Below are 240248 nucleotides of genomic sequence, written 5' to 3'. Positions count from 1 at the left end.
GTCTTGAAGTTGTATTTGTGTTGTTAGCACAAGGTGTTGATAAAGATTGTGTTTTACTTTGGAGCAGCTTGAGGGGAGAGGGCTGAACTCTGGATTCCTAGTCCATCTTGCAGAGTCAGAGTCAATAAAGTCAGTCAAAGAGCTGGTGTAGCAAAGCCAGGATCCAAACTCAGTTCTGTCAAATTCCAGAACCAGTGCCTTTCGTGCCATTTTATAAAGTCACTAGTTGTGGGTTAGCTATTCCCAGCCGCCAGGCTCTTAGCCCAAGGCTATTCCTCGCAAACCATACCCAGTGTGAGTCTTGCCTTAGAAAGCTTTTTTTTTTTTTTTTTTGCTAGGCTCTTCTCCCTCTTTCCAGAGAAGAGTGAGCAGGTGCATTCACTGGGCAGTTACCCTCATTGTCTTCAGTTCCATTGAAGAGAAGCATCCAGGGCTTCAGTCAGCCTGTTCTGCAACCTTCTGCAGCATCTGTCACGAGTGTTTCCCTTCAAATGAGAGATGCAGCTAAAACTTGGTGAGCCCGCAGGAAGGCTTCCAAAGCCTCTGGGCTGTCATCCAGAATGTCTGATCTCCTCTTAGCAACCTAAAAACAAGAATGTCATTAAAAAGCATGTTCCTTGGGGCACCTGGGTGGCTCAGTGGGTTAAGCCTCTGCCTTTGGCCCAGGTCATGGTCTCAGGGTCCTAGGATCAAGCCCCACATTAGGCTCTCTGCTCAGTGGGGAGCCTCCTTCTCCCTCTCCCTCTGACTGCCTTTCTGCCTACTTGTGCTCTCTGTCTGTCAAATAAATAAATAAATAATCTTAAAAAAACAAAACAAAACCCACATTCCTTGAGTCTCAGCTCCTTGGTTGGGGCATTTTGCCGTTAGATACATTTTAAGTGCATTTTGACAGTTCAAGGTACCCAAAGAGAACATTATTTCTGGCTCTGTGGGTTGCTTTTTTTTTTTTTTTTTTTTGGTCAGGTGTTTTTGTTTTTTTTTTTTTTCTTTTACCTTCTTTTTCTTTCTTGATTCCAACCACTCCTCAGTTTCAATTCCTCTCTCCTACTTGGTTCTCCTTTCTGTTTCTGGACATTTTATCCCTAATTATTTCAGATTCTTTTCCCTGTTCTAAAGTGTTTGTTTCTGAAAATCAAAAACACTTTCTGGAGGGACTGGGAAATTCTCCAGAAGTGGGGACAGAGAAAGGATTGTGATGTTCATCTGCTATTGGAATGAAAGCCCACATTGGATGATGTTATTTTCCCACTAGAGTGGCTTTCTCCTTTAAGCACTTCACAGATGGAAATTTCTTTTTCAAAACAGCAAGCCTTGCAAAAAATGTTTAAAATTAATAAACAGTTGATCATTCTAAAGTTGCATGCCACAAAAGAACATTGTGTTGGTGTTTTTATGTTCAGCACAACACATGCACACTTACACATTTACTTAAATGTTTCCCACTGGGCCTGGCATATACTAGACATTAATGGTTATTTTTCAAATGGATAGATGGATACACGACTGACTGAATGAATGAATAACCGTGGAAGCCACGAGTAAAGTTCCTCAAAGCAAGGATGGGACTCACATGTCTTTGAAATTTGAACACCCAGGATAGCACAAAGTGGGTACCAACAGTTTAGGTTCGTGTAAAAGCTTTGCCGAGTTCCCGCAACTTTGACCTTGATGAGGTTCTATTGTTACACTTAGCCCAGATTGTCACAAACAGTCTTTGCAACCGAAGAGCTGGCTCACACTCGCTCATCCTTACTTTTGTTCTCTACCCCATATCTGAGGGTCAGAGCTGCTTGCCTCAGTCCCTGAAAAAGCAAGGTTTTCTGGTTGTCATTCCTGACTCAGCTCTTGGGAGTTAGTCCAGCTACTCCCTGTGACCTACAAGCCTTCAGTTCCCCCTCACGGACGGCCTCGCTGTGCGCACTGAGCTTTCCTAGGCTTGGTCTTTCTATTCTAGCACGGATTTGGAGAGGCTCAGAATAGGCCACCCAAAAATATGCCCCATTGGCATTAGGATTATTTTTAGCTGATGGCAATTGAGAAATAGCAGACACAAGAGAACTCGCTGCCCTCTCCCTTCCTGCCTAAAAGCAGGGCAGGCAGTCCACTTTGCCAAGGTCTGCTCTCTCCCACCGGGGCGAGAAGAATGACTCTTCATCACTGAAGAATGACTCTTCATCACTGAGGACCACTTGTCTCACTGGAGACGGTGAGATGAGTGCGTCTAATAGATGTTATTAAACAGCCCTTATTGATCATGCACGTCCTCGTCCCCTCCCCCAACTTTACCACCTCCAGGAGCCCAGACCTTCCCCTTCTCCTCTGTCTAGTCACTGACCCACAGCTTGTTCCTCTTCCTTAAAATGATATATAGACCGAGTCAACCCCTTCTCTGGGATTTTGACCTCTTTTCCATGAAGGCCCTCTGTATATGGAAATGTTCATGCAATTTCTACACCCTTTCTCCTCTTAATCTGTCTTGTATCGGTTTAATTCACAGGTCCCAGTTAAAGACCTAAAAGGATAGAGGAAAAGGGTTTTTTTTTCCCTCCCCTATAGATTCTAGGGTGAGTTCCCCAGTAAAACTTTTGCCCTCTTGTATTTGATTCACACTGGAGCTTTCTGCCATTCATTTCATCACTGGTACTCATTTTAAAAATGCAGATTGATCAATGACTTTCTTCCTGGTAATATCCTAGGAGATTGGAGACACAAAGTTGAAGAGGAAAGAGGCCCTGCCCTTGAGGAGGGAAGGGCAGGGGTGAAAGAGGTACAGAAATAAATAGGTGGGGCAAGGGAGTAGGACAAGTGTATCCACCTGGAGATACCAGAGAAGGCTGCATGGAGGTAGGAGCCCTTAGATCAAGCTCTGAAAAATGAGTGGATGCGTCCCAAGCTGGGAGGGTAACAGGAGGTGGGAGCCATGTCAGGAAAGGTTTGGAGGACCCTCAGCTGGAGAGCTGCCAGTGGCTCTACTGTCCCTTATGTTTTCCACGTATCAGAGACCGTGGAATGTGGTGAGTGAGGGTAAAGCTGGGGCTTGAGTCAGATCTCGGCTCCATCATGGGACACATGACCTTGAATGGGTCATTTTACTTCTTGGGCCTAGAAGTAAAACAAAGATAATAATACCGATTTCATAGGGTTGGTATGAGAATTAAGTGAATCAAGGGACTTGAAACTATGCCTGGCATTATATAAGTGTTAGCTCTTAGTTATATATTTTCTCCATTTTGCCCATTTTGGGCAGTTATATAAAAAAAATCATACAATTTATATTTTTTTGAAATTTTTCTTAGTCAACAGTTTTTGTTGTTTTTAAGATTTTTTATTTAGGTGGGGAGGGGCAGAGAGAGAGGGAGAGGGAGAGAATCTCAAGCAGACTCCCCACTGAGCACAGAGCCCAACATGGGGCTTGATCCCAGGGCCCTGAGGTCATGACCTGAACCAAAACCAAGAGTCAGATGCCTAACCAACTGAGCCACCCAGGTGCCCCAACAATGTGCTTTTGAAATTTATTCATATTGTTGGTTGCCTCTGTAGTTCATTAGTTTTCCGGCTTAGCTAACACACATCACGCGTATACGCCTTATCTCTGTAAAGAGAGTGTGAATTTCGGAGAGCAGGGACCATATTCTCTATCTTCCTTATTTTCGAAGTGTTCTCACTGGCATTAGTGGTTTGTTCTTAGACACTATTGGCTGTGTTTTTAGAATATCCAAATCGGAGAAGATGAGACTGAGGGGAACTTACCACGGGTTGTTGAAATTTTGTACCGAGCACCATGACGACTCATTCTCTACCCCCACTGACACTTCAGTCAGAGAAATGGCCCACGCTGCCCTGTGAGAGGTTGAAGTTGGATAATTATGACCACGTGTGTATAGTGTCCCCAGTGCTATGTCAATTCCCTTACGTGTATTAGTTTGCTAAGGCTGCCATAACAAAGAACCCCAGCCTGGATGCCTTCAGTAACTACAGTTTGTTGTCTCATGTTCTGGAGGCTAGAAGTCTCAGATCAGGTGTCGGTAAGGTTGGTTCCTTCCGGGCTAGGTGAGGGGAATCTGTTCCATGCTTCTTCTGTAGGTTTTGGGGGTTTGCTGGCCATCTTTGGCATTCCTTGACTTGTAGATCTCTACCGTCATCTTCACATGATGTTCCCCTTGTGTGCCTGTCTCTGTGCAAATCCCCCTTTTTTATAAGGACAATTTATATTGGAATTAGGGACTCACCCCAGTCAAGTATGACCTCACCTTCACCAATTACACCTGCAATGACCCTAGTTCCAGGCAAGATCACCTTCTGAGGTGCTGGGGTTAAGACCTCAACATATGAATTGTGGTGGGATTGAGGGGACAAAATTAAGCCCATAACAGGAAGATACAGAAAATAGGCCCACAGAGATTGTGCTAAGTTACTGATGTGGAAAGGCTGGGGGGGTGGGTGGCGGTCAGGGTTAGCATGGTGACCTGGTGGCTCTGAGATGGGAGGAGATGGACGTGGTAGAGATCCCAGGAGCCCCAGGGATGATGTGGGGACCCAGGTGTTCTGGAGTCACCTCCTAAAACTGTTTGTTTTGACGAGAGGTAACAGGAAGCTCTGGCACTGGTGCAATCGGCCACTTGCCAGCTCTGTGCTCTTAGGGAAGTTCTTGAAGCTCTCGGAGTCCCGTGGCTGCATCTGTGGAAGAACAGCTTCCCCATCGTGGGGCCGTAGAGACTGAAGGGCATGGGGACGAGGGGGGAAGTGCAGTAAGGTCCAAACTGACGCCTTCCCTTCCTCCCAGCCAGTGTGAAACCAGGTCTCCAGCATTGGGACCCATTGTGTGTATGTGTGTGTGATAAAAACAAATAACACAAATTTACCCTCTGCACAATTTTTTAGGCCCCGTTGACTGTATGTGCATTGTTGTGCAACAGATCTCTGGAACTTTCTCACCTTCCATGCTGGAATCTCTACACCCGTCAAAAAACAGCCCCCTTCCCCCCTGCTCCCCCTGCCCCTGGCCACCACATTCTTTTTGTTTCTATGAACTTGACTACTTCAGATGCGTCATAAGGGCAGTCACACAGTATTTGTCTTTTTGTGACTGGCTTATTTCATTTAGTATCATGTCCTCAGGGTTTATCCACGTTGTGACATGTGACAGGACTTCTTTCTTTTATAAGGATGAGTAATGTTTATGGATGGATTATTGAATGGGTTATTGGGTGGATTATGGATGGATCCATTATGGAACGGATAAAGAAGGTGAGATAGATATATATCTCTCTCACCTTCTTTAATAGATAATATATATCTCTGACTTTCTTTATCCATTCATCGGCCAATGGACACTTAGCTTGCTACCATATCTTGACTATTGTGAATAATGTTGCACTGAACATAGCAGAACGAGTATCAATTCAAGATTGTTTTCAACGCTTTTGGATCTATACCCAGAATTGGGATGGATGGATCACATGGCATCTGTTTTTAATTTTTTGAAGACTCTCCATACTGTTCCGTGGTGGCTGTATCATCTTACTATTCAGATCCATTTTTATTAATTTAAGTAATTAAGTACAACCTTTGATCAGAAAAGTCATTTGAGTGGGAATCAAGATGGGGGGTGGTGGTAGAAGGGAGGGAGGGAAACAAAGGAGAGCTAGAGAAGGAATCCACTCTAGCTGTCTCCCTCTCGGGGTTTCTTTAGTGGAGGAGGGGCACTATTGGCCTTTGGGGCTGGACAGTTCCTCCTCTTGAGCCACTGTCCCATGCATTACAGGAAGCTTACCAAGGCATTAAGTACCAGTAATACCCCAGGCATTGTGCAACCCCAAATATTCATATATTTCCAAACTCCGCCCTAGGGATGATCCCAGCCGTGGTTGAGGGAAGCTCTCTTTGGGAACCCCACAGCAACCGAAACAGGGGTAAGCCCATGCTGGTGCCCGAGTAGCCCTTCATGTCAGACGGACTTGAGAATTCCTCTCTTAGCTAGCATGCAGTGGGGAGGTACTCAAATCAGAACGCTGAAAGCCATTGGCGGAAGGGAGGGGGTAAGGGAAAAGTGGAGAAGGTATGTGGGTTTTTTCCCACCAGTGAAACACCCAACTGATAGTCCCTCCTGTGAGCCCCTTTGAGTGGGTTTGGAGTTGAGGACCTGTGCAGAAGCCCCCCTGCCCTCTGAGTTGTCCTGAACTTACCTTTATCTCATTGTAATACAAAGGTCTCCTCCTATGGGTGGGGTTTCCCGCATTTTTTGAACGTGCACTATATGCACTAGCATGTTGGCACGCTAGACTTGTACAACTGAGCCAAAGTACCTAAGTAATAGAATACATGTGAGTTCCCCCATATATATGCCAGCCCCCTACCCCCAGCCCCTAATACAGTGAGTGAAAGCTTCCCATGCTCACCCCAGGGAGAGATGGTGTTTTGAGAGCAAGGTCCCTGTCTCCTTACTTGTAAGGTGTAAAAAAAGTTCTTTGCTTCCAAACTTCCTTTGGTTGTGTTCAATTTAATGCCCTGCAAGCAACAAACCCCTTGAGCTTGGTTACACGTTGTCACGGCTGGACTCCTGCAGCCCCATTTTCCCATACTCTCCCTGGGAGAAGCTGGCTGGCGTAATGTCAAGGGTGCAGTTGATAGAGGAGGAGACAGGTTCTGAGGTTGCAGAGTGGTGGTCTCTCCAAAGCGCTCAGTAAGACCGTGAGAAACCACCACACACCTATGAGAACGGCCAAAGTCTGGAAGGCTGTGAATACCAAGTGTGAATACCAATGGTCGCTCATGGCTGGTGGGAACGCAAAATGGCACAGCCACTTTGGAAGACAGTTTGGCAGCTGCCTACAAAACTTAACATAGTCTTATCATCGCAACCAGCAATTGTGCTTCTTGGTATTTACCCAGTGGAGTCGACAACTCATATGCACACCCGTGCCCGCACACGGATGTTTCTGGAGCTTTATTTGTAACTGCCAAAACCTGAAGCAACTGAGACGTCCTTCCGGAGGGGAACGGATAAAGAGACTGCGGTCCACACGGACAGGGGAGTATTATTCAGTGCTAAAAAGAAATGACCTCGCGGGCCATGAAAAGATGTAGAAGAAATTTAAATGCATATTACTAAGTGAAAGAAACCAACCTGAGAAGTCTGGATTCTGTATGATTCCAACTATATGGCGTTCTGGAAAAAGCAGAATATGGAGACAGTTAAAAAAGATGAGCGGTTGCCAGGAGGTGGGTGGGAGGGAGGGATGAAGAGAGAGAGCACAGAGGGTTTTTAGGGCACTGAGACTAATTTGTATGATACTATAACGGTGGACACACGTCATTAAACATTTGTCACAATCCTTAGAGTGTACAACACCGAGAGTGAACCCTAAGGCAAAGTATGAACTCTGAGTGGTTACGATGTGCCAGCGTAAGTCCGTCAGTTGTAATAAACACACCTCTCTGATCGGGGCTGCTGGGGGTGGGGACCGGGCTGCCTAATGGGAGAGGCTGTGCCTGCGGATGTGCAGGCAATGTATGGGAAAACTCTTACTTCCTCTCAAGTTCACTGTGAACCTAAAACTGCTCTAAAAAAGAAAGCCTATGAAAAATACATATTTTGGGGGGCACTGGGTGACTCGGTTAAGCATTTGCTTTCAGCTCAGGTCATGATCTCAGGGTCCTGGGATTGAGCCCCACATCAGGCTCCCTGCTCAGCGAGGAGTCTGCTTCTCCTGCCCTTCACCTGCTCTCGTGAGGTCTCTCACTCTCTCTCTCTCTCTCTCAAATTAAAAAAAAAAAAAAATACATACATATATATATATACACATATACATATATGTATATATATATGTGTGTATTTTTTAAAATATATATGTGTATTTATATATATGTATGTATTTTTTTAACCCCCTACTCAGTAAACAAAGTTGCCAGAAGTCAATATGGGGGGCTAACCATCCCTCTATTAGCCTTTTCTGAGCTTCTGACCCCCTGTGAGGTCTTTACGACACAACAGAGAGCTCTGGGAGCCCCCAGATGAAGCTGCAGCACCAGTCCGAGACTGGGGTTTAGCAACCATTGGGAACCTAGGGCACTCTGGGTAGTTCTCTATGGGAACGCCGCCCTGTTCTCCTGAGAAAGCTTACTGGTTGGTGACTCCTCCCTCCGGGAGGAGCCGCTTTTGGTGTCCCTTCTCTTTCTTCTACACTAGTGATGGTCTGAGGACCCAGTCAAAGTGAAATGAAGTTGTTTGACTCAAACAAGTTATCTGCTGCTTGGCCATTGATTAGCTGAGCTCATAAGAACCTACACATGCACTGAAGTTGGGTTTAAAGATTCGTAGAGTTTTTGCCTCCTCAAATGCAAGAGGTTTGCCAAACTTCCGAATTAGAAGCACGCTAGAAGTTCGGTTCCCCCCAGATGCCTCCTCTGTGTGGTTTAGTGACTGTTCGAGCTTTCAGAGAAATGGTCGTGGAAGCAGATAAGAGGCATGGGAACGGTCCCCTTCCTTCCAATGCTACCCGTTGTGTTCAAATTCATAAGAAAGTTAAAAGCCTGACTTCCTCTTTAAGAGAATCTTGAAAGCTATAGCTTTGAAAGAATTCATTGCACTCGGACTTTATAGTGGTATCTGTGTTCAGGTCAAACCTGATCTGCAGCCCCCTTCCCCCCAGATTCTTTCTTCTCTGGGGCAAGAATTAGCCCCACGTGGAATGCACTCTTCGAAAGGCTCCTGGAGCTCATTCATATGAATGAAGCTGCCGAGGCCGGAAGCTGCCTCCCCAAGGGCTTTCACAACCTACAGCCCCAGCCCAGCCCAGCCCCGGAGAGGAAACTGCCCTGGGGAGCACTGTTGTCAGTGGGGACTGTCGTGGCCACCCTCCTGCTGTGGCCTGTGGACTGCCCTCTCCAAGATGCAGTATCTGGACCCTAAGGAGCTCCTGGGCGAGGAAGAGGATGATATTTTTGGTGAAGGTAAATGTCTTTCTGGCAGAAGCTGTTCTGGTCGACTTTGCTTAGCTTTGAAACCTTTGCCCAGCTGGGGTATTTTGAAAGCATCCTGGTGGTTGTAAGCATCAATCTAGGCACCAAGGAATATAAGGCAAAGCAGGACACAAGGGAGTTGAATGGTTCCTCCAAATACCTTCTTCTTTTTAAGTCATGACTAGATAAATGTTTAGGTTAGGAAGTGAGTGTTCAGTTATTCCCCTTGTCCTTCTTACGTGCTCTCTTGTCTAGCATGTCAAGGGAAGCCTGTCATGGTGCTTTGCACACAGCAGAGCTGCTAGGGTAGCAGACAGACAAATGGACCAGGGATGGTTCCCCATGGTACCATATTGCTTTCAGTGGCACTAGCTGCCTCTCCCCCTTCTCCCTTTCCGTCTGGATCTTTTTCTCTTCCTTGGAGGTATTTGGCACCCCAACTCCCCATGCCCTCCTCCTTTTCCTCCCGCTGGTACGCCAGCTTCTGATACCCACTGGCACGGTGGAGTTTTCCCTTCTTACTCTGTAGTCCTTCCACAAGCAGACCTGTGGGCTGGGGTTTGGCTGGAAGGGCTGTGATTTTCAGTGGCTAATCTAGTAACCTACAGATGTCTTGGTCAAATGCTGCCCATGAGAAGGGACCACAGGCAAAAGAGCTTTTCTAGAACTTGAAATTGTCTAAATAAATGGTGAGCCAGGCTCAGGGACCTCATCACTTAGGTTGATTTCCATAAGAAACCATAGCTGGTAAGTTTTTGAAAACTCTACCAAGTAGTTTTTTTTTTTTTTTTTTTTTAAAGGAGCACTAGCAACATTTTGAGTGACCACTCAAGTAATACAAACCCAGTGAAGAAAATTACAGACTGTATCATAGTAAGACTCCTTTGCAACCTGCTCATCTAGGTTGTACCCACTACCAATGTTTCGATGTCTTTCTAGTATTTTGTTCTGGCCTCAGAAATATTTAAAATCATAATGTGAAGTTTTATCATCACCGAGATCAGGTTTAAGAGTACCTATTCGGGCTTCCTTGGTGTTTGCCAAATCCTCAATCTGTTGCTTCCCTTTGATGAGAGGTATTTAGAGCCACTCAAAGTTTGACTTGAGATATTTACTCCCTGCACGACTTTAAAAATGTTTACAGCTATGAAGATAAGCTTAGAATGGACAATCTGGTGATTTTTCACCCAATTCCCAAAATGCCCAGATCACATTTCTTTCCCCCAAAGCCATTCTGTGTCTGACTATGGTGCTAAAGAGCGCCATCTATAGGCCGATGCGCCACATTACGGTTGAGTTGTGGCCCCACCCTCGGGAAGAGTTTAGACCTGAGTAATGCAGGCTAGGGGAACCTGTAGGATGTCTCCCATGAGCATTCCTGGTGATTTAGGGGATTATTTCAACCTCAACGGGCAAGGTGAAGAGTCAAGTAGGGAGTCAGACAAGATGCAGATTGAAATTCTCATGTGCCACGAACTCCTTTTGTGACTTGCTCAATTACTTAACTAGCAACACAAACCCTCTTTTCCCAGTGCTGATGTGGGACAGTAATACCTGTAGGGTCATACAGATCTCCTTCACGACAGATTTGTAATATCTGCGTTGCAGTTCACATGTGATATGCTTTATACTTTCTGGGCTGCATTTCTCCTGGAGCTTACTCCCCAGAGCTGAGCGAAAGAATCCTTTTAAGTCCAACAGACGGTGTGTTTTTATTGGGTTCTCTGAGTTCTGGCTCACGTTTGTCATTTTCCGCGAGCGCTGTCTGGCTGGGGTGCTTCATTTAAACAAGTTCTGTTGGGGGTGACGGTCAAGCATTTCAGCAATGGAATTAACATTGCCCGGGCTTTGCCTTTAAATCATGCTGTGACTGTGAGCAGTTTAGTTCATCGTTCTGTGCCTCAGTTTACTCACTTATAAACTGGACTACCAGCCTCCCAGGCAGTGTGGAGATTAAATGTTGTTCCAGGGAAGGGCTTAGAAAAATACCTACAACATAGTTAAGTGCTCAGTAAGTACCAGTTCCTACAGTGGAATAGAAGGTCATGCCCAGGAGTTTTTCACATGCTGGGTTAACCTCATGTATTCAAAATAGAGCTTATTTACGGAACTTCAGCTTCGTAAACCACCGTTCAGAGGTATGAGATGGTGAAAACGCATCAGACAAGTTGTTGGCAGCGTCTTTCGAGCGCGGACCCTGTTGTCATGTGGTGTAGGGCCCTGGGCAAGTCATGTCATCTCTTTGAGCCTCTCCTTTCATCTAGAACAAGAGGGTGATTACACATTCTGTAAGATTTCATTTAAAAACTTCCAGCATTCTATTACTTAATCTTTTCTGCACGGTGGCTTGGATTTACCTACAGGAATCCATGCTTGCTCTATGTTTCATCCGTGCTTTTTGCTCCCTTAACACGCCTCGGAGAGCAGAAAGCTTTTGGTACAATGAGTTTTCTCTGACATAATGGAAGGAAAATGCCCAGGAGCTTGTTACTAAGGCAACCATATTTCCTCGCAATGGACACATTTTTAAAGAACCCTTTCCCCCTAAAGGAACACAAATTTAGAATTTAGGTCCATTTGCTTACAAGTATATATAAGTTCATTTAGGTTTATGGACCACATAGAGATCTGGGGAGGAAAAAAAATGAGTCATGCTCACAATATTTTTTTAACTGCCTTTCTGAGATCCTGTTTGCTTCAGGTATTGTTTTCTGTGGTTAAAGAAAATGTTAAGGTCACAGAATTAAGAGGCACTGGTGTGTTCCTCCGTTCTTGTTCTAGGGGAGAGTTGCAAATGGTTAGTGAGAGAGAGAAGCAGCTCTCCACCTACCCTCCAGAAGTCCTGATATTGATTCTCTCCTCTCCCCCTTCTCTCCCCCCCCCCCACCCAATCACACACACACAGAGCACCCTGGGTTTGCTTTCCAAATAACCCCACCATCATCAGGCCATCCAGAACATGGTTGCTCTCAGGTAGACTTTATTCTTTCTTGGGAAATTGATTGATCGGATTACCAAGGTAGGGAAAAATCAGTCATTGGAATGAGATGCTCTTTTCCCATCGTTATTTCAAACGTATCAAATTAAAGGGCTTCATCTGTTCTATCACTATGCCTTCTTGACAGCTAGTGTGGCGTACGTGAGTAGAGGTAGCTGGGTGGACGGTAAGAGTAATGATAGCTATAACAATTCTGGTGGTGATCAGACTCTTAACAGAAAACAGTGTCGTGCACCCCGAAGGCCCTCAGCCAGCTTTCAGGAACAGAACAGAGCGCGTGTGTGGGAGGAAACAGTTCCCCTGGCGGCCGTCAGTCGCTGGTTCAGCAGCGGAAAATGACTCCTTGGCACCGGTTAAAACTGCTTCTTTCCTCAAAGCCACAAGTCACTGCCCCATTTTCAGCCCCACTCAGTGCTCTCTCATTAAGTCAACGGTTAGAATAACAACGCACTAAGAGCTCACAGTTAGGAGTACAGAGTATTTCTCGGGTTCCTCTAGTCCCTGGAGACTCATGTGCCTTGTAAGGCCTTGCTTCTAGAAAGGCCACAGGACACAGCAAAGCTTTCGTAGGACCTTGGAATGTCCCCCGGGGCTGGTACAGTGCAGTACAGCAAGAGAATCCTTGCGTCACGGGCCACCGCGTCTGCGAACGCTGTTTCAACCTCCCCAAAGGGGGAGAACCCTCCAGGCTGTGGATGAACGGGCAAAAGGGAGAGCGTTCAACCAGCAGCTGTGTGTCGCTCTTGGACAGACCAACAGACACTCAGGAAAAAATACCACTCGCTTTGAACCAAACCTCTCTCCTTTCCCCAGGCCAAGTAAATGAGCACCTTTTCCCATTCAAGAGAAATTTCTGTTTAGAGAGAGCAAGAAAATGGCAAAAGATTTACCAAAGGAAAAAAAAAACAGAGAACTGTAAGTAGAAGAGATGCCCACTTTCTGTCTCTACTGCTTACGAAGCCAAGAAAAAAATTTTTTTTTTATTTTTTTTTAAAGATTTTATTTATTTATTTGACAGACAGAGATCACAAGTAGGCGGAGGGGCAGGCAGAGAGAGAGGGAGGGAAGCAGGCTCCCTGATGAGCAGAGAGCCCGATGTGGGCCTCGATCCCAGGACCCTGAGATCATGACCTGAGCCGAAGGCAGAGGCTTTAACCCACTGAGCTACCTGGGTACCCCTAGAAAGAGATTTTTTTTAATAGGGAAACAATTATGCAGTCTAATCTGGCATATTTTGTTGTTTCCTGAACTAGTTGTGCCCTTCCCAAAGTTAAAAGAAGAAGAGATTAAATTAAGAATATGTACAAAGCTAGTATAAAAGTTCAGAGGTTAAGTCATACCCTCTATGGAAAAAATATGAAGAGATGGAACGTAGGGGCACGTGGGTGGCTCAGTCGATCAAGCATCTGCTTTAAGTGTCTTATCCTTAAACGTCTGCTCTCTGGGACCCTGGGATCAAGCCCCATGTTAGGCTCCCTGCTCAGCCGGGAGCCTGCTTCTCCCTCTCCCTCCCCACTGCCTGTGCTCTCTCTCTCATAACCATTCTCTGTGTCTCAAATAAATAAATAAAATCTTAGAGTGAGAGGGCATAAAATTATATACCTCTTGGCTGGGAAGAGTTGGAGTTTTTGTCTGACTAGAGTACACTTTACGCCTTATAAGTATAATAATTGGTATTTAGCTATGTTGGACCTTTCTCCAAAAATCCATATCTGGGGTTCTCAAGTGCACCCAAGTAATGGGATTGGAAAATGGGCAGGAAGAGCTGCCCTAGTTTCCTGAGTTAAGAACAGTTGGTCCCTCTTTGCTCTCGTGATTTGCCAAGATTGCTTGGATCAGCTTCACCCTCAGTCCTGGAGAAATGCTCTGCTTGGAACTTGTTTTCCCTCCTTTGTCTCAGGTTATGGAGCAGACACAGACCTCCCCGCAGTAATTCATGCCTCTGTGACCTATGTCTTGGATGACTGCAAAACATTCCCTTCCCATAGATGTCTAGGAAGCTTTCTTTGCTGGTGCCAAAGAGATGGTGTCATATCAGGGGCACAAACTAAAATAGCACATTGCACTAAAGCTATGTGGGCTGTTTTAACCACGAGTTCCCTCCTTCACCCCCCCACCGATTTATGGCCTCCAATGACCTCAGGGTGACCTATTTAGATCAGGCCAAAGCCAAGGGGCCCAATAGCACAAATAAAGCATTTTAAATGCTTATCTCATATCTTTATGAGCAGCCAGCCAAGTCCTTTTAGGAATGGTATAAGACATACTCAAGCATGTCTTTTATAGGACATGAGAATGAAAATTATAAGCACACCCATTTATGTGTGGTCCAAAAAAAAAAAATGTTTTTAAGCAAAAGAAATGTGTGGTTGTTATGACCAAAACAGAGAACCTGGTGGCCTTCCCCTCCCCCTTGATGGAAGTCACTTCGCTTACTCAAGTCAGCGTATGTGTTAGAGCTGCGGTTTCCCCAGCGGACGGCCCCTCACGTGTTCTAGCGTGCTCAGCAAGTGTCAGCTTCTTCAACTTCTCATTTATTTTTGGATGGCTAAATTTTGCCTATTGATTGTTTGCCAAACAGCTGTGACGTTCAACAGCAATGTTTGTGATTCAGTGGGTTTCAGAAGAGATTTTAAAGAAGAAAAATGTATTAGCTGAGCCAAATGGAAATGACTATTTCCACTACCAGAAGAAGGACAGAGAAGAGTTAGGGAGGAATAAAAAAAAAAAAAAAAAAAAAAATAGTGACTGGTCCTGGCAAGTAAAATGGAGAGAAGAAAGTGAAACCAAAAATGCAAGTGCTGGTGGGATTTTTTTTTTTTTTAAGATTTTATTTATTTGAAAGAGATAGAGAGTATGAGCATGTGAATGAGGGGAGAGGGGCACAGGGAGAAGCAGCCTCCCTGCTGAGCAGGGAACCTGATGTGGGGCTTGATCCCAGGACCCTGGGATCAAACCTGAGCTGAAGGCAGAGGCTTAACTGACTGAGCCACCCAGGCACCCAGGTGCTGGTGGGATATTGTACGTACTCTGTATGTTCCAGAGTATCCTGGCGCCTGGCTTCTGGGGAGCCTGAGATGTGAATGACCAGGAAAGGGAGGATTCCTTAGCAGGCGTCAGCCCTGGAGTGAGGGAGGGATCGGATGAGAATGTGAAGTGTTCAGTCCTTGTTGGTAGACATACCAGGTCATTTACCGTATCTCGTAGGGCATCTAGAATTTCCCTTCCAGGAAAAAACAATCTATTTGATCATTTTTAGATATTTTTAAGAGAAAGATTTTGACCTATGGTGGGATAGCAAAAGGCGGGTATAATGGCCAGTTTTACTCCGGAAGACAAATTAAAAATAATTTATATTACCGTCACTCTCATGTGAACTTTCCGCATGTGACACTTTTCCATGCTTTACCTCCCTCAGCAAATGCTTCAGGCAGAAGACCCAGAAAGATCAATGATGGATACAGAGTAAGAATTTGAGAGAGGAAGAAGACACTGTGTCGCCTTTATAAAGACTGTCAGTAATAGATAACCTAGCAAACAGAAGAAGATCTGGTATTTCATCTTCTGCTGAATAATGAGGTGGAGCCCTAGGGAATAATCGTTTCTAAATAAAAGATCAGGTTGCTGCCTACCGCAGTGATGAGATTATGGCGCTGTCTTTTCAGTGTAATGTTTTCCTTCCTAGTCTTTGGATCATTGGGGGTTAAAAGTCTCAGCATACTATGCCACTCAAACAGCAGCAGCGGAAAACCAGCTGGACCCTTCTCCCTCTCGGCTTCCTTCTAAACCATCCATTCAGTGTGAGATGTAATGAGCTAAAAACAGGAAGCGAATACCTTGACTTCCAGATCACAAGTGGAGTCAGCTGGTTGAGCAGTTGAGTAGAATTTTTTTTTCTCTATAAATTGGCATTCGGGAAACGCTGAGAGGGTAAATATGAAAATATTTTCTATGGTGGGATTTTTCTTCCTATTTATATCAGCACAACGAACTGATTAGAATGGTATGTGAAGAAAAGTATGTCAGAGAATCAGATATGCAGATGTAATTTGTGGAAGACACTTTTAACCACTTTCAGATAAATTATGTGATGAAATATTAGGAAAAACAAACTCTTCTTCAATTTTCGGTTTATATACTGAGGGGTACCAAGGATGTCTTCGGGGTGGGGCAGACTTCAGCCCCTGGTTCATCTCCATTAGTATCCCTAAAAACTGAGACATAAGTTAGAGTTTTAACTTTTAATAAAAAACATGATTAAAAAAGCTTTTTCAGAAAACACAGCTATTTTAAATGATCTGCATTCTGTGTGCAAAGTTGTATGTTTGCTCTGCAAACAGCTCCTAGCAAAGGAACAAATCCCTTCTCCAGCCATGTTGCTATACCAGGTACTTTGCTTACAAAAATTCTAGAGCTACCATTGTTTCTAAATCTTTGATTGTTACCATTCAGACTTCCAAACTGAGGGAAGGTAGTATAGTAGAATGAGCATAATATTTAGACTCAAAAGATCGATTTCCATTTATTCATAGTTTGACTTTAGGGAAGTTACCTAACCCCTCAGAAGCTTCATTTCCTTCTTTCATGTGGGGATGATGACATTTATGGTGATAATGATGTTGGGGTGGTGGTGGTAATGATGATAGCGATGATGATGGGGTCATGTGGTGGTGTGGTGCTGGTGGTGAAGGTCGTGGTGGTGGTCTTGGTGATGATGGTGGTGGTCATAATGGTCATGGTCTTAGTGATGATGAGAGTGGTCAGGGCAGTGGTGGTGGTGGTGATGATCTTGGTCATGGTGGTGGTCTTGGTGATGATGATGGTGGTCATGGTTGTGGTCTTGGTGATGATGGTGGTGGTCATGGTGGTGGTCTTGGTGATGATGGTGGTGGTCATGGTGGTGGTGGTGGTCGCCTCCTCAGAAAATTTCTGTGAAGTTAAAGGAGATAATGTTGAGGTAATGAAAAACCATTAAGGGCCTACTATGTAAATGTCAGTTGTTATCAGACTGATTTTCTCAGCTGCCCCAGCCTTCCCCTTCTATACAATTACCCTTTCCTCCTCTTGACCTGTGACCAACAACCGACACAAGCTGATGAGAGCAGAGTTATCTAGACTCCTCATTCCACATGCTTTCCTGGGAATATAAAGGTGTTTCTGGCTCACAAATTAAAAAGCCTGGCTTCTCTCTGATGTCCACCACATGACCAAGGCAGGGCTCAGAATAACCCCATCATCTGGCACAAAATAAGTATGTGATTTTCTACCCATCTTTTATGGTTCGCCAATCGGGTCTACCTCTGAAAATTAATTTGAGTATTGAAGAGTCATATATGCTAAGGCAGTTTTCTTGTGGAGAGAGTCCCCTCACCTTAGGAATTCTGGAGGTCAGGAATCACATCTCTAACAGCATCTATAACGACCTACAGTCCCTATTTCCTGGGTCAGTACTTACTTACAGCAAACATACCACAGTTACTGCCTCCCCCATCTCAGTCATCTGAGAAAGGCTAGGCTTTCTATAGCTGTTAAAACATTTCTAATTTAAAGATAACCCCCACTGAAATTTGAATTATACACATGTCACAATATTTTAGGACAGCAGTTAGTATTGTAAACGAAGCTTTGACAACAAACATCCTGTCTCCTGGTGTTCCGTTTGGTTTTTCCTTCCACTGCTTCTTAAAACATTTTCAATGACTGAAACCTCCTGGAGGAAATTGTGGTTATCTATTTGTGTATACATTTTTGTAAATGTATTAACATGCACACACGTACAAGAAGACAAGCAGTAGCTCAGTTGCTTAATAGTAATCCTGCGTGGGGCAGAGAACAAGTGGATGGGATTGACCTGCTGGGAATGAATCAACACATTTTGGTAGAGCCCCACTCCATGGGCGTTGTGACCGCTGCACGTAACTGGTCAGTTAGGTTAGAAGCTGTACCAGCTGTGGCAGGGGCGAGTGGCAATGGATTAACCCAAATCCTCCCCTCTCCTGGAGACACAATTGATGGTGGTGGTTTAGGAGCATCGCCATTTGTATGAGAAAAGACAACACAACATCTGGTTATTTGCAACGCGCGGGCTACAGGGCAGAGGATGTAAAAAGCCCTGTGTGTCCTCCTAACGGTGATGGTACTCCAGCTTTTACAGTCTCCCAGGCACTGCTGAGAAGGGCAGGCTGTGAGTCAGTGGCTCTCTGCCCTCTCTTGACCTAGCCAGGAGTTGTCAGCAAACCACGGCCCATGGGCCAATCCCAGCCCGCAGCCTGTTTTTGTTCATAGCCTGCAGGATGGGAATGGTTTTTACAGGTGAACATTTGCAATTGATTTGGTGATGGGGAACAGTAAACCCTGAACACCAACTATGCAAAGTGTTCTCCCAAAGAAAAAGAATTCCATCCTTCTCCCAAGCCGACCAGGATTACTGAAAAAGAGAAAGTGCCTGATTATATTTTAAATTGTGTCAGTAAAAATAGGTGAAAGTTTATTTTCTCTCTTGTTATATGGAGGTATCAGTATAATTTCCTTGTTTTTGCCTCTTGGGCCACAAAGCCTAACGTATTTGCTGTCCAGCTCTTTCTAGAGAAAGTCTGCTGACCCCGGGTCTACATTATCAAATTCCAAATCATTTTGCCTCTTGAGGTCATTGAGAGTTTCTTAACCATATCTCCCTCTAGCTCTTCCCCTTTTCACATCTGCTGGGAGAATCTTATTAAGTCCCCATTTAAGAGAACATTTATCACCGTTTTATTGTTTTAAATTACTCATTTTAAGAGAATACATGTCACCCATTTAGGGTTTTCTTTGCGATTACAGATACTTTTCGAACTACCTTGGCTGATTAAACAGCCTCTTGAGGGCACCCAAGATGGATAAGTTTTATTACCCTTCAGTCTTTTCATCCTTTCATGTTCATAAAGTGAGTAAATTCTTTTCTATGCAGCAAAAAAAGAGGGAGAGAGAGAGAATACACGTCACCATACGACACTGCTGTGTAATACCAACTGGAAGAATGAGGAAAATCTGTGGTCCAAGACAAAGCCAAAGACAGAGCAGAGTGCACTGGGCTGGGGAGGCTGGACAAGGAAGGCCACATCATTTAAGGGAGACAGAGTGGGACTAGGGACCTCCAGTCCACCAGTGAATGAGTTGAAAGAAGGCACACAGGGTGTGTCCAGAGTCCTTTTTTCACTCACATCTCTGCATCAGCTCAAGGAATTTTCCTCTCCATGTGACTCTTTGGGTTGACAGGTGTCCAAGGTCTGAAGTCCTTGGAAACTCATGGTAAGGAACCACTGATGTGTGAGTGTGACTCCAGTCTTCTTCTCAGCTCTTCCACACACATCACCCCAAGTCTCCCGATTCACTGTGGGGTGACTATGGCAGGCCTCGGGGGGAATCACCCAGAGAAACCACACGTGGAAACACATCACCCATGTATGAGAAGATTACGTGGGATTAGCAGAGCTCTGATCACCCCAAGACAGAGCTGGCTCTTGCCTGCTGCCCTTTGCCTGCAGTGCAGAGCAGTGCGTGTCCACTTAGCCTGCGTGTTAATTCGAGGACGAGGAAGCCTTTTCAAAACAGGCACGAAGGAATGAGTGAAAAGCACCACGCCACACACACTTACACACAGTTAGCGGGGGCTGCTTGGCTCCTGGTTGCTAAGCGTTAGAAACAGCAGGAATGTTTAGCTCTATTGGGCATCTCTGAGTGGTTTTAACTTGCTGGAGGGGGAAATAGCGTGTTGTCAAAAGGAGTCAGGGAGCCATTGTCCGCTGTTGGTGAGAATGTAAAATGGCGCAGCCACTCGGGAAAACAGTGTGACGGCTCCTCAGAAATGAAAAATAGAACTGTCATATCCAGAAATTCCACTTCTGGGTATATATTCAGAAGAATCGAAAGCAGGGTCTTGAAGAGATACTTGTACAGCCGAGTTTACAGCAGCAGCATTCACAACAGTCGGAAGGGGCAAAGCAACCCAGTTGCCCACCTATGGCCGAATGGGCAAGCAAAATGTGGTCCCTACATACACTGGAATATTCTTCAGTCAGAAAGAAAGAAGGAAATTCTGACACTTTCTATGACACGGAGGGGCGGGAGGTCATTAAACTCGGTGAAAGAAGTCAGTTACGAAAAGGAAACAAAAACATCCCCCAATACTGTATAATTCCACTTATACGAAGTAGCTGAAGTAGTCAAATGTCTGGAAACAAAACAGAAAGAAGGCTTGGGAAGAGGGGGAATTAGGAGTTGTTGTTTAAGGGTACAGAGTCTTAGTTTTGCAAGATGAAGAAAGCTCGGAGATTGCTGGTAAAACAGTGAATGGATTTAACCCTCTGAACCGTACACAAGATTTATTAAGATGGTAATTCTTATGCATATATTTTATATATATATGTATATATATATATATATCCACATTTTAAAAAAAAAAGTTAGGAATAACTACACTCAAACAGAAAACAGAAAGTACCAGGCAGTTCCTGAAAGTCTGCACAATAGTTACTTTTTCTCGAACCATATAAATGTCACAGGAGGGAACTGAATTTCCATGAGAGATAGAAATGGCTGATTGTGACCGTGGCTGGACTTAGCCGACACGATCTTAGAAAGACTGTTCTTCGTAACAGAACGCGTAAGAGTTAGGGATGGGAACTCTGCCGACCACTTTCTGCCTGGCTGGGAATCAGTTTTTAGAATCATTGCATAAATGTTTTGAGATGAGCGCTTACTGGGGCTCCTCTAGAAAGAAGTAGAATCATCAGAAAAGAGCCACTTCAGGAGCTTATGAACTATTTAAGGATATGAGATTTACTTTATCTTTCATTTAAAGAATGCTTACTGGGGCACCTGGGCGGCTCCGTCGGTTAAGCCTCTGTCTTCAGCTCAGGTCATGATCTCAGGGTCCTGGGATCGAGCCCCGAATCGGGCTCCCTGCTCAGTGGCGAGTCTGCTTCTTCTGCCTCTGCCAGCTTGCGCTCTCCCTCTCTCTCTCACTCTCAAATAGATAGAATCTTAAGGAAGGAAGGAAAGAAAGAAAGAAAAGAATGAAAAAAAGAAAGAAAGAAAGAAGAGAAAGAAAAAAAGAAAAGAATACTTACTGAATGTCTACCATGTGCTCCGTTCGATTCTGTTCAGTTCCTGGGACCTGAGGTGACTGCCACACGGCCCTACCCCTTGTGAAGTCCTATTGCCTTGGAGGGGGACAGACAGTAGACAAGAAAGAACAGGCCGTGTCTGACGGAAGGACGGGTTTTGGAGAAGAGGGCAGGGTGAGAAGGATAGAACACGGTGGCTGGGGGAGGTTTTGCTGATAGCCAGACTCTTGCTGGTGCTGTAGGTCTGACCTGGACTTCTGGGGGAGAATGTTCCAGGAAGAGCCAGAGGCTGGTGTGTGCAATGAGAGAGGGGTGCATGATGAGAATCAGGAGGTTCCGGGGTGGGGGGCAGGGTCCAGTCCTTGTAAAGCCCTACAGGCCATGGTAAGGATTTGAATTTTAGCTTCCTGGGTGATGGGAAGACCCTGGTGGGTGCTGAGCACAGTGACATAATCTGCTTTGCCTTTCAGAAGGATCATTCTGATTGTTGTCTTGGAAGTGACGTTGTGGGGGGCGTGGAGGGCAAAGGCAGGGAGGCCATTTGGGAGCCTTGCTGTTCCGGGAGAGAGCGGGTGAGGCCCTTCCCAGGCCTGACACTGATTAATTCTGGAAGTAAGGGGCGGGGTGGGGGGAGTTGCCAAGGATAACTCCAAGGCTTCGGCCCAAGCATCTAGGAGGCTGACATGGCTCTTTACTGAGAAGAGCAGGGCTGCTGGAGGTGGGGGGTTGGCGGTGGGAAGGCGTGTGGCCATGATGGGGAATCAGGAGTCCGGTTCAGACCGCTACGTTTGCAGGATAGGTACACATAGTGGCTGACTTCACGGAGTCCCACTCCGAGCAGCCACAACAGTGGACACGTGGGAACTATCTGTGGCACATACATCAGTGGAAATTACGCACGGATGCAGCTCTAGCTTGTGGGGATTGGACTGTATGACTTAGATGGGCTGTTCCATAAAACCGGGCACTCGGGAGGTGACAGCTTGATGTCGTTGGAAGCAGCATTATGACACATCTGATAGTCGTGGAAGAGCGTGACTCCCATCGACATGGGGCCTCCTAAGTTGTGTGCTCTGCCCACCCGGTGAAAATGCTGGTGTTTCTTGACCTTCTGCTTCAAGGCTCTACAGCCATAGACTCTCCGCTGCAAGAGACCTCCAGAGGCTGTTGGTCTGTCTTCCTCAACAGAAGGCAGGCAAGGGTCAATCTCATTGCTAAACTCCTTCCCTTCTTTCCCTTCCCCAAGGAGATTTATCAGCTTTTCCCAGTCCCACATCCATTTAACATCAAGAGCTAGCAATCCGCACACTCGCTTTGATTTTAACTCAAATCCCCCAAGCGATGCCTTCAGTCACTTCTCTTTATTTTAATCCTGGGAAAACTGTTCTTCCTCCGAAAGAGCACCTTGGGTATCCTCGAAAACCATTAAAAGAACAGATGAACACGTGAGGAAGTCTCCAAACCCTAAAATAGCCGGTCAAATATTTGTATCCCAGCAAGCACTTGAGTTGAATAATACATCTTTGCCGACAAGAGGGCAAGTGTATTCTGAGAAGTGAAGAGGGCTGAATGTCTGTGAATTAGGACATGAAATGCAGGGGCACTCGGGCACAGCTGTTGACCTTGAATTCCTCTTTGAACGTGGCTCCCGGGGCGGACAGGCACTCTTCCCAGAGGCCTGGGTGGACTCACGCTTCCGAAACCTGCTGCTGCCCGCTGGACCCGTTCCTCATTCTGACTTGGCCATCGCCTTGGGTGCAAAGGACAAACGAGAGCACGTGTTCACATTTCTCTTTCTCGAGGAGCCCCATGAGGCTCGTTGAGGAAGGGTCAGTGAAGGAAGAGGCTGAACAAAGCCTTCCATCCCATTCCCCTCCACCCCCCCCCCCCCACACACACCAGAGCCGGCAGAAGCTGTTCCGGACCCTTCTTGCCGCCGCTAATGAAAACAACCGGGATTCGATGAAAGATATTTAATGGGGGATTGCTTGGAGAAGCCCCTTTCTCTGGAGATTTGCTTAAACCAAAGCCCTTGGCTTTGCTGGTGAAATCTTCACCTCCAGCAGCCTTAGCGTGAATGACCTATTTCGAATGTGACAGCCAATTACACTTTGGTGGCGTGACTAATTCATTAGGCTCGAGAGCGCTGTCAGCTGGGGATAGTAGAGCAGCCTTGCTGCCTGGCTAATTAGGGAGGGTGACGGCGCCCTGTCCTGTCGTCACAGCTCCCACCCAAAGCTGCCAGAGCTGTGGACCGCCTGTGAGCAGACGAGGGCCGTGGGGGGATGGGAATGGGGCCTGGCTCCTGCTACCAGGGAAGGATTTGCGGGTTGAGCGGGCTGTGCTCCCGGAGTCAGACTTCCACTCTCACCTCTGCAAAGTGAAACGGGGGTGGGGAGACGGGATGTCGCTGATACAGTATCCCGATTTTGCCTAAAATGTATGTGGGGGCGGAGAATGGGAAGTGGTGATTTAGGAAGAAAGACGCTTAGACCCTGAAGCTAGCAAGGGCAGCGAATGCTCTCCAGGCCTGAGGCAGGGGGCACAGGCCATCCCTCCCTGCAGGTGCTTCCCTCCGCCCGCGGAGCAGGAGCAGGTGCTCCGGGAAGGGTGTTCTCCCAAAGGTGCTCGGCAGCTCACCCTCGTGTCTAGCTCTCGCTTGAATCCTAGTGACAGCTCACTTCACCTCGTAGAGACCTGTTTCAGACTGATTTGGGCCCCAACACAATGTCCCCAAAGATGGCGAGGCTTCACAGCCGTGACAAAGTTCTCAGCAACGGGGCTGCCGGGCCCGGGAAGCCTCCTAAAATCGCCTCCTGAAGTTCATCTCACTCTCCTGACTCACCGGAGGACTGATGTTTGGGAAGACAGTTTGCATAACTGGGGGCAGGAAGGAGGGAGACGGATGGAGCAGGATTGTGTACAAGCATGGCCCTGGCCTAAAATTGAAAGAGGAACAGGGGCGCCTGGGTGGCTCAGTCAATTAAGCCTCGGCATCTTGGTTTCAGCTCAGGTCACAATCTCAGGGTCATGAGTTGGAGCCCCACACCGGGTTCTGTGCTGGGATGGGGGATGCTCTCCTGGAGATTCTCTCTCTTCCCGTCTGCCCCTCCCCTGCTTGCTTACCCTCTAAAATAAATAAAATCTTTAAAAAAGAGAGAATCAGAACAAAGAATTAACTAAGGAAGAATTTTAAAACAGGAATGACTGAATACAAGCAGATTTAACCTTCTTTTCGATAAGCAATAGGCAACTATTAACGCATATCCAGCAAGGCACTATCAGGAAACTGACGGCTCCCTCCAATTAGAATAATCCAAGGGAGTTTTCTGTACAAAGAGATGGCTCATGAAGGTGTGGGTAGACTGTGGGGGAACCAGAGGACCCAGAGGGGCCAGTGCCACCGCGGGGCCCAAAGGAGGGAAGACAAAGCAGTGGCTAGAACCTGCGGGATGGCGGCGAGAGGGCTCCCACGGGGACCAGTAATCTTTTAAGAGGGGACACAGCCAGCCCAGCAGAACCTCACAGGGAAGAGCCAAAGAATGGATATCCTCACCTCACTCTCTTCCCTTTTACCTGTCACCTGTTGGACTCCCATTGGCCAAACCCAACTGGGCATCCTAAGGCAGGGCAGCTCTCGGGACAGAGGGCAGAGAACGGAAGCCGGAGGAAGGACAGGAATGGGCAATGCAGGATAACCTGCTAGACAGGGACGGGATCGGCCCTGGGGACACGGTATAAATAAATCAAAATCACCCTGGAGAACCTTACAGATAAATCTCTTCTTTTATGTCTCCCCTATTGATGAGAGAAAGGGGATGGATTTGCTATAAAGCAAAAGTCAATTTAGAACCTTAAAAAAAAGCTTACCTATCAGGACCCAAGCGTTGTGTTTACACATATGTACTGACCGTTTCTAATCACTTCTACAGTCATTTTTAAATTATTTCATACTTATTTTAGTGTCTGTGCAACTATGTTTAATGAATTACATTTATACCACTGACCTTTAGCCTTAAAGGGTTTGTAGCTATAGGAATTTGCAAAGTTAACATTCTGCCAAAATGTTTGTCAGGGTAGATCAGAACTTCTCCATATGGGGTCTGAGGACTCCTAAGGTTTCCCAATACTCTTTTATAAGGTCCCGAAGATCCTTAAGAATTTTTTTAAGTATAAAGGGGTTTAGCCTAGATTACGTGTATACGCACACACACACACACACACACACACACACCACACACATAGGTCTATATACGTATGATACAAACATGCATATATATCACATATACATGTTACATGAAATATAAACTGGCTAGTCTAGATTATGTTATTGTGTAATAGGTCTTGAGACCAAAAAACTGGGAATTGCTGATGCAAATGCTATTACTGCAGAAAATGACCTCTCCCTGTCATAATAATGTACAAGCAACCCAAATGTCAAGTTTCTGGATGGAAGGGGACTCTTTGCTACATTTAAGGCGTATTTTATTCCCTGCCAGCTTTGAACCTTTTGTTGACTCTCTTCTACCCACGTAGCCTTCCAGGTCACTTGGTGTAGAAACTAGAAGTGAGGGGTGGAGGTAGGGTTTCAGCCTGGGATCATTTGCCCAAGTGGATAGGCCTGATTTCAGCATCCCTTAGACATATGTGCCTGGGATACACTGAAATAAATGCTAAGTGTGTTGGCCGAACACGTTCCCCATTGTGCAAGCAGACAGTGTAACGGTGGTGAGGAAGCCACAGCCTGAGATGTCTGCTCCCTTGGGAACCTTATCATCAGTGCCAGGCATGGGCAAAGGAAAATGGGGTCTTGCTCTCCGCAGTTCAGCAAGCAGTAAGCGGGACCCAGCTGTTGTCTGTCAAGCTGCAGCATACTTCTTTCTGTAGGTACAGCTCTGATGTCGGTCAATGCAGGCATGTTATGCTCTTTCTGGAGGAAAAGATGACAGACACCAGCAGGGCCCATGATGCGCTCTCACTCCTCATTTACTGACTGTCCTCTACACTCATTAATATAAAGCTTCCGCTACTGTCCATAGCCCTAAGCACAGTTTCTGATATCCAGGAACATAAACACTATGAAGAGAATTAAAATACCTGGGACAGAAGGAAATTATGGGACTGGGTCTGTCCTCGGGGGGACACAGCATTTACAGGAGAATGCAGGGAAAGCATGGCAGGCGAAGGAAGTCTTCATGAAGGAACTGGTCTTGGACCAGGGCTTCAGAGGCTGGGCAGGATTTCTGGAGACAAACATCAGAGAAAAAGCATTGGGCAGTTCTCCGCAGTGAATTCCCAGGCAGTGGAAACAACCTGAGCAGAACGGTGGAGGAAGGAATGGTCAAATGTCAGAGCCAGAAGGATGCCTGGCAATCAAGTTGTCCACACCCTTCATTTGACTGGTGAGGACACAGATTGCAAAGGTCAAGACTGGCCCTGAGTTTTCTATTGGCAGAACCAAAATAGAACCAAAGTGTCTCCCAGGTCAGAGACTCTGCAGGGCTGCTCCTTGAACACTGAGCATGACTGCAAGAGCCGACCCTAGTGCTGGCAGTGCAGGGCGGTGGGGTGCACTGAAAAGAGTTCTTGAACCACATGGTAGTGCTAGGTGAGCTGGGCTCCTGTTTGCGTCTCATCCAGACCAGTGTTTCCCAAAGTGCGTTCTGAGACAAATGTGCCAGAGCCCTCCATGTGCTTGTTGAAATGACTGACTTGGAATGGGAGAGGGGGTGACTCACAAATCTGCGCTTTAAACTCTTTCCCAGTCTGATTCTCCTGCGCTTCCTAAGTTAGAAAATAGCAATAAGAAGAAATAGGGAAAGACTGGCCAGAGCAGCAAAGGAAGGAGAACTCAGCTGCTGTGGGCAAGGTGGAGGATAAAGAGTTACATACAGTATAAGGAGGGGTCAGGAATCTTGGAGCTGGCGGCCTTCCAAGCCACGGTCTGGCCATGCACTTGGGTGGCCGAATGCCTATAGAGGAAGGTCAGAAGAGTAGAGAAGGAATTTCAAAATCAGGATGTTAGATCTGCTGTCCACATGGATACTAAGCATCATAGTTATGATAAGAGATTAAATCTCAGTTGTATCTGGCTACCCCTAGGACTAGTCAACTAGACCGACTAGAAGCCAGAATGCACTAGCATCACGGGCAGAGTTTATACAGATACATAAATGAGTAGGGATCACTAGCCAGGACCAAATGCCAAAGACCTTCCATCAGTTTCGCGTCATGACAGCAGTGGTCTCCAGGCACGTTCCAAGTTCTGTATTAACCATCTAAATCTTTAAGTTAGGAAACTAAACTGGTTACATTTTGGATGCTCTTCTGCTTTCTACCAAGGAATTACATATTTACGACGCTCGATTGGTGGCAGAAAGAACAATCAGGCTGGCTTGGCCGTGCTGTTCCCCCACCCAAAAGGGGCTTAAACAAACACCCATGAGCAAAAAGCAGAATAAAACTCAGTTATTGAAAGAGACCATTTCCAGTGCTGCTGGAGTTCAAACACCCTGTTTCATGAAACCAGAAATAATCACAGTTCCCATAGCACCCATAGTACTTCCTCTTTTCTAACACCCACCTCAGTTATGTCCGGCTGTCCTCACGTCAGCCTCCACGAGTTGGGTTATATGACTGTCATGTTTACCTCTGGGTCTCCTGCCCTTAGTTGAAATAACAGCTTGTTGAAATAGTAGCTCTCATTGGTACCTTGGGGTATTTTCAATTAAGACTGACATCTGGGGAGGCAGGCAGAGGGACCTGTGTTAAACTCTTTCTCCTTTGGAAGACCCGTGTCTTTCCAGGGGCATGACATAAAGTCTGAGCCAACCGAATTTTCACTAATATCTGTACCCTAAGAAAGATCTTGGTTCTGATGCTGACTCTGTCTGGTTGTGTGACCCTGGGCTCTGGGATTCAGACTAGATACTCCACTAAGGATTGTGTCCTGGCTGTGTAGCCCCGTGCTGCCCAGTCCCTCACTCATACATGTCCCTGATCTCAGGGAAGGGTGTAACTGTAGAGTCTAGAATGAGGACAGTAATAGAAAGAGGGAGTGTAGTAGGCTTAGGTGAGGCAATGACTGGCAAGCACCAGGCATCATCTATAATCCTTGTGAAATCCTCTGCCCTCTCCCTCCCATAAAATTCGTATGAAGTCTACAACAGTCCCCTTCCTCATCAGGAAGGCAAAGGTGGAAAGGTGGGTGTTGGGGACTGAACATGTGTGTTTCCGCAGATTCATATGTTGAAGCCCTCGCTCCCGGTCTGACTGTATCTGGAGTAGGGAAGTAATTAAAGTTAGATGATGTGCGAGGATTGGTGTCCTTGTAAGAAAGCCACCGCCAGAGACCTCACACCCTCTCCCTGGGCACAGGCACCGAGGAAAGACCATGTGAGGACAGAACAAGGAGATGGCCATGTGCAAGCTGGGAAGAGCGTCCTCACCAGACACAAAGGCAGCCAGAACCTTGATCTTGGACTTCTAGCCCCCAGCACTGAGAAAATAAACGTCTGTTGTTTAAGCCCTCAGTGTGTGGTATTCCGTGACGGTGGCCCCGCAGACTGATATGGTGGGGAGATGGGAAGTCTGCTGTCCTCCAGGTTGGATATGAGGCCCTGCTCTTCCCTCCAGGATTTTTCTACGTAGCCCTGTTAGCACTGATGCTGACCTGCAGTAACTCATCCCTTTCTCCCCAAGTTTCTACTGCATATCTGTGCTTCTCTCCAGGTCTCTTTGTTCCGAGGGACGTAAATGGAGAAATGTCTGGAAGCATCAGATCCTACACAAATAGCTATAATCTGCAGTAGAAGGGGTAAGCACCTGCAGAGATGTTAAGATCGAAGACATTATGACAGTCTGAGGTGAGGGAGCAGGGCAAGGGGCCAGGGATCTGGGAAAAACAGAGTCTGTGTTTAAACTGGATATTGATAAATTTCCTCTACTGGGAAATGGGCAAAGCCCACGCAGATGGGTATAGGCTAGGGTGGGGTTGACAAGGGAAGAAAAGTATTAAGTAAGAAGAAAGAGTGTTCTGGGATGGTAGGTTCATCCTTCATTCAGTAAGTAGGTACTGAGCTCTTGCCCTGTGTTGGGGGTACAGTATCCACGACAGAAAGGGTCTCCACCCATCTGATCTCATGGTCCAGGGAAAGAGAGACAAGAAACAAGCGCAAAGGCAAATAAGACCGTTACAATTTACAGTCAGTGCTCCACAAGACATGGGGTTTTGAAAAAGGGTAACTGGAGGGAAGACGATATTTAGAGATGTGGGTGGTCAGGGAAGACCTCTCTTCGCTTGTTTATGGAACTGAAAGAAGGCTCTTGCGGCCTGAGCTTAGTAAGGGGCCGAGGGGGTACTCATGAGACCAGGAGGCCTTGTGAGCGTTAGTGTGGAGTTTGGGTTTATTCTACAATAAATGGGGCATACAGCGTTTAAGCAGGAAGTGACCACACCGTATTTCTCTTTTAAAAGATGGCTTTTCTGTATCGGTTATCTATTCCTGTGTAAGACATCATCACAAACATAGCTGTTTCAAACAACTGTGGACAAGTCTCAGTAACACTCTTGAATCTTGAAATCCATCCATGAAATGGGAGTAATAATGCCCCCTGCTAAGGTACAATCAGGAATAAATGATACAGTGCTTGAGAAGGACCCGCTCCGAGGACAGAAGGGTAGGAGAAGACAGTTGATGAACTGTAGTGCTCAGCACAGCGAGAACAGACTCAAGACAACCAGCCTCGCCAGGGACTTACGTGTTGGCCAGAATACCAACGCTGAACACATGGGAAGAATAACCTCCTGGGCTGGCTGCAATGTTCCCGTCATGCGGTTGACACATTTTCTCCTCTGCAAGGAATGCCCTCATGGGAAGACTGAGAAATTACGTTGTGAGTTAGAAGAAGGGCAAAGACAGGTGGCGTCTTGAGAAACCAAAGGCTCCGGCTATCAAGGTGTTCGAGGCTCAGGCCACCCTTCCTGGTCTGAAGCAGAGACCAGAGCTGGCTTGTTCTCGGGTGAGCTTTCTAAACATAAAGCACACTCCGCTGCTGTCGTATCCTTAGGTGGGCTGGGATCCGTGGATCCGGCTAGATCTTTGGCTCTTCCTATCCAGGGCCTGAGGAGGCGGTCTCCTTCCCACAACTGGGTATAGGTGTTCCCATGTTGACACAGTCCCCTGGAATATTCCCTTTGGGTCATTGTCTACACTTGTCACTTCTTACCAATTCACTCACAAAGTTACTGAATCCCAAGCTGGGTGGGGTGAGGGGGTGCAGAGGTGCACCTGCAGTTCTGTGTTATTTAACATATCCTCAATACACGATTTATTCAGTATGGTGGATTTACAGGTAGGGAAACTGAAGCCAGGTGGACATTCCCTGTTTGAGTGGGTGGCAGAGAACTTGTCTCCGGGTCCTCATAGACTCCCAGTCTCATACAGTATGCGTCCACTCCAAAATGGGTTGTCAGACAGACCCACGCTTTCCCAAAGGAAAGCTTTATGTATAGTTCAAACCCACCAAAATAAAACAAAACCAACCCCCCCCCCCGGCCGTTTCTCCCCATCAACAGGACCTAGTGGAGAGCCCACACAAAGCGGATCTCCCCAGGGGGGCTTTCCAACACTACCCGTGCCTTCAACAACCAACTTCACCCCGCCCCCAACCACACACACACACACACTCACTCACTCACACACACTCTCACACACCCGCCGCCTCGGCTGCCCCTGCGGAACGTTTTCAAGGCGCACTCTCCATTCCAGATCCCAGGTGAGCTGAAAGGATCTCTCCTCCTCGGGCCTCCCCTGCCCTCTCCCTCCAACGCGCTCGCCGGCGCGAATTCCCCGGGTAACTCCGAAGCGGCCCCACTGGCTCCGCGGAGCCGCTCGGCGCGCCCGCGATCCGCTGGAGGCAGAGAGCAAAGCGCAGCCGCCCGGAGTTGGGCCGGAGTGACTGTCAAGCAGCTGTCTCCCCCAGCCCCCTCCCTGCGCACACCGCGGCCGCGCCTCCCCTCCGCCGGCTCCCCGGCCCCCGCCCCTCCGCCTGCGCGCTCCGCTCCGCCCGCCTCGCGCCCGCCGGCCCCGCAACTGCACCCCGGCCGCCGCCGCCGCGAAGCCGCCGCGGGAGGGCCGTTGGGGGCTGCGCGCGGGGACACCGCTGCCTCCCGCGGCCTTTTGTCCCTTCCCTGCCCCCGCCCCCGGCCCCGTGGGCGAGCTCAGCGGTCCGCAAAGCTCGGGGCGCCGGCCGCCGGGAAACTGCGCTGGCACCAAGGCTGTGACACGCCGGAGAGCCCAAGGGTCCCCTTGTCATGAAAAGGTGCTCTCGTCTTTAGGTATGTGCGCCTTCTCGGGGGTTCTTTTTTGCTTCTGATTTTGCTTGCAACCCGGGTGAGGTCGGGGTGGCCAGGCGGCGTGCTGGGCTTGAGGGAGCGCCGCTGGTTCGGGAGCCGTTCCGACTGGGGGTCCCCGGCTTGCTGCGCCCACAGGGGCGGGCCACGAAGTTGCCCAGGGAAAGGGCACACGCACTTCTGCAGGCTGAGCAGAGGGGTGTGGGGGTGGGGCGGGGTTGGGGGGGGTAGAGGGTCCGACCGACTACAGAGATGGTAAGGAGCCCGGGGCAGTGCCCGGGGAGGTGGGGGGGGGGGGCAGACATTCCGGAGCGGGGACGTGTCGGGTCCAACCCGTGGGTGCTCTGGGGGTGGCAGGGCCGACGCCCTCGGGTGGGTCCCCGCGACCCGCTGTCACCCAGCGACTTCCGGCACTCTGCACGCCTGTTCCGAGTCCGGCGAGGGCCGGGATCTCGGCGTCCGGGGGCTTTACTTGCCCAAGGAGGTGGGGTTGAGCTTGGGTAGGAACTAGCCTCTTCCATGCGGGTCTAAATTCACGGGGGTGGGGTGGGGTGGGGGACCCAGATGACAAGTGAGAGAAGAGGCAAGCAGGAGAAATGCGGTGCGTGGATGCCGACCTGGTGCTGGATGCGTGGGGGGAGGGGCGATGCACCTGAGGCCAGGAGCACCCTGCGAGTTTCTGTGTCTTGGGAGGGGTCTGGAGAAGAGAGGCAACTGCAGCTCTGTCACCGGGAGACTGTCACCTCCTATCCTCATCCCCAGGGCAGTGGGGAGCAGAGAGAGAACACCTCATTTATAAGGGAGTGGGGGATGTCTGAAATTGCACAGGCCGTGCCATCCAGATGTTAAGGAGGCAGAAGCCTATTAGAGTCCTTGGTGCGAGGTGGCATCTCCCTGCGGGGCAAGAGAGCCCTCGGAAAAGCAGGAGAGCCAGGCTGATGGGGGCGTCGGGAAGGGTCTGCAGAGGGGGTTGGCGGTGTCAAAGCTTCTTATCCTGGAGATAGACATTTGTGTTGCTTGAGTGCCGAGAGGAAAAGCTTAAGCTTGTGACTGTGGGGTTATGACAGTCCCCGGAAACAGGTTGGGCCGTCTTTCCTCCTGCTCCCACCTTTAAAGTGCTCAGATCATGCACTTGGTTGAAGTTCTGGGACCGAGGCAAATCACTGCCCCCATTTCCAAAGAAACTGCGTTTGACCCTCTCTAGGGGACTAGGCAGGCAGCTTGGGTCAGCCTTTGCCCCTTTGTTACCTGACGTGCAGTCAGTTCTTCCTTTTTGCTTTCTGTCAGGTTTCTTTGGGTCTGAGAATGTACCTGACCTGGGTATTCGCTTAGTTGCCTCTCCCTCTCGCTCGCGCTCGCGAAGCCTCGTTGAACCAGACTCTGAGTTGGCCCAGGAGCAGCCACGGGCTCCGGGCATTGTCTCCATCTCTCTGTTCCGCGGCTGTCACAAGCAGGGGGCGGCACCATGAACTCTGTAAGAATCAGCATGGCCAGGCTGTTCTCCAGTGGTTAATTAGGAAGCAGCCAGTAGCCATATCCCTTCTGCAGGAGCAAACTGCAGGGGTGTGTCCAGGCAGGGTAACAGCAGCCAGGGGAAAGGGCCTCCCCCTTCTTCAGCACTTCCTCCCAGCCCAGCCCGCAGGGTCACGTCTCCTGTGCTGGGCTTGCCCTTCAGCTAAGATCCTGCCAAAGTATGGCTTTCCCCAGGGAAGGTAATGCCTGTGTCTGTGCAAACATCTGAAAACGCGACCACTGGAGAGTCAGTTTAGTAATAAGCCCATGCATGTGCTATCTGTGTTGCTTTTCCAGAAGACCCCCGACTGGTATTGCTCCTCTCTTTCTCGGCCACGCCAATGTGAGATTTCGCTGTGAATGTTCTATCCTTAGTATAAAGGCAAAGAGATACTAAGCCGGAACAGAGAATAACCGAGAGCACGCGCTAAGGACATGCACAGCGTCCTGAGTACCCGGACACACGTTCCAGAAGTGGCTGTCCTTCCTTTTGTTGACTGCAAAGTAAAATTCTTTCCAGCAGGAAAGGGACCCCTTCCCCTTTCCCGGGGGACGTGGAGAATCCAGAGGGGCTGGGAAGGAGCTGTTTAGGTCTCTACACGTTGGAAGCTAAACTCACATAAAAATTCCAGCCTTGGGTCTTGAAGTCCATTGGCTCGGGGTCCTGCCCGTGACTGCCAGGTGTCCTACCCCGCATCTGAGTCACTACAGGGAAACATCCCGACTATGGCAAGAGCCCACAGCCCAGCTATGATACCAGCCACCAGCCGAGCCACTTCTCTGTTGCATTTTCGTTTAATTCACGGATTATGGCCTTATCTTTCAGCGTCAAGAGACGCCAACCCAGACAAAAGCGGTTACGGAGAGTGAGCAGAGCGGCCTGCGGGCTTTGTACTAAGTGGTCAGATCAGGCAAGCAGCCGTCCCTCGGGTTGAAGAGCTTGCAAACCAGTGTTTTATCTTTCTGTTGGTTGCATGCAGTGCGTTGGGGCGAAAAATAAGAAAGCTGATTTTGTTTTCATTCTGAAATGAAGGCAGATGTCTACAACCACTTTCTTGCTCCTCTGGGGAGGAAGTGGTGGCAGAAGTGAAAGTCTGTTTTATTTACACAATGGGTGCTCCTTGGGGCAACAGCACATTTGACTTTCCATGGAGCTTCCTCTGCCCTGGTGGCCGGAGCGGGGCCTCGTGCTCCTGAAGGGCTTCCTGACCACGGTTGTCTCCTCTGCCGAGCAGGACTCCACCAGCCGGAGGAGAGAGGCAGCTTGTGTTTGTGGCCATTCAACCAGAAAAGAATACCAGCTGAAGACAGACAATGGAGCAAGGGAATTGGGGGTGGGGGTGGGGAGAGGAGGTACGGATAGGCCAGCAGCACGTAATTGGTTCCCCAAGGGCAAATCGCGACGTGCAATGGTGTCATAAAGCTGTTGTCATGTGAACACCCCACAATGTGGTTGTCAGAAAGATCTGTTCAGAAAGGAAAATGATTATGAGTATGTGCCTTTCTTTCTTTCTTTTCTTTCCCTCCCTCCCTCCCTTCCTTCCTTCCTTCCTTGTAGGCTCCACACCTAGCATGGAGTCCACTTGGGGCTTGAACTCACCACCCTGAGATCAAGACCTGAGCTGAGATCAAGCATCAGATGCTTAACCAACTGAGCCACCCAGGCATCTCTTTCTTTCTTTTTTAAAGATTTTATTTATTAGAGAGAGAGAGAGAGAGAGAGAGAGCGAGCACATGAGTGGGGAGAAGTGCAGGGGAGAAGCAGACTCCCTGCTGAGCAGGGAGGCCACCGTGGGACTGGATCACAGGCCCCAGAATCACAACCTGAGCCAAAGGCAGACCCTTAACTGACTGAGCCACCCAGGTGCCCCTCTTCTCCTCGTCCTCCTTTTCCTCCCCCTTTCCCCCTCCTCCTCCCCCTCTCCCCTCCCCCTTCCTCTTTCCCCCTCCCCCTCCACCCCCTTCCTCCTCCTTCTTTTCCTTTTTTTCATTTCCCTCTGCTTTCAAAATCATATCCTGATAGGCAGTTTCTTGGGACAATATTCTACCCTCTAAAGTGCAAACCTCACCCTTGTGCACATGGAAACATTCAAGTTGATTCAACTGAACAAAATCACTCAACACATTGATCTTCAGTGACTTGATATGGAAACACCCACATGTCCTCTTCCCTCTTGGGATCTTCTCTCTGAGCCCACCAAGCCCTCTCTGGGTTAAAGGCCAGGGTCTTTTGGTCACAGTCCACTCATCCCACTTTAGTTCGAAATGTTTCCTAAAAATCAGGAATGTTTTTCTCAGAGTTTTGCAGGCTATCCAGAAAAGATTGTTTTGCATATGGCCCAATGCTGGGCTGCCCTCCTTCGGAGGAAACCCTGGACTCGTCAGGAAAAGAAGCCACTCCAACTGATTTTATTGTTCATTATTTATGTGACACTGATGAGGACTGTGTGGAGGGGAATGTTTTCACACGTTCATTACACTAATTAAAAAAGGAAATTAGATTTTTTTTTAAATAGTGAAAGCAAATGAGATGCAATGTGTCTGTGTTATGTTCCCCAAGATCAAAACCAGCTCTCTGCTAGACCGAGGAGGGAGGAGCCTTAGACAAAGGGAATACTTTTCACACTATTTAGCATTCAAAAATAGAATATAGTGATTAACAATCATGTTTATTTCTGAGGTGGATTTGAAGTCCAAGTCTGCAGTGTTATGTAATTTCGGGGAGTACTGATTTTTTTTTCTTCATTTTAAGCACCTGTTTACTGTTACTCTTCTGGGATCTGGCCAAAGTTAGCTCTTTCATTCAATATAAATGTGTAAGCTACTGATTCCATGTTCCGAGGAATGCACAGTCTGGAAGAGAAGTAGGAAGAACCCAGTTGTGTTGAATGTTGTGCCGTCCACGCGTGTCTTGGGTTGTCCTGTCTACATGGGACAGTAAGGTCCGCAGCCACCCAAGAAGTAAGGACTATGAGGTCAGAGGGAGGAGAAGAAGGCTGGGAAGGAGAGACTTCGTTGCTGAGCCTGCTGTAGGCGTACAGATGAATGGGCAGGAAAAGGGGAGACTCACCAGATGGGAAGATGAGGAAGACCGTAAGCTCCCCGAGGACACAAAGGCGCCACTTCCCTCGTTCCTATAACCTCAGGGCTCGCTGCACAGCAAATAGGAGGCAGCAAGTATTAACTGACTGCCTGTGACTTACTTTGAGACCAAGGCTGGAGGTGGGAACGCTGAGGGCAGTGAGGAGGCCTGTCTGGCAAAGGTTGGATGGGAACAATTATGAAACGAGGCTATTAATAATGCCGAGAATGCTAAAACAAAGCTGACAGTGATCATTCCAAAAACCAGCTTATGCACAGAGAACCGATGTCGTGTAACTCTTTCTTGTATAGGCCACGTGTCATTGGGGTTTAATGCCACTGGTATGCACCTCTAGCCTGGAGGTGATCTCTTCCGTCTCCACCAAACTGTCCAGGAAGGAACTAAAGGAACAATGACCCCATTCTCCTCAAGCTTGTTTTCTTCTGTCCTTGTCCTCTAGGAGCGCTTTTGGAAGGGAGGCAAGGGCAGGAGTGTGGGGCGGGATGGGGGGCAGGGGGTACCTTAAAATTACAAAAGCAATGCAGATGAACACAAAAAAAGCACATGCTTTTTTTTTTTTTTTTCCTTCTCTTTATTGGAGGAATCAATTCAAAGTGATTGTTTCATAGAGCTGGTGCAATTCCCAGGAGGTTATTCCCAGTATAGCATTTGATTTGCCCACTTTTTGCTACATATGAAGGCCTGGGGTTGTCATGGCCTTGGCTTTAACTGCACCGGTCTGCCTTCTAATTAAGGTGACATACACTAGGTGCCCTGCTGGTTTGCGGAGGTTCAAGGTTGAGAGCTCTAAGCGAAGACTCCAGGACAACGACCAGCTGGTAACCCTTCAGTGGCCATACTTTTCATGTATAAGGTTATCGGTAGCATTTTAAGCCATTTTGGAATGACTCCTTCTTCCCAGGTTCTAAGCTAATGTCATGTTGTCTTGGTGATGTTTCATCCCCAGAAACAAGTGGAGCTTAGAAAAGAGAGAGAGACAGGTGCAAAGGTATAGCGCTGTGAAGATGCCTCGGAGTTCAGCTGTAGGATGTAAAATAAAATGGCTTGCAGGATTGTTGGGTCACACTCCAGGTCGAACTTTCCAGAACAAGACTGAAAGTCACATTGTGTCACTAATGGAGCCCCTCACTGTCTGAACAACCATTAAGAAGCTGCCTGGCGATCTGAGAAGTCACTGGCCCCAGAATGAGGCTATGCCACAGCCAGGGTCAAGAAACAGCCAGTCAGGAAACCAGCACAGAAGAAACCAGGTAGTCTACGAGGGTGGTTGCCAGCAGTCCCCATGGAGAAGCAAAAGGACAGCCCAGCAGGCTAGATAAACTACCCCCTCCCCAAAGACATCCACATCCTCATCCCCAGAACTGGGGACCATGTCATTTGATGTGGCAAAAGGGACTTGGCCACTATAATGAGATTCAGCACCTTGAGGTTATCCTGGATTCTCTAGGTGGGCCCAGTCTCCTTGCATGGGTCCCTCAAAGTGGTGAAGCTTTTCCAGCTGTGGTCATAGGACTATGGAAGAGGGCAAGAAAGAGAGAACCTGGCCCACTTTGGAGATGAAGCCAGGGACCACAGAGGAGGAATGTGGTGGTTTCTAGAAGCCCAGAAAAAGCAAGAAAACGGATTCTGTCACGGAGCCTCCGGATGGGAACACAGTGTTCTAAAACCTTGAGTTTAGCCAGGGGGACCCATGTCAGACTCCTGACCTCCGGAACTGTAAGATAATAAATGTGTGACATCGGAAGCCACTAAGTTGGTAGGAATTTGTTACAGCAGCCGTAGGAAACTGATACATACAGCCTCCTGCCTGCAGATCTCATGCACTTGCTCCTGGTGGAGCTCCCCTGTGTCACATGGGATCCTAGCTGCAGGGGGTTCTAGATGTCACTGGTGCTCCCTGCTTCGGCCGGAAGGCATCGTACACAGGGGTTGGAGCGATGTCAAGTGCAGCTGCCGTGGAAAATCACAGGAGCCTGGGCAGGCACAAGTGTGCACAGGGCACTCCTAACTAGCCTGCTCTGAGGGACCGCGGCATGAGGGAGAAAGAAGTAGATGCCTGAGATATTCAGGAAGTTTAACAAGTGTTACTAAGTCATCAAAGCCCGAGAGGGGAGGGGAGGAGAAGGCATCAGAAGGCATGCTAGATGTTCCTGTCTGATTTGTTGGAGATCTTTGGCCGGGTGGGATGAAAGAGAGATTGTACATAAAGATCAGTGTCAGGGATAAATACTGGTTTTCTATAGCTTCACTCCGAACTATATACGGTCAGTCTGGAGGGCTGATGATATTTTCCAAATATGTCTTCAACGGTATATCAACCTCACTACAAAGTGACTCGGAGACTCTTTCCAAGGGGAAATGAGGTCCAGGTTCCCCTCCCTCACAGTGTGACTTTTTCCACTAAAAGAAAACGTGACCTCCAGAGCTCGATGGGTCCTAGAAGGCAAATCATCTTCCACCTTATTGGCTGGAGTGCTGGTGCCTGAAGCTGTGAGCTGCGCTGAAATCTGTCTGACTTTCCTGAAGCTACCACAACCCGAGGAAACCGAAGCCGGCCAAGCACAGCGACAGGCCGGAGACCCCAGGCAGAGAGACGTGCCTGAGCAGCTCCCGGCTGCCCACCGTCGGACGGCAGACCAGACCCTGAGCCAGAACGGTCCAGGGGGGAGCCCTTCCCGGTTCCTGACTCACTGTTGCGGTTTCAGGCCACTCGGTGCGGGGATGGTTTGTCACCCAGCAAGAAATAACCGGAGGGTCCACACAGGCACATGCAGAACAAAGGTCAATTAAAACCATCTTGTGTCATTCCCGTCGTGTTTCTTCACTCTGAGGAAACACCGTGACTGTTGTTAGTCGCAGAATAACCAGATCTAAAGCCCACCTTCCCCTCCTGTGGAGTCTCAGCCTAAGAAGCTTATTCCTGAAATGTGTATCTGAAGGGGGCGCCTGGGGGGCTCAGTCGGTTCAGCGTCTGCCTTCGGCTCAGCTCATGGTCCCAGGGTCCTGGGATCAAGCTGCCTGTTGGGCTCACTGCTCAGAGGAGAGCCTGCGGCCCCCTCTGCCCTCTGCCCCTCCCCCGGGCTCGTGCGCTCGCTCCCTCTTTCTCTCTCTCTCTCTCTCAAATGAATGAGTTAAAAAATCTTGGAAAAAATGTCTGTCTGAAGCCCACTGTCACACATTTTGGTTTGTTTGTTTGCATGGAGCAGGTAGCATTGAGGGGTTCAGACTAGCCTAATCCAACATGAATAAGCAAAGAGCCTGTAACTTCTTTTTATTTATTTTTTAAGTTTGTTTCTTTCTTTCTTCACTGAAGTAATCTCTATGCCCAGCGTGGGGCTTGAACTCACGACCCCAAGATCAAGAGCTGCACGCTCCCCTGACGGAGCCAGCCAGGCGCCCCCCAGAGAACTTCTTTTTAAAGTAGAGCTGCCTTAGTGCGGCCAGTAGAGGTGCCACCAACCTTGTGAGGGTCCTCACCTTGGGGACTGAGGACTTGGACACTGGGAGATGAAACGGTAGCCTGCTGGCCTGCAGGAACCAGGCCCCTGAGGAGCCGTCAGCCACGCGAGAGCCCCTGCTCCCTGCAGACTGACTGCCTGCTTCTCTTTTTAACACCTCTTTTCTGCACATGCCTTCTTCCTGACACCTAAAGTTTACTGTTCCTGAAGTCTAAGTTCAAGACCCCCGTGACCCTAGACTCATGATACTGCCATATGTTCTGTTGATGTGTGTGGTTTTCACACTGTGTCCCACTGAAGCCACAGAACCCCGTGACGTAGCGGGATTCCCATTAATGCCCCTGGCTCCCTGGATTGGGAAACAGAACGTGGAGGTAAAGTGGGGTGTCCAAGGTCACAGGGCTGAAGGGGCTGAGTCAGCACTGAGTGTCCCTGCTCCTCGTTTGGCCCCAGAAGATCCACTCAACCTGCCTTTGTGGCAAAAACGTCGTGAAACTGGGGAGAGGGAGAGGTGATTGGTTCTGTCTGCCTGCCACAGGCTGTCACCATAGTGGGGCCTATTTGAACCCAAATTCGTCGGGAGCCCGAAGTCTGATGATTTTCCCTCAACACCTGTCTAATGCTCTCAGCCCGATCTGTATTTTGCACGCGGGGATCTACCCTGTGATGTCAGGAATTGCTCCTCTTTCAGGCTCCCATGACATTTCCAAAGAAGTCTGACCTTTGAGTTTTGTCATAATGGTCTTTGGCCTAAAATAGGACCGAAATGACATGGGCTGTTTCTTTTTCGAGGGTTTGTTTTTCTGTTGTGTTGGGTTTTCTTTTGAGGATCCTCAGTGTGTGCGTCTTCATATTAAAATATTTTCCAGATGTAACTTTTTTTTTTTTTGGCTCTGATGGTTGCAGTGACTCTTTCCCCACTGGTAGAAGAGGACATTCAGAGCAGGAAGAGACTGAGGGACTGCATTACCTCAGGATGCTTCCGTGCATGTGGATATGCAGTTACGGAGCTAGAGGTACTGAGAAAACCCAATTGAGGGAGTGTGTAGTTTTTCACTTAAGGAGCTTGTTTCATCCTTTACAGTCTGACGGGGGGAGAGTAGACCCAGGTAGGCCTTGCACACATACTCCATCACCTGCCTGTAGGTAAACCACACGATCCTGAAGGCCAGGCCTTCCAGGGCACAGGGGTGTCTGAAATCACTGCAATTTTTTTTAAAGATCTTATTTATTTATTTGAGAGAGAACCAGAGAGAGCATGAGTGGGGGAGGGAACAGAGGCAGAGGGAGAAGCAGACTCCCCACTGAGCAGGGAGCCCCACTCAGGGCTTGATCCCAGGACCCTGAGATCATGACCTGAGCCGAAGGCAGACGCTTAATGTCTGAGCCACCCAGGCGCCCCAAGTCATTGCAATTTTTAAAATAAATGCAAATCCTGGGACACCTGGGTGGCTCAGTGGGTTAAAGCCTCTGCCTTCAGCTCAGGTGATGATCCCAGGGTCCTGGAATGGAGCCCCACATCGGGCTCTCTGCTCCAGGGGGAGCCTGCTTCCCCTTCCCCCCACCCCGCCTCTCTCTCTGCCTACTTGTGATCTCTGTCTGTCAAATAAATAAATAACAATCTTAAAATAAAATAAAATAAATGCAAATCCTGAATTACAGATGCGGGTACATGTGTGTGATATGGCATGCTGACACCAAGCCCCCACTTATGTTGTGAAACACCCAATCTAAATAAAAATGTTTTCTATAACAGTAACCTGAGGAGTCACAGCGACCCCTGAACAGCATTTACAGTGTGTCAGGCACCTGTGTTAATTCCCGGAGTCCTTGCAAGGTTCTGAGGTCGTTCCTATTAGCATGGCCAGTTTAGAGGTTTGAGACATGAGACCCAACGATACTGGTATGAACAGAGCCCAGTTTTAAACCAGGGTCCTCTGGGCTGTGGCCGGGCGGAAACACACAAAGACCCCGAATTCGGAGTTCCCGCAGGAACTGCCAGGGAGGAGCGCGCTCAGGAAGCGGGCCCCCCGACACGACTGAGCTGGGCTGTGGTCGCTGGGTTGCCGACCCTCGCAGTGCTGCGGAGGTCCGGACCACTCCAAAAAGGGGGACGGAAACGGAGAAAAAGCTGAGGAAAAAGGAATCATCCACTCCTTTTCATAAAGACTAGTGTCTGATCCATACCCACATGTAAGGTATCCCCTGATCTGTTTTGTCTTAGTTCCTGGATGTAGGAAAACAAGATCATTGTTAATTCATACGGTTTTTAAGTGATGCATGGGAGACTTATATGGGGTAATTACCGGCGGTGGAAAAAAATGAATCCTGTCAGCTCTGCCTCATTGTTGGATGGTTTGCCCCTCTGACTCCCTGTTAGAAAAGATTCGAAGTGGCAGCCAGTGTGTGGGAGATGCACACTTGCGTGGGCTTGTGAAACGGAGTATTCTTTCCCTTTGATGTGCATCACGAGTGGAGTCCTCTGATCTGCTTGACTGCATTTGAATAGGATCCCCAGAACAATAGCCTTAATTGACTGATTTAACTCCTGGTTCATCTTTTCCAGGAGTGCCCATTTTTCAAATCTGTGTGAGATAAGTTACCTTCCTGGGCCCCGTGTTAGCCTGAGTCTGATTTCTTTTGTGGGAATAATTCGATGGGAATGATGATGATTTCTTTTGTCGACACTGATGGGGGATTTAGAATCCTGGATCGCTAGCTTCCATGCTGTCTCCAGACCTCTGTGATCCAGTGGCTTCTAAAAACTAAACCTAAAACCAGCTGGATAGAAATATCCTTGTGACTTCTGTCAAGCAGTAGATGGTTTGAACTCCTATACAGTAGTTCAGAGAAGAATAAGACTTGGTAAAAGTTTGCTTAAGAAATTATACTCTGGGGCACCTGGGTGGCTCAGTGGATTAAAGCCTCTGCCTTCAGCTCAGGTCATGATCCCAGGGTCCTGGGATCGAGCCCCACATTGGGCTCTCTGCCCAGCGGAGAGCCTGCTTCCTCTCCTCTCTCTCTGTCTGCCTCTCTGCCTAGTTGTGATCTCTGTCTGTCAAATAAATAAATAAAATCTTAAAAAAAAAAAGAAATTATACTCTGTGACTTTTCAGCATTTGAGGCAGGCTATAATAATGTACAGTTTATTAAAAAGAATTAATGTTCATGCTACAATTGAGCTGTGACTTTTGCTCTGAACTTCCTTGAAGCCAGGCAAAAGGGAATCCGTGGTAGATTATCGCTTACGTTATTGCCATCAGAAAGATGGACATACAGAGCAACAGTTCCTCAGAAGGCGGATTCCTCTCACAATGAATTATAAAAGAAATCTCTTGGGGCACCTGGTTTGGCTCAGTCTGGTTAAGTGTCTGCTTTCGGCTCAGGTCATGATCCCAGGGTCCTGGGATGGAACCCTGTGTTGGGCTCTCTGCTCAGCAGGGAGCTTGCTTCTCCCTCTGCCCCTCCCCCTGGTTGTGCTCTCTCTCTCTCTCTCTCTCAAATAAATAAATAAAATCTTTAAAAAAATTAAGTTAACTAATTAAAAAAGAAGAAGAAATGTCTTATGTAGGAACTTACTTGTAGAAGTGGTTAAACCGAGCTAGTTAAACAAACGCCTTGCAATGAAGTTCAAAAGACAACACCTTGGGTGTCGAACTCCACTCCCAATTTTCTTATCCCTCCAACTGGGTTTCCCCTAAGATCCAAAAGGAGCAATCAGAGGACAGTTCATGAAGAAAAAAGCGAACATGTATATTTGGCCCTCAGTTGCTATTGTTTGGAAAACAGTGACCCGTTTTCCAAGGCAACGTGACATGCCCTAATCAGATTCTGTCTTCAGGTGCAGTTGAGCATCACTCACCCCTCGCCCGCCCTCCCCACACACCCCTCCCAGGGGAGCCCAGCTCAGACAATGGAGCTGCAGTTCCATAATAATCTGGTTACTGTGCCAGAATTTCTCACTTGAGATTTTAGGTTTTAGCATGACCAACTCGATTAGCAAAATAAATCAGAGCCTAAAAACATAAAACTTGCATTGTTTAGGTAAGGCCATTGGTGTTTCTATTCTTGACTTTGATGAGGATGATAATGATGATGACAGTGATGATGGTGATTATGGTGATGATGGGATCAGCATCAGTTTCACTGAGTACATACTTTGTGGCTGGCATTTTGCTTTACAAGCCTGATGTCCCTTAATCCTCATAAGGACTTTAAGACACAGATGTATGGTCTCCATGTTACAGCAGAGGAAAGCATTGTCCCAGGGTCAGTGTCCCAAGGGAGGATGCATACCAGTTGAGTGACTGATGACTAATTCTGTAACCACATACCATACGGCTTGATGGGTCTTTGTGTGCGCGTATGTGTTTAAACCTCTGGGTCTTGCTGCTTCCTTATTCTCACTTGCTCCTTCTCTCTACCCCTTATGAAGATGCTGGCTGTAGGATTCTCTAAGATTCTGTATAACTTGAGACCCTCTATCAACCAGAGCTTTAGGGGAATGAAATTGCTGAGTCCACTCAGGAAATTCATGATAGTTGCGTATACGTTTATGTGTGCTCTTCATTTGCTGGGACAAATGCTCTCACGTAAACCATATTCCTTGACTCTGGAAGTACTAACAGAGGCATGACTATAAATTTAATACTACCTTTTCTTGCTGCAAATATTAATTGTGGCATACAGTGTAATCTGGAATCCAGCTCTGGAGGGTGACAGAAGGCTGGGGTGTGGTTACTCGCTGCATCTGGCCACCCGTCCACACTGGTGCCCCCTTTTCTCTTCACCCTGGGTACCCCAGGCTGAAAAGCTGGAGGGCATCGACTCTTGGGGCTGGAACCCCCTCCCTGCTAACTTGGAAACAATAGAACCATCTTGCCAAAATGATATATTTAGGGGGCACAGAAAAATTATATCCCTCCACTGGATCAAAATACATTCTTATGTGAATTCATATCATTTTTGAAAGACATTACATAGTTCACATTCTGAATTGTGCTCACCCCATTTGATTGTACTCAACACCCACATTCAGTGCTCTCTGTACTTTGAATTCCCAAGTCTGAGCAGAGGTTTGAGAAACATGCAGTGTGGATGACATCCTTCAAAAAAGAAAATGTTCAGAGCGGGCCGATTGTCTGGAGGGTGTTCACTGAAAAAACTGGCAAATCATGCCATGGGAAATCAGCTCTTAAAAATGCCCGCTGAGAGGGTAAAATGTCCAGAATCCTGCACCATATTTTAATACCAACCACATTTTTTTAAAAAAAGAATTTTTTTAAGGATTTTATTTATGTATTTGACAGACAGAGATCACAAGTAGGCAGAGAGGCAGACAGAGAGAGGGAGGGAAGCAGGCTCCCTGCTGAGCAGAGAGCCCATTGTGGGGCTTGATCCCAGGACCCTGGGATCGTGACCTGGGCCAAAGGCAGAGGCTTTAACCCACTGAGCCACCCAGGCGCCCCTAAAAAAAGATTTTATTGTTACATAATCTCAACACCCAGTGTGGGCCCCGAACTCACGACCCCGAGATCAAGAGTAGCACGTTCCACTGACTGAGCCAGCCAGGCGCACCCCAGCTGGACTTTTTAAACAGGAAAATCAACAGTTTTTGACTCCCTCTGCATATATCATATAGTCTCTATCGTTGAAGACTAGCTCAGTTTACTAATTCAGTTTTCAAGAGCAAGAGACTAGAGAATGCATAGTACCTAGGTAAATTATAAAACTCATGCCGTCAACTCCTCTGAAGCTTTTCTCCTCTGGGAGATGCCTAGGATTCTCAACCTAGACCTTATTAAACTAAGAATGACTTGATAGTACATTTTCATCATGGTTACAATAAAAACAACAAATGCATATTCAATCTTTTAAGCACTTGACATTCCCTGATCTATTTACTCTTCAGGCAACCAGTGAACTTGGTCTTTTTGTCATCCCCATTTTACAGGTGAGGTCACTGAGGCCTGGAGAGGCTAAGCAACCTATCAAGGATACACATAAAAAGTAGTCGTGCTGGCCACAAACCCAGGCAGGCTGAGTTCTTTCATCCCAACAGCCCTGAGATAGAAGGCATTGCATTTTTTTAATAGAGAGAATGTGTGTGCATGCACATGTGTACGTGGGTGGGAGAAGGGCCAGAGGGAGAGGAGAGAGAAAAATCCCAAGCAGACTCCCTGCTCAGCGCAGAGCCAGACCAACAGGGTGGAGGGGGTTGGAGGGGATGGGGAAGGGGGCGGCATCTCATGACTCTGAGATCATGACCTGAGCCAAAATCAAGAGTCAGGGATTCAAATGACTGAGCCACCCAAACGCCCACTAGAAGGCATTACTTTTAAGTCTTTGCAAGAATGGAAAAGTTTTTCTTTTAAATTCTAGGATTCTCAGAATCTTTCGATTTTGTGTCATTCAATAAAAATACAATTATATCCTGTTTTTCCTGGCAAACACTTGCAATGCCTTTTTCAAATATCGTTTGTAGTGAATTGGAATCAGGTGACCAGGGACCCATTAATGACTTAATTTTTTACATATTAAAAGAATGGAAGGGAGATATGGTCAGTGATTGCTGCATACCATGTGTGCAGAGAAAATGTAAGCCCTGGGAAGATTTTTTTTAAAAGATACCTATCCCCAGGCCCCTCCCCAGATCAGCTAAATCGAAATCTTTGGGGGTAAGGCTCAGACATTTTTTAAAAGCTCTCCAGATAAATAATAATAATCATCATCATCATCATAGTAATTAATAAAAGCTCTCCAGGTGACTCTAATATGTAGCCAGGTTTGGGAACTTCTAATGTTCCCAACATGTTGTAATATATTAGGCTTTTTCTGGAGTTTAGTGAGAGTAATATCAATAGGAAGTTACAGAGGCTGGGATGTAGGTTAAATATTTATTTCAGTGTAGCAAATGTTTTCAAATAAACCAATGACTGAGTTGCTAACAGTGGTCATGATTTTCTGGATTTAACCACAGAGTATAAGGGACAGGGACGGATTACCTCTACATGGCAAAGATTGCCCATTTATTTTTGTTGAATCTAAAATCCCGTCATGGGATGCCTGGGTGGCTCAGTGGGATAAGGGTCTGTCTTCTGCTCAAGTCATGATCCCAAGGTCCTGGGATCGAGCCCCTCATCGGGTTCCCTGCTCAGAGGGAGCCTGCTTCTCCCTCTCCCTCTGCAACCCCCAGCTCGTGCTTCCTCTCTTTCCCTCTCTCAAGTAACTAAATAAAATCTTAGAAAAATATAAAATACTGTCATTATCATTGTTAACTCATAATGAGCACCTCATTGTAGGTATGGTTGTAAAATCAGAAAATACAACACATGGAGGGTAATAGACAAGTGTCAGCCGTTCTTCCTGAGCCATCTGAGTACCTGATTACTACGAACGGATGACATTTGGGGGGCATTCTGAACACCGATGACCCTTCCCTCTAGGCTGATAGGAAGTCACGTTAAGAAACAGGCAAAGAAAACTAGGCAAGGAATTCTGCCTTCTCAGCTGGAGGAAAATGGAGTTGGTTAGACACAAGAGCCCATCTGGGGGGTAGACACTCAGATCCCAGTTTCTGTTCTTCCAACAGTCTTGTGGACCGTGCCCTGCAGGTCAGTTGCCTTACCTAAACAACAGGCGTTGTGATAACTATCATACCCGACACAGTTGCTATCTGGATGTAGAGTAGCTGTCAAAGCATTTGGAAAGGGGGAATCTGCAGACCTACAATGTTATTGCCTGTCTCCCCTTCAAGGCCCTGAGGATATGCTAGAGACACACACAGCTGCTTAGCCACCAGATGAACTGTTCTATTTCTTTCCAAAGGGTCACCTATCATAAATTCTTCTTAATTTAGCACCTGATACTACATTCTTTGGAAAGAAGCGCCATATGCTGGAGAAGGTCTCTGTCTATTGGCTTGGACGCCTACCCTCCCCACGTGGAGATTATTTCATTTTTGTTTGCTTTCGCATGGCTCTTATAACCCAGTCCCACGCCCAGCCCCAGTTTGCTTGAAGTATGCATTTGTTTCTGCAAGTCCTGACAGCCTGAGACCTCCCTGTCCCCTTGTCGATGGTAAAAGTCTCAAGGTACTCTCACGAGCTTCTCCCTGCAAGCCAGAGAACAGAGGCAAACTCTGAGGCTCCCTGACCACACAGCTCCCTTTCCGTTGGCCCAGGAGACATGGTTCCAGCTCGGAGTGCCTGTGTTTACACAGATGTTGGCCCGAGGGCAGTGGAAAATTAGGTGGATTTGGAACCTAAAGCCAGTTAATTTGACCATCAGTGTGGTCAAATTATAGACTTCTTGTTTGCTTTGAAGTGGGATAGAGTAGACCCACCAAGCTAAAAGGCCAAACAAAATCTCCTCCTCTTTCTAGAGAAAATAGACACAAATTTCCCTTCTTGATGACTTCATCTTTTTCTGCACCAGGATCTGAGCAACTCAAGGACTATCCTGCATCACATCCATCTTGCCTTTTATCGTGTCCTGAAGTGCCCTACAAAGAGGGAAAAGGTTAAAAATTATTGTCTCCTGGAGCACCTGGGTGGCTTAGTTGGTTAAGCGTCTGCTTTCAGTTCAGGTCATGATGCCAGGGTCCTGGGATTTTTATTTATCTGAGAGACAGTGAGAGAAAGAGAGCGTGAGAAGGGGAAGGGTCAGAGGGAGAAGCAGACTCCCCGCTGAGCAGAGAGCCCCATGTGGGACTTGATCCTGGGACTCCAGGATCATGACCTGAGCCAAAGGCAGTCACTTAACCTACTGAGCCACCCAAGTGTCCTTGGCTGAAGCATTTTAAAGTAAATCTAAACCTTAGGTCTTTTCACTCCTACATCCTTTGCTGTGTGTCTCAAAAGTATGCACATTTTCTCACATAATCTGTGTTCCACTCCGTGCCTAAACAATTAGCAACAGTTCTGACTAATATGTACTTCACATTAAAATGTCCCAAGTGTCGAGGAGCCTGGGAGCCTCAGTGGGTTAAGCCTCTGCCTTCGGCTCAGGTCATGATCTCAGGGTCCTGGGATCAAGCCCTGCATCGGGCTCTCTGCTCAGCGGGGAGCCTGCTTCCCCCACTCTCTCTGTCTGCCTCTCTGCCTACTTGTGATCTCTCTGTCAAATAAATAAATAAAATCTTTTAAAAAAAATGTCCCAGGTGTCGAAAAAATGACCTTAGTTCTGTCGGTTTGGCGTCATGATCAACACAGGATCCACACGTCACATCGGGTTAGTGTCCATTGAGTCTCTTTTTGCCCTTCCCCTTCTTGTTTCCCTTAAGAAATTCGATCAGTGAGGTGTCTGAGATCCTGCAAAGCAGTCCTGGGGAAGTCTGTTCTCTGTTTTATTTCTCCCTGGCTGTCCAAAGAATCATCGGGTCTCACTCTGTTTAGAACATCGCTCAGGCTGATGGAGGGGGAGGATAGAGACAGTGGGTAAAGACCCATGAAAACGAGTGACAACCACTTTCTCACCAGTGAACCAGGGAAAAACTTTAGAAGGCAAGCGCCAGAGGAAGGCCAAGCATTGCAGAGTGAGATCTGAGTCCCAGAAAACTAAAAGTTGTTCTTCACGCAGTTCTGGTGTGACCCAGCGAATGGGGTGAATTCTGTGAGGGATCATAGGGAAGGTCTAGCAGAGAACAGGATTTCAAGCTGGTGAGAAGCGGTGGTTGAGAGGGGCATGAGAGAAGACAGGTGCTTTCGGGAAGTCTTCCAACCCCTCATCTTCCTGCTCTATAAAAATGCATCTGGGGTGCCTGGGTAGCTCCATTGTTTAAGCATCCGATTCTTGGGTTTGCTCAGATCATGATGTTGGGGTCCTGGGTTCAAGTCCTGTGTTGCGCTCTGAGCTCAGTGCAGAGTCTGGTTGTCCCTCTCCCTCCCCTCTGCTCCTCCTTTCTCTCTCTCTCTCTCTCAAATAAATAACCTTTTTTAAAAAAAGAATGGACCTAACCCCCTCTAGGTAAATTGACTCAGGACAGTGAATGGGCAGAAGGGATCGTTGGTCCCTAAGAGCAGAAGTTAACTTACTAGCCTGAGTGAGAGAGCTCAGGGTGGTCGTGGGAGTAATGCGGGCACCTGAGAGGGGAAAGCATCCTGACTGTGCCTTTTGGGCTCCAGACCTGAGCAATACAGCATTTCACATGTGTACAAAGAAGTCTGTCATGTATCCTTTGTCTTGTGTGTTAGAAATTTACTGTATGTGGAAGGACCCAGTTCTTTGGTGTGGGTCTTTCTTTGGTAGGAAGAAGCCATAAACATTTATTCTTTCTTTGCACTAAATTGTACTTTAAGCTAAGGAAGGCATGGACTTTTTGCTTCATTGCTGTTTTTACAGCTACAAATCCTCTGGACAAAGCAAAGGATAGTAAGAAATTCCTAACCAGTCTTGGTGTACCCTAAAAAGGAACCTAATTCTGCTTTGTTGAGAATCTAGCTCTACCTAACTGCTTTGCATTCTGATGATAAATTATTTGTTTTTGGCAACCAAAAATAACTCAGCAAATGTTATTCACATGGCTACCTTCTTGGTATGCAGCAGCAAAAACCACGATCCTTATTATAGCTCCTTAATTTGCCAAAATTACCATGCAGAGAACATGTGTCCAGAGGACAAATCTGAAAAGCCACTCAACTCTGAAGCTGCTGGCACATGGCAGCACGTTCATACACAGCCTAACTCTGTTAGAATCCCAGAATAACACCGATGCCAACTTCTTCCAAAACCAACCCATCAGCACAGTTTACTTGAGCCGTACTTTGTTTAGTAATGACTCACATGCCGTCATACCAAACACCCCAGATGTAGGGAGACCAAGGTAAAATTATCAGAGGAATGTACTTCAGGGCAGGGAGAATTCAACATGACAGATCAAGTTCTCCCTATGACTACATAATGACTGGAAAATGCCAATATCCAGCTAGCTCGTGTCCTTAGCAAAAACATTTCTCTGGGGGTGCCTGGGTGGCTCAGTGGGTTAAGCCTCTGCCTTCGGCTCAGGTCATGATCTCAGGGTCCTGGGATCGAGCCCTGCATCGGACTCTGTGCTCCGCAGGGAGCCTGCTTCCCCCTCTCACTCTCTGCCTGCCTCTCTTCCTACTTGTGATCTCTCTCTGTCAAATAAATAAATAAAATCTTTTAAAAAAAATTTCTCTGTTTATAGGCTCCTTAAAAAAAATTATGAAGTCTAACAAACATCTCTACGCTTTCATCAGACTGTAGTGTGATTGCTCTTTGAGCAACTGACTCATGTAACGGGTTCACTCCAACACCAATATCCCTTTATTAATTATTAATTTTCATAATAAATCTGTGCTATGAGAAGTCTTTCTATAAACTCAGTCACATCAATAGCTAACAGTAAACAACTGTGAGCCATCAGAACACATTATCATTGGGGTACCTAGGGGGGCTCTGTGGGTTAAGTGTCTGTCTCTTAATCTCAGCCCAGGTCTTGATCTCAGGATCGGGAGTTCAAGCCCAGCGTGGAGCCTACTTAAAAACAACAACAGGGGGCGCCTGGGCAGCTCAGTGGGTTAAGCCTCTGCCTTTGGCTCAGGTCATGATCTCAGGGTCCTGGGATTGGGCCCCATACTGGGCTCTCTGCTCCGCAGGGAGCCTGCTTTCCCCTCTCTCTCTCTGCCTGTCTCTCTGCCTGCTTGTGATCTTTCTCTCTCTGTTAAATAAATAAAAAATCTTAAAACAACAACAACAACAGAACACACTGTCGCATGCAGACTTATAAAAGCCCACCACCCAGGCTTTTATATGTAAGGTCATGAAAGTGTGTCTTGTTCGCATATGCAACTAGGAACACAGAATGTGAATAATAATACATATCTTCCCACGTAAATTCTGTACCCTTCCCTCCTCTGGATGAGCCCTCACTAGTTTTTTGGGTTTTTTGGTTTTTGGTTTTTGTTTTTTGTTTTTGTAGAAAAAAGCCAAGTTAGGGACTCTGGGGGCCAAACCCCAGAAGGAGTCCAGGTGCGCTAAGTGGGTCTCTTCTTGATTTCCAGCCCCCCAAACCTCCCAGGAGCAGCCCTGCATACCCTTAGGTGTCATTTTCAAATCTATAATAAGATGCCTGAATGCTAAGCGTTTGAAGTGCTGCTTTTAAAAGTGTTGTCATAACAACAGGAATAAAATGACGAAAGTAACTCGAGTTTGAAAGAACTGTTTGAGTTTTAAGTCCATTGTGTTGCCTTCGTGTCGTGAGAGCTTAGTAACAACCTCCTGCCTACCTCAGATGAAGGCGTGATCACTTCACATCACCACGATCGAGTCTTTGGTTTTAACTGTATTTGCCATCACGGAATCGTCCATCAATTCGGTTTACTTGTTTAGGTGGAAAAAAAAAATGAATGGACCATATGCAGTAATATGTCTCAGTTTGATTATGTAAGCCGTATCTGAAAAGCTTTAAGGTAATTTATCCTTTTGGGCGCCTGTCTGGCTCAGTCGGTCGAGATCAAGATCAACTCTTGATCTTGGGGTTATGAGTTTGAGCCCCACATTTGGTGTTGAGATTACTTAAAAAAAAAAAATCTTAGAAAAAACAAGGTAACTTATCCTTTCTCCGAGATGAAACATACCACACAGCTTGATTACAAGGCACTTTTCCTACATCTCGTGGTCATTAATGAATATCAGTGTTCATCACACGTGCTAGGCAAGGGGACAAGCACATTGTGCATAATTCTGTTTCCCAGCACACTCCTGGGTACCTTCTCCTAGAAACTTCATGGGGTTTTTCTTCTACTTAAGATTTCCAAATATGTAGCTCGGTTCTAGTGAAACAATAAAAAAATAGGAGCTTACAAAAATGGTAATATCTGTAGAGGCAAGTAGCAATAGAAGGTGTCAGTATCATTTTGATGTTTCTTTGAAGTAGAGAAGCAGCACTCGCCGTTAGCTAGAAATTAGTTGCTAAGCTGTAGGGATAAACAGGCCGCCCGCGGGAAAGCCTGAAGGAGTTGATGGTACCAGGCACGGGGCCATTTTCTTCTCTATCAGGGCGTTGTTTTTAATCTGCTGATCAGAAAGTGAGGCTTTGTGGTGGGTGTATGTTTCTCTCGGCAAGAATCAGCCAAGCTGTCTTTGGGGACAGTGTTCCCAGGAGGTTTTTTCCCCTTTTGATAGGCGTGGTTTTTAATATACATATAGGTCATTGGAGTTACTATTGCTCATAGCTTCAGCCTCACTGAAGTACAGAACCTTCTTTCCTTCGAACCGGCAAACAGGTGGTCTTGTCTGGCTCTGGATCCGGCACCAAATGAAGGTCCATGAGTATCCTAGACTTTGCGTTTCAAGATGAGCTGTGACATTAGTCAAGATCCACTCAACCCGTCTTGCGATTGCAGCTCTATGTCCCGAATTGTTTCTCTTCTATTTATCACCCGGCCAGCTGCCGCTCCCTGCATTTATTTGATCCACCAGGATAGAGGAAGAAACAGAGTTTTCATTTTCCGGAGGATAAAACGGTGTCAGTTACCTGCAGGCCTTTGCAACTGACGGTCCCAGTGAATAGACACGCTATTAACATTTCTTCTTTACTCTTCAAATGAGTCAGCGAGAACCTTAAAATAGCTTTACCGTGCTCTGCTGTCACTGCTTTGAGCGGTGACAAGAGAAAGAAGGAAGCAGTCACATCAAATTACTTAATTTGTATAGGTCTCTTCACTTATAAAATGTATATGGTTTTACAATTAATACATTCCACTTGATTGAGAAAAGTCAGATTCATCTTCAAAGGACAAGTTCTAGTTAACAATAGAAACCAGTAGTTCACAGCGAGCCTTATACATACGTTATCTCATTTTCTCCTTGCAACAAACGAGGTGACTTAGATATTGTTGTCCTCGTTTTATTGAGAAAAATTGGAGCGTAGAGGGGACCGGTGACTTGGGTGAAACCTGGATCAGCCCATGTTTTCTATCCTACTCTGTACTAAGAATCAAAGAGAGTGGTGTGGATAGATGGTGCCGACCCTCAGGAGTTTATAGCTTGGTCGAAGAGATGTACTAGTCAAGAGAATAGTTATAATACAAGGGGGTCCCTGAATCTGTGAGTTCCCGTCGGTGATGCAGAGTTTTGCTGTTCATGAGGAAAGACCCCTTAGCCAAACTGCTTAGAAAATGCTACGGAGAACAGTTGGCTTTTGTGTCAATGAAAGTAATGGGTCAAACTCATCGAGTAAGAATCCATGAGTCCATCCTGACAGTGAAGGAATAAACAAACAAATACATAAAAAAGATTAAGGAAAGCTCTTTCTCATAATAGAGAAAGGTTATTAAGTTCGAAGAGTACCGTTCTGCCACTATCATAGTAATACTTGATTTGGGCAAGAACTATCAATGGAGGCTGAAACTCCTGAGTCAGAGTAATAAGATAGTTGTGTAGCCTCAAAGCACCTCCTCACCAGCCACTTATCAACTGCAGAGGCAAAAATAGTAACTTTCCAGGAGAGAAGCCGGCCAACCACACCCAACCTAGTGATCAACGTTAACATCACCAGCCATGGAGCCACGTGACTCCTTGTGTCCTATGATGCAATTCTTTAAAAGGACAATAGTACCACTTTTGTGATGCCACTGCCCAAAATGTGGAGCCTGTATCTAATTATGAGAAAATGTCAGAGAAACCCAAACTAAGGAGCATTCTGGAACACAGCTGGTCTGTACCCTAAGAAAGTGTCAACGTCATGAAAGACAAACAAAGGCCAAGGAACCATCCCAGATTAGAGGAGACTAAAGGCACATGACAAGAGAGACAGTGCACGATTCTGGATTGGCTCCTGTCATGTGGGTGGGGGGATAGCCTGGGTACGTTGCTGGGGACAACTGGTGAAATTTGAATAAGGTCTGCACATTAGATAATAGTATTATGCTCATGTTTAATTTCCTGATATTAACAATCGTACTATGGCCATGTAAGTGGATGTCTATGCTCTTTGGAAGTACACATGGTTGTATTTAAAAGTAAATTTGCATCTTATTTGCAAATTGCTCAATGGGGAAGAGCAAATATACTTGTAAATATGTATATGCAAATTGCCCTCAAATGATTTAGGAAATAATGTGTGTGTGTGTGTGTGTGTGTGTGTACGTACATGGGGAGGATGACAAAGTAAAGTAAAATGTGACAGACATTAACAAATAACAAATCTGGACAAAGGATATAGGAGAGCTTTTCATACTTTTTTTTTACCACTTTTCTGTAAGCTTTAAATTATTTCAAAATCACATTTTTTTAAGTTGGCTTTTGAACTAAGCTTCCCAAGCACTCGTGTGTTTAGTTCTTATCAGTGTTTAAAGTAGCACAGTTTTGTAATTATCTAAAAATTGCTATATTCAGAAAGATGCTAGTTTCCAGCTTTGTAGCTTTTACCTCTCCAGATCATTCCCGTCCTGGAGGTAGCCAGTTTTACCTCTTTTATGAAACTTCTGGTGGCCCCTGTCTCCCTGATCTTCCTCTCTATGGAGAGAAGTTTGTAGCTTGGTTGAAGAGATAAAATATTCAGGAAAATCATTATAATACAGGTGGGTCCCTGAATCTGTGAGTTCTCAGGGGTGATGCTCTAGATTTTACATTATTATTAACAGCAAGACTTCTTAAGCATTTACTACATACCAGGCATTGTTATATTTGCTCATTGGCATATCACAAAAATCCTCTAAGGGTTTGTTCTTTATATAAATGAGGACACTGGGGTTCAGAAAAGTAAGACATGGAAGTTCCAACAACCATTAATTGTCCAGCCCGGACTGAGCCCAGAGTTCTGTCCTCTCTACCCTGCTGCTTTGCTGGAGCCTGAGACATAGGTCCCATTCCTTGCTATCCCCCACATCACCGATTGTCTCCCACCTGCTTATGTATGGCCGTATCTTCCTCTCCAGTTACATTATTAAGGCTGGTTAGAGCAAGAGATCTGTTTGGGTTCTCTTTGGATCTTGGATAATGGTCGAAGCCCGCCAGTAATGAGCACACCCCATATACTTCATTATGTCTCGATTGAGAGAAATAATCCCAGTTCCCAGAGATTCTGAAGATGAATTTCTTTCCATTTCTCCCAAGTTCATTGACCCTGAGTCTTTATTATTCCAACCTCTGTGTTTCTCAAGCACTTTACCTTCTAGAAAGCACTCCTAGATTTTAGGCGTGTTTTCTGGTAGACATCCTACCATCTGCAGGGATGATGGGAAGTCAGGTTTCGGAGATGTCTGAGTAGCCTCGCAGTTGTAACCCTGAATGATGCCTTGATCTCAGCTGGACTTCATAATCCTTGCCTGTTAACATGGGAAGAAAATACTACTCCTAGTCTACAGACACCAGATTGGAGATCCAGCAAGTTTGGGACTTGCCCAAGAGGCCATGTTGGCTCTTCCGTCTCTTGCTGAGGAATGAGGCCATGCTGGGTTGTTCTATAGATTTCTGTATCCATCCAGGCCACTTCTTAGGGTCACGTGTCATGCATGCATTTATTATCTGGTTAACAACGTTGGCAGCCGAGAAGCAAATATTAGCATTGACTTCATTTATTTTAAAGCAGTATGTTACAAAAAATAGCCAATGGCTTAAATATATCTACTTTTTTTTTAAAGATTAGTCAACTTCTGTAATAGGTACCTTGCAACCATATAATAAGCAGACACCTATTTTTAGGATTCATCTTAAATAATCATTTAGCATAGCAGGCTCTTCACATCTGGCCCACATGCCTCTTTCAGACAACTGAATTATACTTCTGCTCTTGACCGAGATGTGGGGGAGCATAAACAGGATGGCACTGTTAAGAAGCAGAGCAGAGCAGCACAAAGCGAGCGTGCAGAAGTGACTCAGAAGGCACAGGGGTGGGGGAGCCGCGTATAGCGTCCTACACGGCCTCAGGATCAGATCACGAAGCCGTCATCTCTCAGGTCACTGATTCGGCCTTTCCCTTTTCAAGTCCTGGTATCATGGTACTTCCTCTTGCAGAAGGAATGGTGACTTTCTCTAAAAATGACGTTTGAATCGCTTTATTGATGTAGAATTCGCATACTGTGAAATTCATTCATCCTGAGTGTACAGTTTAGGTCTTAGGAAATGTGTCCAGTTGTCTGGCCATGACCAGAGCACAGTTTGAGCATGACCCCACGGCCCCTCAGAGGTCTCTCCTGCCCCTGTGCCTGCTCCCCTCCTTGGTACCAAGCAAACCCTGGCATTGATGAGAGCATTTGTCACTTTTGCCAGCGTGTCGCCCCAGCCACCTTCCACCTGACCTGCTGGTCATCATCCCATCTCAGAGGATTGGTCTCAGTCTGACTTCTGGGGAGAGTATAGCTTTGAAACTGTGGCGACTGTTGGTTTTTAAGTAGACCCTCTCCTCTCATGAGAAATGCTTTGGTGAAAACAGAGATACCCCAATTGGCATCATTCAGAAATCTCAGATGTCTCGTATTTCCTATCATCGGTGGGAATCTTCCAGAATTACCCATATGTGTTCTTAACCAGAAGATTTGGTTAAATAAACAGAGTAAAGCACCCTAAAAGCCTTTCTCTCCGAGGGTTAGGGCAATGTCATGAGCTTTGGTGTCCCTCGACTCAAGCATGAGCTAATGCTAATTGTTCCCTCGTTTCCTAAAGAGAAACCCTGGTGTCACCCTTGCAGGGTCCCCCTTGCCTTTGGCCACATCTTAAAATCAGAAATTAAAAGCATGTATCGTATAGACTGATTGGATTTCCTTTTACTTTCCAAAGGAGCACATGAACTCTGGGGTAGACCTAAGTTCCCTTTTAAAGATAGTTTAAGGAAAAAGCTCATTTATAAACCCCTCGACATGGCCCTATAAAAAGAATCTGATAAAAATAAGCAGGATACAAAATTTAGCATGGATTATGTTCCAAATCTTTATGTTTTAAATGGAAAGGAGAGACTCGAGGAATACGAAATACACCGAAATTCTACTGGTGGTTGTCCTCGGGTGACGGAACAGGCTGGTTCTCTCTCACCGTCTCTGTCCTGCCTTCTTTCCAATTCTTTTGTATTTTCCTGACACAGCAGAGTGCTTTTATGCTTAGAAAAACTCAAAATAACCCAATAATTCCCATTTCCGCCAACGAACCTCAGTATACTTTAACGGTCATCTTCACATTCCTTCTAGCAGATGAGACCGTCTGTCCCTTTCTTTTATGGGTGAATCCATGCCTCTCTGAATTAGTCAGCGTGGAGACTTGCCGAAAGGAGGTCAGCCTGTGACTGGGTTCTCGGGGTCCTTACCGTAGCAGCCCTAACCTCACGGGGCCCCAAGAGGAACGGCTCCAGTCTGGGGAGGGGGTTCCAGCTTTGAGCCAGTCAAACTCCCAAGAACGGACAAGGCCGCTGATAAAAATACAGTGGAACATAGACCTGTGACCAGGACTGAGCTTTTCAAAGGTTTTTCTTCCTCTTTTATGACTTCTGCTGGGAGTGTAACCACGGGCTGTGTGTAGGGCCCTGCTGAGCCATAAAAGCCCTCATCACCTGCCACGCAAGCAACTCTCTGGGGGTGATTTCTATCACTCATTCATTTCTTCTTGACAGTTGGCCGACCGCTAAGCTCCCCAGAGAGCTGGCTCTAACCCCCAACTCTGAATTACACTCAGATGTGCACATTCTGTTTCCGGTCTAAACACAGCAGGAGACCCGCTGGAGGGAGGGAGGAAGGGGGTGTCCTTGATCCCCTGGCCTCTTTTTATCTGCTTCAGCCCCTTCCCCAGACCCTGCCATCCCCAGGCTCCGTGCCCTTCTTCAAAAGCTGTCTGCTGATTGGAGGAGCTACCTTCTGATTTAAATGAACTCAAGGACTTTCTGTCCAGGGGTGGCGGTCCCTAGCACCCACCGGGGCCCAGGGCACCTGTATCCCTGTGTTAGGATGTATGAAATCCAAAAGCTCCTGATCTGTGCTGGGATCCTATCACTGTGCAGCAGAGGCGGAGGCCGCAGGATTCATTGCAGGAACAGCCAAGAGAAGCAGCTGGAGCCTTCTGGCTTGTTTTTCTAAGAGGCTCAGCTCCGAGCAGGAGGGTGTGTTTAAGTCAAGGTTCTTGGGATTCTTTCCAGAGGAGTTCCATCCTTCTCATAGATGGGTGAGGTGGGAGAGCTGCCTGGTACAACTGCTGGGCCTCTTGGGACAAAGCACAGTGAGGAGCAGACCCCCAGCTTGACCAGAGGCCGGAGAATTTGTGACACCAACCACATTATTTCTTAGAAATCATATTTCTCCTTTGCAAGCCTTATAAGTGTACACAACAGTGTAAATATACTTGCTACCCAACACTTAACCAGGTATGTTCTTTTTTTGTCCTTTTATAAATTGAGGCATCATTGACAAGCAATAGCCTATGAATTTCGGGTGTACATCACAGCAAGTCACCATTTTTCCACATTATGAAGTGACCCCCAGGATAAGTCTCACTGCCATCTGTCCCATCGTATGTACTCTTTTGTGAGACATTCTTTTTCCTCCAGTCCTAACTCAGGGCAGCTCCAAATGTCTGCAATTCCTAAAAAGATTTTTGCATGGCGGGGCACCCAGGTGGCTCAGTCACTGAAGTGTCTGCCTTTGGCTCAGGTCATGATCCCGGGGCCCTGGGATCGAGCCTCGTGTCGGGCTCCCTGCTCAGCTGGGAGATCTGTTCCTCTGTCTCCCTCTGCCCCCCTCTTTCTCTATCTCCAATAAATAAATAAGTAAAATCTAAAAAAAAAAAAAAAATTTTTTTTTGCATCATACAAATCATACATAAATATATTTCCTTTATGAAAATGAATACAAACATTAAAAGATGGGTGACCCCTCCATCCCCCTGCTCCGTAGACGGTCTTGTGGACATTTTCTGAACTTTTATATTCCACGCACATGATTGTATGTTGTTCTGTTTGTAACGCTCCTGGCGTCACACTCTGTTTTGTCCTGCAATTTGTCCTCGGATCTTTCTACGTAGGTCTATTGACTTTAAAACTGCCACAGAAGATCCTGTCCCATGGTTTTGCCATAACGTACTGACCATTGCCCGAAAGATTAGTGTGCCTATCCCGTCCATTTCTCCACTGCTACGTTGCCTATCGTGAGCACCCCCGTAGAGGCCCTTTGGTGAACTTGAGTCTTTGTCTACAGGACAGACCAAAGAGTAGATGTGATGCTCTAAAGGATCCCTATGTTTTACTTCTCGAACACATGCTACCAAATTACCCTCCAAACTTTGGGTACCGCTTTCTACCCCTAAGGACAATGATACTGCCATTCCACCGTAGTCCTTTTTTTTCCAGTTAAGACTTTCAGGCCAAAGGAGCATCCGCTGTTAAGATGTAAATTGCTCTGGGGAAATGACTGGTTTTAAGTCTTTAAAGCCTTGAAAGGCAACCGTGTCGTTTTGGGGGTGGTTTGGCTGGACGCTGGGAACACCGCCTCCATGGGATTTCTAGGAAGCCAGGAAGGAGCCTGCAGACTTGGCTGACTCAGCGGGCCCCGAGGTGGGAGTAGAGCCACCGAAAAGGTGATAACAGAGCGTCTGTGGGATAGCTTGCAAGTGGGAAGGAGATGGGAGAGCTGGGAGACGGGTCTGGGTCCGGAAGAACTGGGGGAACTGACCCTGCTTCAGAATTAAGGGTGTGGACGGGGCACGTGTGTGATTACTCTCGTTCCTAAGACCTCCTCCTCCGTCCACCCCGTCCCCACCTTCTCCCTTCCTCCAGGAAGGGAGTCCCTCCAGTGTAGGGACTGCACACACTAGTTTTATGACTCTCCTGGGGCAGCGGGACAGCCTCCAGGAGAATGGACCCACAGGATAGAGTTCTCAGCCTAAACCAGCTCTCGGCCAAATTCTTTCCTGCTAATGATCATTTCTAAGACCAGAAAGGCTCATTCCTATGGATCATCCATTCAGCCTATAAGTATGATGAAAAGCTTCCCAGGGTTTTACCCATCCCAAAGCATTTCACATTCTGAGAACCTTGGGCAAAGGTTTGTTTTAGGCTCATGACCTTTCCTTTTCTATCACTGAACCGAGGAAGAAGATAAATTATTCTACCGTGTGGTTGATATGTTTTACTCTCCCACTGTTTAATTCGTTTAATAAGACAGTTAAACTTTGCAAAGAGAGGCTTATTTAAAACTGAACAGTCCTTTTTAAAAGTTGGATTTGAGAAACTGTAGCAGATTATTTTAACTGAAGTTTTAAAGTTTCAAAAAAAATTGAAAATTTCAGCCAACATTACCCCCCGCCTTTTCTTTGCTGAGACTAAGAATCACCTGAGGGCCTTTTCAAAGTCCCCACGTGGCACTCTGCATTAGTTAAACTGAATGCCTAGGCAAGGAGAACAGAGGGCTGTCGTGGAAACTAGTAGTTTCTAGCCAATGGATAAGAGAAAAAAATCTCTTTGGTTTAAAAATTTCTAGGAAGTACAAGATAACTGTGCCGTTAAGATACTTTAAATGCTTTCCTTCTTTTCCTGTGGTCAAAGAACTCCATAACGCAACAACAGATCGAGTGAACAGTAATTTACAAAATGAGATACAATACTAATAAAATTTGCCTAATTTCGGGAAACCTGGGTGGCTCAGTCAGTTGAGCGTGCGACTCCTGGTCTCTGCTCAGGTCTTGATCTCATGGTCATCAGTTCAAGCCGGAACTGGTCTCCGTGTTGGGCGTGGCACCTATTTGAAAAATTTTTTTTTGCAAATTTAAACCTTACAGTGTGTTTTGTTTATAACACGAGTACAGAAATAACACAAACTGTAGCGTCTTCTTGATGTTCATGACGAGTTTGCAGGTAGACACAAAGGTCGCTCAGGCATGCTTTCTGCACCTGAGCAGTGGACAGACCTCTTCGTAAGCAGCCAAGGGCACTTAGGACAACCTCATCAAGTCCTGCATTTTGTCCTGCCATTGGTGCACTAGATACGAACTTTACTGCACTCACACACTTCCACTTTATCAGTTTGAAAATTCTAAAGAATGCCTGCAAAACTCAAACGCCCCCCAGCCCCTCCCAAGGCTGGAATGGAAGGGGTGGGACACCCGTCCCCGTCCGGTCCCATCCAGGTTGGAGAGTAAGCTGGGGCCTCCCGCAGGGCCGGCTGGGAGTGAGTCAGCACCTGTGCATTGCAAGAATGCCTATAGAGCCCAGAGCCTTCTTCTGGGGGGGGGGGGGGATGGAATGAGGGGATTTAACAACCAGCCTCCCTCTGGGGGGAGGGGCCCTCCGTCCTCTCTCTGGGGAAGCAACTCAGACCAGCCTCCTTCCTTTGCTGAGCTGCTGGGAGTAGCATTGAGTAAGGCCTGGCTGGGGGGGGCTCTTCCCTCACACCCTGGCATCCTATCCTATCTCCTGGCACATCTGGATAGACGGGAAGTTCTGCGGGCGGCCGTGTCTCAGCTGCTTAGCCTGCTTGCTGGCTGGGTCTTTCGAGGACAGTGGTTGATGCCTTCACAAGGGCCAGTATGGTGTCTTCCCACCTTGGAAGCCCTCAGCCTGGACAGTAGCTGCCTCCCCCTGCCCCTGGGAGCCTGCTCCTCAACCGCACCCCCTCTCCGGGCTGAGGGTCCCTGCTAAGACAACATGTTTCCAGTGCCCCTGACCTAGGGGCATAGAGTTCCCGGACAGCTCAGAGCCGTCCTTTGGGGGAAATGACCTTGGACTCGCATCCCGCCAAAGCTGTGTTTGGACAGTCCGTCTTAGTCATACGTGGGGAATCAAGACAAGAGCCAAGCAAGCGGGCGGAACAGGGTGGGTGCTTCCCGCCGTCTTCCCCTCTCCCTCGGTCCCTCTGCTCTGGTGTGTGTATCTTCAGAACCTGACGATGAGCCCTTGTGGGAGGATCTCTGTACTCGCCTCCTTCCGCGCGGCCACCTAGTGCGCGATCCTATCTGAGACTTAAGGGTAGAGAAAAGGAGAACACGTTGAAGTAAATTCATCTCTAAAGAAACCTAGTGTTTTCAGCCTTCCGGCTTCTCAGTGTCAGATTCTCCCCTGAGATTGGACTGGGTTTTGAACGTGATTCAGGACCTGGCTGACGCTTTGACTTGACCTATTTGTGTGTTTCTGCTGTTGTTTTTCTTGTTGAACAGAGGTAAACATTCCAAAGTGTTCATGTATTTGAACCTTGTCTTAAAAAAAATATATATATATATAAATATATACATATAAAAAAAAATATATATATATATCCATCTCTGAAAAGAAACCTAAACCTAAAATGACTGATAATTGTGTGCAGTTTCTATCTATTTCTGTCTCAGGAGGTGGGTATCTTTTTTTTCTTCACCTGAGAACTGAACCCTTTGGCTTGAAAAGAGCAGGTCGTAGGACCTAATGGTCTCATGACTCACCTCACCTCACCTTTGCCATTGTTGACAAGCGGAGTGTTTTTTCTGTCTGGACCTGCCTGTAACTTGCCCTAATCTTTCCACTCTCTTCCAGGACTACCAGCCAGACTCCCAGAAATCATGTTGGTCGGATCCCAGTCCTTCTCGCCTGGGGGCCCCAATGGGATCATCAGAAGCCAGTCCTTTGCGGGGTTCAGCGGCCTGCAGGAGAGACGGTCCAGGCAAGTCAGGCGTGGTTCTTTCTTGGGATGTGGCTCGAGAAGGACATGAGCTCATGCCCTAAGAGGCTCTGTGAGCGTGCAGCCTTGTCAAAACTCACACGCGCGCGTGCGCACACACACACACACACACAAAATAAGAGATTATTTAAATCTCTTTTATGGAGAAGATGTAATGTACCAAATATTAAGTGCTGTAGTTTCTTTTCTGTCATCTAGGATTCCTCCTGCCAAGCAGATGGCTGAGGATTTGGGGTAAGCTAGTGGTTTGAGCGCCTGGCTCTCCCCACCCCCAGCCTCCGGGCCGCACGTTTCCCACTGCAGCCGCGACGGGGAGACTGCGTTTGCTGTAAGGTTGTGCGGCGGGTAAAGACAGCCTCTGCAGAGCAGCTCTGGGAAACAGATGTCCTTCAGAAACAGGCTTGGGAAACTCAGTCCTCTGGTTTCTCTGCAATCTCCCTTCCTCTAAAATAGGACTTCGGGGAACTCAAGCAGGAACATATGGGTCACGAAATAGGTACATGGAATAAGTCTGGCCTCAGTTTTTCTGACACGGCAGAGGTCTTGGGCACTCAGGGGCCTACGTGCTCTGACCTGTCATGTCCCCTTTGGTACAGACGGTTACGCAGAGGAAAAGAATGACCTGGGAGGCGCAGGGCGGGCACCTGCCGGACCTGGGGGTCACGGCTTCCCCTTAGACAGCGGGTCGGTGAGGTTTTGGCCTCTCGGTCTCCCAATCAGACCTGTGGTTGGGCTCTAAGTTGTCAGGTGTCCGTCTCCCCCTGCGGGCTGCTCCCGGCCGCTAACAGGAACACTGACTTTTGTGTTCCACTTAAAGATAACGCCCTCCAGAGAAAGAAAGCTTTAAAAAGCCCTCGGTTCAGCTCCATGGGCCTTCCTTGAACACCGTCTGGCATGGCCCTTTATCCAGAAACTCCTCGTTCACATCCTAGTCGAGTTTAGTGGATGCTTGTGCCGGAAGCTGTGCAGCAAGCGTCTTCTTTTCGTTGGCTTCTACCCTTCTGCTTCCTTGTTTCCTTGGAAGCACTTGTCCTTGGCTTTCTGTAAGGTTTCAGGGGTGCGGAATGTCTTCTCTCAGGGTCCCTGGCCTGACCCTGGGGAGCCACTGCCCTGCCGAGCTTCCAGATTTCGGCAGTTTATAAATCTCATAGCAAATGGACCAATAAATCACATGTACAATGTCTCGGGTGTTCAGCTACTGGGGACCCCGTACCTTCCCCAAATGACACGAACACAAACACAAGATGATTCAGAGGGCGTTTCTTTGCTCAGACCCTTTTGGATCCTGAAACTCACAATTTCCTTTTCCTTCGCACAGATGTAACTCCTTCATTGAAAATCCCTCCGCACTCAAGAAGCCTCAGGCCAAACTGAAGAAAATGCACAATTTAGGACACAAAACCAACAACCTCCCCAAAGAGCCTCAGCCTCAGAGAGTAGAAGAGGTCGTCCGAGCCTTGAAAAACGGCCTCGAGTAAGACCACGGACGCTATTAACCGCCTAGAACATTTTTCCTTTCTAAAATCCTCAGTGGCTAGGAGGGGAGCGCGAGAAAGTTTTTAGAGACCACTTTAAAGTGTCTATTGCTGTAGTAGGTATTTTATTCTCGCACCGTAATCGAGGAAGCCTTAAATGAGTCTCAAATACGTGAAATATGTCGAGTTTCTACATCACATCCATAACCTTGAAGGAGATCCGAACTAGTGATGTGTTTAACTCGGCACAGTGTTGGGTTTCACATAAACAATGGTGGACAGACAGCTCTGACTTGGTGATCGCTGAGGAAGGATTCTGAAACCTTCCCAAGTTATTATATTACATAGTATACTGTATATGTATTATGCCATATTATCCTACGGATTGTTGGCCCAGAATAAGATCTCCCTGGTATGCGGGGAGACCTCTAGAGTCGGTGTTGTATTTAAGGGGACAGAATTCTGTGAGCCTGGACCCAGGATAGCTGCCATCCTTGTCTGGCCCCACTCCCTCCCCCACTGCTTTTTCTTTTTTGGACTTTCCAGCCCCACAGGGGTTCTCCTTTTTGGCCATCTGGGTGGTACCAGAAACGACTCCTGGAGCTTTCAGAAAGTCGAGAGATTGGGAAACACACAGCCACTTCCCCCCACCGACTCTGTCCTCCCCAGAGCAGGTCTCGGCTTCCTTGTCCCCTTCGGAAGGACAAGGTCAGTGCCAGCACAGAGCTCACGAGTGTGTGTCCTGTTATCTTTGCAGTGAGTATCTGGAAGTTCACCAGACAGAGTTGGACAAGCTGACAGCTCAGCTAAAAGATATGAGAAGAAACTCTCGCCTGGTAGGTACCGTCCAGTCATTAGGAGGTCCCCCTTAGTCCCTTTTTGGACTAAGAATCTTTTTTTTTTCTTCCTATTGGATGGGGATGGGTAGCTGGGGAAGGGGACGGGGATGGGGACAAGCAAGAACCTTTAAGAAAAGCAGATCCGAGGGACAGAATATTATCTGCTCCCTGATGTGTATTTGAGAAAGAGGTTAAATTTCTTCTTAATGCTTTATTCTTAATACTTCTCAGTATTTTCCAAGCATTTGATGCGGATACCCTTTATAATCAGGAAAAAAATAATAAACAGAAGCAACTACATGGCCCTCCTCTAAATCATATAAGGACCAAAAAAGCTGGGGTGCTCCTAGCATTTTGTTAGCACAGAATTTGGAGCCCAGAACTACTAAGAAAGTAATACAGGTCAGTGACATCAGCGAGGGCGAGGGGACCCAAGTGCACTGCTATGAGAAGGTGGGAGGAGTCCCTGAGCCCGTTCCGTTCTGTGTCCTTTGCTCCAGCGGCTGGCAGGTGGCCCCTTGTCTGATGATTTGTGAGGACTTGTCTGGTTGACCTATACACCTACAGGTCACCTGTATACTATTTTAAATGATTTTGTTCAGTTCGAAATGATCTTACACATTAATGTTTCAAAGCGTCAGAGAGCCCAGGAAAAGTCCACGTGCTAGGAGATACCGCTGAGCCTTAATGGCTGTCGCCTCCTGCTGCTTTCAGAGACCTGCTAAGATGTGCAGTGGTGTCCTTCACAAAGGCTCAGAGGCTAAAAAGCTTTATAGAAGTTAAAGATTTTACACCCCGATGATGTTAGAGTAGGAACCACCCCATCTCTGTGGGGAGGGACTCCTTCCAGCGCGACCTTCCACACTTCCGAATGCCCTTGACCATTCTCAGTGGCAACACATGTTTCTCCTTGGAGAACAATGGTGAATGGATGCAGGCGCTCCAGCCGGGACCTGGTGTTCAATTAAAAAAACCAAAAACAAAAATAAAAACCCCTCCTGATGGGGGACGTGGGAATGGTGTGTCAATTATTCTGTGATATTATGAGCACACAGGAAATGAACTTGCTTAAAAAACAATTTGTGAAAGGCTTATCACTGCCCTCCAGGATGCTCCTTAAACACCAGTTTTGTATGTTTACAGGGGAGGGCAAGTGTTTGTTTCACTCATCTACCCCTGCCCCATTCTCTGTTAACTTGTTTTCCTTATTGAAAAGTTAATATGAATGTATGTGCCCCTCAGGGTGTAAGAGAGGAGAGGGGAAAGCAAGTGAGACCTTTGGGTGCAGAGAGATTGCAGTGGAATTCTGGAGACACAGAGGATAAGTAAATATCGGCTCCTAAAAGTACTCTCACTGCTATTTCAAATAACCCAGCAGAACTTTACAGGAGTGATCGTTTCTTCCCCAGTAATGCAGAAACGAACACTGAATCCCTCTGTTGACCTCAACAACATTTTGAGGAAATTATGTTCTGATCCAGACACCCTTTTTTTTTTTTTTATTTTAGGGTGTGCTATATGACCTAGACAAGGTAAGTTACCATCCTGTGCGGGAGTGTTGCGGGAAAACAAAACACGGCATGTTTGCGGAGAGATCCGTGATTTCCTCTTTAGGCATAACCAGATCTCCAAGAACTGATGATTTTTCTCAGCCTAGTAAAGGTCATGCTTTTCTCTAATGAGGGGTGTGAATAAGTACCATGATCTGTAGCTCCAATAATGTCTTCAAGGTCACTTCCATAAAAACGCCACCTGGTTGTAGGGTTTCTCCGCATGCTGGTAAGTTCAAGAACTTCCGAGTGTTGGAAGGTCCTTACCTGTTGTTCTCTCTAACTGAGTACCATGTTTCATCAAACTGAAGACCTCTCTGATGGGAAAACACGGCGTTATTTTCTATGGCCCTAAGGGCAAAAAAAAGTGATTCCAGGTAAACCCTGGCATGGTTTGCTCTATTCGCTTAAAATTTGTATCTTGTACTTCCTGACAAAACTCTTCTAGGCTTCTTTTAAATGTAGATTGTGTTTTTATTTACTCACATATGCTCCTGCCACTCCCTTTGCGTGCTTTTCCATATATACGTCATTTTAACGCTGAATCACGGTGTAATGGTTTTTGAAGACATTTGAAAGGGTAATTAAAATTAATGCATGTAATAACAATATTTATAACTCCAACGAGGAGATGACACATGAACCACTATCATTATATTTGAGCACGTACAGACAGCAGTTTCAAAATGCACCCTGGTTTCGGAGACACCAAACTGTAGGGGGGTGAGTTCATCTTCAAGATGAAAAAATATGTCGCTGTCTTGCCAGAAATCCAGCAAATTCCATTTGATTGGCCTCCCTCGATGTTTAGCACAAAGATTCTGATTACTAACTCAAGTTCATCTCTCAGAATACTTGTTTGATATTTTAGAAGATACTTTCCGAATTGTTATCAGAGATCTCTGAAATAGCCAAGATGAGAAGAAAGGGGAGATATTTAGCATTTTCTGGTAATTTTGAGTATGAGATCGGGAAGAAGATTGCCAGTCCAGATCAGTTAAACTGTTAATGACTGTACTTTTTCAAACTTCTTCTTTTAATTTCAGCAAATTAAAACGATTGAAAGATCCATGAGACGCCTGGAGTTTCACATTAGTAAGGTAATGAAGTTCCCGTTGTCTGGGCTTCTGGGTTTCTGTTCTCAGTCACTAATCAATACGCCTTTGGTCTAAGCACGGCATCTGGTCCACGGAGAATTGCTTACCTAAGTAACTCCTAAGCTGAGTAGCAATTAAGTCTTCCAACAGGCAGGAAAGATGGAGAAGAAGGAGAAGAGGACCTGACACTCTGGCATAGCTCTGACTCTCCTTCGGTTCAGCAAGCATTTAAGTGGCTCCCATGGAGCCTCCTGCTGGGCTCTCAGCTCCCGTGCAGTCTTCCTAAAGATTGAACCAAACTCACCCTACAAGACACTTCACACTTGCGTTAACTTGGTACCCCATAAACTTCTTCATGAAGCCCTTAAAAGGACTTAGAACAGCTGCCATGTACGTCCCCAAACTCTTTCTCAAGCTCCTGGCTCCTGTCCCTCCTCACATGGCATGGTTTCCAGGCACATTTTCTTTCATCTCTGTCGCCTCTGTCAATGTGGGCCATTTTGTCAGGACCCCTGACACCCAGCCCCAAACCCTGCAGATCGTTCACCGATGGTCCAGCCAGGCTCCCGTGGAGTGGGACTCTCAGCCCCTTGCTCTGGACACTACCAGGCATTACCGGGGCAACCTGAAAATAGTTCCCCTTGGGAGCCACTAAATCCCACCAATGGTAATTCCTGTTTCCATCCACGTGCATCGGTCTCTCTTCCAAGTAGAGAGACTAGAGTCCTCAGCCGATCTCTCTGCTAGGAGTCAGAAGCCCTAGTTTCCAGTCGCGTCCTCTCTGGGCTGAACCTAACCCATGCAAACCTTGACTTTCCGCCCTGTGCGGGGAGGGGCATGCATTCAATCTACATGATCCTAAGAATCCTTTTGTTTTAAGATTCTGTGATGAGTTAGATGTATAGAAACAGATGTACAGCTGCCTTTGCGTGTTCCCACTTTGAAAAATATCTACTACCCGGGCAAATCTGAAATTACTCCCATTTCTGTTAAATTCCGTAAATAACACAATGACGTCCATTCGAAGGTATCTGTGTGGCAGGCAGGTATTGGCAAATTACTCTCTTTGGTTTGAAATGCAGCAAGAAGGCAAAATCGCTCTCGGGTGGGAGTGTATTTCTCCATCTTTTAGCCATTGTCGTTAGCCAGGACCATCCTGGGGGTCACGAAAGGTGGGGGGTGGTCTGTGGTGCACAGCACACCTTCCAAATGATATTGATCTGAACAAGCTCAGCACTTGATTTAGTGAGTCTCTGCTGACATATGGGTGAGACCAACACTTGCCTACCCACCTACAAGTGGGTACAGAGTTACCCTTTATCCTGCGGGCTAGTTCCATTTGGCTAGGATAGGTGGGCATTGAAATAAAAACAAAGAATTAACTCTTCTGCAAATGCAGAGTAACAGACTGCATCTTTAGGGCTAAACCGGTGTCCCCATGAGCAGTTTCCTGTAGAGAGAATCACAGTCTCAGACTTGAGCAAACCCAGTAGTGGGGAAAAGGGTAGAAGGGGCAGCTTCCAGGGTGCCCCGTGGGTGAAACAGTCTGGCCGGCCCTGGAAGAAGGATCCGCTCTCATGTTTCTAGGGTTTTGTGGAGACCAACCCCACGAGAACGATCTGCAGTGTTTATGTAAAATTCCAGATTCCAGCTGGCCCTAAACTACCGAATCCGGAATCCCAGAGAGGGGGCCTGGGCATCAGCATTGTAACAAGCTCACTAGACGAGTCTTAGCTTGGCATTCGTGTATGGCAGCCCCCCTCTCTGCCAGCCATCAGCCCCAAGATTTCATCAGCAGATTCACCACCCGAGACCTTAACATCTGCCTCTTAATCAGAGACAGACCCATCGACCCCACAGATGTGAGGCTGCTTTCCAGAGTTTGGCCATTGCTCTCAGCAAAGTAGAGTGACTTGTTGAGGAAAAGAGCAACAGAGAATCCTTTAACCAGACAATAATTTTAGTCTGTTAATGTGCCTCTTCTGAGCTGAGCGTGATTGACGTCCAGACAGAGATGGCAATGGTGGAAAATTCCGCCTACTCTAATGGGTCCTCCTGACACTTTGTCGTGAGCACCCGAAAACTTGCCTTCAGAACAAAAGAGGGATTTTAACCTCTGAAACCCATTATATTCATCTCCACCTTCCTCTGGTCTACAGCCTTCCAAGGGAATAAAGTTTGTCCTGAAATGAAAAATTCAAGTTGTCCGAGGCAGGTTCCTGCCTCGCAGAAGTCCCTGATTTCCTTTGCCTGTGCCAAACGCTGGTGTTCGTGTCCTTTTCATCTGCCTGCAAATTCCTGTGGTTAGCTGGCGAGCGTACTGACAATGGCGGAGAGCACAAGACTGTGGACATGTATACGATCAGCAATAACCAGGCTTCCACTAAAGCACTATTGATACTTGGAGCTGGTCTTTGTTGTAGGAGACCGTCCCCTGTCCTGAGGGACGTTTCACGACATCCCGGGCCTCTGTCCCTACCAGATGGCAGTAACACCTCCCAGCTGCGATGCTGGAAAAAACAGCCCCAGCTTTTTGCCAAATGTCCCCTGGGTGTCAAAGCTGCCTTGGGTTGATGGGGAACTGCTGTCTTTGAGACAATAAGTGCTTATCAGGCTTATAGAATGAGTCCGATCCACGGTCACTTACAAACAGTATATTATTGTTTGGAAGTGTAAGTGTAGATGTATAGCAGAGAAATGCCTTTTTCTGAAACGTTCAGTTTGATCAAGTTTTGACCGTTGTGCTTCACCCTCATTTTTAAAAAAAATTGTATTTATTTGAGAGCGAGCATGAGCAGCGGGGAAAGGCAGAGAGAGAAAGAGAGAGGGAGGGAGAAGCAGTCTCCCCGCCAAGCAGGGAGCCCAACTCGGGACTCGATCCTAGGACCCCAGGATCATGACCTGAGCCAAAGGCAGACACTGAACCAGCTGAGCCATCCAGGTGCCCCTCTTCAACCTCATTTTAAGAATAAATTTAACAGATTTGTTCTCTCTATTATTGAGGCTCTTTATTGAAAATGATTTTGGGGGGGATTTTATTTATTTGAGAGAGAGCAAGAGCGGGGAGAGGGGAAGAAGGAGAGGGAGAAGCAGGCTCCCCGCCGAGCAGGGAGCCTGATGAGGGGCTTAATCCCAGGACCCCGGGATCATGACTTGAGCCAAAGGCAGACGTCCTATTGAAGATGATTTTGTAAAGTCTTGGCTCAAGTTCTTTTTTTAAAAAATGCTAAACATAGATATGTGAATATCACCTTGTGACAATACTCTTAAAATAAAATGGTAGGAGCCTTGTGGAAATCCTTCCCATGCTTGTTCCTTATGTAGAAGACTGTGGTCTCCATCACCCAGTACTTGGCTCACACAACCTACCAACGTTAAGTTCATTTTTATTTTGTGAATTTGAAAAGAAGGCTCAGATTAAAATCTGCTTTGAAAGAGAAAATGGATCCCAGTGGCTAAAACAAAGATGATTTGTCCCCGGCTAAAAGGATGATGCTTCAGGGGGTAGGGAGGGCCTGGGTGGCTCAGTCGGTTAAGCAGCTGCCTTTCCGCTCTGGTCGTGATCTCGGGGTCCCAGGGTGGAGCCCCATGTGGGGCTCCCTGCTCGGAGGGGAGTCTGCTTCTCCCTCTGCCTCTGGCCCTCTCCCTGCTCATGCTCTTGCTTTCTCTCAAATAAATAAAATCTTTTTAAATCATTTTTAAAAGATTTTTATGTATTTATTTGACATTAAGAGGGAACACAAGCAGGGGGAGTGGGAGAGGGAGAAGCAGACTCCCCACCAAGCAGGGGGCCTGATTCAGGACTCGATCCCAGGACCCTGAGATCATGACATGAGCCAAAGGTTAGACACTTAACCAATGGAGCCACCGAGGCACCCCAAATAAATGAATCAACTCTTTATAAATAAATAAATAAGGGGATGATGCTTCTACCAGAGTCTCCTTGCGGAGACTTGCGGAGGTCAGAGACTAAACATCTTCTGGACCGAACGATGGCCAGGGTCCTCCTTCTGAGCGGGGTTGAACAGTGCTGTCCCTTGTATTCCCTCCTGTGACTCCGACAGGTGGATGAACTCTACGAAGCGTACTGTATCCAGAGACGCCTCCAAGACGGAGCCAGCAAAATGAGGCAAGCGTTCGCAGCCTCACCGACCAGCAGAGCTGCCCGGGAGAGCCTGTCGGAGATCGGCCGCAGCCACAGGGAGTACACGGAGGTAGGTGCCGGCCAGCGGGGCCGGTGGCCGGGGACTGCCCGGCAATGTCATTCTGCCCTCTGGGGAGATGTCCTACTGTTTGCCTCTCCTGCACTGTTTTGGGGCAGTCCGTGGGATCGCTTAAGATGACCATCCGGCCGTTCCATTGGTATTTTGGTTCAGAGCGTCCCTGGACGCCACAGCCTTCTCGTTGGCCTTTCCTGGTCCCTGAGCGTCGCTGTCGGGCACTCATCTCCTTGTGCCTTGGAACGTGCTTGCTCACGATCCTGAAAACCCACACGAGGTCAGAGGCTACGAAGCCGTTCACTGACCATGTCTTAAAGTCCTCTGGGCTCCCTGCTGCCCTGTAGTCTTTGCACAGGCAGGCTACAGATGCCTGTCTAAAATTTCAGGGGCTGCAGGAGTAAGCCACAAGGCCCTGGTCTGAGGTTCTAAGTACACGCCAGAATTTTCTAGTGTCCAGGCTAATCTGGCTTTATTCCTGGAAGTGGCACGGCCCCAGCGGTTAAGATAGCTACGCGGAAAGCTAGGTATCACCAACGCCCTGCCTGTGATGATTTTATCATAAGGAAGTCCCCTTCCTTCTTGAAGGAGACAAGACAAAGAGCCATGAGCAGAAGTGGGCCTCCCTTGGCTTCTGCCTCTGAGGCCCCTGCATCTGACACAGGGAGCCCTTCCCTCCTCCTAGGGTCACCTGATACCAAGTGTCCGTGATGAAAGACTGAATTATTCAAGCAGCAGGGCTCACTATCCCCTGGTCTGCTCAGAGATCGAATTTCATCAATGAAGTCATCAGCCTCCTGGGGGCTCATGAGGGTCTGCTGGGCGGTTCCCAGGGCTGAGCCCCTGTCCCAGCCTCAGGAGGGACCCTTGGGTTGCCTTGTAGGGTCACTCCGGGAGCGCCTCTGGTCTGAACTGTTTGTCTCTTTCTGTAGTCCGAAAACATGGCTTCTTCACTACGTTCCCCTTTCAGATGAATGCTTGTTAGACGCATAAAATAAAACACATAGAATCCAGGAACTCAAAGGAAAGCAATGATACTGAAATAGTTACTTCAGTATTAGCAGTCCAGTTATCAAAATACCTTGAAAGCAAAATTATTTTGATACAGTACTGTGTTTTGTTTATGCCACATTATTATTAGCGCCTCAAAATTAAATCATCAGCTCTAACATTGCCACAAGTTATTGGAAGTTATAAAATTTTAAAGCAGCACAAAGTATGAATGATTTTTCAAGGTTGGCATGAACACACAGGTGATTCTATCAGTTGGAGCCAGAGGCCCGCCTCACACCACTGGGGCTCCCTTCCTACATTCCTACACTTCCACGCCGTGCATTTCACGTAGAGGCTGTGAAATCATGGGGACTCTCTTTTCCCCCATCCAAGTTTATGGACCCCGGGGTTGAGACTCTGGGTTAGAAGCAGCCCCGGTTCTTGAGACCTCGTTTGTGCATGGCTCAGGAATAAAAGAGCACTTAAAATGGGCCCTTTGGAGTCCAGGAGCAGTACCTGACCCGCAGCCCAGAGAAGCTGCCCGTTCTAGAACATTCACCGGCCGTTTCCGAAATACCCATCCTTGCTCAGGTGCCAGTACATGGCATCTGATTTCGCTCCCACGTTTGGAGATGTAGAGGACCGTTTCAGCAAGAGGAACCGTGTCTTTGAGGAGAGAGGAGTCAGAGTTCTGTAGCGTCCTACCTAACATGGGCTGGTTTTTTATCTTCGTGACCCTGGGATTTGAACACAGAGAGAATGTTTCGGGTGAGAGTCTCGGGGGGCTGTGCCAGGACTCACCCCCAGCTGCCTGGGTTCCACAGAAGAGCTTCCAGACCACAGAAGTACTCACCTGCTGTCCCAGCTCCCCCGGCCCCAGGTTTTCTGGAAGTCACTTGTGGCAACCCTGCCTTGCACACTGATGTCACAGGCATTTGGGGAAAGTGTCCTGTGTTCCTTCCCCGAGCCGTGCAGGGCTCTAAGGAAAGGGGTTCACCATACTGAGACTTCGTTTCAGGCAGCACAGAGCTCAGACTTCAGGAAGTTTCCCCAGCATATGCTAAGCGATCTGAGGCACCAAGAGCTCACAAGGGCAAAGTGCCATTCTCTTTGCACCCCATCCGCACCCCAGTGTTGGAGAGCGATCTTCTGAAAGGACGGAGGCACAAACAGGAACAGCTGTCACCTCACTCAGCAATCCTGCAGTCCTCAGCTCACAAAACGCAATCAGGACCGCTCCCTGTCAGGGCTCGTGGGGTGTGGTTAGAGGACGTGGCCACCCCTGGGGGCGGGGCCCCACCGTGGAGGGCTGCTGAGGGATAGGACAGCAGGTGCCACCCCACCCCCACTCTCGGGGGTGGGGACCGTGAAGGTCAAGGCAGCTTCCAAGGCTGAAGCCTGCTGAGCTGCCCAAGGGCCCCACTGGGGAGAGCCGCTGACCGCCCTTTTCCTTTTTTGATCTCGAACTGCGATTGCTCTGGGTAGGTCCTAAGATCAGGAGGAAGTAGGGTGGGCTGGGGTAGTGGCATATCTAACCACACTCTTAGATGGTGTCCCTCTTTCTGCCTTCGGGGTCCCTCCACAGTAGAGCTAGCGGAGGACTGTGGTCAGGCCGAGGAGTCATTTTTGGGGCTCCCTAGCCTTGTCGCAGGAACCCAGCCTCACTCACTCTGTAGGGTACAGCCCTGTGGCTATTTTGCATCCACAGGGAAGTCAAGACTAGTATAATAAACACCATCGACCTTTACCAGCTGGTAACATCTTGCCATATTTCCTTCCTTTCTCTCACCTATGCTCAATTTTTTCTTTATCCTTATTTTTTTGCTGAATCATTTGACAGTAAGTAATGGACATCGTGACACTTGACCCCATAAGTATTTGAGCCCAGAACCCACAGTGGTCGTCCGTGTATCCCCGGGACAAACACTGGCCATCCCCACAGCTAAGACAATTAGCAAGCTGAGGGAGTTATCGGATAGGCTGTGCGTCTTCAGACGCCCGCTGTGTGGTCTGGTCACGTCCTTGGGAGCTGTTCTAGTGCATTGTCCTGCAGTCAGGATCTAATGGGAGGCAACAGGTGGCATTTGGTTTTTATGTCTCGTTAGCCCCTTTTGTCTAGAACTTTTTCCCCGCATTACCGTTTTGTAGAATCCAGGCCATTTCTTACGGAGTATCATGTTCTGGATTCGTCTATTTATCATATAATTTGATGAGATCATTGATGTAACCTCTCAATGCAACACAGCAAGTCTTCTGCTGTAGGAGATCCCAAGGTCAGCGACTTAAGAACCTTGATCTTCTCCATTTAGGAGAAGACTACTTTCCTTCTTCCTTTTTTTGGGGGGGGGTGTTATTTAGTTCTTTGAGAGAGCGAGATCACAAACAGTGGGGGAAAGGCAGAGGGAGAGGAAAAAGCAGGCTCCCCACTGAGCAGAGAGCCCAACGTGGGGCTCAGTCCCAGGACCCGGGATCATGACCTGAGCTGAAGGCAGACGCTTTACCGACTGAGCCACCCACCTGCCCCCAGACTGCTTTCCTTCTTATCTAACATCCCAGTCCTCATCATTGTGCATGGAAATAAGTGAATTTGTTCTTTTGTGCTCTGAATTTCCGGTACACCAGAAGGCTGGCGTAGACTCGGGGTGGGAGGGGACATTTGGTCTGGGGCTGGGTAGCTCCCTGCAAACGGGTCAGTGCCCCCTGGTGTTCAAGACCTCCAGCCTTAGTTGTCTGCGGCTGCTCGAACGTCCCGGGCTTTGAGCTGTTGGTGACCGAAGTCTCACGCTGATGCCAGTTTTCTGTTCTCTTCACAGAATATGTGCACCATCGAAGCAGAGCTGGAGAATCTGCTGGGGGAGTTCTCCATCAAGATGAAAGGTACCCTGCCCCCCCCTCCCCCCGTTCAGAGAGTAAGGCGCCGTCTCCACAGACAGAGCTCCCTGGAGTTTGAGGGCACACAATATTTTTATTTTTCTTGCAAAGACAGGGAGCCGCCTATGCTCACCCCTCCCCATTTGTGAATGTGTTGATGTTCTAGAACCTTCTAGTCTGAGACTGGCCTGCACCCTTAAATCTTTATTATGGCAGAACCTCAAGCATACACAGAAGTGAAGAGAATGTTAACAATGAACCCCATATCACCTAGACTTAATAATTAGTAGGATTTTGCCACGTTGGCTTCATCTGTTTTTCCATTTGATGATATATAACCCAGATATGTGAGTCTGCCTGTGTGTATTTAAAATCCCTTAAAGAACAGGGACTTCTTCTTACATAAATAACCACAATAATATTATTACATATTAATAAAATTAATACAGCTCTGTTATTAATCCACTCCATTACCCAGTTTCCCCAGCTGTCTCAGAAATGCTTTGTACAATTGGTTTGTTCACGCTGGGATCCAAATAAGGTCCTTGTGCCATGCTTGGTCATGAGGTGTCTCGGGCTTCCTTTCATCTAAGCAGACCTTTCCGGTTTTCCTCCTACCGTTGAAACTGCTGTTGTACAGAATATCGCACATTCTCTGTGTGTCTTTTGGCTTCTTTGTGGTGTTTCAGTTGTTCCTTCCTGCTCACATTTTCTGCAAACGACCCACCCATTACTGAAGGGTATTTATTTTTAGTGTAAAACCCACAGAGGACTGCATTTTCCTCCTTTGCCCAGTGCGTTTCTGGTGTTTGCTCTGGAAAGCTCTGACCTAGAAGTGTGACTGGTTGTTGATCTCTGTACTGCGGCGTCTTCAGACGTCTCCAGAACCAGGGCTGGGAAATGGAGAGGGGCCCAGTGTTGCGGGCAGGGCTCTCTGATCAGCTACAGCCCCCTTTGTTTTGAGTTTGGGCCCATTCACTGTGGTAAAGAGGGCTGGGGCGCAGGCGCTCTGGTCCTCACGTTCCTGCAGCAGCTTGATCCCTGGGTTGTTGCTAATGGAGTCTTAATCACCCTCTCCATGACTTTTTGCAATTAAGTGAGTAGATAAGGGGCATTTTTTTTTTTAAGTGCTCAACAGGAGAGCTTCGTTTTCCGTTTTTCAAATGAGTCAGCAGGGCGCTGTTTCTGTCAAGCGCTGGGCACCCCCATGAGAACATGAGAGCCGCTCTGAAGGAGTTACTCCTGGAGTAACAGTGACCTTGACTTTCAGCTTCCCCAGGGGCTGCATTCTTCCCTAGAGCAGACCTGAGTGTGAATTGGTTTGTCATTTGGTGTGACATCTCATCACTCACTGTCCCACGGAAATGGGGCATCCTCCATTTATCAGTTTCTCCTTTACTGTCTTTGTGTTAGGTCCTCACCTGAGCCCGAGGTTCCAAAATTTCTCAGGCTCTGTCACGGACCCAGCAAGTCAGGATGATTTCCTTAGCGGGATGATTCTGGAAAACAACTGCCTTGAATCAGCGTTTAGCAGAAAGCACGTTCCTCTTGTGTCCGCCGACACTCGGCACCATCCATGCAGCCTGGTCGGTCTCACAGCTGAGAGAGACTCAGGTCACACACATCTTCTGGCAGTGAACACAGGGAGGACCAGATTTCCCTGATTTCTGTTATCTAGTGCACTCATTTTTTGGGGGGGGGTGATCATTTCCCCATTTTATTGACGGGAAATGGGTGTTAAATGACTTGTCCCAGAAGTCACATAGCAAGTTGGAGTCAAACTTGAGACTGAATTCCAGGGCTTCTGGCTTCTAGAACGTTCCCAGGCTCAATCTCCTACAAGGAAGGAGGTTTAAAGAGCCGATACTAGAAACTGTTGCTCAAAGCATGGTCTCTTCTGTAGGAAGGTCATCTCCAGTCCAGCCCACAGGCAGCATGGCGGTCAGGGAGACAGTGGTGCTGGGGGCCCGCCATCCCTGAGGGACCTGGGCACCAGCTCTGTCACAGCCCTGGGTCCTAAAGGGTTGTCCTGGTGACAGAACCTCCCGTTTACTGAGCTCTTCCATCTCTGCCTCTCCCTGGTCCCTCTCTCCTGCCTCGTCTGCTTCCCTCGCTTCCTTCTGGGCCCTCGGTTTCCCCCGAGGAGACTCTAGGCCTGAAAGATACTCTCCTTTTTCATTACACATTACTCTCCCTTTGCACTTCCCTAACCTAACATGAAAACTCAGAAATGACAACCAGGAAGCCTTTCAGAGGGAACACCTCCGTGGAACTCTTCCTCTCTCTCGGTAAAGAGAAGCCTCCTCAGGCTGCCAAGAAATCTTACATCTTCGCAATCAGCTACTTTCTTATCTGTGATTCCTTCTGGTAGAACATAACCACCACCCCCCAACACACAGACTAACGTCCCCTGAGGAGATGTCATAATATTGTCAGACCTGGTAACCCAACTTCCTCCCACCACACCCTTCCACACTTCCCTTTCTGCCACACCCAACACAAAGAAAACAGCCCTTTTGGTTTTGTGTGAATGTGTGGCCCCCTGGGGTGTGGGTAGGTTGATGATAAAAACAAGAGAGGGGTTACAGAGCTCCTGCTCTCCTCCCAGCACAAGGTTGCATCCCCATGAGTGGCCCTTGGCTTTGAGTTCCACACAGTCCACTGGAGAAAAATGGACATAGGAACCAGTGCATTCTAATTCAGTAGAACGAATGACCCCTTGGACCAGTGGGGTGGCCAGCTTTTCTCCGAAGCCCCCAGCAGGGCGGGGACGAGGAGAAGGGTGCGGCTCACCTATCTTGAGGGAGGGAAGCAAGAAGGAAGGAGGAAGGCTCCCCATTGTAACATTTGAATTACAGCGAGAGGGACTGTTCTGAGCAGGTGAACAGCAGTGGGATGGTATTCACCAAAGAGGGGAAAACATGTTGACAAATGGCAGGTGGACGGGCCAGGTGGGAGCCCATTCTAGAAGAAGAGTTATGGACGTCCATGGGCACTGGATCTTAACGTGCCTTGAATGTCAGGCTAACGAGGGAGACTCTGCTTAGCCGGGATCTAGATGAAAAGTGGTCTCTCAAGGAAAACTACCTCTCCCAGCTCTTGCTTCATTCCAGTGACATTCCAGGCAGTGGGTATCTCCAAGCCTGTGTCTGCCTCTCCAGCTTTCAGGGCAGGGCATACCTTGACAGAGGGAAGAACTACCCATGAGCTCGTAAATCTGCACTATTTATACCTGGTCAGTAAATCAGGAAGGCCTGGAACAGAACTCCTGTCCGTTCAGCTGCTTGACTCCTTTCCTTAGAGCAGAAAGTGTGTCTTCCTTACCTTCATCGCACGCCACCCGCTGTGAAACTGTTAATATTATCGCGAATACCCAGCCATCCTTTTCTGTGTGTATATGCTGTCAGCATGCATGATCTGCTCTATCTTTAGAAAGGAAGGTCATCATAGAACTGGCAAAAATGGGGAGCATTCTTCCGGCAGAAAAGTCTCTGAGCAAAGGAAAGAAAGGTGTAGCATCTGGTCCTTCCAAACAAGGCCAGAGAAGAGCTGTTTTCTCACTAATGGGTGTTTACAGTAAAACAGGCAAAAAGGTGCAGAAAGACGGATCCTAGAAATAAAAGCCTCCCCACCCCCACCAGATGCTCACCCCCACGGGGGTCTGCAGAGTGACCATAGTGAAAGCTCTCTAGACAGTGCAACAGAAATCACAAAACTGCTGAGAAAACATGAATCTTCCCCCAGCTGTGAAAATCCCAGCAGGCCACTGGCCAGGTTTGAGAGACATCAAGCTGTAACTGTAATTGCCCCACCGAGGGTTTCAATTCTGCGAGCGGCGCGGTGATTGGCTCACACAAGCCGCTAGACCCTGAGGAAGCAGAGCCCCAGACCTGCTTCCGCCTGGCTGGTGCTGGTTTGCAACCTTAAGCCGGTAATCAGCACCTCGGGTGATACCGCTAAGAGCAATTTCAACAGGTTTTGCTTCAATAACCTGGGCTTATAAGCTCAAAACCCACCACTACGAAGTACCTTTCTCCCATTTGGATAAGCTCAGATATGAAATTTCTGGTAATTTTGAAAGGGGAAAAAAAACCCTCCAAAGCATTTTTCCCCCATACATACCTTGACCCACACTAATACCAGGTCGGTTTCTTGTTCTTTGTTTTTTTTAACCAGGCTTCTGTTGTAATTGCAAGGTAAACTGGCAAAGGATAAAACCTGAACTGATTTGCAGAGGTTTTATATTATTTTATTTTACGAAGACTTGTTCATTTATTTGAGAGAGAAAGAGAAAACACCCCAGTTCTAGTGGGGGGCAGGGACAGAGAGAATCCTCAAGCAGAGTCCCCGCTGAGCCCTGAGGCTACTCGGGGCTGGATCTCAGGACCCTGAGATCATGACCTGAGCAGAAACCTAGAGTTGGATGCTCAACCAACTTAGCTGCCCAGGCGCCCCTCTGCAGAGGTTTTAAACGGCACTTTGGATCTTAGAATTGGCGTGTCTCACCAGTTCCTATTTGTAGAAACCCATCAATTGTGCTTTTTTTTTCTGATGTATTAAAAAAAATTAAATCCTCCATAAAATAATTAGTGAACGTTGACTTTTTAAATTCTGCTCTTATTTTAGGAAATCTGTTCAAGTGGCTCCTTGTGTTCTAATTGTCAGACCCGTTCGCGGGACTGGCTCCTTGGTAGGGAGGCAGAACGAGCTGGTGAGTTGCTGCCATCTACTGACAGATGGTGGTAACAGCAGGTGCTTTCTTAAGCCTCCCTGGACCTCGTCTATGGTCTTAACCCTGGAGTGTCCTTGAGATGGGTGGAAAGCAGAATCCTCCATTTCCGTCTCACAGCTCCATTAGGGCTACTCACAGAAGGCAAAATGCCTGGCGTCATACCATCCTCATTATCTTTCCATGGCTAAAAGCATGTTTAAACTACTATAAAAACAACGAAGAACTGAATGGTCATAAATGGCCTCTTGAGGAGACTGAACCACCAAGGGATCCGTGGGAGGAACAGACATCCTGCATGTGAAGGAACGTAAGAGTCCCAGGGCTGGTCTTGTACCAGCTATTTCCTCTCTGGCCGCCTCTATCAAAAGTGAGGGATTGTTCTTCTCGAGTCTGTTTTAAAATTTTTAAATGGTACCTCCTCATTTTTTAAAATACAGGGAAGTAGACCAAAAATTTTAAAGTCATAATATAGTCACTCCACCAGTGCTAAACTTTGTAAAAATTGTCGTGAATACCCAAATAACCTTTCCTCTGCATATATGCTGTTTGTCAGCCTACATACATGATCTTATTTGTCTTTTCTCTTATAAAATAAATGCATGATACTTTTAAAAGCCCCATAAATCTCTATATAATGTCAAAACTGTAACTTGCTTCATAATCCCATCTTATCAGAGATAATTATTTTTATCACTTTGATATGTTTTTCTAGAATTTTTTCCTATGGATACATTTTTATGTAGCGGAGGTCATCCTCTACATAGGTTTTATATTTTGCCTTTTTTGCTTTTTTTTTTTTTTACTTAATATTACTTTATAAACATTATCTTATTAAAGATATCTAAACATCTGTACTGAAATTTTTTGCTTGAAGAGTGGTCGACACACAATGTTACATTAGTTTTAGGCATACGGCATAGTGATTTGACAGGTTTATACGCTGTGCTATGCTGGGTATGAGTAGCTCCCATCCGTCCCTATACCACACTATGACAATGCCATCGACTATATTCCCAATGATGGACTTTTCATTCCCATGACTTATTTACTCCGTAACTGGAAGTCTGTACCTCCCACTCCCCTTCACCCATTTGGCCCATCCCTCCACTCTCATCCCTCTGGCAACCATCTGCTTGTTCTCTGTTATCTATGGGTCTGCTTCTGCTTTTTGTTTACTCGTTTTGTTTTTAGATTCCACATATAAATGAAATCACGTGGTATTTGTCTCTCTCAGCCTGGGTTATTTCATGTAGCATCATAGTCTCTAGCTCCATCTGTGTTCTCACAAATGGCAAGATCGCATCCTTTTTTATGGCTGAGTAATATTCTGGTGTATATGAACATTTGTACTGAATTCTTAACTGGAATTCTTTATTGTATTGTTGTTGTTTTTTTTTAATTAGAAAGCGAGAAAGTACTAAAGAGCTTGCCCATTTTTATTCACTTTGTGTCATTCCTTGATGACAGTGCTGTCTTCGGGTCCCTATTCGGGTAAAGGACTTTGCTTTGTGATTGGCACAGCAACAAAGCCAGGATTACTGATGAGCTTCTGTTAACAAGTATAGTCCCTTACATTTACCGTGTACGTCCGATGTGCGTACCTTCCTCCCCACAACTTTATTCGTGCTTGACACACAGTAGGCACTCTGGAAATATTGCTGAGTAAATACAGGCCACTCACTCCACCCACAAATATCCTCCCCCCGTGCCTTCTTCATTCGCCAGTGGTGATATTCTTCTGTTCACATGCCACCTTCCTCCATTTAACTACCCTACGTTAAATGAGATAGAATTTCTTGTTTAATTATATAAGTAACACATTGTTACAAAAATTCAAAATATAGGGAAAAAAACCTCCTTTTACTATCTTTTCATTGCTGTTCCCCTCTCTGATGTGTATCAATTTGCTGTCTTTTCATACCAATAACCTCTTTTAAGTGAGCTGTATCTGGCACATGCTCAATAGTATTATCCCACTCCCCAATATATGATCATTACTATGTATTGTCTTCATTGTAGAGAAAAAAGAAATCAGATTCAGCTTTAACTCCTCTTATTGTCTCTTGTCCTTGTCTGTTTCATCCCCAAAACCATATTTTGTTCTGTTTTCTGGGTATCCGTGAAGTCTCTTTAATTTGCAGATTGTTACCCCAGGACACAGACCCTCCCATACACTGAGTCTCCATAAATATCTACAGAAAGAAAGAAAAAGACTGATAAAACCCAGGGTCCTTGGGACGTCGTCCCACGACACTGCTGTGACATGATGTGTTCTTGCTGGTACAGCCGATATGGGGCTGGATCTCAGACTGGCAATGACGAGCCAATGGCGCGATGGGGCCATGGGAGGGAAGCCCCATCTCCACTTGGGGAGTCTGGGTTGTTGTCCTTTGGTTGGTTGGCTTTTGTTTTCTGAATCACTGGCTTTGTGTAGACGGTAACCCATTCTCAGTGGTTCCATAATACACTAGGTGGTGACATCATTATGCCGGATAAATAGGAAAAGGAAAACACGGGAATGAGTGAATTGGAGAGAGGCAAGGGTACAGGGAATCTTCACCCAAATGAGAGGAACTTATCAGAAATCACGGATCTTGGGACAGAAAGAAAAACAAGAGAGCTGTTTATGTTCATGAGAATATTTTGAGTAAATAAAGGCATATATCTTTCTGGCCCTCGTTCTCTGATCCTGAAACCCGGGTGGACCCTCAGCTGACCAAGGATACACACAGAGTTCTAGCCCCTGCCCAGCAGCCTCCTTTGCCCCAGAAAGCGGCGTCTTTGATGGATCCAGTCAGGAATGTTCTCCCGGGCTGGGGTAGATGGAAGTCCCAGCATCGCAGCGCCCTCTGGTGCTCCCCCAAAGCTATTGCATGAGCTTTCGCAAAGGCCTGACGCTTAGGGTTCGTAACTGTGCTGGTGTGGGTTTGTGAAGAGGGGAGATCTGTTCTGCACCCCATATCCCATTGTTTGCTTACAGGTCTGGCTGGTTTTGCCCGCCTCTGTCCTGGAGATCAGTATGAGGTAAGTGTCCTGTCGGTCTGCGGGTTGGAATCGAGGATTTGAGGGACAAGAGTCAGGTGGTCGTTATTTTGCTTCTTAAATTCCCTTTTTTTTTTTTCCTTTTACGTTTGTTTATTTTGAAAAAAAAAATTTAAGCCAATGAGAAAATTTGGAGATGGAGACCCTCATGTAGTCTTCACCCAGATACCAATTTCTACCATTTTGCCACACTGGTGGCAAAATGCTGAAACATTATAGACTAATGCACAGACATGGAGACCTTTCGCCCAAAATGATTTTCCTAAAAACAGAAGGACATGCTGTCCTATCAGCACTGTGCAGTTGTCCATGCAACCGACTTAACGATGGCCCTTAGCTGCGGTTGCTTGTTATACCTTATATACAGTCTGTCTCGTCTTTACCCTGGTGTCCCAGCGTTGTCCTTGACAGCAGTCTTTTCTCCCGCTGCACGAGCCCATCCCGGATCATGAGTGCTCTTAAATATCGTGGGCTGAAGAAACTAGTATCTAGACCTTTCTTTATAAAGATGGACTCTAGAAAGTCTAAAAGCCTTTCATCTTTTCCCCCTTCAAAAGGGAACTTCCCTAATTATTTCATCTAACTATCTCCTCCAAAACCCACCATCATCGTCCTTGGGGAGGGCGGGGGGAGGAGGATCTTCCTGTCAGAGCAAGGAGAGCGGGAGACCCTCTCTTGGGACTATGTTGGACTTCAAAATCCTCGTCTCGCTCTGTCTTCTTCATCCAGGAGGAGGGGTCTTACTTCCTGCTTCTGGCTGCTAAGTAGGTTTTAGCTGATGGTTTCTCCTCGCTGTCAAGGAGCTGGGGAGTACAGCGACTGTTGTAATAGACTTACGGGGGGAGTGAACTGGCCACGATGACCGTGGTGACGCGGAAGGACGCAGTGTGATGACCTTTTACTACAGCAGACCCCCTGTAGGGGAACAGACCTTCCTCCCCCTTGAAAGCCTCTTCCCTGCCCCCTACCTACTCCACCCCCCAGGCCCCAGGAAATTTGGAGGAACCCAGCAGAGGGGGGTGGCTGGAGGAGGATGGAGAAGGGAAGAGCAGCTGCTTTATTTCCCTGCTTTTTTATCTTGGTGGTGGGGCGGGGGAGGTGGGCGAGGGCCGTGGGACCTGAGGTGTGGTTTTCTGCAGATTTTCATGAAGTACGGCCGGCAGAGGTGGAAACTGAAAGGCAAGATAGAAGCCAATGGCAAGCAGAGCTGGGACGGGGAAGAAGTGGTGTTCCTGCCCCTCATCGTTGGATTCATCTCCATCAAGGTTCAGTATTGTCTCTGCCGTCCCCCGTCTTCCCACTGCACGGCTGGGTAGCCCACGGGTGGGGACCTGTGTTCATGACTTCTGCCCGCCGCCCCCACCCCCACCTCGCACGGTGAAGACCACTGCTGTCTGCAGAGCGGACCGTGAAGAACACAGAGGAAGCATGCCTGGCCTTTCTCCTGGGCTCCCTGTGAGGCCTTCCCACTCCTTCTCTCACCAGGTCACAGAACTCAAAGGGCTCGCCACGCACCTCCTGGTCGGCAGCGTGACGTGTGAGACCAAAGAGCTGTTTGCCGCCCGACCTCAGGTGGTGGCCGTTGACATCAACGACCTTGGCACCATCAAACTGAGCCTGGAGATCACTTGGTAGTAAGTGGCCCTTTCCCGTGGGGTCCTGTTAGAAATACACACCTCAGGCTCGGGCTGTTCTGAGGGTGCCCCTTGGACCATCAGAGTCCCCAGAGAGCTCGTCGCAGAAGGAGACATGGGTCCAACCGAGACCTGTGTCAGAACCTCGCAGGGGACAAGGATCTGTCCCCTGGCTTGCCGCATGACGGTTGTGCACTGTCGTCTCCATAAGTCAGAGAAGGCTCTGTCTTATCACTGTTCTCGTCTACTTTTTGTTTTAAAATATTTTATCTTGCCACCTTCCCTCCCTGTCAACCTTTAAATACATATAAAATAATACAAGTCTCAAGTAAGCTAATTTGGGAGGAAAATAACTGTCCAGGAGGAGATATTTCACCCTCAGAAAGATCCCGATTCTCGCTGTAGGGTTTTCATCGCCTGTCCCACTTTAGCTCTATCCCATATGCTGCTCAGGGAAACTTCAAGGTGAATATCCTTCACGCTCTCCTGCAACAGAACATATCCAAAGGGCAAGAGATAACCTCTTGTCAGAGCAGTGAACTTAAAGGTGGTTTTCTGAGGTCGCCTCACGAGAAATGTCGTGTGTTATTTAAACACGGGTTGCTCTCAAAGTCTGCTACGACGCCCCTGGTGGATTACCACGTAAACATGACCTGCTGAGCGCGGGTGTTCAGGGTCCCCTTTCCAACATGGAGGGTGAGCCCCAGAAGCAGCAGACCCCCTGCCATCTTGTCACTGAAACACTATTCTGCGTCTTCCGCCCAGCCTTCCCTCCTTGTAGTTCATAGTCATTGATCTCTCGAATTCGAGGTCGTTCTTGCTGGTTGAACCAGATGCATGATGGTAAGTGTTGTCATGGTGGACAGGACAGACTGTCCTCCGCCCAGTCATGCAGGAGTCTCTGTGTCCACTGAGACGAGTGGGAGTCTACGTTTGTTTTCTTTAGACCGGGATCTGTTACTCTCTTGTATTGTTGAGGCGTCTGTCCCCGCAAAGTCAGAGACATTTTACAGACTTCAGCGTCGTGTGTTGGGCAAGCATTAATATGTTTACATTTGTAATATGAACGGAGAAACAGATTCCTCTAGATCAGTTGCCCTTAGAGCTACAATGCTGATCTGTGGTCCCTTGCGTGGGTCTGGGTTTTGTGTTCTGCTCCACTTTCTGTTATCGTGGCTTGTTTTCAGCCCCCCCCGCCCCTCACCCGCTGGTTTGCATTGACTTTGGTGTAACGAGGAGCCTTCTCAGCCCGCAGTCCAGCTTGGGGCGGGGGTGGGGGGCTGGAACGGACACACGTTCATGGGACTCCTTGTGTTGCAGCCCATTCGACGTGGAGGACATGACGGCGTCCTCGGGTGCTGGGAACAAGGCGGCAGCCCTCCAGAGGAGGATGTCCATGTACAGCCAGGGCACCCCGGAGACCCCCACTCTAAAGGATCACTCCTTCTTCGTAAGTTCCCTGTGGCTTCTGGAGGAGGCGTGAACTCGAGGCAGGGCTTCCCCCCAGAATGTGAAACACCCGACGTCTGGTGTCACGGGTTCTCCATAATTCCTAGCAATGCTCATCTCAAAGCTCCCCCTAATCAAACAGCGACTAAGAAAAGCACATTCCAAGAGGCCCTGGGCCATTTGCACGCAGGCAAACACCACCTCCCGTCTGTCCCCTCCCCCCCGACCCCTCCCAGTGCTTTGATAACGTGCAGACTTTCCCGGAGAGTCTCTGAGGTCAGCCTTTTAGGTAACAGATGTCGGTAAGGGCCTCCTCGCAGTCATCAGAAACGCTTGCTAGAATGCTCACAAAACACGGTGCCCGCTGTCTCCCGCTAACTCCGCTGTCTCGCTTTGACTTTCGAAGAGGTGGCTGCATCCTTCGGCGGCCAAGCCGCGGCGGCTGTCTGTCTTGAGTGCCTTGCAGGACACTTTCTTTGCCAAGCTGCACCGCAGCCGCTCTTTCAGCGACCTGCCCTCCCTCAGGCTGAGACCCAAGGCCGAGCTAGAGTTTTCCGTGAGTGTGGGTGGCCTGCCCGCCGTGCAGTGCTCGCCTCGGGGGCTCGGGGCGCGTTTGCTTCCATGTGTCTCTTCTCTCCTCTGTCTCCCTCGCGGGGCAGTGGTCACAGCTGTCCTGTCCCCAGGGCGGGAAGTGTGTTCCTGCATGCGCCTCTGTCACAGACCCGGCGTGTCCCTCTCATCCCTGAGCCCTGCTTTTGTGCCGTGATTTTCTCCGCGGTGGCGAAGATATCCATGGTAACAAGATCATCGTTTTTGAAAAATGCAGTTACCCCCCTCACCCCGCCCCACCTCCCGGTCAGGAAAGGTGTCTGTTCCCAGGTTAAGCGAGCTTATTACTAAGGACAGTCTCAGTTTTAGACCTGGCGTGCGAGGGAGTCAGAAGCCTTCGTACCCACTTTCCTAGAGCTACTTTTATTTAAAGGTGGTCTTCGCCTTAGTTTGTGGTAGCGCGTGTTAATTTTTCTCTACGTTAGTAAATGAAGCTCTTTCGTTTGTAGTCAGGAATACAACAGGGAAGCTACGGTTCTTGTGTCATACATCCTGTCCCAAGAGAAATCACGCAAGAACATACGGACATGGAAGGGTCTGCTCTTTACAGACATAGAAAAGTTACCTTTGGGGAAAAAAAGAGTAATCTTTGAACATCCAGAAAGGAAAGGACTAAAAAGTTTTCTAGTTAACGATGAAAATCATTACATCTAATTTGGTGAATTACAAAACACAGGTGAGAAGGGCCAGGCTAACCTAGCGGAGTTTCCAAGGCAAATAGGAACATTCTAGAAGGAAAATGTGCGTGAACACATGGGCCAAAAATGGACATATAGCAGATGCTGTTGTATACACAGCTATTGATACAATGTGTATGTTCATGCTCATGTACTGTAAGTTCCGGAGGGAGTTGGCAGGGGTTTTAATAGCATAATTTAAATGAGAGCAAGTTTTGAAAAACCTCCATGTCTTCCTGGAGCCTTTTGGATAAAGGCAGAGCCCTCAGAGCAGCTGTACCTGTCCGGCCCTCAGCAAGCTTGTCTTGCCTGCCATTGCCGGTTCTTGGTCTCCTGCTGCAGCCCCCAGAGCCCCAAGCACCCTCCAGCTGCACCCCCCCCTTCGCGAGCTCCCGTCTGTGCACACCCACCGTTCCTCTGGAAGACACTTCCTCCTCCTCGCCTAAACCTCCCCATCCTGCGGGGCTGAGCTCCGGGACCACCTGTTTCCCGGTTGGCAGCCATCCCCGTGTCGGGGTCCTGCCTCACGATGCCGCACCTCGTTAGAGCTCACTCCCTTGTCCTGTCGTGTGCCCATTCATGGGCAGGTCCCCTTGGCGCCCCAGAAGTCCCCTTGACCAGAGCGTCTCAGCTCAGTCTGACTCCACACTGGCCACTTACGCAGGGGCACGTCGGGTTTAGGTAAACGGCTGACCGGGACTTTGGGATTTGAATAAGAGCCCAACTGAGCGGTCCCCCTGCCTTCACCGAGCCTCCCTGCACCCCAGGCGGCCAGGGATGTGCTTTGAAGATGAGATGAGATGGGGCAGGACCACCTGGAGGGCCCAGAGCTTCTGGGAGATGCTCCAGAAGTTCCCCCTTTCTCTCCCCTCGAGGTGGAGGGTGTGGGGGGCAGACAGAGGGCACTGAATTAAACAATCTCCGGGGCCTTGGAGCCCCACCTGCTCCTCGACAGCTGCTGAGAAGTTTCTAGAACTTCCACTCTCGGGCCTGCCCCCCAGAACTCTGAGCAGCACTCTTTGGGGAGCAGTCACAGAAGAAAGCATTCTCTAGAGGCGACCCTGAGCCTGCAGAGGTTACCTGAGTGTCCCAGGGACGCGTCCCTTCACTCATCCCCGTGGTTAAAATGTATTGCCCTCCAGCCAGATGAGAATGTAAAGTTAGGGTTGAACTAACTGCACGGGTTAGGATCTGGGGGTCCCCAGCCCAGCAGTGGGGGTGGGGGGACCAGGAGGACTGCTGGGGAGGACAGGGAGCTTTTGTCTTTCTGTCTACTCCGTTTCACTACCAGGAACGTTTTTGTTTCCTGGGCTTATTCCCAGCAATATTGTGATTTTTCCTTGTTTCCCACGGAATTCAAATAGACATGCACTTGGTACTTAACCATTTACTTTAAAGATCAGTCCAGAGCCCAAGAGAAATGATCCATTTCCAAGGAGCTGATCTCCAATCACTAGAAAACTTTTCTCACAGAGCAGCTCTTGGCCCTGAGACATGGCACAGACCACAGTGTAGGGAGCAATGACTTGGAAATCGTTTTAATGCCTGCGTAAACAAATGATCTTGATTACCTGGGTATTCGTAACCTCTCTCCCTTCTGAGTTCTGCTTCATGAATCACAGAGTGTATTGACCCAGCCTGGGTCGGCTTGACAAGAGGACGTGGTATTTCTAGACTCAGTTCTGGGAGAGCTTTAAGTTTATTCGTCTTTTTCTCCCATTTTTACGGAGGCTTTGCAACTATGTTTCTGGCCTTCGGTTATTTGTGGCATGGTGACTAAATTAATAGAACATTTTCGAGGGCTTGGGAGTTGTGGGTAGAGAGTCTTTTAAAATAATTTATGAGAACTGAAGCAGAACAAAGCATCACATCTTTTGAGTGAACTAGCATGAGTGTTGGAACGTCTTTTAAGATAAATGCCAAAAAAAAAAAAATTGGTAGCGTTATTCATAATCATGGCTGCCAAATACTGTGAGATCCTGGATTTTAGGAAATAGGCTTTGTTCCCTCCCCTCTCCCAATCTTTTCTTCTGAAAACTGTTGAACCTAGGAATGGAATAATGAACTTTCACTGAGACTCAACACCAGAAATGGTTTGTAAAGGCTTTTCTTTTGCCTCACACACACATGCGCACACACAGAATCAACAGCTAACATGTTAGGATTCTGAGAGCGCTGGTTGTGTGTTTTAATTGCCTGGCATCGTGTCTGGAAAGAAATCCCACCCAGCATATCCCTTGTATTTAAAATAATAACGAGATGCCTTTTATCCACAGTCTAATCTACCTGATGACGTCTTTGACCACGGAAAGGCAGCTGAGGAGAAAACGCCCCTGTCTCTCAGCTTCAGTGACCTGCCCAACGGGGACTGTGCCCTCACCCCCCACGCGGCCCGCCCCCTGTCCACCGCAGGCTCAGCAAACCCAGAAATTACCATCACCCCCGCAGAGCGGAACCACAGCAGCCTGGCCTCCCGGAACGAGGGCTCGGATGACTCCAGCTCAGCATCTCCTAGAAACTCCTCCGGAGAAGGCCAAGAGCCACAGCCACACGTGGAGGAGGACACAGACGGGCCCGGGACCCCTCTGTTCCTGGAGAAGGAGGTGGCAGAGGCCCTCCTACAGGAGTCCGACGAGGCCTCGGAGCTCAAGCCCGTGGAACTAGATACGTTTGAAGGAAACATCACGAAGCAGCTGGTCAAGAGGCTGACCTCGGCGGAGGTGCCGGGGGCCACGGAGAGGCTGGCCCTGGAGGGCTCCGTCAGCGGAGAATCTGAAGGCTGTCGCTCCTTCCTGGATGGAAGCCTAGAGGATGCGTTTAGCGGGCTTTTCCTTGCCTTGGAGCCACACAAGGAGCAGTACAAAGAGTTTCAGGACCTGAACCAAGAAGTCATGCACTTGGATGACATCCTAAAAGTAAGTACCATTTTAGGGAAATCAGATTAGGTGTGGAGAGAGGCGTCTGAAGCCAGCTTTCTCTCGGAAGTACTGTGTCTTGGTGTTTGAGCCCCCTGCATCACAGAACCGAGGGACGGTCGTCATCTGAATGGCACCGACTTTTAAACACCAAGAGTGCGTGTTCGTCTTTATTTCCTTCACGCAGATGAGTTTCCCCGAGTTGGTTAGGAGTTCAGTCTCCAGCGGAAGTCTCCAGTCTTCCATGCGGAAGGCCCGAGCCCCTCCAGCCCCGCGGTCAGTCACCGCAATCCCAGAAGGGAACTGGAGGCACTTTGGGGATCATAATCTCCCTGAGATGCTACCGGATAGAGTCCCTTTCTGACTGAAGTCAAGAGTGAGGCAACTGTGATGTGGGAGCCACAGGCCCATACCTCCATCCTCCCTCCCCCCGTACCCCTCACCCCACCTCCCCCTGCACCCTTCGCCCTGCCTCCCCCTGCACCCCCACCCTGCCTCCCTCTGCTCCCCCCACCCGACCTCCCCCCACACCTCTCACCTTGTCTCCCCTGCACCCCTCACCCTGCCTCCCCCTGTACCCCCCACCCCACCTCCTCCTGCACCCCTCCTCCTCCAGTCTGGTCTGGTCCCAACCAGTGAGTCGGGACCTGCAAGTCGTCATCTCCTGTGCTCTAGAAACCAGGGACCCCCCCCCACCACCACCACCAGAGCTCTCTCTCTCTCAACCTCACCCCTGCCCAGACAGCTCAGGGTACACTGGGTGGGAGAGGAGAGCGAGAGGGATGATCCCCTCTCAGGCAGGAGGTCCCAGGAAGGAGGCTACTGTTGCCACACCAGAATGTCTATGTTGCCACTGGGCATAAACTTTCTAAAACACTGCCCAGGAAGACAGAACCTGGGATTTTGTCCCAAATCCCACAGCCACCTCCTGTGCTCTCAGCTTTGCCACTCCGGTCTTGCTATACGGAAGGCGAACTGACTCCTTTTTCCACAAAAGAGCAGTTCTTTGGGTACCTGTTCTATCAGCTGGACTGGAAAATAAGGTGCCGGGGTTCGGCTGAGATTCCGCCCGCAGGAGGCCGTCCCATCCCCTTGTGGGACCGTCTGTAAAACGTGGTCTTCTCAGTGGCACGTGGGAGCACATTTCCAAGGCTTTTAGGACTGTCTTACCCTTCTCGGTGGTGCTCACGACCTCGGAGGGGGGTTGTCCCCAGGGCAGGTGAGACTTCCTGCCCCGACTCTCCAGGTCCTCCCGCACTCATGACAGACTAAGAAGCAGGCCAGGGCGCTCTGCCTCTGCTTTCTGGAAAACACTTCTCAGAAGCCCCAGCTCAGGACTCCTGCATGGAGGCTGCTTGTCTAACACTCCAGTGAAGACATCTTCTGCCGCCTCAACAGACTCTGGTCTGCAGAGTTGACCAGCTTCGCTTAGTGGGCAAAAGGTGTGAAATTTAAAGACACAACTGACCCCCACCTCCAGCAGAAGCCTTAGAGAAAGCGAGTGGGGAGAGCAGCTCCCATCTCCAGGCATCTAGATGGCTAAGATAGCGGGGTCTGCCAGTGAGCACTGAGCAAGCCGTCTGTGAGTCATAACAACCCGGGGGCCACAGATTTCTTTCCAGAGTATTATTTCCATCTGCTGTTGTTCCAAAACGATCCCGCCTTGAAAATCCTTAAGTGTCTGTCCATCCCTTTGTTAGGATCCATGTTTAAACGCATCCGTAATGGGTGAGGTTAAGTTCGGCAGGTAGCTGGTTAAGAAAGAAGAACCTAGAAGTAAGTTGCATCTGGACTGGCTCTTTCTCTCTCTCTCTGAGATGGAAAACAGCGTTTGAGTTTAGACCTGGGGCAAGTGGCTATGGATCCAGCCAAAATCGAAGCATCCGCTAGACAAAGCTTTCTCTTTCCCCCCCGTTCACATTCCTAGGATGCTAAGCCTCTTGAGGATCAGAGACTAAGTGATGCAGCCTCTGGGACGGAGATCACTGAGGGTGAATGAGACAACTCTGATTTAAAGACCGAAAGACGGTTTCCCCTGTGCTTTTGTGCCATCTTGAGTCTCAGAGACAGACCCCTGCAAGGCGCTGCCTGCCTTGTGTTACGAAGTCAGCAAGGAGTGCCACCTAACTGGAAGGAGGACCTTTGGTTCTTGTGCCTTGCAGGACCGGTCCTGTTCAATCCACCCCAGCGTCCGTCCTCTTGAACACTTTGGAAGGACATCTTCCTGTCTCTGTGCCCATAGCAACTGGCCTTATTCTGCTTGTCACGCTTCTGTCTGTGTTTGGCAGTAGAGAATCCTCCAGCCCCGGGATGGGTTCCTTGGGCAGCCGGCTTCTGTCTCGGGACAGCGCAGACATGGCCGTGTAAAGTTACGGATCGGTTATACTTGGCTTCTCAGACTCGTCTGCTGGTTGTGTCTCCTTTGGGGTTGAGCGCCAGGCAGAGGGAGGGCTAGAGCAGTTCTCTTTCCCAGGGCTTTCTGGGCTATCAAAGTCCCTCAGCTTTTCATTATAAAACTTCAGGCAGAGGGGCGCCTGGTTGGCTCAGTGGTTTAAGGCCTCTGCCTTCGGCCTGGGTCGTGGTTCCAGAGTCCTGGGATGGAGCCCCACGTGGGGCTCTCTGCTCTGTGGGGAGCCTGCTTCCTCCTCTCTCTCTCTGCCTGCCTCTCTGCCTACTTGTGATCTCTGTCTGTCCAATAAATAAATAAAAATCTTAAAAAAAAAACGAAACTTCAGGCAGAAACAGAAGGAACCCTAGAAGGCACCCCAGCGTGCCCGTCTCCCATTCCACGATGTCAACTCAGAGCCGGTCTTGTTTTTTCTGTCCTCCTTCCTGCTTCTTTCTCGCCAGATGATTTGGGAACAAATCCCAGATGCTGTGTCATTTTATCTATCGTTGTACTTTTTTTGTTTTAATATGAAGGGTTTAAATGCATTTTTTTTTTAACGCCAACCACAACCAAAAAATAAAAGCTTGAAAAAAACCCAGAAAGTGTCGCATCTCAAGTTGAATGTTGCGTGTTGTGTTTTCTGCCTCTGGCTGTTTTGATCTTCTCCCTGATGCCTTCTGCCTTTGCAGTGCAAGCCGGCCGGAAGCCGCAGCCGGTCTTCCAGTTTAAGTCTTACAGTCGAAAGTGCTTTAGAAAGCTTTGATTTCCTGAACACCTCTGATTTTGACGAGGAGGAGGACGGTGATGAGGTTTGTAATGTTGGCGGAGGCGCGGACTCGGTATTTTCAGACACTGAGACCGAGAAAAATAGGTAAGTGTAACGTTAGTGTGTGCTTACACCTCTAAGGTCTGTAGAGTGATTCTCCGTCACTGTGCGTCGCCTCCCAGGCCCCTCCCAGGAGGAGAGAACTTCCCACAGGAATGGCCATTGACTTTTGGCTCCCTTTTACTGTCCAGGACAATTTTTATGTATCATTCACCTCTTTTGCGCTGTTCAAGGAAAAATGGGTTGCTTTTCTTCCTCATAAATGAAAGGGACACGTTTGTGTGAGTGTTTGTGTGTATACATGTACGTCCTGGACGGTTCGGGGCCTGCTTCCTGACCCCAGTGTAATTAATTCCAAATTAACTAGATACACTATGTTTCCGGAGGAGCCTTACTGGATGACCCGTTTGTACTTGGTTCTCCTCCGTCTGGGTGCGATTTCTAATCTCTTCATTGTGTTAGTCTCTGCCTTTTCCACCCCTTTAGCTCTTGCTCCCTTTGACAAAGTTGTTCCAGATCAAGATTATTGGTGCCCTTATCAAAGCCAGGGGTCAGCCCGGGCACATATTTCCCTTAGAATGAGGGTTGACCAACTCGTGGCTAAAACCTGATTGCACCTTCTCTGGGACAGGCAGGGGTGAGGCAGCGGGAGGGGGCGATGAAGGTGAAACAGTGTCACCTTCTCCATCAGTGTTCTTGGACAGCCAGAACTTGTGTTTGGAGCTAGAGTCTGGGGTCCATTCTGTGACTTCAGCGGAAACAACGCAAACACAGTTGAGCCTACTCACCTTCATTAACTGCCGGGGGAGAAAAAGCGCACACACATACTTCCCCGGAGGAAAGTGTGGATTTCCACCATCTTTGCTGCCGACGTGTTATGCAAACCGGCTTTCCAGTTACGAGGAACTCCAACTGTCCCATCTTCGCAAACCTCTCTAGGTGATATTATAATAACAGTTTTGAGGATTTTCTCATCCCTGGAGGGGTCATTCTTCCAAAATCAGGAAACAAAAAAGTGAGAAACAGATTTCTCCAGCCAAGGGCCTGGCCAGCAAAATTTATTCAATGACTGGAAGGCTGACATTATATTCTATTCCTACATTCTGTGCGGAGATTTTTCTAACCTGATTGAACTTGTGAAATGCGTCTAAACCGAAAATCCATCTACTTGTTAGCGTGAGCTGTTACATGGCTTGTCAAAGTCAGACCTCAGTCCAAACATCCATTTTTGCTGCCGTCAGAAGCATTTCAACAACAAAACCATCACGGGTTTTGTACATTTTGTAGACCATTGATACTAAATTGTCTAAACTGATTGACTTTATGTCATCAGTGGGATTAGGTGAAATTGTGGGAATTGTGTGTGTGTGTGTGTTTTAAATATGCGCTGATGGCGGACACAAGCAGGGTGCTTTCCCCTTGGAGGTAAAAGTTAATTGGAGGAAAATGTTCAAGGCCTCTAAGCTCAGGTGCATGATATTTCTAAATCCCAGGGGCTGGGGTTGGGGGGAGGCGCGAACCCAGAAGCCACTAGCTGCCCAGTCGCCACCGGTTGTGTAACAGGACACGGTGGTGAATATCTGTGCCAGTCAGCTCTCCCATGTGTGCAATGAGACAGCTACTCCCTCTTTCCCACACAGATTAATTTTCAGAACAAAATTAGATAATAGAGGCAACAGGTTTTATTTGTAAATCTAAGTGCCCGTCACGATACAACTTGAGACAGCTCCACGGCGAGGCTGAAACCAGGCATGAGAGGCAGAACCAACCCCCGCCTGGGAAGATTCAGATGCCCCCTTGTCGCCTTTGTCTGGGGCAGAACGTCATGTCTCCTGCTGGCAACTTTCTCCTTTTCTTCAAGGAACAATTGATCTGAGGCCAAGAAAAAGCCTTGACTTTACTTCTTAATGGTCTTGCTCTTGGGGCGACCACAAATACAGAGGACAGTTAAATCCCAGAAAATCTGCCAATTTCCCATCCACAGAGCAAGCAAGTATAACAAGCACAAAAACGAGAGTCCGTCTCAAAGACTCCTTGGTGTGCCGCCTTTACAAAGGGCTCATTGTGCTCGAGCAACAAACAGAGAACTCTGGGAGTAATCTGTTTGTGCGATCTTTTAACAAGGCACATGGGTTGACCAGGCTGAACCAAGAAGCAGCTTTGGAAAGTTAGCTCGGCTTTTCAAGGCGGGCTTAGCGAACGCCTCCCATTCAGTGGGTGCCAGAGGGGGCCTTTCTTGAGTTTTGTTGAGGTGACCTGGGGTTTCCATGCCAAAAGAAGCTAACATCTCGCTTCCCTTCCTGCTCCAGGACCTACAGAGCCACACACCCTGAAGCCAGGGGGCACCTTAGCGAAGCACTGACAGAGGACACCGGGGTCGGGACTAGTGTGGCCGGAAGCCCTCTGCCGCTGACCACGGGGAATGAAAGCCTGGATATCACCATCGTCAGGCACCTTCAGTACTGCACCCAGCTTGTTCAGGTAGGACTGCTGACCGCGTGCCTCAGAGTCCAGGCTGTGGACGCACCAAGGTGGGCTTCCTTTTTCAGTTATGCCAGAGAAATGAAAATTCAGGAATAAGAGAACCGTCTTCCTTTGAGTTGGGGCAACTCAAACATTCTCATGGGCATGGCCATCCTCCCTGAGCCCTGGGTTTTCTATCCTAAAACCCGGCTGTCCACACTTTATTCTTTTTTTAAGATTTTATTTATTTGAGAGACCGGGAGAAAGAGCACAAGCAGGGGGAGCGGCAGAGAGAGAGGGAGAAGCAGACTCCCTGCTGAGCAGAGAGCCTGATGTGGGGCTTGATCCCAGGACCCTGAGATCATGACCTGAGCCGAAGACAGACACTTAACCGACTGAGCCACCCAGGCACCCCTTAGCTCTCCACACTTTAAAAGGTCCTAGGTTAGTTCTTGATGTCAAATCATTTGATAAAAGAGAAGAATCATGTGACTAAGGAAAAATTTTTGTGTTCTGGCAGCTATAAATGAATGGACTTTGAAAGTGAGAGTTACTGAGCGTCCTTTGGTGTGCACTTGTCTCCTGACTTATCTTTCTACCACCCGGACAGTTAAAGGCAAAATGCTGCCGCATATAACCCCAGCTTTCCAGATCTGGAATAAAGACTTACCAGCGATGAGAAAGAACACTTTCATAGGACATTATCGTTACCAGTTAGCTCTCATTCTGGGACACCGTGGGCCTTAATTTTCTTTTCATTTCAGGTTGTTTACCGATTAAGGTTTTACAGTAGTGGAGCACAGATTTGGGAATTCTTTGGTTGCAGGAAGTGCTTTAGCTGTCTTGAACAAAGCATTTTTTCCTGAGCATCTATTTAAACGCATCCTCCGTGCCTGATTGCCTGTCTGCTCTAGCCTGCTTGCACGTGTGGGGAACAGGAGAAGAATGTGAGAGCAGATGTCAAGGTCTGCAGGGGGATTGGCCAGGCAGAAAGGGGGCCAAAAAGGAGGAGTCATGCTCCTACGAGCAGGGGACCCACTGGAAGACGAGAGGCAGGGACAGGAGGAAGGGGCCGCAGAGGGACCGGAAGTGGGTTAGTGTGCTTCTTCCGTAATGTACTGATGCAACGTAGCACATGCTTCTCCTCCCTGAATAAAGAACCACAGAGTCACCTCAGACACTGTGGGAAACTGGTGGGCAATGAGGACTCTTGTCACTAAGTTGGCCACCATCCCCGTTGATCTCTTCTGTTGACTACCGAATTTGTAAGCTGTTTACTGCAAGCCATTTACTGGCAGTCTGGCAGGAGGCGCGGGTTTTGTTTTTTGTTTTGGTTTTTTTTTTTTTTTTTTTTCAGACCAAAATGGGCAAGGACTGTGATTTACTTTTAGCTATTCTCTATTCCCCAAACCCTTGAATGAGACAGTTTTCACCATTCTTTGTCCTTGCAGAGCCTGATTCTGGGCTGAGCCAAGGACCTGTTTGCCTTTTAGAGGGGAAGTCATTAGTTTGTGAAACATAGGAGAATTCTCTTCCGTAAATGAATGGATGTTTTCTCTCGAAGAGGAATCAGCAGACACTGTTCAGTGCCATGTTCTTGTCTAGACTCAGGCCATGGTTATCACACGTCAGCTCATCAGTGCCAGGAAAAACAAAAGAGGTAGATATAAAAGATGTGGAATAAAGAAGTAAGGATTAGAAACTTAATTTCTAACTCACATCTGCTGCTGAATCGGTGAGTTAATGTCTTCATTTGGCATATAATTGCAAAGAGATAAAAATGGGCATTCCATAAGAATCATAATAGCTATAATTATGCCCCAAAGCAGTTCATTTCTTCTGTATTTACTTCCATGAAAGGCATTGTTGTACATAATTGTTTCATGAGACTTCTGAATTTGAAAATCCTATTTGTGTGTTCTAGGGGATTTAGTACAGGATGCATCCTGCCTCCATGCCCACCACGTGACCAGGACAGGTCTCCAAGGGACACAGAAAGGACAAGAACATCGAGGCAGCCACTGACTTCTGTCCTCTCTCATGCCCTTTACTCTTGTGACCTGCACATAGGTGCAGTCACTTTCTATGTATTTGGCCTTGGGCACATTACTTGATCTCTCTGGCCTCAGTTTCCTCAGCAGTAAAATGGAATACCAAGGGACACCTGGGTGGCTCAGTGGGTTAAGGGTCCAACTCTTGGTTTCGGCTCAGGTCGTGATCTCAAAGTCGTGAGGTTGAGCCCTGCTTCGGGGTTTGCACTCAGTTTGGGATATTTTTTCTCCTTCCTCTGCCCCTCTATGTGCTTGGGCACTAAATAAATAAACAAAATGCTTGAAATGCACTATCAACAGTACCCACCTCACAGGGTGGCTGTAGGAAATCACATGAGCTAAGGCTCCGACCAGTGCCTGGAACATAAAAAGCACTCATTAATTAGAACGAGATAGCCTTGATTATAATCATGATTATTATACAACATGTTCTTAACGTTCAGCTTGAAAACAAGGAACTCAGTCCATGCTGTGAAAAATTACTACTTGTGAAATTAATCTTTCTTTCTGTTAGCACACAGATAAGCAGCCTAAATATGCCTTCATGGTCTCAAAGAGGATTTACAAGATTTACGGTACATAAAAGCAAAGGCAACTTTATCAGAACCTTGCAGCTCTGTTATTGAGAACGTTCCAGAATCTATACAGGCATGAAAAAAGGTTGTAAAGCAACAAAAACATGTGTGATTTCATCAGCTCTTGTCATCGGCCTGGAATGAGGAACGTTCTCAAGCCGGAACTAAATCACCGCACGGGTTGAGTTAGCCTGACCGCTGAGTTAGGAAGGAGGGGGTTGGGCCAGGAAACCTCCCTTGACAGCAGCGGGACTGACCCCCTGGTTCTGTTTGTCTCCTCAGCAAATTGTTTTCTCAAGCAAAACCCCATTCGTGGCGAGCAGTCTCTTAGAGAAGCTTTCTAGGCAAATCCAGGTGGTGGAGAAGCTGTCAGCCGTCAGCGATGAGAACATAGGGAACATCAGTTCCGTCATTGAAGGTAAGAACATGCGTGTCCCACCTCCATGCCCGCGCTCGCCGGCGGCATCTCGTCCCTGCGGCCTCAGGACTGCAGGAGCGCATGCTCGGCATGCTCGGGACATAAAATAGAGGAATGTCCCCTCCCCAGTGTGGTCTCCTGAACACCTCAGAGTCCAACCAGCAGTTGGACCAACCAGTGTTTTCTGGAGGGCCTGCCAGCCCCGCCAGGACTGGTGTCCGTAAACAGAACCAGCATTGACCTCGTAGGCCGTCTCACAGACTTTCTCTGCCAGAGAAAGGGAGCCCTGGCAGGTGGCTGAGAGGCAGAAAAAGGGACCAGACACTCCAGGTGTGAGTGACTCGTGTCCTCCCTGCTCTCAGGCGCCCCCTGGCCATCACAACCACACACCAGGGAGACGCTGACCCTGGGCTGCCTGGCGTGATGCTCTTCCTGAGTTCAGTGTGAGAGGCCCCTGGCCCCGCTCAGACTCCTCCAGGCCCCTCCAGCTCTGTTCCAGCGCCTTCCGAAAACCCGCCCCAGGTTCCGTTCTCCGAGCCTATCCCGTGTTTTGCTGCCAAGTTACCGGAGAGGACACAGCGAGGACATCTTCCGATGTCCGAAAGCAAACAGTTTTGCTTTTGCTGCATGTTCTCAGTTGCCCAGGCCAGAGGGGTCATACCTTCTGTGTCCTTTGGAAAATCTGCCAAGTACAGAGAGATCTTGTAGTTCCGATTCAACACCACAATCTTTGGGCGATGCCCGGCTGGCTCGCCTGGCCATTGGTGGAGCCCAAGACTCTGGATCTCAGGGTCGTGAGTTCAAGCCCCACACTGGGTGTGGAGCCTACTTTAAAAAAGAATTTTTTTTTTTAAAAGAGAGAGAGAAGGGGGCCCTGGTGCCTGCCCCGCCCCCACACAGGTTCATCTCTTCACCTGCTTCTTTCAAAACGTGCGACGTGGGGTCGGGGTTGCTCTCTCTTCCAGCCATCCCAGAATTTCACAAAAAGCTGTCCCTGCTGTCCTTCTGGACCAAGTGCTGCAGCCCAGCCGGTGTCTACCACAGCTCGGCCGACCGAGTTATGAAGCAGCTGGAAGCCAGCTTTGCCAGAACCATCAACAGAGAGCACCCTGGGCTTGCAGACCCAGGTAAGGGGCGGCGGTGGGGGGACAGCATCTCTGCCGTTTGACCTGAGAGTGAGCACCGGTGGGTCCCTCCCCCGGGACAACGACTGACTCTGCAGAGAAAGCAGCATCTGCTCAGTACCCTCGAAGAAAAGAAAGACTTGGACATGTTTTAAATCAGAATATCAGCAGTGACTCTTAAAAGCTCTGGGTTTCTATATTGCCGTTTAGGTGGTTGTAGGCTTTCTTCATTAAAATGCAACCAATCCGAGGGTGCCATGGGAAATAACCACTTGGGAAAAGCTGTTGGGCGATTTCCACTAAAGCTCGATGTACCCCTGCCCTACGACCTGGCAGTTCCGCTCCTAAATATATCAAGGAAAGTACCTGCTTATACTCACAAAAAAGACAGGCCTAGGAAAGTTCATAGCAGCTTTATTCACAAAAGCCAAAAATCAGAAACAACTCAAATGCCCACCAACAAGAAAATGAGTGTATTTTGTGGGTATGTATGTGTGTATGTAGATGTGCATATGCGTAGTATCGTATCTATGTATTGTGCTTATATCAATAGTAACAGATTCACACAGTAGGGGATTACACAGCAGTTTTTAAAAAGAACCAATTACTGCTCTAAGCAACGTGTAGATGAATCACACAGATATTTTGTTGAGTAAAAGGAGCCAGATACAAAAAGCACCTACTAGATAATTCCATTTACATGATGCTCAAAAACAGGCGAGGCTAATTCATGCGGATGGAAGTCAGATTATTAGTAACCTATGGTGGGAAGGGGGCACAAGCTTACCTTATGGGGAGCCAGGCGAGTTCTGCACCTCATCCATAATGGCGGAGACAGGTATGTGTACATATCAATGCAAAACCCACCGAGCGGCTCAGCTCCCAGACTTCTCTCTGCCACGTACCGCAGTAAAACATGAATGACGGTCATGTCTCTTCAAAGCTGCTTCCCATCTTTCCCTTCCAAACAGTGTTCCGAACCCTGGTGTCCCAAATCCTGGACCGGGCTGAGCCACTACTCCCCTCCAGCCTCCCTTTGGAAGTCGTCACCGTTTTCCAGTATTACGGTTACTTTACCAGCCACGGTGTGAGCGACCTCGAGACTCACTTGAACCAGCTGGCCAAGCAAGGTGGGACGTGTTCTTTGTCACACTGTGCGGTGGCTCCCTTTGGAGTCCGCTCTGGGCTTTTTGGGTGTAGTGTTGAGTGAGGGGAACCTTTTTTCCCCCCAAGTCCACAGCTGGGTTCAGATCTGCCTTTGCAGTGACTTTGGATCCTTAACATTAGTGCGCCTCTTGGCAATGAAGCGGGGGTTTACTCGGAGCGTCCCAATCACCCAGCAGGGGTGTAATGTTGACGAGAAGCTGCTAAATGATTTACCGATGTCATTTCTTTTCTTCATTAATTAATTAATTCTTAATTAATTTGTATTTGCTATTTGTGGGATCAAGCCTACAGTGGAGACTATTTCAGGTTGCCCTTTTTGGTGGTGCTTTCATATTATAAGCAGAAGTGGGATTCCCAAGAAGGCAACGGGGGTGTGCCTGGGTAGCTCAGTCGGTTAAGCATCTGCCTTCGGCTCAGGTCATGATCCCAAGGTCCTGGGATCAAGGCCCACATTGGGCTCCCTGCTCAGGGGGGAGTCTGCCTCTCTCTCTCTCTTCCTCTGCCCCTCCACTCTGTTCATTCTCTCTCTCTCAAATAAATAAAATCTTAAAAAAAAAAAAAAAGGAAGCAGATGGGGTGGCATGTTGATAAGGAAAGGAGAGATGATGGAAAACCCAATCTCCAGCTGGGGATCCAAGGAATGAGAAGAACGGCCACCAGCCTAGCAGTGTGGTGCTTCAAGTATTAGAAATAAAACAAGCTCCTGCATGGAGGGAAAACCCCTTTAGGAGTGGAGCCAGGACATGAGGGGCTGGTTTCTGGTTCCCACGTCCATGCTCTGTAAACCCACCGAGGCCTGACAGCGCTGGGGAAAAGGGGTGGGAATGAGGTACATTCTTTAGGATTGGATGGGCTGGCACAGCACCAGGCTTAGCCCTTCTCTCTGGAACATCAAACCCTGCACAGACACATCTGTCCCTGAGGTTACATCCCAGGGAGAAGCCTCACATCCTCCTCCACCTGCGGCCACACCAGTCGGAACATGGGAGAGTCTGCGTAGCCCTCACCACGAGCAGACGCTGGTCCGGAGCTCTGGAAGGAGAGCGGAGGCAAGAGACCAGAGGCTCTCACCTTGGGATAGTTGTCATTTCTTCATTCTCAGTTTGTCATGGTCTTGCTAAGGCAGTTTTCTGAGTAAATTTCCAAATTGTGATGATTTCTGATAGAGTAGTATATCCTAGGGTGGTTTTTTTTTTTTTTAAGATTTATCTATTTATTTATCTGACAGAGAGAGAGAGAGGGATCGCAAGTAGGCAGAGCAGCAGGCAGAGTGAGAGGGAGAAGCAGGCTCTCCACTGAGCAGGGAGCTGGATCCAGGTCTCGATCCTAGGACCCCCGGATCATGACCTGAGCTGAAGACAGCCGCCTAACTGACTGAGCCACCCAGGCACCCCTATCCTAGGGTTTTTTTGATGTTATATCTAACGTTGTTCTTTGAAACTTCTTTAAGTTTTGTAGCACCCCTGCCTTTGGACGCATACAAATATGGTTGACAATTGTTGAACAGTTAGATTGTTTTCCATTGTTTGGTTGTTATACATACTACTGTCTTGAGACCTCCTGCTGGGGTATTTATTTATAAAGCAGTAAAATGACCAGAACATCCCCAGCAGGAAAAATAGGAAATTAAAAGAAAAAAAAAATCTCCAAAATTCACTCATGTGTCCATGGTAGAGAGGATGCCATTCTACCGATGGAACATGGATGTTAGGTTTTATTTTCCCATCTGCACTGATGAGACATGCTCTCACCCTAATGTTTCTGTGGCTAATCGAGACCGTGCTGGATTCCTCGTCAGGGATTGGAATATATTCCTTAGTCCTGGAACGTGGTCAGTGTGTCCACACGGGACTCAGAATTTTATATTTTTGTCATGCCCTCTCCATATTCCAACCAACTGACTGGATTTCTCCTAGTTGGCCGCCTCTCTGCCCAAGTGCCGACAGAGAGAACGGATAGCTGAGGTCACTCGGGGTGAGGGCTTTGCTAGGCGGGTAAGACTAGAAGAGGGACAGCAGCGTTTACTATCATCAGGAAGACTGGACAAAGTGTGTACTTGTATTTTCTTTGCTCTCTATTTTTACGTTGGACTATTTAATTCATCTGTACGTTATTTCAGTCTGGCCATACGAGACGGGGGTCCACCTTCACTGGGTCCCTCATATGTTTTGCCGTTTGCCTTAATATAGTTCTTCGAATGATGTAATAGTTCAAATATTAGTGAAAATTTTCACTCATGAGTGAAAATAATAATTTCTCACTAATTGGAAACATCACCTTTATCATAGGCTCATTTTTCATACTTGAGCCTTTTATTGTATATATACCTGAGTCGTATTTATATTTTCAGTGAGTTTATTACCCTATGGTCAGAAGGTGAACTCTGCTTTCTTTTTTTAAAAAAATATTTAAATTCAATTAATTAACATACAGCATATTATTAGTTTCAGAGGGAGAATTCAGTGATTCATCAGTTGCATATAACACCCAGTGCTCATTCCATCACGTGCCCTCCTTCATGCCCATCCCCCTCCCCTCCAGCAACCCTCAGTTTGTTTCCTATGATTTAGAGTCTCCCATAATTTGTCCCCTTCTCTGATTCCATCTTATTTTATTGTCCCCTCCCTTCCCCTATGATCCTCTGTTTTGTTTCTCAAATTCCCCATGTGAGTCAGATCGTATGATAATTGTCTTTCTCTGATTGACTGACTGCAATGACCTGGATGGAACTAGAAGGTCTCCTGCTTTCTTTCCACTTGCTAGTTTCCTTGATTCAGACTCTGCAGTCGCTGAAAGATGAGAAGCTGCTCCAGGCCATACGTGACCTCGCGCCCAGCGGTCTCCCCGCCCAGCAGGAAGTACTCAGGACCTTGGCTCTGCTGCTCACGGGGGACGACGGCCAAGTGAGCCGGGCTGTGATGCTTTACCTGGCCGCAGCCTCCAGAAACGAGCATTTCAGGGAAAAGGTAAAGCCCCAAATCGTGGACAGCAAGCCAGAAGCTGGTTTAATTTTCCACCATTTACTATGCATATTTTGCCATCTGTTTTTTTTATCAAAATAACTTTCTACTGCCTATTAATAATATATGTAATTATATATATACATTATTATATGTAATACTATGTAAACTACAAAAATATACTGCAAATATTTGAGCGCCCATAAGTCCAGGCCCCAGAGGGAACTGTTAATAATTTGGTGTATGTTCCTTCTCATTTTTTCCTATGTATCTGCTCACATATATGATTAATTGTTTCTTAAATGAGGTCACACTGTTCTGTTGTGTAACTAACTTAAATGTACTATGTCGCGGTGATTTTCCTTGTTAGAACATGTTAATCCCCTTCATCTGGTTTGATGGATGACTGTGCATCTCAGGGATACTCCATAATTTATTTTCTCGTTCCATGCTGATGGGCATTGGTCGAGTTTCCAACTCTGAGAAATACCATGGTGAGCATACATGCACACACATTTTATGAGTAGTCTGGGGCCAAGTCACCATGCTACTGACTCAGAGAACAAGAGTATTTGTGATTTTAAAAGCTGTAGCTGCTCATTGCCAGGGAAGAGGCAGTAGACCTCGTCTGTGGCTTTAACTCAGTACCATCCACGGGTAACAAGCATCTGTAATTCAAGCACATGGGGACCCTGTACAGGCAACAGCCTTGGTCCTTGGGGAGCCCTTAACACTCTGAACAATTGTTCTAAAAACTAACTCGTGGGTGGCTCAGTCGATTAAGCATCTGCCCTTGGCTCAGGTCATGATCTCAGGATCTGGGGATCGAGCCCCGTGTCGGGCTCCCTGCTCGGCTCCTCCCTCTCCCTCTGTTGCTCCCCCTGCCCATGTTCTCCCTCTCAAATAAAGTCTTAAAAAATAAAAAATAACTCATGTCAGTCCTCAGATCAGGTCAAGAAAATTAAACTTGGCCCCTTCTTGTCCTGGGAAAGGTCTAATGTTGAACTCTGAGAAGGGCTTAGCTTTTCTAAGGCATCAGCTAAGCGAGGGAAGGGCGGGATGTTTGCGTCTCCAGCTCAGTTCTCATCGTTAGGTCTCAGATTCATTTCTCACGCGTGAGCCTCGCTCACTGAAGACGGCTTCGGTGGCACACTCGTCAGGAGGTGTAGCTTAGATACCACCTAGAAATGTATGACCCGCCCTCCCCAAACCTTGAGTTCTTTCCATGTTTTTGCATATGAAACAGCAAAAGTTAGTACATCAATTCTGTACCACCAGATGTGAACGGCTAAAGCCATGTACAACTACTTCGGTGAGAGCTCGCGTTTCTGTGAATCTCGGACCTTTGGAAACCTGTAGCCATTGAAACAAACTGAACATTGTATGTAGGTTCATTTTTGATGCTTTTTACGCACCCCAAACCCTGCACCCAAGTGGGAAATATCTATTCTTGGCTGTTGGGATGTTGTTGTTGTTCCTCTAATCATCTAGGACCCAGCAGAGGGGATGCTTACGACGTTACAAGGTGATGGGGACGTCTTGCTTTCCAGGGCTCCTCCTGTTTGCTTCCCAGAACTCTTACCAAGCTGAGTCTCCCAGCTTCACCCTTTCTCGGGCAGCTGCTCAAACTCCAACGAGCAAGAGGAGGCCGACTTGCTCTCTGAGATCATACGTCTCTGCAAGGCCAAGGGAAGGGCCAGATGCTTTCTCGAGTCGGGAAACAGTGCCCACTTCTGCTCAAGCCCGCAGAGTTTCAGGCTTCCTGCTCCAAGGGACAGTGTGGTCCAGAAATCTTATCCAGAGATCCTTCTACCAGGGGTGGATTGACCTGGGCCCACATCCAACACTTGAGATCTCTGGAAGTGTTGTTATAATGCGGACACGCCTGAGAGCAAGAACCATTTAAGCTGTTACTGGCCATTTAGGCCTGGAACGTTCGGTTTGGGGGACTGGTTAAATTTTGGTTTGGTGGTTTAACCTTGGAGGCTCTTGGGAGGGGTACCAGAGGGAAATGGAGGAAGAGAGAGAAGCTTTATGTGCTCACACTTGATGAGAACCATGCAAAAGCCAAAGTGAAATGAGACATTTAGTATCATTATTAATTCATAACAACCAAAAAGTGGAAATAATCGAAATGCCCATCAGATGACGAGTACACAGTTGGATCTCTCCTTCCAGTGGGGTCTCACTCAGCCTGAATGGAACGAAATGCTGCCACAGGCTGCCCCAGGGATGCACCGCGAAGCCGTCAGGCTGACAGAAAGCACAGGATGTAAAAGGCCACGTATCATGTGATTGCATTCCCCCAAGATGTCCAGATTAGGCAAATGCACACACAGAGAGAGAGAGAGAGAGCGTGAGCTAGCAGAGGTTGCCGGAACTCGACGGAGGAGCCATGGGAGGGACTGCCGACGGGCACAGTGATGAAGATGATCCGGAACGAGGTCGTGAAGGTGGCTTCTGAGCACACGAGAAACCACCTAGTTATATGCTTTAAAGGGTGAAAATTGTGAATGTGAATGTGAATTACATCTCCATTTTTTAAGAGTGCGGGATTTTTCTAGAACTGAGGAAACAGGCCGTGTTGAATCCCAGCTATAGGCCGTGTCATGAGCAAACACATCACCAGACGGCTGGTGACAGTGTCAAGCTCTTTCATCCAGGCACTGTGGTGTCATCACATCTGATGGCCGTTCAGTAAGTGTAAGTATCATTCTAGGTGCTAAGAATTAAATAAATTTAAAAAACAAAAAAAAAACAGGGGCACCTGGGTGGCTTAGTCAGTTAAGCATCTGTGTCTTGCTTATGGCTCGGGTCATAATTTCAGGGTCCTGGGATCGAGCCCCAGTTCAGGCTCCACGCTCAGCGGGGAGTCTGCTGGAGAGTCTCCCTGTCCCTCTCTCTCTGCCCCTCCCCCCTAAAATAAATAAATAACTCTTTAAAAAGACAACCAAAAACCAAGGTCTTCACCGGTAGGGACCTTCAGCAGACATGGAGTCACTGTTGTATCTTTCTCCTATAAACAATTATATGAATACTCAGATGTGTAGAAGAATAAAAGTCATCCTACAGCTCTGTTTATGCAGGGCTTACTTTGTGCCAGGACCCGTTTTCAATCTTTGAGCCGTGTCACCACACCAAACGTTCACAAAGTCCTGTGGGCGGCCTATTATTTCAACCATTTTGCAGATCAACAGACCAAAGCACAGGAAATTGAGTAAAATGTCAAAATCCCACATGAGCAAGTGGAGAGGCGTATTGGAAAGATGGCTACTTATAAACACAGGTGTATGTAAGTAATGATAATTAGCTTGATAAGAAGCAAGGAAAATGTGAGTCGTAGGAAATCAGAGAGATGGTAGAGAGCCAGTCACATGGTGGTTGGTGAAGCAGGGCCTGGTTCTCCAACCAGTTCTGAAGATCTTCAGGAACAAGGTCTGTCCAAAGGGGAGCAAAGTTCATGGGGTTCCCGGTGCAGAGAACGGCCGCCAGGCACATCTGGGAGCGTGGCAGGAACAGCAGGCAGCTGGGAGTGAGGAGCCGACTTCCTAGGATCCGGAAAAGTCCAGGAGGAGGCAGGCATTCCACGTCGATGCTGAGCACAAACGAAGAAGGGAGGCCTCTGCTTTTCCGAGAGAGGGGCTGCTGGGTGCGCTCCTGAAGGACTCCATGCACTCTTGAAGAAGGGGCCCATTGCCATCAGGTGCCGGAAGCAGAAATGGATGGGAGGTGATCCAGGCATGAAATCAAGACCTTGACGAGAAACGTGGCCCTGGGAAATAGATCTAAGAGAAGTAAGGCATTGAGAACGACACGAGCTTGGTTAAAACAAGAACTCATTTTTACATTGAGGTTCGTGTAGCAGACCCCCGTCACGCCACGTCCCTGCCTCCTCCGCTCTTCTCCCCTGCTGGAATGTCACCTTCTCCCTGAGCTTCCCAGCTGACATCTAACCCTTCCTGGCCCGGTCCACACTTCCCTTTCCTGAACCTGCCCTGGGAAGTATAGAAGGTGACTGTCTTCCATGGAACTCCCCTGGCCTCGCGGAGCTTTCCACGGGGCTAACACATTTCTTCTCCGCTTCCTTCTAAACCCTCCTAGCACTTTCCCTAGTCCTCAGGGTCCCTGGAAAGCTGCAAACGTAACTTCGGATCTTCCAACTTCAGATTCCCCAGGGTCGGTGACCTGGTAAAATATCAGCAATTAATGTATTCAATTAAGAGATAGCTCTTTTAATAAACACGAATTTTAATGGCTTTTTTTTTGCTCTGAAGGTGGTGTGACCTGTCTTATTTATAGGGATACCGCTGAAACTTACGAACGGTGCCCCTCCCTGTCTTTCAGGCCTTGCTCTACTACTGTGAAGTGCTGACCAAGGCAAACCTCCAGCTCCAGAAGGCGGCTTGTCTGGCCCTGAAAAGCCTGCAGGTAAAACCCAGCCTCGGAGCCCCAGCGGGTCAGCTCTGAGCCAGTCTAGGCCAAGAACATGTAGCAGCTCTCTTCCCGTGTTCGGAAGCACGGGTGTTAACAACATGTCCTACTTCCTTTGCTGTGTAAACTGTGTATTCGTTTGGGGATATTTTTGTTCACTTTCCTTTTTCTTTCTTTTTCTTTTTTTAATTCTGTATTTAAATTCTAGTTAACATTTACTAGTTTCAGAGGGAGAGCTCGGTGATGTGTCAGTTGTGTAATACCCGGTGCTGATTACATCCGGAGCCCTCCTTCATGCCCATCCCCCGGTTACCCCATCCCCCACACACTGCCCCTCCAGCAACCCTCAGGTTGTTTCCAATGATTCTCCAATGAGTCTCCTATGGTTTGTCTCCTCCGATTTCATCTTGTTTATTGAGTGTTTATAGTCCCGTGGAAGGACAGACGGTGGGACAGACACTTATTATAAGGCCTGGGAGGGTGGGTCAGGGGCCAGAGCAGCACACGGCTGGGAAACGTGACCTGGTCTGACCAGGGGAGTCTTCACAGAGGAAGTGGTGTCTGAGAGCAATGGGCCAAGTATACGCTTAAGGGCCAGAACCCTGTCTTGTTCATCGCAGAGTCTCCCATGCCTGGCGAACTGCCCGGTTCAGAAAGTGCTGGATGAATGAGTGTAAACACCCAGACAAGTTCCCACCACCGACCTTGGCTCTGCGCCTCTGTTTTGGTCTCTAAGCTAAACATTAGGAATTGTTCCATTAGCGCTGTGCGGGCAGCAGGGAGGCACAGTGGAAAGGACCCCCAGGAGTGGGCTCTCCTGGAGAGGCAGGCTAGTCGGTCGGCTTCCCCACACCCGAGTCCTCTGGGAAATGGGGGGCTTAGCGGATGGTGGGGGCTTCGTGCCAGGAAGGTCAGGTGTTGCTCATCCTGGCTGACACCAGGAGACTGGGTGGGGTCCCCTGGGTGACATGGCCCTACTGTCCCCTCGAGCTGTGGGGTACTGTGCCCTCTGGGAGCCCAGACACAATTGTCAGCACAGTCTCACCACCTTCTCCCTGCAGGCCACTGAAAGCATTAGAATGCTGGTGACGTTGTGTCAGTCCGACACCGAAGAGGTCAGAGACGTGGCCTCAGAGACCCTCTTGTCCCTCGGTGAGTTCTTTTTACCCACTTGCTTCCTTTCGGCACTCTCGGAGGGAAGTGGCAGGAAAGGCTCCGTGTGCGCTATTTGAGCGGTTTCCCTTTGTGGGCTCTCTGCTCACACTCACAGCGTATGTCACGCACACAGGGTATGTCACACTCGCACACACAAGGTATGTCACACACGTGGGGTGTGTGACACACGGGGTATGTGACACACAGGGCATGTGACATGGGGTATGAGGAACTGGTCAATGTCCGTGTTCCTTCAATGGCCTGTTCTCACCATCTGGCTGTTGAGGGTGAGGGTCACTCTCTGGAGCCCTTCTAGATGGATCCGGGTGTGCACTATCTGGAGCTGTGAGGTGGAGGCAGTCGTCAGGAATGCTGCTGGGACAGCAAGGCTGGGCTGGCACTCGGGGGGCAGGGGGGCTGTGAGTGGCCAACATTGCGGGGCTGTGCCCCTAGGAATGCCTCACCCCCTGTTTCCAGGGCCTCATCCTGGCTCTCCGACAACCCCCTGGTTGCCCCCTGGGCCAACGCCCACATGAACCCTGACACCAGAGAAGTGAAGTGTTTCTTCCATTCTGGAATACCCAGATAAATCTCCCCCTCTGCGTCACTCGGGAAAGCTTCACGCCTACCGAGCTGCATACGTTTACTCCTGCTGCGAGGTGTTGAGGGTGGAGAGAAGCTTTCTTACTCCTGCCCCCCAAAGAGACTTGTTGTTTTAATCCTACACCTGCTCTTAATGTGTAAATACCAGACTCCCGAAAGTCCTCAAATCTAATCCGGGTGATAATAGTCGTTGGAAAAGAGCCACTCTGGCTTGACTAGAGTAGCTTAATAGCATAAGGGAGACTCTCCGGGCCTTTATGATGACCATGAGAACCTGTCCATTGTGAGGCGTCCTTTCTTACAGTTACTGGTGTAATAACACTTCCTTCTGCTATTGAATATGTCATCTGCTGCACAGAAATCCCAGCCAGCGTCTGTTGGTTTAAAGGATGAGACAGTTATTCCTTACGGCGGTCTTAGGCATACAGATTATTTAACTCCCTAAGAATGTGCCCAGGGTATTATTAGTTCGAGGTTCCTTTATCCCTTCATGCTCTGAAACAACGATGCAGGTGAGCCCGACGTTAGTAACGCAGAGCCAGCAGCGCCCCTCGGTCCAGCGCCAGAGGAAGAAGCCGGTCCCTGCTGGGTGTGCCCCGAGATTCCCTTCAGCTGCACCCCCAGCAGCATCTCCAATTATTATTAAATAATTTAGTTAGTTATTTCACAGAGAGAGAGAGAAAGCATGAGCGGGGGAGGGGCAGAGGGAGAGGCTAAATAAGGAGCCCGATGTGGGGCTTGATCCTGGGACCCTGGGATCTTGACCTGAGCCAAAGGCAGACGATTAACCAACGGGGCCACCCAGGCGCCCCTTCACCTTGGCTTTTCACCTGCGTGGGTCCCCCAGTCCCTGCGCCCCCTCACACCACCAGCTAGTGGTCCTCGACTCCAGCTGCGCATTCGAACTACCAGGGAAACTTTAAGATAGACCCGTGTCCAGGCTCTGCTTCCAAAGATGCTGCTTCCACTGGCCTCGGCCCTGGGACTATTACAAGCCTCCAGATGATTCTAATACATAACAAGTTTGAACTCAACACTCTGAATCGCCTTTGACCCTGATACAGAAATCGAGTCTCACACGATAGCTGAATCAGTAATTGTACCCACTAGCTCTCCCTGCGAGAGTGGGGCTGTGCCAGTATTCACGTGCGGCTGGGGCATTTCCGTGCGGCTACTGTGAACGGGGAACTGAAGTTTAATTTTATTTAATTTTGAGTAGTGACCATTTAAATTTGCACAGTCACAGGAGACTGGTAGCCGCCATGTTGGGTAGAATGGTTTCCCCATTAGCTGTGGACATTCCATTGCGTTCCGGCTGGATCTCAGTCCGGTTTGGACCACACTGCCTGACGCCCCAGAGTGCAGGCGCTCTCTCCTCCAACATCCTACCTGCTTCACAGGGCTGTTAAAAGACCAGAGGAGGGGGCGCCTGGGTGGCTCAGTGGGTTAAAGCCTCTGCCTTCGGCTCAGGTCACGATCCCAGGGTCCTGGGATGGAGCCCTGCATCGGGCTCTGTGCTCAGCGGAGAGCCTGCTTCCTCCTCTCTCTCTGCCTGCCTCTCTGCCTACTTGGGATCTCTGTCAAATAAATAAATAAAATCTTTAAAAAAAAAAAAAAAGATTTTATTTGTTTATTTGACAGAGATCCCAAGTAGGCAGAGAGACAGGCAGAGAGAGAGGGGGAAGCAGGCTCCCTGCTGAGCAGAGAGCCCGATGCGGGGCTCGATCCCAGGACCCTGAGATCGTGACCCGAGCCGAAGGCAGAGGCTTAACCACTGAGCCACCCAGGCGCCCCATCTTCTGAAATTCTTAATTACGTTGTTTTCTAGGTGATGTTTAAATGACCAAGAAATTTTTTTATATGTTATATTTTGAAAAGTATTTTATTTGTTAGAGAGAGAGAGAGAACATGGGTGGAGGGAGGGCAGAGGAAGAGGGAGAAGCAGGCTCCCAGGACCCAGGATCCTCTTGCCCCCTTCTCCCACCCACCTCCCCTCTGGTAATCAGCAGTGTGTTCTCTAGAGTTAAAAGAGTCTGCTTTGGGGGTTTGTCTCTTTTATGCCTTACAGAACAAGCAAGAACTTTTGAGGGAATGCCAGAGACTAAAAGAATGCCAGGGTGTGAAACAGAAGCTCTACGGGCATTTGATGGCCGTAACTTTGCCTAATAAATTTCTTCCTGAGAAGTCATACAGAGTATATTTTAAGAGTGTTAGGGATTTCAGTATGGCTGGTCCTTGACTTCAAAGCATAAAACCTCTACTGGACTTTTTTTTTTTACATGACGTAGCTGGCATATCTAAACGGTCTTTTATAAAAGCTGAAGTTAGGCTTTCACACTTGAGCTAAAACATTACCCTTTGCAAAGGACCCCTGCTGGGCTAGGTCACTTCCGTCAGTTGTCATCTCGAACAGACAACATTTATTTGCAAATTATTTGAATACTTCCTTCTGGTTTTCCTATCTAAAACAATGATTAGGAAATGGGGGGGGGCGGTGGAAATCACAGGCAAATAGAAATAAGAAGCAGGCATTCACGCATTTAATACAAGAGGAACAAAGATGGGACCAATGAGTTATGCTCAATCACAAGTTCATTGCGAAGAAAAAAAATTAAAGAAGATTCATGAAATTCTGGGAATACATTGATGTTAGTGGGTTTTCAAAAAGGAGTATAATTATGGGTTTTATAATACATTGTAGTCCCTGGAACCAGAAGCCTCTTGATCAACCAAAAGTTTGTTTTTGCTTTTAGGGGCGGTACCTTTAAGCTTTTCAGTAATACATCAGATGGAAAAGTAGGGATTTGCCTGTATTTCAAAGAACATGGTGAACTCTTCTCTAAGCAAAGGCCACCAATTTTTAGAGATTTCTGTTGACTGTTTCTGCATGCCTTGACTTTTCTGAGACAAATGTTATTTTTTTCCCCACCTTTTAAAATTGCTTTGGAATAGAACCCTGTATTTGAAACAAAGTATTTACCCAAAACCCTGATACAGAGAACACTGAATACAGCACTTTTCCAGGTGAGACAGAGACAGAGACAGAGACAGAGACAGAGACAGAGGGCCTGAGTTGGGCCCATTCCTACCACGCTCTTCCCACAGCGGCGCCCACCCTAGATACCTTGGCTAACTAACCCTATTTAAAAAACGGCAAATACCCGGCCAGTTCCTAGTTTGCTCATGGATATACTACAGTTCTTTCCCTAGAGTCCCACAGAGTCTAGGTGGGTCCGGATTCCATCACAGTGCCTCCCAGGGCTGGGAGTCCATAGGTGAGCTAGGCCTTGATGTGCTCCTCCATAAAATGGGACCGTCTGCACTTCTCCCTCATCTCCATGGGAGGATTAAATGAGCTAACCCATTCTCTCTCTGTCCGTCAAATAAATAAATAAAATCTTTAAAAAAAAAAAAAAACAGTTAAAAAGAAAAAAAAAAAAAAAAGAAGGGAGGCTCAGTGGGTTAAGCCTCTGGCTTCAGCTTGGGTCGTGATCTCGGGGTCCTGGGATCGAGCCCCGCGTCGGGCTCTCTGCTCAGCGGGGAGCCTGCTTCCTCCTCTCTTTAAATCTTTAAGAAAAATCTTTAAATCTTCAAATCTTAAAAAAAAAAAAAAAAAAAAAGAATCTCAGAAGATGGTTTCCTTACCTAAAGTTAACCTTAGTGAAATAACATTAGCGATCCATTTCCAAACACCTGGTATCGTTATCCTGAGTGATGAATAAGACAGTTACCTTCCAGCTGCCATTCGTTTTGATGTTCTGTGTGCAGGAGAAGACGGGCGGCTGGCGTATGAGCAGCTGGACAAATTCCCTCGCGACGGTGTTCCCGGTGGAGGACGCCATGGGACGGAAGTTGCTACGGCTTTTTAAGGAACTCCCCCCCCAACAGCTGTCTTCCTGAGTGGCCCCGTTCATCAAGCTGGTGCTGGGATCGAGCTGGAATGCTTACGACTTGAAGCGTTCTGCTGAGGTTGTCTGGAAATTCACATGTTATAGATGGAATTCAAAATCGGGTTTCCCAGGACCCGGCTGCCTTTCCTTTGGCCAGTCGAATCGGGCTGTGTGTTGCTCTGTAGATTATCCTGTCAGTTGCGTCTGACCATACTTAGTAGAAGACTCCATTTATCTCATACGTGTGGATCTTTACAACAGCCATCTTTGTACTTTCTTGCAAGTTCTTCTAGCGGCCTAAAATAGTCACGTGATGCTGTCCTACGCCTTGCAGTTTTTCTCTGTCGTGTTCTCAGGGTTGAGTGGCCCCGTTAGCTACCTAATTTCACCTTCATGCAAAGCACAAAAAAAAGAATTTCTTCAAATAAAAGTTTGCCTGCAGAACTTGGTAAAAGTGACACATTGTAAGAGGTTAATGTTTCTTTTAATTTCATTTTCCTCAAGCCTCCACTACTTCTTTTGTTTCTTTCCTCCATCCTGAAAATCCCAAAAGCACGTTTCCACGATGGTTTAAAGACAGGTGGATGACGAAGAGCTACCCGATGAAGATTATACCCGTACTCCTTAAAAAAAACACATTCAAAGGTTAAGCTTTTTTAAACAAGAGCCATTTTTTTACAATACTTTTACAATAGAGATATTTTGCTGCTACGACCAAACGAAACCAAAAGTCATGGATTCGGAAAGCTGTGATACTGTTTCAAGTAGAAGAACTTGGAAGTTGGAGGACTCTTAATGGGGTGAGAGCAGAAGGACAATCCAAACCATCCTTGCTTCTGCAGGAATTGCCACGAGATTAGGAAGAAGAATGCGCTGAGGGACCGTCACTGCCCCCAGAGAAATCCTTCATCCCTGGGTCGGATCTCTTGGCCAAATCATTAAAATAACAGCTTCCTTTATTGCTTCCCTAACAGGGTAGCAAGCCCACTAAATAAAGGACAAGACCACTCAGTAGCTTTTCTTCCTCTTAAGAGTAGACAAGATGGGATATGCCAAGATCTCAAAATAATATGTGTGAGTGTTGTTTAAACTGTGCAGTATCAACCGTATTCTGGACGTGTTTGTATAAAATATCACTGAGGTGTCATTTTAAATATTTACATTTTAGCAAGACCTTTAAAAGCAACTCGTATTCCATTTTAAAGTAAAAATTGTCGTGGTGTCTGGCTGGCTCAGTTGGTAGAGCACGTGACTCTTGATCCCAGGGTCATGAGTTCGAGCCCCACATTGGGCATAGAGCTTACTTAAAATTTAAAAAAAAAAAAAAAAAAAGTAAAAATTGTTTGCCAGGCTTCCTGGCAAATAGTTCTTTCAACTGTGAAGTTATAATGTGTGTATATATTTGTATATTTATAAATATTATGTATATACATATATCTTTCATCTTAAAGGTATACTGTACAGTCTATAGTTAGTATACATAGTCTATAGTCTATGTTAAATGTTGAAATGATTCTTTTTATAGAAATTCAAATCACAATGTTACGGAGCTTTTTGTTTGGTTGGTTGGGTATTTTTTTCTAATTTTTTGAATATTGCATGAGTAATTCCATATCTTTTGTATTCATTTCTGCATTTTATTTTTGCTCGAAGGGGTGCTTTTAGTTTTGTGGCATTTGTATCCATCACTCTTTCAATCATGTAAGTTAAAATAAAAATTATTTTTTAATTATTAGTCTCACGTGCTGAGTCTGCTCTGTTTTTCCCATGCCCTCCTTAAACCGGCATTGCTACAACATGGTACACTTCATGCTCAACCTGTGTTTATCCTTATCTTGAAATTCCTTCACTTTTAAATGAGGATCATAATATTTCCCTCTCAGATTTGTTGTAAAGCTAATGGAAGAAAAAAGAGCTGTGTTTCTGAATTGTGTTATGTATGAGCAGAGATGTGAGCCCCCAGAGGATGAAAGAGCCTTCATTCATGTGTGTTCCTAGCTTGGGCCCCACCAGCATCATCACAGACAGGCCCCTCAAATTCAGCTGTGAGCGTAAGTATCCACCGACTGACATTAAATACCAGTGATTGCTTTTACTGAGTCAGCAGAAAACCAGAGAAAGGGAGCAGCAGCAGGCTTGGAGAGGAAGACCGGAAGTCTGACCTGGACACGCTATACTGGAGAAGCCTCATAGACAACTAGATGGCGGTCAAGTTGGTGACTGACTGTGTTTGGAGTTCAGGTGAGAAATCCAGTTAGAAATAAAATTGGGGCTGGGGGTGCCGCTGGCTGGCTCGGTTGGTGGAGCGAGTGACTCTTGATCTTGGGGTCCTGAGTTTGAGGCCCATGCTGGGTGTGGAGATACTTCAAGATAAAATGTTTGAGATAGATATATATATATTAAAGTGGGAGTTTTTGGCACATGGATGGCACTGGAAAGCTGTGAAAACTGGCTTATTTTATCTGGGAAGTATAGATCGAAACAAAGAAGAGCCTACAAGGCCTGAGCCTTGGGACACTCTGCTATTTAGAGGTCATAGAGAGGTGGAACCAGCAAAGGAAAATGGAGGGTGGCAAGCAGGAGAAAAATCGAATACGACAGCTTAGAGGTTAGGTGAAAAAAGCTTCTCAAGGAATAAGTATCTAATGCCAAAGACTGAGAATTGGATTCTGCAGAACGAGGGTCGTCAGTGAGGCTGACCAACAATCCCAGTAGATTCACGGGTTGGAAATCTCTCTTAGGACTACATCCAAGAGCGGATGGAAGAATATTTGAAATGGTGAGTATGACGCCTCTTTGAAGAGTTTTTGTATTAAGAGGGGCAGAGCAATAACTCAGTGGAGGGGTTATATGAGGTCAAGAAAGTGTTTTGTGTGTGTGTGTGTGTGTGGTTTTTTAATGAGAAAACATACAGCCTGCTTGTTGATGAAGCAAACGATGTAGTCACAACGGAAAAATTAGTTCAGGCAAGAGAAGGGCCATAGAGCCATCTCCCTGAGTGGGCCGAGGGGTGCTTAAATGTGCTGCATGAACAGATCGATACAGGACACCAGTGACGTGGAGAAAAGGTCGGATTACGTGACAAATAAACGGAACAGGGATAATCCTACAGAAGGAGGTTCAGTGCGCGCAGGCAAGCTCCTAGCAGGCGCTGCCCAAGCAGAAGTGCACAGGCAGGAATGCGCCTCTTGTGTGTAAGGAGAAACCAGTGTGCTTGAAGCTCACGTGCTACACACCAGAGAAGTGAAGGAAACTTGGTTTAGCGGAAATCGTAGAGTGCCTTCGATGCCAGACCGAAGAATCAAGGTGTCCCTGCTTCCCCCTGATTGGTGTATCCCATTCTCCAGGGTTGCTAAGCGATGTATTCCAGAGTTCTTGACTCTGAACTTCAGCTGCTGCCCGCCACAGGCCCTTTTCACGCCATGGCTAAGACCCGTGCTTATGTGCAATGCTGGATGTGGATTTGCCATTATTTGGTGGGGCTGTATCGGCGCCTGAAGAAGTTTTGGAATGTCACCGTTAACCACTTTTTCACGAAGGAGAGGGAGGAAGAAGATGTCCCTTCGGTTGAAAGTATTTTTCACAAAGAAAAAATCGTGCTGCTTGGCCATTTATTAAAGAATGAATCTCTAGCCATTGAGAAGAGGGCTCAAGCCGCGTATAGAATTGGACTTCTGGCCTTCACAGGTACAGACTGAACCAGCTGGGCTGACACAGCCCTTCCGAAATCTTTTTGCTTATGATAACACCGTAAGTTAGTGATTTTTTCAGAGCTCTTGTCTTAAGATGCCAGTGACATTTCCTTTGCCTACATTTTTAGTTCTTTGTCTTTGTATAATCGAAGACATCGACCGATCATTTTCTCCTCGAGGGTCTCTTGTTTTGAAAGAGGGAGACCCTCAAATAAATGACAAAGAATTTTCCCACTTTTATTAAGTCTATCAAACTCCATCTAGGGACAGTCAGTCTAGACTGATCTCTTTTTTAATGGGCAGATGAGTTACCTAGATGGAGTTTGAGAGACTTCGTTTTTCAAATGGTGTCCTTGAGAGAAAACATTTACCGTTTGCAAGGACCGAGGGGTTCCTAGGGGCCAGAATGCGTGGGAACCACTGGCACAGCTCGAGAAGGAAGACAGGAGACTCCCGTGGGAAGGAAAAGGAAATGGCGCCCACCGCTTGACAAGGCCAGGTGCCTGTTAGCTTTATTCACCTTTTGGGGAAGAGCTGGCTATTTACAAAAGGGCCAGAATTCCTTAACTTGATGTTATGTAGCCTTAGTTATACTGGTGGGAAGCAGGGAAGGGCTTGTGCCCAGGTTTCAGCGGAATCTTTATCGTTGACTCCAATATCCTTGGGCCTGTGGGACTGTGGTGGTACCCGTGAGAGAAATCCAAGCCCTGTCACAACTCCTGCCGCCAGAACCTGGCCAACCGCGGCAGCTACTCCCCACCGTCTAAACAGTCTTCACCCCATGTTTTCTTGGCTGTATCTTGGGGTTTGAGATTTGAACGAGGGCAATCTGGGGTTCAGGTGTATGATGAACGTAGAGTCTAGGACCAGGTTGGGTCAGAAACCAAAGCAAGGAAAATCTCATCAGGTCACGTTGGTCCCGATCTGTAAGCGTTGGGCTGAGAGGTGAGAAATCAGACAGAACGGGATAGCAGTGGACAACAAGTCATGAAGAACCTCTTTCTGTCATCCATCAGATCCTGCTGGTTTTGAAGGGCAGCGTTTGGGTTTTCCTTTTGTTTGCTTTAATACTCTGGTATTTTCCAAGTACTGATGACAGAGAGTCAGGAAGAAGACCATGAGGGAGCACCGCCGGTTCTGTTCACCTTCAGATACTGACCCCTGCATGCTCGAGTAAGGGAACGAGGGAGCAGCCTTGGGCAGGCAGGGAATTTCCAGCGCTTTGCCTATTTTTTGCTTTTCAACACCCCTTTCCATGTTCACAGCAGCGCAGCAGGGGGAGGGGAAAGAAAGGAAAGTGCAGAGGAGTCCAAGAATCAGTACACGGCGAAAAGCATACGGAGGCATCACCACGCAACTGTCTGGAGCTCGTAGATAAACCAAATACTTCTGAAGTGCAAATGCTTGTTTTGCAGGAGGACCGACGGCTGGGAAGTTCGCCACCGAGTACATGAAGGAAGTGGCTCACTTGTTGAGAGATCGCGAGATGCCGCCCAAGGCCAAGGTCTTGTTGCTGCAGAGTGTAGCCTGCTGGTGCTACTTGAACCCCGTGAGCCAGAAAAGAGCCAAACGTTTGAGGTTTATTCCCATCCTCACTGAGATTTTTGAGGACAAACTCGACTCCACCGTCAAAAGTGAAACAAACAGCAGCCTCCTCGTTAAATTTTGGGCTTGTTACGTGCTCTCCGTCATGACGTGCAATAACCCGTCTTGCATGAAGGAGCTTAGAGACTACAATACCCTGAAATACCACTTGCAAATACTGGCGACCGAGAACTGGTCTGGGTGGCCTGAGAATTTCGCGGAGGTGCTGTATTTCCTAGTTGGTTTTCACAGGAATTAATGTCTTTGGAGGCAGGTGCCCAGTGCAGCTGACTAGGCTGCTGCGGTAGCCTGGAAAGTGGAAATAAATTGATAGAAAGTCGATACAGCCTTCTTCGGGGTTTCCTTTTAGGTAGTTAAGAAATTCTGTATAACTCTTCAACAGTTACTGGAAAAACGAAATATATGAAAAGCGCCGCTGGTTAAAAGGACCTCATGAGAATTAATTAAGTTCATAGTATGGGAATTCACTGAAAGTTGAGGCGAGTGTACCACTGTTGGGAGCTACGGTATGTTTGGGGGTTATTAGATGACATTAGGCCAAGGCACCTAGAAGCGCCGAATCCTAACCCACCCCACAGCTCCCCCTGGTGGAGGACCCTCTCGCCCCACCTGTATCCTTTCAGCCTGAAGGACTTCAGGGCCCGCCCTCCGGCTGCCGCCCCTTTGGCAGAGAGAGGGTCGTCTCGCTACCAGAATGTGATCTCGTTGTAGGTGGGGCGGCTGGAATTCGGGGGCATTAACACTCCCGAAGGGCCGCCCTCAACTCGCCTGATCGAGCTCCAGATGGAGATGGGGCGCCGCGCCTTCCGACGCCTCGACAGCCTGCAGGTAGGCTCTTGGGTTTTCCTACAAAGGGGCGCACCCTCCCTGCGGGCGCTGGTAGGGGGACTACGGGACGCAAAACCCGCACTTGCCTTCGGTGTTCCCCAGGCTCCTGAAAAATTATTGCAAAGAGTAGTATTTACCGCACGTGCCTAAAAGCACGGGCCCCTGTGGTCTCTCCAGCTACACTCAGAGGCGCCCCTGGCCGAGCCGCAGCCGTCGTAGGCCGCCCTGGGCACTTTGCTGTGTCACAAACCAGCTTGGGCTGCGCCGGGCTTCAACTTCACGCTTCCAGCTCGCCCCGAGAGCCCCGTTCAACAGGGGGTGCGGTTCTGGGGTCCGCACGGGTCTTTCTTCGGGAACGCCGAGCGGGCCTCGACTCGCGCCCCGGGGGCTCCCCGGGCTCCTCGGGGGGCGCGTTCTCAGACCCTCCACCGGGCGGAGCGACCGTGTGTGCTCATCCGTGCTGGATTTTGTGAGCTCAGAGTTTCTCCAACGAGAATCCCATTCGTTTATGGTGGTAGATCAAAGGTTGGAAATGGGAAGTGCCGTTGAGAGACTGGGTCAGGGTGAGAAATTGCTTTTTTTTTAAAAAGTGCTTTTTAAATTAAATTTTAATGTATTTCAAAGTAGTGCGTGATTTAAAAAGTCAAATAATGCAAGCCCTCTGGTGGAGAAATAGCAGTCCCGGACCCCCTCCTGAGTCACACTCCGAGAGGTGGCCGTTGGAATTCTTTGGGCTGTTTCTTCTGGTATTTGCTTACCTCCATAGTTCTAAATAGTTCACATACATTGCTAATTTTTTTTTTTGTTTTAAGATTTTATTTATTTATGAGAGAGAGAGCGAGCAGGAGAGCGCAAGCAGGGGGAGCTGCAGAGGGAGAGGAAGAATGGGGCTCCCCACTGAGCAGGGAGCCAGACACGGGGCTCAATCCCAGGGGTTCATGACCCAGAGCCAAAGGCAGACACTTAATGACTGAGCCACCCAGGCCCGACTTATACATTGCTAATTTTTTTTTTCCAATTTTAGGTATTTTTCCTTTTATTTCTTAATAGGACAGATAAGGACTTGGGGTTCTAACCCTGCCCCTCCTCTTCCTCTCTCAAGAGTAATCGTGCCATCCTTGGAAGAGGCATTATCTGGGGCGCCTGGGTGGCTCAGTCCGTGAAGCGTCTGCCTTCGGCTCAGGTCATGATCTCAGGGTCCTGGGATCGAGCCCCACATCGGGCTCTCTGCTCGGCGGGGAGCCTGCTTCCTCCTCTCTCTCTGCCTGCCTCTCTGCCTGCTTGTGATCTCTCTCTGTCAAATAAATAAATAAAATCTTTAAAAAAAAATAAAAATAAAAAAAACCAATTATATCACTGTTACTTACCTATGTAACTTGTTAATTAAAACAAATAGGAATATTTCAGTATTTTTCAGGGCTAAGTTGTATCGTGTAGTAGGAGTTTCTTCTTCCTACAACTCTGTTTTCCCTGGAGTCTTGTTTCTTTGTTTTGTGGCTTCAGTTTCACTAATTGATTCCCACTCGGTAGAGCTGGTCTCCGCTCTCAATAGTTTCACACGGAGGCAGCGTCGGCTCTGGCTTCCTCTCGAAGGCCACCCACCGTCGCGGAGCCCTCCGTGCTCTTGTTCCGATCTGGGCCCGCCGCATGGCTAACAAATATTTTAGGGTTTCCCTTCCACACCCAGGAATCCCCGCTGCCCCTCGTATGTAGGACCCTCTGTTCCTACTCTTGCTTTCCTTTTTTGGTTCACGCCCGCATTTGAATTTGGAGCAAGTTTTCCACCAGTTTCCTCAGGAAGAATGATGAGATGAGATGAAATTTTGGAGATCTACCCTGTGTTCTTCTTGACTGATCACGGGCATCAGCCTGCCTTTGACCCTGGACGAGCCCCAGAGGACAGGGAAGCCCTCTCTCCTCAGAAGGCAAGAGCCCACTGAGCTCATCCCGTTTATTTTCCCCGACGCCTTCAGTCAGCGAGGACGCTCGCCTCTGCTGAAACCAGCAGCGTTGGTCTTGGAGCTTCCCGCTCCTCGGAGAAAACATCAGATTGGGAAAAGTCGCAGCTTCTTCTGTATCTTTCCAGAGGTATTCTATCTATATACACAAGAAAATAGACCTATATCCCTTTTCTTAGTTTTTTTTTTTTTGTTTTAGCATCGTAACATTTTATTTACACGAATACTTCCTTTTCCTAGTGTTCACTCATGTTTAAAGTGAAGTATAATTAACATACAGTGTAAGATTAGTTCCGGGCGCGTGACAGAGATTTGACAGTTCCATACATTACTCAGTGCTCGTCACTGTAAATATCCCTTCCATCCCCTTTATCTCTTCCTCCCATCCCCCACCCCACCTTCCCTTCAGCAGCCGGCAGTTTGTTCTCTGTATCTAAGAGTCTGTTTTTGTGTTTGTCTCTGGTTTTGTTTCATTTGTTTCTTAAATTCCATGAGTGAAATCATATGGCATTTGTATTTCTCTGACTTATTTTACTTAACATTATATATTCTGGGTCCATCCATGTTGTTGCCAGTGGCAATAGTTCCCGCTTTTTTATGCCTGAGTAATATTCCATAATATGTGTGAGATATATGTATATTTGTTACATCTTCTTTATCCACTTATCTATCTAGGGACACTTGGGTTGCATCCATATCCTGGCTATTGTGGATAATGCTACAATAAACATAGGGGTGCATATACCTTTTCAAATTAATGTGTTCATTATCTTTGGATAAATATCCAGTAGTGGAATTACTGGATCGTAGGGTAGCTCTATTTTTTTTTTAAGATTTCATTTATTAATTTGACACAGAGAGAGAGATCACAAGTAGGCAGAGAGGCAAGGGGCGGGTGGGGGGAGCAGGCTCCCTGCTGAGCAGAGAACCCAACGTGGGGCTCAATCCCAGGACCCTGAGATCATGACCTGAGCCAAGGCAAAGGCTTAACCCACTGAGCCACCCAGGCGCCCCGGGTAGCTCTATTTTTAACTTTCTGAGCAGCCTCCACACTGTTTTCCATAGTGGCTGCACCAATTCACATTCCCAACAACAGTGTGCACGAGGTTGTCTCTTTGTCCAGATCCTCACCAACACTTGTTTCTTGTCTTTATTTTAGCCCTTCTGACAGACATAAAATGACCATCTCTTTGTGGTTTTAATTTGCATTTCTCTGATGATTAGGGATGTTGAGCATCTTTTCATGTGTCTCCCTGCTGAGCAGAGAGCCTGATGCAGGGTTCGATCCCAGGACCCTGAGATCATGACCTGAGCCGAAAGCAAAGGCTTAACCCACTGAGCCACCCAGGTGCCCCTGGCTATGTTTTCTTTTACAAGTTTTAGGATTGCAAGTCTCACATTTCAGTCTCTAATCCATTTTGAGTTTATTTTTGTGTGTGGTATAAGAAAGCGGTCCGGTTTCACTTTTTTGCGTGTAGCTGTCTAATCGTCCCAGCACCATTTATAGAAGTTTGGCTTTTCCCCATTGTATGTTCTTGCTTCCTTTGTCATAGATCGGCCATAAAAGCATGGGTTTATTTCTGGGCTCTCTGTCCATTCTGCTGACCTAGGCGTGTCTACCTTTGAGCCAATACCATTTCGCTTCGATTACTACAGTTTTGTCGTAGATCCTGTGGTCTGGGAGTATGATATTTCCAACTTTGTTCTTTCTCGAGATTGTTTTGGCTCTAGGGGGTTTCTGCAGTTCCATACGAGTTTTAGGATTATTTGTTCTAGTTCTGTGCAAAATGTTGTACATACCGAGACTTTATCTTGGTCTTGGTTTTGTATCTTAAAAAGTTTCTTCTTTTCTACTGCTTCAGAGCAGTCCATTGTATGACTGAACTGTAATTCATATAACCAGGCTTGGAAACATGGACATTTAGATTATCCCCGCCTTTTGATGGGTTAAAATTGTAATACCTTTAATATAGATCATTTCACACACGTGTGTGTGTGTCTGTGGAACATATTTCTAGAAACAGCCGGCTTAGCCATACTTACATTTTCATTTCTTTTCAAGTTTCCTTCTGTGCCCTGCTTTGGCACTTTCCCCTCACCTACTCTTGACCAGTAACTGTCTTCATTGGGGCGAGATTATGTCTTTTGTAGTTTACTATCATTTTTCATGGGATCTAGAGAGACCCAGGAGCTCAGCGGCTGCGTTTGACTCACACGCTTGACCCGAAACTGCTGGGGCCCCTCTGCTGTCAATGCCTGGCGAGCTTTGGGTTAACATTTTCTCTCCGGAGGAGTAGCTTGTAAGGCAGTCTGTGTATATTGCTGTCTTCAAGTTCTTTTTTGGTCTCTGGCACACCTGGAAGTGGAAGGTGGGAAAACACAAGGCTCAGACCTGGGCCTTGGGGCATTTTTACGCTAAGCTTTGAATTTAAAACTGGTTCCCCGAAATTCTGACAATCGATTATCTTCCTTTGTTCTCCTTACACCTCCATCCCTCCCCCACATTTGAGTTCTCCTAGAAGCAGACTCGAGTCAAGAATTTGAGAGCAGGGACTACATTTGGAAGATGATCTAAGGAACTAGCAACAGGGAAGGGAAGAAAGCAGGTAGCAGGCGTGTTGTCCTGCCTTCTGTTCTTGGTTGACCTAATGACCTAATAATTAGCTAAAACCTAAAAGTCAACTGAAGTATCTTGAAGGCGGAAGGGTGAGCGGGGGTCAGTTTTCTAAACAGAGAAAGTTGCAAGGGCCCCAAGGGTGTGTAGTGGACGTGTGTCGTGCTCTGGCTAACTAGAATCAATTCTTTCCTCTGGCGACACTGTAATTTCTTGTGACGGGCTAGCTGGCCCACGGCGTCGTCTCAAGAGACTGTCACCCAAGCTATCTTGCCCTCCCAAGGAGTGGCCACATAAGCCAATCTCGCCATCTCAGGAAGGGGAGACAATGCCAATGAGCACCTGTTAGAGGATCCCCAGTGCTGGTTTCTGCTTCTTCAGGACCATTCTGTTCTCCCAGGGAATTCCATTTTGTTCATGGTAGACAGAGATTGTTTCTGTTTTGATAGTTCTGTTTACAAAGAACTCTGAGGAAGGCAGGAAGAGACCCATGTCCCAGAACCCTTTAAGAATATTTTTGCCACATCTCTTGTGTAACACAGATCCTCTCAGCAGCACCTCCCCCCGCCCCAGTTTTTAAACTTCTCTGTGCTCATAGGTAGAAAAGCAATTAATTTAGGGTGATTTTAAAATCTGGCCACTTAATTTGTTTCTATTTGCTCTTGGGATTTTATGTAAATGAGTTCTTTTTCCTTCCCATAATTAGCTTTCTTTGATTTGATTGCCCCAGGCTGAGACCTCAGAAATAATAGTCATTGTGGCCCATTCATCTCTAGTTCATGACCTTAGAACTGTTTCTAAAGCTTCACCATTAATGAGTCACCATGTTATGTTAGGCATAGGAAGATAGCTTTTTAACAAGTTAAAATTTCTTCTTTCCCTAGCTTAGCTGTTAAATTTTATCAATGCTGTTTTATTAGGATTATGGGCTTCTCCCCCACAATGCGAAGAATTTCAAGTGTGTACTAATACTGAAACAATCTTGCAGCCCTGGGATAATCTCCAACTTGGTCATCATGTTTTATCTTTTAGTATATAACTGGATTAGATTTAACATTTTGTTTAGGACTTTTCCATTTGTATTAAAGGCCTGTAGCTTCCCCTGCTCCAAACCCTTTTGTGGGCCATCCTGGTTATTTTAGTACGCAACGCTGGTCTTATAGAATATACTGACAAGTTCAGTCTAATCCAGGCTTCACACATAACATTTTTCCAGTTGATTTTTTTTTTAAAGATTTTATTTATTTGACAGACAGAGATCACAAGTAGGCAGAGAGGCAGGCAGAGACAGAGAGAGGGGGAAGCAGGCTCCCCACTGAGCAGAGAGCCCAATGTGGGGCTCGATCCCAGGACCCTGAGATCATGACCTGAGTTGAAGTCAGAGGCTTTAACCCACTGAGCCACCCAGGTGCCCCTCCAGTTTATTCTTAACCTGTTGCCATTATCCTCACTGTAGCTCCTCTGAATTGAAGTCAACTTCAAATAAGTTATGATTGTAAGGACCTATTTTATATTTTTATATTTTAGCAAGAGACTTTCATTGAGGTTAAACAAAACCTTGTTGTTTAACCCTTAAGCTGTCCCTGCTCCCCTTCCCCCAGGGGATTCACTTAAAAACAAGTCCCGGAAACCAGCTCCTGGTAACAAAGCCCAGATACAAGGGTGGGTCAGGCCAGGTGGAGACATCAATCGGTGGGGCGCATACTCTCTCCTTAGCTACCAAGGATTATGGGCCCCCGCCCTTTGGGAGCCTTTTTGGCGCCAATCCTAGTCAAGGTGTAATAGGCTGGTTCAAATGTCTACTAGGGTAAACTGTAATTCAGTCGGTCACCCAGCATCACCGTGGAGTTTCCTGTGTGTGTTACAACCTCATTGGTCACCTGTGCGTGGCCAGGCCCGACCGCATGGCCTTTGCCCTTAAAAGCTAGTCTGTGAAACAAAGAAGTGTCGCCCTCTCTTGTAAGAGGTGCGTCCCCGAACGTTCGGTCTGATTCTTGATGTTTGGCACGAAATAAAGCTTTGCTTGACCTTCGCTTTATATCAGTCTCGCTCCTTTAATCACGGACCCATTATTGGGGCATAACAATGATAACTTGCCAGTAGTGATTGACCTATGAGCTTGTTTCAAGGCATTTCATTGAGTTGTTCTGACATTTGATAACCTAATTAAAAATCAGACTCATCATATTAAGTAAATTCTTCCAAATTCTCCATGAAGTAGGGTCACAGTTCCCAGACACTGGAGACTTAAAAATCCAACTCCAAAACCACCCCCGACAAGGTCCTTCAGCAACTGATTTGCTTTCTGTCAAGATTCTAGTTTTATCTAAATGGCAGCAAACAGCAGGGACTCTTACCTGCTTTCTTCCATGCAACATCACTGACATTTGCCCACGTTGGTTTTGCCCACTGTTACTTTTTTATTGCAGGCTGGTATTCTGCTGTGTGGACAGACCACAGTCTGTTTATCCTTTCATTTTCTGGTGGACATTTTGGCTACTCTAGATAAAACAGTGACAACGTGCAGACTAGTCTTTGTGTGGACGTGGGCTTTCATTTCCGTTGGGGAAACGTGCCTGGGAGTGGAATGGCCGGAGGCTGCAGAATGTAGGTTGAGCTTGTGAGAAATGACCAAACATCTTCCCAGCACGTGTAGTGTTTGACCTGGCCCCCAGCACTGCAGGAGATCCACTTGCTTCCTCAGTGTGACGCCCGGGACAGCCACGTTTGTTCTGCAAACATCATTCTGAGAGGTAAGCAGCAGCTCACTCCCGACAGAACAGTGGGCGTTTCCCTAATGACTGAGGACGCGGATGTCTGGGCACGTGCTTGGTTGCGGTCTCCGTCCTTTGGTTAAGTGTCCAAATTTTCCCCATTTTAAAAGCTAGTCTGTCTACTTACTGAGTTTAACAGTTCTTTATAGATACAAAGCTTTTGTTGGAGTTTTCACAAATATTTTCTTTCAGTCTATGGTTTGTCTTTTCATTTTTAGTCTTTCAAAGAAAAAAGTTTTTGATTTTTACCAAGTCCAATTTACTATATAATTTGAACTTTTTGTGTCTTTTGAGAAATCTTTGCCAAATCCAAAGTCACTTTAACTTTTCCCTTTATTTTCTTCTAGATTAATAGTGATAGCTTTTACATTAAATTATGCCCTCACTTCCCTTTCCTCTTTCCTCCCCACCAAATCCTGGCAATCCAACTTCGGCATTTTCTAGAAATACTATTTGCCAAGTAACCCTCTTCTGCTTAGCTCTCATCATTCTAATAGCCTCTCAGCTGACTGCCTTCTATCCTTAACCCGTAATATTCTTTGGATTATTTTTTTACTGTAGTAGAAAACACGTAACATTAAATACACCGTCTTAACTGGATCTTGGGCTAGTGGCCCCTACCTAAAACATAGAGCTGCACTAACACAGCAGCCACGAGCCTCTACTTCAACGTACATGAAAGTTCAGTTCCTCGTTCACACTAGCCACATTTCGAGCGCTCAACAGCCACGTGTGGCTCACTGGCCATCATGCTAGGGAGCAAAGGTATTTCTAACACCTCAGTTTTTTGGACAATGTTGCTGTACACTAATAATCGCTTCCATTTTTAAAGCATTTAGTTCAGGCACCATAGTTATGTTTTAACCCTCAAATAACATTGAGGTAGACTAAATAATGAGGTAAGAACATCCAAGTTCTATCAGGATAAGTACCTTACCTAAAGGAATCCTTTAAAGCCTGACAAAGCTCTTTACTGCCAATCTATACAAAACACACTTGAGTGCTTCTCACAGAACACGTTACGTCCCAATGCGATGTACTTAGTAAACAATTTCCTTTGTCCTTTTCTTCATTTGAAACAGTACATATGGGAAATCCCTAATTAATACATCCTCTTGCTGCTTCTTCCTCAGTATACACGCTCTATGCTCTACCGTATGTGAAACACGTGAACAGAAAGCTTCACCTCCCATCCACATCCACAATACATCCCTGCATCCAAGTGGACGCTCCCCTGCCCCCACTTCTCTAGAGAACAATCCCCCACCCCCAACCACTGTAAACATCTGAGAAGAGTCTGATTATTCCAGCCAACTGGTCCTATTCCTGGCTACTTGGATCCATACGGGGAGCTTCTGATCCTAGATTCTCCCACTCCACGATCAGAAGTACGCGGTAAAAGCATCTGGAACTCAGTAGTCCCTACAATGAGCCTGACGTACAACCAGACTTGGGAGTAAAAACTCAGCCATCTCAGTCTTGAGATAAATTCGGGGGCACCTGGCTGGCTCAGTCGGTAGAGCAAGCGACTCTTGATCTTGGGGTCATGAGTTTGAGCCCCATATTGGGTGTGGAGCCTACTTAAAAAAAAAAAAAAAAAAAGATAAATTAATTTTCTTCTTGTTTCCTCCAAGATAACAGAGCAAAAGAAAGAAAAAGACGCACTTTCTATAGCCTGGTTATACTTCATTCCTCCCAGATACGCACAATGCTCAACAAGAGACTGAAGTTTATTTATCATACACACAAGTCACGTCTGACCACTGAGAAAATGCTATTTACATAAAACATCATAGATTAAAAATACATAGTATTTGTATTTTAATACAGCGGGGGCCCCAGGATTCCAACAAGGAGGTCTGACTCCCCCTCCGCGGTCCAGGCGTTGCTCTGGTACCAAGAACGCCCGCGGAGGGAAACTCCGGCAGCGCGTCTCTCAGGTGTGAGGCACGCGTGACTTTCACACACCGGGCCTGGCATCTGTGGAGGAAGACACCGCCTCTTCGGCGCAGGGACCAACATCCGGGCCTTCCGCAGCCGAGTCCTCACCGGTTTCCTCTTCCGAGTCACACTCCTGACTATTTGGTGATGCGAAGTCACCCAGAGGCTCCTCGTGCAGTCGCTTTTGAAAGAATAAACCAACAATTTACTGTAAACACCGTGCAGGCCGAGTCCACTAGCAGTGTGCTGGCGGCACCGGCCCTTGCTGTCCTGACGAGGTGCTTCTCGTAATAGCTGTCCGTTAAATTCACTGACAGTCAAGCGTTCTAGCCAAGTCCCCACCACGCTAGACCCCGTTTCAGCAAAGTCACAGCACTAAGGGTGTGTTCGTTTCAAAGCACGACGTGCCTTCGCAGACCACTCGAGTCAGGGCCTCGCAAGCTACCCAGGTTCTCTGACTTCCAGTCTGCGGGGGACCAACACTCACACGGCAGTTAGGAGAGCTGTCACGGCACTTCCAAATGAAAACGTGGAACAGAACTCTGGCGTGGCTTAAAACGTAAGCAATTCAGTACGAGAAAAGCTTTTATTTGAAAGCTTTCTTCCTATCAGCAAGATGATTTTTTGCGAACATGAGTAAGTTTAAGACCTATTGTTTAGTCCAAGACTGTAAAGTAATAGTTATCAGTCTAATTCTTTGTTTTCCTTTGAAGATTTATTTGAGAGAGGGAGAGAGACGGGACAGGATGGAGTGTGCAGGAGGAGGGGCAGAGGGAGAAGGAGAGAGAAAAGCTCTGGCCGACTCCTTGCTAAGTTTGGAGCCCAACTCGGAGCTTGCTCTCAAGACCCTGATGTCATGACTTCAGCTGAAACCAAGAGTCGGACGTTCAACCCACTGAGCCAACCCATTGAGCCACACTCAACCCGCTGAGTCCCCCACCCCTGCAGGCTAATTCTTATAAATACACTAGCTTCTTCCAAATTAAAAAGTCAGGTAGGACCACCAACCTTATGCAGTACACCAATTAACCGTTTTATAAGTGACAGTAATGTCACACTGGCGTTCAAGTTAAATTAAAACCTGTGTAAAAACTTGTCAACTGAAAGAGAAAAATTTTCCATATATAAGTAAATCCCTTTTCATATTTCTGCAAGAAAAGCGCTGTCCTTTTGCCTCACGATTATAGTGATATCTAACGGTCAGTGGGCCCTTCTTAGGGGCAGGGATTTTTCTGCACTTTCCTCGTCGTAACTCCTTAGTCTCCCGACGAGCCCGCGAGGCGCACACGCCTCCCCAAAGCCGGGACCGTAGAGACTCGGCCTGACTTAGCAGACGTCACGGTGCTAGACGGGGAGCTAAGCCTCACACGCAGGAAGTCTGACGGCGGAGCCCACGCGCTGACTGACTGCACCGCTGCCCCAAGTGATGAGAACCAGAGGCCCGGGATCGGGGAGCGCCAAGTGCCCACCTCCATCACCTCCGCCATGTACTGCACGTGCTCGGCGACCTCGGCCAGCTCCTCGTTCTCCCTCCTCAGGCGGGCGATTTCACTGTCCTTCTGTTCAATTTCTTTATGAAGCTGGACGAGACACAAACAAAGTTCAGGGTTCCACCCGTCTGCCGAGCTACAAGCCAGATTAACGCGCCTCCAAGTCCCCGAGAGACACATTTACACAAAGTTCCCAACAACGGAGCCGCCTTCTAGTCAGACCGTGCCCGGACCAACAGCCAAGCGCGCTCACATCCCGCCACCCCGCCACGCCAGGCAGGACAGTAGCCGCGGAGCGTTAAAACCCGCCACGGGCCGCACTCAGTACATACTTTCTCATTTTCCTTAAGCGCTTCATAGAGAGCCTTCCTCCGTTTTTCTGCCACTTCTTTCCAATATTGAGAGGATGGATTTTCTAAAATAAATTAACGTTTTTAGGTAAACCCTGAAAATAATTACTATTATATGCTGCTGTAAAAACCCAATAATTTTTCTACTAAAAAATATTCCCACAATGCTTATAGAACGTCGCCAGCTTCCTCTGTTGACTCCCACTGCCATCCCGATTAGACCTAGTGTGCGTGGCGGCTCCCTCGAGCTCAGCCGTGTTTCTGCTGGCTCCCTTCGGTTTCCGCTCTGTGCAAATTCCTTTCTCCAAATTCACTCTCTAGATACTTTTCTTCGGAAAAGACGATTTCCAAGTCTTGTGACACTTAAGGCTATGTAACACCAGAGCTGTCGTATTAATCACGATCTTTTTCTTTAATATTTCATCCATATTTGGATCTTACTGATAGGTAAAGCCTGTCCAAATTCACAGTATACTTAAAACCGTAAGAAATTTTAAGTTATCAAACATTTGAGTAAGGTATTTAATAGTGTCTCCATATTAAGAGGCTGTGGGCAGAGTTCAGAACAGTATAATAAATGATTATTTTATTTAATGTTTAAATACTAAATTAACGTTAACAATTTATTAAGTGATTATAACTAAGAAATTTAAGATAAAAGTGGCATATTTTTCATACCTGCAATCATAAGATCAAATGCTTCTTGAGTAACTTCACTAAAATTTTTATTTTCACTGTGTTCTGGGACAGTAACAACTCCAGAGCTGGTAGCCTTAGATGTTAACTGGTCGTTCCAGTGTTTCCTTTTGGACAAGCCTTTAACCAACTATAATGAAAATACATAAATCAATCTCATCTATTTTGATCTAATGAACGAGACAGCTGGGTGGTTTTGTCATGTATATATTAAAAACAGAGCAGTCATATATCTCTGGCATTTTTGGATCTTTTAAAAAAATCACACAAATTGAGAACTCTACCACCAAAACTGTAGTTATTTTTTAGGAATTTTGTTTATAGCAACTATCTTAGATTGGCCTTAGGTCTAAAGCTTAGCTGAAATCATTTTTATTGTTTCAATAACTGAGTACCACAGAAAGGCGGTATTTTCAAACCTGCAAAAGTCTAGACACCCTCAACTGTGATTTTCTCCTTTACAGACGGGGTAAATGAAGGAATCTAACATTTTATTCCCAAAACATCACACAGTACTCCTACAGGCTCATCCGTAACTTCCTACATCATCCCAGTGCTACTGCAGGTCTTCGTACCGATTCTGAACTTCCTAAACTGAACCATCAATACAAAAACCGTTTCTGTGAGGAACACACAATTGTTATTCTTGAACTATTTCCAAGCTTCAATGATTTAGGAATCTCCAATCAAGGAAATCTTGGAAGAGTCTTTAATGTCAAGTCAGTATCATCTGTACCCCACTCTAGCCCAGTAACACATACCTCATTTTCTCTTCCAACAAGGGATCCAGCTGCAGAAGGCTGAATCATCTTCAGCGTTCTTCTTGGCACAGGACTATTCTACAAGTAAACATAATTTATTATCTGGTTACTGAGTTGCCAAATGGGTTATTACTCTCTTATTCCTACTATAATTTAGGAGATAGGAAAAACTAAGAATACTAGTGTTTGGTCTGCCATGTAATATTATACATGAGCAATATATTGGTTTTCTTAACTAGCAAACTTGTTAGTTCCCTAATATTATAATAAAGGGTTAAAGAAATCCTAATGGGTCACATTACCTAAACCTGACACAAGTAGCTTTCTCCTTACATTTCAATCAATACATGCTGTATTACAGTCATCTTGTCAACTAACTGTAGCTAGTTAAAAAATATAACAAAATTTCTAAGCTCTAATACTTCAGACCATATGTGATGAAACCGAAGTCCAACAGGAATATTTGCATTCCCTCTTAAAAAGATCTGCCACAAAGAAATAGAAACTTACTAGACATCATAACATCTATATGGTAGAAACCCACAAAAGGGGTAAACTGGGGGAAAAGGTTATTTACACCGCAAAATATTTCTTTCCCTACTCAAAAAGATTCACCTCAGACTTCCTTTAAATAGTGACTATCCCCTAACACACAGTATATGTAGTCACCAAAGGAATACAATTTTCAAGAACACACCTTACACAGAAGCAAATGCACATCCAAGGGGACCACACACCCCATCTTCACCTGACTGCAGAAGCCATCTCGTTTCAAGCCCATTCCTACCCAGACAGCCACAAAGTCAGGGCCAGGGGCACACCAGAATACTGTGAATTGGCCCACACTACTGTTCTGGAAAAAACACAGCCTTCCTTTCCTGATCTGAAAGCGCGCTCTCTTTCTGCAAAAAATCATTAGTTATCCTGCCGCCACGGGACGGCAAACAATGGTGAACACTCAAACAAGGGCAGCAAGAACATGACACCGAAGCAGCGTGAGAAAGTTACGGCTCCCAGCTGCACTTCCAGCACGAGAGCTCACCTTTCCCACGGGACAGTTTCTCCTGCCGATTATGATCTCACTGCTGACCTGAAGAACAAATGCCAACTACTCCGAGAACAAACATTACAACAACATTAAAGATGTAATTTAGATTATAGATCAGTCAATAGCCTCCAGACAACCAGAAGAAAAACGGAACTCTGGACCCTCAAGAATAGGAGGTGTTAATTCATTTAAATGCTTGTTGCCAAATAATGGCCACAGAAGCCAGATAAATCACTGCCACACACAGAAATGACCATTTTCAAGATTAACTTTTATGCATGTAAGCTTGAAGCACCCAGCCCCCACGATGGAATATGGCTATTATCATTTTCTTTATATAGATCATGCACTGGAAAAACAAACTTCTTAGAGCCAAGACGTTCAGGTTCTTTTTTTTTTTTTTTTAAGATTTTATTTATTTATTTGACAGAGATCACAAGTAGGCAGAGAGCCAGGCAGAGAGAGAGGAGGAAGCAGGCTCCCCTCTGAGCAGAGAGCCCGATGTGGGGCTCGATCCCAGGACCCTGAGATCATGACCTGAGCCGAAGGCAGAGGCTTTAACCCACTGAGCCACCCAGGCACCCCAAGACGTTCAGGTTCTTAGATATTAATGGGTCTTAATCTTTTTAGAAAACCATAGAGGATTCCCTTCTCTCGCTCTCTGTCTGAATCTCCAAAAAAAACAAAAAATAAAAAGATGAACACAAGAGCAGTACTCACACGGAATTTTGCATAATTGGTAAAAATCCATAAACTCCTATAATTCACTCTTTCAGATCTGGTTTTAGTCCCATTTCCTTCTTTTACAGAGACATAAATTGAGGCTGGGATGCTAAATAATTCACCCAACAGCACAGTTTTGGAGGTTAAATCAAGAACCACACGGAACCCAGTCCTTTTATATCCAAGATAGCTAAGTAAACTAGCTAGCTAAGTAAACATTAGATTTTTCTTTAGATATAAGGATCTGCTGAAATGATATAAACTGTGTGGGATCTGTCTCAAATTAATTAGGCAGCTTAAGGAGGAGTGAATGACAAATGGAGATGAAACAAGATTAGCCATATACTTTTAACTGTTGAAAATTGGGAAGTTGAGATTACTGTACTATTGACTATTTTTGAATATTTGAAAATTTTCCTAACAAAAAGTCTAAGCACACACACAAAGATCAGTGGGAAGATATTATCATCCTAAATGGAAAGGGATGGACTCAAATTATCAATGCAGAGTGTTATTTAAGAAAAACAATGTAAGGACACGAAGGCAAGGCAAGGCAAGCCATCTATCAGAAAGCATCTGCTATCACTTATCACTTTTATTTACTCTATTTAAATCTGCAAAATGATAGTTTTCCTGAAGATGTGGTCTCATTCCCTCACCCTCTAAATTGTGTGGCAGAACCTCATTAAGTTGTAAACTCACTTAGAAGTTTAAGACCAAAGTCAGTCAAAGTTACAAATTCAAAATTAAACTCCGTTCTTATTATTATACAAATAATGATTTCCAGTGATGGCATCATAATGGGATTCAAGAAGCACAGCAAACAAGCGGGTTCGATGGGAATAAGTATGATGTTCTCTGGTCACATGTGCATTATGATGCAGAACGTGTCTCTGTGGACAAAGACACCAATTCTCAAGATACAGAGGATTTTCATAAAGTCATTTTATAAAATGGAGGAGTGGAAAGGAAGCAACCACAATCTTATTTACAGAGAATCCTAAGGAATCTCTAAAACAAACTACCAGATCTAATAAACAAGTTCAGCAAGATACAGGATTTAAGATCAAACTCAAAATGCAAAAATCAACTGTTTTCCATATACTAGCAATGAACACACAGAAAATTTAATTCATGAAACAACTCTATCTACAGTAGCATTAAAAATAAAATACTTAAGAAAAAATTAAACAAAAGGAGTATAAAACTCAATACTCTGAAAACTACCAAAACATTGTTGAAAGAAATTAAAGACCTAAACAAATGGAAAGAGATCACATGTGATGGGATCACAAAACTCACTGTTCAACCATAATTAATTTTTTTAAAGTTTTCTACTGTTACCTGTCCTCTGGCCCAAAAGTTCGGCACTTCAAAGTTTATAGAAACGACGGCCAGATTAAATTTTGTTAAATTACGTCAAAATGCTTCTAAACCACGTGCCCCCTCTAACAAATGACGGTGATTCTATCACATACCTTTACATTCTCTTTGCTTCCCTCCTGTTTCTGCTTCATAATCGGATTCATTATGCACCTGGTAAAGTACAAAAAAATAGTAATTTATATCATGACCAGAAAGCGGTTTGCACCTGAAGGTGGAGTTTAGATTCTTCTGTTGTAAGTATTTACAATCATAGAAATCATTACTACTGTACAGTAGAACTACTATCTTCTCTCACTGTACCCACACTCAGCCCTATCAATGACTACAGTTGACTAAAGTCAGTGACTCTTACTATCTATACTCAACACACACACACACACACACACACACACGGTAATTCTGGTTGGAAACGCCTTGTCACAACAGGAAAATTCAGTATTCTAAACATTGTGGGGTCCTGGATTAAACAGGGTTCAAAAAAATCTGAGAAATGGTCACCAGGTACGTGGGTATATTCAAGTCTGTCCTAAAGAATAACATTCTAGGGGCACCTGTGGGGCTCAGTCAGTTCAGCGTCTGCCTTTGACTTAGGGTATGATCTCAGGGTTCTGGGATCCAGCCCCATGATGGGCTCCTGCTCAGCAGGGGGTCTACACCCCCCCACCCCGCTTGCTGCTCCCCCTGTTTGCACAGTCTCTCAAATGAATAAATAAAATCTTTTTTTTTTTTTTAAAGAATAGCACCCTAACTTTGCTGTGGTTTTTTTTTTTTTTTAAGATTTTATTTATTTATTTGACAGAGATTACAGACGGGCAGAAAGTCAGGCAGAGACAAAGAGAGGGGGAAGCAGGCTCCCCGCTGAGCAGAGAGTCCAACGCAGGTCTTTATCGCAGCACCCTGGGACCGTGACCTAAGCCGAAGGCAGAGGCTTTAACCCACTGAGCCACCCAGGCGCCCCTAACGTTGCCATTTCAAAGGCAGTTTTAAGCTATAACAAAACTGGCTCTGATAACCAGCAATACGTCAGTAGTGATTTAATATCCAATCTGATGAGATTATGTATTCTCATTGGTCGGGAATGTTTAACCATCACTGTGAACTGAGGGCGGGAAGCAAGGCAGAGCGAGCAGAAGATAAAGGAATTAAGTAATGTGGTTAACCAGACCACAGGGCCAGACTCGCTGCAAACCCAAACTCCGAACCTCCCAGACAGGTCTGCGCCTGCCAAACCCACCTCCCTCATGGCTGTAGATCACACCTTTACTGGGTGCAGCGACTTCCAAACTCGGGACTATGACTCACCTTCTGTTCATGCATTTATACGGTACCTTAGCACAAGCACAGCCGAGAAAGCTTTAGTTAACCAAAAAAACCCTAACGGTACGATGCACCCTATTTTCCCTTCTATCTCCTGTTAAGCAAATGCTGGCGGGGTAACCCACTGAACTGAGCAATGTTTTCTCAAACTGCAGGTCGCAGTCCGGGATCCCCAAATCGTTTACTTGGGTCACGAACAGTATTTAGAAAAATGGAACTGAAGAGATGAGAAAACACCGAGCGCAGAGCATGCGAGGCGCAAGGGCTGCTTCGTGAAACTTCTCCCCTCGCCCGGCTGCGTCCCGAACTGCGATGTACAGCGAGTTCCCTAAGTGTCACGGCCCAAACCGGCGCCAGCCCCGACCGAGGGTCGTCTTTCGTCGGTTTATCATACTCCGGTCGGCAGCCCTGCACCTTCCCTCTCCGCACAGGGCCGGGTCCCCAGGGAACGCAGACGAACGGGAGACACCAGGGTCGCCAGCCCCGGGTCGTTTTCAACGGGCGACGCAGGACCCAGCGACCTTCCCCCCGGGGCCCAGGCTGCGGACCCCTCGGACCCCGGCCCGCTGGAGGCCCGGAGGTTCCCCCTCACCCGGACAGCCGGGCACAGCCACCCCCCGAGGCCGCGGGCCGGAGCTCCCTCCCAGGCCTGGGGTCCGCCGGGGGTCAGCGGGCTCCCGCCGCCGCGCACGAGTCCGGGACGCGCCCGCCAGCCAATCGGGAGCGCGGACGGGAGAGCGCGCCAAAACCGACCCAGCCAATGGGGCAACCCCTCGTCCGCGGGGCCCTGCCTCGCCCGCGCTCCCCGCAACGTCCACCCCAACCCCGGCCGCGGCTCGGCAGCCGTCCCGAGGGCGGCCCCCGCGGACCCACCTCCCTCACGCTTATCGGACGGGAGCGCTCAATCCTCGCAGCCGACGCAGGTCGTTACGGCGGGAGCACCTCGCTCACGGTCCACGGCGGCCGGGAAAGCTTGCGGACTGCGCTCGCCTGGCGCGACGGCCACGTGACCAGGGGGCCGCCCAACGGATCCCGCCAATCGCCTCCCGCCCCGCCCCTTCGGCCCCGCCTCCTCCCGCGCCTGCGCGGTAGGCGCTGCGCGGAGTGGGGCGGGGACGTCCGGGCGTGTCTGCCTGCGGGGAGGTCGCGGCCCTCTGACCTTTCGTCGGATTCTCTCCTCCGTGCGGTGCTCTCTTCTGTCCCTGCCCTTTGAGAGGGCAGAGGGCGGGGCGCGTTCTCCCAGGAGACGCCAAGTCGGGGAGAACAAACTGTTGTGTAAAAAGCCCCCGACGTACCTGCGGCGGAGCGGTGGTTGGGCGGACCCCCGACTGTGTCCCGGGTCCCGAGGGCGCTGCGGTGCGGGGGGAGCCCCGCGGGCCTGCCTCGGCCGAGGCTCGCACCTGCAGCCGCTGCCCGAGCGCCCGGCAAGCACCCGGCACTGCGCTGGCGCCGGGAGCACAGCACTCACCGCAGTTTCAAGGAGCGGGGTCCCCTGCGAACGCCCCTAGCCTTGCTTTCTCTTGACTCCGCAGAATCCTCAGCTCCGCTGCGGGCAGGACGTTTGGAGTCGCCGGAGTCTGGTCCTTTGTGTACACGGACCGTAGCGCGAGCCTGTCTTCCCAGTCCTTAGCTTCCCGAGCTGTCTCCCCTGCGCGCCCACCTGCCCGCCTGCTGCCTCTCACCGGTGTCTCTCCCCCCCCCCCGGACCTCACAATGTGCAGAGCGCAGTCCCGTGGTCCTGGCTTTGTTGGGGCGAAACGCGTAAAATCTAAATTCATAAAAGAAACAACCCGATGACTGGAAAACTATCAGTAGACCGGATTTCCAAGGTGGGAATTCTGATGACCGGTGCCAAGTGCAAGCGCAGTGTCGTTTGGTTTCGAGACACCAGCCCGTCAAAACAGTCACTCGGACCTCCGGTTTCTTCATTCAGCCGCAGGGTACGAAGGAATCCTTGAAAAGATCCAAAATGGGTACGTATATAAAAGTCCTATTCAGGTAGCCCGTACTAGGTAGGGTATAAGGCAAAGTTCATAACGTAGTTTCCTTAACAGAACTAAAAAGCTGGGAAAGACAAACCTCTTCCATGTGAAAATGGTGAGCAAACCAACGAGGTAGAATCATGAGGTCACGGAGCTAAAAACTAAGGAGCAATAAGGGAATTGGTGATTTTCCAGAAGTATCACAAACCCCACTTACCCCAGTGTTACCTATAGTTGCTAATAGTGCTTAGTTTTGGAATGGCGTGGGGAAGATCTTGCTTTAAACATTTCAGTATTGTTTGACTTTTTTCTTCCAATTCAACATACCAGAGGAGATGATGCCTACTTTAGGAAAAATCATGAAGCTCCCAGAGTCTGAAACACCCATTTTACCAGCTTAGGTTAGATCCTTTTTGCTTTGCCTGCTAGATGATCAACTACTTAATGTGACTCAGATCTGTACCTGCCCTCTCCAGTTCGGTGGCCACTAGTGACGGTGACTTACTGAGTACTTGAGATGGGGTTAGTGTTCATTGAAATATGCTGTAATGTAACATATACACTGGATTTCAAAGATTTAGTGCAAAAAGAAGAATGTCAACCATTTCCATAATTGTATTGATCACATGTTGAAATGATACTTTGGATACACTGAGTTAAATGCAAGTGTTGTTAAAATTCATTTCACTGGTTTCCTTTTACTTTTTAAAATACGGCTACCTGAAAAAAAAAATTCATGATAGATGTGGCTCACGTTTGTTTCTCACATTGTATTTCAGTGAGACATGACTGTGCTAAAATACCACACCATACGTTATCCCATGAAATTTCCTTAGTAGCCCTACAGGTAGATGTTTTCTACTCCCTTCTCGACAAAACTGAGAGGCTAAATTACAAGCCCAAGATCTCAGACCACTAGCCATTGACAGACTGAGACTTCAGATCTTCTGACTCGAAATCCACAAAAGGAAAGAGGGAGGTTCTGAAAATATTCCTCTGTCCAGAAGCAGAAGATCCTCAAACCCTGGAACTACTGGGAATGTCTCTACCATGTACGCTTTAATACTGTTTTTGAAAAACAAATTTATAGGGAAAACAGTTTTGTAGGGATCTGGGAAAAAGGGACAAGCAGTTGTCGTCTCATCAGAATTTGGCTCTAGACATCCAAATATCCTGTAGTCTTATGGGCACTCAGGAAACCAGGGGTATTGAACGAATTAAGAATATGCAGTAACATTGGGTCATGTATAATCCTTCAGTTGATGGCAATGTTACGCTGCACAAGTTTAAAAAGAAATCATGGATGTTTTTCTGTAATCTTTCTATGAGCCACTTCTAGCCGAGCACGGACTTTCTTGCTATGCATTATAGAGCTGTTTGTTCGTATCTTGCCTAAGAACATTTATAATCAGTTTGTGGGAAGAGAATGAGGGAAAGAAGCACAATAATGTACTGTAGTAGAAAAAACAAAACCAAGTCATCTAACATGGTATAAAGAACAACGAAAAATTAAAACATTACTGAAAGGCAATAAGTCCAACCAAGATGACATGTACCTTTTTAAAATCTATCATTTATTTTATTTTTTTTAAAAGATTTTATTTATTTATTTGACAGACAGAGATCATAAGTAGGCAGAGAGGCAGGCAGAGAGAGAGAGAAGTGGAAGCAGGCTCCCCGCTGAGCAGAGAGCCCGATGTGGGGCTCGATCCCAGGACCCCGGGATCATGACCCGAGCCGAAGGCAGAAGCTTTAAGCCACTGAGCCACCCAGGCGCCCCTAAAATCTATCATTTATTAAGGCTTAACTAAATTGCCATTGTTTTCAGACAGAGTTCAGAAATTGCTATTACATGATAATCCCTATTTTTCTGAAAGCTGTCCTCGGGGACACATAACAAGTTATTACATTTTTTTAAAAAGCTCATATAGGATCATTTGTAGAGTGATTCAATTCCTCTACTCTGGATTATATACAAATAGTTGTATTTACATTTTAGGTTACCTGAAATGGGCACAAAGTTGAAAAGAGGGCAGAAAAGAAATTCAGATTCAAGCAGTTTATCAGAATTTGAGTTTTTATTTTTTAATTTTTTAATTTTTCTAAATAGGCTCTACGCCCGACGTGGGGCTTGATTGAACTCACAACCGGGAGATCAAGAGTCTCATCTTCTACCAACTGAGCCAAACAGGTACCCTAGTGTTTTTGTTTTTAAGGTAACATTTTAATAATAACTTGAGACACATACTAGTTTTAATGATGACAAATCAGCTTTAAGATAAAAGGCAGTAAACAGGTGATTGTAAAGGACCAAGGAAATGAGAAAACACATAGTAAATGCGGTCCACGATGAACATACACCTTGTAGTTAAGCCATTATATATAATTTTTCTTCTTACTGTGTTTGTATTTTATCTTATGTTTTTTTCAAGATTTTATTTAATTTGACAGACAGAGATCACAGGTAGGCGGAGAGGCAGGCAGAGAGAGAGGAAGGGAAGCAGGCTCGCTGCTGAGCAGAGAGCCCGATGTGGGACTCAATCCCAGGACTCTGGGATCATGACCTGAGCTGAAGGCAGAGGCTCTAACTCACTGAGCCACCCAGGCGCCCTGTATTTTATTTTTAAAAATTTTTTTAAAGCTTCTTTCTTTCTCACTTTCTCTCTTTCATTTTATTTAAGCAATCTCTACACCCAACATGGGGCTCAAACTCAAGGGCCCCAAATCAGACATTGCATGCTTTTCCTCCTGAGCCAGCCAGGCACCCCAGTGTCTTTGTGTTTTCAAAGGGTTTTTAAATTTTCACTTTTCAGAACAAATATTGATCCTGAAAAGTTCGTTATTTACAAAAGACATATCTGAGTCAGCGGGTTGTCGTTTGTGTAAAGAAACTGCCTAAATTTCCAATGGGCTGTCATTGTTCCCTTTTCAAAACAAGTGCATTCAAAGCAGAAATTTTCTTATTAATCTCTCTTTCCTTTGATATTTATTTATATTTTATTTTTTTAAACCCAGGCCATGTCTGAAAGGATTTGGGCATGGAGAAAATTTTTGCAAAATTCACAGAGTTAATTTTACAGAAGTTAACTTGTTGTGTCAGCTTATGTGATGAGAATGACCTGCTGGCTACAAGGTGGGGACGGGTGTATTAGGTATTTGTTCAAGAGAAACAAAACCAATCGGATAGATACAGATTTGAGGAATTTGCCCACGTGGTTATGTCAGCTGGCAAGTGCAAATCTGCAGGGCCAGTGTCCCGGTTTGACTCTGAAGGCCTGAAGCTGCCGTAGAGCCTGTGTCTCAGTTCAGCCGCCGGGCAGGAGAATTCGCTCTCATTGAGGGGAAGAGGGGATTGAGGGCATGGGGTTGGGGGAGGGTCAGTCTTTCGTTTGACTGAGTGAGGCCCACTCACATTGCAGAAGACTATTTGCTTTACTCGGTTTACTTATTTAAACATTAGTCTCATCCAAAAACACCCTCAGAGAAACACCCAGAATAGTGTTTGACCAAATATCGGGACACCCCATGGCTCAGTCAAGTTGACCTAAAATTAAGCATCACAATGGGAAAGAAAGCCTTGCTTTGGTGTTCCCTTTGGACTGGGTGTCCTTGGCGTTCCCTTTGGACTGGGAAGGCCTGGAAGTACCCTACAGCCCATGCTCAGCTGACGGGTTGGTAGGACATCTATGAAGGAGTAAGCGAATTATGCCTTTTGTCTTACTAGTTTCAAAGGAATCAAAAACCGTGAAGCGTTGTGTCCAGCCCGCGGCTCTGTTCTCCAGTGGCAGATGTTGGTTCCTTGTGAGGTCTATAAAGGGAGGATCCGTTCCAAGCCTGTCTCCTGGCATCGGAGATGGTTGCCTTCTTCCTACTCTTCCTCCCATCCTCCTCCCCCGGCATGGGTCTCTGTGTCCAAATTTCCCCGTTTGTAAGGACATCAGTCATACTGGGTTAGGATCTGCTATAGGCTGAATTTCGTGTCCCTCTAAAGTTTTGAAGCCTAATCCCCGACCTGATACTATGGGGAAGTGGGGGCCTTTGGGCAGTAGTTATAAGCGGAATCAACCCTTATGAAAGAGACCCCAAGGAGCTCCCTCAGTCCTTCCACCGTGTAAGGACACAGTGAAAAGTGGCCGAGAAGCACCAGAAAGCAGGCCCCCCCCAGACACCGCCTGCAGGCACCTTGATCTTGGACTTCCCAGCCTCCTGAACTGTGAGAAATCAGTGTTTATTGTTTAAGTCACCCATTCTCTGGTATTTTTGCCATAATAGCCCAAACGGAGTGAGACAGGCTGTACCCTATGGTGTTCGCTTGATTGCCTCTGTAAAGACCCTATCTTCAAATAGGGTCACGTTGTGAGATACTGTGAGTTAGGACTTCAGCCTCTGGGGGGGGGGTGGGACACACAGTTTAACCCATAACAGAAGGCGTTCAGCTTTCCCAGTCTGCCCTACTCAACGGCTTGCTCCTCACGTCAAAGCGGGAATACCCGGCACACGCACCAGGACTGTTTGGAGCAAGTACCCGAGCAGTCCGGCCATATGTGTGCGCTTTTCCTTTTTTGTGCTCGTGTCATTTCAACTCTATTGCATTAGAAGCAGAGCTAAGCGGTTCCTACATTTTAAAAGGGCTCTCGTGTGGCTCTCAATCCTAAGGTCCCAAGTTCTAGCCCCACGCTGGGCACAGAGCTTACTATCAAAAAGTTTGAAAAGGCTCTCAAGAGGAGAAAAACCCTTTTCCTTGAAAATCTGTTCGTCTTGTTCTTAATGAAAGGAATACATATTTTTTAGTTTTTTTCGCTGTAATATTTATTTTTTAATTGTTATGATTATTTCTTTTCTAAAATTAACATATAACGTATGATTGGTTTCAGAGGTAGAGGTCAGTGATTCATCCATCTTATATAATACCCAGTGCTCATTACATCACACGCCCTCCTTAATGCCCATCTCCCAGTTACCCCATCCCCCATATCCCAGCCCCCCTCCCCTCCAGCAACCCTCAGTTTGTTTCCCTATGATTAAAATCTTATAGTTTGTCTCCCTCTCTGATTTCATCTTGTTTTATTTTTTTTCTCTCTTCCCCTATGCTCCTCTGTTTTGTTTCTTAAATTCCACGTATCAGTGAGATCATTTGATAATTATCCTTCTCTAACTTATTTTACTTAGCATAATACCCTCTAATTCCATCTACATTATTGAAAATGGGAAGATTTCATTTTTTGACAGCTGAGTAGTATTCCATTGTATATCTATACCACATCTTCTTCTTTTTTTTTTTTTTTTAAGATTTTATTTATTTATTTGAGAGAAAGAGAGAAAACATGGGGTGGGGGAGGTCAGAGGGAGAAGCAGACCACTGAGCAAGAAGCCTGATACGGGACTCAATCCTGGGATCATGACCTGAGCCAAAGGAAGACCTGAGCCACTCAGACACCCTATACGACATCTTATTTATCCATTCATCTGTCGATGGACATCTGGGCGCTTTCCATAGTTTGGCTACTGTGGACATTGCTGTTATGAGCATTGGGGTGAGTGTACCCCTTCAGATCACTACATTTGTATCTTTGGGGTAAATACCCGGTAGTGTGATTGCTGGGTCAAAGGTTAGCTCTATTTTCAACTTTTTGAGGAACCTCCATACTGTTTCCCAGAATGGTTACACCAGTTTGCATTCCCACCAACAGTGTATGAGGGTTCCCCTCTCTCCACATCCTTGCCAACATCGGTAGTTTCTTGACTTGTTAATTTCAGCCATTCTGACTGGTGTGAGGTGGGATCTCATTGTGGTTTTGATTTGTATTTCCCTGACGCCACATGATGAGCAGCAGTTTTTCATGTGTCTGTTGACTGTTTTATGTCTTCTTTGGAGAAATGTCTCTTCATGCCTTTGCCCATTTCTTGACTGAATTTTTTTGGTTTGGGGTGTTGAGTTTGATAAGTTCTTTATAGATTTTGGATACTAGTCCTTTATCTGATAAGACATTTGCAAATATCTTCTCCCGTTCTGTCGGTTGTCTTTTGGTTTTGTTGACTGTTTCCTTTGTGGTGCAAAAGCTTTCTATCTTGATGAAATCCCAGTAGTTCATTTTTGCCTTTGTTTCCCTTGCCTTTGGAGACGTGTCTAGCAAGAAGCTGCTGCGGCCAAGGTGGAGGAGGTTGCTGCCTGTGTTCTCCTCTAGGGTTTGATGGATTCCTGTCTCATACTTAGGTCTTTCCTCCATTTTGAGTCTGTCTTTGTGTATGGTGTAAGATAGTGGTTCAGTTTCATTCTTCTGCATGTGGCTGTCCAATTTTCCTGACACCATTTATTGAAGGGACTGTCTTTTTTTCCACTGGACATTCTTTCCTGCTTTGTTGAAGATTAGTTGACCATAGAGCTGAGGATCCATTTCTGGGTTTTCTGTTCTGTTCATTGAGCTGTGTGTCTGTTTTTGTGTCAGTACCATACTGTCTTGACGATTATAGCTTTGAAATAGAGCTTGAAGTCCGGAACTGTGATGCCACTAGGCTTTGCTTTTCTTTCTTGAGAATGCTTTGGCTATTCGGGGTCTTTTCTGGTTCCATACAAATTTTAGGATTCTTTGTTCCAGCTCTGTGAAAAAAGTTGATGGCATTTTGATAGGGATTACACTGAGTGTGTAGATTGCTCTAGGTAGCATAGACATTTTCACAATATTTGTTCTTCCAATTCATGAGCATGGAACACTTTTCCATTTCTTTGTGCCTTCCTGAATATCTTTCATGAGTGTTCCATAGTTTTCTGAGTACAGATCCTTTTCCTCTTTGGTTAGGTTTATTCCTAGGTATCTTATGGTTTTGGGAACAGCTATAAATAAGATTGATTTCTTAATTTTTCTTTCTTCTTGCTCATTGTTAGTGTATAGGGATGCAACTGATTTCTGTGCATCGATTTTATATCCTGCCATTTTGCTGAATTCCTGTATGAGTTCTAGCAATTTGGGGCTGAGGTCTTTTGGACTTTCCACATAGAGTATCATGTCATCTGTGGAGAGTGAGCGTTTAACTTCTTTGCTGATTCAGATGTCTTTTATCTCCTTTTGTTGTCTGATTGCTGTGGCTAGAACTTCTAGTACTATGTTGAATAGCAGTGGTGATAGTGAATAGCCCTGCCATGTTCCTGACCTTAGGGGAAAAGCTCTCAGGTTTTCCCACATTGAGAATGATATCTGCCGTGGGTTTTTCATAGATGGCTTTGATGGTGTTGAGGTAGGTACCCTCTATCCCTACACTGTGAAGAGTTTTGATCAAGAAAGGATGCTGTACTTTGTCAAATGCTTTTTCAGCATCTATTGAGAGGATCATGTGGTTCTTGTTCTTTCTTTTTTTTTTTTTTTTAAATTTTTTTAATTAATTTATTTGTTAGATAGAGAGAGCGATCAAGCACAGGCAGACAGAGTGGTAGGCAGAGGCAGAGGGAGAAGCAGGCTCCCCGCCGAGCAAGGAGCCCGATGTGGGACTCGATCCCAGGACGCTGGGATCATGACCTGAGCCGAAGGCAGCTGCTTAAGCAACTGAGCCACCCAGGCGTCCCTTGTTCTTTCTTTTGTTAATGTATTATATCACATTGATTGATTTGCAGATGTTGAACCACTATTACAGCCCAGGAATAAATCCGCTTGGTCGTGGTGAATAATCCTTTTAATGTACTGTTGGATCCTCTTGGCTAGTATTTTGGTGAGAATTTTTGCATTCATGTTCATCAGGGATATTGGTCTGTAATTCTTCTTTTTGGTGGGGTGTTGGTCTAGTTTTGGGATCAAGGTAATGCTGACCTCATAGAAAGAGTTTGGAAGTTTTCCTTCCATTTCTATTTTTTGAAACAGTTTCAGAAGAACAGGTATTCCTCTTTTTAAAAATATTTGGAAGAATTCCCTTGGGTAGCCATCTGGCCCTGGGCTCTTGTTTGTTAGGACATTTTTGTTTACTGCTTTGATTTCCTTGCTGGTGATGGGTCTGTTCAGGTTTTCTATTTCCATTTCTATTTCCATTTCTATTACCATTTCAGTTTTGGTAGTTTATATGTCCCTAGGAATGTGTCCATTTCTTCCAGATTGTCAAATTTGTTAGCATATAGTTGCTCATAAATATGTTCTTATAATTGTATTTTCTTGGTGTTGGTCATGATCTCTCCACTTTCATCCATGATTTTATTTATTTGGGTCCTTTCTCTTTTATTTTTGGTAAGTCTGGCCAGGGGGTTATCTATCTTACTAATTTTTTCAAAGAACTAGTGCCTAGTTTTGTTGATCTGTTCTACTGTCCTTTTGATTTCTATTTCATTGATTTCTGCTCTGATGTTTGTTATTTCTCTTCTCCTCCTGGGTGTAGGCTTTATTTGCTATTCTTTTTCCAGCTCCTATAGTGTAAGGTTAGGTTGTGAATTTGAGGCCCTTGTTGTTTCTTGAGAAGGGGTTGTATTGCTATACACTTCCCTTTTAGGACCGCCTTTGCTGCATTGCAAAGGTTTTGAACAGTTGTGTTTTCATTTTCATTTGTTTCCATAAATTTTTTAAATTCTTCCTTAATTTCCTGGTTGACCCATTCATTCTCTAGAAGGATGCTCTTTAGCCTCCATGTATTTGAGTTCTTTCCAAATTTCCTCTCATGATTGAGTTCCAGTTCCAAAGCATCATGGTCCGAAAATATGCAGGGAATGATCTCAGTCTTTTGGTACTGGATGAGACCTGATTTGTGATCCAGCATGTGATCTATTCTGGAGAATAGTTCCATGTGAGAAGGATAATAGTTCCAATAGAGAAGAATACATATATATACAAAAATAAAATTAAATATAGTGAAAGGATAGATTGTAATGGTAAAATGAAAATTAAAAGACAAGGAAAAACAAAAGAGGAAAAAAAACAACAACAAAAGGGAAGGGATATAAACAGACAGGTGACTAGAACAAAGCAATACACTAATTCCTGAGTGTATTTCGGTCAGCTTGTTAGAGAAAACTACATCTCAAAATTTTTTTTAAAAGATTTTTTTTTTTTTTTTGACAGACAGAGATCACAAGTAGGCAGAGAGGCAGGCAGAGAGAGAGAGGAGGAAACAGGCTCCCCACTGAGCAGAAAGCCCGATGCGAGGCTCAATCCCAGGACCCTGGGATCATGACCTGAGCCGAAGGCAGAGGCTTTAATCCACTGAGCCACCCAGGCACCCTACATTTCAAAATTGTAAAGAAAGGAAAACTTACATATATGCAAAAATAAAACTAAACACATTGAAAAGGTAGGATGTAACTCTAAAGATGAAAATTAAAAGACTTTAACCAAAAAAAAGGAAGAAGAAAAAAAGAAAAAAAAACCAATATGATCAGACAGATGAATAGAAGAGAGCCAAAGATTTTGGGTGTATTTTGGTCTGTTAGAAGAAACTGCATCCCAAAATTGTAAAGAAAGAAAAACTTTTGTATATGCAAAAATAAAATCAAATACAATGAAGGGATAGAATGTAACTGTAAAAATGAAAATTAAAAAAGATTTTATAAAAGAGTTGATAAGAAATTGGTTGAAAAGAAAAGAGAAAAAAAATTTTTTTAAAGATTTTATTTATTTATTTATTTGTCAGAGAGGAAGAGAGAGAGCACACAAGCAGGCAGAGAGGCAGGCAGAGGTGGAGAGAGAAGCAGGCTCCCTGGTGAGCAAGGAGCCCGATGCGGGACTCGATCCCAGGACTCCAGGATCATGACCTGAGCCAAAGGCAGCGGCTTAACCCACTGAGCCACCCAGGTGTCCCAAGAGAAAATTTTTTTGAAAATTAACTTGGAAAGACAAAAATCATGGGGAAAAAGCCATGAATTCTATGTGTTGCTTTCCCCTAGCTCTGGAGTTCCGCAGTTCTCATTAATCAGTGAACTTGGCCTTGGCTGGATGTTCTCGCTGATCTTCTGGGGGGAGGGACCCGTTGCAGTGATTCTCAAGTGTCTTTGCAGAGGCGGAATTGCACCGCCCTTGCCAGGGGCTGGGCTGGGAGCTTTTGTTCCCTGAGCACTGTCTGTAGAGCGTTGGAGGACGGGGATGAAAATGGCGGCCGCCCAGTCTCCAGTCCAGAGGAGCCGAGAGCTCCGGCCCCCACTCCTCAGTGCACTCTCAGAGAAAAGCCATCAGTCCCTCCCGTCTCCCTTGTCTCTGGCCACACTCCATGCTCACCCGGCCTGCGACCGAGCATTTCTATCTCTCTTCTCCAAACCCAGCAGGTTCCTGCCCTGTGCTCCCACGCCGCTCCTCCCAGAGGAGGAAGGTGAGTCTCCCAGATCTGCCAACTGTGGGGTCCCTGCTGGAAGAGCAGGGACCCTCTACGCCGGGGATCATGGTTTAAGGCAACCCTGAGCGGAGAGCCCCCTCTTCAGCTCCCTGATCGCAGCCGGCTTCCCCACTGTATTGCCTGGGAGCTCCGCTGCAGTCAGGCACCCCCTGTGACCCTGGGGATCCGGACACTACCCTGAACCAGGATTCTGCCCAGCTTCGCCCCCTGAGCGATACCCCTCACCGGGGCAGACTTCTAAGAGTTCTGATTTTGGGCTCCTCGGCTCTCTCGCCCGCTGGGAGCCGGCTGACAGAGCCCCCCGCCACCTCCCCGTGATTTATCTTCCCATCTACGGCCTCCGGTTCACTTCTCTGCACGTCCTCGCTTACAGAAAGTGGTCACTTGTCTGTTAGTAGAGTTGAAGCTGTTCTCTCTTCCATGTGCGGTTGAGTTCGCAGGTGTTCAGAATGACACGGCAGCGATCCAGCTGAATTCCTGGGACCCGGCGAAACTATGGGCTCCTACTCCCCCACCATCCTGCCCTCTTCCGTCAGTGTTTATTTATTTACTTATTTTAGCAATCCCTGCACCCAACATGGGGCATAAACTCTCGACCCTGAGATCCAGAGTTGCATGCCCTTCTGAGTGAGCCAGCCAGGTGCCCCGAAAGAATAATTTTTGAGTGAGTTTTGAATATGAGGTCAGAATTTCAGCTTTTGACATCCCACCTCACCAGTCTCAGGAAGTTCTGACTCCTGTGGTAATATGTTTATGAACACACAACATGTGTTCCTGTAACAGACCTGTCAGAAAATTTGGGGTAAATAAATGTAAACATAATACAGGAGGTACAGGATTTTATTCATGGACACTAGGAACAAGTGGGAGGCTTATGAAAGATGAATGAAAATAATAGCCTATATGGAAAAAAAAAAGCAATAAAAATTTTGAGACAGAGGGAAAGCTTGGGCTAGCTCAAAGGGAAATGGCCAGACTTGAGTTTAGAAAAGGGCAGGAGACCTTCTGGCTTTCCCAGTGCAGGAACAGGCGTGGTCAATAAACCGTATTACATTTACCAGTTTCTGTAGCTCTTGGGAATAGGCTTCCAGCAGCGGTGAGAGAACAATTCTAGTTTACCTGTTTGGAGAATTACATCCGTTTTTATAGGTTTTAGCTTAGTAGAGTATCTCAGGCTGCACGTAGCAGACATATGCTACTCGATGCCAGGAGCGCCCCTCAGTGGTGAGGGACCGAAATGCAGACACTGAGCGGCACCTCGCCTGTTCCCTCTGTGGAGTGCGTGACTCTTGATCTCGGGGCTGTAAGTTCTAGCCTGTGTTGAGTATAGAGATTACTTAAAAATAAAAATAAAAAATCTTTATTTTTTTTTAAGATTTTGTTTATTTTGGGGCACCTGGATGACTCAGTTGTTAAGCGTCTGCCTTCGGCTCAGGTCATGATCCCAGGGTCCTGGGATCGAGCCCTGCATCGGGGTCCCTGCTTAGCGTGAAGCCTGCTTCTCCCTCTCCCTCTCCCCCTGCTTGTTTTCCCTCTCTCGCTGTCTGTCTCTTTGTTAAATAAATAAATAAAATCTTTAAAAATTTTATATTTTTATTTGAGAGAGAGAGCACAAGGTGGGGGGAGAGGGAGAAGGAGAAGCAGGCTCCCTGCTGACCCCACCTCAGGGCTCAATCCCAGGACCCCAAGATCATGACCTGATCTGAAGGCAGACGCTCAGCCAGCTGAGTCACCCAGGCAGGCCCAAAATAAAAAATCTTAAAAAAAAATGCAGACATTGACAAATAACCCCTATGGGGAAAATCACATTTAAGAGCTGTCAGTCTAAATAAAACAGTATTGACCTTGTATTGATAACCGTTGAGTAAATTATGGTTTATCTGCACAATGTTACATACAAAGAATTAGGGAGATCTCTGAAATGGAGAATTCCCACGATATGCCATTAAAGGAAAAGAGTGGAATGAGAATATACATAGCATTCTACCTTTATTGAAGAAAGCAATGAGAATATACGTCTGTACTTTCATCTTCATAGAAAAGAAACACAGAGAGGCTCAAGCAGGAGCTAATGGAAATGGAAAATGGTTATTTAATGGGAGCGGGGAGGGATGCCTGGGTGGCTCAGTCATGTTAGGTGTCTGCCTTGGCTCAGGTCATGATCCCAGGGTCCTGGGCTCGAGTCCCACGTCGGGCTCATTGCTCAGTGGGGAGCCTGCTTCTTCTGCCTGCCACTCCCTCTGCTTGGGCGCTCGAGCTCTCTCTCTATCTGACAGATAAAAATAAAATGTTAAAAAAATAATAAAAATGGGGGAGCGGGGGAGGAGTGAGACTTTTGAACATCTATTTCTGTACTCTTGAACTATGTAAATATTTCACAAATGGAAAAAATAAATAAAAACTGTATTAATGATATGGATATTGAAGCATTTAGAGGGAAATAAGCCAGTATCTGCAGTTTATTTAAAAAATTCTCTCTGCTCAGTGGGGGGCCTGCTTCTCCCTCTCCATCTCCCCATGCCGGCTGCTCTGCCTGCTGCTTGTGCTCTCTCTCTCTCTCTCTCTGTGTCAAATAAATAAAATATTTTAAAAATGCTTCAAAAACATAAAATAGGTGGATATATATGGGGATATTTAGATGACTGTGGTGAAGCAAATAGAGTAAAATGCTAATGGTGGACTCTAGGTAGTGGGTGTACAGATGCTTCCTGTAAAACCTTTTTCAGCTTACCTGTTTGAAAATTTTATAATAAAATGTTGGAAAAAATTAAGTGAAAAAGAATGAACAAAAGCAAACCCTGAAACAATCCTGTGTATTAAGTTGGTAACGTAACCACATAGAGAAAAGAATTAATTCAATTACATTTTGAGCACAGTACTCTGTGGACTCAATGTTTTGTTTTGTTTTTTGAGAGAAAATGAGCAGTGGGGAGGGGCAGAGGGAGAGAGAAAAGCAAGCACCCTGAGCAGGGAGTCCAATGTGGGGCGCGACCCCAGGACCCAGAGAACATGAGCCCAAGGCAGTCGCTTAACCCATTGAGCCACCCAGGTACCTGAGTGGAATGTATTTTAAAGACAAAAAGTTTCAAAAAAGTCTTGAACTTTCTGTGTTAGAAATTTCCATTGACTTCATGATAAGCAGATCAGTCAGCTCTCCTGAGTCACGACAAATACCAGGCCAACAGAATTCTTCCTGAAAGAGCCGTTGGGGTTCAGTTTCACAATGTTAATAACCTTATTCTCAATCATTTACTCAGTAGTCCTGGCAGGTAGTTCCGGAAAGAATTCTTATGTTGCCCACTAGGTGGCAGTACTGTCTAACATAACTGAAAGAGAAACGCTCCTGCCTCTGACACGCTGAATACTGTATTGATTTTCTCACCTACTGACAAACTATACTTTCATTAATATCTCTGCAAAGTACTGTTCTTCAGAATTTGAGCGACAAAGGTGATAGACCCTACTTCCAAATTCAGAATCACTGGACGGGTAGGGACCTCCAGAGGTCAGCCCCTCCGTTTACCTACCTCCACATTTACCCTCCTACTCTATTTTTTCTCTACCCAAGAAATAGGACGTTTCTCAAAGTTCTGTTCCAACATTTAGCATAAAGTCAAGTGGTTCACTCAGTGATGTTTCCATTCATTCTTCAAAGAGCAGACACTATCAGAGTAATGACCGTATACGCTCGTAGCACTCAGTGTCATGGCTGCGACAGTTCCTGCAGACACAGTCCTGCTGGCCTCGAGGAGCTTATCGTCCCTCGCCCAAAACAGAGGCGTTGCTGTGGCTCCTAGTAGCGCGGCTCGCTCTGTTCTGCTCCGCTCAAGCAGAGGAACGACCTTACAACCATTAGACGTGGAGGCCCCAGTGGGGAAGAAAACACAAGTGAGCATCTCGAGGCGTGGTGAGACGTGCGCGGGAGTCAGTGGAGGGCGCTGTGAGGCCCACTACTGGCTGGTCAGAGTCGTCCGGGAAGACGTCTCAGATGAAGGGACACTTTAAACGGAGACCTGAAGCTCAGGGACCCAGTGGAATGGGGCAGGGGAGGGGGCGGAGTGGGGTGAGAAGGGAAGGGCTCTGCAGGTTGCAAAAGTTGGAGGGGGACGGATACCATCCTACTCTGATCCGTGTCGCCGACACAGTCTGGCACAGTTGACTTAGATTAAACACCTCCCTCTACCTAATGTTGTCACACGATGTGACCTTGGATCTTCCCACTTCTTTGGGTCTAGGTGTCCTCACTCTGAAGGTAACTAGATCCCTCAGGGACATTGTGGGGCAGGAGATGTAAGGATCTCAGGATCTCAGTCTGAGGACCTCCGATTTGTAAGACGCAGACCAAGAAGAGAGCAACCCAAGAGGCAGGAGAAAGCAGGCGAGCCCGGGCTCGTAGAGATGGGTACAGCGGTCACGCTGCGGTGGCTTGAGGACAGAGGAGCAGGTGAACCTGTGGAACCAGCAAGCACAGAAAACTCTAGAGGAATCTGGCAGGGAAGGGAAGACAAGACAGGGAGAGGCCTGAGAATGTTTACATGCTGCCAGAGAGGAGCAAGGACACAGGGAGAGGCTGCAGGAGGCAAGGGAAGGACAGACAAGGCTAGAAAGCCAGTGCGGCAGCTGGGGCGGCCGGAGAGCCTGGGAGCCAAACATGGGGGACTGGTAGGGGGATGCCCAAAGGCGCACTGGGCTCATTAAACACCCAGACTGGATTTTTTTTTTAAGTTTTTTTTGTTTTTTGTTTTGTTTTGTTTTGTTTTGTTTTCTGAGAGAGAGAGAAAGAACAGAGGGAGAGGGAGAAGCAGACGTCCCCCTGAGCACAGATCCAGATGCAGGGCTCGATCCCAGGATCCTGAGATCATGACCTGAGCTGAAGGCAGAATGAGCCCCAGACACCTCTGGATTTTTTTTTTTTTAAGACTTTATTTTTTAGAGCAATTTTGAGTTCACAGCAAAATTGAGCCACAGGTACAGACTTTTCCCAAATGCCCTCTGCCCCCAGCCCCCATTGTCAGCATCCAGGGTGGGAGTGATACGTTTGTTACGATTCATGAGGCTACTTTGGTGCATCTTTACCACCCAAAGTCCATAGTTTGTTCACCTGGGGCTTTCCTCTTGGTGGCACACATTCTCGGGTTTGGACCAACGGGCTGTGATGTGTGTATGTCACACCATACAGAATATTTTCACTGCCCTAAAAGTCTTCTGTGCCCTGCCTGTTCATCACTCCCTTTCCACACCCCCTGGCAACCACTCATCCTTTTGCTGTCTCCATAGTTTGGCCTTTTCCACAGCGTCATTCAGTTGGAAGCGAACAATATGTAGCCTTTTCAGATTGGCTTCTTTCAGTTAGTAATAAACATTTAAGTTTCCTCCCTGTCTCTTCATGACGCATTTCTTCTCAGTCCTGAATAATATTCCATTGTCTGGATGTACCAGTTTACTTAGAGTGGATCTTTTTTAATGAATGTTATTTTTAGGAATCATGAAATGAAGCAAATCGTAAAATGACCAGAAAGTAAATGCAGAAAGTGCAAATTTTCTGCTTTGAACTTTGTACATATGTGAGTAAGAAAAAAATTTTTGATAAAACAATTACAGTACAAAAAAGGGGGGGGGAGTAATACTTTGATACTTTTGTATTGCATGCAAAACATACAATTTGGGGGAAAATACGAAATGGTGCGACTGGATATGTTCTTTTTTTTTTTTTTTAAAGGAAGGGCAGGGCAGAGAGGGAGAGAGAGAATCTTGAGCAGTCTCCACAGCCAGTGAGAGGCCCTGTGGGGCTGAATCTCAGGACCTGAGATCGTAGCCTACGCTGAGACCAAGAGCCGGACGCTCAACCTGAGCCCCCCCAGGTGCCCCAGACTGGTTATGAGTCACTTTCCAGTTTTAATCAATTAATTTAAAAAGAGGAAAGGCCAAATTTATTTTTCTTTTTTAGGAAATGTCAGCTTTAAAGATTTTACTCAAATTCAGTAAAATGTTGCAAGTATGAACTAAAATTTGTACTTACCAAACACATTTATCACACTTCTCCATTTGCACTGTTTGACAGTGTTGAGTTTGAAACACAGATAAAAATTCCAGGTAGTCCCCCCAAAATGACAGAGTTGAAGTTGCTCAAATTCTGTCTCTCCACCTATATTTATACATATATATATATATTTTTTTTTTTTAAAGATTTTTATTTTTTTGAGAGAGAGCACAAGCAAGGGGAGTGGCAGGCAGAGGGAGAAGCAGGCTCCCCGCTGAGCAGGGAGCCTGATGCAGGACTCGATCCCAGGACCCGGGATCATGACCTGAGCCAAAGGCAGACGCTTAACTGACTGAGCCACCCAGGCGCCTATATTTATAATTACTGTGCTATCACTTTTTTTTTCTCAACTTAGTATTTAAAAGCAAAAATACAATACGGCAGGGGCTGGAGACAGGCACTGTACCCAAAGTGAACCGTGATTCCCCTGGACACGTGCTCTCCAAACCAGCCATGTGTGGCTGCAGTGGGTGTGCGGGATGCCAGCCACGTAACTGGGGGGTTCTCTGAATACCCGCTTGGAGAGGACAGTGGTTATCAAAGGAATAATAAGAAGCGCTCATTTCAAGTTTATACATATATTAGGAAAACCCGAGGGTGACTGCTACAGTTGTTTGGAACTAACCAGTGAAAGATTGTTCTGGGGGGGTGGGGAGCGGTATTTTATGTGACGCTGTTTAGAATCACCAGCCCGCGGTGAGGTTCGAAGACCAGCTACTCGGTTTGGACAGCTATGCAGTCCGCTCAGGTGCAGGCGCAAGGGTGTCCTGTAACACTGTCCTGTCCCCCTAGGTCGGCCGGGCAGACGTGCTTCCCTGGGGCAGAAGGAAAGGCCGAAACGAGGCTTAGCAAGGGGCAGGCTTGCTACGGAGGAGAGGTGGGTAGGAGCAAGAACCCCCCGGGAGAGAGGGGAAACTGATGCAGACTTGCCCCCGTGGGGGACCATTAAGGCTCACGTACTCCGTGAGGAAAGACGCACGTGGCAGTACGTGGCACAGAGGTGCAGGGCCCGGAAACGGTGTAGCAGCCCCTCAGCCGCTGACCAGCCGCTCTGGGCCTCAGCGCTTCCAAAGCTGAGATTAGCAACAGGCTCCTGAGAACTGAGTGAATAACCCGAGGGGTTTTATTTTTTAATTTTAGTTGTAAGTGATCTCTACCCGCAATGTTGAGTTCGAACTCACGACCCTGAGATCAAGAGTTGCACGTTCCGGCGACTGAGCCCGCCAGGTGGCCCGAATAAGCTGGTTCTGAGGCTCTTCCGAGTACACCTAAGCATTGGTGGGCCCTAGAGAGGGGAGCGCCTGACGGGCTGGGTCTACCGGTATTCCCCGGCATGAGCCTCCCCACTGGGAAGAGAGTCACCGAACCCTCCTCCTGGAGGTTCTCCCTCTGCCCCGGCTGCCTTGGGCTCCTGCCCGGACAGCAGGGCTGGCTTCTGGCAGAGAGCACAAACCACAGACATTTTATGTAGAAACTTTGTGTTTGGGATAACTTTCCTCAGAAAGGTCTAAGGACTTGCCAAGAGCCTGGAGCCCCATGAAATGCTCTTAGGGACAATAGAAATGGTTAGAGTTGTTGTGCAGAGAAGAGAGAGGAAACACGGAATTCAGGACCCAGTGGAGGCTGAAGGCTGCTTCTGCCAAAGCTTTGAGTTGCTTTTCTGTTGACTTCCGTGGAGAAGGAGGACACATTGTTACCCTTCTCTAAGTCCAGGTTGGGAACGTTTTTTCTCTACAGGGATCCATACTAGACCTTTTAGGCTTTCTTTATTGCATCCTGTTTGTTTGTTTTTTTTACCACCCTTAAAAAAAGGAAAATCATTCTAAGTCTCAGGCAAGACAAAAACAGGCCATGACCATGCTTTGCTGACCTTCAGGTACTTGGCACATTCTTAAACTGAAGAGAAATCACGAGGAATGCATCTATCAGAGAGAGCAAAGTTGCTTTCTAACCTCCCGAGAAAGGCGATTTTCTTGCAGGAGACTTGATGAAAATTTGAAAAGGGTGTGTGAAGGAATCACTTTCTTCCTGCCGGAGTGAAAAAGAAAAGAGAGTTGTCTTGGGCAAGCAAGGTCCATCTGAGCAGGTGTACGAGACGCGAGAAGAGCCATGGCCGGGCTACCCTCCGTGGAAAGGAGAAGCGGGGGACGTTACGGGGTGTCTTATTTGTCTTAGAGATTTGCTAACGCAACTTTTTTCCTTTGGGGAACGTATGGGTTCGATATGAAATAGATGTATGGGAAATAGACTGGAAAAGAAATTCAGTGAAAAGAAACCGCGTGTATCCCCAACTATGTTTATGTTGGGCTCAAGACCGCGGAGTGTTTAAGAAAATGAGGAAAATAAGCTCCAGTCCCAATCGTCTGGGAAGATGGAAAGAGGAGGGAGGCATCTAAAGGACCAGAGTTGAGTACAGAGTTTTCTCAGCTCGGGATTTTAAAAGTTGTGTAGAAAAGAGGAAAGGGGGAGTACCTTCCTCGGAATGAATGCAGTGTGAGCAAAACCGGCGCTGTGCTGTGAGACGAGAACAGAGAGTTCTCTCGTCCCGCTCGGAAGCTGCAGGTGTCTGTGAGCAGCGAGGGCTGGGTCAGGACTGGCGGCATCCTGTGGGCCGGTCCAGGGCAAGATGCTCACGAGAGTCCCCGTGTTACAGAACATTGCTCCTCACTTCAGGATGGTACGAGCAGTGTAAAAACCGAGCACAGGGCCACTGCGAGCCGCCGCTGGGGGCTGGCTCATGAAGCAGGTCCTGGAGCAGGTCCCGGGGCCGCCAGACCTCAGCCCAACCGTCTCTGCTCCTTGTAGGTTCTCAGCGCGAGTCAGCTGCGTATGGAAACTGGTACCAGCTCCGTTTCATCTGCACGCGGTTCCCGTAACGGCCTTTGCAGCTCTCTGCTCGGGGTCACAGGACATAGTTCAGGCTCAGGACCTACATCTTTCTGCCAAGCGGGAGCTGAGACGGCCTGAGGCTCTCTGCAAACAGAGAAGAGAGAAATAGCAATGTCATGCCTGCCCGGAGGGCACCAGGGCAGCGGGAGCCGAGGCGTGCCCGGGTGACCTGTCCTACGAGCAGAGTACCCCAGGCCGCTAGTCGGGCTCCTCTAGGTGGACAGCAGGGTGGAGGGGACAGCAGGGAGACTCTGTCCAGACCTCCCACCCCACCCGGAGCGAAAGGGCTGGTAAAAACGTATTTGGCTTAAAAAAAAAAAAAAAAAAAAAAAACCAGGAAGAGCAGTATTCTCTGTAGCTTTGATGGAATTAGCATAAATGCCAAGAGACAGCAGTAAGGCAGGGAAACAGCCCAGTATGTCTCTTTACCTCCTTTGTAAAGCAACGTTTATAGTAATCTGCAAAGATTTAACAAAGGAAAGAACTGAAGCCCGGTAAGAGTGTGTAAGAGCATTGGATGATAACACAGGGGTTTAAAATGCATCAAAAAAAAAAATGCATCCAAGTGTCTAGAACTATACAAAACAGGATAACATGGGAATCGGCCCAAACCCTCTGAGTCGTCGTGATTAGTCCTTGAGAAATCAGAGGCCATGCAAGGAGAAACAAAGACTGGGCAAAGAAACAGATCTCAAATTTGGGGGGAAGAAAAAGAGAAAGTTTAATTCTCAAAATAGGAACTTGTAAATTTGAAATTTAAATTGTTGGTCAAATTGTGAGCACAGCACTCCATGAATGGTCCCCGGAGTCGTCTGTAAGAATGACATGGGGACAGAAGGCAACCCGTGTCCTGTAAACAGGTCCCTTCAAGCCAGACCCTCTTTAAAAAGGGGGTCGTGGGGCGCCTGGGTGGCTCAGTGGGTTAAAGCCTCTGCCTTCAGCTCAGGTCATGATCTCAGGGTCCTGGGATCGAGCCCCACATCGGGCTCTCTGCTCGGTGGGGAGCCTGCTTCCCCCTCTCTCTGCCTGCTTGTGATCTTTGTCTGTCAAATAAATAAATAAAATCTTTAAAAAAAAATTTTTTTAAAAAGGGGGTCGAGACGAAGACACAATTAGAGTGCGACATCAATGGAATAAAACCAGTAATTCCAGCAAAGTGATGAGCAAAACCTAGCGTGTTGTCCTTGGGGACAGGATAAAGAAATGGGGACAGATGAGTCAGCAGTCGAAACCATACAAACTGCGTTGTTAATTAATGTATCCGAGTCGGCCTGACCAGGTGGTGTCTCACAGATCTGCCCATCATGCACCGTGCGGCGTAGCAACTTCGTCAGTAATTTCCACGTTGGCACAGGAGTTGTGCTCATCAGGCTTAAAGATCAGCCTCAAGCTGGGAAGGGATTCCAGCCCGTATAGATTCACCACTGTCCCTACAGGCTACAGTCCCGATGCCGAACCAACAGGTTGATATTTTAACTAGAATACATGTAAAGAGATGTTTTTGGGTTTGGGGTTGTTGTTGTTGTTGTTGTTTTAAGATTTTTATTTATTTATTTGACAGAGAGACACAGCGAGAGAGGGAACACAAGCAGGGGGAGTGGAAGAGGGAGAAGCAGGCTTCCTGCTGAGCGGGGAGCCTGAGGCGGGGCTCGATCCCAGGATCCTGGGATCATGACCTGAGGAGAAGGCAGATGCTTAATGGCTGACCCAACAGGTGCCCCCGAGATGTTTTTGGGTTAAAAAAAAATTTTTGTTGTTGTTGGAGTGCCTGGGTGGTTCAGTGGGTAGAGCATGTGACTCTTAATTTCAGGGTTGTGGGTTTGAGCCCCAGGTTGAGTGTAGAGATTACTTAAAAATAAATATCTTTGAAAAAAATCAATGAAATTAAAAATAAATAACAAAGATTTTGTACAAATACAAGAAGGAGGAGACCAGGCTTGGTAGCAACCCATAAAGCAAACAGAAAATGTAGAAGATTGCTTATGCATTAAATGAACTAGTTCTGTAGCTCTACAGTGTAATTGTTGAAAAAGCTAATGTGTTAAGCCAAATTATCAGAAACAAAAATGATCATTTATTAAGAAGTTAGAATGAGAGCCCTGGCTCTCGAGCTCGACGGTGAACTAGTGTTCAAATCCTAGCTCTGCTGCTTTGGGTGACCTTGGACAAATAACTTAATCTCTTTGTATCCGTGTTCCTCTGATCCTCCCTTTTAAAAATGAAGGTAATACTAATACCCATTGAATAGGGTTCTTTTGACTATTCAGAGATAATATGTATAAAACCTTTAGATTAGGGGCTCAGTCAGTTAAGCATCTGCGTTTGGCTCAGGTTGTGATCCCAGGGTCCTGGGATGGAGCCCCAGGTAGGGCTCCCTGCTCAGCGGAGACTCTGCTTGTCCCTCTGCCCTTGTCTCCCCACCCCCAACCCCCTGCCCCATACTCTCTCTCTTGTTCACTCACTCTACTCCGCTCTCTCTCAAATAAATAAAACCTTGAAAAAAAACCATTTAGATTAGTGTTCTATTAATGTTCCCTGTCATTGTTCAGTTTTGGACACTGTACATGTTTCCCTGTGTGTGTGCCTTTTTATTCAATCACATATTTATTGAAAAATAGCACATATATTAAAATCACATATTTATTGAAAAATCGTATGTATATGAAAATACAGAACTAAAAGACTGGTAACCAGAGGATAACCCTTGTTCAGTTTCCTTCATACCTTCCATGTGTATGTACCAGTGGTCACAATGTTCTACACCTTTGTTTTTCCCCCTGCATACGATGTATCTTTCCATAGCAGCACCTGTAGATGTGCTCTATTCATCTTTAAGCCACACGGAATTTCACTGTGTGGATGTACCCTAATTGATGAGCTTGTCTCCAGATCCCACTGGGGTTGTATTCAGGCTTTTGTTTTTGCAGACAATGCTGTCCTGGTTTTCCTTAGAGCTCGGACACCCGGGTTGGACTGACTGCGGTTAAGTCCGGGTACTGTCACTGATTAACTCTGTGGCCCTGTCTTAGCTTCTTGGGACTGTAATCTCCTTAAGTGTAAAATGGCAGTAGTAATCATGTGGAACTCGTGGGGTTCTTGGGAGGATGAGATAAAAAATGTCTGGCTCGGTCCCTCATATGTGGCAAGCTCTCAACGAAGACAAAATACTGGTATTTTTTAATTTTCCAACTTGATTTACATTTGAGATTTTCTGCAAGGTGAGTTCTCAGAAGTAAAATTGCTAGATCCAAAGGTGTTCATTTAAAACCAGTAGATGGGGGACACCTGGGTGGCTCAGTCGGGTCAGGGTCACGATCTGGGCTCCTGGGATCGAGCCCCGCATCGGGCCCTCATCTGAGCCGGGAGCCTGCTTCTCCATGAGGTCCCACTCCCCCTGCTTGTGTGCTCTCTCTCTCTCCATCAAATAGATGAATGGAATCTTTAAAAATTAATGAATAAAAATAAAACTGGTAGAAAGCACTGATTTGTCTCCATGTTGGGTCCTCCGCTTGCCCCTCTAGACAGGTACACACCCCGTCTCTGCTCTGCTCTGTGCCTTCAGAGGCCGACCTCTGCAGAACTGTGTCCATGTCTTCACCCACCGACTTCCAGTCCGGCTCCCTGTGGGAAACAGGCGCGGGATGGCAGGGTGAGGGGAAGGAGCCCCAGGCTTGCTCCCCAACCCCTCGCGCCTTGTTTCAGTCAGACCCCCTCCCCCGGCTCCGCGAGGGCAGCAGCTGCCACTTCCGCTGTGGCTCGGCCTTGGTGCTTCCCCAGCCCTTGTAGGGGCCCCAGCTCTGAGCACGTCTATAAATCATCCTTTCCCTGGACTTCCTTCAGTTACTTTCTCAACGCGCCATCTGGCTGGCTCACTAACCGATCTGCATGCCCACGAATAAGCTCTGACAATACTTGTTTTACCATACTTTTGCCAATATTGTCACATATTTTGTAAGATTTTACCTAAAACTCTCCCTTGTTTATTTTCTTCTGTGCACCAGTGCTATTATGTATCTTTTATCGCAACCCTTCCTGTTGAACTTCTGTTTTTTTTTTTTTTTAAGATTTATTTGTCTATTGGACAGGGAGAGAGAGAGAGCACACGCAGGTGGGCGGGGCAGGGAGAGGGAGAGAGAATCCCAAGCGGACTCCATGCTGAGCGTGGAGCCTGAGCGGCCTCAGTCCCACAACCCTGAAATCATGACACGAGCCAACACCGCGCCAGACACTCAACTGACTTTGTCACCCAGCCACCCCTAAAGATTGCATTTTTTAAAGTAATCTCTACACCCATCACGGGGCTTGAATTTTCAACACTGTGATCAAGAGTCACACACTCTCTGCACCGAGCCAGCGAGGTGCCCTTGAACTTCAGTTTCTTAAAGGCCGTTCATGAGTCTTATATCACTGTACTTCAGACTGCTGTAGCAGAGTGCCACAGACTGGGTGGCTTATAAAAGATGGAAACTTACTTCTCACGGACTCGGAGGGTGGCAAGCCCAAGATCAAGTGCAGGCAGGTTTGGTGTCTGCTGAGAACCTGCTGCCGAATTCATGTGCATCTTCTCAAGCTGGAGGGGGCAAAGGAGCTCTCCAGGGCCCACTGTGGCTGTGGTTGTTGTTGTGATTTAGTCTGGGGGCCTGGCTGACTCCGTCAGAAGAGCCTGTGACTCTTGATCTTGGTGTCGTCAATTTGGGCTCTGCGTTGGGTATGGATATTACTAAAAATAAATACTTTACCCAAAAAAAGTATTCAGGGATGCCTAGGTGGCTTGGTCAGTTAGGCGTCTGCTTTCAGCTCAGGTCGTGGTCCCTGGGTCCTGGGATAGAGCCCCATGTCAGACTCCTTGCTCAGTGGGGAGTCTCCTTCTTCCCCTGCCTCTGCCCTTCCCCTGCTTGTGCTCTCTTACTCACTCTTTCTCTCAAAAAAAAAAAAAAAAGTATTCATAGATCATTAAAAGAAAAATAAGTTCTATACCCAACATGGGGCTCAAACATGACCCCAAGATCAAAAGTCCCATGGTCTACCAACTGGGCCAACCAGGCGCCCCTCTGGGATCTTCTTATAAGGGCACCAATCACATTCATGGGGACTCCACCCTCATGACCTCATCACCTCCCAAAAGCTGCACCTCCAGATACCATCACTTTGGGGATTAGGTTTCAACATATGAATTTCTGGGGATGCAAACATTCAGCCCATAGCAAATATAGACATTTATTTCTTCAGTATTTTATTAGTTCAGTTAGTTCAATTAAGAATATAAGAAAATTCAGCCAAAACTATGTGTGACTATTGAGAATTACTGGGAACTTAATACTTTACTCCAAAATATATGCTATTAAGGAGTCACTATATAAATTTAGTTAGGAGTGATGATGATGCTGTTGGCATATTTTAAAAAAAGAAAAAGCCCTTTTCTTCAGGAAGTATCCTTATACTTAGAAGTGAGATGATAAGATGTGTATCTAGATTTACTTTAAAACGCTCCAGAAGAAGAAATAACACAATGTGGGGGGCACATGGAACAGGCCCGGGAAATGTTGGTAATTGTTTGAAAGCAGATGAGGGGTAGGTGGTGTTTTATTATACCCATTCTTTTCCCTTCTTTACCCATTCATTATCTCTGCTCTCCTGTTTCTTTGAAGATTTCCAAAATAAGTAAACAAACAAAATCAATGGCAACCACAAACAAACCGACAGCTAAAAAATTCAAGTAGGGAGAGGACGGCTGGCGAGATGCACAGTGGGGTAGGGGCAGCTCTCTCACCTGCCCCAGCCTGGCCCCTGCATCCGCCAGGTCAGCCCTGCCCCACCCAGCAGTGATCAGGGTGACCCTCTTTTCAACAACCCTGGGAAGCAGTGGCTCTCCCTCCGCATATTCCCTGCCCCACTGTGAAGACTCACGATGGCAAAAAATCGGGGAGACTTTCCATTTGGTCCCCAAGGAAGGTGAAAGTGTTTGTAATCCTGTGAGGGAGGATCTGACAACGAACTGACTTCCTGGGCACGACACACAGCGTTATGTTTTGTCTTGCATGGGGACTCTTCGGAGAACCCACCACCGTCAGCTGGTGATATTTTAGATCTAAAACAGGTATTCTTAGAAACATTTGACAAGTATTTTTGAAAATGTCTGAACTGGATTTAATTCTCCCTGTAGACCAGGTTGACAGTTTTTTGCAGAAATGGTATGGGGTGGAGGGGGATGGTTTTGGCGACTGACATGAGTGAGACTATTACAGACATTGATGCACAAAATACTGTGAAGAAATCTGAGGTTGGCCTAGCAGGAGCCCCAGCCCATGGTGGATCAGCTGTGAAGAAGATGAATCTTGGGGCACCTGGGTGGCTCAGTGGGTTAAGCGTCTGCCTTTAGCTCAGGTCATGGTCTCAGGGTCCTGGGATGGAGTCCCCCATCGGGTTCCTTGCTCAGCAGAGAGTCTGTTTCTCTCTGTCCCTCTGCCCCTCCTCCCTGCTTGTGTACACACTCTTTCTTTCTCTCTCTTGACAAATAAATAAAATCTTAAAAAAAAAAAAGAATATGAATCTTCCTGAAATTCCGAGAAATGCTACATCGATGACATATGTATAAAAATGCTAAGCCTGCCTTCTCTTAGATAAAAAATTAGAAAGGCTAAAAAAAATTAGACTATTCTGAGGTAAAACCCAGAGGGAAAGGTCATTTAAGGGTTGCATGCGTTGTTCACCAAAAATAGGGGGAGTGTGTTAATTTTTCTTCTTGGATTTAAGTCAAGGTACCATAGAGATGTTGTGTAACATTGCGTAGTTCTATATGTTTTTGTTTTTCTTCTAATCTGCACTCCTATGCCCACCAAGGCCTCCTCTCCATACTGGCTACTACATTATTTCAGAAAGTGATTTAGACATTTCTTTAATTATGTACAACCCAAAATGTTGGTGTTTCAAAGGGATTACACATGTAGCCTTCTTTAATTCTTTCTGCTACTTGTCACAGTTGTTATTTGAAGAACCAAGTATGTATTGCGTGAAAACATTATGACCTTTTTCTCTTGGCTAATAGAAGCACCGAAGTAACTGGAAGAAAAACCATCGATGATCTGCTTTCCCTTTAGTATGACTGTGAACATTTAGTCATAACGTTTCAGTTGTGGTTTTATGTTCACATCGTATTTGGAAATCTCCCAATATTTATCTGTTTATTTAGAGAGTTGGGGGAGGGGCCAAGGGGGAGAGAATGAATCTGAAGCAGACTCCACGCCCAGTGAGGAGCTCACCGTGGGGCTCGATCCCACCAGCCTGAGACCAAGACCTGAGCCCAAATCAAGCCAGACACTTAGCCGACTGGACCACCCAGGCACCCCCTCACAGTATTTTTAAAAGAAAAATGTCAAACATATATGGCCTATCCACATATTTCTCACATCATTTTTATTTTGAAAAATTATGTATGTACCCGAAGATTGGAAGCATAATACTATGAAAGCCTGTGTGCCCATTACCTAGACTCAGCAACTGTCAACATCCTGCCATGTCTGTCTCTGTGCGGGTACTTTTTCTTTTTAACGACCCATGTGTAAGTGTTCGTGACACTTTGGCTCTTTCTGTGCCTTCCTCTTCTGCCTGGCCCTGCTCAGAACCCTTCACCAACTCCCCCCCCCGCCTTTTTTTTTAAAGATTTTTTTTTTAGGGGCACCTGGTGGCTCAGTGGGTTAAAGCCTCCGCCTTTGGCTTGGGTCATGGTCCCGGGGTCCTGGGATCGAGCCCCACGTAGGGCTCTCTGCTCAGCGAGGAGCCTGCTTCCCCCTCTCTCTCTGCCTGCCTCTCTGCCTACTTGTGATCTCTGTCTGTTGAGTAAATGAATAGAATCTTTAAAAAAAAAAAAAAAGATTTAAAAAAAAATTTATTTGAGAGAGAGAGAGATCACAAGGCTCGATCCCAGGACCCTGAGATCATGACCTGAGCTGAAGGCAGAGGCTTAACCACTGAGCCACCCAGGCGCCCCCAACTCCCCTTTCTGCTTGGCCCTTGAACTCGGGCGTTCCAAATGGCCCCAGACCCATCCTTTATCGCAAACTAAGAACCAGGACATTTTGTCTCTTATTAAAGGCCTATCAGGCACCAGAAGATGGAAAGAAATTTCTTCCTGTGGGAGAACCCATGAGACTGTCTGGCTCATTAACTACTCACTGCTCCTTCCTTTTGTCCTTCCAATCTTATGTCTTCTGGCCTTCGCATGTTTACTGAGAAACTATACCCAGAACTATTCGGAGGAAGGAATGCAGGTAAAAAGCAAAAATTATTTTGTGTGTTAGAGGCATAGGGGAAAGAGTTGGTGGAGATTACAGCAGAACACGTACTGTCTTTCTCGATTACAAAGTTGCAGGATGTCGTTGGTCCATGATAAAGTTCTGTCTCCCCGTCACCCCAAAAGATAATTCAAAGTTGATGATTCGAAACCCCATTAACAGTTTAAATACACACAGTGCATATGGATTTTGGTCTTAATGCTTCACAGAGCTAATGAATCTGTTTCGCTTGAAAGGACTGTACCTAATCCTCTTAGCATCAAAAGGGAAAAAGCTTGTTCAACTAACTCCCTCTGCTACCCTGAATGAGAGGCCAGTGTTCCCTTCTGAACTTCTTTGCCATTGAGGACTGAGGCTGCAGTTGTGCTGAGAAGGAAGCCCTGCAGAGGTGATGTGGCCTTGAGAGTAGGAGAGAGAGGCAGCAGTATACAGTGCTGATGCCTCCGATAAGGAACAGGAGAGGAGGCGCGCTGAGCCCTGCACTGGGGCGTTTTATTTTTTTTTAAGCGGAGTAAGAAATTTGGATGTTTAAATCAACAAAATGCAGAAAATAAACTGGCATGTAAGATGACCCTTAATAAGCAATACATGTTTATTATTGGAAAAGACAAGCTTAAGAAAAAAAGGAACTAGCTTAAAAGGCAAGATAGTTTCCTTTTTAATTTTCTGTTATTTCCCAAATATGGCAAAACTGCAGCCACCGCAGATTTAACAGAAGTAAAACAGCTGATGTTAGGGAAGTCACAAATGCATTGGTTTTGGTCTTGGTTGGCTTTTTAAAATAAAACCGTTGTCTTTTTAATTTTCCATTCCCTTTTACATATAGAATACTCTCAAATACCTAGCTTAAGGATTCCATTCGGACCTTTTTAATAATAAAATAATCTTGACCAGGCCGCTTTCTCTTGAATTCACTAAAACAGTTAAGAGGAAGGAATAGTTTAAAAAGGTATATATCCTGGGATTATAATATACTTTTAGTCTAACTAAAGACTAAACTAGTTATTAACCTATTATTATAAAATGGGAGCACCATTGTAATAATTTATTTTGGTTTGATTATCAAAAGTGTAGCACACAAATGCCTGGGTGGCTCAGTTGGCTCAGTGTCTGTCTTCAGCTGAGGTCATGATCCCAGAGTCCTGGGATCCATTCTCATATTGGGCCCCATGCTTGGTGGGGAGTCTGCTTCTCCCTCTGCGTGGCACTCCCCTGCTTGTACTCTCTCTCTCTGACAAATAAGTAAATAAAATCTTAAAAAAAAAAAAAAAGGTCTAACACAGGTGAAGTCTGAAAAGAAGCCTAGAGTTTAGTTAAGGATAATATACCAGTGTTTGTTTCTCATATTGGCAACTGTAGTGCAGTAATGTGAGATGTTAACATTGGGGGAAAGTGGATGAGAATTAGTAGGAATTCTGTAATCTTTGTGACTTTTTGTAACTATAAAAGTATGCTAAAATAAGTTTATTTAAAAAAAAGCTTGATGTGTGATGTTGAGTAAAACAATGGATGTATGGCTAATGATCTGCTCGATATCATCCCAGTGATTACTATAATCATGAAAATTATTTCTTAAAAAAGCTTGTTAATTAAAGATTTGACATTTTTCAAGGAAAATCCATGTTAAAATATTCTGCTTAGTTTTTGATTCTAAACTAGCAAGGAACAAATCAAACACAATCAGACTAAGAACAGTTCTCTAATATTTTGGGTACTTAGGACACCAGAAATACTGTCTTTCTTCAGGCTGAAATAAGTAAGATGAGGCCATTTGAACAAAAGAAGGCTGTTATCTGCCAGTCTCTCCTGTGTTTCTGGTTAATTTGGAAAGAAAAACAAAGAACTGTGGGGGATTGGATGTTCACGTGTTCCTTCTTTTTCCATTTTCTGGTGTTTAGATATTACTGAACTTAGGGCAGTGGTAAGATCCCATTGAGATACAGGACTCTTTCAATAAATAATTCTGTAGCTAGAGCTCTTTGAGGATATCACATGCCTTCTCATTAAATAAAAGAACCACAGAACCCGTGTCCATTAGGATTCTCATTGGTCCCAGCTCCGTGTTTGACATTCAGTCTCATAGACCAGGCAGTGGCAAAGAATGGCCCGTGGGCCACGTCTGGCCTGTTGTCTTTTTTTTTTTTTAATAGTCCATGAGTTCAGAATGGTTTTTACATTTTTTTAACCTTTTTTAAATAATGGAAGAAAAAAAACGACCAAAAGGATATTTCATGACACACGAAATGAAATTCAAACTTCAGCGTCTGTAAATGATGTTTTATTGGAAGCTACCATAGCAGGATGGCTGCTTTCCTCCTGCAAAACAGAACTGAGTGCCTCTGACAGAGACTGCATGGCTTGCAAAGTCTCAACTATTTACTCTCTGAGCCTTTCGAGAAAAAGTGTGTCTGTTAGTTGTAGACAACTTCCCCCATGCACACAGTCTTCCTCCTTGGTTTTCAGAGCAGTGTTCCCATTTTTTGACTTTCCAACGAAGTGCCTTGTGGGATTGAAGCAGCAATGGGGCAGGATTGGTCCAGTGAGGAGAGGACAGAGAGGGTGGCTATCCAGGAGGGGGCTGGTAGACACACACAGGCAGGAAGGGAAGAGGTCAAGTACCAGAAAGGCTAATATATGGCCAAAGAGGCTAGACAGGTCCTGGTGATGTGACGGGAAAGGAGATCCCATGTTAGGAAGTCAACTGAGGAAGAGGAGACATGAGCTGTGAGTGGTCTAGGCAAGTCTAGAAGGTCAAAGTTTACAGGAGCTGCATGAACAAGATCCAAACCCAAGATCTAATCTTAGGGCAAAGGGACTGCCCCATTTTACATAGCTCTCTGGGGTTGGACAGCCTTAGGTCCCAAACTACTAGAGACATTCAGAAGAAAGTCTGTGTTTAAAAACGCAGACCTGAGGAGTGCCTGGGTGGCTCAGTTAGTTGAGCATCTGACTCTTGATCTCAGCTCAGGTCTCGATCACAGGGTGGTGAGTTCAAGCCCCATGTTGGGCTCCACACTGAGTGTAGAGCCTACTTAAAAACACAGATCTGAGGGCAACTGCACATTCATACAGATGAAGTCCTTTGATGGATGCTGAAAGCTAGATGCTGGATATTAGACTCTGCTCCTAGACTTTACTTAATATTTAGTCCCACACACTACTGACTGTAAGATGCTGACACTTGTATACGCCAGCAGGATAACCTTGAGCCAGAGGCTAGTCCTTCCTTCACGACTAGGCCACATATCTAGTTCTGTATCGAAGTGAAAAGCCATCTTCTTACCAATCTCCCAGGCAAGAAAATCTCCCGTGTGCGTCACTGGAAGTTCCAAGTGCCTATAAATTCCCATTTGACTAGACAGAAAGTATGTAGTGAACAATTCTAGGGAGAGGAAAAGTGACAGAAAGAGGAAGGTCATTTAAGTTGTGCTGATTCAATCATTCTTAACAGCCAGTGATAACAATAGATCATTTAAAACTGACAAATCAAGTAATATAGAATAAGTATATTTAAAAAATATAAAGATAAATACTAAAAAGAGCAGAAGGAGGGAATTTGTGTTAATATACTAATTTCACGAGTAAGGAGTCATTCGTCCTGTCTTAAGGAATAGAGGAGAGTCACCTGGGTGGCTCAGTCAGTAAAGCCTCTGCCTTCAGCTCAGGTCATGATCCCACGGTCCTGGGATCGAGCCCCGCATCAGTCTCCTTGCTCTGCAGGGTGCTTGCCTCTCTCTCTCCCTCTGCCTCTGCCTCTGATCATGCTCTTTCTTGTCATCTCTCTTTCTCTCAAATAAATAGAATCTTTTTTTTTAAAGATTTTTAAAATTTATTTGACAGACAGAGATCACAAGTAGGCAGAGAGGCAGGCAGAGAGAGAGCAGGAAGCAGGCTCCCTGCTGAGCAGAGAGCCCGATGCGGGGCTCGATCCCGGGACCCTGAGATCATGACCTGAGCCGAAGGCAGAGGCTTAACCCACTGAGCCACCCTGGTGCCCCTCAAATAAATAAAATCTTAAAAAAAAAAAAAAAGAAAGAAATGGAGGAGTACGTGTAATGTATGTAAGTACGTATGTATGTAAATGTATGTAAAACATGAATTCATATTTGTTAAAGTAATGACTAGAACAAAAATACAGACGGGTATTTCCTCATACTTTATTAGGAAAAACACCCACCTACACTACACTCACACCCATACAAGAAAAAGTCCATGGAGTGAAAGATTTAAAAAGTTATAAAAAAACAAACAAAAGCACCCCAAACCCAAGAAAACATACACAAAATCTGATACAGAATCAAGACCAACCGTTTGTGTATGGATTAGATTCTCTGTGACAGACAGTTACCTACCCCCCTGCTTTCGTGGGGGGGTCTACCAACCCCTTGGGCTAAGCCACTAGTGGCCAGGCCTTTGTCAGCCTCCCTTACCATAAGAGTAGCCAGGCCTGTGGTCTGTCTGCATGGCCAGTGAGATCTGAGGGCACAGCCGCTGCAGGGCTACTGGGAAATCGTATTTTTTCCCCTGATGAGAGGAGCACCAGGAGGAGAAAGGCTTTTACGCCAACTGTTTTCTCCCTTTGAACGTAGCTGAGAGGTTGGGCGCCACAGGAGCCATTTTGAGTTCACGAATCAGCCAGAACGAGGACTAGCAGAGCAGAAGGACGGAGCCCACGTGCTGAGGCCACTGTCGAGCCGTTGAGGACCTGCCAGCCGCCAAGATGCCGTGACTCGTATCTTCACTTCCAAAGCTCATCTCTTTCTGCGCCTGCCATGCACGGAGGTCTCCGTTAATGTTGCTTAGCAGAATATTCCTCTGCAAAGCTTTTAGCCGGTTGCCTTTTGCAGACCACTTAGATCCTTCGCTGGGAGCAGAGGCTAGTTGATTTTGTACTAAAAATCTTCCCAGCAGAGCCTCTGCCGGGCGTTGGAGTATATAAATGGCCCTTCGCTTGTGGGATGGAATTCCAGAACACTGGAAATGGCAGTGCAGTCACAGAAAATGATTCAGGAAGGAGCTTCTTGAGGTCACAGGAAGATTACGTAAACTGCTCCGGACAGCCGAGAGTTCTTGATTCTTAGAAGTGCGTAAGCTCCGAGGTCATGGGGTGTTAGGACGGCTAGAGGTCTCTTAACTGATTCCTTACTGACTTCTACTAAATTCATAATCTCGCTAACAGACTTTCTTTCCTTCCCCCAGGCCCCTCCTCCCTCCCTGACCCTCACAGTTCTTGACTTCCTAATCAGTCTCAAGCTCCCGAATTATCCTGCCCCCTAGTTCCCAAGATCTCCACACCCTCTCCCCTCCTAGCTCCCTGGGAGACTCACCCTCCCTCCTTTCTAAAATACACCCATTCCTTCTGCTCCCATCCTTCCTACACCACCTTGGAGGACTTTCCTTCTTCCTCTCTCTTTCCAACCCCCATTGGTTCCTTCCCTGTTTAGCCGCAAGGGGTCCTTGGATAGTCCCCCATCACTCCCACCGCTCCGTTTCTCCCCCAGGGCCTCTCTGACCTCAATGCCTCTTGCCTCCCTCTCTGTCCATAGCCTCAACCCACTGCATACTTGGCAATCCGGTTTCCTTCCCCACAGCTACACTGAAACTGTTCTCTTAAAGGTCAACAATGACTTCTTTTTAGCTAATTCCATTATTCTTTTCTGGTTTCTCAATCTCTTGACCTCTCTGGTGCATTTAAAAAAAAAAAAAAAGATTTTTTTCCTACCTCAAATGCTCTGTTCTTGGCTTCCATCCTGCTAGCTCGTCGTTCCTTCTCTTTGTATGGCTTCTCCCCGATTTGCCCTCCCTCTACTGGATACTCACTTTCCGCAGCCCAGGGGCCCCAGCCTCTCTTTGCTCTTTCATTCCAAAATCCCATCTTCCCTACAGCTGGTACCTCTGTGCCAGAAAGGCTGTGCCCTTGCTCACTTAGGCGTTAGCCCCTTGCTGCTTACTATGGGTAAACTCATGGCGAGCTCACTTGTACTATAATTTGACAGTATCTCTCTTCCCAAGCTCACTCCTTCCCATCGTCCTGCCTTAGGTCCTGGCAAGGCCATTTTCTTAGTCTCTGTATTAGTTTGACAGGGCTTCCAAAGCAAAAACCCACAGAAACAACAGAGGATGAAGGTAGCTTAAAGGACAGAAATGTACTTCCTTGCAGTTCTAGGGGCTGGAAATCCAAGATCAAGGTGGTGGCAGGTTTGGTTTCTCCTGAGACCTCTCCTTGGTGTGCAAGAAGACGGCTGCCTTCTTGCTGTGTCCATACACATGCTGGTGCTCTCCCTGCTCATAGAAGGACACCACTCACATTGGATTAGAGCCCACCCCGGTGACCTTAGTTCACCTTAATTGTGCCTTTAGGGCCTCACCTCCAAATGCAGACACAATCTGGAGTATTGGAGGGAGGACTTTAACACTAGACATGGGGGCGGCGATCCCAACCATTATAGGCCCCCCAGGCCAAAAAACGTTACTGTCCTCTGTACTGACCTCAGTCTTCTTCTACCCAGATGTTTGGTCTAATGGGCTTTTTCCATGAAATGGTAAGCCCATCTCTTTGCTACCAGTCGCAGGGCCGTCATCAGGAGTAAATCTAGTATAAACTTCCTTGCCTAGTCTTTATAAGGCCATGAATAATCGGATCTACCTCATCTTTGCTTTCGCATTTTTAAAAAAAGATTTATTTATTTATTCTAGAGAGAGCACACGAGCAGGGGGAGGGGCAGAGGGAGAAGGGGAGAGAGTAAGCATCCCCAGGCAGACCCTCCTACTGAGTGTGGAGCCTGACGTGGGGCTTGATGGCTTGGTCTCAGGATGCCCAAGATCACGACCTGAGCCGAAATCAAGAGTCAGATGCTCAATCGACTGAGCCACTCAGGTGCCCCTTTTTTGGCCTTTTTATCAAAGCCATTCAGGTACATAAAAAATAGAAATGATAATATTAAAAAAAAAGAGAGAAAGAAAGAAACTCCTCCCCTAACCCCAGGCCCATTGCCCAGATGTAGGCTTCATGTAGTTTCCTTGATCTAGAATATGCTTGAGGAAATCACTCTCCACCATATCTCTTTTTTCTTGCCTTGCTGGGTACTCCATAATTCTAAATAATAATATTATACAAGTATTTTTAAGCGGCATGTATGTATTCATTTATCATACATTTAGACATCCTGTTCTTTATGAAACCTAAGAGTTAGGCTCAAAAACACTGCCCCCATATCACCTCACCTCATTCTGCCTCCCAGTTTTTGATAGCTACAAATTATTTTTAGGCCTGAACTTTTTTGCTTGGTATCAACATTTGGGAGTATTTCTTAATTCCTTACAAAGTAAAATGAGGTTACGAGTCCCCTTGCTCTTCCATTTCTCTTTCTCCCGCCTTTTCACTTTTGTTTAAAGAATTCTTTTGGGGCACTGGGTGGTCCCGTTGGTTGGACGTCTGACTCTTGATCTAAAAGCTTGGGGCTTGATCTTGGGGTCATGAGTTCAGGCCCTGCAGTGGGCTCCACACTGGGCATGGAGCCTACTTTAACAAAAAAAAAAAAAAAAAAAAAAAAGAAGAAGAAAAAGAAGAAGAAAATTTTTTAAATGATGGTAATTTTATAATTTATTATTTTTTTTAAGTAAACTCTATTCCAACACAGGGCTCAAACTCATGGCCCTGGGATCAAGAGTTACACGCTTCACCGACAGTTTCTAACAGGTAGATCTTTAGCTTCACGTTGTCAAGGATGATGACGTTTATAATCTCTGTGTGACAGTGTTTAAGAGCTACATGTTTATGGGTTTATTCTGAAAGTGTGATGTCAATACACAGGCCTTACGATATTATGACTATGAAAATATTGTCCACAATAGAGCCAAATATTGTGCCAGGACTGGATTTTTTCCCCTAAGATCCATTGTTAACCATCCCTGGACCATTCAAAACACTGTGCTTTTTTTTTTTTTTTTTAAGATTTTATTTATTTGACAGATACAGCAAGAGAGGGAACACAAGCAGGGGGAAGTAGGAGAGGGAGAAGCAGGCTCCCTGCTGAACAGGGAGCTCAATGCAGGGCTCCATCTCAGGACACTGGGATCATGACCTGAGCTGAAGGCAGACGCTTAATGACTGAGCCACCCTGGCGCCCCAAAACACTATGCTCTTAAGGTCTGCACAAATACATCCTCTTTTCTTTCATTCTACCGATTGCTAAAAAATATGGCCACATTTTAGTTTGCTTCACATTTGGACATTTTGCTCTCAGCGTTTCTAATTTTTTTTTCCTTGTTGAGAGGTATGTTTGTTTCCCAGTGATAACAGACTAGGTGGTTTAAGGCAACATAAGTTTATTTTCCTACAGTTCTGGAAGCCTGAAGTCATAGCATGGGCAGGGCCATGCTCTGTCTGGGCTCTGGGAAGAATCCTTCCTTCTTTCTGGCCTCCAGTGGCTCCGGCAGTCCTAGCATTCCTTGTCTTACAGTTTCAATGCCTTAGTCCCTGCCTCCCTCTTCACATGGCCTTCTTCCGTGTGACTCTCTGTGTGTCCTCTCCTCTTCATAGAAGGACCGCCCTACACCCAAGATGCCTTCATCTCCAGGTCCTTAACTAGTTCTATCTGCCAAGACCCCATGCCCAAGTACTGTCACATTTTGAGGTTCCATGTGGACACGAATTTTACGGGGGTACTGTTCAACTCACAACAAGGGGAAAATATTATTTTCTCACTATATTACTAATATTTTTGGAGCTCCTGGATGGCTCAGTCGTTTGGATGTCTCACTCTTGGTTTCGTTTCAGGTCATGATTTCATGGGTGGTGGAATCAGCCCCGCCTTGGGCTCTGCGCTCAGTGAGGAGTCTGCTTGAGATTCTGTCCCTCTCCCCCCTCTCCCTGCTCATGCATGTGTGCTCTCTCTCCAAAGCAAATAGATATATTTTTTTAAAAATACACAGTAAGCAAAATATGGGAAGAGCCCAGGTGTCCATTGACTGATGAATGGATAAAGAAGATGTAATATATATAGAGAGATTACATATATACTATACACACACAATGGACTATTACTCAGTCACCAAAAAGAATGAAATCTTGTCATTTGCAACAACAAGGATGGAGCTAGAGTATAATGCTAAGTGAAATAAATCAGTCAGAGAAAGGCAAATACCATATGATCTCTCTCATATGTGAAATTTAAGAAACAAAGCAGATGAACCTAAGGGAAGGGAAGGAAAAATAAGTTAAGGTAAAAATGGAAAAGAAGGCAAACCACAAGACTCTTAACTGTAGGGAACAGACTGAGGGTTGCTGGAGGGGTAGTGGTGGGGGGATGGGGTGACTGGGGGATGGGCATGAAGCAGGACACTTGATAGAATGAGCATGGGTGTTCTATGCAACTGACGAATCACTAAATTCTACCTCTGAAAAACTAATCATACACTATATGTTAACTAATTTGAATTTAAATAAAATCTATAAATAAATAAATAAATAAAAGATATTTTCTGCACTGTAATTTAAGGAAAGAGAGAATTTTGATCCAAAATGAAGCCAGGACTTCAAACACAGTCATCACCGCCTTGTTTCTTCCTCTCTGTGCCTTGCCTTTGTTTCCTTCCAGACCAGCTTCATGCTCCAGCAAGCTTACATCGCATGCCGGCAAGGCAAGTTCCAGCATCTCTCACATTCGTGTCTTCTTCACAGGCTGTGATCCTAACAGAAATAAAACTACTTTACTGACAGTTCCAATAAAATACCTGAGGAAGTCTCCTAACAGACCTTGCTTGGTTCATGTCTGAACAATCACTGTGGCCCAGGGAATGAAGTGAGCTTACTTGGCCAAACCTGGCTCACCTGCCCACCCCTAAAGCTGAGAGGTAGGACGACCCTACCCCATGGATGAGGAAAGGATCGTGTCCTAAGAGATTCTGGGTAGGCACAAAAAACACATGATCCCTTGCAAAGTGTAGAATAGCTTTATCAATAGCTTGATTGATAGTTCAGCTGTACATAAAATTCTAGGTTTATAATTTTCTTCCAAAAGGTTGAAAGTAGTATTTCATTGTTTTCTTTTATCCCTACATTATGAAAAAATTTGAAAGTGCGGAAAAATTGAAAGAATTCTATGTTGAACGCCCATATATCTAATCACCAAGATTCTACCATTGACATTGTATTTGCTTATTAAATACCTTTTATCCATCCCTCTGTTTATCTGTTGACCCATCTTATTTTGTCAGAATTTCAAAGTAAGTCACAGACGTCCCTCCCCTTGACTCCCAGACCCTTCAGCATGCATGCATATCATTACCTAGAGTTTAATATTTGTTTACAATTTTGGGGGGCTAAAATTTATGGACCACAAAATGCAAAAATTTGAAGTGTGCCATTCATTGAGTTTTGACAAACCCATATCAAGGTGCAGAACATTACACCTTCCCTCCTGTCCCTTCCCAGTAAATCCCTGCACCTGCCCCCCTAGCCCTGTAGAGGTAACCATTGTTCTGATTTTTTTCAATATGGATTCACTGTGCTCTCATGTAGATGGACTCATACCGTAGTCACACTTTTGTGTAAGGATTCTTTCATTCAGCATCACGTTTTTGATACTCATCCATGTTGTAGTCTCTATCCATCCCACTATATGAATGCACAACAGTTTAAACATTTTTCTACTGATAGACACATGGGGACTGTTTCCAGTTTTCAACTATTGTGAATAAAGCTGCTACACACATTCTTGAACACATCTTTTGGTAGGCATGGTTCCCATTTTTCTTGGACAGGTTGCTAGGAGTGGACTTGTAAAGTCAGAGTGGTTTCATTTTATGAGGACCTTCAGATCTTCTGCCAAAACAGTCTTCCTATTTTATAGCTCTGCCAGCAAAGTATGAGAGTTCCAGTAGCTCCACAACCCTTGCCAACATTTGTTGTCCGTCTTCCCAATTTTGGCCATATTGGGTATTTTATTTTGATTTTAGTTTTTAGGTTCCTAATTTCTAACCATTTTGAGCAGTTTTTCATGTGTGATGTGCTCATTTACCTTTAGGTAGTATCTAATTGAATCTTTCACTCATTTAAAAATGTAGATTATCTGAGGCACCTGGGTGGCTCAGTCGGTTAAGCATCAGACTCTTGGTTTTGGCTCAAGTCATGATATCAGGATTGTGAATTTGAGCCCCGCAGAGTCTGCTTGGGATTCTTTCCCCCTTCCTCTTCCTCCCTAATCTCTCTCACTCTCTCTCTTTCTCTCTCTCTCTCTCTCACACACACACATACACATGCACTAAATAAGTTAATAAATAAAATCTTTAAAGATAAATAAAAAATGAAAACATGGATTATCTTTTTTGAATTGTAGGTCTCTTTTACTTTTTCTTTCTTTCTTTTTAAAATATTATATTTATTTATTTGACAGACAGAGATCACAGGTAGGCAGAGAGGCAGGTAGAGAGAGAGAGAGGAGGAAGCAGGCCCCGCACTGAGCAGAGAACCCAATGCAGGACTCGATCCCAGGACCCTGGGATCATGACCTGAGCTGAAGGCAGAGGCTTTAACCCACTGAGCCACCCAGCGCCCCTCTTTAATTTTTTCTTGCAGGGTTCTTTATATATTATGGATTTTAGAACTTGGTCAAGTATGTTTTGGAATTTTTTTTTCCAAATCTGTGATTTGACTACTTATTTTCTTAACAATATCTTTTGATGAACAGAAGTTTTAAAACTGATGAATTTATCAATTCGTCCTTTTACGGCTTTTGCTTTCAGTGTCCTTCCTACCCCCAAGTCATGAAGATATATATTCTCCCATGTTTTCATCCATCTTTTTGTTGTAGTTATTATGTTTAGTCAAGAATTCATTCCAGTTTACATGTATGGTTTAAGGCAGGGCTCAGGTTTCTTCTTTTTTGTCTATATGGATATCCAGTTGTTTTAATACATCTTAAAAATTTTTTTAGTGTTTTCCGATATCTAATAATTGCAGATAGCCTGTTACCGGTCTGATTTTTATTCCTTTGAAGGTGACCAATTTCTTTCCTCTTTCAGAGTTCTCTGGATCTTCTTTTTTTCCTTAGTACTTCTAATATTATCCTGCCAATCTTTCAGTATCCTCTTTCAATCTGAAGATTCATGGTATCTTAGCTTTGGTAGATTTTCTTCAATGGTTTCTATAATAACTTCTATCCTTGCGTTTTCTCCAGGCTCTTTCTGAAACATGTATTGGTTGTGTTGGGGACCTGGATCAGACCTCCAGTTCTTTTATATCTATCTATCTATCTATCTATATATATATATATTTTTTACTTCTTATCTTTCTCTTTTTTTCTCATGTTGTATTTCCACCTTTCTAGAAAAAATTAAAGTTTGGCAAGCCAATTTTTAATATCCAAGTACTCTTTCTTATCCCCTAATTGTTCCTTATTTATGGCATCTTGTTTTTACTTTAGGTATTGTATCTAGAATATCTCCAAAAATATTAATTAGAGGTTTGGAAAATTATTTTTCGGTTCTCAAATTGGTCGCTGTGAGGTCAGCCTTCACGTTTGCTCTTCTGTTTTGTTTTGTTTCTTTTTTTATGTAGCTGATTTCCCTCCTGTGCCCAGTGATGTGAGGGTGTTTTTTATTTTAAAAAAAGAGAAAATAAGCTGATTTTTTAGATGTGTTTCCTGTACTATGGCATATAGAGCTGTTTTCCTGCTAGCTAATTACCCAGAAAGCAGAAGAGCCTGACAGGAAGTTCTATGATCATGAGCAGAGCTCGCTACACAGGGAGGCTTCCTGTTACAGTGAAGAAAGTGAGGAGCCAGAGAGGGTTTTGCTGCGCTGCTTTGCTCACCCCCCCACATCAGTCCATCAGTATTATATAAAAGCTATTGTCTCCTGATTGCCCTTTTCTCATTTCTTATAGCTATTATGGCTTTTTTCACTAAAAAATTATTTGCTATTCTTTTTACTTGTATATTGTAAGGGAGGGGAGACAAATGGCTGCCTTTAGAACTAACGCTTCATTTGTGTTGACTAAATTACTTTCTGCTCTTTCTAAGTTGGCATCTTTCATTGGATTTGGATGGATATCTTGACTCTCCCATGGCTATGCCAGACTCGCATCCACTTTCATGCCTTTGCTTAATGTGTTCCTTTATTATTTTTTTTTAAAGATTTTATTTATTTGACAGACAGAGATCACAAGTAGGCAGAGGCAGGCAGAGAGGGAGGGGGGAAGCAGGTTTCCCGCTGAGCAGAGAGCCGGATGCGGGGCTCGATCCCAGGACCCTGAGATCATGACCTGAGATCATGACCTGAGCTGAAGGCGGACGCTTAACCCACAGAGCCACCCAGATGCCCCCAATGTGTTCCTTTATCCAGAAACTTCCTTCTTCTTTCCCTTTCTCTCCCACCTTCACCTAGTGAAATTCTTCCCATCTTTTGAAGCAAACTTGGGCATATTCCTCCATAATCCCATCTATTTAATTCATCTTTCATTTGCCTCCCTTTTATCTTGTACTATTATCCATGAAATGCCAATTGTTCACAATTCAGCTCTTAATTATACCGTCCAGTATTGCACACTCTCATGTCAAATGTTTATTATTATTATTATTATGTTTATTATTTTTTTATTTATTATTATGTTCATTATTATGTTCATTATTAAAAAGTCTTTGGGGATAAGAATTTCTTTTTCTCTGTCCTTCAAAACACATAGCACAGTATGCATATATAATAGGTATTTAGTAAGTATTTGTAAGTGGTTAACTTCCCTGCTATTTGCAAGAAAGAAATTACCTAATAGCTTATATTTCTTTCTGCTGGAAACTGTAAAACACATCTTTTAATTGAAAGCTGAATTATGGATGCTCCATTTCAGGCAAAAGAAATACTGATTTTTCTCCACTAAGGAAAAAAATTTAAGTTGTAAAGCATAAATGTCTGCTGAAATCCATGGTAATAGACAGATCCACTAGAATTGAAATAGTTGACCTAAGAGTGGTTTGGGAATAGCAAAATGTGATTTAAAAATAGACTTTATAGTTTTAAAATTTCCGGAATATTGTTAACAGTGTCATCGTCAGGTGAAAAGGAAAGAGGTCTAGTGGTAGAACAAGAACAAATAATAAACAATAATATGCTTCTGGGGGCGCCTGGCTGGTGGAGTTGGTTGAGCGTCCAACTCTCGGTGATCTCAGGGCTGAGGCATTGAGCCCTGTTTTGGACTCTGTGCTCAGCGGGAGTCTGCTTGGGTTTCTCTCTTTCTCCCCCTCTACTCCCCCACCCCCCTCCCCAACCTGCAAACTCACTTTTTCTCTCAAATAAATAAACAAACCTTTAAAAAAAAAAAAAGGATGGAAGGAAGGAAAGAAAGAAAGAAAAAAAGAAAGAATCAAAGAGCAAGTTTCTGTTAGTAATTGCTGCCATTCACCAAATATATCTGCTTCCCTCTCCGCGGGGCACATGGTACCGTCATACTGCCTTGATCCAGGGAAGTTGGGGGGAGCCGTGTGCCTTGCTCTGACCAAAGAAATGGGAATGGGAGTGATGTCACTTTCAGGTGGACATCTTCAAAGCCTGTGAGGGATTCGCCATATTCCTGTTTTCTGCTTCTGTGCCTGAGGACGTATGCGGTATTCCATAACTCTGAATTCCTCAAAGTCCATAATGAACAGTCTCCCTACAGACCTGTTTTGGAAATAGTGTGACTGAGAAACCTTTGTGGTTTAAGCCACAGAGTATAAATTATTATTGCTGTTCAGGGTCAGTAAACTCCCGCCTGTGGGCCCGCTGCCTGTTTTGGTGAGATTTGATTGGAACCCAGACATGTGTATTTGCTTATGTCTTGTCTCTGGGTGCTTTCATGCTGCCACTGAATTGTCTAAGTACGAGACCATAGAGCCTGTCAGCTGCAAATGGTTACTCCTGCTCTTTAAGAAAAAGTGTGTTGACCTCTGGCCTAGTCTATCCTAACTATGGTAGAACTGGAGGTCTTTGATAAGTTCCCTCATATGTTTTGTACACAACACAAAAGGTATTGATAGTAGCCAGCCTCCAAGATGGCACCAGTGATCCCCAACTCTGAACACAAGGGTATTCATGTGTACTTCCTTCCCACCCAATAGAGCTGACTTATGGAAGCGATGTGGGAGTCATGGAGGGTGACTTCCAAGTCTGGGTCATAAAAGATAGTGTGGCTTCCATCTCTCTCTCTCTGAGATGACTCACTCTGGGACAAGCCACTCCCATGTCCTGAGGGCACTCAAGAAGTCCTGTGGAGAACCCCATGTGGTAAGAACGTGAGCCTCCTGCCAACAGTTCATGAGTCAAGCCCTCAGATGATTGCAGCCTTGGCCAGCGTCTTAACAGCAACCTCAAGTGTGACCCTGAGCCCAGATGACCCAACGAAGGTACTCCTGAATTCCTGACTCACAGAAATTATAAGATCATAAATGTTTGTTGTTTTAAACCACGAAGTTTGGGAGTGATTTGTTATGCAGAAATAGATCATTAATGCACTGTTCAAATGAAAAAGGGTACTAGTCCTCCATGCTTATACATAGTATATATTTGCACGTGGAATTTTACACACACACACATGCATTATTTATTATTTTATAATAATAAAAAAGAAGAATTTGTGGACTTCATAATTAAGGCCTACTTGTGTGAATACAGATAAGGTTCCCTTACCTGTGGAAGAAACTGTTTTACATGTATATATCTTTTCCATTTCCTTCTCAACACCTGATCTTTGTGGAATAGAAAGTGAAATGTATTCTGAGAAGGAAGGAAAAAGAACTTCTAGGGGTACCTGGGGGGCTCAGTGGGTTAAGCCTCTGCCTTTGGCTCAGGTCATGCATGATCTCAGGGTCCTGGGATCGAGCCCTGCATCTGGCTCTCTGCTCAGCAGGGGGCTTGCTTCCCCCCTTCTCTCTGCCTGCCTCTCTGCCTACTTGTGATCTCTCTCTCTGCCAGATAATTAAGTAAACTCTTAAAAAAAAAAAAAAAAAACTCCTAAAACTACAGTATTTCTTGATATGGTACCTGCTCAGATTTGCCTTAAGTTCTTCGTATGTAAGAATAGAGTGGGAAAAATGGAGCAAACTCTTCATAGTATTTTACCATTTTATTTCTAAGGTGATGATGCAGAAGTGTCAGAAGCCACATTTTTTCCAGTTAACTACTATAACTTTATATATGCTCTAACCAGAACAGTTCATAATAACACCTGGAATTGTAGGAGTGACATATGGAATCCAGAAAGATCTCCGAGATGCATTTAAATGATAGTCAAAGGGCAAAAGTCAGTAGGAATAGGGTTAAAGGAAAACTAAATAAATTCCTTCTCAAATGGTATCAGCAGATTTGTTTGGGTATCAGTTTGCACATTTTTAAGCCAACATATAAACACGGGGACTGAGTAGTATCTTTGGGGAATACTGGTAGGCATAAAGCAGGAGAAGTAGAAAATAAAAAACAGAAGCTAGAGAGAGAGAAAGGGAGGGGGAAAGAAAAACGGATAAAAGATAAAGAAAATCCATGGTGTGGTGTGAGTACTCACATGCGTATTCCTTGGATTCCCAAACACAGTCCGAATTTGGCAACAACGCTGGTAACCCGGCCTAATCTCGTTTTCCAAGGCTCTGTCTTGCTCTGGCCTTCAGGAAACAAAACTGCATTCCCAGCCTGAGCTCCACAGCTCGACCTGCGGGGAAATTAGGCTCAGACTGCTCCCCCACCCCCGCCCCAGCAAAGGCCTCAAAACGTAGTTTCTTTTTCCTTTTTATATCATTTTTGTTTAGTGACCTTGTGACTCTGTTGTGGATGGGAAGCCTGTAAGTTCTAGAGGGTTCGCTGCGACTAAGCCCTGTTGGACTGTGCGGTTTTGTTAGTCCATATTATCATAGTTGTCTTAAGTGATAAACCCGAACGGTTGAAATTGGGAGACCAGGTCGCTGGTGTTGCTGCTTCTAGGATCACACTGTGGAGTATCAGAGATACTTCTCCAGGCCTGCCTAGTTTAAGCATAAACTTGTCCTGTATCGTGCTTATTAATCTCTGTATCATAAATATGACCAAAAGTCAAGACCGTGTCTCGTAAACTTAATAGCACTAATGAAGGGACAAAATATCAGAAGTCCTGAAAAATCTAGCATGCTTGCTGGTTGTAAATACGAGGGGAGATGTTGAGAAAACCAGATCTTTTTCTAAGACAAAGGAAGGTGCGTGCAGACAACGTGTATTTTAAGGGTAAATTCTCTGGTTCTTTTTAGAAGAGTGAAGAACATCTGTTAAATTCTTCACTGGCTTTCTTATTGTCCTGTATGTAGGCTACATAAGCGTGCGCTTGAGTAATCACTTCCTGACTTGGAATGAACCCAGGAGGTGAACCCTTTTCTAGAGGCCAGGAGGTTAGCCTTGGAGCACTCTGGATGCAGGGAGGAAGCTAGCACATAATCTTCATAAACTGTGGTCTTATTCAAAATGTAACCTGTGGTGGTACCTACTTTTCAACTAAAAAAATGTTACACAGTATATCTAACGGTTCAATGCAAACCCTCCATGGGGAAAATGAAGAAGATATTTTTAATCAAGTTGCCACCGTCATCATCCCACAAATCCCACTCTTTGAAGCAGCCTGACTCAAAGAAGCCATTTCTAACATGACTGAGTGGTTTTTCCATCGTTAACGAAGCTAAATTTTAACTGAGTTCTCCTTGACTTTTATCTGAATTTCATCAGAATTACAGTCATGGCTTTTTAAAAATTTATTTCCTTTGATTATCCTTCCCATTTTACAGCCCTTTAAATCATAGAGAAGATTGAGCTAGAAGTGTTTTCTTCCTCTGGGACGCATTGCTGATATGAGTGGTTCATCTCACTGAGACCTGACACAGACCCCCAGCACACAGTGTCATAGGAGTCGTTCAGCTGTGACCGAGAACCTCCAGTTGTGTCTCATAGTAGCTGATATGGAAAACCTCAATTTTTGCCTCGATGTCTGCTCCATCCTGTGTTTTCATGATTCATGATTATAGCAGTGCAAAAACCTTTCAGTGGTTTCTTAGATGAGACACCACAGGCATAAGCAACAACAAAAGAATAAGTAGATAAATTGGACTTTGTCAAACTTTAAAACTTTTGTGCTCTAAAGAATAGCACTGAGAAAGTGAAACAGAGCCCACAGAATGAGAGCAGGCACTTGAAATCATATATCTGATAAGAGGCTTATGTGTAGAATGATGAACTCTTGTACCTCAATAATAAAAAAACAACCCAACTGAAAAAAAATGGGCAAAATATCTGAATAGAGGAAATGACAGATGCTGGCGAGGATGTGGAGAAAGGGGAACCTCCTACACTGTTGGTGGGAACACAAGCTGGTGCAGCCACTCTGGAAAACAGTGTGGAGGTTCCTCAAAAAGTTAAAAATAGAGCTACTCTACGACCCAGCAATTGCACTGCTAGGAATTTACCCAACGTTCATGGCAGCATTATCAACAATAGCCAAATTATGGAAAGAGCCCAGATGTCCATTGACACATGAATAAAGATGTGGTATATATAAACAATGGAATATTGCTCAGCCATCAAAAAAATAAAATCTTGCCATTTACAATTAGTGGATGGAACATGGAGGGTATTATGCTAAGTAAAATAAGTTGGAGAAAGACAATTTTATATGATCTCACTGATATGTGGAATTTGAGAAACAAAATAGAGGATCAAAGGGGAAGAGGAAAAAATAAAACAAGATGAAACCAGAAAGGGAGACAAACCATAAGAGACTGTCAATTATTGGAAACAAACTGAGGGTTGTTGGAGGGGAACAGGGTGTGGGGAGGGGGTAACTGGGTATGGACGTTAGGGAGGGCACCTGATGGAATGAGTACTGGGTGTTATGTAAGACGGATCACTGACCTCTACCTCTGAAACCAATAATACATTACATGTTAATTAATTGAATTTAAATTAAAAAAAAGAAGAAATTTCTCCAAAGAAAATAGAAAAATGGCCAAGAGCACATGAAAGGATACTTCTCATCCTCAATCTTTAGGGAAAGGCAAATCAAAACCACCATGAAATACCACTTCGCATATCCTAGGATAGCTAGAATCAAAAAGAGGGATAATAACAAGGATGTGGAGAAATTGGAGTCCCTGTACACTGCTGGTAGGAATGTAAAATGGTGCCATCACTTTGGAAAACAGTCTGGCAGTTTCTCAAATGGTTAAAGATAGAGTTAACATTTGCCCCAGTAATTTCACTGCTAGTCAGTTCATTTCTCCCTGAAGAGAATTGGAAACATATGTCTCCACAAAAAATTTATACAAATATTCACAGCAATATCATTCTTCGTAGCCAAAAAGCAGAGGGAAAAAAGCCTTAAATATCCATCAGCTGGTGAATGGGCAAATGAAAGATGATTTATCTGAAGAATATGAAAGCACTACTTGGAAAAGATATATGCACCCCTATGTTCATGGCAGCTTTGTTTGCAGTAGCCAAGCTAGGGAGGCAGCCCCAAGCGTCCACCCACAGGTGGATGGACACAGAGGATGTGGTGTCTGGGATGCCTGGGTGGCTCAGTCGGCTGAGTGTCTGCCTTCGGCTTGGGTCATGATCTCAGGGTCCTGGGATGGAGCCCCATGTCAAGTTCCCTGTTTAGCAGGGAGCCTGCTTCTCCCTCTACCCCTCTCCCCGCGTGTGCTTTTTCCCTCTCTGTCTCTTTCTCTCTCAAATAAATTAATTAAAAGAAAAAAGATGTAGTGTATAGAGACAGTAGAATACAATTCGGCCTTAATAAAAAGAGAGGTAATCTACCATTGCAGCAACATGGCTGGACCTTGAGGGTATTACGTTAAGTAAAATGCTCAGATGGAGAAGGACAAATTCTGTATGATTTCACTTATAAGTGAAACAAAGAACAGAGAACAGAGAATATCGAATTACGGTGTTGTACACCTGATTACATAATGTTGTACACCAGTTTACCTCAATACAAAAATACGAACTGTCCCGCGGACTATTACTGGGCATTACAGAGGAATCAAGTACTGACGTACACTACAGCACAACATGCAGCAACCATTATGCTTAGACGCCAGTCACAAAAGAACACACACTGTGTGATTCCATTTGTATGAAATGTGGGAGAAAGCCGGTCTACAGGGACAGAACATGGACTAGTGGTTGCCTAAGACCTAATACAGAGAGGACAAGAGTGGTACCTGCTGACGGGTACAGGGCTCCTTGTTTGGGTGATGAAAATGTCTTAAAATTGCGGTGATGATTGGACTACTCTGAAAATACTAAAAACCACCGCACTGTACACTTTAAATAGATAAAGTTTATGGTGTGTAAATTATACTTGTAATGTAGCTGTTACTAAAAAAAAAACAAAAAAACTTGGGGTGCCTGGGTGGCTCAGTGGGTTAAAGCCTCTGCCTTCGGCTCAGGTCGTGATCCCAGGGTCCTGGGATCGAGCCCCGCATCAGGCTCTCTGATCAGCAGGGAGCCTGCTTCCTCCTCTCTCTCTGCCTGCCTCTCTGCCTACTTGTGATCTCTGTCTGTCAAATGAATAAATAAAATCTTTAAAAAACAAAACAAAACTCTTGTATGGAGATGACATGGGTCCAAATCAGGGCCAGATCAAGAGGCATGAACCAGGGGCCTGTTGTCATGGGGGAGGTGGTGGCACCTGGTGATGACTGGGGGCCAAGGAGTGGCGTTGGCTCTGGAGTTGGTTGCAGGGGGGCAGACTTGGGGCTTCAGTAGCTTTCCAGAGAGGAGGTCCAGCACAGCTGCTGTCACGACCCAAGATCCCGATTCACATCCATAGATCGGAGTACGGCGTACCAGCCATCCTCAGACAGCTCACTGAGGACTGAAGAGGAACCCGAGGCTTGGGGACATTATGAAACCTGTCCAGAGTCACACAGCCTGTAAAGGGCACAGCCAGGACTCAGAGCCAGCTTGTAGAACCGAAAATGAACAAACTATGGCAAAGTTTTAGGAGAAAGAGAGACGTTTCAGTTCCACATGCCCAGTCGTCCACGTCAGGGGCAGATAGACGCAGAAGGGGTTCGGACTGGAAAATGTCGCTTCCCAGTGAAGGACCGTGGCCCCGCAGAAGTTGATGAGTGAAGAGGAATGCACGTGGGTGAAGATACTGTGGCAAGATTGAGAGCTGAAAGGCAGTTTTTCCAAGGCTTCTTCAGAACAACCGGAAAGACAGCAGGAAAGGCAGTCGTGTGGGTATGGGCAGGTGGACCCAGAGTTGTGAATGAAGAAACTACAGACCTCACAGTTGAGCAGACGGTAGAAACAGTTTCTCCTGGGTCCCAGATGGGACCTCTGAGAGAGCCTTTGCTGACAGAAGTCGAGACAGTACTGCTGGCCGCTGGCTCTGTCCTCGCTTCCTGGCCGTCACGGACTGGGCAGAGGGCTGAGCCCGGCAGTCAGCTCTGCCTTTGCAGCCTGTTTAGGACTGAAGCAGAAGTGGGAGAAGGAATATGGAGTGACTGCTACTTTTGATGCCAGTTACAAGAGAAGGGTCATTCCGTGTCACGGCAGCCACTGAGCAAGTGGTAAGAGAGGAGATTATGAAACAAATCCAAGATGCCAAGAAAGTGCCAGAAGTAGGAGGGGAAGCAGAGTACCAGCTCCCTGTGCTCACGGATCCCTACGGCCTTCAGCATGCCCTCCCAGGAGCCCTTCTCCACCCCAAGGACAGAACCCGTCACGGGGGTAGCATCGCAATCTCTTGCCTTTCAAGCCATGACACTGACCCAGCCTCCACATGCCTGCTGCTAAGCTAATCCAAGCAGCATACTAACCCCTAACCCCTCTCCCACCAACCCTTTCTCTAGGGATTTACAGAAGACGTTTGAAATTGAGCTTCAAGCAGTCTCTATGGTTTCTGTATTTTGTCTGTACTTAGGCAAGGGCAGGGGCAGAGGTCAAAGGAGCAAAAGGAACTTTGTGTTCCCGATCGTTATCCTTTTCACTAATCCCAAAGGTCCCAAAGAGCATGTCCAGGCAGAATTCTCTGGGAGGTGATTTTGAGAAGAGTGGGAAAACAAACCATTCCTAGAGAAGAGCTGTTTTGCAGTTAGGCTAAAGAAGTCAAGGAAATGTTGCTCTCTGTTCCCTTCTGACTCCCGTAGCCCCTTAGAAATCTCTGACAACAGAGAGGCAGAAGTACCTGAACAGGAATCTGTATTTGAAGCATATTTACTGGAATATAAAACAGTATGGGAAGCAAAATGATCTCCCTTTGTTTTTCAAGCCATTGACCTGCCACTTCTCAGTACTGGCCTGTCTTAGAGGTCAAGAACATGGTGGCCTGTGCTTGGGTTGGGGACAAGGTGCAGGCTATGCAAAATTCCCAGGAGGGCAAACGTAGCCCAGCAGAGCTACATTTGAGGGGTAAAGTTGAGCTTCCACTTTGAGTAAGAATATTAAAAATACTTATCAAAAAAGCCAAAATCCTTATTTTTATGCATTAAGAATATTTTAAATAGTTCACAGTATTAAAAAGTTGTAGGAGTTGTAAGTACTCTTGCTAAAGGTAAAAGGGTTAGCCATAAGGAATTGTCCATAAGATTGATTTATCAGAGATGCCTACTGAAGTAGGAAAGGCTGGGACTTGGAGATGGGGTTCCTAGCTTATTTGGAATCATTCATTTTAAGTAGCACATTGCAGCAACAATCATGCCTATGACCAAAAGAGCCACGAGGTTGGAGTTTCAAAGAAAATCAGGGGTGCCTGGTTGGCGAAGTTGGTTGACCGGCTGCCTCTTGGTTTCTGTTCAGGTTGTGACCTCAGGGTGGTGAGATTGAGCCCCATGTTAGGCTCTATGTTTGGTGTGGAGTCTGCTTGATATTCATTCTCACTCTTCCTCTGCCCCTCCCACTTGTGCACTCTCTAAAATCTTAGAAAAAAAAAAAAAAAAAAAAGAAAGAAAAGAAAGAAAATCTAAGAGCAGTATTGTCCTGGTTTTAAAACCTGGGATGAAACTCTGATGTCGTTATTTGAACAGAATCAATCCATAGAGAATATGTATTTTCTTTATATACTGCTGCAGTTTCCTTCTGTTAATCCTCTAACACTGAGATGACAAGGACATTCAGTAGACTGGAGTGCAGATTACTGTTGGATTGTCATGTGAGTCTTGGTAGGTTTTTGCTTTGCCCTTCAGATTTTGTCCCCACAAGTTTTGTGAGGATGGAGATTCTAGTTTCATTAGCTGCCTGTGCATCCATCCCCCGACTTGTGGAGAACAGAACATCGTCTTCCCAGGTGCAGCCCCTGGACCTCTGGTAACTGGAGATCCCATCTCCTTTTTGACTTTTGAATATTGGTCTTATAAGCAAATGTAACCTATATATATATTTCTTCTGATGAGAATTTATAATCTGCTAGGACAGAAACCAATGTTTGTGGTAGAAAAAAAAGACATGAACCAGTGTTAATTTTTAAAAAATCTTTTTTGGGGGTAACCAAATGTTAAAAACTACCCTAAATCTTCAATTGTGATAATCTACAATTATCATCAGGATGTGACTGCGAAAAGTTGACCAGGGAGGCACTAGCAAAATGTTCGCTTCATCTTTTCAAGGTTAGCCATAATTTGGAAACCGCAGGAATTTCATCCTTCAATTCGGGACAAGAATTTATATCGAGGGGTGGCTCCCAATTATTCTTCTGTCTCACGGGTGAAAAAAAAAAAGTTATTGCAGGTCATCTATTTTGATTTTTCCAAGTAAAGGGCAGTAATTTGAGGACCCAAGAGACTTCTAAGTTGGACCGCCGTGAGTGGTTCACAGCGGAGGTCTGCTCTTCTTCCGTCAAGTATTGACCTTTGCTGGTCGCGGACATGTAACTGCGTTACGGGCACACCAGGGCTCCGGGGCCTTCCGAGCCAAGGACGTGTGGTTCGGCGAGCGGCAGCGTGCGGAGCTGCAGCGCTACCCTCTCCGTGTTTTCCTAAGACGGCGAGCCACAGAGGGGGCCGGGTCTGAGGTCCCGGCGGAGGCCAACAGAAACCGCCTCCCGACACAGGGGACGACCTCGCGGGTCACAGCGGCCACGCGCGCCCCAACGGCCTCCCTGACCTTCCCCAGAGCTTGCGGCCCGCCCGCCCGGCCAGCGCACGTGGCGAGGTGGGGACAGAGCCACGTGGGACCAGCGCAAGACCCTCTCGGCAGCAGCACCCTGCTGACACTCCAGGTCCCCCGTCAGCTGGTCGCTGCAAGATCCTGCGGGAGGCTGACCGTCTAGCGCACAGGGTGACGCGGGGATCTTCCCCCGACCTTCCAGCGTGCACTTTCCCTCCCGCCCCGCTCACCCCGCCCCCGCCTTCGCCTACTCCCCGCCCGCAGCCTCAGCGCGGTCTTCACGCCAGACCTATCCGAGCGGCCGGCTCAGACCCCGGAAGAGCGATTCCATCCGGGTGCTTTGTCCGAGAGCGAGGAGGGCGTGGCTTTGTGACGACGGCGCGGGGAGGAGCGAGGAGCCAACTCCCGAGCCGGGACAGCCTGCGGGAGGGGGCGACGGGCGTGCGGCCGGTCCCTCGCCACGCCCCGTGGGCGCTCCCTACTGCCCGAGAGGGGAGTCTCTAGCTTCAAACTGCCTTCGGAGGCGGGAGTTTCAACTAAGAAGTCTGGTGTCTAAGGCTCCCCCTTTTCTAAGTCTCTTCATACGCTCTCCCCCTGCCCGCCTCTCCTCTCTGCTTGACTGGCACGAAACACTCGCCGCCTCCAGCCTTCCCTCCCCCTCGCTGGGCGCAGGTGGTGGCGGCCCGCGCGCCGCGCAGCCGCAGAGAGCACTGGGCGGCGCCGCGGAGGGGCGTGTGACGCAGCGGCCGTCGCTGCCATTTTAAGTTGTTTGTTCTTGCTTCCCTTCCCAAACACGACTCTGCCCCGGACCCGGGAGGCGCCCGAGGCCGCCGCCGTTTCCGCAGCCAGCGGTTGGTGGGAACGAGGCTGTGCCACCGCGGACGCTCACCCTCCGCTTCGGCTTTTGCCCCTCCGGGTCTCCTCGACCTTCCTTCTTGAGAGCCGGAACCCGACCGTGGGGGGAAGAAAGACTCGAGAGCAGATGCTTGAACTGAAATAACTTTATTTTGGGGGGTTTGCTTCGCTGACAGACCCCTTAGCGCAGGGCTCCCCTCCCCTTCCTCCCCTCCCCCTCCGCCGCCAGTACCAATCCTACCCCTCTTTCTCCTCGTTTCTCCTCCTCCTCTCTCTCTCGCCTCCGCCGCCGCCTCCGCGTCCTTCCCTCCGCCGCCGCCCGGGGCGCCGAGCCAGACTATGGGTCCCAGGTGGGGGCTGAGCGGCGGCAGCAGCGCGGGCGGCCCGGTCACAGTGCGCACTGCAGCGGGGATGGAGGGGCTCAGTTGGCTGGTGGTTTTCTCTTGACATGGCTCCTGCCCGTGCTGCGAGCAGCGCCCCCGCCGCCGCCTCCTTTTCTGCCGCCGCCACCGCTCCGCCCGCAGGCTGCGGCTAGAGGGCCCCAACCCCGCCCGAGAGTCGGTCAGTGAGTCCCGGTCTCCGCGGGGACAGGGAGGGGATTTCCCCGCCACCCGCCCCCGCCCCAGCTGCCTCCGTTCCATCCCCTGCCCCCTCGGGAAGCGCACTAATGACCCCACCCTAAACTCTCCAAACTCGGGAAACATGGTCTGGTCAACGTGAGAGCGAGCTAATCCGGAATCCGGGAACTTCAGGGTTTTTTTGGGGGGGGTGGGCTGGGCGTACTTTCAAAAAGTAATTAATATTAACACAACTATTTTCTTTTCTTCCTACTGGTCCTTCCCATTTACCCTCTCCCGCCTACTCTACCCGGGCGGGAATTGTTTCCACGATGAAATGAGTGAAAACCCGAGTGATCCTGTGTCTCCCGTGGTGCGAGTGAGTCGCTGCCGCTGAAGGCAAAGGGTGGGGGGTGGGACCTGGGGGGTGGAAGGCAGGTGGTCCCTGGGCACTGCCTGGGATCCGGGAGAAGAACCCGCCACCTTTGCCTCAGCAATGCTCGCAGGAAGATAAGTCGCACTCCCCACGATCTTGAACGGGGGCAGATTCCTAGGGAAGGCTCCCTCGGGGAATGTAGGACTCACTGCAGGGCTGAGGGTGTTGGGATCCCGGGCATTAATCAGGTCTAACCACAGAGCCGGAATAATAATTATATCGTATTATATACCCCCTTTCTCTCTGCCATCATGATTTTCCATGGCAGCAGCATTAGCAGCCGCCTGAGGGTGAAAATGTGGGTGATGGGGAAGTTGGTAATGACTCCGCTGTTTTTTCTCATGGCTCCTTTGGGCAACAGCTGTCCGCCCCCGGTATACACTGTAGTTGATTGCAGGGAAACCCTGTACCTCTCCCCTTCCTTCTCTACCGATTTTGCACTTTTCTCTTTGCTCACCACCAAGTGTAATCAATAACAAGCACTGACAGTACATAGCAATAGTGAAATCTGAAATAACTTAAGAATTAATTAGGTACTACGGCCATGGATCTGGCTGGGTAAAATCCAATTGGATATTTCAGTTTCATTCACCTACCCTGTTTTGGTGTTTTGGGGGGTTTGGGGGTTTTTCTTTTTCCCTTTTCCTTTGTAATTTTTTTTTTTTTAAATTTTGTTATTTGGAAAGCAGGGATCATCACACTTCCCCTTCCCCGTTCCTTCTCATAATCCCTTCTCTAAAGAGGGGGGGGGTAAATCTGTATGGATTTTAAGGATTGGACTGGTGTCAGCTGTGTTTTATTGCACACCTAAATCCTGATAATAGGCTTTTCATTTCCCCCCAAAGCCTTTATTTTGGCATTTAAGCCAGATGTGTTTTCCAAAAAGTTAGTTCCAAGTATTTTCTCCTCTCTTTCTTTCCTTCCTCCCCTTCCTTTTTCCCATAACCCCAAACGTTATTGTCCAAACATGACTGGACAGCAGCTTTTGTTTCTTGACCCTGTAATATGACAGTCTGCTAATAATTGCCAGGAGGTGCAGTTTTTGGGTTACAGTCGTGATTTTTAGCTATTCAATCATATTAGCAGGAAAAAAAAATGACTTGTTTCTGTTGTACTTGAGTCTTAAGAAAAAGTGCCCATAGTTTAGTGACAATTTCCAAAGGCTTTAGTACCACCTGTATTTCAAAATGGGGGACCCAAACTCCCGGAAGAAACAAGCTCTGAACAGACTACGTGCTCAGCTTAGAAAGAAAAAAGAATCTCTAGCTGACCAGTTTGACTTCAAGATGTATATTGCCTTTGTATTCAAGGAGAAGGTAATTTAAAATTCTTAATGTGAATTAGCACAAGTGATTTTTGTAGGTGTATATTAAGTTATTTGTTACCCATAAAATAATTGCTTATTAGGTTAAAGAGTGGCTGACAGAGGTCTACATGTGTGCTTTAACCTGAACCTTCCCGGGTAGTTCTCTGCACGTGTAGTTGTGGTGAGACTACGAAGGGAAGGCTCGAGTACTCCTTGGTTTGGAAATACTCTGTAAAGCTCGGCAGGGTCCTTTTTTAGGTGACCTGGGGTGAGCAACATTGTAAAACTCTCACGTAATGTTTCACAAGAAACTTCATTTATGTGGAGTTACATAGAGAACATTATAGCTGAATTTAAAGACTGTCTATAAAGTGGGATATTTGAAAGTGGTGAATTAGAATCAAAATGTTCACATGCTAAAAGTAAATAGTCTGTTCAGCTTCATGCTAAAAGTACCTTTTCTCATGGTACATTAGATGAAATACAGTACCGTTAATTTTTAGGAACAGTTACATACTGAAATGGTTTATTTGTGTTTAGAAGTGCAATTTATTAAAATTCAAAAGGACCTGAAGAGGAAATTTAAATTTTGAGGGGGGGCTGGCGAACATAATCAGAATTAATTCCACAATTAAATAGCAAGTAATGAGTTGTGAGTAGTCACAGAGGACATGATAAAAGCGGTATATTTCAACGATCTCTCTTTGATGTGAGATTAGGTTATGAATATAAGGAAATACTACTTTGATTTTTGCACCTAAGTTGTGAGCTAATTTCAGGTTAGACGTATATTCTTGGTGTGGTATGTACTTAATGTTTGGAAGTTTCCCAAACATTTATCCCACACTTAACTCTTTTAGAGGTTATTAGTACAGGCATACCTCGGTTTTATTGTGCTTCACTTTACTGTGTGTGCTCTGTGGATATTTTGGTTTTTACAAATTGAAGGTTTGTGGCAACCCTGGGTTGACTAAGTCCATCAGTGTCATTTTCCAACAGCATTTGCTCATTTTATGTCTCTCTGCCACATTTTGGTAATTCTTGAAATGTTTTAGACTTTTTATTAATGTATTTGTAACAGTGACCTATGATCAGTTATTACAACTTACTGAAATCATGGTGGTTAACATTTTTTAGCATTTTTCAGTTAAGATATATATATCATTTTTTTGGACATAATGTTTATTGCACACTTAATAAACTACAGTGTAGGGTAAACATACTTTCTATATGCACTAGGAAACCAAAAAATTAATTCAACTCCCTATAGACTTGCTTTATTGCTGTGGTCTGGAACTGAACCTGTGGTATCTCCAGGTTATGCCTGTATCTAAGAATGCTCTTAGCAGCTTGAGTATAGCATTGTAAAGGGGTTTCAGACTGGTTTGTTTTAAAGTCATTGCTCCAAGATTGGGTAGTACAGGGAATTTATTTCTCCATTTTGTTGTCTTGTTAATATGTTAACTGCAGAATTGATACGATCATGTTTTAATTGAAGATATTATAATGTAAATTCACTAGAAATCCAAGACAGAGGTGGTGAGATGAGTTCTTTATATTTATATTAAATACCCCAAGTTGTACAGTCTAGTTCTTTAACACTCCATGAATGGACAGTATGCAGGCAATTGTCCTGAGTAGTTCATGAGTTTTATAACCTAAATTGATGAGCACTTGGTCACAAGTAAATTTGAAACTCAATTTGGTAGACTTTTTTTTCTTGTTTCATATATTGACAGTTGTTATATAGTATCTAAAAGGAGTAATGGAACTTGACCCTTTTAAGGAGTTAAAAAATGTTTAATTTATACAGCTTTGTCTTTTAACTGCTGAGATTTTAATTTAGCTGTATGTAGAATCAGTTAAATGAAAGTACATCAAGAGTAAATCTCTTTTTTTTAAAACATTAGTTATGTCTAGTGTTTGTTTCTCACAGTGTTTAAGAAACATTGTTCATAGTAAGTTACCTGTTATGGATACAGTAATACTATAAAACCATGCAGTAAAACATTCTGATAATAGCCTGTTTGTGTGTGGTTGGGGTAATAGAGCTCAGGGAAGTAAGAGGATCCACCTATTTGAAAATCTATACAAAAATTAACTTAGTTAATAATTTTGCTGAGTTAGTATAAAAGTACCTGATGTTGTAATATGAACTGGGTGTTAAAAGACAATGTGCTACTGGTGGGTTAATACACCTTTTCCCCCTCCTTTTAGAAGAAAAAATCAGCACTTTTTGAAGTGTCTGAGGTTATACCAGTTATGACAAATAATTACGAAGAAAATATCCTGAAAGGTGTGCGAGACTCCAGCTACTCCTTGGAAAGTTCCGTAGAGCTTTTACAGAAGGACGTGGTACAGCTCCATGCTCCTCGATACCAGTCTATGAGAAGGGTAAGTTCCGTTTTTCAGTCTTGATTTGGTAAGTTTTTGTGAGTTAAACTTGCTGCTGCCACCCCCCGCCAAGTATGGATAGTTACTATGGTCACAAGTCTCTTTAAAAGTTGACTTCAAAATCTTGGGGCGACTGGGTGTCCCATCAGGTTAAGCCTCTGCCTTTGGCTCAGGTCATGATCTCAGGGTCCTGGGATGGAGCCCCGCATCCGGCTCTCTGCTCACCGGGGAGCCTGCTTCCCCTTCTCTCTCTGCCTGCCTCTCTGCCTGCTTGTGATCTCTTGTCTGTCAAATAAATAAATAAAAAATCTTTAAAAAAAAGTTGACTTCAAAATCTTAAAAAAAAAAAGTTGGCTTCAGGGACACCTGGTGGCTCAGTCTGTTAAGCGGCTCCCTTCAGCTCAGGTCTAAAATCTTTTTTCTAAAAAAAAAAAGTTGATTTCAGATAAAACATGGATAACTTTTTCTCTGTGGTATTATGCTGATAATGGTGTTTATTATTGCTGGGAATAATATTTTATATTACTGTTCATTGGATTTTTCTTTTGCGGGGAGAGAACTAACATCATGCTTCTTATAAATAAGAAGCTTAAAGTAGAAAGAATTATTGTTCCCAGCCTTATAAACTTCTGTAACTCATTGAAAGTTAAAACGAACATACTTGAACGAGACATCCCCATAATTACTGGGATTGGGGAAGGCTGGAGATAACCATGTACTGGTCTGAAAGAAGTTTATTAACCTTTGAAAATTAATACACTGGACTAGAGTAATAAGGAATAAGAGTGGAAATACAGTTTTCTGTATTAATAAAAATAGCAATTCAGCTGTAAGAATATGAGTAATATTAGAAGACCCCTTTGCTTCAATATTAACTAGGTTCTGATTTTGAAGAATGGAAATAAAAATACAGGGACTTCACAAGAAAAAAAAATCAGCTTTAGTTGTAGTTTTCACCATGTGCTGATTAATTTAGGTCTTAGTGTGAGGGATATTGGACTGGGTGACTGTAGGTGGACCGTATAGGATAAAAATTAGAATCAGACCATGAGCTGTTCAGATTATATATATATATATACACTGTTTTATTGCCTTTTGGTATATAAAATGATACATAGTGGACCTTTTGTACTTGTGAAATGTTTCTGTAGTCAGACCTATAATTCGTGACATATCTTGTTACAGATTTGTTTCTTTGAAAGTAAAAAAAATTTTTTTTAATCTTTTTGTAGGATGTAATTGGCTGTACTCAGGAGATGGATTTCATTCTTTGGCCTCGGAATGATATTGAAAAAATTGTCTGTCTCCTGTTTTCTAGGTGGAAGGAATCTGATGAGCCTTTTAGGCCTGTTCAGGTATTTTATTCTAAGTGTGGTATGCACTAAGTGAGTAAAAACTCCTGGGATAAAAAACAAACAAAAAACTCCTGGGATAGGGCCTAACTTAAGAAAAATTTTGGGAATACATATTATTCTAATCAGTTTTACTTCATGAGTTGCTCCTATCTGTTTGACTATTGTGCTGCAAGAGGAGAAGGCATTGGGGGACAGAATCTCTTGAGAATGAGGTAGTCCTAACTACCCCAGTGTGTCTTTAAAATAATGGCCAGAGAAAATCTTTCAGGGTAGATGTTTGTTGATTTGTAGAGGGGCCTATGAATGAAATTGAGAAGATCGCCCCCCTGTACCATACACCCTCCTGAAATAATCTACGTAACCATCCGGCTCTCAGAGGAGTCTAGTCTAAGGAATGGCTTAAGAAACCCCTTTTCTGGGGCCACCAGGGTGGCGCAGTCACTTAAGGTTGTGATCCCCCAGGGTCCTGGGATCGAGTTCTGCATGGGACTCCTTGTTTAGCTTCAGAACCTCCCCCCATTCGTGTTCATTCTCTCTCTTGGCTCTCAAATAAATAAAATATTCAAAAAAGAAGGAAAGAAACCCTTTTCCAGAGGTGCCTGGGTGGCTCAGTGGGTTAAAGCCTCTGTCTTCAGCTCAGGTCATGATCTCAGGGTCCTGGGATCGAGCCCCGCATCGGGCTCTCTGCTGAGCGGGGAGCCTGCTTCCTCCTCTCTCTGTTTCTCTGCCTACTTGTGATCTCTATCTGTCAAATAAATAAATAAAAATCTTAAAAAAAAAAAAAAAAAAAGAAACCCTTTTCCAGGGGTGCCTGGGTGGCTCAGTTGGTTAAGTGACTGCTTCTCCCTGTCCTTCTGCCCCTCCCCCATTCATTCTCCCACCCCAACCCCCCAAATAAATAAAATTAAAAAAAAAAATAATTTTCCAAAAGTAGATTTGTGTATAAAACTACATAGGAGAGAAGTAAATCTGGTAGCAGTTCTTAGGTAATCTTCCTTGACATTGACTTCTGACTTGTCATTTGATGTATTATTAGACGGTTTCCAGTTTTTAAGAGCATTTGCCCAAGTGTCGATCCTAAATTTATTTATAATACTTTATTTGTATAGGAGAAAGTACTGTAATATCCACCAAAATGTTAGTTATGGTTGGTTCTAGGTCAGGTGTAGCTAATTTTTCTTTTTTGTTCTGTGCATATGTAGATAACGTACATCTATATTTCATAACTCTACAATGATACTTTTGTTTATAATCAGAAACCTAAATAAAGACATTTAAAGATTAAGTTAAAGCATACTGTACTACATATTAGAATGCCTATTTTAGGCTAATTGCTTAGAAATACGAAAGTTACTGAAAAAATTTTGTGTTCATCTGTTACTATGAACCATCTTTATGGTGTTTTTGTGTATGATAGAGAAGTCGGTAATGTTCCTACACATCGCTCAAATTATTGTTCCTTCTCCTAAGACTCTCTTGACAGAAATAAGTTCTAAAGATAACATATAGCCTAAATAGAGGTGAAAGTATTCTATATTTATATTTGTCTTCAATGGGCACTATCTGGCTCACGTGAACTTGCTGGAGAATGGAAGTTGTGTATAAAAAGCAAGAAGGCAGGAATGGTAAGGAATGTTTAGAGCTACCAGCGCAGGTCTTGCATCTCAACTGTAACTGCTCTCCAGAGGCACTCTTAGGGTTTTTATTATTACTATTTTTTAATTCCGAAATTTCTGTTGGAAAAATTTTGGTCCATTACTCATTGTATTTTTTAATACTCTGTCTTTCCTTCTGAGACATTTAGGATAGTATAATAGTATAATGGTCTTGTCTCAAGTTAAGTTCTAACTTTTAAAATCATGGCTGCTTATTGAGTGTTCCCTGTGCTAGGCTATCTCCTGAATACTTTATATACATTTAATCTTAATCCTTATAAGAATTATGTAGATAGGAACCTCCTTTTCCAAAGGAAGAAACTGAGGCAGTTAGAGTTTAGGTAAATAGCCCAAGGTCATGCAGGTAAGTGGCAGTCAAGACATAAATCCTATAAAGGTTGTGCTCTTAATTTGCTACTCTGTACTGTGGGAAGTGCCTTGTATTATGAAAGCCTTAAATTATGGGCGGAATATAAGCACTATGTAGGATAGAGGTAATATGGTGTCATTTTAGAGCTATAGGAAACAAGTTCAGTGTAAAAGATGAATTTACTTCCCTAGTAATTTAAAATAAATGAGTATCCTGAATGAGAGGCCTGAAATATAAATAATTTAGTTCTTAAGGCAAGTGAGAAAAGGAAAAGTAAACTTTAACTTGAAAACTTTTTTTTTGGTCTTGAAGCACCTGAAATGAGATTTAGTAGGAACCACAGTAAAGGTTGTTTTTCAATAATGAGTTCATGCTATATTCAGGGTATTAGGGAGTACTGGGAGGTGGTATTAAAATATCTCTTATTTCCTCTGTATCCCTAAATGCTCTTGGCTATAAATTAGTTTTTCATCACACTATTCAAATATTTTGTTATTCTGGGCATTGCTTTCATGCCACTTGAATTAAGTTTTCTTTTTGGTGTACTATTCCTTCCCGAATCTTTGTATATTCACTAGGGAGACAGAGCAGGAGCCAGGGCAGAGAGTGAGGAACAAGTAGACTCACCGATGAGCACAGAGTAGAGCCCAACGCTGGGGCTGGATCCCAGGACCCTGAGATCGTGATCTGAGCCAAAGTCAGATGCTTAACCAACAGAGCTGCCCGGGATCCCCCTGCAGTATTTTGACTTTGACACAGTAGTGTTTATGTTGGTTCTGTTCCAGGAATGGCATTTCCCAAATTACCTTTTCTTAGGTTTTCCCTTTCCCCAGGGAAAATTACTGTCTTCTTTCAAGGCCTAATCCAAAATCACCTGCTAATACTGCCCATAGTGTCCACTGTGTTTGTTATTTCTCCCTTCTTCACATAGCACTTTGAAGATAACGCACTTCAGGGTTTTACAAATAATCACATCTTATTCTAGGAAAGATCTGAAGCAAGTTAGGTTTTATATTTGCATGTGCTTGTCCTTTTGGCCAATATAAGAGCCCCTTAAGGGTGGGATAACTTTATTCATATTTTTTATTTAATAACATTCCTTTCGTATACTAAGAGTGCAATAAATATTTGTGCAAAGGTACAATTGAATATCATATTTACACAATTGATGTAGGGATAGTGTATCTTACCTTATGGCTTACAAGAAAAGTTGGGTGTTGAAATTCTAGATAGCAGGAACTGATGATTTTTCCATGTTAGTATTTACTGTGGTCTTTGAAATAATGGGAGAATGAAAATGGAATCAAATGGACAGTTTGTTTTTTTTTTAATGATTCAACAATTCTTAAAGAATTGTTGATTCTTTAAGAGTTCTTTCAGAGTTGTTTCTTGAATTCCCCATTAGTCTAGTCATTTCACCCAGCATTTGGTCTCTGCAGACATTTTGTGGGAGGATAGAGTGGATCTTCATTATGTTAAAAGAGTAAAAGAGTGTTCTGATTTGGTAGTAGTTCTTCATAACTTAGTTTTTTTAACCTGAAAAATGTGCATAACATTTTTAAAAAATTCGAGGGGTTCATATATCCTCAACCCCATCTCTGCGAGGACTGGAACTGTATTTCAGGTGTGGGCTTTAAAGCCCACTGTTGCATTCCATTAACTGTTCTGATGGGTTATAACCCATTTATTTTACAGGAGAGGAAGCTGAAGTTTAGAAAAGTTAGGGGATATGTACAAGGTTACATAAGTAGTAAGATGTACAGCTAAGATCCATAGTGGGTGTTCTTTGTAAATAGAAAGGAAGCGGATGTTACTGGCTTAAAGTACTAAGTTGGGAGTCTCAAGCCAAATAGGCTTGAAAAGTCTGGTTTTAGGGACGCGGGGGTGGCTCAGTTGGTTAATCATCCAACCCTTTATTTCAGCTTAAGTCATTCATCTCGGGGTCTTGAGATTGGACTCAGCAGGGAGTCTGCTTGAGATATTCTCTCCCTCCCTCCCTCCCTATCCCCCCAACCTCCCTCCCCCACCTCCGTATGTGCACTCTGTCTCCTTCTCTAAAACAAAAACATTTACAGAATGGTGTAAAATCATTGAGAATTAGGATCTAGTCACTCTGATGCAGTTTTTCTTGGTCAAATTCTATATTGAAGTGGTATCCACTAGAACTTTCTGTGATGAAGGAATACATCTCAATAGACTGTTCAGAATGGTGGCCACTGGCCACATGGGATTATTGAGCATTTGAAATGTGGCTGGAGTTACTGAAGAATTCAATTTTAAATTACGTTTAGTGAATTAAATTTCTGTAGGCACAATTGGCTGCCATGTTGGACAACATACGGATGCAAGATGTTTCAGGTGGGATAAGGTCTTTGTAGTTACTATGTAAATGTATTTCTGCCTTAGGCCAAATTTGAGTTTCATCACGGTGACTATGAAAACCAGTTTCTGCATGTACTGAGCCGCAAGGACAAGACTGGAATTGTCGTCAACAACCCTAACCAGTCGGTGTTTCTCTTCATTGACAGACAGCACTTGCAGGTAAGCCTTGCTTAACTACTTAACAACTTGTTTAAAAAGCTTATTTGTTAGCAAACTATTTTTTGTATATGTTAATTCTGTTTTGCCACTTCAGCACTGCATTAATTTAGAAATTATTTAGAAATCAAATAGATATCCTGGACATCACCCTAGAACAGCGGTTCCCAAGTTTTGCTGCATAGTAGAACTACCCGGGAGCTTTTAAATGTCATGATTCTGATGAGCAGTAGAGTTTAAAAAACGCCCCTGTAGAGCTTTTCTGATGTACCGTATGGTCAGCAGATCATAACAGATTCTTAAATAGGTAGACTCTCGTGCCCTACTCCAATCCTGCTTGGTCAGAGAATCAGTGTTTTGAACAAAATCCTTAGATGGGTAGTAACACATTATATTTTGAGAAGGTTTGGCCCTAGACCTTTTAAATACGAAAATCTAAAGGAACGAAGTACGTCTGTGTTTAGAAGATCCACGTGTGTTTTAAGTAAGCACTTCCAGTTTAAGCATCCCAGGCATTCCAGATTATTTTTTATTCTCAAGAAAATTTTCATTATTATAAACCGGAATATCTTCACTTGGAATTTATAACAGATACCTTGTTATTTAACCTTAAAAATAGCATTTTAATTACCATTCATTCAACAAAGGAGTGCCTACTTACTGTGCCTGGCGCTGTACAGCAGTGAAGAAGACAGAAATCCTGTCCACGTGGATTCCTACTCCACTGTGGGGAGGCAGTAGGGCAGAACAGTATGTAATCGGTGAGCGCTCAGAGGAAATGGGTGCGGGGGTGTAAGCTGTTGGGTGTGAATCCTGGTGGTGCCACCAGAGGAGGCCTCTATGAAGAGGAGTTGAAGTAAAGGCTTTTAGAAGAGTATTTGTGATATTAATTTTGCCCCCCCCCTTTTTTTTAAAAGATTTTATTTATTTGTTTCAAAGAGAGCAGGAACAGGGAGAAGGGCAGAGGGAGAGGGAGGAACAAACTCCCCACTGAGCCGGGAGCCTGACATAGGGGTTGATCACAGGACCCTGAGATCATAACCTGAGCCAAAGGCAGATGCTTAACCAACTGAGCCACCCAGGTGTCCCTAATTTTGCATTTTAGAGCATGGGTTTATTTTTACTTAGAGTATGCAAGGTAGTAAGAAAATACAAAGGTGAATCATACTGTTGTGTTCAAGGAGCTGAAGACCACTGGGCAAGATTACACACTGACTTTATCTTGTATCTTACAAGACTGTATCTTGTAAGAAAATGTTAAGTAAATATGTTATAGGTACAAATAAGAGCTGCGGGAATTACAGAAGAAAGTTGACTTCAGTTGGGGGCATTTCATAAAAAAGAAAAACCATGACTTGGTTGGGTTTGGGGGTTCTCTTTTCCATTTCTTCTTTACCTTTGCTTTCTTAATGGTGGATATTTTTAAGTGGCTTTGTTTTTCATTTGTAACTACTTGTGTAATTTGAGTAATTTATTGAGATAATACTGTATAGCTGGCTATTGACTTATATTATGGAATCTACAGCAAAGACTTTGAGTCTTAGAAGATTTAATAATGACTGTATACTAATGTAGAGACTTCATTTTCCTACAGATACATAGATCAATAATATATAGAATTGACTGGTGACTTGAAGGACTTACTTTGTTTAAATAAGTAGTAAGTTGTCTTCTGTTTATATCTAGGTCAGATGTTTTCTGTGCTTTATGAAGCAAATAGCTTCAGTCCTTTTAATGAAAAGAAAATTGTAAGCTCATAAACTAAATTTGCATCGTAGGTAGGGTGACCAGCAGTCTATCTGTCTGGAATGCCCCAGTTTTTGCACTGATGTCCCAAGTCCTAAAAACCTCAATCCCTAGGGCAAAGTGGGATGGCTGGTGTCACTTTCATTGTAGATGCATTTGGTCTTCAGTGCTCTTAGGTCCCCCTTCTTTCAGGTTCTTCTCTTGATCTTCGTAAACCGGAGATGTTGCTGTATTCGTGCTATATAGGAGGAGGGAACTGATAGAGTGGCCAGCACAGAGCCTTCTACGTACCTGAGGCAAAGAGCTTTACAAGTAGGAGCTCACTTAATCCTCACAACATGGCTTGTAGGTTTTATTACTCCCTGTTTCATAGGTGAGGAAATCAGGAAACTAAAGAACTTGATCAAGATCATCTAGCAGAAAAAAAAAGAAAAAAAAAAAAAGATCATCTAGCAGAGATCTCGTGCCCTTTATCGTCACATAAGATGCGTGAAGAGAGCTAGACCAAATAATTTTGGATGGGCACGTGGGTAGAGAGGCACATGCTGGAGTCTGGATTCTAATCCACATACAGCCTTCTACTGGCTCTGAAATCTAGGACCAGTAACTTCTGTGAGCATGTTCTTTGTTGAGTAAATGGTATGTAAGATTGTTGTAACATTGGAAATGAAAAAAAAAATACGTGCATAATCTATCAGTTCATTACATATATAGACTGCTTTTGCCTTTTTTTAAAGAGGTGCTGTGGTGGAAAGTACTTTGAAGGTGGATCTGGGGATAGCTTCCATTTACTAGCATGCTGTGCCATAAGTCAGATGTGAAATAGTAATGTAATATCTTTGCTTTCTTCCAGTCCTTTACTCCAGGTTATGCTTCAGTTTTTTCTTTGCTACCTGTTTCATACTGTTTCCTCCACTTCTACCCTGACCACATTTGTTGTCTTTTCTGTATAAAAACATCATTTCACGCCTCTGTTTGGATCAGTCTCTGAAATGCCTTTAAACCTTTCTTTCCATTAGCAAGTTGTCCATGGTTGACTTTCCGGACCTTAAATTTTTTGTTTAGAATAAATTCTGTAAACATATGTAAACATATATTTAGTTTATAATGTTTATTCTTCCTGTATTTTAAATGGCAAGGTTTTGTCTTCCTGACCAGATTGAGATCCCTGTGGGACCAGACCATAATTTATTTCCTTACTCTATATGCTTTGTTACTGTGTCCTTAAGTGCTTAATATAATTGTGGGAGATTGATTTATGTGACAGTTGATCACTTATGTTAAAGCCTTATTAAGATTAAAATTATTCCCCTTTCAGACTCCAAAAAACAAAGCTACAATCTTCAAGTTATGCAGCATCTGCCTCTACCTGCCACAGGAACAGCTTACCCACTGGGCAGTTGGCACCATAGAGGACCACCTCCATCCTTATATGCCAGAATAGAGTGCTGACCAGCAAAATGGACAAGATCACAGAGTGCAGCAGCATTTTTTTCTTGTTTTCTTACACTTTATTCTTTCAGAGTTTAAAGAAAATGGACTCATGCACAGAACACTATGCATTTTGAAACTTGTTCATCCTGGATTTTTTTTTTTTTTTTTAATTATTTGTGTCTCAGAACTTAAAAAAAAAAATTAGGTGTCTTCTGCACGGACTGTGTGAAAGAAGATGCTTTGCATATTTGCTGCACTGCATCAGCTTCTTACTAAAATGTGAAATGAAAGGACTATTGTACACTGAAATGCTTAAATGTATCTGAAAGCACAAGGTGATACTCATTTTTTATGGTCTTTCCATTTGTGCTGGTTTTTGCCTCTTTGACATCTGTCCTCAGTATTTAGAGGGTGAGAAGTAAAGGGAAAAGGTATAAATAACATTTTAAAAAACTTAGCTTTGCTGTAATCACCGTTGTTCCAGAGCACTGTCAGATTCATTCTAATGACCAGAAGTGGTTGTTTAAAAAAAATACGTATAGATACACAACCATGGGAAAGAAATCTTTAAAAAAAAAAAAAAAAGCATCTCATTGTAGGCATTCTTGCCTCATGTTTTACTGGGCCATGTTTGTTTCCTGGTACTCATAAATGTATGTATTTTATTTCCAGATCTCTTTCCCCAAGTTGCTGTTACAAGAGTATTCTGCTGAATGTGGTACAGTTTATGCACATTGAGGCAGATCTGGAGTCTGAAGTAGCTAAAGCAGCTGTGACAGTGAGAAACACACATTCATAGCTGCAGACACCGTGATAGGCAGAGGACTTTCCTTTTTTGGTTGTTTTGTTTTGTTTTAAAGAGGAGATTTTTTTTTACAAAGAAGATCCAGTGAATTGTGCAGAAATACTGGTTTCTACACCATCCTAAAGGAAAACTTCTGAGGGTTTTTTGGAGTAGAAAAAAGTTAACTAAAGTTGGGATCTTAAATTGTTTAAAAACCATTGAGTGTCAAAGCTCTAAAAGCAGAACTCATATTGTGCAATGAACATAAGGAAAGACTACTGTATAGTTTTTTTGGTTTGTTTTTTTCTTTTTAATGAAGAAAAGCTTTGCTTAAGGGTTGCATACTTTTATGGAGTAAATCTGAATGATCCTACTCCTTTGGAGTAAAACTTAGTGCTTACTGGTTTCCAATTGTATTTAGCTTCTGGTTGGAATTTGAAAAAATGAAAACCTAAATAAAATAGGTGAAAGTTCCCTGACTATTCAGGTGAATACACAAAACTTGAAGTGGTAACTTTTTTTTTTCCCAAGTCAATGAGTAGGTGTTACTGATGACCTTGGGGGTTATTTTAGAGTCCATAGTTAAATGGCAAATTCAGAAGGACAGAAATGGCAGGTGGGTTTGTAATTTCAGGACTAAGAATCAAAGACATTTTGTCAGCTTTAACAGTTAGCGAGTTGGCCTTGTTCCTTGCCTCATTGAAGAGAAAATTAGATTTTAAAGTAAGCTCCACACTCAGTGTGGGGCTCGAACTCATGATCCCAACATCAAGAATCACAGGCTTCACCGACTGAGCCACCTAAGAGCCCTAGAAAAAAAAATGTTCTTTATTTCAAAAGACTCTCACATGTTTTCTCCTCAATTGAAAATTACAATCTGTTAGAAGCAGTGCCTCTGAATGTTTATTATGGGCAGGTCCTGTTCAAAGCTCTGTTCTTAACAGCCGTGTGTGGAAAGAGCCACAGAGGTTTAGTAACTTGCCCAAGCTCACATCCAGGGTAGGGAAGGATTTAGGACCAGGCTGGCTGGCTCTGTAGAATGCAGGCTTTTACCTGTTCTACTGTATTGACTCATACATGCTATAAGCCAGGCACTTATGCAGCCCTTGGTTTTTAAGTTTTTTAGAATAAATTTAGAAAAGATGTAATAGAAAGCTCCTGTATAACCTTTACCCAAGTCTTAGCCACATTTTCCCCCACTGTTTTTCTACGTATATTTATACATCTCTTCTGAATCATTTGAAAATTTGGTACATACATCATGCATACATCTTTACTCCTTACCCTCTAGTACTTAGCGTATGTCCCAAGTACAAGGATATTCTTGCATAACCACAGTAAAGTTATCAAATTCAGGCAGTTTAATTCTGATACACCTTTATCTGTTGTCCATATTCCAGTTCTGTTAATCGTCCTAATACCCTTAGGTCATATCATTCACTATGTGACCCTTGCAGTTAGCTGTCAAATCTCTAGTCTCTAATGTTTGTTTAATGACCTTGACATTTTTGAAGTGTAGGCTAATGTTTTAAAATAGAAGGTGTTCCTCATTTTGCATTTGAATGTTTCTTCAGGGTTAAATTTGGGATTACGCAGTCTGGCCAGTACCCAATTCAAGTGACCTCACTCCCTTCTCCAGTTAATATCCAGAAATGCACTGTCACTTTGCTCTTGGTTGATGTTAATTTTGATTGGTCAAGGTCGTGTCCTGTTTCTGCATTGTATAGTTACTATTTTTCTCCTTGTGACTAGAAGGAATCTGGGCAACAACATGGACATGCCCTGCTCTTTTCCAGGAGCACCACTGATGATTTTTGATTTTTGCTGTAACCAGTCTTTACCATGATAGCTGCAAAATGGTAATATCTACCCCTCCCCTCCACATTGAGCAGCATCCTGTCATAAGAAGAGCTCTCCTGTCTCTGCCACATACTATCTACCTAAATATTTCCTTTGGTTACAACTACAAATTACAAAAAAATTTTTTTTCCTTCAATGCTCACAGTTTGTTTTCCTTGAACACATGCTTACCTTCAAGCACAAGATACGTTAAGGTCAATTTCCCTATCTCATCCTCCCAGTCTTGAAATCATCTATTTTCTCCAAGCCGCCCAGGTTCCTTTTAGAGGGAAATACTAGAAGTGAAGAACTGGGTGCCCACCTTGTGTGCTCACTGCTCCTGGGAAGTCTCTCTCCTTTGAGCAGACAGCAGCATGACAAAGGATAAGTCAGCCTTTAACTGGATAGTGTTTCCAAATTCAAGTTGCTTCCTATATTTCTCTAATAGCTTAATACTGGGCTTTAGTTTTAAAGTAATCTCATCTCAAAATGGCCTTGCTGTCTTCTTTGCTTTACCTAAGTTTTCAGAAACCCTTTCAGCTAAGAATTTTTTTTTTGTCCAAGTATCATCTATATAAGATTACAAGCAAACCGAAGAGGTTTAAAATGAAAAATAGAGACAGTCCCATCCCATGTTCCACTTGGTTCCTATGTCATTTTCCCCAAAGAAAAGAACTATTTCTGGTTGTGCTAATTTATTTTGAAAGTTAACATTTGTTACAAGTCAGCTTTACACTTGGTCTTCATTGTTGGGTGTCTTTGAAGTCAGCCTGCAGGCCTTAGTTTCCCAGGTGTTTGGTGTGTCTGCCTTGTGCCACTAGTTTCCCCGTGGTCTTGTTCATCAGCTCCACAGATGCAAATGCAAGTGTTTTGCCTTGCTTCAGAACGTGCGCTGTTATCACTATGTCTTCTCCTATTTTAGCAGGCGACATGTACCTTGAAGGGAAACAAATTTAAATATAGTTAACAGCAAATAATTCTTACTTTTTGAATTAAAAAAAATTTTTAACAGCAATTTTTTCTGAGGGGAAGTTGTGTGCATCTCTTACACAGCCTTCTTATGTGTTATTTTCCTCTTCGAAGTAGTTTAGGAATAGTATCAGTAAGCTTTCTGTCCTATCAGATTTGGATGGCTGGTCCTGACCAAGTTCATCTTCCCCATTCCATATCCACACAAGTTTTCTTTTTCCATAAATAGGGAAGGCGTTCCCCGCCCCCACCCCCGGCCCAGGTTTCCCATCTCATATTTATTTGGGGCTGGTGGAAGATTTTCTCCAGCTTTTATTTAATCTACTTAACTTCCCCAGGTGAAGTATTGCCTGGGCCCTGTATTGTAGGTTCCCCCTTACCTGTGGTCCAGAAGGAAGCAGATGATCCTGCTGATCTGTTGTCAGAAGGTCAACAGTAACCTAACACTGCACCCCTGCCTGTCCCTCTCCTCACTTCATCACGTGGGCATTGCATGTCCCGTCCTCACTAGAAGGCTGTGCACAGTACAAGGGAGTTTGAGAGACTGTACTCATGCAGCATCACAGTATATAACACTTGTTCTATTTTATTATCATTAATCTGTGCCTGGCTTATAAACTTTATCATAGGTATGTATGTATAGGGAAGAACATATATATGTATATGTTTTGTATATATATTATATAAACATATATAATAGGTTTGGTACTCTCTGTGGTTTTGGGCATCCCCGGGGGTCTTGGAATGTAGCCCTGTGGGTAAGAAGGGGACTACTGTATCTCGTCATATCAATATTTAGGATTCACTCAACTGTACTGGAGTAAATTCTGCACTTTACTGCACTCAAAAACGATTGAATGTAAGAACTATGAGAATTGATAGAGGCCCTGAAACCTTGGTGATGAGTTATATGTATTTTTTAAGAGACACTTGCCTACCTACCTTAATCGTAAATTGTTACTCATTTATTTTGGAAATATCGAGAGTGAATCTCTGAGACTGTTTCCCCATTCAAATGAGCCTGTTTTTGAAGCTCAGGTAGTTCTTGACTGTGACCCGTACTCTGACCACACATACGTGGAAACTGTGTGTGACTTACTAAAAATTCTTCAGGCTCGCGAGAGCAGCAGTAGGATCTCAGAAGATCATGAGATGCCGGGCTCGGCTGAAGACCTCAGCTCTCAACAGAGGCTCCTGAGGCAAAGTGGAGTTGGCAGCGGGCCTCACCCCTCACCACCACGGGGACTAAGGTAAGGACTGCAGACCGTGCTCACCCGCACAACAAGCAGAACCTTTGCAGATCTTAATTTCAAGACCATTTGCCTCTTGCCCTGTGATCTGCTTGTTGCACCTCAATTTATTCCTATGATAAAGAAGGGCTGAATTTTCTTAAGGTAGCCTGATGAAAGGTTGAGATTGCATAAAACTCTCATAACTGATGTTATTTCCGTTGCCCTCATGTTGTATAACACTGGCTTTCCCACCCTGATCCCTGCCCTTCCCCCCAACAAAAGTCATTGTTCCGTTGTGTCAGTGGAAAAAGCAGTTGTCTTGAAAGTGAACCCCGGGGCCTGTGCCCTCTATTGATGGGACCAGCAGTGGTACTAGTTAATGCTCAAAATGAGTTTTTTACACTTGAAAACAGGTGACCCCTGCCGGCATTTTCAGGGTGGTGTGTGACAGCCTGACCTCGGGGGGCCTGCTTCCCGATCTCCTAGTTTATGTCTGCAGAGCACGTTGGCGGTTGCAAGGAGAGACACAGGATTGCAAAACCGGGCATTTGTGTTCGCCTTGTTACAAGGCAATGGCAATATATACTTGATGAAAGTTTATCCAGCTTCCCTTTGAATTTTATTCAGGCTTTTTTCTAGGCACCCAGTACAACCCTCCTGACGCCTGTACAAGTGGCAGTTGCAAGGCAGTTGTGGAACGCTTCTAGGCCGTGAGTCTGTGATGCCCCCCACCCCCACCCCTCCGGTATACAGAAAAGGAGCTGAGTGTTTGCCGCTTGGAATGTTTAGGTCATGACCCCTTTATTCCTGATGCGGCAGTTAGCTCCTCCTCCTCCTCCTAGATTCTACGGCTCTGGGATCTTTCAGGGCACCTCTATAGCTACACTTCAGGGTGACCAGCTCAGGGCACCTCCAATTTTATTTATGTTATGAAGGTATTTAGTCTCAGTTGTTTGAAGTGAGTTTTCACATTTAAAAAAGTTACTTGTAGTACCGTCTGGATACGTACGTTATGTTCATATCCACACTGACTCCCGGCGCTCCCCTTTCAGTGCAGAGCAGAGCCATTGTTGATATGTTATCCACTAAGGTGGCTGTCATACCACCGTGCAGAGTGCCTAATCTATTGGTGTGGGCGTCTTCTACTTTCATTTCACAAACCACTTTCCCAGGGACAGCAGAGACAAGAGTCACCTAAGTGTAAAAAAAAATTTTTTTTTCAACATTCTTTGGTATTAAGAAACCCAAACAGCCCATCAAGAATTATCACTGGATTAAACGGAGTCACTCCAGGGGCACCTGGCGCATCTCTTGATCTCTTGGGGTTGTAAGTTCAAGCCCCATGCTGGGTGTAGAAATTGCTTAAAAATAAAATCTTAAATCATCCCAAAAAAGTTAATTAGAAATTCGAGTAAGTTACAAATATCTCTGATAGACATTAACCCGTATATAAATTGTTCTTAAAGAAAAAGGAATATTGGGATGCCTGGATGGCTCAGTTGTTGAGCGTCTGCCTTCAGCTCAGGTCATGATCACAGGGTCCTGGGACTGAGCCCTGCATGGGGGGGGGGGAGTGTCCCTGCTCAGCAGGAAGCCTGCTTCTCCCTCTCCCAGTCCCCCTGCTGTGTTCCCTCTTTCACTGTATTTTTGTCAAATAAATAAAATCTTTAAAAAAAAAAAAGGACAAGAAAAAGGAATATTTAGGGAAAGAGTAGTTCTGGTTAATCTCCACTCTGTAGAAATAGTCAGAGCTTTTCAGCCTTGCGTGTGACAGCCTGGCATCTCTCAATGTTGCCACAGAAATTTTGGACCCACAAAGCTAGCGGGTCTCTGTGATCTATTAACCCGTGATAGGTTTAACTTGGATGTTCCCTAGTTTTTGCAGAGTAATTTTTTTTTTAAGAATTTATTTATTTATTTGACAGAGAGCGAGAGATCACAAGTAGGCAGAGAGGCAGGCAGAGAGAGAGAGAGAGAGAGGAGGAAGCAGGCTCCCTGCTGAGCAGAGAGCCCGATGCGATGCGGGGCTCCATCCCAGGATCCTGGGATCATGACCTGAGCCGAAGGCAGAGGTTTTAACCCACTGAGCCACCCAGGCACTCCGCAGAGAGTAATTTTTATAATGACTTTGTAATGAATGGTTTAAACAATTTAAAAAACAGACTGGAAGAAATTAAGTAATTCAGTGAGTTACTAGAATCAACAAACTTACACCATAAACCCATTTTAATATAAGAAGCTCAACAATAGGATCCGACAGAGTTGAACTGCAGCTTTCAAGGTCCTGCCCATTTATAGTATTGTAAGGAAAAAGAATTACGTGTCTCCAGCATTAAATGGTTCGATTCTACCTAACTGCTACCTTAGCATCTTCCTACGCTAGGTGCTGATCCAGGCCCTAATGTATGCTACGCAATAAGGAAGGGATAATTTCCATCTCGTAAGTAACTTAAATTCAGAGTGGTTTGTTGTCGGGGTCACCCATGGTGTGGCAGAACTGACTGAGCTCTAGGTCTGTCTTCGAGTCTCCCTCAGCAGTAACTATGAAGTGGCTGGATATACAGTGGTCTCTAAGCTCCCACCAGGAAGACAGCTGAGAGTTTCACAAGCCACAACTTCAGCGGTTTTGCTGTGGTTTATCCCCGAGAAGTAGGCCCTGAAGTAAAACAGAACAGAGCCATACAATATAAATCATCCTGAACAATTTTATGTCCTGTTTTGCTTAACAGGTACATCAGGGCCAAGTAAATATTAGAACAGGATCAAGTGTATTCATACAACGAATGATCTAGCCACAAGATGTCCTCATAAACTAATGGACACATCAAGCAGGACCAAGGTGTAAGCTCCCAGTACTTGGGCATTGACTGAGTACAGCAAGCACTGGCCATGTGAAGATGAATGAAATCCAATCCCTGCTCGTCAGGGCTTCACAACCTGAAGGGAGAGGCGAGTACACGGAGCAGGGACTTCCTAGAGACAGAACAGATCCAAGTCACTAGAAGGGCACCTAATGGAAGTATGTCTTCAGAGAACAGACATTACGAAGGGCTTCTTGGGGAACGGCAACCGAATCTTGACAGACCGAGAAGAGTGAGCCAAGTGAAAATGGGGAAGGAAGCCAGGCAGGGCAGGGGAGAGAACTAAATCAAGCCTCCCAGACACCAGAGGTAGTTTGGTGCCATGTAAGTGTGGGGTGTGTTTAGTAGAGGTTAGTTGTTAAAGTCCCACTGGATTCTCTGACTTCAGCTGGGATGGATGACAGGAGGTAATACAAATGTTGACTTTCCACTGCAGAATACAGTTTTTAACTCTTTTTCTTTCCTCCAACTTGAAAGGCCAAAGGACACACAAGTATACAAGAGTGGCTTAAAATATACATTGGAAGAGAGAGCATTTTGACAGTCAGCCTGATACTGCAAGAGAAATGCTTTTTTGTGTGGCCGTTTCTCATCTCCCTAGATGAAGGGATTCAGCCAGTGGGAGCTAACAGGAATGTCCTAGTCAATTGCCCAAAGCTAGTAAGTGATCTTGTTGGGGAAGAAGCCAATGGAGAGCTGAGCTCTGTTTGATGAAGAATGGGGGTATGAGTAGAACACTGTTTAAAAAAAAAAAATCTCAGTTTCCATTAAGATATGGGCTGTAGGGGACACAGTTGTTTACAGGTCATTAACTATGGCTGACTTGGAGTTAGGGACCACACTCAGCCGCCCCGCATGCGCGGTCTCCATCCTTACACATCTCAGACGTGGACACTTCAATCCTCCTTCAACTCCGACATCTCCGGTTTAACCCCTGTGCAAAATCACCTCCCTTCACACCTCGCCTGGACTGCTGCAGACAACTAGGTCCTGCTCCGTTTGGTGTCTTGTGGGAGAAGGTCTGGAAAGCCTTTTGTGATGCAGTGGGGTCAGGAATATATTTGCTGTGGCCCCAATAATACAGAGAATTAACTGCCCAGATACCTTGCATTCCCGGGATCCCACGGGTCGGGCAGCTTCAGGAGGTTGGCAAGAACCTTTATGGCTCAGCCCAGTCTGACCCATGGGCTCTGTGGTTTATCATAGAAATTAGGTATGTGCACATACAATCATCTATCCCTTTTCTATATGGCCTGCAGTGAACTGTCTTTTCCCATTCCTCGTGCAGTCAGGTGAGTCTGTGTGACTCGTGCGGCATGGCGCCCTCCTCTCCTCGCCCAAACACCTAAATTCCATCACACGGAACGTACTTAGGTGAGAATCTCCCCCTTCCTCCCTTACTTTTTCAGTAAAGACAGAGAGAAGGGAGGCCCAGAACCAACAGCAGTGAAGGAGATGGTCCCTAGTAGGAGGTCTGAATAGTGCCTGGCACATAGTAGGTGCTCAGATATTTGCTCAGTGAGTGAATACGTTCCGACCGGAAGGTGACTACAGGAGCAGTCCGTGACCAAATGCACGACACTGAGCGGCACCAGCACCTGACTGACTGGGCTGCAGGGAGGAGTCTCTTCTAGGAAGAGCCACCCTGCTGGGCACCTGGCAGGACGCACTGACAAACGCACTGACAAACGCTTCCCGAGCCTCTACTGCGGACTTGCCCCCAAGCAGCGCTCTCCGTCTGGAGAGGGAAGGAGGGAAATGAACAGACGCTCTCGCACGATACGCAGTAAACCCGACAGCAAACGTTAGCGTACACGGTGGAGCCGAGAAAGATAGCTAGCGATGCCGGGGACAGAGGTGGTGGAGGAGCCAAAATAAGATGTCCAAGTTCTCAGGAAGGTAACAAACCAGCAGAGCTTGTAAGAGAAGGCCAGAAATAATAGACGTTAGCAAACGACTGCCACGAGAGGCACAACGAAGCCCAAGGAAGAGCTAAGTGGACTTGAATGAAACAGTGTCCGGAATTTAACCAGCGGAAGTAACATTAGTTCCCTGGAGTGGTGGGGACAGTGACCGATGGGCTACGAAGGAACATGAACCACCACTGGTTTTTCACAATGGCTGGTAAATGGCAGGTTTTACTGAATCATTCTAAAATACCTATAAATACGGACACTATGAAGGCCTCACGTTAGTAAGCTTTCCGCCCTATACGTGTTCTCTGCCGCCTTGAGCCTGGAAAAGGGGCTAATGGAGAAGGACCATCCCTATCCCATATACATTGAGGACTGGGGCAATGTCTGTTCACATCTCCTGATCTCCTCTCCAGGGGGGACATACAAACTCGGCAGAATTGTTGCAGGTGATCTAGTTTGGAATCTAGCATTTGAATATGGAGCCACTGGCAGGAAGGGACGGTGCCTTGCACGTAAGTAAATATGGTGAGTCAAGGCCCAGCACACAGCTTCGTTGTCCTATGACAGTGCTGTGAATCAAACAGCAACAAAGAAGTTTTAAGTAACCTCTCTTCACTGAGGAACAGCATTCCAGAAATTCCTGCAAGTCCTAGACTGGTTGAGTAAAAATTATAGTGCCTTTATTTTTTATAGTGTTCTGTGCTGAATTTTAAAAATATATACATTTAACTTCTATCAAAGCTCTCAGATCACCTTCTGAGATCTTCAGAAAACAGAGGACTTGAATAAAAGGGCTTCTTAAACAAGTGGCAGAACATTTCAGCAGCATGCCATTTCCAAGTGTGCACGGAGTACTAAACCTTGACTATCTTCCATGGTGGAAGAAATGTAAATTCACCATTTCCTTCAACTGGGCCTCCATTCACCACTGCTAAAAGTACTAATGTTCCAGAATATTTATAGTTGCTCTGAATTGATGCCAAATCCCTTTCCCCTATAGTATCAGCAACTTCTGACTTGAGTCCATAATTTCACCAATTATATCTTGACTCCTTAAATCTTAGCATCTAAACCACCATGTTCCTTCTCTTCATTAGATATCTAATGACAACAATCATTCATTTTCTATGAATTCATTATAATAAACAGTGTAGGGTTGCATTTCCTACCTACCACTCCTTCACTACTCTGTATCATTCACTGTCATTCTCCAGGCCTGTTCAAACATGTATACATATATGGGGTTTCCCCCCTTTCTTTTTATAAAATTACAAAAACGGGATCACATTCTACATATTACTTTGCAGCTTCCATTTTTTTCTTCCTAGTAAATCACAGCCATGCCTGTAGCTCCAGTCACAGAACTCTTCTTAATGGCTTTGTGCTATTCCCTACTATTGAATATATCAGATTTATTAAACTCTTGCTTGACATGTATGTTCTTGCCATATTTTTTACCATTACAAAGTTACTTTTATTTGTAGATCGATCACCAGAATTAGATAGCTGGGTAAAAGGTATGTAAATTTTTAACAAATCTGCCAGATTCCTTTTCAAAAGCAGTAAGAGTGCTTCATTCCCTAATTCCTCATCAATAATGTATATTATTACTCTGAATTACTCTTTTTACAATGTGATAGGCAAAATAATATGTTATCTCACAGTTTAAATGTGTATTAGCCAGATTACGAGTCAGGGAGCATGCTTAGTGCCTGACTTTCATGGTTATTGGCTGATTACATCTCTTGTGTAAGATGTAGCCTGCTGATACACTTTGGCCCACTTACGAAACTTTTTATAGCTCTTCTTACCATATCTGATTTTTAGCTCCTATTCACAGAGAAATCCTTTTCCAGATAATTGTATTTTGACTTTTATTGGGTTTTTCTTTTCCATGAAGAGTTCATATTAGTAAAGTGCAGAGTGCCTGACATGCTATGAAAATTTCAAGATAAAAATTTCCAATTTTATAAGGTCATTCACATCATTTTGTGACATGCTTCTATGATAATACGTCATTTTTTAAACTGTGACTCCTTTACATGGAGCTACAAGTGATTTCTTTTACCCATTCCTCTGTGGCTGAACATTTTTAAGTTATTTCACATGTCTGATATCACAAATAATGTTACAACCAGTATTTTTGTATCTAAGTCTTTGAACAAAGCTCGCTTTATTATTTTCTTGTGCATTTCTTAGACCTAGATGATTTTAATGGCCAGTAATGAATTTGGAAATAATCTGTTGTTCTTTCATGTTGATCAATTTTCTAAATAATAGAAATAATTGTGCTTTTGTGGTCAGTTCAAAGCCTCATGGTTCTTCTAGTAAGTACAAGGTTTGTTTGTTTGTTTTAAAGATTTTATTTATTTGACAGAGAGAAAGCAAGAGGGAGAGGAGAGTACAAGCAGGGGGAGGGGCAGAGAGAGAGGGAGAAGCAGGCTCCCTGATGAGCAGGGAGCCCGATGCAGGACTCGATCCCAGGACCCCAGGATCATGACCTGAGCCAAAGGCAGTCGCGTAGCCAACTGAGCCACCCAGGCGCCCAGTATAAGGTTTGTTCTTACCTTCTTATCCACTCCTGTAGTCTCTGAGGTTCTAAACCTTAATGAAGGTTTAACTAAAATTAAATCCTAAACCTTAATGCTTCTCTCTAGTCTGTGTTCTTCCTCTTGGGACATCTCATTTCCTTATACATCTTCATCTCGTTTCCGTAAGGATGACTTCGCAATTTTACCTCACTTCGCAACTCCACTCCCTTATTTCTGCGTTGGACTCTACATGGCCTTTCCAGACCCTCGCACAGTGCCTCTCACTTGAGATTCCCAAGATATGTTCCTCCACGTGTGTGACTGTGGGACTTAAACATGATAGAGTGAGGCATGTTTACTTATGGCAGAACTAGTCATGAAGTACCTAGAGTACTCAAATTCAGAGGGACGGACGGTACATGATGGTTGCCATGGCTGGAGGAAAAGGGAATGGAGTTATTGTTTAATGAAGACGGAGTTCCAGTTTTGCAACCCAAAGAGTTCTGGAGGTGGATGGTAGTGATGGTTGCACAACAGTGTGAATGCAGTTAGTACTGAATCGTATACTTTAACATGGTTAAAATGGCAAATTTTATGTCATGTATATTTTGTCGCATTTTTTTTTTTAAAGGGGGCATACGACATCAGTGTTTCCTGAACTTTTTCATTCATGGGACTCTTTTTCTCAGGGAACATCTGATGGCACTATGTTCCCTGGATCCCACTTTCCTTCTCTCCTAGATAATAAACTCCTAGAAGGCAAGGGACTGTGGCTGGTATTTCTTCATTATCTCACAGTGCTTGGTTTGTTGACTGATTTTAAGGCGAACTAATAGTAAGAGCAGGACATTTGACTGTTCTAATATATTAGTGTTTTATAAAAGATAGGTTTTGTGGGTGTTTATAAACACTGAGAAACCGGAGGTTTTTTGTTTTGTTTTGTTTCTTGTTTTACAAAGGACAGCCTTAAAATAATAAAGATGTTCTAAGGTAAGATCTTGTGCATTAATTTGACACCAGAAGCAGGACTGAGTGCAGAGTGCCTTCTTCAACAGATCGGTTTTGGAGGAATAGAAAGTCACCATCTTTTAGTAGATTTTATACGCTGGTTCTAAACATCTGTCCAAAACCCAAAACTCCATGGGAATATTATAAAAATTTCAAGTGTTATCCTACTTAATTCATTAAAAAACAACATTTAAAATGAGGCGCCTGTGTGGCTCAGTCAGCCGAGTGTCTGACTCCTGGTTTTGGTTCAGGTTGTGATCTCAGGGTTGTGGGATCGCGTCCCAGGTCGGGCTCTACGTCTCAGTGTGGAGTCTGCTTAAATTCTCTCCTCTCCCTCTGCCCCTCCCTGCTCCTCAAAAAACAAAACCAAAACAACAAAAAGACCTTCAAAAGAATCAGAGGTTAGCACTCAGGACAGAACTGTCTTTTGTATATAATCAAGAAAAAAACGCACCTCTCTTTTGGGGAGCTCGTTGTCTCTATTGGAGTAGTTAGTAAGGCCACTGTAGGCCTGGATAATGGGGCAGACTTAAAGTAATAGTACTGTACGGCTCACTTGCTTCTTAACACTCAGTAATAAGAAGAGGGGCGCCTAGGTGGCCCAGTCCGTTGAGTGTCTGACTTTTGATCTCAGCCCAGGTCTTGACCTCAAGGTCATGAATTCAGGCCCGCCCTACATGTGCTCCACACTAGCCATGGAGCCTACTTAAAAAGAAGAAACAGGGCGCCTGGGTGGCTCAGTGGGTTGGGCCGCTGCCTTCGGCTCAGGTCATGATCTCAGGGTCCTGGGATCGAGTCCCACATCGGGCTCTCTGCTTAGCGGGGAGCCTGCTTCCCTCTCTCTCTCTCTCTGCCTGCCTCTCTGCCTACTTGTGATCTTTCTCTGTCAAATAAATAAATAAAATCTTTAAAAAAAATAAAATAAAATAAAAAGAAGAAACATTAGTGCTTCTGATCTTTGCAAAAGCAGTGATAAGAGCACAGGTGTGTCTGAAAAAGATCATATATACCCTTACTCCCATTTAGTTTTAACAATATGCTTGCATTAAATGCTTAAAAATGAACATTCTTATCTAGAACAATCTCTAGTTTCCTATTTAAATAACCAAAGGGACAACTATTTGACATGAAATAATTTCGTCAGTCAAGGACCGGTGAGGCAACAAACAACACGCTAGTTATTTTAACAAAGAGAATATAAATAATTGTTAACTAGAGATTTAGAAAAAAACACATTTTATCCCATACCAAGACCAAGGGGATAAAAGGAAGTTCCATGATCTGAACAGCCGAAGTTCAGCACAAAGAGATGGTTTATACTTTGCTATTTATTTAGTTTTAACCCAGGATAGAGAGAATGATTAAGAAGGTTTTTCAATGTCAGCACCGTTGACATGTGCACTGGATGACTCATTATTGTGGGGAGTTGGGGGGAAGGAGCCTGCGCACAGGAGGACAGTTAGTATCTGTGGCCTCCACCCAGGAGATGCCCCCCATAGTGCCCTTTCCATCCCACTCCAATCGTCCGCAAACACTGTCCTCAGGGAACAAAATTACCCCTAGTTGAGAAACACTGGTTTAGGTCATGTTACTTTTAAGTTTACAATAATAGGAAAGGAACCAAATTCACAACTAGCTTTATGCATCACCATAAATATATATTCTAGCCCAAGCAACTGTGCCCACACAAGACACAAACAAGCACAGATCCTATTTTAGATCAAATTAATACAGAACACCTACAGCGGTACTGACCTGTGCAGTTAGTATGGTAGCCACTAGCCTGATGTCAATATTGAGCACTTGAAACATGGCCAGTATGACTGGGATGTGCTGTTAAGTTTAAAATTCACACTGGATTTCAAGGATGAAGTCCCCAAAACAGGATACTCTTGTATGGATTACATGCTAAAATAATATAATTTTGAATATAATGAGTTGCTTAAAATGTATTAGTAAAATTAATTTTACTTATTTTTGCTTTTTTTATAGTTATATATATATGTATGTGTATATATATATGTATATACACCCACACATATACATATATAAATAAAATGATATGTGTGGCTTGCATTTGTAGCTTGTGCTACATCTCTACTGGACAGTGCTGGGTCTAGACTCACAGGTACCCCTATTCAATCTTACTACAACTTCTGAGAAACTCTGTACGTCAGGTTTAACAGGCATATCCTATTGGAAGACTTGGACCACCAAGGCCAACTCAGGCATAAGCGAAGTTTATGCTTGTTACAGTGTGACTGTTCAATGTATGAGATTTTTATCAGACTACTCAAAGGCAAATCCAACCCACAGCAAGATTATCAGGGGAGGACACACACCCAAAGTTTGGTTGTTAAAAGTTTAATAAAGGCTAGTTTAAAATAATGGCTAGTTTAAAAATGGCTAGTGATGTTTTTAGGGAATTCAGTCTTCCCCTTAGTCCAATACTTCTTTTGTTGCATGTATCTCTCTCAAAAAGTTACTGTTAAAAAGTAGCATATCCTTGGATTTTATAGTGCTTGCTATTTGAAAACATTGAATACATTTGAGTATGATTTCCTATGTTTTTCACAAAAGCCCTTGGCTATAATGATTGAAATACTGAAAATGTAGCCCAAATGTTTCCAGGAGGAAGACTTTGGTCCAACGGCCTACATTCTTCCTACAGATGACAGCAGTTGGTGTGTGTTTAAACTCCACTTTCAAAGTATGTATTTGCAAAGTTCCCAATACTCTTTCCCAATCAGAAGGAAAACAGGCAAAGGTGCCTGGGTGGCTCCGTCAGTTAAGCATCTGACTCTTGATTTCAGGTCAGGTCATGAGCTGGGAGTTGTGAGGTCAAATCCTGCATCCAGCTCTGCACTGGGCATGGAGCCTGCTAAATTAAGATTCTCTCTCTCTCCTTCAGTCTCTCCCTGACCCACCTCCCTCTCTAAAAGGAAAACAAGCATGCATACTTAAACTATTTAGGAAAAAACCTAGAAGTTCTTTGGTGGTCAAGTGTCTTCCAAATCTTACATAACCAAGGGCTTCTGTTATTCATATTTATTTATAAATGATTCCTAGGTAAGACGATTTCTACAAAGACACCGAAAACTAGGAATGTGGGCTAGTCTGTTCATGTGCCAAGGAGACAGAGGCCATCCCTGCCTGGAATCCGGCTTTCCCACCTTACTGCAATTATTTATTTTCTAATCCTCTAGGCTGCAAGTGCATCTTAAGTGTAGACATTGTCTCTTACTCTTTTCCTCAGAGCACTACTGGCATCTGTATGTTGAAGGCCAAGCTTTAGTCCTTTCCCGCTCTGAAATCAAGAAATTGTCTCCACGAGTGAGAATCACTTAAACATTCCCCGACTGACGACGGTTTGACTTAAGATTTCTCAACTTCATAATGGTGTGACAGTGTTACACATTCAGTAGAAACTTCGAATTTTCAATTTCCATCTTAACCCAAGCTAGTCACACGCAGTACCATGCTCGCCAGATGCGGGGCGGTGGCAGTGAGCGGCAGCTCCCAGTCAGCCCCGACAGCAGGAGGGCTAGCAACTCTACTTAAAATTATACTGTAACTAGCGGTGCCTGGGTGCCTCCGGAGGTTAAGCCCGGGACTCTTGATTTCTACTCAGGTCATGACCACAGATCTCACGTGAGACTGAGCCCTGCCTGGGCTCTGTGCTGGGCCTGGAGCCTGCGTAAGATTCTCTCTCCCTCTCCCCCTCCTCCTCGCTGGCGTCCTCTAGGAAGGAAGGAAATTATTCTACACCTATACAACCACTCCGTTTTCCCCTTTCAGTACAGCATTCAATAAACTAAAGAGATATTCAACACTTTCTACGGAATTGGCCTTGCGTTCGATGATTCTGCCCAAGTGCAGGCTAAGAAGTGATCTGAGCCCATCGAACAGGCGAGGCTAAGCGACTAGGCTTAGGTATATCAAACGCACTTTCCATTTGCCGTGTTTCCAACCGGCAGGGGGTTTAATCTGGAAGGAAACCAACCGTAAATCAAGGCAGATCCGAACTCCGTAGCATCCCTTCCCGCGAAACAAACCAGGCGCCCGACCTGACACACGGGACGCTCCGGGACAGCCGTCATCACCGCTGTCAAGGGACGTTACCCGGGCGGTCCGGCGGGCTCTAGCGAGAGACACCCCGAGCCTCGCGCTTTCTCTAGAGGCCGGCGCTCCCGCGGCAGTACCTTTTCCAAAACTCGGTCAAAACCGGGGACACGGGCCATCGACTTCATCAGCTCCAGCACGTTCTGGGTCAAGCGGCTCATCGTGGACCGCTCCGGCTTCCGGACACAACGCAAGAAGGAAGCTTGGGTTGAGTCGGGGGGACCCCGAAGTCCGCGAAGGGGTAAGGACAGGCAAGGCAAAGACAGCCGCGTCCTCTCCGCCCGCTGGCGCTCGGCGTCTGGCGTCTCTTTCACTCACCGCCAGCGGCCCAGCGGCTCTCGCTCTCACGTCCCGCCCCCACCCCCACCTGCGTTGTGACCGCGCACGCGCCGTGGCCCCCGGCCCCGCCCCGGACCGCTCGCCCGCGGCGCAATCCGGCCTCTCGCCCTCCGAGGGAGGAGCGCGTTTCCGGCCGGGTGGTTGAGGTGGGCGCGCCCTGGCGGCGGGCGCCTGCGCAGATCCGGGCGTCGGCCCTCAGTCGCTGCGGGGGGGCGCGGGGATCCCCGGGCGAGCCCATGGAGCGGCCGAGCGGCTCGGAGGCGGAGCGGGCCGAGGGCGAGCCCGAGGTGAAGAAGCGGCGGCTTCTGTGCGTGGAGTTTGCCTCGGTCGCGGAGTGCGACCCCGGCCTGGCTCAGTGCTACCTGGCGGAGAACGACTGGGAGATGGAAGTAAGCTTCGTTGCTCTCTCCCTCCTCCTCGCCTCGGGCCGGGGCGCGCCCGGGTCTCACCGCTGTGTGTGTTTTCCAGAGAGCGCTGAACTCCTTCTTCGAGCCGCCCGCGGAGGCCAGCGCCGCGGAGAGCCGCCCTAGCACGGCGGCGGGGCCCGAGTGCTGGTGAGGGGGCGCGCGGGCCGGGCGGAGGCGCGGGCCGGGCGGAGGCGCGGCGCTGGGGGCCGGGAGGGACCCCTCCTCGGGCCGGGCGGGGTTGGGACGTGAGCGCTTCGGAGTGGGTGGGGGAGGCAGAGTTCTGTGCTCCAGAGCGGGAGCTTCCTGGGGTGGTCGCTCGCGCACTCCCTGCCGGCGGCGGGAGCGGGAGCTTCCGCGCTGCCCCGAGGTCCGGACGCGTCCACCTCCCCGCAGTTCGACCGCCGCCCGTCTTTGCCGGTTCGTGTCCCCTCACCCTCTTCCCTGTCCCGCAAGTTGTTACCGGGCATCCAGCTTTCGCTTTCTCCAGTGGGCGTTCTCTCTTGCCTTGCGTCCCTTGTAAAGATACTTAATGATGTAGGAATGGTTTGGAACCCACGGCCGGGAAAGACTTTTTTTTCTTTTTTCTTTTTTTTAAGATTTGATTTATCTCAGACAGCGAGAGCGGGGTTTGGAACCCACGGCCGGGAAAGATTTTTTTTTTTTATTTTTTTTTTAAAGATTTGATTTATCTCAGAGAGACAGCGAGAGCGGGGTTTGGAACCCACGGCCGGGAAAGTTTTTTTTTTTGTTTTTTTTGTTTTTTTTTTTTTAAGATTTCATTTATCTCAGAGAGACAGCGAGAGCGCGGTGGGAGGGGCAGAGGGAGAAGCCGACTCTGCTGAGCAGAGAGCCAGGTACGGGGACAGATCCCAGGACCGTGAGATCATGACCTGAACCGAAGGCAGCCCCGTAACTGACTGAGCCACTCAGGCGCCCCAGAAAGAATTCTTGAGACCTCTTTGGTGCAAATAAGGTGGTTTTACTAAAGACGGGGTCAGAGCCCCTAGGCTGAAAGAGCTGTACTGGGAGGAGTGGCCCATTACAGGCTTTCGAGGTGGGAGGGGGTTAGAGTCTCTAAGGTACTTTGGAAGCAGGGTTTCCAGGACCTTGAGGGGGCTAGCTCTTGTTAGGAAAAGGTCACTTATTACTGTTTAGTAAAAACTCCGTCATGAGACCCTTCAGATGGGTATCGGTGGGTCATATGCTTGGGGAATGATTGCCAACACGTACCTTGGGAGAGAGTGGTAGAGATGGAGGAAGTTTCCAAGGGCGTTTTTCTGTGTTGAAGTAGACTCACAGGATCCTGGGTAGTTGGGCTAAGACTGACTTTTGCCCTTAGCAAAGTATTAACATTAAGGCCGCTGAGTCCCCAGGGGAAGGGCGCTCTGCTTGTTTCAGGGACTTGTCAGTGGCCTGTAGGCAGTAAGGAAATTTAATTTTTCTTTCGCCTTTGTTTCCCACATTTATTACCTTTGCCTAGAACCTTTTTTTTCCGACTCTTTCCATGTTAAGTAGTATTTACTTTAAGGCCCAGCTTAGACATGTCTTACCTCCAAGAAGCTTTCCCTGATCTCTCAAGTCTGGGTAGGTTTTCCCTTGTGGGTAATCTTGCAGCATCGTGCATGAGCCCGCTGGTAGTAACTTAGTTTATATTATAATTGCTGTTTAATGTTTTCTGTCTCCCTCTAAACTACCATTTTGCAAAGTTAGTATCTGTTTTGTACATTAAGTTCCCAGAGTCTAGAACAATATTTGGCGTGTAATAAGCTCTTAATAAATGTATATAAAGTTCTCCCGGATATATGGGCAGCCTGCAGAGTTAACTGTTCATAGTGAAGACACTTGTCCCTTTGAGCTCTTCAGCTGCACCACCTTACAGATGTAATAAGACCATTTCTTTAGGCTCCTTTCCCTGACTAGCCTGTTACTGGGGGAGTTGCCCCCTCATCCACGGTGACAGAGCTCTGCCTCACCTGTTGTAGTATTCGCCTTGCTCAAGCTGGCCTGTCAGGTCCTCTCTCCTGGGATTTCCAGATCGGGAGGAAGCGAGTTCGGTCTGAACCTTCCTGTGGAGCTGGAACAGTAACGTGAACCTAGTATTTGTGGGGAAGCGGAGAATGGTGCTCTGCAGAAGGAGAACGAAGCCCAGGGAAGTTGAGTCAGTGGAGTCAGATCAAGAGAAAGCCTCGATTGCCTTTCCTCAGGGATAGCTGCACTCCCATACCTGGCTCTGTGACATGTTTCTGTTGCCTTCTAAATGCCTCTGTTTTGCTCATAGGAGCCTGAGTTAATTTCCATCACTTGCAACCTAAATTGTAACCAATAAAGAAATTGGAACAGAGGCTCTTGATCTCAGGGTGGTGAGTTTAAGCCCTCGCTGTTGTGGGCGTGGAGCCTACTTAAAACAAAACAAAACAAAACAAAACAAAACTATGTGCTGGGGGTGCCTGGCTGGCTCAGTTGGTAGAGCATGCAACTTTTGATGGTAGAGCTTGTGATCTTTGATCATGGGATTGTAAGTTAAGCCCCATGTTGGGTATAGAGCCTGTTTAAAAATAAAATCTTAAAAAAAGAAGAAAGAGAAGACATTGAGACAGGAAGTGGATTCCCCGAAATAGTTCCACAGAAAAAATGTGAATCCAGCTGAGTAATGGTTAAAGGGAGGAGTTCCCTGGCTCAGAACTATAAACTGGAACGTTAGTGGCACAATTGGCAAAATTTGAAGAAGTCTTAAAATTATATGATAATGTTGTATAAGTGATAACTTTCTAATGTTCAGTAATACTAGGTGTATATATATAAGCCTGTCCTTGTTTCTAGGAGGTACATACAAAGGTATTTCTGCAAACATCTCAGAATAAAAAGAGCAAAGCAGGTAAATGTTAAGGAAGTGAGGTGTCAACATTTATGTGGGTGAATGGTGAAAAGAATTCTTAATACTGTTTTGCTGAAAGTCTGGTATTATTTCCAAATAAGTTAAAATAATAAGTTAACTAGATTGATTGATCATGGTGGTCACTTTACAATGTATACAAATACGAAATCATTATGTTGTGCACCTGAAATGAATATAATGTTGTATGTCAGTTATATCTCAATAAACTTTTTAATTAAAAAGTTAAATTATTTGCATTAAATTTATTAACGTTATAAGTATAAAAACCTATTTCTTAAATTTATGTATTGTGTATAACTGCTTGTCGGTCACCTTTTAATAATGGTTTGTCCCTTCACTCAAATACCTGCCTTGGCGGGGATGGTGGGAGGTGGCGTCAGGATGGTGGTCTGGAGCTTGTGCATGTGGCCTCTCCAGCATGGCAGTGTCAGGGCAGTCAGACTTCTTACATGATCTCTCGGGAGAGAGTGGTCAAAAACGCTTGAGTGAAAGCTGCAAAGTTTCTTATGACCAAGCCTCAGAAGTGCCAGGATTTCCTTTCTACCATATTCTGTTGGTCAAGTGAATCAGTAAGGCCCAGAGTCGGGGCGGGGGGGCAGGGGGCGGCATTAGACTTCACCTTCCAGTGAGGGGACTAGTAAAGAATTTGCAGCTGTTACTCAAAATGAGATCTTATTTCACATGTTTCATACATTTCACATATGATTTAAAGTGAATCCAAATTTGGAAATCTTATACTATGTAGTCTAATTTCAGGTCATAGTTTACAAAATTTCTTTCTATATAAGATGAGGGCTACTAATAGAAAATAATTTAAAATTAATCAGTTCAGAGATAATTTGCAGAGTTGTGTTTCATTGTGATCTCGCCAGTGTTGACCTAACAAATGAAGAGACAACTGATTCCGTTAGTTCTAAAGCCAGTACATCTGAAGGGATTCCGCGAGAAGATGGCAGCGTGTTCTCTTTCATTACCTGGAACGTTGATGGATTGGATCTAAACAGTCTGCAAGAGAGGGCTCGAGGGGTGTGTTCCTATTTAACTTTGTAAGTATTATTGCTTAGGTTCAATGGTGGCATGATTACGTGGCTTACCTATCTATAAAGAGGGTAATGGTCGAGATTATGGGTTTTGGAATCCGATCTGAGTTCCAGAAGAAACGTAAAGAATGGAGAGTGATTGCCTCTGAGAGCAAGAGTATGGACGATGTTAGAAGGCTTCTAGTACTGTTTCACTTAATAAACCTTGTATATAATTATTGCTCTGAAAATTAAATTACCAAAATGGTCTGTATCTGCTACACACTAGCTGTATGACCTTCTGTAGTCCCCTGTGAACCACCGGGGTTCTCTGCAGCTCGGTGTCCTTATGGATAATTGTTTTATGAGGATTGGTAACTTGGAAGGCATCTACTGTAGTATAGGACCCTCGTAGGCGCTCTAACATATACTGATTCCTGTTGTCAGTGATTCCAGTTCTTCTCACTTTAAAGTGTTAGGACATATGTTTTTCTAACTTAATTTGTTCTTACAGTATTTGTTAAATAGCACAGATCTTTCGCATTTTATAGTTACCAAATATCAGTATAAACACTGAGTGTTAGGGTGCCCTAGGGGGCAGTAGTTTTGTGTTTCTTTTATGTTGTGGTGTTCTGCTAATCTAGGTGTCAGCAAATGAAATAGTATACTTGGTATTTATTAAAAATTGATGTTTTGAATTAGGTACAGCCCAGATGTGGTATTTCTACAGGAAGTTATTCCCCCGTATTGTAGCTACCTAAAGAAGAGAGCAAGTAGTTATGAGATGATTACAGGTAACAATTTTCCTGTTACTATCTTTGTCTTCGAAAAACAGTCAATGAAAGAGATAAATCAAGGTTAGCCCATACGAGTACACACAAGAAAAAGCAAAAATAAAAAAAGTTTGAGAAAAGTAAGCCAGATACAGGATACTAGAAAAACCATAAGAGAATATGTTATACAGCTTAATATATGGGAAAAGTATTGGGAATGGATGGTTTTTCAGGAAAATATTAAGTTGCCAAAATTTGAGACCTGGAGTCGTTTTTTGGTAAAATTAATTTATTAAAAATTTAAGTGTGATTATTGCATTTTGGTTATACTTTTTCAGAAAGTCTGTCTTTATTTCTTTTAATTTATTTTGTTTTTTTTCCTAGCTTTTTGCCGTGGATAGTTATTTAAAAGGCTCTTCCATCTATTTTGTTTTTACTGAGTGCATTTAATGTACCACACCCTGGCTGCATTCCATAATCGTTGGCTAAATCTCGGGTTTTCTTTGACTTTCACTGTTACGTAGTATGTGATTTTAATTTTGATTTATGAATAAATTCTCAGTTGCTAAGGAGAGGGTAATCTCTCTTTCTTTGTAGGACAACTTCTCTGCATTCTTTTGGGGATTCTTTTTGACTCTTTTCTGTTTTAGATTTCTTGTTTTCTGAATACCATGCTATTCCTCCTACTTGGTTTTCTTCCTCATTTTTGTGTGTGTGTGTGTGTGTGTGTGTGTGTGTGTGTGTGTGAGTGTGTCGGGTTTTTTTGTTTGTTTCGTTTTTCCCTTCCGTTTATTGTGCTGAACGTGTGGTAGGAACTTTACTGGAGGATTGTGACCTTCAGTTCTGGAAAATTCTTTCCCTTTCTCCTTTCCTCCTTCTCAGTCCCCCTCGCCCTCCCCCACTTGCTTGCAGACTATCATTTTTGTCGCCACCTGTTGTCCTCCTTGGCCCTCCCTTTCCTTCCCTTGTTTCCTTCCTTCTGCCCTTTTCTTTTCCTGGTTTCCCTCTGCTCCAGTAAACCACTTTCCACTTCTTCAGCTATTTTGTTTTCTGGAAAACAGTTGGAAACTTTTATTCACTGCCCCCCTACTTCTATTCTTTTCTCTAATTATGATTTTATACCTTTCTAAATTTTTTGTTCATTTACTATAGTTTTTCTGATGCTTTCAGGGTGAGAAGTGAATGCATGTTAGCTTGGCTCAGTGTCTCAGACATTTCTCAGATTTTCTTACTTGATATTGGCATCATTAACTATTTTTGGCACTTATGTGAATTCTTTTTTATTTTTGCATTTCTTTGATACATCCAGCTACATTTTGGGAGGGGGAGGTAAACATAGGGACTCAGTTGGCTGTCTTCACCTATTTTGAAGGTTCAGATCCATTTAAGTATCTGTACCTATTATAAAACCTTCGGTAGGGGAACTTTGTGATAAACTACACTCTTGACTTCTCAGCCTATATTCTTTCCCACAAACATTTGAAGGTCATGAAGAAGGATATTTCACAGCTATAATGTTGAAGAAATCGAGAGTGAAATTTAAAAGCCAAGAGATTATCCCTTTTCCAAATACAAAAATGATGAGAAACCTTTTGTGTGTGTATGTAAGTAATTTTTTAGAATTTACTTTTTTTTTTTTTTTTAACAATGAGTTGTTTCTTATAGTTCCATTGTGGTTTGTTTTTTTTTTTTCTCCCTAATTGCCATTAGAGAAAATTTTATTTCTTCTACATTCTTTTAAATAGTCTTAAAGGACATTGTAAGTTAAGTTTTTACACAAATACAAATTTGTAAACATAATAATCCTGATCCGTTAGATATCTTCCTAAGAATACTCAAAAATCTACCAACAGTTCACATTTGCTTCCTAAAGTGGTTCCCCCCCCCAAATGTATTGCATATGGTACTCTGTTATACTCTGTAAGGCTTACAAGAATCGATCAAAAGATCTTACTCTCCTAGAGTTTATAGATTAGCAAGGGAGAGATTGTAGTACATAGTAACTAGAATAAAGGAAAGGCATAAAATGCCCCTGGAGGAGGTGTGATGATGTGCCATGGAAGTTTAGAGATAACTTTTAGCTAGATTGTTTTTTGTTTTATTTCTTTTAATTGAGGCATATTTGGCACAACAGTACATAATTTCAGGTGTACAATGCAATGATTGGATATCTGTATATGTTGCAAAATGATCACCACAGTAGTCCAGTTAGCAGCTGTTGCCATACACAGTCACAAAATTTTTTTCTTGTGCTGAGATTAGCTAGGTTGCTTAGTGAAAGTTTCATGAGGGAATTTATGTTTGAGTTGAGCCCTGAAAAATATGTAAGATGTAAGCATTAAGAACAGACCAGTCCATGCGGCAGAACCACCATGAGCAAACTTCGGCAAATTGCATATTGCGCAATGTGTGTGTATAATATAAAAATATGTGAGAAAGGACATATATAAGTATAAATGAACATCACATTCAGTTGGGTGTAGAGGGCATGAAAAGGAGTAGTGTGACAGGAAGTTGGTAAAATAGGTAGGATCCACATTATAGAAGGTCATGAATGCCCAGTGTGAAAGAATTTGGACTTGCTTCTGCAGGCAGTTTAAATAATTAACAGATCCTGCATTGTTAGTATCTTAACTGCAAGATGGTAAATGATTCTGTTATTCATTTAAGTGACTTTTCTTGAGTACCTATGTGCTAGGCTCTTGATAATAGCAGAAAATAAAAGAGCCATCTTCACTTTCAAATGACTCATGACTTTGTAGGAGAGAAATAATTATGCTGTGGGTCAGTGTAGGGGACTTTAAAGGTAGTCTTTCCAGTATGCTATAGGGATATTGAGGAGGGAGCCACTGATTGCCTGGGGACATTGGTGAAGGATGCGAGTGAAGGTGACATTTGAGGTAGGTCTTGCAGTATTAGTGGGTGCTTGCTAAATAGTCTTCTTTGGGAGCAGGATTAGCATGTTGCAGCTTGACCTAGAAATACGAGCACAGTGCTGGTTACATAGTTCTGCTTTGGTAAATATATCCCAATCAATTGAACAATCGGTTGATTCTGTTATCAAATTTCCACATTGGTGGTAGTGAATTTTAACAGCTATAATTATTTATCCTGTTGCAGGCAAGTGTGTCGGGAAATGAACTTTGCCTTATGACTTCTCATTTGGAGAGCACCAGAGGGCATGCTAAGGAACGAATGAATCAGTTAAAAATGGTTTTAAAGAAAATGCAAGAGGCTCCACAGTCAGCTACAGTTATATTTGCGGGAGATACAAATTTAAGGGATCACGAAGTGAGTGACAAAGCCAGTTTTGTGCTTGTGGGCGGATTATTGCTGTGGAAACTAATTTAGGTTTCTTTTGACCAAAGCTGTTATAATGTGTAAGCGATCTTACGGATGCAGTTCAGTAAGTACTTGGCCTATACAGAAGCCTTGGCACTGGGGAAGTGGAAGCAGGAGGAGCTTTGACATTACTGGGGGAAAACTGAGTTATTACATCTGAAACAGACAACGCAAAATGGTATGTGTTGATTAAAAAGAGAGGTATAGAGAAAACGATAGAGAGTTCAGAAAAGATTTAAGTTTTTTTACAGTATCTCGAGTTGGAAGGTGAGGAGAACAGAAAGATTTGGGTATCATAATTTTTCCTACCTCTCTTCTGAGTTTTCTTTTATCTACTTTTTTTTAAACCCCCTTTTCCTGGTACTACCATCTCCAGGACTGAAACAAATCTCTTTCCCCTTAGTTCATTTGAGACGTATTGGGATTTTTTTAGGACCTCTCTAGACTTAGATCATATTAAATGCTAAGCTGGCCTTGCCTTTCCCCCCATCTCTGGCTGAACTCAAATCAGATTAGAAGTGAATTGAAACATTGATTTCACTGCCATGAACTCCAGGAGTAGAGGAAGAAGTGAAATGAGAAATGGAAGCCTGTCGGGACTTCCGAAGTGAAGGCAGCATCCTAAATGCTTTTCTTTGTGATCTTGTGCTCTTGAACACAGATCATTTCTAAAAAAGTCTGGCTCTTGGACTGTTTGCAAATCAATGACTTCATGGTAGCTGTTTTGTGGTACCTGGTTGACTAACTTTGTTTTTTTAAAAAAAAACAAAGGTGCATCCTTGCCTTATATCCTATATAAAAATGTATTCAGAATAGATCAATGACCTGTAAGTAAGAGCTAAAACTATAAAACTCTTAGAAGAAAACGAAGGGGAAAAGCTTCATGACCTGGGATTTGTCAACTTCTTGGATGTGACACCAAAAGCACGACAACAAAAGAAAAGAGATGAGATGAACTTTATCACAATGAAAAACTTTTGTGCATCAGAGGACATGGTCACAGAGTGAAAAGGCAGCCCATGGGATGGAAGAAATATTTGTAAATCCTACAGATGACAAGTGAGTAATAATAATATAATTAATATGATATTGATGTTATATGAAGAATTTCTACAAAAAAGAAACAACCTGATTTAAAAATGAGGAAAAGACTTAAACAGACATTTTTCCAAAGAAGATATACAGATGTCCAGTAAGTACAAGAGAAGATGCTCAACGTCACTAGTCGTTACAGAAATGTAAATCAAAGCCATCATGAGGTATTACATCGGTTAGCATGAGTATTAGCAGAATGCCAGAAAAGAACAAGTGTTGGCGAGGATTTGGATTAGAACCCTTGTGCAGTGCTGATGGGACTATCAAGTGGCATCGCTGCCATGGAAAATGATGTGGTGATTCCTCCAAAAACAGTTTCCATATGGTCCAACAGCTCCACTTCGGGTGTGTACCCAAAACAAAAGCAGGGTCTCAAAGAGGTGTCTGCACGCCTGTGTTCAAAGCAGCAGCCTTATTCACAGTAGCTAAAACATGGTAGTGACCAAAGGGACCATTGACGGATGGGTAAACAAACTGTGTGTTCATGTGATGGAATATCATTCAGCCTTAAACAGGAAGGAAATATTGACAACATGCTCCCATATGGACAGACCCTGGACAGTACGCTAAATGAAATAAGCCCATTACAAAAGGACAAATTTTTTATGACTTCTCCTGTGAGTTTCCTAAAGTAGTCAAATTCATAAAGACAGTATAATAGTGGTTACCAGGGGCTGGGGAGGATAGAATGGGTAGTTAGCATTTATTGGGTATAGTTTGAGTTTGGGAAAATGAAAAGGTTCTAGAGATGGATGGTGGTGATAGTTGCGCAGTTACGTGGATGTACTGAGTGTCTAACTTTTATGTTTAAGAAGTATTGCAGGTTCAGCTCTAGACAACCGTAATGAAGTGCATACTATAATAAAACAAGTCAAACGAATTTTTTAGTTTCCTCTTGCATATAAAATTATGCTTATACTGCTGGAGTCTATTATAAAGTATTCACGGGCATTATGTCTAAAAAGCAGTATATGTACCTTAATAAAAATACTTTATTGCTAAAAATGATAACCATCATCTAAGTTGTCAGCTAGTCATGAACTTTTTTGCTGGTAGAGGGTCTTGCCTTGATGTTGATGGCTGCTGGCTGGTCAGGGTGGTGGTTGCTGAAGAGTGGGAGGGCTGGAGCCATTTCTGGAAATAAGGCAATGAAGTTTGCTACATTGATTGACTCTTGCTTTCATTACTTCTCTGTGCAGGGCAATGCCTTTTGATACCATTTTACCCACAGTAGAACTTCTTTCAAAATTGGAGTCAATCCTTGCAAACCCTGCCCTGCTTTATCAACTAAGTCTACATAATATTCCAAATCCTTTGTTGTCATTTCAACAGTTTTCACCAGGAGTAGATTCCATCTCAAGAAACCACTTTCTTGCTCATCTGTAAGAATCAACTCTTAGGGCGCCTGGGTGGCTCAATGGGTTAAAGCCTCTGCCTTCAGCTCAGGTCATGATTCTAGGGTCCTGGGATCGAGCCCCTCATCAGGCTCTCTGCTCAGCGGGGAGCCTGCTTCCTTTCCTCTCTTTCTGCCTGCCTCTCTGCCTACTTGTGATCCCTGTCTGTCAAATGAATAAATAAAATCTTTAAAAAAAAATCAACTCTTAATCATTTCAAGTTTTACCATCAGATTGTAGCTCTACTTCTAATTCTCTTGCTGTTTCTACCACATGTGCAGTGACTTCCTCCGCTGAAGTCCTGAACCCCTCGAAGTCATCCTTGAGAGTTGGGAGTCACCTTCCAAGCTCCACTAATGTTGATATTTTGACCACTTCCCATGAATCATGAATGTTCTGAATGACATCTAGCATGTTGAATCCTTTCCAGGTTTTTTAACATTTTTGCCCAGATCCATCAGAAGAATCACTGTATATGGCAGCTGTATTGTGAAATGTGCTTCTTTTTTTTTTTTTTTTTAAAGATTTTATTTATTTATTTGACAGATCACAAGTAGGCAGAGAGGCAGGCGGGGGGAGAGAGAGAGGAGGAAGCAGGCTCCCTGCTGAGCAGAGATTCCCAATGCGGGGCTCCATCCCAGGACCCTGAGATCATGACCTGAGCTGAAGGCAGAGGCTTAACCCACTGAGCCACCCAGGTGCCCCTAAAATGTGCTTCCTAAATAGTAAGACTTGAAAGTGGAAATGACTCCTTGCTTCATGGGCTGCGTAGTGGATCCTTTGTGAGCGGGCATGAAGACAACATCTCCTTGTCCATCTACACCAGCTCATGGGTGCGTTGAGCAGGTGCATTGAGCAGGTGCATAGTCAGCGAGCAGTAACATTTCGAAAGGAGTTTTTTGTTTTGTTTTGTCTTCCTGAGCAGTAGGTCTCAACAGTGGGCCTAAAATAATCAGTCATATTGTAAACAGATGAGCTGTCATCAGGCTTTGTTGTTCCACATACAGAACACGGTAGATTTAGGGGCACCTGGGTGGTTCAGTCGGTTAAGTGTCTGCCTTCAGCTCAGGTCAGGGTCCTGGGATCAAGCCCCGCATCAAGCTCTGTGCTCAGTGGGGAGTCTGTTTCTCCCTCAGCCTCTCTCCCTGTGCTCTCTCTGTCTTGCTTGTTCTCTCTCTCAGATAAATCTTAAAAAGAAAAAAAAAAAGATTTAGCATCATCCTTTTTTATTATTAAGCTTTTATTTTAATTCCAGTATAGTTAACATACAGTGTTACATGAGTTTCAGGTATAAAAGACAGTGGTTCAACAATTCCATACGGAGTTAGCATCATTCTTAAGGACCCTAGGAGTTTTAGAATGGTGAATGTGCATTGGCTTCAACTTGCAAGTCAGCAGCTGCATTGGCCCCTGACAAGAGAGCCAGCCTGTCCTTTGAAGCTCTAAAGCCAGGCACTGACTTCTCTCTAGCTGTAAAAGCCTTAAATGGCCTCTTCCAAGAGAAGGCTGCCTCATCTACATTGGAAACCAGTTGTTTCCTGCAGCCACCTTTGCTAACCCTGTCAGCTCCATCTTCTGGAGAACTTGCTGTGGCTTCTCCATCAGCACCTGCTGCTTTGCCTTGTACTTTGTGTTCTAGGGATGGTTTCTTAAGCCTCATGAACCAACCTCTCCTGGCTTCAGATTTTCCTTCTGCGGCTCCTCACCTCTCTCAGCCTTCATAGAATTGAGAGTTAGAGTCCGGTTCTGGATTAGGCTTTGGCCTAAGGGAATGTTGTGGCTGGTGTGATCCTTCCCCTCTGTCTCTCTCTCTCTCTCTCTCTCTCTCTCTCTCTCTCTCTCTCTCTCGGCCCTTCTGACTCTCCATATCAACAGTAATGCTGTTTCACTATCATTCATGTGTTTACCGGAGTGACTTCTAATTTCCTTCCAGAACTTTTCCTTTGTATTCACAATTTGGCCTATCTTGGCTTTAGATACACGTTCCTCTCTAAGCTTGATCATTTGCAGCTTTCGATTTAAAGTGGGAGACAAGTGACTCAATTTCAATATTGTGTCTTGGGTTAGGGAGACCTATGGAAAGGGAGCAAGAAGAGGGAAAGGCTGGTCCGTGGAGCAGTCAGAACACACAATATTTATTAAGTTCACTATCATGTGGGCACAAGTACAATAGTCACATCAAAGATCCTGATCACAGATCACTGTAACTAATATAGAAGTAGTAAGAGAGTTTGAAATGTAAGGATTACCGAAATGGGACACAGAGACACAAAGTGAGCAGATACTGTCGGAGCGATGGCACCAGTAGACTTGCTCAGTGCAGCGTTGTCACAGACCTTCAACTTGTAAAAAGCACAATGTCTGTGGAGTGCAATAAAAGGAGGTATGCCTGTATTGTGCCACAATAAAATGTTGTTAAAATCCTGGGGTGTGAAGAGGGAGAAGGAAGATTTGATAGTAAATTTCAAATGAAACGATGAAGGCAGTTAACCTTATTCGATCATATAAATGTTGTATGTCTACATTTATAGACTAAAATAGAGTAACAGTTTTGCCTACCTTTCACTTGGATTTATTTTTTAAAAACTAATAGCAATAATAGAGGCTGCGGATTTTCAGCCTTCTAAGTTTTATCTGCTACCCAGAGTTAGGGATCTGTTTATGGCAGAAGAGAAGGACAAATTCCAGACCTCTTTGGCTGTTTAGATACTTTTATATTACCTACTTAGATTACTTTTATATTACCTACCATACAGCAAAATGCTTTTTATAATATATTTAATATTAATACATAATCTCACATTGGTGCATTAATTTGTGACATTCTGATTTGAAATGTTGCACTTGGACATAATAGTGAAAACTTTTTTCGGTTAGGAGAAAAAGGACTAAAAGTTTTCTTTTTCTTTTCAGGTCACCCAATGTGGTGGTTTACCCAACAACATTTTGGATGTCTGGGAGTTCTTGGGCAAACCTAAGCATTGCCAGTATACCTGGGATACACAAATGAACTCTAACCTTGGAATATCCGCTGCCTGTAAGCTTCGTTTCGATCGAATATTTTTCAGGACAGCCGCCGAAAGTGGCCATATTGTTCCCCAAAGTTTGGACCTCCTTGGGTTGGAAAAACTGGACTGTGGTAGATTTCCTAGTGATCACTGGGGGCTTCTTTGCAACTTAGATGTAATCTTGTGAAATGCTTTCCAAATAAGAGTTTTCTGTCTTCTGAGTAATTTTGTTCTGGATTTTTGCAAATTAATTTCTACCTGTCTGGAAAGGTAGGTTATATGGAAGAATTAATATACTACGTCATTGTAACAGAAGAAAACTACTGTGATTTTTATTTTGTGGATTTCATCCTCAAATTTCAGAACTAAATATTGATGTTTATTTAAACTAAAGCATACAGAATATGAGACTTTATAAAGGCCACCAAGATCGTCAAAGCTTCTGATACTGCTCAAAGCTGCCAGCTGGTTCTCAAGCAGGGCCACGTTGTCTCTGGGCTAGCCTTTATATTATATTTTAAAAATCAGGCACCAAATAGTTTATATTTAAGTAAATCTTTAAAAATGAGACATTATTGTGCTTGGAGGATTGGATCTTTCAATTCAGATAATCTTAAGTGAAAAGGCCATGGTTATGTGCATTTAAGTAGATGGCAACTATCCTATAGCAGACTTCATTTTTGTCAGCTAACAGTACATGATTGGTAAGCTGTAAATGAGATCTTTTGATTTGAAATGCCTTCACTATTTAAAATTCATGTTTGTCAACATGTTGCTGTTCATGTTGCCAGAGTTAGGCTTGATAATGATTTAAGTTGGTGTTATAGCTGCGTTGGGCTTTTTTCCTAACAGAAAATAAATGTTTAAGGAGGAATAGCCTTTTAGTTTTACGTCTTATACAGTTGAATTATTTTACAGGAGAGGGATAAGGAGCACTTTTCAGTGTGCTTTAAAGAAATTTTTTTCCCCAGTAAAAGGATTGTACTTTAAATAAAGAATTTTACTTATTTATAGTTGGTTTTAGTATGCTTTTGTGCCCATGATGGGATTGAAGTTTTTACCTGCTCCGTTTCTGGTCCACTGCTGTGACTCACTTTGTGTAGAAGAAAAGAGCTTCTATGAAGCTTCTCAACCCACCAAGAACTACCAGGCATACATTGATATCCTCAGTAAAAAAAAAAAAAAGGAAAGCCGGGGAGAATAATTAGAATGAGAGTGACAGAGCCTCATTTTCATCAGGGATGTCAAAATTAACAGCTAAGACACTTAAAAAAAGACAAGCTGAATTTATATATAATCCCTTTGTAGTGACAATGGAAAGGAGATTTGTGTATACTCATTTAATCATTTCAAATGAGAATGTTAATATCTTAGCATACATTATGGAGGCAATAGTTCACTTATATAGGAAAAAGGGTGTTTTTGGCATAAATTGCTTATTCACTTGGAAGAGTAATTGTTGAAAAAACCGTACCTTACATCATATTGCAAAAAAATTTTGAGTGAAAGGCTAATTATAAAAAATAGAATATATAGTACTATGTATTAGATTAAGTGATTTATTGTTTGAAAACTTTGAAAGGAGCATCATTTCTTTTTTAAGATTCTATTTATTTATTTGAGAGACAGAGATAGTGAGAGAGAGCACAAGCAGGGAGGAGAGGGAGAAGCAGGCTCCCACTAAGCAGGGAAGCTGATGTGGGGCTTGATCCCAGGACCCTAGGATTATGACCTGAGCTGAAGGCAGACACTTAACTCATTGAGCCACCCAGGTACACCAAAAGCATCATTTCTTTTCTATGACTCAAAGCATTCAAGTGAAGTAACTTCCTGTTTACTGTTTATAATGGCAAAATCTAAGAAGTCAGATTTGGTTTTTCTTTTTTAAGATTTTATTTGAGAGAGCAAGCTCGAGCAGTGGGAAGCAGTAGAAGGAGAAGCAGGCGCCCCACTGAGTGGGGTGCACGATCCAGGACTCAATCCCAGGACCCTGGGATCATGACCCGAGTGGAAGGCAACCAACCGAGACACCTAGACATCCCTCTAAAGAATCAGTTTTA

The 240248-nt window shown here is 45.5% G+C and overlaps 6 protein-coding genes across 10 annotated transcripts; 4 read left to right on the top strand and 2 right to left on the bottom strand.

The window, feature by feature from the left end:
• Positions 1-8841: 8841 nt before the first annotated feature.
• RIPOR2 (RHO family interacting cell polarization regulator 2) lies at positions 8842-116546 on the top strand. Of its 4 annotated transcripts, XM_080805406.1 has the most exons (23): positions 8842-8955; positions 62937-63063; positions 64400-64555; positions 65314-65392; positions 66904-66927; positions 67992-68045; positions 72107-72256; positions 76066-76129; positions 83836-83879; positions 85037-85162; positions 85383-85531; positions 86852-86981; positions 87387-87536; positions 90543-91181; positions 94260-94441; positions 96706-96877; positions 99768-99903; positions 100869-101030; positions 101999-102157; positions 104958-105160; positions 109499-109582; positions 110647-110737; positions 115112-116546. In XM_080805406.1, exons 1-23 carry the CDS (start codon positions 8895-8897, stop codon positions 115210-115212), a joined length of 3243 nt encoding a protein of 1080 aa, XP_080661532.1. In that variant the 5' UTR covers positions 8842-8894; the 3' UTR covers positions 115213-116546. The 4 variants fall into 4 exon arrangements, with proteins under 4 accessions (XP_080661532.1, XP_080661533.1, XP_080661534.1 ...); XM_080805407.1 differs by lacking the exon at positions 87387-87536; XM_080805408.1 differs by lacking the exons at positions 87387-87536; positions 94260-94441; positions 96706-96877; ... (5 more) ...; positions 110647-110737; positions 115112-116546 and adding an exon at positions 93109-94167.
• Positions 116547-118655: 2109 nt separating this feature from the next.
• ARMH2 (armadillo like helical domain containing 2) lies at positions 118656-120844 on the top strand (the record flags this gene model as incomplete). Its single annotated transcript, XM_080805967.1, has 2 exons — positions 118656-118920; positions 120341-120844. 2 exons carry the CDS (start codon positions 118656-118658, stop codon positions 120766-120768), a joined length of 693 nt encoding a protein of 230 aa, XP_080662093.1. The 3' UTR covers positions 120769-120844.
• Positions 120845-130416: 9572 nt separating this feature from the next.
• GMNN (geminin DNA replication inhibitor) lies at positions 130417-140009 on the bottom strand. The gene is made up of 7 exons (XM_080805640.1): positions 139290-140009; positions 137192-137249; positions 133943-134020; positions 133164-133311; positions 132468-132550; positions 132115-132225; positions 130417-130826 (listed from the first exon to the last, which is right to left on the bottom strand). The coding sequence occupies exons 2-7, from the start codon at positions 137240-137242 to the stop codon at positions 130665-130667; spliced, it is 633 nt and encodes a 210-aa protein (XP_080661766.1). The 5' UTR covers positions 137243-137249; positions 139290-140009; the 3' UTR covers positions 130417-130664.
• A 53260-nt stretch (positions 140010-193269) lies between these two features.
• On the top strand, positions 193270-207938 carry LOC308344159 (uncharacterized protein C6orf62 homolog). Of its 2 annotated transcripts, none has more exons than XM_080805638.1 (5): positions 193270-193798; positions 197379-197555; positions 198788-198910; positions 203342-203476; positions 206538-207938. In XM_080805638.1, the coding sequence occupies exons 1-5, from the start codon at positions 193757-193759 to the stop codon at positions 206661-206663; spliced, it is 603 nt and encodes a 200-aa protein (XP_080661764.1). In that variant the 5' UTR covers positions 193270-193756; the 3' UTR covers positions 206664-207938. The 2 variants fall into 2 exon arrangements, with proteins under 2 accessions (XP_080661764.1, XP_080661763.1); XM_080805637.1 differs by having other exon boundaries at positions 193603-195171.
• A 1895-nt stretch (positions 207939-209833) lies between these two features.
• ACOT13 (acyl-CoA thioesterase 13) lies at positions 209834-224474 on the bottom strand. The gene is made up of 3 exons (XM_080805639.1): positions 223996-224474; positions 212487-212671; positions 209834-210212 (listed from the first exon to the last, which is right to left on the bottom strand). Exons 1-3 carry the CDS (start codon positions 224074-224076, stop codon positions 210056-210058), a joined length of 423 nt encoding a protein of 140 aa, XP_080661765.1. The 5' UTR covers positions 224077-224474; the 3' UTR covers positions 209834-210055.
• On the top strand, positions 224462-239197 carry TDP2 (tyrosyl-DNA phosphodiesterase 2). Its single transcript, XM_080805636.1, has 7 exons — positions 224462-224643; positions 224723-224808; positions 228430-228603; positions 229279-229370; positions 230835-230953; positions 232470-232640; positions 238094-239197. Exons 1-7 carry the CDS (start codon positions 224491-224493, stop codon positions 238373-238375), a joined length of 1077 nt encoding a protein of 358 aa, XP_080661762.1. The 5' UTR covers positions 224462-224490; the 3' UTR covers positions 238376-239197.
• Positions 239198-240248: the final 1051 nt, after the last annotated feature.

Source organism: Martes martes (genome assembly GCF_963455335.1).
Source record: "Martes martes genome assembly, chromosome: 6".
Classification (NCBI taxonomy): Eukaryota; Metazoa; Chordata; class Mammalia; order Carnivora; family Mustelidae; genus Martes; species Martes martes.
Note: the sequence above shows the minus strand (reverse complement) of the source record. Positions and strands in the feature narration are given on the sequence as shown.

Excerpts from the sequence above, each read along its gene's own strand:
- GMNN (XM_080805640.1), bottom strand. The coding sequence starts at position 137,242 with ATGAATCCGATTATGAAGCAGAAACAGGAGGGAAGCAAAGAGAATGTA. Across the intron at positions 133,312-133,942 it reads TTGTTGGAAGAGAAAATGAG|TTGGTTAAAGGCTTGTCCAA; the intron begins GTATGTGTTACT and ends TTTTCATTATAG. Across the intron at positions 130,827-132,114 it reads ACATGGCGGAGGTGATGGAG|CGACTGCACGAGGAGCCTCT; the intron begins GTGGGCACTTGG and ends TTCTTTCAAAAG.
- LOC308344159 (XM_080805637.1), top strand. The coding sequence starts at position 195,043 with ATGGGGGACCCAAACTCCCGGAAGAAACAAGCTCTGAACAGACTACGT. Across the intron at positions 195,172-197,378 it reads CCTTTGTATTCAAGGAGAAG|AAGAAAAAATCAGCACTTTT; the intron begins GTAATTTAAAAT and ends CCCTCCTTTTAG. Across the intron at positions 198,911-203,341 it reads AGCCTTTTAGGCCTGTTCAG|GCCAAATTTGAGTTTCATCA; the intron begins GTATTTTATTCT and ends TTTCTGCCTTAG.
- TDP2 (XM_080805636.1), top strand. The coding sequence starts at position 224,491 with ATGGAGCGGCCGAGCGGCTCGGAGGCGGAGCGGGCCGAGGGCGAGCCC. Across the intron at positions 224,809-228,429 it reads GCGGCGGGGCCCGAGTGCTG|TGTTGACCTAACAAATGAAG; the intron begins GTGAGGGGGCGC and ends TGATCTCGCCAG. Across the intron at positions 228,604-229,278 it reads GTGTGTTCCTATTTAACTTT|GTACAGCCCAGATGTGGTAT; the intron begins GTAAGTATTATT and ends GTTTTGAATTAG.
- ACOT13 (XM_080805639.1), bottom strand. The coding sequence starts at position 224,076 with ATGAGCCGCTTGACCCAGAACGTGCTGGAGCTGATGAAGTCGATGGCC. Across the intron at positions 212,672-223,995 it reads TTGACCGAGTTTTGGAAAAG|GTGACTCTTGTCTCTGCTGT; the intron begins GTACTGCCGCGG and ends TTTTACACTTAG. Across the intron at positions 210,213-212,486 it reads AGTGTGGATATGAACATAAC|GTACATGTCGCCTGCTAAAA; the intron begins GTACGTATCCAG and ends TTTCCCTTCAAG.
- RIPOR2 (XM_080805406.1), top strand. The coding sequence starts at position 8,895 with ATGCAGTATCTGGACCCTAAGGAGCTCCTGGGCGAGGAAGAGGATGAT. Across the intron at positions 8,956-62,936 it reads GGATGATATTTTTGGTGAAG|GACTACCAGCCAGACTCCCA; the intron begins GTAAATGTCTTT and ends ACTCTCTTCCAG. Across the intron at positions 83,880-85,036 it reads GTCCTGGAGATCAGTATGAG|ATTTTCATGAAGTACGGCCG; the intron begins GTAAGTGTCCTG and ends GGTTTTCTGCAG.